This window comes from Leptinotarsa decemlineata, unplaced genomic scaffold (genome assembly GCF_025532065.1).
Source record: "Leptinotarsa decemlineata unplaced genomic scaffold, Ldec_3_MD MMD2_tig00026282_RagTag_RagTag, whole genome shotgun sequence".
Lineage (NCBI taxonomy): Eukaryota > Metazoa > Arthropoda > Insecta > Coleoptera > Chrysomelidae > Leptinotarsa > Leptinotarsa decemlineata.
In genome coordinates this window covers 14442501-14678673 of record NW_027412668.1, presented here as the reverse complement: position 1 = coordinate 14678673, position 236173 = coordinate 14442501, and the positions used below count along the sequence as shown (strand labels likewise).

Below are 236173 nucleotides of genomic sequence, written 5' to 3'. Positions count from 1 at the left end.
ATTCGATATGGAGGCGGTAGCGCCAAAAACTGAAATTCGACAAATCTAGTTTTTGCGGAATCTGTTAAAAACAACCACTGATATTCTTGATCTCGAAAGAGATTATTTTATTTCCCAAAAATAGAAAACTCATGGCCAATTGAACTGGCCTTGTAGGTCTCACTGTTTCCGTGATAGCAATAGTGGGATAAAACGACCTGCACCTATATTCACATACAATAATTGTTATCATTTTTTCAGTATGAAGGAATATGTTTTCGTTCTTGCATACTATTGTGTCTGTTAAGTCTTTAGCTTTATGAATGCACTTATTTCAATCATCCTCGAAATGTTACACTTCCTTTCCAAATCTATGTTGTTCGAGATTGAACAAAACCAAGCTTGGATTCAATTAGTTAGGACTTCCATTGTCTAATATAATATAAATTAAATTGATGGATGTGGTAGGAAATCATAATGAAGAAAAGATAATTGAAACTTTCTATATTGTTTACTACTTTTATTTGTAACTAACGTTACTGCAGTTTCGTCCTATAAGGACATTTTCAAACTTATACATTGAACTAACAATGGTTCATTACATTAGGTCTTATATACTACCCCTATAGGTACTAATAAAGGTAGTTGGCTTGATTGAGTACCTGAATTTTACAGTTTACAATGCGGATGTGCCAATTTGAAAACCGGTGAGTAAAGATGGGACACACACGTGAATGAACTGAACTCAAGGCTCTGTTCTGTAGCAGGAGTAATTCGAGCAACAAGGGACCAACTAAATCGATTTGATCATTTAACAGATTGCACCCTCAATGTTTATGCTTGTGAATTTCCAATGATTCTGAATAATTGAGTTTGTAACCCTTCTTTACATAGTGCAAAATTTCTGTATCGTTTAGATTTGGAAACTTGTGGTTGCATGCCAAGGAATGGTTTGAAAACGTCGAATCATTTTTTCCTAGTCTGAAGGACCTGTCATGTTCAGCATACCGTTTTTGGAAATTTCGACCACATTGTCCCACATAAACACTATTACACTCCGGACACTTGAGCTTATGAACTCCAGATTTCTCCATCTTGTCCACCTTATCTTTGGCACTGAAAAGGAAATCAGATAACCTGGCATGTGGTCTGAATGCTACTTCCACATTGTGTTTTCTAAAGAAACCTGCGATTATTTCTGTTCTTTTTCAAAATATGTTAGAGTTACCCATTTCTTGATTTCTAGTTGTTTGACCTGAGGGTATATTAATCTCTGAGTGAATTAACGGCTTTGTTTTCTGGCTAACTTCTGGATAGTATTTCAAGAATACTTGAGAATGGTGTAAAAACCGAAACCTTGGTCGTATTAACATCAATACATTAAGTTAGTGGAAAGTAGACAAAGTATTTTATTTCTATATCTATATCATTTAATTGTTGTAGTTTCATATTCGCGAAACATTAATGTAACTGTGTGATTTCAAAGTTATGAAACCTATTAGATTACCAGGTACCCTGCTGAAGCTACGAATGCCCTATGTCCAACTGAAAAGGGATTCATTGGAAGGTCGACAAAGTTTTGGAAAATTATATTCTTGATGAGTTATTCAAATGAAAAAAAAAAGAGAAAATACTGCTATCATTCTCCTTTTGAGATCATTAATATCTACAGGTTGTGTTTTATAAACAAATGCCAATCCATATTTCAGTAAACCTTCACTTATATGTAGTGATTATTGAGGAGTATTTTGAGGCCAGGCATTGTTGGAATATAGATATAATGGAATTGAAATGATTGAAGGTTAATGTGCACTTCCACAAAAACTCAATATTATTGATAGGTATATTCTTACAGTGAAATGTTTCGTCATCATCAATAAATGAGAGCTGGAATTTGTAGCAGTGGATAATTTCCTTTATTGAATTCTACTCTGAAGAGTTTGAAATATTAATCAATGAGTTAGGCCACTATTTGTTACACACATAACTTGTTGTTTTCAATTTTCATACTCAAGACAAGAAAGTTAAGTTCGTGGACATTCACGTTGCTTCTGTAGCAATTTATGCATTCAATAAGATTATTTTAACTTCTTTATATCACATCAAAGTGAAACTTAAATTGTTCATCTCCTCAAAAACTTTAAACCCTATTAATCATTGAAAATTCTGGAGAAACAACAAGTTACTGTGTCTTGCCAACTAACCTCATATATTCTATTCTAACACCTTCAAATAAAAATGTACTAATAGAATAATTTTTTTTAAATTATGCTTTAAAAATTATTTTCCCCAGTGCAGGCAAGTTTTTTTCACTTCTATAACTTTCTAACGAGATTTTTGAAAAAATGCTGACAGTAAAAAAAAATTTACTTTGAAATTTTGCAGTAAATATCTACCTTTCGCAATGATGAAATTGTTTCTCGAAGTTTTCTGGATACTAACCCTTCCACAATCTGGAAAAAACAACGCTAACTCACTAGAGAATTTGCTGTAGTGTAATGAAGAGGAAACTGAAAAGTACACCTTGCAAAGTGAATGAGTAATATGAACCACTGGAGAGTCCAATTTCTGAGTTATTTCATTCACAAATTTTACCTGTGAAAGAATTAATAAAAAGATAAAAAAACATTTTTCGTTCTCAAAATCCAACAAATTCATTTGTAGAAAGCACGTCAAAGAAAAACGGGTATATTTTCCTCGACAGACGTTTTGAAAAATTGAGTTCAGCGTTAATTTTTTCAGCTTATGTTTGTGGATATTTGTTTGAGAATTTTGGCCCTTATTTGACTACAGTAACTGAGTTTTCTGATAATTTTGAAAAGTTAAATTTGCAAATATGGAAATAACTTTCAGAATAAATTTTATTTTTAGATACTGCTTTGACCATTCTGTAGGTTAGCTTTCATTCCACCAGATAAACAACTAATTTACTTCCTTCAGTTTCGATATGTAATAATAAATAATGATACTTTATTTTCTCAGTGACATGCAAAAGAGTTAAAAAAAGTAGTCAACTGAATTAAAAATATTAAACTAAAACTAAGAATAATACAGGTACATCCAAAGACATCGTTTGATTGCACTTGTGATGCACTGTTTGAAACCTTTGGTGTAGTAATGAATATTCCTGGAGTTTTTTTCCCAACACCAAACCGTTATTTTAACACCTCGACACGTGTTTCGATCACAAAGTGATCATATTCAAGAGGAAGATCAGACTGAAGATGATCACTTGGTGAGAAACACGTGTCGAGGTGCTAAAATAACGGTTCGGTGTTGGGGAAAAACTCCAGTAATATTCACTGTTTGATTGCTTTAATATCGGCAGGAAGTTTATTGAACAACCTTTGCCTAATCATACTGGATGACCTACACAAAATATTCGTCCCTGAAAATGGTACATAATATAAGTCATTTCGTTGTTTTGCATTGATAGTCTGAATTTGCTTATTAGTTTTTGAATAGTTCAAATTACAAAATACCAATTACAAAAACACACGGCAAGGTTGAGTTTTGATGAGTTTTAAAAGACTCTCTACAACTACAGGTACGAGAAACACCAGCGATACAACGAATCTATTTTTTCTGCGATATTAACACATCATTGAAACAAGTGGATTAGCTCTTGAGATTTCTGGCCATACTGGCTTGAAAGGCAATCGGACCAGAACCTAACATTGCCATCGCTTTAGGATTTGCTTTACAAAATTGAACACCTGGATGGCAAGAAGATTTATGAACTTCTGGCAGAATCTTCCAGGACTGGCTCATCACAAGGCATTTATTCACCCTTCGAAGCTTGATACCAAACAGTTGTTGGAGTACAGTAGGGATGAACTACTATGTCTAACAGGCCTTCTTACAGGTCACTGTCATTTGAATCATCATATGCAGAGACTCGGACTGTAGGAAGACAGTGTGTGTTGCCTCTGTTTGGAAAATGATGAAACAGCATAGCACGTACTTTGTGCCTGCCCCGCTGGGGACCTGATCAGGTTTTTATAGTTCGGCAGAGCCGTATCTTACCATCTGTCCTAAAAGACCACTCACCGTACAAACTAATCGGCTTCGTTGAGAAGCTGGGTTTATTTGGTCGAGTGTGATTAGGTGTGGGCCACAATGAAGCCTTGCGGGTTGCGGTGGAGGGTCGAATAGACCTACTCACTTTGGACCTAACCTAACCTAATCTAAACCACTATTTGGAACCTTTGGTATAGTAATGAATATTACTGGAGTTTAGTCCCAACACCAAACCGTTATTTTCAACACCTCGATACGTGTTTCAAATACCAAGTGATCATCTCCAAGAGGAAGATTAAACTGTTTAATCTTCCTCTTGGTGTTGGGACAAAACTCCAATAATTTTTGTTTCTTAAGGAAATTAAAAGGAAGCTAGACCCTCTGATTGTATTCAGTCAGAAACTTGAAGACATCTTTACCTAGTATTTTTTGAAATCTACCTCTTAGGGGTAACCTTCTTATAATTCGAAAAAGCTTGAGAGCTCGGCTCGGCGAAAGACCTTTGGGCTTGGGCTGGGGCTCAAATAAATCCCTTATTTCTCCAATTCCATGAAGCTATTTGAAATACATTTGTTACCAGCATATACTTTTTTAGCAGGCAACTCGAAAACTATTACTTTTGATGCAAGCAAGTTCTTTTTATCGTTATCACGCTTTTATTAGCTTCACCTGTATGTATGTATGTTTGTTTGTTTGTAACTCTCCGTTTCATTTCATATTTATTCCCGTTCGAATGCTCGGGATCTGTATTTGACAGAATCACCGACATTATTACTTGATCTATTCGCGGGTAGATGGCGCTGTACGTAACCTCCTTGATATAATTCGAACTCTCTTTACATGTATTTCTTTTCTGCATCTCATTTGCGCGCCTGCTGCCTTCCTTGGGCTTGGTAGCTGATTTTGAGGCTCCTTCTCCGGAATCGAAAAATATTAATGGTCATTTTTCTGAACAATATACAGCTGATTGATCCCAAAGTTTAGATAAAATAAATATAGTTCAAAAAGATTAAAAAATACGCTTTTATAGCATACGAAACTAAAAAATGGAAAATAAATATAGTTTAAAAAAACTAAGAAACACGCTTTCAAAGAAAATAGAACTAAAAAGTTGAAAATAATAAAAAAAAGCCTAAAACAATAACGAACGGAAGATATTAGTATTATTGTGAAAAAAGCGTGGGCGCTTTGTGCCATATTTTTTGTATATTAAGCGCCCGTTGCGTTTTTTCAAACTATGTTTTTTAATTTTGTGAACTTTCACTGCAATGTAAATTAAATTGATGCAGTGACGGCTCGTGCATTGGAGAACAGGGGATGCTAAAGTCATAAAGACTATATACACACAGAAAAGCCCGCCGGAGGCGCGAAAATTTTTTGGGGTACCGCACCTATTTAAAGCAAAATACGTAATTCGATCGATTTTCCCTAACCTGATTATTGAAAGAAATTATGGTCTCTTTTTGAGCTGTATCTGAAGCTGTTGCTATATTTTGTTTGCTAAACAATTCTAATTTACAAGACGAAAATATATGCTCCTTACATTTAAATTGTCTTTATGTAGAACGAGGTGAATTTTTTAAATCGGAGTATCCTATTTTAGACCACGTTTGGTATTCGGTTTGTACGGAAAATAAAACACAGGGCCAACAAAAAAGTTTTTCTCGTTTAACGTAGCCGGTTAACCAATCGCATTTATCGTACCAACTGATATTAAATCTTCGATTTTGTCGATTATGTGACGCTTTAATTGAAATCAAATTTGGTTGAGGCCTTCCCAGAGTTTTAATAATGTAAAATTTATTATCATAAGATAAAGTTTTAAAATTATTTGTCGGCAACCAATCGACTATATCGGAAAATTATTTAATTTCGTCCAACTCATCCATAATAAATGGAAAAAAAACTTACCGAAAAGTGAAAACCTGAAAATACCTTCAAATTGAAAGAAAACACTTTGAAAACACATTAATACTGCCTGTTTTATACACAAATTTTATCAAGAAACACTGAAACGATTTACCGAAATATTTTTCAGTCCCGGTCCGTCACAGCATCCCATCCAAATAATTAAATAAAAAACAAACGCAGTCATACACTAACGGAGACCAACTGGAGGCTAGCCTCCTCTAACGCTATAATTTCCGCAACTGAAATTACAAATCGGGACGTATGTCGCTGGTTGGTTCGATCTGGCGGAACTTATGTTTTTTAAAGCGATCATAGGCTTGGCTCCCTTGCAACGTATGACATTTATTATTTCGGGTTGATGGTTTATTCGTTATTAGTTCATGAGCGGTGCGCTTGACGTTTGTTGATGCAGGATACAGTGTGGTACGTACTATGTAGTGAGTGATAGTGTTTTTTCGGGCATATTATGTATTTATATTAAAAATTAATTGTAAATTAACGATACCCAAGCATTTAAAAAAAATAATCATAATTATTTGTCAATATCTTTTGATTTATTATGATGAATAGCCTCAAATTTTATGGAGAGCCTAAGCCTCCCTTGCCTCCTCTGACGAGCCGCCGCTGAATTGATGGATGTAGCCGTTACTACGTGGTAGGAAATCATAATGAAGAAAAGAGAAATGAAACTTTCTATGTTTTTTATCACTTTTATTTGTAACTAACGTTACTGCAGTTTCGTCCTATACGGACATTTTCAAACTTATACAATAATAAGTTTATTGTATAAGTTTGAATGAGTATAGTATGAAACTGTAGTAACTTTAGTTACAAATAAAAGTTGTAAAAAACATAGAAAGTTTCATTTCTCTTTTTTCATTATGATGTCCTATACATTTTCAAACTTATACAATAATAGGTTTATTGTATAAGTTTGAAAATGTTCGTATAGGATGAAACTGCAGTAACGTTAGTTACAAATAAAAGTGGTAAAAAACATAGAAAGTTTCATTTCTCTTTTCTTCAATAGTGAATTATTATAACTTGCTACCTTTTTACCTACCTTTCGCAAGGGATGAATGATGCGTTTATCGAAATTGCTCTCTTGAAAGTAAGATCTACGTGTCTTTTCAGCTTTTCAATTTTCTGGCAGTGTGGCGTTACAGATGAGAACTTTTCAAATTTACACCTTGTATTATGGAAATTACATTTTGATATGAGAAATTTCTCTTATCATTACGAATTAATTACGAATAAAACTCAGTGCCAAGCAAATGTCGTCCCTGAAATGAAACTCTTTAACATTCGAACATGAATTTTATCGAACCGTTGTTGCCACTGGTAACCATGCCTGAAAGGTCTGATACCAGCATGGCATGATCGAAATAGAAATATTCAGAACTTCAATGCGGCCGCTGGTACGTGCTCAGCTAAGGAAAATATCGCGTGCGCTGGACATAAACGATAAATATCAATTTCTAAATGCGACTCTTTGAATTGTGATTGAGTTATGTGTGAAAAAATGACACCTGGAACACCTTCAAGTTCGGGTAGTGACACGTCAAAACCGCCCTTACGTGGGGCTGAAGAACGGCTGATGGTCGCAGTGAGGATACGGCCCTTGAAGCCGGATGAATCTACAAGAGTACTGCATGCTGTGAATAAGAAGGTGACACGTTATTGCTCATTAATTTCTCTCTCATTTGTTCTGAAGAGCATCCAATGCAAAACGATTTGAACCATGGGATATTCGTGATTTTTGAGGATGGTTTCAAAAATATAGAACCTCGAAGAAAATTGATGTGAAGAATTTGAAACCTCTGGCGTAGGATTAAACTACTGAAAAACTTTTCCCTCACTTACTAAAATAGACTTGAGGTCTTTAGAAAAACATTAAAAAAATGTCACTCTCAGATCCAAAATAATCTTTGAAATGCAAAAATTTTAAAGTATACTGGAAGTTCTATTCAGAATTCAAAATCCCAGCCATTTCTAGTGAAACCTGGAAGTGGCCGAAAAAAGAAAAGTATGCGAACACTTTTCCATATATGAGAAAGAAAGGTTTTAGCTTTCTACTCCTCCATCTTGATACAAAAATGTGGGAATCTTCCAAAGAAAAGAAGGAGGCAATTAATTTAAAAAAGTAACTGTAAACAGAGATGTGTAGATCATGCAAAAAAGTAACTTTCAGACACAAACTGGAAGAGAAACCCTCATTCAATTACCCGAAAGAAAAATACTTTCGTAACAAACACTTTTATATGAAAACTGAATTATTCACGAAGCTCTTTTTTCTATTTAGTGTGTATTCCAAACATTTGTTATGGAATTGAAGCAGATATCATCCACAGGATTCCTACACAATATAGTAAATGGAAGAGGTTAAATTTCACTCATATGGAACACTGTCATTCTCACTGGTAGACATCCGATGTTTCGCCGTAAGACACTTGCTTTATCAGCTCTTCAGTACCTAATCTGGATAACATTATAAAAAAAACACTCGTTTCATTCATAAAATTACAACTTTTTGTTACAAAATGAGTTCAATCTATTTATGTCATCGATGACAGTACGTAATGACATTCAATCGTTCATTTGATTAAATCCCAGCCAAAGGAATCTTGTATCAAGTAGAAGGCCAAAACCTTTTTTCGTCGAATATCAACCCCTTCTAAAAATATACCGCTTTCAATTTATTCTTCCATCTACATGGTATTTACCTAAACAACTTCTCATTTTGATACATCTGATACTCAGGAAGTTATGGCTTGCCTAATAGACTCGTTAAGACCCGGTAAATAAATTTGGATTTTTGTAGTGTATTATACTACTTTTAATCATATTTTTCCTCATTTTGTGGAGTTCCAATTAAGAAGCATCTCACGGTTCCTGAATTGTTTGAGGATATTTTTGATTTCATGCGGATCAAACTGTGATGATGTGCATCATACAAAAGACCGGGCTACGCTCAGGGAGTTGGTTCTAATGAGATTGTTTGGTAATGTAATACCTAGCGAAACCTATGTATGGTAATATACATTCTAACTTCAGGAAGAAACAGATTTTTTTGATTCAGACTTTTTTAAACACCGGATCTGCCTCTCATACAATGTAAAATTATGGCAAGACCGAGAGTGTTTATGAAAAGGTTATATATTGTTACGTTCCTAGTGTGGGTTGTTTAGCTGGAGTTCAGATTACAATAAAGAAAGAAACCAAATTAATGGTTAAGCACCACTCTCTCTAAAGTAAAATTAAAACTGAAAGTAAATTAATAGTAAATAGCACAGTCACTCCAGCTCCGGTCTCACGGAATAATGTTTGGGGTAGAGGAAACCCACTTAAGGAAAAATCTGTTGCGAAGATGTTGCAAATACCCGAGCAGCTGCTGCGAAGATGTCATTGGAACAGACAGGATAATAAGAACAAGGCACATAGAGAAGGCAGCAACTACATGCTAACGAAGGTCACCTCCTATACTTATAACGCCCCTCTTGAGCAACACGACCCCCCGCAGGGCCCCTTCGCGATGGTAGAGCAAGGAAGAGAGATCTCTCAAGCTTTCAAGAAGCTGAACTCTTTGATAAATATGGGAGAGATGTTGAGGTCGATCAACGACCTTATTGACTCCTGGAAGGTATTACAGGATCTTTCGAGAACAACGAGAGTTTTTTGGTATGTGCCTTCTCTGGGAGTTTTTTTACTGAACTCGAAATGTGATCTTTAATTGATCTGAATACCAACAACATAATAACTGACACACAAGCCTAAGGCAGGACTTGTCAGCAAAAAGCACATATTAATTGTATAATTGTCGGGTATTTTTTTGTTTTTGGTCGCTTGGGAGCTGTCTGACTTGTCCATTTAGTCCAAGTCTCCAGAAAACACTGCAGCCTCTTGGGCTCATTGCGTTTATTCTTCCATCTTTTCATGACACCTGTACTAGTTTGTACAGGTTCCGTATTGGATGTTCGTCATATTCTTCTGGACGTAATTTTGTACGTCCATATATTGCCTGCTTCCTGTGATTCAGTGCCTCACATTAGCATAAGATGTGTATAGCTGTTTCTATCCATTTTTCTATCCATTCGTTGCATGATCTGCAGCTGAGGTCTTCGTTGTACAGCCCCATTTTATTAAGGTGTCCTCTAAGCGGACAATGACCGGTTGGTAACCCTGTGATTATTCTGAGCCGATCCCTACTATATTGAAGTAGTTCTTCGGTTCTTTTCCCGGACGGTTCCCTAATGAAGGTTCTACTGTGTTTGTTGCCAGGTTTGTTGCCAGGTTCTTTTGTCCAGTACTCTGTGTGCTTCTTATTGGTCCATGTCCTGATCTGGTTTCGTACTAATGATTGTGGTACCCCCAGAGCTATATATGAAGTTAATGATCCGCGTCTAGCACAATTGTCGGGGATAATACGATATCACCCCTCACCAAGATGCCGCCTAAGATCGACAGAAGAAATTTCACATATATCATTGATGAACGAGGTGTCCAGAGGCGATCCTATAGACGGTGATTTTGTAAGGGGGGATATACTTGTTTTTACTATTCAGGCTTGTTCTTCAATGACAGTTGAGTCCATCGATGCATTCATGACTTGAACCTAGCACCACTGATAGAACCTGTAGCAGATCGAAACAGTGATGCTTGGTGTTCGATCACTAATGCTTTATTTTTGGGGCTCTGATTCAAACTAGTTTCTAAGTAGTGAAAGTTGCATAGTCTCGTCTATCAAATACATTCATGACTTGAGTCTTCTGTCGATTCATTGAATATCGCCTCCGCAAGGAGAGATGTCATTTACGTTTCCTAGTCAGTTTTGTGATTTAAAGATCTTTTGGTTCAACAATGCATTCGGGGTTCAGTTTAATCCCACCGATGAGATGGTCAAACAGTGCTACCTGATGTTGGATGAAGAATGTGTTATTATGCTTTCTTCAGTTAGAAATAACGTATTTTATGATGAGGCGACATTTTGGTTGAATTATACAGTTAGTAAACGAAATTGCCGTTACTGGGTTATTCAAAATATCACTGTATGCACATGCGCATGGTGAAGAATAAAAGGGTAGCGATGATTCAACGTATGATTGAGGAAAAGAGTGCAAGGGGGCATGTACCCAGGTAGAGTGGCGGAGGTGACAGGATGATAATAATGTAGGCAACAAAAGAGCCCATGAAGAAGCAGCCAAAGGTATGGAATGTAGGGAGAATGGATAGCAAGGATGAGGAGAGAGAAATAATTGAAGAAAGCAACATGGGAGAATGGCAACGGGAATGGGAGAGTGGCATGACTTGGCGGCTGTTCTACAGGTTCTTTAAAACCGTCAGATATGAATCATTGAATCTGTCGCGAAAAACTGTTCAACTGCTCACGGGGCATGGCAATTTTCCGGAATTCCTGGCAAGATTGAATCTGGGGCTTGGGGTGCCGTGCCCCTGTGACTATGGAGAGCCTGAAACGGCATAACATGTGATGGAGAAATGTATGAATGGAGACATAATCAGATGGGGTGAATGAAAAAAGAAAATGGAACGAACGAATGGAGAACTGACACTGAGGGACGCGAACGGAAGACCAAATAAATGGATAAGTTTTGTTAATGAAAGGGCAGAGAATCTGGTGAGGGATGAGAGGGAAGGATGAGTGGTAAGCTGCCGGCTTACTGACGTAAAGCTGGAACTACTATTGGAGAGTGGTCGCGGTCTACTCAGTCAGGGCAGGCCACTGAATCGGTAATTATATTTTCCATAACTCCATTCGCAGTATAGTATGTTTGGGTATAAGGGTTGGCTGGGGCTAACAAGAACAGTAGAATTGTCAGTTTCTCCACTTCTTAGGATTATTTTCATTTGCATGTTAATACTTGTAATGTATGAAATTATCTGTATAAGGTAACTGTTGAAAATAATATCAATAAAGGAAATTGGGTCTTCTAGCCCACTGGTTCGTCCCTTCGTGTGATCGACGTTACGCGTCGCCTACACGGGGGGTGGGGAGAGCTCGGAGGAGTAGGGATTTCCTTGATAGTGGTGGAGATAGATACAGGTGAGATGCCTAGTTGCAAGGCCTACGGACCGGGTCAACGTATTCCCATGAACATCTTTGAAAGCTTAATGTTTTGGATGGTTCAATGGGTTCTAGAATTGTTTGTGGTCACACTTCTTCGAGGGAATGCTGGATGGTGAAGTACCCAAATTTTCTTCGAAATGAAATGTATCTTATATAAAATCATGTTGTACAGAGAATAATAATTTGCTTGTAGCAAGACAGTTCTTCTCCACATTATACATCTCCAGCTCGTGAACATTTCAATTAAATGATTCTGATTGGTGATGTGACAGATGAGGACTTATTAAATAGCCAGCAGCAACACCAGACTTAATTTGGTAGGACTATTTTCTTTGATATCATTCGAAAAGTAAACTTTATGGTAATGAACCTTAAAATTTTGAGGTGCTACAGAAAGGTGTCATCAAGAAATCCACTTAGTTAGCCCAAAAATAGTAGATAATGATCAACAAGCCCTTTTCGCTTAGTTAGCCCAAAAATAGTAGATAATTTTCAAGAAGCCTTTTCTGCACCGTTAATGGACAGCAAATAAAACATCTGATTTGGCGATGATGATTCAATAGAATGTATCCGTTACTTTTGTGAAGCACTTCAGTACTTTACTATACATAGTAAACTACTTCAATGCTGATGTTACAATTTTGAATATGTGTATATGAAATTGTGAGGAATTTATTACTTTTTGTTTCACCCAGTGACATTTTCACGTGAATTAATTCACTTTCATCAATCATAACTTAGTATGTAATAATTTTTCTGTTGATGGTTAGTATTATTCAACAGCCTTTAAACAAGGTGTGATTAGAACATTATTTATATACCGTTACATTAGGCTTATAGTCATTCTCAAATGGTACCATTGCACACAATGCAGTGAAAAATCTAATTATACACACATATTTGCATAATTCTTTCGTCAAACTCAAATATCATACAAGGTTCCAATCCGCTCCCAAAGATTATTCATATATATGCTAATTCTATTCGTGCACGAAAGGCAGTTTGCCACAAACCATGATCGCGTTGCTGAGCTGTCGAAAGTATCGAATATTACACGATCACCGACTACGGAAAACCATGGTAATAATTTTTACGCGTGATTTTTGGATGAAGTGAAAATGTTGGTAGAGAATAGTCAAATAATATTTTGACTTTCAGCAAACCCCTTTTGAATATCGAAGTTTCCTTTTACTCTTCTCCCTCTTCTTTGTATTCCAGGAGATGCCAATCACTCTTGGCGGTGAAATATTGAGGAACGAACGACAAACGATCAAGATAAACGACTGATACAAAAGGCTGACAGCAAAAGCTTCACTTAGTTTATAATTATAGTCAACCTTTTTTGGGTTTTCACCTTCCACAATCTAAAGAATATGAAAATGCAGAAGTATTTTTAGATTTAAAAATTTTCTTTTCATCAATAATTCATCGTGTTTGACGCTTTCGCCTGTTTGCCTATCAAAAAATAAATAAATAGCTAGAAGTTATACAGATACTTATCTTAACGCTTCAGCGGCTCAAATCTGCCTCCGTTTCAATTGGAAAAAATCTGATGAATATTGCAGTTTCTTCTTTGGTTAAAAATTTTTTCGAATTTTTATCGAGGACGTTTGAGAATAAAATGCACCAAGAAAAAAAGCCACAAGATTAATTATTTTCTTCCAATTCTGAAGACAAATGCAGATTTTAGCGCCCGAAACATTGATAAAAACATCTGTATAATTTCTAAGGCTTTTGGAGACAAACATCGAGAGGTAGTTATTGATGATGCGATTATGTCTCTCGAACATTCCATCGGATTGTGGGTGAAGAGCAGTTGTTCTTGTCTTCTTTATTCCCAACAGAGTCATCATTTCCTTCTATGAATCCGATTCGAAGTTGCGGCCCAGATCCGAGTGTAGTTCTTGAGATACTCCGTGTCTGGCAATTACGTTCTGCAACAGGGCCATTTGGAGAAGTAGCCCATCACAACCATAAGGTACTTGCTACCGGATGTGGTGATAGGGAGTGGTCCCAAAATGTCTTGCTAGTCGTGCTTGGAAATCTCTTGTCATTCCGGTCTCGCTCATTTGGCAATCCATTACCGTACAGTTTTCAAGACGGGATCCTCCTTCTGCATGCGCTACGATGCTGTTTTGCCTCGTCAGGAAGGCAGTATCACCCTCTGAGGCTGTTAACGACCGTACCACAGCGAGGTCAGGTGAATCCTTACAGGTTGCTACCCTTCGCGTCAGAGGTAACTCCTTTCGGGAGTTAGGGGAGCTTATCTCCCTATCAGAGCTGTCCATAAAGGCGTTTCTGCCAGATACCTTATCACGTCTGGTGGGAAGTTCTTCATCTGGTAGCTGGGTATCCTTGTCCTCCTGGCGTTGACAAAATTTGCATCCATATACCAGGCATGGTCTTCTTGAGAAGCTATCTGCGTTTCCGTGATTCTTTCCTTTCCGATGTTGAATTTCAAAATCGTAAGTTTGTAACTTTTTGATCCCACTTCTGACACCAAATATTACGTTTCTCCCCGTGGGTTGACCAATAATTGACTACACTGAATAATCAAACTCAACTTCATTTCACTTTGACTACAACAAACACTTCAACTAAAACTTCAACTATTGTTTGTTACCTTTTCGTGAAACTTTTTAGTGAAATTCTCACAATGAAGTTTTTCTTTAATACGACATCTATCAGATTAGAACATAAAGTTGTGTTTTTTTGGATAGCACACGAATACTACAATGTCAACTACTATCTGTTATAAATCTGTTATTCAATGATCAGCTGCTTGAATATTGTCATTGCGAGTCAGAGGAGACGCTCGTATATTTCTTCTTCTGATCATACTTGTGGAAGATACAGTTTCTAAGAGTACGGAGGAACACGTTGTCCACAGATGAAAGCCCAGTATTCAAGAGGTTACGTTGACGATACCAGATTCAGCATTTGATTAATTGATTCTTACAAAAGACAAAGGGATATCGTGAACTGATCCTAACTTCCATTATCGAAAGAGTTATTTATAGGTGGTTTTTGTAGCGATTTCCCTTATCCCTTCACAAGAATGATACGAAAAACTACTCTTGTACCAAATCATTTCACGTGTTGCAATATACAGGGAATATAAGAATATGTTTTTTCAAAGAAGTAAAGCAAAAAAATGAAATGCAGAATCGATTCGATTGGAAATGCTGTTTTCTATTTTATATCTGCAGAAGTAAATATTTTTTGAAGTTTTGGTTATTTTTGACATCGATGTCACTACGAAAAAATGGATTAACCTGAGTGGTTTGTAAGAGTCAGACTAATAGTTGATTATTGACTATTATGCTTTATGCACATGTAGTTGTGCGTGACCAACAAGGCGATTACTACCGTTAGGTTTATTGATTATAAATATTATTAAAATTATATACCATTTTATGTTGACTTGTGTTATAAACTGTTGGGCCATTAAGAAATTACTTTGATGATCAAACTGAATTAAGAAATATCTCACAGTTCTTTTTATCAATATTATCACATAATTCGTATGGGACTGACTTGATCAATGCATACACTGTTAACAGTGTGTATTAGCTGCATAGAATGGATAAAAAGTGCTCTAATGTTGATTGGTATTTTAAGTTGGTCTTTTTTTCTACAACAGTTTTTATGTGTCATGCAACAGTTTCTGTAACAATGTAACACACTGTATATTACTCAATTTTTGGTTTCTTCGAAAAATTCTAGACATATTTTATGTACAATGTTCTAAAGCTTGCTCAATTTATTTCGGAAATAATGTGTTCTCAGATTTATGGCAAAAATCAACAGGAAAAAATTATTCAATTACAGAATTTTGCTACATCCTCAAAAACTAATGGACATTAACGTTAATTTCTTAAGAGGTACGCTACTCGCTGTGTTTCAGTGCATTGTTTTTCATAAATATAAAATCAAAATTAATTATTAATTAATTGAGGAAAATTCAATCTACCAAGAGAGTAGATTTTACATTTACTGACTCTTGAGACAGACCAAATAAACACGAGGCTGATGCACAGATAAATGCACACTTTATTTATGAAATTTAAAAATACATATAATCAACTTACTGATGACTTGATAGTGTATCGGAATGTTATTTTGCTTTCTTTGCATGAGGCTTCTCATTTTCACTTTCTAAATTATCACAGTCAGACATATTTAATTAAAAAAAAATTATTTATTTGGTGAAACAGAGATTATTTATACTGTAGTAAACACAAATGTATATACTATAGGTGTCCCAGCTCAGTGTGGCGAGAGAAATAGCGTAACGTCGAACCAGTGGGAAGAGAATCGCACAGTTGCCTGTGCATGGTGACCTGCCGCCTCGGCATGATGTTTCATATCGAAAACTTGGGAAAAATTAATGGTTTATTTCACTGGAGGGAAACTTTTTCACCTAGTCAATCTGCGCACATCGCTATTGAATATGTTCGATTGTGCTTTCCACGTGCTCTTTAATTGTTGTTGAATAGCAACTACTTCAGTTCTTGCCAAGTTGGTGTTAAATGCACCGTTTGGTAGTTCTGATGTGAAGCCACAGGATCAGGGTAATCTTGTAAATGCCGGCGGATGACAGAGACTCCCTTTTTGTTTTTGACCAACCTGATAGTATTGCGTAGTTGATCAGATGGCTTGTTAATGGTCTTGATGTAGTGAGGTTGAAACAGTTTTCCAATGGCATCCGTGATATTAGTTATGTGATGCAAGGAGACTGTGTCTGTCACTGGCGAGTGGTTCGTATTGAAAGGTGGAGGGCTTGTTTGATTTTTTGTAGAACTTGGTCTAAATGAAACGTGGTCTGAAAAACCCGCAATTGTCTCTGATCTTTCACCAAAATATGTTAAAGTTTCGTGAATTTGAGGCTTTGTTTTTTGAATTTTATATGTTTTGAAACCATTACTATGTCCTATTTGTATATTCATTTCAATTTCCCTATTTAGATTGCTAGTAGATGGAGGCAACGAGAATGTTCTAGGTATCTTCACGGATCTTATGTGCCTTCGATTCAATCAATCATTCAACTTTATTAAACAAAATGAGCTACTATGGCATTCGTGGAACCTGTCAACAAATGTTCACTCCGTATTTGACCAACCGAATACAGCGAGTGGAGTGCAATAATAAAAAAGTCAATTCCTACAAATTGAAAGGGCAGTACCCAAGGTTCAATCTTGGGACCTCTGCTGTTCCTCATTTATATTAATGACCTACCCTATAATGTGGCTGCACATAACAGATTATCTGTACTCTTTGCAGATGACACTACACTCACAATCAGTATAGAAAGGGATGAAGATCTCAAAATAGCTCAAGATGATGTCAGACAACAAGCACATTCAAGGTTTGCCAGCAATTAATTCATACTGAATGAGAGTAAAAGTGTAAGCCTAAAATTTGATTGCAGGCCAAATAATTCTGCTAATCAGGAAGAAATGTATGTAAATGTGAAATTTCTAGGTGTATATATATATATATATATATATATATATATATATATGGAACCAACAAATAATGGGGCTAAGCAGCAAATGAAAGAGTACTCTTTAAAGTTTGTCCAAGCTTTCGAAAATTTAATAAATTGTTTCCATCATCAGGGATGCTACAATTTGAGGGTGTAAGTAATATTAATATATAATTATGAATGGTTAGACTTACAACTTTTTGAGGATGTTTCATACGATGGTGATGTAAAATATTGGACACAACATGATGGATGAACATTGATACAATACATTTATAAAACTGGTTAAAGGATGTCTAATATTGGATAAAATATTTGTGAAAAACGTTACAGTTTAAAATTATTTTGAAGGAAGAATAATGTCACATGTCGAAATTTCACAAAACATTAATTTGGAAGGATTGACAGATAGTTGACATGACATATGTCAGTGGTTCTAGTGATAAAAGCTGTTACCAACTTTGACTTGTAAAGAATTATTTTTGGAAATTTCTACCTGTGCAGCTTTTTTAAAATGAATGTAGGATAATAACATTTGGATTAAAGTATAAAGTACATATTTCTTAACATACTTAAAGGATATGAATTATCCAGAAAAAGTTTAAGCAAAATATCAAGATTTTTTTTGTGAAATTTTGTTTAATTCCTCATCCATATCAGACATTAATATAACCTTACCGCCAAACCCAAATATAATTGAAAACAATGGAATTAATATTGCTCCAACTCCAGTTTTTTATAGTACTTTACCCTTCATTAAGGAGATCACCCCCAAATTCTCTAGAATTTTCAATGAATTGCCTAATATTAAAATAGCCACCAAAGCAGTTCTCACGATTAGAACTTTACACACCAGAGTTAAAGATAAACCCCTCATTACTTCTCGAATAAATGTAATATATAGTATTCCATGTCAATCGTGCAACAAAATCTATGTTGGTCAAACGTCAAGAACTTTAAGTTCCAGAATAACTTCTCATAAAAGCGATTGTAGACACCATCCTGAAAGATGTGCTCTAGCTGAACATGTCAATAAGTTTGACCACCATATGAATTTTGATGCCACTAAGGTCTTAGCTAGTGAAACACATTTAACAAAAAGGTCCTTTCTTGAAATGGCCTTCATTGCTGAAAATAAAAATTGCATCAACAAAAAAACAGATATTAATCATCTTAGTGAGATATATTCCTATCTTTTGACGTTAGATAAAAATCCATATAACAATGTTTCAATGAATTCACCCAATCTAGCATTAATAGAATAATGTACTTTATACATTAATCCAAATGTTATTATCCTACATTCATTTTAAAAAAGCTGCACAGGTAGAAATTTCCAAAAATAATTCTTTACAAGTCAAAGTTGGTAACAGCTTTTATCACTAGAACCACTGACATATGTCATGTCAACTATCTGTCAATCCTTCCAAATTGATGTTTTGTGAAATTTCGACATGTGACATAATTCTTCCTCCAAAATAATTTTAAACTGTAACGTTTTTCACAAATATTTTATCCAATATGAGACATCCTTTAACCAGTTTTATAAATGTATTGTATCAATGTTCATCCATCATGTTGTGTCCAATATTTTACATAACCATCGTATGAAACATCCTCAAAAAGTTGTAAGTCTAACCATTCATAATTATATATTAATATTACTTACACCCTCAAATTGTAGCATCCCTGATGATGGAAACAATTTATTATTATAAGTAATTTTTCATAGAGAAGGTTTTTAGGCGCCACTAGATGGCGCTGTAGAACAATTTTTTGAAGGCACTTTTCATAACGCTGCGCACGCCTAAGATCGTTGATTCTGATTCTGTCAAAACATTGGAACAGCAGCGATACAGCAACATAGTACTAGTATAATATAAATTGATTTGAAATCCCTAAAAAATAGGGGAAAAAAAAGAAACAAAAAAGAAAAAGAAAAAAAAAGAGAGAGAAAAGAAAGACATTTTTTGAAAATTAAAAACTTTTTTTTTCTTCTTCTTTTTGTTCAAGGACTTCAAAGCACTTCTAGAATCGTACTTATCCCACCGTCAACAATATAATGGTTGCAATTCAGAAATGGATAAAGCAATTAGCGGTGTATCACAAGGATACAATTTGGGTCAACTATAGTTTTTATTATACCTAGGTAAATGACATGCGTCTATCTCTCGTTATTTGTAATTATATACTTGATATATTGATTTATTTTCAAGGATGGTATATCAAAAATTGTCTCTTAGTGAAAATAACCATTCACTAGAGAAAACAATAGTATTCAATAAGGATACTCATTCGATTATGTAGAGTTGAAGCGTACTGATTAGATGAAAGATCTAGGAGTCCTTTATGATGCAAAGCTTACCTTCAATATATGACTTTCTTAAGGAATTGTAGAGATTTTACAAATTTGTCTGCTCTAGCGACATTGTATCATTGTTTTGTTTGATCTAATTTGGAATATGGATCTCTGATATGGAACTGAAAACTCCACGACAAATATCGTCTTGCTCTGGTGGTCGAAAATGAACAACAAGAAATGAAAATTGAAAATAAAAGATTCCAAACCAAGTTACTTCACGATGTTTCGATTGTTAGTATCCACAATCGTCATCGGGTGATAATACCTTCAAACAAACGAAGTTATCTGGTATTTGGATAAATCACTAAAGATGGTTTCGTTAGTGGAAAAAAAGTTTGATCAGTTCAAAGTGCTCACTTTTGAAAAAAAGAGTGCAAAGTGAAAAGAGCATTTTGGTAAGTTTGTAAAAAATTGCATTATCATCAAGACATTCAAAAACTATCAATGATTCGCAGTACCTATATGCGCTATAATGTGTATTGATCAATGTAGTAGTAGTTGAGAAAAATAGGATTTTTGTAAATTTACAAAAAATACTCTTTCCAAGCTTGAGTTTTTCAGAACTGACCACTTTGAACTGAACTCTGCCTTTAAGATGTAACAAAACAATTTACTACATATCATTCTTCTTTTATTTTAGTACAAAAAAGTCGAGATGGCATACGTCTATCTCTTGAAGATATCTTACTTTACCCAATTCATTTTTGACAAAAATAGTTACATATAATGTAACACATAATGACGAATACCTACGATATCAATACTTTTGAAATCAAATACGTTAGCTACCATGCACATTCAATTGGCCTTAATACCATACAATTTGGATTATTATCTTAGGAATTTTGCAAAATCAACACTATCGCGCGACCAATTCAAGTGGCCTTACATATCAAATCAACACGTGCGATGAAAAAAGGTTACGCTTCCACGTGGTGGGATTCTAATCTTCCTTAGACGATTCATCGAAACCTTAAAGTGACTCTTAAGAAAAACGGCCTACTTAAACATCAGTTGAGATATTATAAGATCAGTCAATTGGAAAAAGTAAGGTCACAGTCGCATCAATTGAAAATAACCTTCTTTTTTAAAAAGTAACCGCTGTCAAAAATGCTGGTCAGCCAGTGCCTAGGAAGTGGTTTCAGATTGTTTCAGAGAAACTTCTGCATTCTGTGTCTATTTTAATTTTTGATAAATATAACTGCATCATCAAAAATATGTAATTATTTATTTATTCATTTTGCAGAGTATCGTTCTGGAGGAGACAGATAAAATGGATGTTTTGAGACAGAAGAGAGGTGTTGATAAGCAGTATTCCTTCGATGTGGTTTTCGGAGAAGACTCGACCCAAGAAGAGGTTTACGAAGTCACTACAAGTAACCTCCTCAAAGACGTGCTGAAAGGGTAAGAGAATAATGTTTCAAGTATGTTAAATTTTATAGTTGAACAAGTAATTATAGTTGCTTCAAATGTTCATGAATTTGTTGAAGTATGAAAATCAACAAGACCGTAATTTTCGAAATGAAATGATTTGAATTTTCAATAATGTGATATGTACATAATGCTGTACATGAAAACTTGAGAACATATTCATTTGGTTAGTATCACACGAGAACTTTTAAGGGTACTGATTATATCTGATCACCCTCAGACCTTCCTCAATACTATACATATATATTCAAATAGATCAGTTGACAAAAAATTGATAGATATTTGACAGCTTTCTAAAATGTTTTTGCCAATATATCTCTGGCAAATAGATGACTACCAGAACATCTTCGAACTGAACAAAAAAAGAGTCAACAGCTACATTGGAACTGAGCGAACCGGACACACATAGAAAAGGAAGAAACGAAGACTTTATCTAAAAATGAAAACGAAAAATCGAATGAATAGTTTTCAAATATGAATAGAATATGAAGAAAAATATTGGAATGTGGAATGTATTCTGTCCAATGAAAAATGGGACAATATGTAGTTCATAGTAAAATAATGATTTTCCGATAGAAAATTTCACTTCTTCAACAATGAATTCAATTGAGAAGCGAAAATTAAAAGTAGTCGAAGGGTGGAATTAAAATTTCTTCAAGATGATAGAGGTGAGAGAAGATAAGAGCAAAGAACGTTGAAGAAGGCATGGATCATGTTCTGCAGATATATAAAACATGGGTTCTCTTTTAACTTTTAGGAAAAAGTTACATAAAAGACTGACGTTTAAAGCCTATTACAATCTGACAGAATATTTTAATGACGAAACTATATGAAATTAACGGTGCTTATATGTAATATTATATATGTGTACTTTTACCTAGATGTACTTATTTATATGCATTGTTTTCATGTAATTATGTAATTGTATATTTATATGGATGTAGTCATTCACATGTTCTTTTTTTTACCAGTGTTTGTCAACAGGATTCTGTATCTTGGATAATTAACACGTACTTTCTCTCTCTTATAAAACGTGTGTAGAAAAGATAATGGACAAAGCTAATTATTATTATTATTATTATTATTTATCAACTTCAGGTACAATATAAAATATAGAATATAGACATAGTAAAAACAAGTTAAGTTAATAAACTAAGAAGTCACATAAACTGTTTCCAGTTTGTGTGTGACTGTGAAAATTACAATCAAAGTTAAAATCACTTAAAGAAAACTAATAAAATAATAAAAATACAACATTCATATTCAACCCTAGATATATCCTTATTTACACTTGAAAAATAATATGAAGAATAATTACGAAATATCAAGTGACCCTGAAAGGCTAAAAGAAATAAGGTTATCCACTTTTTGAACCAGACAAAGAGGTATTGATGGTGATTACGAAAAATTTCTGGCGATGTTGAAAAATAGACGAGAACAAAAAAAATATTCACAAATATTCTCTGAAGGAATTGCATGACAGAAGTCTATTTAGTTTTATAATCAAGTTACAGAACAATCTGGAAAAAGGACAAAAATGTAACAAATAGGAGGAAATGTGATGAAGAAAATACTTCTGAAATTGAATAACAATTATAGTAGACTAAAACGGAACTGCAACAAAACAAGATTGTATATGCAAATAGGGTGAATCATTCAAAAGGTATAGCAAAATATCTGCCAGAAAAAAACTTTCTCCAAAATCTAGAAACACTTCGAGTTTGCTTGTGAGGAGTGAGTTGTGACCTGAAAACCCTTGCAAAATTTTCAACTCTCAAAGCTGAGGTATTATCCCCAAAAGTTTCTTACAGAAAAAGGGGAGTCACTAAAATGGGCTTTTAATTTCGATCCATTGCTCTTACTCGAACTGCGTGACATTGATTATTCATCTTGACAGGTCTATCAGTCAGATGAACCTTTATGTGCCCCCCAGAAGAAATCTAAAATCCGGCGATCAAGAAGGTTACTCAGTTGCTTGCACCTATCTTTTATTAACTTAACTATTTTGTGAATGATGATGAGAAGTACCGTTTTGATGAAATATCATTTCCTCTCAAATGTATGTTGGATAAATGAGTATTCATACACCCAGTACTAGTTACTTCAGTTTTTCACGACATTACCATACCATACTCAACAAGCCAATGAAAGAAATAAAAAAATCATTAGTTATCTGTACCATCTTTCTCGTGAATGAGTTTATTTCCTTTAGAATAATATGAAAATATTTCTCTACTGCTTCATTACACAGCTATCAAAATTCTTCATAATTTTTGATTATGTATGTAATGTAAAAGAAATAGTTGACACATTATTTGACTTTGTACAGCTCTGTCTGAGTGCATTTTCAGTAAATGAGTCATTATATCGCCAACGATGTCTGATAATAGCGCTCAATAATAATCAAAATATCACTCTATTATATTTCATACTTAGGTAAATGAGCCTAATGGTTGATATTTCTCTTCTATCAATATGAAAGTATGTATAATAGGTACCTATTATTGATTATTCATTCGTTCCACAATTCTTTAGAACTCACTCAAATTATTGAAATATCATTGAATATGAATATGGCTGACCTTCAGAAACACCTAATGGTATTCATCAGATAGTAATAAATGTCAAAAGTCCAGAGTTAAAGTCCAAAGTTAACGAATTAACCTAGGTCTCTTGTAGTGCTTAGACATGTATCTTTTTAGGCAGGTCATGTACTTTTCCTATTGAGGGAAATACATTTTAGTACACTTACTGTTAGCGATAGAACTTTGCCCATTTGCTTTCTTGAAATTATATTCCAAAGGGTTGCTAATCTTCCATTTGTGAAATAGCTACTGCTTGGCATGTGCTGGATATTATGATATGAACAACTCCAAGCTTAAAAAAATATATATTTTGTATTTCAATTCAGCTGTATATACTGTTCCACTGTTCTTGATAGCTACCTTTTTTTTTTGTTCTTACGGCTGGATGGAAGAGCAATCTGTGCGTTGATTTATCATACGCAGATATTGAATCCTGCCATTAGATTGGTTGTAATCTTATAGAATTATCAATGAAAGCAATTATTATAATTATTATTATTATTGTATCAAATGACGTATGATTGTTCCAGACTATTAGGAGATTTCATTTACGGTAATTTTCATGTTCTCTTTTCTCAACTCCATCTACTATATTGTGACACTTGCTGATCAGCAAGACAAATCCACAGTAGATAACATTTATAAGATTCAACTTTTTCTAACATTTCTAAGGAGGAAATGAAAATACATTTTTTTAAGGTCAACACAAAAATGTTATTTTTGAAAGAAAGGTTTTGGGTTTCTTCAGACACAAACTGAAAAAAGGCCCTCTCGAAACAACTACTTTAATATAAACATTGAAGAACATGAAAAAATAAAAATTATTTCGAAACAGTTACTTCTATATGAACATTGAATTATAAAATACGTTTTCGTTTTCAGTTTGTACTCCAAACATTTGATATGAAATTGAAACAGATATTATGCACAAGGTTGCTACATAATATATTATAGTATATGAAAGAGATAAAATTTCACTTACATAAATTACTTTCGTCCTCAATGGTGGACATCGATGTTTCGGAATGAAAAACTTGTCTTATTGCCTCTTCAGTTCTAATATAGAACACTCAATACATTCATAACAATACGACTTTATGACACGAATGAGTTAAATCTACTCATATCATTGATGTAACAGTACATAATGACATTCATTCACTAATTTGATTTAATCCCGGCTATAGGAATCTTGTTTAAATTTAAGGGTTCAATTTTAAGAAGAGATTGATTTTTGGGTAAGAAAGATTTCGGCGTTTTACTTATCCATCTCTATAAATAAATAAAGGAATCTTCTAAAGGAAGGAAGAAAGTAATTACTTTCGAAATAAACTCTTTGCAAAGAAGTAGATAACTTCCAGATATGAACTGAAAGAAACCGCTACTGTCATATAAACATTGAATTATACAAAAAATATTTTTTCCTATTCAGTTCGTATTACAAACATTTGTTATGGAATTGAATCAGATATCATCCATAAGATTGCTACACAATATAGTATGTGAAGGAGGTGAAATTTCACTTACATGGGATACTGTTATCCCCAATTGCGAACATCGATGTTTCGGAATGAGCCACTGGCCTTATAGCCTCTTCAGCACCAATCTGAATAACATTACAGATTGAAGCACTCAATCCATTCATACTATCACGACTCTATGTTATGAATGAGATGAATATATTTCAAACTCTGCTTACTTTCTCTGTTATAAAGGCCTGTTTTATTCAGATATTATCTAATAAGTACTAATGAAACCATTTTTACCCGAAAATATAAGTCGAAGGCATGTGGTCCCCCCAGACGCACCCTGGCGTTGGATGCGATCGGGCGTGGAGGGGTGGATTTTCGGGAAATCCTTGCGGGTACCGCCCCTTACCCCACACCAACAGGATTTCGCAGGGCTTCCTCCCGCTCACCGAACCCGGAATTGCTTCCTGACATCTACTTAGTGTGGCTAACCAAGAGACAGGACCATCGGCAGCGTTCGACCGAACGTTCGTACAAGTTAAGTAAGCTCTTCTTTCGCCAGAGAGTGCTCGCGTCGCACACCTGCCCCCGCCAACCATGCCAAATCAATTGGGAATATGGTCCCGGAAGTGGCCGGCCGGGGTCCTAAGCTCGGATACTAGTAGCTCCGTCCAATCGGGTTCCGACACCTCAAGCGTCTGCCTTGGTGCCCTCCAAGGCTAGACTCGGATACTAGAGCCCGGAAGGACCGCGAGCCCCGACACCTCGAACGCTTGGATCCGTACAGAAGCAGGCGAGGATCACGGAACAGCATAAGCCGTCCAGTGCCTCAGAATGGGGCTGCAATGCACCCATGAATGGATTACCGCAACCCGTATCCCTTTACCCGCTAGCGGAGCCGCTGCCCCTAAGAGGCCAACGCCAGTTGGAGATGAGGCTCACTAGCCTCCAGCCACGAGCGGGCACTCACCTCCCCCCTAGAACTCATGTTAGGAAAGTTCCCTTTCCAACGTTTGATGAGTAACCGTCGAGGACTCTCGCGAGCATCCTCTACCACACATCATATGTCGAAGATGTCGCGCCCATTACCCGATTAGGTGCGGGATAGGGCGGTTCATCAACAACTTTTGGGTGTACGCCGTGTGGTCTGCACCGCATACCCTTACGTTACCCCAAGGGGCACTCATGTTAGGAAAGCTACCTTTCCAGCGTTGGATGAGTAACCGCCGAGGGCTCTTGCGAGACACCTCTCCCACACATCTAGCTTGAAATCGGCCAACGCCTGTTGCCCGCAGATGCGGGATTGGGTGGTTGACCGATAACTTTACTGGGTGAGTGCCGTGTGGTCTGCACCGGGGGACTGTCAAACACCCATAAGAGAGAGACAGTGATCCCCCGCCACTCACTCATGGTGTCAGTGCTTCCTCAGATCAGGTAGAATTCATGACCATCACATATAAATATGAACTGTGAAATATTTGCTTCGCTTGCTCTCATTAGCTTTTCTACATATCTGGTTGGAGTTGATCCGGGTCTATTGTAAGGAAGGTATGCTAATCCAATGATGACTTCTAAAGTACTCTTTCACTGACTATCTTGGTCAAAAGTTGCTCAAAAGCAGTGTTTGATCCCTTTCTGATAATCACACGTGGTCATATTGTCTCCGAGGTTATGGAATTTGCATAATTTATTCCTTTTTTACACGAAATTTTTGTATGAGAAATAACACTTTCCAATTACATTCCTAGGATCACCGGAGATCCTTTACTGTGTAGTAGGTTGACTGGTTATACTCTCATTGCGAGTCAGAGGAATCGCTCTCCTTCTTCTGTTCATATGTCGGTCCATTCAGTTCTCAGAGTATGGGAAAAGTGTCGTCCACATCCATGAAGCTCTCTGGATGGGTGAAAGGTTTTGTACTCTGGAAGATCGCTTGATGTCCCAGTATCTCTGTTGGTAGTACCTCATACGACCATATTTCGGTACAGGTCGCATAATACCATTTGAGTTGCCTCTCACAACAGGCAAAGGATTCCGCGGATTGATTCTGATCTAATACCGTGGAGGGAGTCTTAGTTAAGATTAGTTTCTAATCATGGCAATTTGAGGATGTTCCAATTACCTCCCATTTATCACAAAGGTATTATCATTAAAAATGAGTTGTGTGTGGTTTGAATCTTCAAATTACGTAGTTGAAGTTTTAGCACTATATGTTTGAGAATGTCATTTTGAAGGAAATAAGTATTATGATAGGAACTATTATTATTGTTAACATTGGATTCATTTTTACAGGTATAATGGAACAGTTTTCGCTTATGGACCAACTGGAGCAGGCAAAACTCATACCATGGTCGGAGATAGATCTCAGCCTGGTATCATGATCCGAGCACTGAACGATTTATTCGAAGCTGTGAAAGATAAAGAAGATGAATATTCGGTAAAATTCTGAATTTTGTTACGTACATATTCATGTGTGTATTGTCATTAGATTTGCTCCAGAAATTTGAAATGACATATATTTCGATTTATATTTTCTGTAAAACTAATAATGGTTTGAATCGAAAAGGGTATATGCTTAGGAGATATTGACTTTTGGGAAAGAAATGTTTTGGCTCAATACTTCTCCACCTTTATACAAAAAAGTGGTGATTTTCCAAAAAAAAAGATGAATATTCGGTAAAATTTAATTTTGATTTTGTTACATTCATATTCATATGTGTGTAGGTATGCATGATAAAGAGGATTGTTATTATAATGTATTCTATTTGCTGCAAAAATTTGAAATGACATATTTTGCCCTTCATTTTCATCTCTGACAGTTACTTCTTTGCATGATCTACACATCATTGTATGGAGTTACTTTTTAAGAATTGGTTGCTTCCTTCCTTTCTTTGGAAGATCCCCAATTTTTTTTGTATAAAGATGGAAAAGTAGAAAGCCAAACCCTTTCTTTCCTAATGGAAGCGTTGTGAATTTCCCTTTTTTCTAGTTAGAGAAAACTTATGATGTCAATGGGAAATTGTATAACCAATAATATTAATTCTCTAATATATTTCTTGAATTATTGGTACGTTCGAAAAACATGTGATTCAAATTTCCAACTGATAAACCATTGCATGCAGAATTCAGTATGAGAATTTTCGTTAGGTGTGAAGGAAAGCAACCATAGTTCAATTTGAATTAGCGATAGTTGATGAATAAAATTCAGTAACTCTGTATTTTGAAATGTAAGGAATTTTTTTTGGCAGAGAGAGGTGTACGAATATATACTGGGTTGTTGCTTGAACGAACAAGACAGCCATTTGCTATTTCACTGTTCTTTTTATAAAGTTACATACATATTCTCATTCTATGCCGAAGACCCCTCGTTGAACAAGACAAGAGTTCAGTAAGTATTTGCTCGCACAAGTCTCCAGAAGGCTTCGGAGTATCGTTGTTCATAGAGGAATGACAGTGTTTGATGGAAAACGTGTTCAACTCATCCCTATATATCTCACTTCTGTATTTCGATGAAGGATATGGGATTTTTGAAGAATGGAAACGATTAATAAATAGTAATTTTTTGAATCCACAGACGTTCCTTCCAGATACAATCAGAAAGAAGGAGTTCATTTGAATTTATGAATTTTTCGAATTTGAAATTGTTCAACTACATCAACAAGAGTTGACCAATGACCAACTGCACCTGAATAGGAAGCAACGAACAGAGGATACTGTGTGTGTGAAAGAGAGAGAGAGAAGACTTGAGTAAGAAAATGAATTATGTAGGGATGGATGGTGATGATGTTGTTCAATAAAAATAGCTCATGATACATCGAATATTTCACAAAAATTGAACCAATTCATTTATTTACTTTCGCTGTAATCTCTGGAGTATTTATCTATGAAACGCTCATATTCAAAGGCAGATCAACATTGCTAGAATATGAATTATTTTTGCGTACTGTAGACATTGCTCAAGTCATGAAATGACTCACGATCTTACTCAGCTCCGTTAATTAGGGAAGCTATTGATTATACTGTTGACGACCCCTCCCGATATAGAAGGCCCCGACACTCTGTCGAATGAGGCCCGTTAATGGACGAACAATTTTTCATCATATATCATTATATCCGACAGGCGTCAGTGCAGGAATTTTCTCAGAAAATTTCCTGCATGTGCCATTGGCAATACAACTGAAAGAGTCGACCTTCAATTTTGGAACGGTTTCGCAGACCGGTTTCGGGCTCATTAGCCACTCATCAGTGCAAGATAGTGGCCATCATCGACCTAAAGTCAATGATATTCCATAATTGAAAATCGGATGGGATGATGGCCACTATCTTGCACTGATGAGTGACTAATGAGCCCGAAACCGGTCTGCAAGTGTGCCCGTTCCAAAATTGAAGGTCGACTCTTTCAGTTGTATTGCCAATTGCATATGCAGGAAATTTTCTGTGACGATTCCTGCAATGACGCCTGTCGGATATAATCCAACGCCCTTCGTGGTATTAGCCAGGGGAGTAGTTGTTTTCTGATACGCGTCAGTCCATTCAACCTACTGTGTAGGTATATTCGAGACTGGCTTGAACGTTTAAAGTTCATTTCTTTAGATTTGTTTGCTGCCAGTTTTCAAGCATAGCCCGCTGACTAATAAGAAAGTTCCTCAGAATTTGTTAAACATACTTTCATGTTGCCAGTTCCACCATTACAATATAAAAAAGTATTTTTTATAAAAAAAAAATCGATGACTATTGAATAATCCCCAAAGAAATGTGTAGATCATCTTTGAGAGAGTTAATGTAATAGTTGATTAAAAAAACAGAGCAAACACCAATTTATTTTCATTATTCAAAAAGTATTGAACGAATCAAAAGCACACCTTCGTGAATAAGAAAAGGCGATGAAATATCCTCTCACGAAGACGACATCTATGAGATCAACTGAAGACTCAAATCACGAATATCAAAGATACACGAGGCTTCCCTAAGGAGATATATTGAGAAACAACGTTTGACATAGATCACCGGCATAGATTATTTTCTTGTCTTTCACCGCAGCTTTCACTGCAAGATAACTAGGTGAAATTAGAGCCTAAAGAAAATAATTCTTGATCTAACATCTGACGGTGCTGTTTTGAACAACGAATGCATTGCTGGACTCAACTTTCAAAAGACAAACCTGGGTAACAATTCATTAAACTAGTTTCATTTAATTACCTTGAAAGAGAAGTCGGATATCGTTCCACTGTCGATGTCGAAGATTGGCAACGGTCTGCCTTAGGGAGCTTCGTTCATCTTTTATATTCGTGGACTGAGTCTTCGTCGATTATATAGATGGCGTTTTCGGCATTGCATTTGTGGTTCACCTCAGCACAACTGATGAGGCCTATGGCGAGTTGAAACTAGTAGTGAGAGATTGCGACAGGTTTTTTGAATTCACATAGGTCTGAAAGTATTCAATAATACAGGAACAATTCCTTTAACTGTTATTTTTTTTGTATGAAGCAGAAATGAATCATTAAATAGTTATGTGAGTTATCACGTACAGAACAATACTTTATTTCACATATACCTACCATAATATTATTCAGATATCATCGATCACCAATTATCATTCCAAAATCAATCATTTCCATAAACATTTCTGTTACACGCAACCCTACAATAAATCAGTATGTCTCCTTCAACAGATAATGCCGAGCTCAATCGCATGCGACCAAAAAATTACCAGGAAACTACTATCTGATGGAATGTATTAACAATTCAATGGAATGAATACATTTCCGATTTCAATATACTAACAAACTGAAAATGTGGAGGTCAACATGGTTTTCTCCGTAATTTTATGAATCTTTTAACCATCTACAGCAGAGGTGTTCAAACTTATTTTGTCTACCGCCCACTTTGAGAATTAATTATTTTCTAGTGCCCTTCAAATTTTTTTACTTTACTACATCTTAAGAATCACAGTCGCCGTCATTATTTTAATAATTAAATTATGTGTGTCATGTGAAAATAAGACTTTCTGATGAGGGTAATGTAAAACACCATTTTGTAATATTAGGAACACTTTTATTCATGTTATTAAAACAAACATTTCAATTTGAATTTTAAAACTAATTTAATGTGAAGGATGAATTTGATGGAGGTTCTCCAAATGTTGGCAGTAAACAAGTCAGTCGTCGTTGGTGACAAATTAGGGAAATTGCGAAACTCACGTCTGCCGATATTATTCTTGTATAAAAGCAATTTGGCTACAAAACCAGGAATGCTATTTTTTGTTTTAAACTAATTCAAGTCGTCACCTTGAAGTTGGAGAATGACATCATTAAATAATTTATACAGGTCTGTCAAGTATGCAATATTATTCTTTGAAGTGATGAGGTTGTCCTGCAATTCTTTGTTTTTGTTTTCCAAGAACTCTATTACAGAGTCGAATAGATTGTAAAATGGAGTCAGACAGTTACCTCTTGATAACCAACGCACTTCTGTGTGAAATAGCAATCGGTTGAAATCTTTATCATTAGCAACACAAAGCTGATTGAATAATCTGTCATTTAACGAGGCGCCCACTCAATTTTTTTGCAACCAAATGTTGCCTATGAATGACGCAATGTACAGCGAGCACATATGGAATTTTATTTTTCAAGTAGGCTATGAAGCCTTTGTGACGTCCTGTCATAGCCGGAGCGCCATCCGTAGCAGTTGATATAATATTCTACAGTAGAATTTCTTTCTCATCACAAAATTTTTTCAGTGTATTATATATTGTTTCTCCTTTTGTATCCGTCTCTAAATTTTTGACGAATAGTAGTTCTTGATATAATAATAGGTCTTCATTCCCAGAATGTTACAATAAATAAATGTGAACATTTACTGAAACGGGAAAGGCTGAAGATCAGTTGGTTGCTCAAAAGATACAATCTCTGTTTTTCATCTTAGGACTTCTTCTCATTTTTAATAAACCTCACGTATTATGAGAACAGCAATGCTTCATTGGTTCGTAAGCTGAATTGAGAATTTAGAAGTCTTCAGATGATTGCACAATGACTCTTCAATGTTTTCAGCTATCTCATCAATTCGTCTATGCACGGAACTATTGCTCAAAGGAATTATTGGGATAATATCTGCCACTGGTTTATGGTGCACATAGTGGTTATTACTTCTTTTATTGCCGGTAAAATTAAATCCTTTCCAATAGTGCGAGGTTTACCTGTTCGAGCAATTAGTAAGGAGATGTTGTATGAAGCTCGAAGCCCATATCGTGGTCTTGCTTAGAAGTCGCTAAAAAAAAGTTTTGACAGAGCTGGCTGAGCTGAGTTTTTCTTTTCCATTCCTTGAAAATAAGTCACATTCAGATAAGCATTCAGATGAAGCGATGAAACCCTTGAGGGTTTCATCGCTTCATTCGAAAATGTTTTTTGACAAAGAAGGTACATAGGCGAAGATGGATTTGTGAGATTTTCAAAAAATCCATATTTTATACAGGGCTATTCAAATTCGTTTTTGTACATGGGGATCTCTTAAACGATAAAAGATAGAGTGTCGGTTGAGTTGTAGCAAAGTTGCGTATTTTAGAGAACTATTCAATGATATAAAAAAATCGAATAAAGCTCTTTTGGTTCTGGAGATATACAGGAAAAATCAGAAAATTCTGAATTATTGTTTTGCCTATATCTCCTTTATTTGCAGATGTATTGTAAATCTGTCCATATTTTGCTATTGGCACTTGATGTGGGCTATCAGAATATGTCCATGAATCTTTTATATAGGGTGTCATCTGATTTGGGCCACCCCCATCTTTGAATTTTTAAATACGGACCTGTATTTCTTGTTATAGTTTTTGGATCCTAGACGTTCACTTCATACTGAGAAAATAAATTTTATTTTATATTTCGAGATGCTTTGGTAATATTTGATTATAATTGGGTGAATTATTCCTTTTCAAATTACGGCCCTGGAAATTGGTTGAGTGAGTTAAATAAAAACACAATAGCAGCTTTCACGTCTCCCTATGTACCGTAGAGTTTTCAGAGAGTTTTTTTCATTTTTAGGTACCTATTCATATTTTATCCATTGCTCTGAGCGTTTTCTACAATGAACTTCGAATAAGAAAACCTTTTATGATTATCTGAAACATATCTACAACAAAAATATATTATATGTGTTTTGATGTGCAGAAAAAGAAATGATAGCAATAATAACATCCGAAACGAACACTATAATTGTAATGAAAATTGAAATGAAGTAATTTATATACACAAAAAAATTAATGGGGCAATAAATGTTCGAAATGAAGTCTTTCCATTTCGAGACAAATAATGGGCCAATAAGATGGCCTGCCAGATCACCAGATCTTACTATTTTGGACTATTTTCTATGTGGGACATTGAAAAATAGGATTTACGCTGGCAGAGAGATAGAAAATGTGGAAGACTAGAGATTGAGGATTTTGAATGATTTCGCAATAATGCAGCAAATACGTGTATTGAAGGCAATAAATAATATGAAAAACCGAGTTCAAAAATGTCTCGAAATGAAAGGACTCCAATTCGAACTCTCATTGCACCACTAATTACTTTGTATATATAAATTATTTCATTTCAATTTTCATTACAATTATAGTGTTCGTTTTGGATGTTGTTATTGCTATCATTTCTTTTTCTACTTATTGAAACACATATATTGATGTAGATATGTTTCAGATAATCATAAAAGGTTTTCTTATTTGAAGTTCATTGCAGGTACCTAAAAATGAAAAAAAAACTCTGAAAAAACTCTACGGTACATAGGGAGACGTGAAAGTTGCTAGTGTGATTTTATTCAACTCGGTCAACCAATTTCCAGGGTCGTAATTTAAAAGGGAATAATTCACATAATTATAATCAAATATTACCGAAATATCTCTAAATATAATATTGAAATTAATTTTTCAGTATGAAGTGAACGCCGATTATTCAAAAACTACAACAAAAAATACAGATCCGCATATAAAAATTCAAAGATGGGGGTGGCCCAAGTCAGATGACATGTCTGCGAATAAAGAAGATATTTGGGATTTTTTGTTTTTTCCTGTATATCTCCAGAACTGAAAGAGCTCTATTCGATTTTTTTACATTTTCGAATAAGTCTCTAAAATACACAACTTTGCCACAATTCAACCAACACTCTATCTCTTATCGTTTACGAGACCCCTATGTACAGAAACGAATTTGAATAGCCCTGTATATTCCTATACTACCGTTTCTTCTTTTTTACTTTCCACATAATTTTGTCTTCAAAAATGCCGAAGTAAAGATTCGAGTAATAAAAATTTGCTAATGACACCACTCACAGTATTCACCACCGCACATACAGCACTTTATCTAGCTGGTCGCTTACTAAATTCACTTGTTTTCGTAATATCGTCGAATGACATTACTGGCTGGATGGCGCGCGCGCTTTTATATGATGCAGCGGGCGGGCCTAGTACTTTCGAGAATGGAGACTAGAAACTTCTCGCTTCGCATTGAAGCTTACTGCCATACAGTTTGACAACTATCGGACGGGAAATAGTTACTGTCTAGTCCCCTAGATGGCGTTACACGAGGAAACGCGCGTTAGACGTAGAGGAGCGGTAACACATTTTTGAATTAGCCATCGCCCCCCTAAACCGATTCAACACCCCCAATCTTCTCTGTGCTGTATACTGTCCCCCTATAGGCCTCCAGCGCCCACGAGGGGGCGTTATCGCCCACTTTGAGAAATACTCTTCTACAGTCTGCATGAAACAAAATCAGAATTGAGAAGTAATAATTGAAGAAAGAAAAAAATTGACTGTTATTCATGACCTTCAAATACGAATTCTGTTAAAAAATAAGTTGAATTTTGATTCTTCCCAAATTCATCAATTCCTATTTTTTTTACTTCAAAGTAGTCCTCATGTAAGTATATAATACATTTGTGCCTGAGTTTTTTCCAATCCGGTTTTTATCTTCCTCAGTGATCGTGAAACGCCGTTCATTCATGGATCTCTTCAGTCTTGGAAACAGGAAAAAATTGCAGGAGGCCAAGTCTGGTGAATACCGTGTACCACTTGTGACCATTTTTCTGACTCATAGTACTATTACTGTATGCCACTGTCAAGATATGGTGTAAGAGAAATACCCACTAAACTCATACTTATATAAGAGAAGGAAAGTAATCAAAGTTGGAAAAAGTCTAAGTACTTTAAGAAATATTGAGGATGGGGTACCACAGGGATCCATTCTAGGACCCTTTTTGTATTTAGCTCTTGCCAATGACTTGTCAGTGTACCTAAATAAGAACTCGGCCATTCACTGTACGTGTTATGCTGATTATACTAATATATTAATTATTGAAAACGATATGGACTCTGCGAAAAACACAGCTCTAGAGACCTACAAAAAAGTTATTATGTGGTCAAAGAAAAACAATTTAATGTTGAATGAAGCCAAAACTAACTTGTTGAATTTCAAGATGAATATGGGTTGAATCTGTTTGTTGATACTGCTTTAGAATTGAACCTAACCAAGTCAACAAAAATGTTGGGTGTTGTTTTTGATGACAAACTTCAATGGAGAACACATATTGACCACTTATGTAATGAACTTAGAAAAGCATGTTATTCTCTTATAGGTTTCTATCCCACCATTGTGGTCAAAGTATTTTATTAACTGTCTATTACGCAAACTTCAATTCGCATCTTAGATATGGCATCCTCAACTGTGGCACATCCTCTACCTTGTCTCGTGTGTTTTGTATACAAAAGTATGCTATTAGGATTATTGCTGAGTTGAGCTATAGAAATTCTTGTAGATAAACTTTTCAGAATTTGAAAATATCAACGCTAGCAGGAGTATACATAATGGAAGCTTGGACATATACCTATCGAAATAGAAACACTTTAGCTGCTAACAGAGCCTATCATAATCACTCTACTCGCAATGCCCACTTATTATTACCTAGTCAACATCGCACTGCTCTTTTTCAAAGAAGTTTTGAGTTCCAAGGCTGCAAACTTTTTAATAAACTCCCCGACAATATCAGAAATTCTGAAAATGTACACATTTTTAAATCAAGACTGAAGCAATTTCTTCTGTCAAAGAACTGCTACAGTATTGTTGACTTTTATTTGTAATCCAATTCTATATGTGTGTATAGGAAACAATTATCATTATTATATTTATGTGGTATACATCTGTGTATGTTGTATATATGTGTGTATGTATGTGTGTGTATATGTATATATATATATATATATATATATATATATATATATATATATATATATATATATATATATATATATATATATGTATATACATATACATACATACATTTGTACTTCAGCTCCTGTGGTTATACAAACCAATCTAAGTAAATGAAGAGATTATTATTATTATTATTATTATAACATTTCAAGTCTTTTTTGAGTACTTAATTTCGTTGTGTACACAAAGTTTGATGCAAATTCTCTGATCTATTTTTTTCGATAGCAGAAAATCGCCGAACACGCAAAACACTTCCAACTTCCATGCCTTTCACCAACAAACTGAATATGTTGAGCCGGTGAACATATATTGAGACGAGTTTATTAGCTTGAAAAAATTGATAATCTAATGTACGTAGAGCGCGAAATTTGAACATTCACCTTATTTTTTTAACATACCTCGTAGTTTGTGATCAAAACACTTACTTTGAATACTCCCTCTGGATTATTGATTTTGAATTTCCTACGATTTCAGTCAAATTTGCACCATTGAACCTTCTTCAAAAGATTGATGATCGACGCCAAGTTTTTCCACTTTCTACTTCTCCGTTCTGACTATTCATCATTCTATTCTATAAGGCGCGTTTCATTGTTTAGCCAAGAACCTCTTTGTTACTTTTACCATTATATTTCACCCTCTTCTATTCCACTTCTTTCAATAGTATATTGATTAGTTACTATCTAATTATCTATCGAAATATACTTCAATTAGCAACAAACTGATGTAAAATAACAGTATGGTATAAATCTTTTGATTGGTGTTTCCATTAAGCAGCTGTTGGCAAATCTGAGGAATCAAAACTTTTGAGAGGTGAGGATTATCGAGGTCTTAATTTCGAACATGCGATTTCACAATTTTTTCAAATAATTTTAATAATTTTCTAAACTGAAATGATATTAATTTTTGATGAGGAATCGGGGAAAGTCTAATTTGACTATAGAAAAGAGATTTTCTCAGAATCAGCACTTCAAGCGACCTAAAGGTTCCAGACGGAAGTTTATACAGTCTTGTGATGCAATAGAATTTTTGATTTTAGAGTTTAGAGTTTAATGGAATGAATGGATCAATGGAAAAGAAAGTTTTTGGCCTACTTCTCCATTTGACTCAAAAAATGTGTGAGTCTTTCAAAGAGAGGAAGATGTGTAGATCATGTAAGAAGCAACTTTCAGACTGAAGGAATAATTCCTCACGGAACAGCTATTTTCGTATAAACATTGAATTACACGATAGAAAAATACTTTCGAAACAAATACTTTTATATGAACGCTGAATAATACGAAAAATACTTTTTTATATTCCGTTTGTATTTCAAACATTCGTATGGAATCGAGTCAGATATCTTTCACAGGATTCCTATATAATATAATAATTGAAAAAAAAACTGTTAAAAATCTGTTTTTCCGCTAATGAGATGTCGCACCCATATGAACGACAACTCTCGGAATTTGAGAAACTTGTGCGAGCTAAGGACTAACGAGGTCTTACCTTTTAACGTGTGATTTCTAACACAGAAGGAAGGAAGGAAGTGAAATTTCACTTACATGGAATACTGTTATCCTCACTGCTATACATTGATGTTACGCCGTAAGATACTTGCCTTAGGGCTCTTCAGGATCAATCTGAATAACATTATACGAAAAAACACACAATTCATTAATGAATTACAATTTTTTATATCACGGAGTAAGTTTGATCTACTTATGTCATCGATGACATCGTAATGACATTCATTCGCTTCTTTGATTAAATCGCAGCCATAGCAATCTTGTTTAAACTGAAAGGGTATACTTTTTAATATTTTGGAAAAGAAAGTTTTTGACCTTCCAAAGTTATTTTTTGAAATTGATTGTTTCCCTTCTGTCTTTGTAAGATTATTCTTTGTATACAGATGGAGGAGTAGAAGGCCAAAAATTTCCTTTTCCGAAAATTAATCTCTCCTAGAAATTCACCCTTTCAATTTAAAGGATGGATCAATATTCCTACTGACCGCAATGCTTGACTAGTTGTATTGATAAACCCCAAAATGATTGGTCTGGGATTGATCAGTAATGGTCTGACCGTATACTGGATGAAAAGAAACTCAAGCAATATACCTGGGAAAACATATCTAGATGAACCGCCCGAAAAAAGAACTGCTTCAATAGAGGATCGGCTCAGAGTAATTACAAGTTTACTTACTGGATATTGTCTATTCAGAGCACACCTAAATGAAGTAGGCTCATATTTTGGAATGAATAGACAATCATAATTATGCACAGAAGATAATTATGTATAAAAAAGTACTCATACCAACCAGCACTTGGAACAAGATTGTTGGAATGGATGTCATGGAAAGATCGGAAAAACATCGAGCCCTTGATACTACGAGTATGGTATTTTTCGGAGGTATGGAGAAACTGGACAAGTCAGTCGGTGTCCAAGCAGCAAAAACAATGATTACAAAAGTGAGAATGATATTCATCTTATATAAATAAAGAATCCTGAAATCAGATGCAGAGCCAGTATGTTCAGCTTATGTGATTTTCGTCTGCATCTTAAAGCATAATGCTGTATCACGATCTGTTGAATATGTAATCCGTTGGGAAATATGTGCAGTTCCAAATGTATTTGGACTACGACGAATTTCCATCCTCAGGTTGCTACAAGCGAGTGAGCCTGATGATGTGGAGGTTGCTTTTTATGTCAGAAAAGTCAGCTGTTCAAGTGAAATTATGTCATGGGGTCTTCGGCACAAGATGAGAAATTGATATCGCTAGAAAGTTGAGAGTGAAACTTCACTTCTACTGTAAACTGTATGCATAAATCTCTAGATTATAGCAATTTCTACTAGAGTTCTGGAATTTTTTGAACTTTGGAAGGAAACTGATCACATAAACCAACTGTGAAAATGATCAATCTTTTTTTGTGTAGTAAAAAGAAGATTAGAAATCAGAGGTGGGAAAACAAGCATAAAATTATCGAGGAATGCCTATTTCGGGACACCGTACCCAACTTGGTACAGAGTTCTTCTAGTAGATCCTTCTATTTATCCTGAAAGGTCTAACAGACGGTCCACAAATTGTCTAAGAAAAAATTTTACACTCCTGGCGTTCCAGCTTCACGGAACGTGTATAGTAGATAACGACACAGTTTCAAAGTACTACCAACTGACTGAACTAGAATAAAAAACAATTTGATAAAACTGATTAGTCCTGACTGCGAAAATCGACATGAGTGTATGCGCTTGTCTACGGAAGTATACCGGTCAATTGGGGTGACATTGCCCAATTTTATAAATTTAAGTTGACAATTTTCACATAACTCATTTTTTGATATCCTAGATGAAATTTGTACCTTTGGAAGATGGTTTTGTAGATGTGATTTATGTAGTTACATAATTTATATATCCTTTTCCCTCCAAAATAACAAATAAAATATGGGTTGGCAAAGTCACCTCGTGAAGTGAAGTCACTTTGCCCAACAGATGTTTTCTTTGTATAACAAAGCTATGAATAAAAGATGGACAAAGCCACGTCTTCAGGGTGTTACAAGAGCCACAGTAAAGACAAAAATTGCTCAAAGAAATAAAATAACTAGTAGATACAGTTTCCAGGACTGTCGACATAAGTGTTATGAACGATGTGAAAGTTTTTAACATTTTGTGGACAAAATGAATTTTTTTTGATGAATTCAATGCTTTCTCTCTCGTTGTTATTGAGGAGGTATGTTTCATTGACTACAGCGCGACTGGAGGCGCGAAACTATTTTTTCAAAACTGGTCAAAGTTACCCCAGAGGGCAAAGTCACCCCAATTTGGGCAGTGTTTACATTCAATTTGATTTTGGGTGTATTTCGAACTTGACGGTTAGATTTTGGGTAAAAACAACGTCAAAAGTTACATATGAGAATTTTATTAAAAATTATAAATCCGAACTATGCGTCTTTGCCATGTGAGGAGTGAAGACTATCACAGCATATGTGAGTTTACTCAAAAAATTGAAAGCTATCCTCAAATAATTGTAGCAATATTTAGGCAGTTATCTCAGTTCTGCGAGCATATTCACTCTTTCTTTTAGTAATCATTATTTTAGCCAAACCTTTTTCCAATGCGAGATTTGGTACATCTTGATGCAATGAAATTATCGCCAACAACGAGAGCATCGTTTTATGAGGATACTATTTTGATATCGATCAATTGAAAGTGTGTCTGATTAAAGGTAAATTGACGACGAAAACAAGAAGGCAAGGATCGTACAGTTTTCATCAGATGATTTTTGGATATCTTTAGTACCTCAACTCAGCATACGAATTTTTTATGGGAAATAAAATTTTGGCTTTCTAGTTCCCCACCATAACAAAAATGATAACTACAATAAAAAACTTTGTATAGAGATATGTAGAGCATACGCAGCATTTACAAGTATTATTTATTATTTTGAACGCTCATTTTGATTTCCTATACATTTTAAATCAATTGTGGTGATGGCCAGAAATCTGAGATTTGTCCCATTTTGTTGTTAACAATGAAAAGGATCATGGATTATTACTATTATCCACTACAACAAATGCAAATCTCATGATATATGGATAACTGAATATTCTGTTACCACAGCTGTTACGGAAAACCTGGGAATATGAAACTTTACTGTGTATTGAGGTCAAATTTAATTGCAATGATTTTCTAATGGATTTTCGATTTTTCCAAAGTTTTACCTCAGTATTTTATCAACTTTATTCTACTTTGAACACTCTATGCATTGATTATGAACTTGATGATGGTATGATTACTTTATTGATTTGATGTAGGTCTACTGATTTATTAAGTCATCCTGGTGACTAATGTTTTTATTTCAAAATATACAACAATTGTTTGTGAGGTTCAAAATTTTATATAAAACATAAAAGCCAGACAAAATAAGAATTTGACGTTCTTCTCGAGATTTTTCTGTATTTCCTAACCAAAATCCATAGAAATACAAAACAAATAATGAAAAAAAAAAAAACGATTTCATTGAACAATTGAAAAAAGTATAAACATTTCATTTTGACTTCTTTATCATCGACTAAGTTGAACTTGCCATTTTAGCGACACACATTCGGATTTGGACCAAAACATAGTACTTATGTTTGAAGGTGGTTGACGATGTTTCGTGGTGTATTTCATCAGTTCGGACTTCTATTGTCTTATATAATAAACATTGATTTCAAATTCCTGAAAAAATCGAAAAGATTAACCGAAAATAACAATTTTAGTAAACAAAAAATCGGAATTACAAAGAAAACATACAAACAAATATACAAACAACAACCAAAAAAATAAAAAATTGAAATATTAATAAAAGCTGCAAATTAAAAAAATTAAAAAATGTTATTAACAAAAAATTAAAAATAAAAATTGAAAGATTCCAAACAAGTTACGTCACGACGTTTCGATTGTTAGTATCTACAATCGTCTTCGGGTAGCACTTGTGCTAACTAAGTTGAACTTCGCCTTTTGTTATGTCAGTAACTAGCTCTCTAATTTATTTAAATATTTGTATGTAACTACAGCTGGGTAACAATAAAGACGATTATTATTATTATATTATTATTATAACTGGACTTATTCATCCGAGATCCGACCATAGGTCATTCGAGTGCTCTCACCTATTCCCTCTTCCCTCTCTCCGCTTCATTGGTTTTAGCGAGAGATGACCGTTTGGCGGGAGTTGGTCGTTTTTCACTTGAATAGAGGTTTCCTTATGTTACGTATCTCTACGCTAGCTTGACTAAATGCGTTGTTGGACAACATATACGTGGCTTCTTTGAATTTTCTCCTAAACCAGTGTTCCTCTTTGTGGAAGATTTCAGCTTGAGCCCAATTGATGTTATGTTGATGAGTCCAAACATGCTCTGCTATTCCGGATTTGCTGGTTTCTTCTCGCTGTGTGTGTTTCTTGTGCTCAGCAATGCGAACTTTCACCGGATACCCTGCGAGTGCGGAGAATCATACATCGGTGAAACTAAGAGGCCATTGAAAGTTCGCACCGCTGAGCACAAGAAACACACACAGCGAGGAGAAACCAGCAAATTCGGAATAGCAGAGCATATTATGGACTCATTTTCTATTTATTTGGTTGTTGCTTGTATGTTATTTCTTTGAAGTTTCAGTTTTTTGTTATAAAAATTGTTGGTTTCGGTTATTCTTATAACTTTTTTTTTCTTCAGGAATTTCAAATCAATTTATATTATATTAGACCAGGGGTCTCCAAACTTTGAAGCCTTCGGGCCATAATGATTTTTTCAGTTTGTTCCAAGGGCCAATTTCTGCCCTTAAATTATATTTCTAGATTAGGATAGTCGCAAAGTGCGTGACCTAAGCAAACTTACGCTTTTTTTGCATTTCAATTATTATTGTGTATTGCGATACTTAACGACATCTAGTGGCGAATAGTGGTACTATGTACTATCTTTTTCAGCTACCCGCTAGGTGGCATTAGGCGTAATTAAATATTTGGAATTACCGCGTTGGTTCGAGAAAGTTCTGGTTTTAGCTAGTGTATTCCAATCACCTCAAGATGGCAGTAATACTTGCATATAAAAACGCTAGCGGCGCAACTGCGAGTTGGTCTGCGTAAGAAGCGAAACTGTCTATTGTGAAATAAAGTAACACCCGTCAATAAAAGTATTTTGATTTGACTTATTGTCTCTATGTGTGATTTGTTAGTATGGAAAAAAAGCGAAAAAGCGACAGTGAATGCAGAACGTTCCAAGAAAAATGGAACTTTCAGTATTGTGTGATTGAGTCCAGTAAAAAGGCGCTATGTTTAATTCGTAATGGAACCATAGCTGTTCTCAAAGACTATAACATTGAACTACACTATGAGATGAAACATCTTCAAAGTTACTCCAAGTATACAGGAAGTTTGCGGAAGGAAAAATTTGAAGCTTTAAAACGCGAACTCAAATCGCAGCAATCTTTGCTTACCTAAGCGAATACTGAACAAGAGTCTGCAACTCGCGCCAGCTTTCGTGTGGCTCTTGAAATCGGAAAACGTGGCAAACCATTCACCGATGGAGAAATGATAAAAGAATGCTTGATTGCAGTAGCCGAAGAAATATGCCCCGAAAAGGTAAATTTATTTAAAAGTGTCAGTTTGTCAGCAAACACCGTGGCTCGGAGGATGAAAGACATCGCAGAAAATATATCATCTCAAGTGTCTGACCAAAATGGACATCATGAGTGGTTTTCTCTAGCATTGGATGAGTCAACGGATGTGTCAGATACTGCTCAGGTGTGGATTTTATACGCGGAGTAGATAAAAGCTATGAAGTGTATGAAGAACTTCTTGATATTGATAGTATTCACGGCACGACAACTGGGGCAGATATTTTTAAGGGAGTTGAAAATGCCATTAATAAAAAGAACCTTCGATGGAGAAATTTGAAATCTATAACAACCGATGGGGGCAAAAATATGTATGGTAAAAATAAAGGAGTGGTTGCACTTGTGTCAAAGGCTGCAGAAAATGATGGTTGTTCAAAACCATTAGTCTTACATTGTATCATTCATCAACAGTCCTTGTGCGGAAAATGTTTGAATATGTCTGAAGTTCTAAAACCATTCATATCAGTTGTTAACTTCATCAGATCCACTGGGCTGAATCACCGACAATTCCGCGAGTTTATTCAACAGATTGGAGAAAATGATTTACCATATCATACTGCCGTACGCTGGCTCAGTTGCGCAAAATTGCCCTTTTGCCGATTTAGAAAATAGTGAGTGGATGTGGAAGTTAGCCTTCTATGTCGATTTGACAAATCATATGAACGAACTGAATTTGAGATTGCAAGGAGAAAATCAGCTACTCCCTGATTTATACACCAATATCAAATCCTTCAGGCAGAAAATAATAACTATTTCAATCGCAATTACGTAAAAAATGTTTCACATATTTTGAAACATGTGAAATATTCAGCCATACTACAGAGACTGAATTTCTCGTCAATTTTGCAATCGAAACTTTGAGTGCTTTGAAGATAAATTTTGATACTCGTTTTTCAGATTTTGATGTCATTGCGAATTAAATTGAGTTTTTTCAAAATCCTTTTGATTCTGACATTGAAACCCTGGCTCCGGAAGTCCAAATGGAAATTATTGATTTACGGTGCAGTGATATGCTTAAGAACAAATATCAAAATTCATCTTTGTTGGAATTTTACAAGAGTCTTCTACTGGAATAATTTGATAATTTGCATAAATTTGCTCGTGGGTTGTTTTCTGTTTTTGGTACTACTTACTCGTGTGAGAAAACGTTTTCCAAGATGAAGTACACAAAGAATGTTTACAGATCTCAATTAACCGATGAGCATCTTAAATCTCTTTTGATAATTGGTACACGTAAAATTGATCCACAACTACAAAGTATTGTCGGTGGAAAATCACAATTACATAAATCTCATTAGTGTTATTGTTTTACTGTGATTCATTTCAATTATTTGTTACTTATCAATATGCTTAAACTTAGATACTCAAGTTAAGTTTTCTTTGTCATCATTTCTGTCGTTGAGTTTTTCCTTGCAAGTAAATAAAACCGAGTAATTATCATTCTGTGTTTTCTTATTTAACTTATCACAGCAATAGTAACAACAATTAGGTAATCATTGGCTGTCGCGGGCCAGATTGATGACAGTAAATCATTGGCTGCCGCGGGCCGGATTGACGACACTGGCGGGCCGGATTTGGCCCGCGGGCCGTAGTTTGAAAACTCCTGTATTAGACAATGGAAGTCTGAACTGATGAAATACATAGTACTTATAGTGAACGAGTATCAAATTTCTTAAAACAAAAATCGAGACAAGAGAGAACAAGATGTTTGAAAAGAAACGTGTATGTGAAAAATTGATAGACGACAATAACAGAAAAAATGCGTCACGCCTGCGAAGGTTTCGAAATGAATCGCGAAAATTGAAAGATGTAGATGCTAAATTGTCAATTTTATATTTTCATAATTTGTTTTATTATATGTTTCATATTCACACATATTCAAACTCTGGAAACAGAGTTAGACCTATAAGAATCCCTTTCACAGAATCACAGAAGGAATTCAATTACCTCCCTTCAGTCGAGATATCGATCTTTATATAGCTCAACTAAGGTTGTGAGTCTAGTCACAAAATATATTTTTGAATCGACTGACGAAAGAAATTTCATTTGCCTTTTCAGTAAAGTTTGCGACACTTTGGACACATCTACATTGTGTAAGAAACTATGTGTAGGTTTTAACTACAGTGTAGTATTACTTTCAGAAAGCTATGTCAAGAAATGGACCCAAATTGACCACCTTGATAGTAATTTTTCAACTAGTATTTCCAAAAACTTTCATGTACCTCGAGGTTCTGTCGTTTGACCGCAGTAAAATATGCTGATGATAAACGATATGGAGTCTCTCCCTCAGCGCTTCCTATCTTTAAATTAAAATAAAACAAAGTATGTGTGTGTGTGTGTGTGTGGAATTATCATTGGAAATTTTTATTCGTTTGAAAGACCTATTGATGGCATTATGTGTGGAATATAACATCTTTCTGGGTGGAGCGCATCCGAAACGTCCAATTTTCCCATGACTCTGGCTCATAAGTCAAGCTGAATTTGAACGCTGTGGTTTGTGGCTTATTCAAATACACTTCCAACTCATGAAAGACCCACAATAAACGGGGTCGAATCGCACGATCTCGGTGGCCACGTGTCCATGCCTTAAAATCGAACGTGCAGAATCTCAAATGTGGCATGAGCTGTGTGGCACGTAGTGCCGTCCTATTGAGAAAGTTAATCAACGACCTATAGTGCTTGTCGTTGACAGTGATGGCCTGGTCAACGTCGTTCTCGAAGAAATATGGACTGATGACGCTACCAGCTCCAAATCCAGACCAAACAGTGGCTTTTTCGGGATGCATTAGACGCTTTTGGATATCATGTGGATTGGTATCGTCCCAAATTCGAAAGTTTTGTTTGTTCACATACTCATTCATGCAGACTGCCTCATAGCCTATTCAGCGATCCCACGTCGTTCTCTATGATCTTTTGTTTTCAGTTCCTGGGTTAGGCCCAAGTCAAGATGCAAAATTCGCCAAGTTGTGGTCTGCTAAAGGCCAAATTCTTTTGACCGACGCGAATCCGACTGCTTCGGATTCTCCTGCACACTCTCACACACAACGGCGATGTTTTAAGTATAATTTGCGTTTCATCGACGAACGGGTGTAGGTTGATCGTTCATTGAATCACTGGGACAAAATTTATCCACCACATTGCGAATAATCCTCTCAGTAGGACGATACATGTGACCGTCAAATGGGCGAAGCGCGCCTTAAGATACCTGAATAGAACACTCATTTTGATAAAACAATTTTATCATTTGCACGTCTTGTTGAATGCTACATCCGTCCATGGTCATTTGACAAAACATACTGAATAAATGACTACTAATTTGACAGATGACCGTTATCAATTGTCAAAGTTCGGAGGTCCTTTGTGAAAGACCCTATAGATCTTATGCGACTTCAACGTGTACAAAATAGTTGTATCAGGTTCTCCCATGGTATTCGTATTAGTCTCTCTTATCAAGTTTCTGGCTGTCTTTGATTGAAGTATTTGGGAGAACTTCACTTACCTATTTTCATTCAATTTCTTTTTCTATAGGGATCACCCTTTCATTTACGTGAGTTGTTCTTCTCGTAATTAATATACTTTACTCATTTCCAAACATTTCAAGAATCCCACAAGGTTGTATAACTCCATTCCTTGGGAATGCAAAGAAAGTCCACTGAGAAACTTCAAGAAATTTGTTTCTTGAAAGGCTATTTAGGGTAGCCGCATATAAGCTAGCCCCATAATGAATGACCCTGGTTCCCTGGAAATGTGGCAGAGCTGCCGTTTGGGATTTCACATGTGCAGATACATCAGCTCCATCTCATTTAGTTGGAACGTCCAAAAGTGCAGGTGCTGCTGCCATAACCAGTGAGAAAGCAAAACAGCAAAAATATCGAAATGTTGAAAACAACTTTATACTGTATCCTGTGGCTGTAGAAACTTTCGGTGTATTTGGGCCCTTATATCTGAATTTTGTCAACGAAATCGGCAGAAAGAGGACTGAAGAAACTAAAGAAAGAATATGTACCACTTTTCTGATCCAAAAAATTAGTTTAGCTACAGCGTGGTAATTCTCTTCTGTTTTTGGCACCATCCTATCGTCACATTCACTGGATGAAATTTTTCTTCATCCCTTTGTTTCCAAATCCTATTTATACCCTAGTCATGATGGAAGATTGTTTCCTCATAAAACCTCCCATATTCCTTGTGATACTCCCCATAATTTCCCATCAGAAGATACAGAGAAACATGAACAATGTAGTATAAACAATATCGGATCAGAGATACATTCTTCAGTCAAAACTCTTGGGTTTAATGGGTTGAAAAATATTGGAAACACCTGTTTCATGAACAGTATAATCCAATGTTTATCAAACACGAGATGGTTGTTGGAATATTTAAAAACGAATACATACATGGAAGATATCAATACTAGTACTTCTAGTATGAAAGGTGCTTCAATCAAAGCGTTTGCAGAAGTTATCAAGGAATTGGGGTCAGAAGTTTCATTTGATAGAGTAATAAACACTGCCTACTTTAAAAGTCAGATTCAAAGATTTGCCCCTCGGTTCATGGGATATTCCCATCAAGACGCCTAGGAATTCCTTCGATATCTTTCAGAAGGTTCACATGAGGACCTCAATGGAATTACTGAGAAACCTAAACCGATCTTAACGGAGATTGACAAAAAATTGAGCGACAACGGAAAAGCGCAAGAGTCCTGGCTGAGATACATGAACATGAACAACTCTAAGATTGTAGACAATTTCGTTGGTCAATTAAAATCTACTATGAAGTGCACACACTGTGAATTCTCATCAGTAACCTTCGATCCTTTCTGGGATTTGTCTCTCCCTATACCACAAAGAACTGGCCAATTGAGTTTGTCACAATGCTTGGATATCTTCACAAAAAAAGAAACCCTGGATGGAGATGAAAAACCAACTTGTTCGAGGTGCAAGGAAAAAAGAAAATGCACAAAGTCCCTATCAATCCATAAGTTTTCCCTTATTTTAGTAATTCATTTAAAAAGATTCTCTCCAACGGAAAGATTCAGAGGCAAATTGAATGTTGCCATTGAATTTTCTTTAGAAGGATTAGATATGAGCAATTATTCAGCAGACTATGTGGTTCCTTGTTGTTACAATCTATAAGCACTTTTGAATCACAGTTTGACTACTTACAACGAATATTACACAGCAGACACCATTATAGTGGCACGTGGAATGAATACAACGATTCACACGTGTCCCCGATTTCACCAAAATCGCTTGTGACTGAGGAAGCATATATCCTTTTTTATGAACAGGAGGCAATAAAGCAGCACTTTTGAGGTGTTTTTTTCCTTCTCTCTTTTAATAAGCTAAATTCTGTTAATTGATTTGTATTTCATTCATTGGTTCTTTAGATTATGTCTAGCATAATATTGAACAAGTCAGCATAGTACAGTATCAGTATAAGATAAATTAATATTAAAAACATTTTATACAAATTGTAGTCAATATAATTAATATAGTTATTGATGTAACTGCATGGAAGCACGTAAAAGGATCAATATAATAGTATTGGTGGTTAATTATTTGTAATTGGTTATTAATAACTATTTCATACATAATCCAGAACAAGTCAGGTGTCAGGAACAGTTTGTCCACGCGAGTTGTCGTTTATACAAATAAGAGATTTAACTTATAAACAGATTACAGATCATACATAAACACATCTAAAAGCAATAAAAACAAGTGGTTTGATAAAATATGAAAATATGTATGCATACATGAAATATAAAATCAGTTAGAATCGGTGTCTCCCAAATACCCACTTATAGAGTAATTCGCTTTTTTAATAATATATTTTTGACTGGGTACTATTTTGAATTAATTCAAAGGAAGATCTTTGTAGCAGTTTGGTAGATGATTAAACAAGGTTATTGCCATGTATTTTGGGCAACGTTCTGTTTTTTGGAGACGGTGATTCGGCACTTCCAGGATTGCTGCATTTCTTGTGTGATATCTGTTTCCCGGCGCTCTGATTGAGGCCAACTGTGTTTTGGCATATTTCAGTATGTGCATGATATACAAAAAATGGTAAGTCAGGATTTTCAGCTGTACAAATATATCCTTACAGCTTACTCTCCTGGCCACTCCAACGATAATTCTAACTACTCTTTTCTGAAGTTTGAGTACATTTAGATAGTTAAAGACACTTACCATTCTAGGTTGGGTTTCAGCACAGCTCTTATGGCTGAACTCCGTTTGTTCATTTATATTTATTATGTATCACGTATTATTACTCAATTGTATTATTTTGTGGAAAACGATGAATAGAGACATCTATTCTCCACAAAATTTCTGGAGATCAAATCATGAGGTGTAGTTTTTGAAATTACTATGGATCTTCATCAAGTAACGGCCGAAATAATCAGAAAAGCAATTTAAACTAATGTATCAATAATTTTTAGGTTACAATGTCATATTTGGAAATTTACAACGAACAAATCAGAGATTTACTAAATCCCCAGTCTGGTTACTTAGAGTTGAGAGAAGACTCCAAAGGAAGGAATATTCAAGTGGCAGGTCTTTCAGAAATCTCGACTACCTCGACTGATGAAGTAAGTGAACGTGAGAATATTTGTTTTCGATTTCAATATTCAATATTGTTCAAAATTTTCAGAGAATTAGTCGCATACAGAGTGCAGCATCTTCACCACTTGTAAATCTATAATGAAACCTCAAAAGCTGTTTCGCCTTTTGTTCGGTCCAGAGAAGTCAGTCCATTCTTCATATTGTTGACTCTCTTGTTATCCAACAGCCACATCAGGTTCACTTGATTGTTTTTTATGATTTGTCTCAGCGAATGATTGCAATGAATAAATGTCTGAAAGTATGATTTTCTGATTGAAAAATTATAGTGGTAATGTCAAGACATTGATGGAGTCGAAACTTCATCTAGAATGAATTAAAAGGGGTATATATTTCAGATAGATGAATTTTTGAGGAAGAATTGTTAAGGCTTTTTTTATACAAAAAAAAATTGGGAATCTTCTGAAGGAAGGAAGCAATCAATCAATTTCGAAAAGATGAGATGTGTAAATCATGCAAAGAAGTAACTTTCGGACACAAACTGAAAGACATATCAGAAATACGCGACGGACTGTGGCTGCTCATTATTTTGGGGTTCAACTCAGTACACCTTCACTGTTTAAAAACTATTTCATCTGGAGAACTGCGTTTATGTAGAATAAACTTCCTGAGAACGTTTTTCCAAATGAATATAATCTCCAGCGATTCAAATCTAACGTGAATCGCTACTTCCGCACAGGCACCGCTCTGAGAGCGCCTTAAGGATTTTACTGTAGTGCTTATGTTTTGTTCTGAAAAAAAATAATCATGTAGCAGATATGCATCACGTCTGTGATTATAGATGTCTTTCAGTTCCCCAAACAAGGTTACCCACGGAATCCGTTCTACAGCCACTTCAACATATCGATCTTCCAATGAGAAATTGTTGCAACTTTCATTTTCAAGTATCTTGGTGAAACCAGCGCCAATAAAATGAGTAAAAAAATATGTTAAACATTTTTTTTCTAAAAAAGACAATAATGATGTGGATAATGTAATAAAAGCTGAGAAATAATTTGGAAGGTCCTAGGTAGTAGTCATCATATCACTCTCTTCAGCAATCTACGGTATTGATTAGATAAAAAAATAATAAAATCGTTGGGCTTAGCGTAACCTGAGTAAATATTTAAATACTACTTTTGGTGGGTTTTTGCCTTTGAAAAGTGCCTGGGTGGCTTTTCGGTGTCCAACCACTGTCTTGAAAATCTCATGTTTCCATAGGGAATCCATTTTTAGTCACACGTGACAATCGTTTGAGTTGCGCAAAAGCAACCCCCGTGACTGTTTAAATCGTATTGAACCCACTTTTTGAGATTTTTCCAATACGTTTGAAACTGTCAAAAACCGCATGAGGGCTGACGCACAGTTCCCCGCCATCCCACGCACAGTTCCCCGCCATCCCACGCACCGTTTGTTAGGGGTCAGTCTTCACCAGGATCCTCAATCCCTCGTCCTGGATTTCTGTAGGTCGACCACTTTGGGGCTCACCTTCGAGGCTTAAATCACTGGAACGAATTTTCGCAAACTGATGTCAACGACATCATGAAGTAATGAGATGAAAAAAGAGAAAACATCAAAATTTGGAAAAAAAACTTACATCAATGTATAGGCTGCAACATTCTTTATCGATCAGTATATATCACGACGCAGTGCAATAAATATTTATTAACATATGAAGCTACAAAAACAGTTGACATTAAAACGAACAAACCTTTGGAAACAACCTTTTTTTTGGTACCTTGGGAGCTGTCTGACTTGTCCATTCAGTCCAAGTTTCCAGAAAACACTGCAGCCTCTTGGTCTTATTGCATTTATTCTCCCATCTTCTCATGTTACCCATTCCATCAGTCTCGTTCCCTGTACTAGTTTGTACAGGTTCCGTGTTGGATGTTCGTCATATTCTTCTGGACGTTATTTTGTACGTTCATATATTGCCTGCCTCCTGTGATTCAGTGCATCACATTCGCAAGATGTGATGTTGTACAGCCCCATTTTATTCAGGTGTCTTCTAAGCGGACAATGACCGGTTTTATGGTTTCTCGGACGGTTCTCTAACGAAGGTTCTACTGTGTTTGTTGCCAGGTACTTTTGTCCAGTACTCTGTGTGCTTCTTACTGGTCCACGTCCTTATCTGGTTTCGTACCAATGATTAACAACCCTATAATAATGACCAAAATATATTGATGTTAATTATTCACCGAATAAAATTTCAAGCTCAAAGCCCTCATCATAATTTACCTTCTTCTGAGCAAACCCACCTGCCTTTTAATCGTATGAATCCGTTATTGATTGATAAGTGTGGCGTGAAACATTCAAAAATTACTCTACTAATCATTATTGGAGTGATAATTGGATGTTTGCGCTATTTCGTGAACAATAATTGTTTACTGTACAGAAAAGTGGCATGTTTGTATTGTGAATGATTTAAAGCACAGCCACAGAACTGTGACAGTAAATCAATTATTGGATGGTTTGTTTGGCATGTCTGTGTAAATAGAAACTCTTGTCATCGTTGAAATATTTTGTATAAAATCCGGCATGACAGGATAACGTAGTTGAATAACTGACAGTTACCCTCTACTATTGCTTATTTTGTTTTTCTGGATAATCGTAATTTTCTATTTCTAACTTCAAAGTTGTCAACAACAAATATGAACTGAAGTTGAGTGAATATTACTTGAAATACATTCAAAATGAAGAGTAATTTAGGAAAATACTCCAAACGAATGATAAAATGAGTTTCAGTTTCTCAAATTTTTCATTATACTTTTCTTCAACTGTGAAAAAAAGTTTTCTTAGCCGTCGGTGTTGAGTTTTGAATAAAGTGACTGGAGATATAGGTACAATATACGAAGCTTGATTGGATAGGGATCAATTGTTCTGTTGAAAAATTACTATATCTCCCGCCAGCAATTCATAATATACAGTGTGTAAAAGCCAAATGGGAAAAATTCATCATTAACTTGGTAATGTGATGGTTCTCCATCCTGCTGAAACCATATCGTATTCACTGAAACTTGAGGGTTTTCTGGATCAGAATATAAATTTGCTAAACTTGGAATGGCATAATTTTGAAGTAGTGCCAAATAATTATCGCCATTCAAGTTGCCCTCAATGAAAAAAGGACCAATGATATGGTTTCCTATAATCGCTGCCCAAACATTAACCTTGTGAGGGTATTGCGTATGTTCTTCTCTCATCCAGTGAGGATTTTCCATTGACCAATAACGGCAATTTTGACGATTAGCATGGCCGTTGAGAGACAAAGTACACTCATCAGAAAACATAACGCCTTCTAATTGGATTATATTGTTATCCAACATGTCCATCATTTGACCACAAAAATAAGTTCTCTTATCAAAATCGTTTTCCATGAGCTCCTGAGTAGGTATCATTTTATAGGAAGGCATTTTATTTTCTTTTAATATGTTTACTATTGATGTATCGATAACATTGAAAACTATGTAAATCTGTTATTTTATGCATTTCCGTTAATCTAACCATTTGTCAGAATTGAAGTTGAATCTTAAATTAAAATACAGACAACTAATGTATAATAAAAACAATTTGACAAGGCGTTTTAAACTAACGTTGCCACCGAAATTATTTACAGTTTTTTTAAAGGATACCATCTAAAAAGAACATTGCTATGATTTTTGCTCACTTTCTTATTATCAATATCTCAACATGAAATACGTTTTGAGTATATTGCAATAAGTTTTGAGTGTAATTCATTGAATTTCGGTAACCACATGAATTTGATTTATTTTATTTTAATTGTTGCAATAAACTCAAAACCAATAACATTTTTGAATAGAGAATGAAGAGGCCTTTCAAACGAAATATCACAAGCTTATACTTCCTATTTAAAGAATTGGGGGTTGTACCTGTCATTTGACGGGGGTTGAAGGTAGGGCTAGCATTTTTCCGTTGAAGTAAATTTGATGTGCTTCGGGATTTTGTAAAAATATGTATTGTAACCGAAATAATGAAATTATTCCGTTTGTCTTTTACACACTGTATTAATTTTACCCAGAGGCTTGATAATCAATAAACTTTTTTCTATAAAACCATTTCACATACTGATGGATAGTTCAACCTTGTTGCACTACCTAGAAGTGGTAGGACTTTAGTAGCTGATACTAAAATAAACGGTAGTATTTTACTCGATTACTACAATCATTCGACTGGTTTATTCAGCTCTGATTTGATTCACTCATCACACATTGGATTGAACTGTCTGATAGTGCCCTTCAAAAAACTTTGAGTAACCAAAGATAAGTTGCTTAAAATCATCTACCTTCTCTGGTTCTCGTTCAGTTCAGTCTTTTCGTCGTTCATTATCTCCTACAAAAATATCTCAATGAGCGACAGGTAACATTTTTCTGTCAATTGTAGGACCGCACCTGCCCACTCTCATTATTTGCAATATTCGCAAATTTCTCCTGCAATAGATGCAGTCATTCATTTCCTTCGTCGCTCCAGATAACTAGGGACAAATCTCAATTTTTCTCTGGGATTGTTATAATCACAAATGATCTCGGACTCTGAAATGGGTATCCTTGTGACTTTCCAGCCATTCTCTGATTTCTATGATGAACTTGATATGCATCTTCTGGTTGGTGTCGCTGAGTGGCAAACCGAATTGTTGGATGATGTTGATTTCTACTTCAGTCATAAGCATGCACCTATTACTTCAGAAACAGCGTCCCTGTACTTCAGAATGAATAAAAACATCAGCTTGCCCAAGACTTTTTTATTTCAGGTATATTTTCCCGTCGTTGGTGGTGTTAAAAGAATATCCTCCTGCTACTTTTCTACATATAAAATGCCCTTTTATGACTCCCAGAGGTTGACACCTCGTCAAAGTGTAAATATCACACCATTCATAACAGCATCCATTTGCTCGTTCGTCATCCCTAAGAACTGATATCGATGTTTTCATTTCGAACCGTAGACTGATTGTAGTCTACTTTATCTCTTGAAGACGTCAACTAGGCTGGTAGAATGTATCTCAAGAATAGTGTTGCAGTTCTGGTGTTTGGTAACAGTGCTTTATTGAGACAAATCAAATTTGGCAATCCCTCAAGTAACCGTTCGAAAGTTTGCCCCTTCTCAGATCCGATCTGCTATCTATAAATGCCCACTAAAGCAGATATGATTTTTTCAGGTGATGCTCCTACTCCACAGAGGAAATAAAGCCAGAACCGTAGAACCCACAGCAATGAACAAAACTTCATCTAGAAGTCACGCTCTTCTTAGCGTCACGGTTCGCCATTCCATTCCTGTGGACAAGGAGGATCATCTACGGATGAGAGTGAAGAAAGGTCGCCTCTTCATGATCGACTTGGCAGGTTCTGAGAGAGCGAACAAGACAAAGAATAGAGGGAAGAGGTTGCAAGAGGGTGCTCATATAAATAGGTCTCTCTTGGCTCTTGGGAACTGCATCAATGCATTGAGTGGAGGTGCAAGGTGAGTAATTAACTGGTCGTCCATTATTATGACGAAGAAATGCGCAATTTACTAATGAAAATGGAGTATATAGATGTCCGCCAAAGGGAGCGGTGTGAAACGCATGAGCTAGCGAGTACTTTACTTTTTCAATTACTTCATGTGGCACTATTTGCGAAATGTGGCATGAAAATTATTTCTCATTTTAGTAAATACATTCAAATTCAAAAAATCTAGGTCGTATCTGATATGGCCTCCGTTCCTTGAGATAACAATTTACGTTGCTCTAGGTTCATTTGTTGGTTGAGTTGGTTTCGTTCTGAGAAATTTGAAATGTAACAAATATGTTTTATGAAACAAATTAACGCAGATGCCTAGTAAACCGCAAAGCATTTTTAGTAGTTCCTTCAAACGAAAAAACTTTTTCCTACAGCAATTTGTTTTGAATCCTAAATATAAAATGAACACATCAACCTTCAGTGCGTGAATGAATTTGCTACATTAGAACTAAGGAATTGTTTTTAGTAGGAAATAGATTTGAAATAAATACTTTTTTAGCTATGTGCGGCTTCATTGATATTTGAAGAAGCAATTGAAATATTTCAATTTGCTATTCTTTGGAATTTACCGTTTTTTCGTTAACCAGAGGAGAAAAAACGGATAAAATATCGGGATTTTCTCTTCGAACCCCGTAGACTCTATCCAGACCACTCTGTCATGATGATTGTTCTGATTATTGGAGTCCTTGATGAAATGATGTCCTTTCTACTCTCGAATCTTAAAATCATACCGGCTTGCCGCACTGAGGCAGAAATCTTAGCCGGACAGATGCAGAAGGCTGTCATTCTTGGCTCACTACGCTTGCTCAGGGCACATGATTCTCGGATCCAATGATCATTTATCCCACGGTGTAGGGAGTGGTCGTTAGTTGATAATGCTGGCGCGCCATCCCGAATGTATCGGGGCTTTGGGGGATAGGGCCTGACCAGCGCATACGACGGTATAAAAATAAAATGTATGCGATCAAAATATATACAACGAGCGGTACACAAAATATTGGCAACGTATTAGAACAGATATTGAATCAATCCACAAAAGAAATGAATTCTTGTGCGTTGGTACGCAATAAAGAAATAAAGAAATACATATATGTATAATTCTACTTCAAGTCCATGCACGTAGTATACAATGTAACTTACACATTCACACAATACAATTTGAAACTATAGATAAAACTAATTTTAGTAACTTTACAAGTATATCATCAATTGACATTATTTCCAAAAAATGTACGAATGGACAAACGAGGTGTTTCAAATATATGTTCACCGACTCATTTTTTGAATAGAACATACAAGTTGGCTTTTTGAATATGAAGTGGCAAACTATTGAATACTGTCGGTCCTAGAAACTGAAACGACTTTTGTCCTATAGATTTTGCGACATACAGGTTTATATTTGTCGTCGTAAACATATGTGTTATTTTATTGAGTTTTTTTTTGGTATTGTTCAAATTGCAGAGATTTATAAATAAGTTGTCTAGCATCCAGAATATTCTATTGTTTATATAGTGCTTCGGTTGCATATCTCATGTTTTTGTTAAACATTGACTCTAGGAATCTTCTTTGAATGACCTCGAGTGGACGTAGATACTTTTTTGAAACTCCTCCCCAACTCGCCATGCAATACTTATATGGCTTTGCACTAGGCTGAAATATAGAGTTTTTACATGGCTGAGGTCTAGTATGTCCTGAAAGAAGTGAAACTTATACAAGATATATCTTAATTGTAGTAGAATGTACTAGAAATATTTAGTTATATCCAATTTTTATTAGGTAACTTTACTGCTACTATTGTTTCAACTTTTTCTTTTACAGATATGTAAACTACAGAGATTCAAAACTGACCAGACTTCTGAAAGAAGCCTTGAGTGGAAATTGCAAAACTGTTATGATCGCCCACGTTTCACCTAGTGCTGCCCAGAAAGATGAATCGAGGAATACTCTTATTTACGCCGATAGAGCTAATAACATTACCAACAAAATAGAAAGGAATGTCTTGGATGTTTCTTATCATGTCACCCAGTACCAAACAGTGATCACTGAGTTACGTGATGAAATATCCCGACTACAGAATAAAATGAAGGAAGAAAGACCAAGATCGGCGGATATCAACAGGATGAATGCCGAACAAAGGAGTAATGAGGTGAAAAAACTCAGAGAACAAATTGTTGAGACTTTCAAAACGCAGATGAAGCTGAGGAGGAAATTAATGGAAATCGATTCTCATCTATTGGGATTGGGCATGGAATCCGAGAGGCAGCATGTGATAATTTCCCACTGGGAATCTAGAAATAACAAGCTCTACAAAAATAGTATTAACGAGTCTAGAGCACGAACTCAGCAGAATATGAGGTAAAATTGTATATTCATTGGTTCATTGGTATAATGCATATAATCCTATATTCGGTTGGCTGGAAGAGCTGAGAAATGAATCCTGACATTTGATGAGTTTTTATTTTCAACTAGTGACCCGATCGAACTTCGCATTGGTTGCAAACACATATACCCACACATTTTTTCGTCATAGTGTCTGTCACATCAGCTTTCAGATGAAGAAGGTTCCTGTTTCAAAGGCGTGCCTTTGAAGATATGAGGGCTAAAAGTTTGTTCCTTTTAGAACAGTCCAGAACATTGGAAAATATTTGTGACCACTCAATCAACATTCCAGAACATTTCGGAATAATATGGAATGTCGTGGAATGTTCGGGATTATTCTGGAACATTCTGAAAAATCCTGAAACATCCCATAATACATGGAATGAGCAAGGAATTTATATGGTGGGGCAGCTCTTTATGCCACATCTACGAAAAATATCCCCGTTTTCATCTGAAGGGACCTGAGTGAATTTCACTTCCTGAAATGTTCTAGAACAATCCAGAACATTTGAGAGTATTTGAAAGCATTTCACAATATCCTTGAACCTTCTTAAATGTTCTGGAATGTTCTGAGATGTTCGGGAACATACCGGATCATTGGTGTTGTATATTGGGAATGACTGGGTGAAATTATTCAATTGCAAGTAAAATATCAAGGTCCTTTATTCCCTCAAAACGTTTCCAATAGACTGCGAACATACAATATAAAAATAAAGGTAGCAACATGAAAAACATTGGTATTTCTTACTGAAATAAATAATATGGATATACCGGGTGATTAAATAGGTACATTTTCAATAACAGTATACCACATCCTCCACCATCAAATCAAAACTTAAAAGATAAAACATAAATTCGAAAATAATATTACTAATTCTATAGGTACCCTTTTCAGTTCAAAAAATATAGTAATTTAAAAAAAACAAAAACAATTCATTCATAGTTTAAACGCTCTGGTGGTTTTCTATTTCTTTTTGGTCTACTCACATCAGGTTGTATATCAATAGGTGAATTGTTTGAAACATTTAATTCTCCATGTACGAGCAGGTCATTATTCAAATCGGTTTTCTCTAGATTCCTATTCTCGGTGGAAACCCTACAATCTCGCAAACCATTTTGTAATTTGCATTTTCTAATTTGGTTAGTGTGACGTTTTCATAATTTGACGATTTCAGGAATTCTAACAATATAGGTACACTTACCAATAACCTTTACAACTATTGCCGGTATCCAAGTATATTTATTAATTACTCGGTAATCTTTTACAATGACTTTCTCGCCAATAACAAATTTCCTATCGATCTTTCCCCCGAAGTTTTCTATTTGCTTTTGTTGTCTATCCAAAACTCTCTTTTGAATTTCTAGTTTCCAGTCGGGTTTCAGACTACTGAATCTGGTTTTCAAATCACGCCCGAACATTAATTTTGAGGGTGAGACTCCTGTTGTACTATGAATACAATTCCTGTAATCAAATAGAAAATTATTCAATGCTGTGTTTATGTCAATATTTTTATTTCGTCCCAGAGAATTCTTCAGCGCATTCTTTATATTTTTGACGGTATTTTCGGCTGCGCCATTCGATTGTGGAAAGAATGGTGATGATGTAATGTGTTCAATATTATATTTTTATAAAAATTGCTGAAATTCAGCACTTGTGAAAGATTTCGCGTTGTCCGAAACTATAAGTTTTGGTAACCCGTACCTTGCAAATGTACTATGCAATGCTGAAATTGTGAAATTTGATGTGATATTAGAAGTAGGAAAAACTTCCACCCACTTTGAGTGAGCATCTAAAATTATGAGAAAATATTTATTTAGAAAAGGCCCCATGTAATCAATGTGAATACGAGAAAAAATTTCTTCTGGCCCTTTCCAAGGAATCAATGTTGTTTTTGGGGGGCTATTTTTATTCACTGAACAATTGTCGCAACTATTACATGTAAATTCTATATCTTTATTGATTCCCGGCCAAAAAAAATTCACTCTTGCAATTGATTTCATTTTTACTATCCCAAGATGTGACAAATGTAATTGCTCAAGCAATTGTCCTCTCAAACTTTCAGGTATAACAATTCTGTTATTCCACAACAATACTTCATTTTCAATTGTCAACTCATTTCGAATCATATAAAATTGTTTGAATTTAACATTTTTTTTCGCGTACTTTGACCACTCATTTTTCATAAATTTCATAACGTTTTGTAAAACCTCATCAAGTTTTGTAGACTCTTTGATGGAATTGAAATTTGTAGATATCAATTGACTCTCTGAAAAATAATTTAGGCATTTTCGATAAAAACTCATATGGGTAGCACGACTCAGTCATAATTCAACCAGTTCACACGACACATCAACAAATTAAACAATAAATCATCCTCTTAAATCACTTCATCATATGGAAATCCGTTCGAGTGTTTTTGAGTTTATTCCGTTCAGACAGACAGACAGACACGGCGAGGGACTTTGATTCATAATATGAAGTGATCTATATTGTGATATTTTGTCATGATATTGTGATAGTATATTACGTACCGAGTAGGATAAGAAGTCAATTACCCACGAGCGAAAAATTGTAAGCACGAGTGCGATAATTCGCGAATTGACGTAATTGGCCTTATCCTCGTGGTGCATACTATACTTTTTCTACGACGGACCATAGGAAGGAATGGTACCATATATTTGTTTGAGATTATGGCTTTGGAGGATGAACTCATTCAGTAAGTCAGTCAGAACTCTTGAATGATTTAAAAATTGGTGACAGTATTTCCTACAAATTATTTTATTAGGGTTCATTTTTGTTATAATTATGTACATTTGTAGTTATATGACTACAATTATTTAATGTTATTCCGCTATTGATGTGGGTGGAAGACGATCGCCATCAATTTAGAATACACGTGTATTCTAAATGAGCCAAACACGTAATGATTAGTTTGAAATGGAGGGAGTAGAAAAACTAAATTATTATTCCATTTCGATTGTTAGTTGAATGAATCGCGGTATTTTGTAGGAGACGAAATATCTACACCTCCGATGGATTTAGATCTGCTGGTAATGAACAAGATGATTCTGTAGATGCAGATGTAGAAATGGAAGGAGAAGTTGCTGTCCAACAAGCTTGGGGAGAATTGGCTGATATCGAAAGAGAACAGGATAGATGGTCAGAGCTTCGAACTCATATTGAGCAGAAGCTGGAAGTTTGCAGACAGCGGGGTGTTGCATTGGAAGATGTGAGTATTGTGGTCATTTAAGTGATATATGTCATTGCCAAGGGGAATATCTTGGTAACAACAAATGCTTGGACTCGTTCCAAAATAAAGTTGGTGAAATCAAAAGAGGATATGATAGAACCTGATTACCTTTCTCCTATCCCATCACTAATTCGTAACTTCGAATGGTAAGTTCTATCTTCATATATTTTTGGAAAGCCCACTAGATAGTAACTATTTTTCAGTGGTTTACAGCTCCAATAATTTTTATACTCACAAAACTGAGTTGATAGTTTTACCTACTTCGTTTGACACTATCTCTCATTCAATAAGGTTGAAGTAACTCACTTGGTTTGCTAAAAATCATGACGATTTTTAGAAATTAGCATGGCCACAAACTATGTTTATCCAAGTTGTACAAGATGAAAAGTATTTAATCATGTTTTTGTTGGTGCTAAATCTGAAGATATTCACTCCAAAAATAATTTATTTCAAAATACAATAAATATTCAATTGATACTGATGAAACTATCATTCAAAGGAGCCCGTTTTCATATGTTTGTATCACTTTAGTAGAATATTTATGCGATTATTAAGTTCTTCAACTGAAAGAGGTTTCCCAGACATCAAATCCAATAGGAAAAAACATGAAAGGGTGTTGGTTGAGAATACAACTATACTATAATAGTACTTCAATTTTTTTCTCAGAAAAGTTTTTTTGTCCAGATTTCCATTATTGCACAAGGCTGGTAAAAGTTCATATTCACATTGACCTTTTGACGGTGATGACTAATGACTTTGATTTATTCAAGATATCATTAATTCCGATATGAAATAGATAGTAGCATAAAGTAGAACTTTTTTTCATTTTTTCATAAGCTCTAATAATATTTTTTTTCAGGAAGTTTTTGTTAAGTACTAAGACACTTAATTTGTTAGGAAAAATTCAAGCAATTTTTTTTGGGTAATAATGGGAATCTCATTTTCACTAAGGATTACTTTTTTATCAAGGACTCTCATTATATATCCAACAATGTTAACATATGAATTTGAATTTGCAGAAACTCCCATCTTTGTTGTCTTCAGATGACGAGAGGGAGATCCTAGCCCTCATGTGTAGGGTACATGAATTAGAGGCCGATAAAATGGCACTTCAATCTGAAAGACTGGTCAGGCAACATGAACTGAAAAGGAGAGATCTATTGATTCTGCGATATGATCGGCAGCGACAAATTTGTGAGGAGATAATCACTAGACAGCGACAACTGATTGAAGGTGAGGTGGATTGTATTTATGATTGAAAATATGAACAGATATAATCTGTTCCACCAATCGAGTTGATGTTATCTGAATATCAATTCCTAGACTCTCTCACATACCATAACAATCGTCTTGATATATTGGCGCGTCTTTCGAATATGATCACTATTGGCCCATTCATAGCCATCAGAGATATTGATTTATCGAAGATGAATTTCAAGAGAAAAAGTGAAAAATAAGTTTCTTCTCTAGGTAGTATATTGTGTCTTTATGATAGTTCTTATGCCATACTTTACTATTTTCTGACTTTCTATCGTGGAAATATAGTGTTACGCAACGCTGCCAACTATATCCGTTCGTCAAGCTTGGGCGACATAAGATTTTTTGGTTTGTGAAAATCCAATATGGTTGATGCATCGAATTCTCTTCGGAAGAAGTTTTGATAGCTAGTTTTGTTTGATCAGCATACTTTATTCAACCTATTATCATATAATAAATAAAAAAATAGAATAAAAATAAACTAAGACATAACATATTTTTAAAGGATCTAGGCTTCACAGACACTTTTAATAAGAAAGGAAAGTCAAAAGCTCAGAGTTGTCTCCACAACTTTTGGGTAGTGTAAGGGACTTTGAGTTCTATTTTTTTTTCATAACTTTGGAGGACATGGTCTTCTTCGAGAAATTACTCTATTATTTAACTTCTTTTGATGAACCTCCAATTCTTACAGATGAAACAAGAAACTGAAATTTTTTTTGAAATATTTGTTAGTGATATCCCATTTGAAAATATTCGTTCTCAAAATTTGAAATCATGAAACTCAATTCTTTACTTATAATTAATTCAGTCAGAAAATCAAGTCACATCGATATTTATTTTCATTCAACTGTTTGTCTGTACAGATTCATTTCTTACACTCAACAAATATTTTTCCAGAAGGAAAACTCAAATTGCCGTCAGATTTACAGGAGCTTTATCAAATGTATCAACAAGAGATCCATGCTGCTACATATACAGACTTTGGACTACCAGATGCTCTGCTCACACCTGATAAGTTGCCGCCCATCAGCAAAGTGTGAGTGTTATTTTCCAGAATATATCTTGGAAGAAACCTGATATCCCTGAAACTGTCTGTAAAAATGATAACGAATTTATTCTCCCCAAGAACACAGATGTATATAGTAGGGTAAAAGTAATTCAAAACTGGAACTTAACGTACGAACAAAAGAAAAAATAAATAATCAGAACTGAAACTGGCAAGGACTGAAATATTTGAGTATACTTCAATAGTTTTAAAGCAAGAAAAAATATTAATTATGGAGATGTTATACATGAATACACATATCAGAAAACATCAGTTGCCCATATGAAGCAATAAGTACTTATCGGAATTGTTTCGAAATCCTTGTTGGTCGTTTTTGGTAGCACATTGAAGAAGTTGATATCATCAATGAATTGAAATCTGCCCAACATTCCATTCTCATTATTTTCAGGTTTTTTTTTTGGTATTTTGTTGGTCCTTATCAATTTTGAATATTAGATTGAGTTATTCACCTTATAATTCCATTTATATTACAAATAATCAACTCACAATATTAACAACTCAGATTTACATTATTAATGTTACGCTTGGTCTTTGGGAAGAACTAATAATTATTGCTCTCATTTTACATATGAGCATTGAATGGACTTCCATTTCCCGACGATTAGAAAATGTACAAATGTAGTTCATTTTAAATGTGACTATTTGATACTAATATGAACAAGGTTCAAGTTCCTGATTGAAATTTATAATAATGAATTTAAATGTGATTTTCATCAAAATTTTTTTCAGAATGCCATAATTCCCTTGTGCTCCCCTAATATATTTGGTTTTATCTTGAACCATTTCTATTATCATCAATATCTATGTTTTTCAGGTACAGTGATCCGATTTTTAGGCGACAGCCTACCACAGATTTGAGTGGAAGTGACGCAAGCGCTCCTTCGCCCCCCTCTTCAGCGGAATCCGGCGAAGATCTTTTACCAAATACCAGCACTTCCTCTATCGATAGGGTGATGGGTCATCCTATAACCAGACCAGGTTTGGTGATGAAACTTCCTCCCCTTCCTCCCAGTCCACCGGTTAGATTGGGAAAAACAGCTTCTAGGTGAGATTTTCCATTTAATAATTTTCAAATATCATTCAGTTTCCTCCCTCATTGATTCCACTTCCACATTTTGTCGTTGAGAATCAGTCTAAGTCCATAAGGAGCAGGCATATAGGAGCGATCACAGAATTCAAGCAACTGATATTGTCCAATCGAAAGTTTCAGTGCTAAGGAGCCAAAGTCGGACCCAGCAACAAGATTGCTCTGGAAATGGTGTCTATGCGATTTAGGTTCAAAGCAAATCGCTGCAGGCTGAATTTATCTGGAGGAACCGTCTAGGACAGGTTATTCCATAACGATGCTGTTCGGCAAATGCGGTGTAGTTTAAGATGTATCAAGTTGAACTTCGAAGTGCCGATGGATATGAGGTCTATTTTTGAAGATTTTTGACAGTTTAAAAGTTGCTACTACGATTGTTAGTAACGGTAGTTGTCTTGTCGTTTTGAGCTACTCTTGGAACTGAAAACAGACATCACCAAAACGAAACGGTAGTTTGAAAACAAAAGCAGGGTTTCACTTTGCCTAAACCTGTGCAAAAGTATTTCACTGGGGAATGGAGAGTGGAACCAACACCTACCATTAATGCAATTCATTGGCAGGCACAAGTATGAAGCTACATCTTTGAATATTCAACCCATTTAAGAAAATTATCTAAGAAAAATTACTAATAACATTCTGACAATGATATAACGTCACTATGGATATACAATGATGTGTTTGGAAAGACGCATAGCCTGAAACTAAAGATATACTGGTCATTACAAAACAGTCATCCAATCTAGAAACATATATTATTGCTCATCATGGTTGCATAAAATGAAGCAACCTCCAGTTCTAGTAGATATGTAGATATTTGGAGGGGTCTGCTGCCTATAAGTCACTTATTGCAGATATACCGGGTGTCCCACATTTTATGTGACAGGCAATATCTGGTTTGTTGAAGGAGATACACAAAAATGTTTCATACAAAAGTTTTAGGAGTTCATGAGAGCTATATTTTGATATAATTTTTAAATATACAGGGTGTTTGGTGTAGGTGCTACAGACCAACATTCCATTTTTTAAAATAGAACGCCCTGTATATCATTACATATTCAGATGCTACGTTAAATTCTGATATGCTTTCATGTTTGGTTTTTGAAATTCGGTTACGGCGTTGTTGAGTTATTGCTTAAAATGTCTTGAGTCTTGAGAACGACTATTATTTTTTAAAATATCTCATACAATTATTCTCTCTGCATCAGATCACATGAAAATTAGTCAAAATTTTGGGTGTTCGAAGTAATGGTTTCGATTTTGAGTTGTGGAATTCAGTCAGGAATCATTTTGAATATGAAACAATTGCGAAATTGAAAGAGGTGTATTCGAAAACAAATCTTTAATTGATAAGAATATAAATAATATAACTTGATAAATCATTTGATAAGAATGGTGGGTACCTAGAAATGAGTCATAAAAATTGTTCAAAGTGATGCCCATTAGATATTATACAGGCTTCAAAACGTCGAATCACTTCTCTCGTACAAGTCGCTCTTATAATATCAGGCGTAATATCACTGCACGCTAGTCGAATTTTCATTTTCAGATCATCCACATTCAAAGGGGGAGTAGTGAAAACAATATCTTTTAAATAACCCCATAGGAAAAAATCAAGCTGTGATAAATCTGGGGAACGAGCTGGCCACCGAATTGGACCCTTATTACCAATCCATCTATTTGGGTACGTTCTATCCAGATATTCAGTAACAACCTGTGAATTGTGAGGAGGAGCACCATCTTGTTGCCACCAAATTCCTTGTCGTTCTGCTATGGGAATATCTTCCATCAACTGGATCAAATCATTTTCTAGAAAATGTAAATATCACTGAATCGAACTGACAAGTAGATACAATTCAACAACATTTGTTACTTTGGCATCAACAAGCATAAGCTATTTGATGAAATTGTGCAATATAAAGCAATTTACCCTCAAGTTAGTCACATTCTCAAGAATTTCAATATTATATTCAACTGATATCGATATCGTATCGTAGAGGTGAGAATAATGGTTTGTATTCAGTAGTAGTCTAGTTCAATTTAATAAAAGATATAGACTGGATTCGTGTACGAGTAAATAAGTTTTTTTGAAACTATTTTAAAAAATGAAATTTTGGTCTGTAGCACCTACATCAAACACCCTGTATATTTAAAAATTATATCAAAATATAGCTCTCATGAACTCCTAAAACTTTTGTATGAAACATTTTTGTGTATCTCCTTCAACAAACCAGATATTGCCTGTCACATAAAATGTGGGACACCCGGTATAGATGAAGCTGAATCTTTCAACTTTATGTGATGAAAGAAACAACAAAAATCAGTGCGATTTGTGATATTGATGACTTATTCATTTTGTGGAAATTCATCTTTAATTAAATGATATAAATAAAATACTTAAAATACGGCCAAGGTTTCGGTTTTCACTCCATTCTCAAGTAATCTAAGACTACTGACCTAAGAGAAATATCTGAGTATATATATTCGAGAGTAGGTAATAATATATATACCTACATAGAAATTTCGAAGTAAGACTCCGTGAACACGTCGGTGTAGACAAAAAGTCTTCTATGTACGAACATCTACAAGAAACAAACCACAAAATAAGTAAGGAAAAGCTCAAAATCTTACATACATGTAGTGAAGGAAAGAAAATGAATTTGTTGGAAGCCATGGAAATCAATAAATCAATTAAAACCTCAAAATATAGAACCCTTAACGAACAAACAGATTTGTGTAGGTCTCCACTTTTGAATTTATGAAGATGACAACACAATTAATCACAGTTTGGAGTTTATGCAGATAGTATTAATGAATGTAGGTATACATCTTATTACCTACTCTCGGATACATATTTCTCTTAGGTCAGTAGTGTTAGAATACTTGAGAATGGTGTGAAAACCGAAACCTTGGTCGTATTAATATCAATACATTAAGTAAGAGGAAATTAGACAGAGTATTTTATCTATATCATTTAATTGAACAATCAGTGCCTTCACTGTTCACCACTACTAACACAGAACCTGACAATGGTGATTCTCCATTTTTAGATAATCTGTCGCTACAATATGAAGAGCATCAAATGTATTGAACAATGTAGATATACTCGCATATTCGGTCGAAATACAAAACTTTTGCCTTTGTGTAACCATGGTTGATAATTTTTCGTAACTGAAAGGTAGAACTAAGACTCCTGGCGTAGAATTCAACAAAAATACTGCTCCTACACATCAGGACTGCACTAGTGTAGTTCATCTCATGGTGGCGCTAGTATAGAGTGTTTGTGTAGGATTCATTTTTGTATTGAATAAATTGGGTTGCCTGTTTTCCAAATGACATAGAACAAGCCAATGTATCTCCTTCACGAAATTTATAGGTTGCAAATTGAAATTGAGTTGAATTTGAAGGTGAAATTTTTGGAATGCCATTTCTGAATTCGACAGAATTTTCAAAAAATAATGATATTAATTCAGGAGTTCCTGTTTAAAACTTCCAAGCAAGGAAGGTATCAGGCTCATTTTCGTGAAAGTCCCAACAATCCGTAGCTTCCATGAAGAGTTTGTAGTGGATCCCTATAATTACCGTTATCGGAATATGTTGATATTATGAATGCTGCATTTACCATTGTGGGCAAAAATGAATTCAATTTTTTGTTACATTTGTTACTTCAGTTAACTATGCCACTGCATTTCAAGCGGAAATCTATGGTATTGATTTGTGTGCGGAGAGATTGGAAGAATCCAACCTCATACACAAGTCAATAAAAATATTCTCGGACAGACAAGCGACGTTGGAAGCGCTTGGCTCCTATCGAGCAACGTCTAAACTGGTAGCAAATTGCCGAAAACAACTCTCCTCAATAGAAAGACTTAACAGATTGTCTCTGATTTGGATTCCTGGCCATACTGGCCTGGAAGGCAATGAGGCTGCTGACTCCCTTGCGAAGATGCTGCAAACAGCTTCATCGGACCTGTCATTGAGATCGCTTTAGGCTTTGTTAAACAAAGATTGAATACCTGGATGACAAGAAGATTCATGGACTTCTAGCAGAATCTTCCAGGATTGGCTCACTCCAAAGCGTTTATTCACCCTTCTAAGCTTGATACCAAACAACAGTAGGGATGAACTACGATGTCTAACAGGCCATCTCACAGGTCACTGTCATTTGAATCATCAAATGCAGAGACTCGGACTGTCGAAAGACAGTGTTTGTAAAATGATAAAACAGCAGACCACATACTTTGCGCCTGCCCCGCTGAGGACTTAATCAGGTTTTCAGAGTTCGGCAGAGCCCTACTCTTACCATCTGACTTGAAAGACCACTCACCATACAAACTAATCAGCTTCGTTAAGAAGCTGGGTTTATTTGGAAGAGTGTGAATAGGTGTGAGCCACAATAAACCCTTGCGGGTTGTGGTGGAGATTCGAATAGATCCACTCACTTTGGAAGTAATCTAACCTAATTCAATTTATTTTTTCATTGTCATTATTTTTTGAGTTTGAAGGCCGTCTATTTCTGGAGTTCATTCTTGACGATTCACTGGCATGTGAGGCTAGTTTCTTCAGAGACTTATACATTCTGAGTTCATCTTCGATGACTGGATGGACTGAATGGAAGTTGCTGCTTGAGTATGAAAAGTTGAAGGAATTCATTTTCAGAATTGACTTTGGTTTTGGTGAGTGCCAAAGAATATGAGGTCTATTATTTGAAGATGTTGGTGCAAGGAATTGAGAATGTCAGTCTTCTGATGTTGCAATATGTTAGCAACTGCAGTTGTCATGATGCTTCAAGAATCTCTCGGAACTGAAAACAGACAGCATAAAAATTGAAATGTTAGTTCGAAAGCAAAAGCAAAGTTCCACTCTGCCAGTCATTGCCAGGATGTTTAAACCTCTGAAGAAGCTGGACACTCGTGCCAGTGAAACGTCAGGAAGAAATTCCAAAAATCGACGCCCTTCAAAACAGAAAAATAGTGACACTGAAAATCTCGACCGCAAAAGCCTTAACCATTCTGTCAATGATTCATTTTTTGTTACACTTGGCTTTGTTCCTTTGTTCTTACTTGCTAGCTCACATCTATAATAGTTTTTGGTTCAGAAGTAGCGTATTATTGTAAATCCATATATATTCGGTGTTGGTGACTTCGGATGCGTAAAATTCATTCCGGCAACCAAATGTTTCCCATTACGTGACTAAATTGCACTAATGAAGGCCAATATGCCAGAAAAATTAAATTTTTCTGTAGTGCCTACCTTTCTTTTTTGTTATATTCGCCACTCAGTAAACATCTCCTCGTATTCATAACATGTGAAATAAAATAGTAAACTTTTGTTTCAGTTTGATGAGAAGGACCACCAGCGAAAATTACGTGAACAGGCAGGAATCGGACTCTTGATAAAAAATACTTATTCAGTTTTGAACTCTTTATTTTTTGGTGAAGTACTAATCAATATAAATAAGATGTAAATTATTGGAAAATAAACAAGTTTCTGATATAAAAAGCGTTTCATTATTGTACCGTTGAGTACTCTAATAGGAGCATTCCTGATCCTTCACGAGGAACTTTCAAAGTCGGTGTTTTTATAGACATTTGTCATATATTTGTATGGCATTTTAAAAATTATAGAAGATGAATTGATCATCATGCACATATACGCGGAAAAAAAACTAAGCTTTGCTCTTTCCTATCTCAATCTTTTTGATAGTGATTTGGTGACAGCTCGTTCAACAACTAGAAATTCATATCACATGTAGTCAGTGGGCATACTCGAAGATTGGCTATAAATCAAGTCATCTAAAAGAACAATTCGTTCAGGCTAGTCTCAACTTCCTACACTGTAGGGTAATGGACTGACACCTATATCAGAAAATCTATTGCGGCAGTTGTATCGCCAACAGCATATGCACGAATAACTTCAGTTAAGAATCCTACACTGACACCTGTCGGATATAATCCAACGCACTTCGTGGTATTAGCCAGGAGACTAGTTGTTTTCTGATAGGTGTCAGACCATTAACCTACAGTGTAGGGAGTTGAGACTGGTCTGAACGAATTGTTCTTTTAGATGATTAGAAATTCATAAACGAGTTCAAATTTACAACAATCAGCTGAAATTCATGTTAGTATAGAGACACCAAACAATTGTTTCATTTCCAAGAGTAACTAATAAGAGGTGAAACAGGAACCTATGGTGAGAAATAAATCCAAAACAAGTACTTTCTTCAGGAAATGAAGAAAATTGAATACTTCATCTCCTGTAGATGCCAACTTGGTTGGTGAAACTCCCAATGAGTATTGCATTTCTGGTGACTGGCGAAAGTGCTCGTTTTGGATTGAAGAGTAACTGCAAAATTGTTACACGTTTTGATGATATGAAAACTGTGTAAACGTATATTACTGACGTTTTATCCCAACACCAACCGTTATTTTTAACACCCCAACGCGTGGTTCAATCACCAATTGATCATCTTCAAGAGGAAGATTCAACTCATGTATGTATGTTCGATCTTCCTCATGATGATGATCACTTGGTGATTGAAACACGTGTTGAGGTGTTAAAATAACGGTTTGGTGTTGGGATAAAACTCCGGTTCTATTCATTACTACACCAAAGGTTCCACACAGTTCATCACAAATGTGTGAACGTAGTGAAATTATTAGCTTGAAAATGAAAAATTAGGTCATTTCCATGCGGAAATTTCATTATCAAACTCGTTTCATTCATATCAAGCACTCCATATCGTATAAATATTCTAGCTATATCATCGAAACTGATACTGTCAAAGATGTCAATTTCAGACGTCAAAGCAAAGATAGTGGACGGAATAAGATAAAGACGGTTTAGAATTGAATTAGAAAAGTTCGGTAGATGCTATTAGGTATTGTGACTAGATTTACTGTTACTTATTTCTACATAAAAGGAAGGAAAAATAATACAAAATAAATACAATGAAACTAAAAAAATACATTTCAGTGAAAGGGATGTTCTGAAACGTATTCACCACTCATTTTGATTGTCACATTCTTCAAATAGTCTATATAAACAACAATGATTTCTGTAGTAGAAGAACATTATATCTCGAAGTGGAGTGTAGTAGATTTACGATGCCGAGAAACTCAAAGTCATCCCACCCTCAGATGTTAGAACGGTAAAACCATCAATCAGTACATGTTTCATGTTCTGCACGAGTTGATATGTATGTGGTGGTCCTTCTTCTGTTGTGTTCTGTGCTTGCAGGTATCTTGTCACTGTTCCATCTCATCTCGACTTCATTTCTCCATATATTTTTGAGAGTTGATTCTCTTTTCTAATCCAATTCAGTTCGGATCTCTTTCATTAGAATCCGTTTTAATGTGATGTTTTTTGATTTTGATTTTAATTATTGGGCATGAAGGCTGTAAGCCTCTTCTCTATGTAAGTATTTTTATACTTCATTGTATTAACTATTGTTATGTTGTTCTTCTTTCATTATGGAATTTTCAAATAATCAGCTGGTGATGAACCTAAATAGGTTCGAAACATGTACTGAGTGATGGTTTTACCGTTCTAATATCTGAGAGTGATATTAAATTGTGGAGACGACTTCGGAGTTTTTCTGCATCGTAAAACGATTTTCTGAATTGAATTATTTGAAAGATCCGTTAGTTTGTATAAACATTTATAACTAATGCATAATAATATTAACTATCATTCATGTGTCACGAACTTTTCGAACAATAAGAATTTTCTGTTTCATTTATCGCAAAATGTGAAAAAATTTTGATATTTATGGAAGAAATATAACATCCTTATAGGATCCTTATAGGATCCTATAAGGAACGTTACAAGATCCTTATAGGATCTTGTAACGTTCTGTTCATTATCAAGTAGTTGTATCAGGTCAAAGAACACCCCAAATAAATTAAATTCCTTATAAGATATAATACTTATGATTATGATTGTATGATAAGAACACTATGGAATATATAAATAAATGAATTGTTGTTAGCAATCGTAAAGTAGTATCTTTTAGTATTTATTCTATATATATATACAATGGTAGACTTCGTTGACATATTATTTCAAATAACCATCAAATATTTAATAGAACGTGAAATAATTGGAAAGTCAATTTCACCATTCTGATTTTTCCATAATCCCTAACCTTATATCAAATACGAGATTCGTTGGCACGTTTTTTGGTATAAAAAAACTCAGTAGAAAAATACTGGCTTCTCAGTAAATGTCCATCTTGATTCTAAAATGGTGTCGCCTGTTTGTTACAGAGCATAAACGAATGACCAGTAAAACAGATTGAAAATTAAAAAAGTTACTGGAAACACTATCCTAGATTTCTTGTCGATCCACATGGCCACTTCCTGTGGAGACATAGTCGTCCACGTAGGGTGATCTGGAGTTTGCATGTCACTATTTGGTATGGAAATGATACTATCACCCTTACTGCCCATGAGATCATCATGGCTGAGGGCAGCTATTTTAGGTATCGGGAAGCTCTGAAAAAAATTAAAATTCACTATGAATCTCAACTCCATAAGAATTCATCAATCTTGATGAGTACAAAAGCTATTCGGATGTGAACTATAAGAATATTCATTTAGAATGGAGATCATGAGAGTTAATGATTTACAAGAGACAAAAAAAGTTACGTGCCTATTAATTAGAAAAATTAACAAGTTCCAATGCCCCAAATTCATTATATTCAGGTATAAATATGCGCTGAATAATCGAATATCTAAGAAGTAAGGGGGAAATATAATATGAAAAAATTCATTAGTTCAATATGCTAAATGGTAGGAAACGATGAAGAATCAACTTAGATGAGACAACTTCAATACCTGGAGTATACTGGACTTTCGATCGAAAACTTGACCCCCCTTCCCTGTAAGTCAGAAACGGATGTGTAATTTCTAGAATTCTTATATGGAAATTATACCCGAAACTTCACCCCTCTGCGGTCAGCAACTACCCCCCTGTTTTTTTCAATGGCATGGGGGGTCGAGTGATACATCATTTGAAAGGTATTTTGTGCCTCTATTACTTTTATGATTTTTTTCGAAATAGGTTCATTTGTTATTGAGAAATTGAATGTGGAACGTTTTATTTAAGAAAAAACAGGAAATTCACTGTCGCTCATTTTATTGAGGAAATCAATGAAAGTGATATCAATTGCAACACTACATTATTGAAGATGTCCGGAGTCAGAAATCGGCATTCACCAACAATTCTCTATCGCAGGTCTTCTAGATTTGTAGAATTTATTCAATTAGTAGTAAACGTTTTGAAATGTGCGACACTGTTAGTTTTTTCTGCACAGGTAGTTTTTGTTGAATCTAGTTGTCGCAAAGCAAACAGTAGAAAGTTGGCGACTGTCACTTCTTCACGAATCATTATTCAGTCATCCTTGTTCACTGTGTTCCAACATGGTTTATTCTACTGAAGAAAGAATATAAATTGTTGCAACCTAATATCGTAATAATGAATATGCTGAAGCTGCTGCAAGAATTTATGATACGAATCATCCAGACCACAACGTGAGGCATCAATACGTTAAACAGAAGACCTGCGACAGAGAATTGTTCGGGAATACGATTTCTGACACCGAACATCTTCAATAAAGTTAGGAACGCTTTCGAAAGTAGATTGTATATTGTATGGAACAAGATGGAGGTCATTTTGAACACTTTATCCATTGAGTGTGTTGCCATTGATATTATTTCTGTGGATTTCCTCAATGAAATGAGCGACAGCAAATTTTATGCTTCTTCTCAAATTAAAAAAAAATCTACACAAAATCTGTTTTTCTGTTAACCAGCTGTCGCACCCCTATGAACGACAATCCTCAGAAGTTGAAACTTGTGCGAGCTAAGGACTAATGAGGTTTACCTTTTTAACGTGTGATTCCTAACACGTTCAACATTTAATTTCTCAATAACGATTTGACCAATTCGGAAAAAAATTACAGATGTAATAGAGGGAAAAAGCACCTTTCAAATGATGTATCATTTCACCCCCCATTCCATTGAAAAAAATAGGGGGGTATTTGCTGACCGCAGCGTGGTGAAGTTTCGGGTATGATTTCCATATTCATATCAGAATTAGTCTCTCTAGGAATAGAAATTGACGGGTTCTTTGAAATTTTCAATCACACGTCCGTTTCTGACTTACAGGGGGGTCAAGTTTTCGTTGGAATGCCCTATATAATATAGTCATTCGAAACTTGAATGTCTTTGAGAGTGTATCGAAAAAACAGTTGCAAATATGTACAAAAAAAGCAAAAGTTCAAACAAATTTATCAGTTGATGCTAATGTCCTTACTCAGAACCCAGCTGATGCAGGTTGGGGCAAATTAATCCAAGGTTTTGAATATTCTGGTCTTTCATGTTAAGTAGAATTGATAAGGAAGCTGATAACCATAGAGTTGAGAGTTAGAAGCTTATGATTTGGAAAAGCTCACAGTACTTGAGAAGTCATAAAGACATCGCTGGAAATCTTTGATTTGAAGTAATGGAAAAGGACTTGACGGATTATTTACTTATTGCATTCGCCAAGAAAAAACGTGAATATAAAAAACCCCATGATGATCGAAATAATTCAAGATATTACTTCGGAAGTGAGTTGTCTTCGAAAGGCGGACGTTTTTTTAAAGGACAATTTGAAGCACTTACATCAACATTGAAATCTACCATGACAATATATCTGAGAAAGAATATTTTCTAGAATGTTATATGATTTGAGAAAGAACAAAAGTTCAGTATGAACCAGTAACTGAAAAATTACGATTCTCTTTGAGAGGTTATTGATGAAAAAATGTTCTGCGTGAATGCTTTCCATTTTTTATGGTAAATGTATTATTTTTAAAATCTCCACCCAAAAGACAAGGTTCCGGTCCTAAAAAATGAACAGTTTTACAATAAAAAGTAAACCTACGTGTACTGTTAAGTAATTATTTTGTGAATTTTTCTCCTCCTGTTCTTTATCTAAACTGGAGCAAGACCTTGCCTTGTGAAGTGTATTCATGGATGCTGCTTTCCTCATCTGTTTCCTGGCTAAACTAGGTGTCAAAGCTCCCTTCAGTATATATCTGCCGTTTTGTTTCTTCAGCTCGACCTTTTTCCTGTGAAAATTTAAGGATGAAAAAAATCTTTGGTGACGATAATTGGTTCGACAATAACAGAGGGTTAAGGCAAAATGATTCTTCAGGAAATGATACTGATTGCCCAACTGAAATTGAAGTTCTAGTCCGTTTATGGTTTGTTGCGATGATGTTAATCGTATTCAATGTGTTAGTAATTGGAAGTAAGCAGGGTTTCTGGCTTTTCAAAAAGATATAGATTCCAGGTTTATGGTCCTTCCGCATGAACCAAGATACACTAATGGAAAAGATCGTATTTTCAAAAAGTGAACGTGATACTTTCGAATGTCTGGAAATAGAGAAGTGTGGAGCGAAGATTACGAACAGTGGAAAAACTTCCATCACGATCAGCCCATTGTTCATAAATCACACAGTAAAATCAACGGGTAATTTCACGAGAAAATTTTTCGGAAATTTCTCACCAAATCAGTGATGTGTGTTGAATATAAATAGAGGTCACTTTCACAGTTAGATACTAGTTTACTTCATCTCCTAAAGATGCAGACTTGGTTAGTGAAACTAAGGTTGAAAGGAGTATTTTTGTTCTGGTGTTTAGAAAACACCAAAGTTAAGATTTTTTCCCATAGGTTCAACATGTAACCCTGAAACTCGATTAACTTTTTCAAAGTTCGCCATCGGTGATGGTCTAAAGGCGTTTTGTCTTGTTCTTGGATGGGGAACTAAAAGAATATACATATCGCCGGTATTGGTCGTGTGGAAATTTTTTCATCCGAACTAGGTTGCGAAGACGGAAAACGCTCGTAACACTAACTTCAATCTAACTTCAATCTAACCTAAACCCTAATCATTCCCGCAAAGATGGCTGGAAATCAGTCGCTGAGCTAAATCAAACTCAAACCTAAGCTAACCTAAGCTAACCTAATTCAACCGAAACCTTAATCATTCATCTAAGTTTCACACATTAAAGTTTCTGACATTAACTCGACATGTAACCTTGAATCTCTAAAATATAAATATTATTGAAATGGTCTGTACGGAATTCTTTTCGAATTGAGTGACGACAAAGACTGCTCACAAAAAACCTAACTCAACCTGAGCTGAATTGGATTCAAACCTAGTCTGAACCCTAATCATCCACACAATTGCTCAAAATCGGTTGCTGAACTGAATTCAATTCAAACCTATCCTAACTTGATCTAATCTAAAACCACATAATGTATTTACTCTCTTTCATAGACAACATTCAACATCAAAACTCGGGGATTGCCATAATATGCGCTATGTATTATTTCCAAAAGAGGAATTCAAAAATATAAATGTCATCTAGAATTGTCGCGGGGGTTGAAGTGGATGTTACTCCAAGTTCAACGACAACATTATGGAAATCGGCTGCTGTGGCGATAGGTTACGTTAAGATAGTAGAGGGGCTTCCAACAGGGACTTCCGAACTTTGCCGATTGATAACAACAACCATCTTGTTGAAGCTACATCTGTTAGCCAGTTTTGCCAAATCACCATGGATATAGCATTCGACAACGCGTGCAGATAAGAACATTGTTTTATCAAAATGTGTGTTCTGTTTGGGCAACGTATGTGGTAGATTCAGTAAATGATCGACAAATACCCATACGTCGACGAAACGCAATATCTGCCGAAAATATCTCCACTGTCTGTAAGAGTGTGCAGGAGAATCCGAGTTAGTAGATTTCGCGTCGTTGACAAGAACTCGACGTTTGCATCATAAAATGGGCCTGCACCCCTACAAAATTCAACTGACCACGGAAATGAAGGTGAAAGAGCACAGACAACGACGTGTGTTCGCTGAATTGGCTCTGGAGCAGTTGGCACCAGGCCCTAATTTTCCTTCCTTGAAAAAAATCTTCAGTGTTGAGGCCCGTTTCTGGATGAATGGGTACGTGAACAAAAGAATTTTTCGAATTTGGGATGATACCAATCCATATGAGATCCTAGACCGTCAATGCATCCTGAAAAAGTCACTGTTTGGTGTGGATTTTGAACTGGCGGCATCATCGGTCGTTGATTAACAACTCCTTTCTGATGCTGAATTTACAGAGGAGATGGATGTCGAGCTTACGAATCCAACTGACCTCCTTGTAAATTTAGATCAGGAGCGGGAGCTTCTCAACTCTCCAACTTCTGACCCAATGACTGAACCTAAATAAAGGTTTGGTGGTGCAGCCAGGAAACGACTGAGTCGTCTCCTCAAGAGCGTGGTACCTTATGAAACCGCCTTGCTCCAAATTTTTGAGCGGCATACGCAGAATCTGTCCCAGGTGGAAGAACAAACCACCCATAAGCAGGTTAGCAAACGTTTGAGCTCAAGTGATTATTCACCAAAACCAGAGACGAAAAAAAAAGCCCTGCACGGTTGAATCAAAGGCATCGTCAGGTGTAGCTGACGTGCAAAAACCCTCATATGGGAAGGTTTGTCGCGGGTGTCAAGGTGGGAATCTTGCACCTTGACTATACTTTGTGCCTGCCCGCCTGGGAACCGAATTAGGTTCTTAGAGTTCGGCAGAGCCGTACTCTTACCATCTGACCTGAAAGACCACTCACCAAACAAACTAATCGGCTTCATCAAGAAGCTGGGTTTATTTGGTCTAGTGTGAATAGGTGTGAGCCACAATAAACCCTTGTGGGTTGCGGTGGAGGGTCGAATAGACCCACTGACTTTGGACGTATCCTAACCTAACCTAACCTTTTGGCCTGAATTGAATGATCTGGACACCATCGAGATGTGGTTTCAGCAGGACGGCACTACCTGCCACACAGCTCATGCCACATTTGATTTTATGTACGAGTGATTTGAAGGCATGGTCACGTGGAGGTGGTGTAAACTGACTACCGAGATCATGCAAATTTACCCCGTTAAACTATTTTGTAGTGTTTTCTTGGGCTGCAGGTGTATGCGAATAAGCCACAAACTACAGCGGTCCTTAAAGCCAAGATAACCAGTGCTATTGGTCATATTAAGCCTGACTTGTGCGTCAGAGTTATGAGAGTTATGGAAAGTTAGAGAAGCTATGGCGGACATTTGAACGATGTTTTATTCCACACCTGAGGGCATCAATAGATCTTTCATAGATCTATTGATGGGTTCATCAAAAATTGACATTGGGCATTCCCGCGCTCTTAGCTACGTCACGTTTGGTTTATGGTTACCAGTGGCGGCCAGCGTTATTTACTTTCGGGCATGATTTACAACAATATGAATAAAACAAATCGATGATACACACACACTTTGTTTTATTTGAATTTTAAGATAGCATGCGCTTAATGACAGACTCTATATGAGCAATAAGAAGAATGCTATTTATGGAAGTCTAAATTCATTGACTACCAAGAATATTGACAATAACTAATTGGAACTGCATTTCCTGTGATTCATGAAACCGAAGTATTATTATTTGAAACAATACCGATCGAACTATTTTAAAACAATAGAGATTGTTGAGTATTTGAATAAAGCTGTCGAAATGTTTGTTAGTATTATTTTATTCGATGATAAAAGGATCATACATCAATATCTAAAATGTTGAAATCTAACAAATGTAACTTTGAAACTCGCGATTTTAACAGTTGGACTCGAACATGCTGAGGCATAGTTTGAATAGTAGAATAGCGAACCAATGAAAACAAACTCTTATTTTTATTTGCAGTGAAGTCACAATGAAATGAACTAATCAAATCGACTCACCTTCTTCGCCAAATTACGTTTACAAATGCGAACTCTGCTAACGAGAAAAATATGAAGCTAGAACATGCAAGAAACCAAATTTCACTGGCTTTAATGTAGGAAACTTTTGGTAGATTCTTAGATAGTCCTCCATTGAGTGTAATGAATGACAGCATAGTGGCGGTACCTATAAAAATAAAAAAAACTGGTGATGTAATAATATCTTCGTATCACACCTTGACGTTTATGGGATTTTTTCAAGCACATATAGGTTTTCTCTAATTTTATCGTGGAAGATTCGACACGAATAAAGAATGCTATAGAACTATCACGACTGAACAATGGTACGATCAATACCAGATTGCTGTCTAGAAGTTTTTAAGGACAAAAAACAAGCACTACACGAAAATCCTCAAGGTGCCTGTGCGATTTCACAAAATCAAAGATAAAAGTATAGGGAAAATGCTCGACCATATCGATTTTTTATTTTAAATTGCCATTCGAGCATATTATTTACACCCCCTCTTCTCCATTATGAAGTACTGACAACTCAAACTTTGAAATATTAAAGAACCAAACTCCCCTTGCGATATTTGGATTGATACATCTGTTTATAACAAATTCCAGGAAATAATTTGCCAACATTTTCACTGAGGCGCAACATTATACTGCAACTAAGTTTGGTGACTGGGCGCTTCAAGATATTCTACATAAGAAACATAGGCGAATAACTAAATCATGTTCATCAAGCAGATGTCATTTTATGAAAAAAGTCGAAGTTTTCAATTGAGCCAGATGTTGCATAATTGTATTACAAAGTTGCATTGATTAATCGAATTGATTGTTGGAAAATACTTGAACCAGGTCCACTATAAACGTTTTTGATATTCTTTCACCTATTTTCATCTGTTTAACAAATACATGTCCGTAGACTTGTGCACATTGCCAATTGCACAAATCAGTTCAATGCAGAGTGCAACAGACTCTTGGTTGACATAACCAACAGTCACAGCATTCTGGAAATGACCTACGAAATCAACTACGAACTGCCTCACAAAATACTGTTCCTGAGTAGAGAGGACTGGATCCTGCGGGAGAAGGAAATATTAAGAGCAGATAGTTGTTGGTTCACAGATGGATCAAAAACACCTTTCAGTTCTGGTGCAGGTATTTTCAGTCGCAGACCCAGGCAGGTTGATATCTCTCAACCTGCCTAGGAACCTATGCGACTGTATTTCAAGCGGAAATTCACGCTACTGAATTGTGTGCGGAGCGATTGGAAGAATCCAACCTCATACACAAGCTCTTGGAAGGAAGACACAACGGATTGTTTTTGGTCTGGATTCCTGACCATACTGGCCTGGAAGGCAATGATATTGGTGACTCCCTTGCAAAGAAGGGTGCTGCAAGCAGCTTCATAGGACCAGAACCTGTCATTGGCATCGCTTTAGGCTTTGCCAAACAAAGATTGAACACCTGGATGGCAAGAAGATTTATGGACTTCTGACAGAAACTTCCAGGATTGGCTCACTCCAAGACATTCATTCACCCTTCAAAGCTTGATACCAAACAGTTGTTGGCCTACAAGGGATGAACTACGATGTCTAACAGGCCTTCTTACAGGTCACTGTCATTTGAATCATTATATGCAGATACTCGGACTCTCGGAAGACAGTGTGTCTTACTTCTGTTTGGAAATGATGAAACAGCGGATCACATATTTTGTGCCTGCCCTGCTGAGGACCGAATCAGGTTTTCAAAGACCACTCACCATACAAACAAATCACTTTCGTTAAGAAACTGGGTTCATTTGGTCTAGTGAGAATAGATGTGAGCCACAATAAAACCGTGCGGATTGCGGTGGAGAATTGCATAGACCCACTCACTTTGGACCTAACCCTAACATGTTCAAAATCGCAAAATTTGATATGGGTTCTTCATAATTGGTTATATCGGCAATTCTTGGGGTTTCGTTAAATGAAATAGAAATTTTTTCATGGGGCTGACTTTCGTTTTCTTTCTGGAAAATTAGATTTTTTGGTTTCAGTAAGTCTCACACGGAGTCACACACTAAATGTATTTGACGTAAATAAAAATAACTCTCCAGCAATGGCTGGTCAAATTTTGACACCTTCATTTGAATACATTTTGGTTAATGCCTCGTAATTTTTTTAACAGATTTTCCTTTTTTTCTCAATTGAAATTTTTGAAGTTGGAGTGGAATTTTTAAACAGATTTAATGGAGATAATTTCATTGTAGTTGATTTATCTATGTTCAGAGAAAGGTTGCATATTAGTGGTGAAATTTCGATCAAGTTAATCTTTACACCAAACGAGAATGCTACCTTAGTTCGATTCGATCTACAATGAGAAGCAATAAACTTCAAAAACGATCTGCAGGTGATGAATTGATTAATTTCTGCAACATTTAATGGAACTGATTGATTCTAAAATGAACACGCCTGAGGAAGTAATTGTATAGTGAAATACGTGTTGCGGATTTGTAAACTATTCTGTAAAATCCTTACAATACTGATTTATATGAATAATATCAGCAAGTTTTTGCTAATGTGATATAAGAGTTCTACACGAATGTTTATATTAGATCTATTCCAATATCAGTCATGTTAATGGCAGGAAAGTAGTATTTTCACGTCACGCATGTGACAAATTCTGACGTGGGTGCTTATGTTGTTAATGTTTCCTGACGTTTCTCTGGTGCGAGAGGCTAGCTTCTTCAGAGGTTTATACATCCTGGGTTAATAATATCCGATGATATTAACCCTTCGAACCCGAAAAATAGTGACACTATGAAATGATATATTGTATTATAAAGAATATCATTGATAAAAACGAATACGAACCTAATGTTACTCTTGGCGGTGCTGCGTCTGCTTGAAGCCAAAATGTTACCCAAGAAGTACAAACGAGAAGTATGGAAGGAATGTAGTAGTCCATGATGTAGTGACCAATTTCTCTCCGTAGTAGAAATTTGAAAACGACTGAACTGTAATTTCCAACTGGAATGAAACGAAAAATGGATTAGTGTCATTGGAAATAGATTTACATACATTTTTGAAGTAACCAAAATAATGAAATTATTCCATTTGGCTCTTACACACTGTATACATTAATACATTTTTTGCATATATTATTTTATTCGGAAGTGAAGTTTGTCAATATGACAAGATACTGAATTGAATTATTCAGTGGTGTATATTAAGCAGTGATTGTGATTTTATGGGGTGAGGTTTCAGCCAACACATCAGCAGGTTCTCTACTGACTTACTCTGTTAATTTTTCAGATTCTTGAAGGTTGAATAACCAAAAAACAGTAAGAAATACCTGTTATGTTTCTCAGAAATAGAATACGAACTGTACTTTAACAATTCTTTGTTTTCCTTGAGGTTTGCAAGGCCACCTTGTGACAATAGTCCCCTCAAATATGAAAGTCAGAAAACGTCATACATTTTCGACGTTTGAAAAAAAATATGTTGTCGAAGATGACAATTTCACTAAAATGGTGTCAAGAGTCAAAATAGCAGTAAAGCTCAAATCAGAAAATATAAATAAACCTGTGAAAAATGTTCTTCTGAAACCAATCAAAGGAGAAAAACGAACAAAGTGGAAATGTTCAGCACCAGAAGAAAATATACTTTTGAAGCAGGATGTCTTTTCGAAAGAAATGATGGGATTCGAGCAATACTTCAATAAATTGGATTATGAGAAGAAATTGCTTTATTTGAAAAATGTAGAGACACGCTTAGAACGCAAGAGACAAGAAGAAGATATTACTCAGTTTATTATAATTTGTTTTGTGATTTTGGGACTAATAGCTGTATTTTATTTCACATTATAATGTAAGAAATCTTCGTATCTCTATACTTATAAATGCGAAAGTCACTCACTTTGCCCTCACACATTCATATCTGTTTCTTCGTACTGGTAAATCTTCGGAAGCTAAAATTTGGCAGATAGGTGCTTCTTAGGTCTTAGATGCGAATATCTCAACTGGGCGCCCCCCCGTCGGGGTAAAAGAGGCGTGCTTAGATATAAATTTACATGTTCATCACTGTTTTTCCGTACTGCTACACTTTCGGAGGCTGAAATTTTGTATGTAGGGTCGTTTCTTGTTGTAGATGTGCAATAAGGAAGAATTTTTGAATATTCCAACTAGGGAACCCCCCGTCAGGGTAAGAGAGGCGTATTTACATATGTACCAGTGTATTTTTGGAGGCTTAAATTTTGTATGTAGGTTTGTTTTATGTTGAAGATGTGTATTAAGAAAGGATTTTTAAATATTCCAACTGGGGAGCCCCACTGGGAATAAAAGGGACGTGTTTACTTATGAAAATTACCTTTTCATCACTGTTTCTCCGTACTGCTATATTTTCGAAAGCTGAAATTTGGTATGTGGGGTCTTTTATGTTGTAGATGTTCAATAAAGAAGGCTTTTTGAATATTCCAACTGTGACGCCGCCTCGTCGGGGTAAAAGAGGCGTGTTTACACATGAAAATTACTTTTTCATCACTGTTTCTCCGTACTGCTATATTATCGGAAGCTGAAATTTCGTATGTAGGTTTGTTTTATGTTGTAATTGTGCAATAAGAAAGGATTTTCAAATATTCCAACTGGGGCGTCAGCCCCTAAATAATTGAGTTTATAATCCTTGAAAATTTACAAGCATAAACATTGCGGGTGCGACCTGTTAAATGATCAAATCGATTAAATTTACTCTCCGGTTTTTAAATTGGCACATCCGCATTGTGAACTGCAAATTCAGGTACTCAATCAAGTACCTGAATGGTATATATTGGCGGATGTAATGAATCAGTGTATTAGTTTGAGAATGTCCATATAGGACGAAACTGCAGTAACGTTAGTTACAATTGAAAGTGGTGAAAAACAAAGAAATTTTCATTTCTCTTTTCATTATGATCTCCTACCACGTAGTAACGGCTACATCCATCAATTTACTTTTATTTATTCTGTCAAAAATGAAATAAAACATTCTAATCTGATTTTCAAAATCTGTAGTTACCAACATAACTACTCGACAAGATTTTGAAGCAATTCTAAAGTGATGAAAACAAATATTGGGCAGAATTTCAAATATGAAAGTATAATGATCTATGAACACTTTGGAAATTTTAACAAACACAACTTTCAAATCAATTTGAGAAAAATTTATTGCTTCAGAACTGTGTATATGTTCTCTGAAATGCGTGTTCATGCATAAAATGTTGATAATTGATATTCTTCATTTTATTCGACTCTCAACTTATATTCAATCAATATTATTTTTGATCATTACTTATAGTCCAATTCCTCGTGTACCTCAAGGCTTCAATTGAGGTCCGTTATTCATTTCACATTTCGTAAACGATTTGTTTGATGAAATATATATCATAATTATCTATCAATATCCCACTTAACTGATTGAGAGCAACTCCAGAATGACCTGAATGAAGTGGAACTGTAATCCATACAAAGAAAACTATTTCTGTGAACGTTCGATAATCGGAATAAAACTGTCTTATAACGAGATACTCCCATGTAATATCTGGGTGTTGTCTTTGATCCATATATTGATGTCCCCAGCATGTGAAATATGAACCTTGAAGTTTTGTATGCATTTAGGATGTACGGTGTCATAGATCATAGGTTTGAAAGTTTCACTAATATTTTTGCTCTGGTCAAAGTTGGAATATTGATCCAATAAACGGATTCCTTACTATACCATACACATAATTATGTTCGAAAACATGCGGAGGAAGTTCCTCAACTATTTGGCTTCCAAACTTCACTGTACATACCAACAGCGGGAGACCGGAAACCAGTTGATGATGGAGAGATTCAACATTGACAATTTGGTCTATTTCATACCTTTACAAATTAGTTCATAATTTTAATAATCTACTGAACAGAGTAGGGCTATTTGCGATTATTAACATTATTCATGTAGTTTCAAGAACTCACCTAGACCTCCTCTATTGAATGCTGGCTGTATCACAGTCTCATCAGTCCACTTTTTCTCCATAACGAATTCTGTGAGGTGGAGGTTGCTCGCCACCAAAAATGGTCGAGTTCGTTCCCATTTCAGAATCAGATTCGTAACGTTGTAATCCCCTGAAACATTCAATTATTTTAATATACTTTTTTTCCCACAAATTTTGCATTTGAATGAATAGGTTGATTTTCATGAGGCCCAACTTATGCTACCCCCTCTTTCCTCTCTCCGCTTCACCGATTCAGCGGAAGCTGACCGTTTGGCAGTAGTTGGCCGTTATCGACTTGATTATTGGTTTCCATACGTTGCGTATCTCTACACTAGTTTGAATGAATGCGTTATCGGACAATATACATGCGGCATCTTTGAATTTTTTCCTAAACCAGTGTTCCTACTTGTGGCTGATTTCAGCTTAGTTTCACCAATGTAGGATTTCCCACACTAGCAAGGTATCCGGTAAATGCAATTCTTGGAATCACAGTTTGCGTTTGGTGGCCTAGTTTTTGTAAGGCTGCTACGGATAGTGTTTCCGGATCTGAAGCTGGTTCTGATTTTATACTTGGACCCAAGCCAAAGTATGTTTGCACCATCACTCTGGAGTAACCATTCCGAATTAGGTCCAAGTATAACATCAGAACCTGCTTCAGATCTAGGAACACTTTCCGTAGAAGTCTCGAAAACTAGGCCACCAAACGTGGACTGCGATTCCAAGAATTGCATTTACCGGATACCCTGCGAGTGCGGAGAAACCTACATCGGTGAAACTGGGAGGCTATTGAACGTTAGCATTGCCGAGCACAAGAAACGCACACAGCGAGGAGAAACCAGCAAATCTGGAATATCAGAGCATGTTTGGGCTCATCAACATAACATCAAGTGGTCCCAAGCTGAACACTGGTTTAGGAGGAAATTCAAAGAAGCCACATTTATGTTATCCAACAACTCATGTAGACAAGCTAGCGTAAAGATACGCAATATGTGAAAACCCATAATCAAGCCGAAAACGACCAACTCCTGCCAAATGGTCAGCTCCCGTTAGACCAATGAAGCGGAGAAAGAAAAGAGGGGATAGGTGGAAGCACTCGAGTGGCCTATAAATAGTCATCTCTCGTAAAAATGAGTCCAATCATCACCCTAATACCATTGTGGATACTAATAATGGAAACGTCGTGAAGTAACTTGACTTGAAATCTTTTAATTTTTATTTTTTAGATTTTAATTTTCTATTTCTTGTTATTTGTTCAATTTTCTTTTGTTGCTTGTGTTTATTTCATTGCAATTTCAGTTATGGGTTTTCTGCTATTTTCAGCTAGGTACTCTTTTTTAATTTTATTGATTCTTTCAGGGCTTTCAAATCAATTTATATCGTATTAGACAATAGAAGTTCGAACTAATGAAATTGTCAACTACCTTCAAACAAATTATGAAGAAGTGGTTTTTTATATTATCAAAATTGATCCTCCTTACAGTATTACTCTCAGTAGCTTTCAATTCTACCCATGACCCGATTGAAATATTTGAACAAAAAAAGCTGTTTTTGTTCCTCAGTTATAGAAGAGGCAGCTTTACTGACTTTCATTGTGGATTTTGATGAGTACTTCTAAAGTGTAGTAGACTATTTTATTTGATATCAATAGTTTTCGCACTGCAGGCCAAATGATAACTTTTATAGAGACATTTTTGGTAACTTGGGTTGAATTATTGCAATTCAGGTAGAAATATACAGCTCATGTTACTTGGCAAAAATGTAACTTCCTAGAGGTGAAAGAGTTCCTGAAATCAGTTGAGTAGATTTTGGGTTTATCCATTACGAGTGAACATACAAAAATCAGCGTTAAATATTAATTTATATGACAACATTTTTAGGACATTTCTTGACAGTGGATATCGAGTTAGAACTATGATATAACGTAATTGTGTCAAAGCTACTTTTCGGGTTTGTTGGTCGTGGTCTGCAGGTTTTGATGTTTAACGTCATCGATACATTTTTTTCAATAAAAATTATAGAAAAACATTTTTGAACAACTCACAGCTAACCCATTTGAGTTCGCAAATTTGATTATCAAAAGGAAATTTCTGTAAGTTCATCCAACAATAGAATGTCGTGCTCATTCTATAGGAATAAATGACATCTCCATTCGGGCTGATTTGAACTGACACGTCCTTGCCGTCCAGTCCCATCACATTCGATTCTCTTTCATTGTCAATTATGATGTGCGGTACCCAAATTCGATCTCTCAGTGATTCTCCGCCTAGAATAGCTAACCTGTTCGGTGAAAGATGAGAAAATGCGAGCCTGCTATCGTTGTAGAGAAGTTGGACCAACATGTGTGCTTTCAGTTGCTGAAAAAATAGAAAAATGTCAGAAATTATTTTACTTTGAGGAGCAACTTCTTCATAAAAATATCAAATGTTTCAATCTATCCATATAGCTCTGAAGTAATAAACGAGTTTCGGCTTTTTGCTATCAGTTGTAGGTGGTGCATGTGGAAATTTTGGAAAAGTGGAGGATAAGTTGTCGAAAGTTCTTATACCTCTTTCACAAATCTAGTCATCAATTACGACTGAGATCTTTCTTAACGTGGTGAAAAAATGTTCATTATCGTAAAAGTGACCTCTATTTGCAAAAGTCATAAATCGTTTCTTGAAATTAGGGTTCAATGTCATTCATTTTTGTATGGTTGATCATTCAGTAAGCACTCAATTAAATCATATAGAGCGGCATGACCAAGTGAATAATTCTTCATAATATAAAAAAACTGATTTCACGTAAAATGCTTACAAATCTATCACCGAAAAACTCTTTATTTGAAATTTTCAAGGAATAGTTTACAAAACCGCAATACCTGTTTTATTATACAGTTGCTTTCTCATGCGTGTTCATATCAACTAAATTCCACCTAATTAATGCTTTAAGGAAGCACTGATAAGGAAATTGGTAATTAGTATATTACCTGCATATTCAATGAGTGGAATTTCTATCCTGCTGTATGAATTTTTCATTAGTTTAAACACAGGTAGAATTATAACGCAATCGAGAAACATGGAGAATCAGGAGCTGTTGCGCTTGATATTACTAAGGCGTTTGACCATGTGTGGCATGAGGGTTTGCTGGTCAAACTTTGATGTTATGGCTTCTCGGACCATTTTTGTGTATGACTCTTCAGCTTCCTGAAAGAATGTTCCCTGCAAGTGGCCGTCGATGGATATCTCTCGAATAGTTGTATCATCAACGTTGGTTTTCCCAAGGAATCCATATTGTCTCCAACCTTCTTTTAATGTATATCAACGACTTATTGGAAAAAATGAAAGCAATATATTGCTTTGCTGACGACAGCACACTTGTCTAGTTATTCCATTTGGATTTCAGGACATCGGCTACGGAGGCGCAGCTTCATCGGCAGCAGAAGGTTGCATATCTTAATCTAGAAGGGATTTCTAATTAGGGTGAAAGTAACCAGGTTCAATTCAATGCCACAAAAACCCAGGCATCGGTTTCCTCCAAAAAGATAAATGTCTCCGAACCGGATATAAAAATGTCAGGACAGACAATTCCACTTTCTGCTTCGATAAGTTTGTTGGGGATTAAAATGGACACTAATATGTCTTGGCACAATCATGTCGCTGGAATTGCGAAGGCGCTTCTCAAAAGCTTGAAACACTGTTCCGAACCAGAAAACTGTACACACCTCAGCAACTTTTGATGCTTTATAAAGCTCAGATCAAACCTTCTTTGGAGTATTGTTCTCATGTATAGAGCTCTGCCTTCAAACATACCCTGAAGTTGCTGGATTCTATCCAGAAAATAGCCATTCGCCTCATTGGAGACGCGAACATCACGTGCAACCTTGATAGCCTGGAACATCGAAGAAAAATTGAAGATTTGTTTCTCTTCTATGGATACTTCCACGGGAAGTGTTCAAGTGACTTGGCACATTTGCGTTTATGTGAAAAAAACTTCCTGAGAACGTTTTTCCAAATGGCGATTCAAATCCAATGTGAATCGCTACTTTCGCAGAGTCACCACTCTGAGAGCGCCTTAAGGATTTTTCTGTAGTGTTTGTGTTTTGCACTTGAGAAAAAGTGTCATGTAGAAGGTCATATGAGTTAAATTATCATTAGATTGTTTCGAAAGTCATGCTTGTTTTAATATATGTTTTTGTTACTCCATATCTCCATTTATTCTACTGTGTCGTAGTTCATAAGGATCGCTAGAGAATTTTGTACTCTATACATTGATGATGTTCTTTTTTTCTAAACTTTAAATTTTGGCTCTCTTCAACTCATTACTATATGATTTCATCAAGCGATTTTCGACCAGTTTTCCTCTATGCATTCAAACTGAACAAAAGCGCTGCCGAAACAGCCCGACAAAATTAGCTATAATAGGGGAGACCAAGCGGGGATTTCGGGATTTACTAAAGCGCGTCAGATTAATATACAGGGGGATACCTTGTACCGGTTAAGTACCTCCACCAAATATGAGCCCCATATATAAGGCCGCCTGTGAGGGATATAGGATTAGATTATGGAAAAAAAATTGATCATCAGAAATTCTCGAGCGCGTCAGATTAAGGTAGGGTGAGTTGATTACCTACTAAAAAGTGTATATTCTAGTAATCTGACAATTTGAGAGTGACGTAAAGAAAGGGGAGGGCAGCAAAGGTGTAAAAAAATAACGTCATTTCGACATTCTCGAGCGTAGCTGATTTTTTTTTATATCTTGATGGAAATAATTCAAGGATAACGAAAAATATATAATCTGACGATTTCCGTAAGCCGAAATAACAAAAATTCGTCGATAAAGTTTAATGCGTGCAGCTGTGTGATATACCTATATTTCCCTCACCGAGTGTCTATTCACTTTTTCTCTATCTATTACTTTTTCACTCCATCCCCACTCTAAATTCTGTTGCCATAACGCCATTACAGCTGATCACAGAGACTAGTTTGTGATGAAGATGAAGTGATGATTAATTATTCAATTAATTGATGGATGTAGCCGTTACTACGTGGTAGGAAATCATAATGAAGAAAAGAGAAATTGAACTTTCTATGTTTTTACTACTTTTATTTGTAATTAACGTTACTGCAGTTTTGTCCTATAAGGACATTTTCAAACTTATACAATATATAAGTTTGAAAATGACCTTATGGGACTGTAATAACTGCCATTGCGATAGAACCATAAAATACTATTTTATTCATTGAGATCGAGGTCGATCACCCGTTTCTTCGGTGTCGATATTTTTCCAGTGAAAAAGCGCTGAATTACTTTATGACTGTCGGACCTTCGAGCGTCGTTGTGGTCATGTTAAAATTCACTTAGACTAAACAAATAAATGTATCGCATACTGCCGATGATACACTTGGGAAGGTTGAAAAAACGCTGATATGAGGTTTATGTGGATAGCGTAGCTGATGCGAGGGCTTGGGAGGTTTCTTGCGAGACAGAAAAGGTCGGTCGCCGGATCTCGTCGAGACGAGATCGGGGGTCTCATCCCTCAGCCTTTGAGGCTGAGGGAGGTGGCCTAAATAGGGGAGATATTTTGTTTGTAAGCGCGTGGGGCGAAATTTAAGTAAAAACGATAGTGAAATCTTAAGCCAGTATGGGGTACAGGGGAGTTTAAATTAAAAGTGTTGGTGTAGAAGACACACCGGGTCAACGAAACCTATGGTTGACCACGAACCACACAAAGAGGCGTTATGTGTTTGTTATTTTTTTCTACTAACCAGTTGATATTTAGAGAGAGTTCACATAATATTTTATCTGAGTCCACTTCTTATTTACGAAGAGGTTACATATTGTGGGGTTCCTAGTGCTGATAGTTAAGCTAGAGTACAATTACAAAAAAAATGGTGGAAATTTGAAGTTATACACCACTCTCCCTGAAGTAAAAGTAAAACTAAAAGTATTTTGTACCGAGTTGGTATGTTTATAGTTGTTTAAGAGTTTGAATTAAATAGTGAATAGCACAGTAAACATTTGCGGCGAATTATTTGTTCTATTTTCTCTTGTTTTATTGCAATTCAACATTTTTTATATAAGATTTTACACGTTGTTTTTTTTTATTATTTTGTCCATAGAGTCGTATTCTACTTATTATACTTTATATTTGAAACTTTGGACTTTCATTTTCTCTTGTACTGAGAAAAATACCATCCTAGTAGAGTAATATGAAGTTAAGAGAACACAAACAAATAAGAGACCTTTTGTCAATCTATCGAGAAGAGAATAGTGAGTGAAAAGCATTTCAATTAAGATTAAAATTCAGTTCTGGAACCACACAATGAGAGAGAATATAAGTAAGTATACCAAATGATCAGATTTAAAAAAGACCAGTCTTCGTGCGATCGGCACGAACTCTACAGCTTTTTCGGACCTGCCTTGATATTCAAAATTTGATGCGGAGAAATCTGCATCTGGTAACAGCGCTGCTAAAATTCATTTCAGAAAATAAATGAAGGAGAAACGAGCTAGAAAGCTCCTATACTCGAAACTTTGAAACCTTTAGTTTCTTTCCTTTTCTCTTGTCCTATGAGAAAAGGACAATATTATTACAGGACGAAAACTGCAGTAACGTTAGTTACAAATAAAAGTGGTAAAAACATAAAACGTTTCATTTCTTTTTTCTTCATTAATTGATCAATTGATAAAAAATAATTTTTTTTGAGCATTTTTTCAAAATTATTTTCTTATAAATACAAGTATTCTACCTAAGAAACAAACTCTTTTTTATTTGCATGGTATTTTCTGAGCTTCTCAATTGATAAGTTCAATGAATTAAAGAAAAAAAATCAAAAAATATTGTTTTTGTCAGATTAACGGAATATCTCTAGATAATCGTCAGATTATGAGACAAAACGTCTAAAACATAAAGATGAACCATATATATGATCTGACGCGCTAGAGTATTTCAAAATGGCGAATTTTTTTTGCACATTATAATAATGGCCGCGAGTTTGCGTCAGATCGAAATAGTCAGACTTTCGAATGAGAGCTTTTTTTTGTTGCACTTAACACCCCCTTAGAAAATCTGACACGCTCGATTAAATTTTCTTAGAAAATCTGACACGCTCGATTAAATTTTTTTTCTTTTCACTTTTAACCCTTACGTACAACCACCCACATCATGCAAACGATCAGATTAACATACCAACATTATAAAAAATACGTAGTACATTGATACTATCAATATCTGACGCGCTCGAGTATGTCCATGCAACAGTATTTTTTTACATATTCAAAAATCTATAGCCGCTTTCCCCACCGATGAAAGGTATATATTATATAACATTTTCTTCTTCTTATCATCTAAGCTTTGCAACCTAATATGTCTCAATGACGCTCGAGTAAATCCCCAAATTGCATCCTGGGCTCCCCTGCTACTAGGCATTTGGCAATTATAGTATTGATGAATGCACGGTTCGACGTTTGTGTACATAATTTCGTTCCAGAGATTTTAGCTCCGAAGATGAGCCCCTAAGTGGTCGACCTACAGTAGTCCAGGACGAAGATTTGAGGTGGAGACTGACACATCACAAACGATGCCTGGGCGTCAGCCCCAGCGATATCTGATGCTTTGAAACGTACTGAAAAGGTTAAAGACCTAGAAAAGTGGGTGCCCTACGATTTGAACGATCGATAGAAATTCTCACGTTTCGAGGTATGTTCTTCTCTGCTTTTGCGCAACCAAAACTTTTGTTTTTGGAACAGATCGTCAAGTGTGATAAAGAGTGGATCCTCTACGGCAAGAGGAGACGTTCAGAACAGTGGTTGGACACCGATGAGCGACCCACCACAAAAAACTGTATGGTGACTGTGTGGTGGTCAGTGGCTTGTGTGATTCACTAAAGATTTCTGCAACCGGGACAAACCATAACAGCAGAGTCCTATTACGGAGAAATCGACGAATTGTACCAAACATTGCACCAGCAGCAGCTAGCACTAGTCAACAGAAATCACTGTCCGAAAATTTAAAGAATTGAGCGTAGAAGTTCTGCCTTACCCCCCATACTTCACAGACCTCTCGCCAAACAACTATCATTTCATCGAATACTTCAATGATTTCCTCACCGGTAGAATTTCCGCCAATCAGGTTGAAATGGATTCCGTCGATTTTATCGAATCCCGAGTACCCAATTTATGCTGACGGAATAAATCGACTTGTGTTACGTTGGCACCCTCTTTTTATTATATATCAACAACTTTTTGGAAAAAACGAAGAATTGCTGACGACAGCACATTTGTCTCGTCAATCCATTTGGATTCAATTGACTTGGCACATTTGATTTCACCAAGAACGGTACATATCAGAAATACGCGACGGAGAAAAATATAATTTTTAAAAGCTTTTATTTAACTTGACTTGTATGTATGTTAACAAATCTTGCAATTTCAATTTGACCCACTTCCCGATATCCGATTGACCTGAAATTTTGCATGCTGGTCCAAAACCGATGACAATGCATGTTAATCATAAACGTGCCCTGATGCTGCCAGGATCGGCTCCGTACGAGAGATCTCAGCAGTAAATAGCAGGGACACGAAATTTTGTATACGCATTCGTTTATGATAAACAGTTGGTAGGCTCACCATGAAATAGATGCCACATCCAGGGTTAGCTTAAAAAAAAGTATTTCTAGAAAAAAAAATTAAATCAAGCTTTTACCTTTAAATACCTACTTCTTGACTCTAAAAGACAATAAATAGTGTAGTAGGTTGTGAGAACCCATATTTATTTGCATTGTAAAAAAATATTAGACTGTTCAAAATTAACTGGGACCCGGCCATGTAATAATGACGCCATCAATGAAATGAATTGACTAAGAAATATAATAAGCTAATTCTTCTATAAGGTATACCGGAGGAGTAGGTACCTACCTACTTCTATAGAATATAGTCTATCATAATAATAGTTTTCCCCGTTCCTTAAGTTTTTCTGTTGAAGGACTCTCCGTTTTATAGATGGACTTTCGTATTGATCGATAACTATCGATTGAAACTAAAAAATATAAAATAAAATAATGATAAAAAACTTTTGAAACAAGCTTTTATTTAAGTGCCCTAAAAATATCAAAATAAAATTTTAAATCACATTAACCACATTCATTTTGACTTTACAGAATTGAAATTATAATAAAAGCTTGTCGCGATGCCTAGATAAAATCTCTACCTATTCAGTCAGAGGAAATTGAATTCTGACTGATCAACTAGGTACTGTAATAAATTTCAAACCCGATAAATCCTATGTGTGCAAAAAAGTTATTCCAAGTTAAAGTTCCACATTTTAAGCATTCACGGCACTTTTATTTAATTACAAACATTATGAATTGCTTATAAGTTTAGTAGGTGCCTACCTAATTACAAAATTTCAATTACAAATTGTAATTATCGCGACAAGCTTTTATTATAATTTCAATTCTGTAAAGTCATAAATGAATGAGATTGATGTGATTCAAAATTTTATTTTGATCTTTTTAGGGCACTTAAAATAAAAGCTTGTTTTAAAAGTTTTTTTATCATTATTTTATTCAATGTCAATTTTGGTTTTGGGTTATTTTTCAATTTCTGGCAATAAAAAACAAAAACATTTTTCGTTGAAAATGGTGAAATATTCCATATAATTCCACTTCTATCCATATTTGCGATTTGGGAGTCAGAAAAATTGAAGTCATTATTAATATGCGACTTACCAAGTGATCTGGGGTTTCGACGTGATTCATATCGAATTGAAACAAAACTTCCAACGGCTCACGTGTAGGTGGTTTGATGAGCCTGTCGTACCTGCAATTGTCGGTTAATGTCAATAATAATTCATCCTGTGTCAAAATATCCAGATCAGGCATAAAGTTCAGTGCGGGACACTTATCGTCGATTTCCAAGTTTGCTGTAGGCGACACCTTCGTTGTTAAGGGAGATGAGATTGAAGTCACTGTAGAATTCAATGAAGCCGTTGTTGGTGACATTGTTGTGTTGGTCGAATTGGCGATTTTATGGACTGTTTCGGTTGTTACTGAAGGAGCTTCGGAAACTGGTTTGGCTATTTCAACGGATGGTATATGATGTATCGATGAGCTTCTTAGTTCTACAGGTGAAGTGGATATTTTCATTATTGAAGAAACAGTAGATGATTGGTTGAGTTGACTGAAACAATTAATAAATATTATCGTTCAACATGTCACAAAAGAAGCCTTTTAGGACATGGCTGAAATGGCTGAAAGTCATAGAATTATCTTCTTAAATATTTACATGAAATTTAGAAATACCCTCTATATACTTTTGATTAATGAAAACGTCACACAATTCATCAAATATTTACTTTGTTAATTAACCAAGCACATCATAAATGAAAGTTTGTTATACAATAAACAAAATATAGTCTGTGTATTTGTTTTGTGCGTTGAGCCGAATAATTAGTAGCGAAGATTTGTTACTTACTTCTCAACCTCGTTCAATATCCAATCTGACTGTTACATACTTTTATTGAATCCACGAGTTCATGAAATACGGAATAATTCTGAGAATGAAATAGGAGCACTCAGAAACAGACAAAGATGAAGTGGAATTGAAAGGAAACATTCTCATCAATATGAAATAAATGGGTATTTTTGTTTGGATGGGTAGTTTTGTTGGATTGTTCAATCCAACCTTTCACAATCTGACGAATCATATAATCGAGAACTATTTACCTCGATGAATAAGTTACGGAATACCAGTACACATCATATATCAAGGATTCGTATTGAAAAAGGAAATATACAGGGCATTTCTTTAATGCCCACCCCTTTTATTTTTTGAACAGGTCAACTAATGCATGAATGCATGAATACTTTATTTTGAAGTAAAATTGACAGATAAAACTTTCAAGATGGTGACTGGGGCCATCTAGGAAAAAAATTAAATGAAAAGGAAGATCTTTTGACATATCATTTTGAAGCTTCTGACGAATAATTCACAACTCTAGAACTAGAAGTTAATATCTTCACCTACTACAAAATGGCGAAACATTTAATAATTTCCTGAAGAAAAACACATTAATATCGATATTTCTAGTAATATTTTTTTTTATCTAACTTATGGAACTTCCAACAACCCGATAATGTTTGATAAGTTATTTTTTGTTTACGAAAACGACAAAAAAATGTCTGAAGGTGATTGACAAGGTTTCATGATGAATTTCACTAGTTCGGACTTCCATTGTCAAATAAAATTATTTGAAATTCCTGAGACAACTAAAAAAGAAGAATTAAAAAATAAATAGCTGTAAATAACAATTATATTGAGTAAAAAAGTCTGAAATGAAATAATAGTGAAATAAAATACAAGTGAAAATAAAACAATTGAACAAAAATTAAAAATAAAGAAATACAAAATGAAAATGAAGATGAAAATAAAAAGTTAATAGATTTCAAGCCAAGTTAGTTCACTACGTTTCGATTGTTAGTATCCACAATCGTGTTCGGGTAATGACTGGACTGATTCCTCCATGAGATGACTATTTATGGGTCGTTCGAGTACTTTCACTTATCCCCGCTTTCCATTTTTTCCGCTTCACTGGTTCAGTGGGAGATGACCGTTTCCCGGTAGTTGGCCATGTTTCGCTTGATGATGGGTTTCCATATGTTGCGTATTTCTACGCTAGCTTGACTGAATACGTTCTTGGCGTTGTATGCGGCTTCCTTGAATTTTCTCCTAAACCAATGTTCTTCTCTGTGTAAGATCTCAGCTTGGGACCACTCGATGTTGTGTTGATGGGTCCAAACATGGTATGCTATTCCTGATTTGCTGGTTTCCTCGCTGTGTGTTTTTTTTGTGCTCGGCAATGCGAACATTCAATGGCCTCTCAGTTTCACCAATATAGGATTTTCCGCACTCAAAGGGTATCCGGTAAATGCAATTCTTGGAATCGCAGTCCGCGTTTGGTGGCCTGGTTTTCGTGAGGCTGCTATGGATGGTGTTACCAGATCTGAAGCAGGTTCTTTTGTTGTACTTGGAACCAATTCTGCTTATCCTCTCCGATAATCCTCTGATGTAGGGAAGTGCAAGCACTGGTTGTGAAGGCTTCTCTTCCTTGCTAGGCTCCCGCTGTTTTTTAGCCAAAATCTTTTCTACCATCGCTTTGGAGTAGCCATTCCGTTGAAGATAATTTTTGATGATGTCTAGTTCCTTCTCGAGATCTTCCTTCGTATTACAGAACCCGAAAGCACGATCTAATAGAGTCTTGATGATTCCTCTTTTAGTTGATTGATGGTGGTTGGATTCGTGGTTCAGATACTGTCCCGTGTGAGTGGGCTTTCGGCATACAGATGTTTCCCACTTAGTGTCGGTCCTCTTCGCCAAAACGTCTCAGAGTGGCAATTCGTTGTGGATTTCCTTCTCCATTGTGAAAGTGATAGAAGGTCTCACACTGTTGATGTGTTTAAGCAAGGCGTCTATTTCAGTATTCCCATGGTTCCACAATATGGAACAGTATTCCCATGAATACGATATGGATATTGTATTGTGGTGGAGCACCATCGCATTACTCCAGGCAAGTGAGAAACTATTTGGATACTTTTCTCGGTCGTTGGCCGTTGAGGTCCTACAGAAACGGCCAGCCAGCTCACCAGATTTGACATTTTTGAACTTTTTTATGGGGCTATTTGAAGCAAAAGGTGTACGAAACTGAGCCGGCTTCAATATTGGATATACGGCAGAGAATAATAAATATTTGTAGAGATATTGGCGTTACTGTGTTCGAAAATGTTCGACGTGAAATATCGGATAGGCTGTTCATATGTCAAGAAGATCAAGCAGTTCAGAAGATTAAGCATCTTCTGAACTGACCACAAGTTTATTACCTCATATTATGTAGTTAAATGTCAATGTATTTAAGCAATTATTAAAAGTTGCGACATTTTGTAATACTTGAAGGTTTTGACATTATATTCTAGGGTTGTAATGCATTCGTCAGGAACTTCAGAAATATGTATCACAAGAGCCCCTTCTCTGTTTAACTTTTTTCCCAGAGTCGCCATCTTGAAAGTTTCATCTGTCAATTTTACTTCAAAATAAAGTATCCATACATCAATTTAATTATCCCAAATTTCAATTTTTGAGTTGATCCGTTCAAAAAATAAAAGTGGGAGGGCATTAAAGAAATGCACTGTATATTATATAAATCAATTGTCCATTTTTCATTTTCTCTATCGATACTAATTCTTACTAATAGTAATAATATGAATGAATATGATTATTGACACAAATATAAAGTATGTCATGATTGCAGTTTTTTGTTTTCTTCACTTGTTGTTTGATTGTGGATCTCTTCGTTCGAAGCAATATTCTTGTATTGCTTCCATTGGAAAATGAATCACTTTCAGTATTTCATTCTTACGTTATGTATTATCAGTGGTGGGTCTTGATAATTCTTGAATAGGTATAATTATTGATATGGGTATTCATAGAGCCATCTGGTTGATGAATGACTCTTTATATTTATTGCAGAATTCAAAAATGATATTGAGTGCATGGATATATTTCTTCATATTCACAGGGACAGCTTTTATACAAGTACTTGCATAATTTTTTTTTTCAGTGGAGATGTCCACTGATTGGTATTTTATTTCGATGCACAAAGGATTTTTTCTACGAACGCGCAAAAAGTATTTTTCACATGGTCTACTCTGTCAAAAATTTAACTTTTTGCACTAGTGCAGAAAGTAAACTTAATCAATATATAGGTGTCATTATTCTTGAATGATACGTGATTCTCAGGGCCTAGTTATGTATCATTCTTACAATTTCAATCACTATCACTGTATTGAAAATTCCAATGTGATTCTGGAAAAATATCGAAACTTTTTTTATACAGAAATTAACAGGTTAAATTTGATATTGCAATCATTACAGAGACCGAAATGAAAAACGAATTGTCGCGCTTCACTGATTCACACAACCTTACGAAAATAATACAACAATCCTTCAATTGGAACTCCACCTTGACTATCAACAATTTATATATGATATCCGGAAACATCAAGATCATAGTCAAAACTCATTCGTATAATAAGACATTTGATAATTCCAATTTCGATAAAATCGAAAAGAATACACGACGTATCGGTGATGCATCCAATCCCGTCATGTAGTGAGAGAAATATTTGAAAATGAAATGAATAAATGTCTAATAAGAAAACAAGTTCAACATACTCAAATCGTCTTTCAGAAGAAAAGCATATCTTCAAAGGAGATTTCGATATTTTGCTCATTGAAAATGTTCAAAGCTAAATCTTTTGAAAACATTGAAAATAAATAAACTTGAAAAATTCAAACATTTTACTGAATGGCCCCAACTGGATTTAAATAGATCACCATAACTGAACTTGTTTTCTGAGAAACCGATGTTATTCTAGTCTTTGTAGACATATTATTGATGTAGAAGTAATTTATGCTCTGGTTAATTAGAATTCAATATGTACTTGTGGTACTTATATGAAAGTTAAGTGGATGTAGAAATAATATATGATCTATTCAGGTAATTATGACTGAGTATGTACCAGGTATTTCTCACTGTGATTAAGTAGGGTAAGGTAGGGTAGGTAGGGTTCTAGAGTCCTTGGCAATTGACCCCAATTTTCATTATCGATCCATATTTTTTGAGAGCGACGTTGGCCAGGCCATCACTGTCAACGGCAAGCACTATAGGTCGATGATTACCAACGTGTTGTGACCTGAATTGGATGATACAGACACCAACGGCATGTGGTTTCAACAGGATGGCGCTACGTACACGCAGCTTATGCCACACTGGAAATTCTGCAAGAGCGATTTGAGGCATGGTCATCTCACGTAGAGGTGATGTGAACTGACCAACCAGATCATGCGCATCGACCCCATTAGACTTTTTCTTGTGGGGTTTTCTTAAGTCTCAAACACTTTGTTTTATTTTCGAGCGCCAGCATTTTCAACCAATCCCCCATACCATGTGCCCTTAGTAAGCACAGTGAGCCAAGAATGCAACTGTCCGGCTGAGATTTCTGCCTCAGTCCGGCAAGCCGGTATGATCTCGAGATTCGAGAGTAGGGGGAGCATCATTCCACCAAGGACTTCAATAATCAGAACAACCATTTCGACAGAGTGGTCTGATCAGGCTCATTATCTTGTATGAGCCTGAGGGTGGGGAACGAATAGTTCCAATAAATTCGGCACTTTTCGTTCCCCACAACGGATTCAATACCCCCCGGAGCGTCGGGCAACACCGGTGTCTCATCAATACCGTAAAAGGGTCGTAAGTGATGATAAAGCACTCACAACACCGCGTTATGTCGATTTCACATATGCCGGTTGTTGCATCAGCATATTGAAGAATTTTCAATTAAGTAGAAATGGTTTTAGATCTAGATCTTTTTCGTACCGATAAAGAGGGAAACTCTGACAAAATCAGGGAAAACCAAAAGAAGCGTTTTAAGGATGTAACATCTATCCAAGATGCAATACGGGTTTCAACAAAATCGATCGACGAATGATGCAATAGCCGAGCTTACTCAGAAAATCTATAATAGTTTAGATTCGAGTCGTGCGTGTGCTGGAGTATTCATAGTTTTGGCAAAAGCCTTTGACACCATAAGTCACCAAAGGCTTTTGTTAAAATTGGAAAGTATTGGAAATCGCGGACCACCATTGTCACTTTTGAATAGCTACTTATGTAAACGAAGCCAAATAGTTAGAATCGGTAGTGTACAGAGTAGTAAAAAAATATTGAGGAACCGTCCTGGGACCCATATTATTCCTAATATACTTAAACGATCTATTGATTGGATCAGATGCTGATAGGACAATACTTTTTTTGCGGGCTGTGCTTTACGTCGAAGGTAAAACTTGGAAAGAAGTCGAACAAAAAATAACCAGAGATCTACAATTCATGGTAGAATGGTTTGATACAAATTTACTAACCATAAATTTGGAAAAAACTACATATGTCCCCTTCTCAAACTATAAAACTGGGCTGCCAGAAAACCAAACAATTCATATAAATCTTCCTTTTCGAAGAGATATATGGATTCTTCAAAGCACTGACCACACTAATTATCTAGGAATAACGATAGATAGTTATTTGAGATGGCACTATTACATCCAACTCCTAACAAAAAAAATAGATCTCTGATGTACATGTTCAGATAGATTTTAAGAATCACCTGCAGACAGACTATGAGAAATATATAATACGCCCTTGTCCAATCACTTTTATGTTACGGCATAGTAGGTTGGGGAGAACATAAGAAAACACCTTGAAACCTCTTGAGATAGCACGAAAACGAATAATAAAAATAATTTCCAAAAAAAATATTCGCTTTTCTTTCGAAAATTTATTCAAACAATTTCTAAATCTCAATGTAAGAAACATCTTCCATAAAACCGCGCTTACTCAAATTGTCAAACATAACCTTATGCAAAATGAAATCATACGTGGGTCAGAAAGTATATAATAATATCCCGCAGGATCTGAAAAGAAAAGTAAGATATAAATCTTCTAAAAAATTATTATCAAATTATTTGATTTCTAATACCATTTCAATATTTCAAAATTGTTAAATAAAATAAAACACTAGGCGTAGAATAGGGAAAATAGGAAAATGAAACAGCTATATCTGCAGTCAAGCATCAAGCTTAATGCTTTGTGTGCATATGTTGTTCAGTTGAAGAAAAAACTACAATATTAATGTAATTACATGAATATTTTTGTTGTATATTTATTCAAACATTTACCTAATGTATAAATAATGTCTGTTTTTTGAGAATAAATATCTATCTATCTATCTATATAGTCTGAGATAGCATATGCTGAAAATGCTGATGGCAATTGCATTATAGTCTCAGATGCCTCACAGCAGGCCCTACAGCTGTGTTAGGAACCTCAATACACATCACGCGACTGCGACTGAGGTGTTGAAAACATCATCATGGCAGGTCCTACTCCGTAGGAGAAAAGTGATCTTTGCGTTTTTTTAATAGGCCTTTTGCGGAACGAGTTGTGATCACCTAGTTCAGTGTCGAAAACCAAAGCATTATCATTATTATTATTGATAACCTTTCCCAACAATAACGACAAACAGCCACAACAGCAGAAATAATGTAGAAAACAAATTCAAAACCTTCATTAAAGAGAAGACATAATTACCTAGTGAATACCAAAATAACGTATAATATTTCCAATATATCTTGTTTCCTAATAGCATGGAAAATTTGGAAGCATTAGAAGGGACAATGGAGTGCTGTGTTTTCCAGTTTCCTAATTTCGAACGAATCTCATTGAAAAGACGGGACGTGACACATTTGGAGATCCAGAATTAAAACCAATGCATGAATTGACGGTTATTAAATGTGGTTAACCAATTACATTTACATTTGAGTGATTCACTTCATGCCATGAATGATTTACCGATATAACATTTCATTAGTTTTGTGATCAAAACAATAAAAATCCAGTAATTTGCTCATTTCATTGCCCTATAACTAACTTTACGATAACTGATAAGATGGTTAAAAAGCCTTGGATTCGTATTTTCTAGAAAGAGAGAGACAGAGCATATACTTTTTTGAAAAAGTAAATTTTCATTGATAAAACCTGTAGAATATTATCAAATATCAATATAATATATCATACAATATCAGGGTGAAAATTAAAACGAACACAGTAAACTCTCGAAAGTACATGACATTTAAAGCGTGTATAGATTTCCAATCGGTTTGTGCTCGAAAGTTTATAGTGAAAGAACATCTAAAATCACCAAACACAATTGAACTTTGATTTAAAATAAATCGAATCAACCTATGCATGTCATTTGCTGGAAAACAACCACTATTTTGACATATACTATGACGTAGTACATACAGAAAATAAAAGACAAAAATTAAACCTGATGCCATCCCTGGAAATCGTAAACAATCTGATTTTCTAATGAACGATCAATCAGAACTTGACCTCTCACCATTTATAATGAATATTCGATAAAACCTTTCGTGTTAACATGACCACCATCGACTTTTTTTTTAATACGGACCTATCTTTTTTATTACAGATATTGATAAAGTAATAAATTCACAATCCAAGGGTTTATCATATTTGATATTTTTCGCAAATTATGATTTGTTTGTCAATGCAAATAAACAATATGGTAGCTCCAAGATGGTGGACAAAATTTGTGATTATGGTCTGATTAGAATCAATTTCAGGGTAGGAAATTACAAACCGACGTGTTTTTGCATTTTTTTCAGAAAACATGTGTTTTGAAGATATTCGATCTGTTTCCTTTCGGTGCCCTAACCTGTATGATCTCGTTAGATGATTTTTGGACAATTTTCCTGTACGAACTCGAATCGAACCAAAGCGCTGCCGAAACAGCCCAAAAAATCAACGAGGCATTTGACAATGATAGTCCCGTGGGTTGGGCTACCTATCGGGCGCATCCCCAGGTGGCGGATAGGGGAATGGCCAGGGAACTGGAGGCCCTGTCCGGGAAGCCAATGGTGCCTTACGGAAGGGTGCGCCGGAGTCCTGGTCAGTAGCAGAAATAAGTAGGGTGAGGAGAACTAAAACCCTTCAAAAGCCTTTGCAAAACATGCCACCGTGGACCAGCCTACCCAAGCTAAGGTGAAAGGAATCGTGCCGTCAGCTGAATGGTCGCAGGGTGATATGCGGTCACGAACGATCCCCTTGGGGTAGTTGGCGAAACCTCATTGCAATCAGCCTATCTCTGGTAATGCGGGGCTCTGCCAGAGGTGACTAACTCTTTCCCTGCTACTCGTGGGAACACACTTGCATGAAACAACAGAAACAACAGAAACAAAAACCAATCCCGAGGCTGGACAGAAGTGCTCACCTCAATTCAAGGCGGTGGCTGGGGATGAACAGAAATGTCCACCCCAATCTACCGCTTGGAATGAGGCTGGACATAGCAGATCACCTCCAACAGCAAGGGCACTTCCTGCGGCGGGCGCCAAGAGCTCCGCCTTGAATAAAGGCAAGGAACCGGCTGCCCCTGCAGAAAAGCTCCCTCACTTGTGCACCTCCACGGAGGGAACCCCAAGAAGGTTAAAGAAGCCGCATAACTACAATAATATCGCTGCACCTTCCAAAACCTTCGCGGAGGCCACCGTGAGGCACCTCTAGGTTGCCAAAGAAAGTGTGTGTTCGGCGAGTCTTGGCCTACACCTGCCAATATAAAGGAGATGTCTCCTAGTGACCTGTTCACCTTTCTGGAAAGGACAGGATGGAAGATGACCTAGGAGGACAACTCCTCGGGAGGATGTAAAATGGGTCACATGTGGCCCATGTGTGCTGTGAGTCTACACTTACCCTCCCTACTATACAGATACCAGTAATATCAGATTGACAATGATACTGTTAATGAACTAACTGCTCGATGTTGGTTTGCAAAATTTCGTGTCGAAGATGAGCTTCGAAGTGGTCGACCTACAGTAATTCTGGGCGAGAATTTGAGGAGCCTGGTGGAGACTGACCCATCACAAATGGTGCGTGCGATGGCGGAAAAAATGGGCGTCGGTTCACATGTGGTTTTTGATGATTTAAAACGTATTGGGAAGGCCAAGAAGCTTGAAAAGTGGATGTCCCACTATTCAAATGATTAACAGAAAATGTCTAATTTCGGGGACGGTTCTTTTTTGGATCGTCACGTGTGATGAAAAGTGTACCCTCTACAACAGGGAACGTTCTGGACAGTGGTTGGAAAATGATGAGCTATCCAGTCACTTCCCGAAGGCGAGCTCTATTGTGAGGAAATCGAAGAAATGTAACGAATGTAGTGTCAGCTGCAGCCGGCAGTGGTCAACAAAAGAATAGGTCCGATGCTGCTTCACAACAACGCCCTTCTATACATTTCACAAATCACCATTCGAAAATGAAAAGAATTGGGCTTCTTTTTCGCTCTCGTCAACCGACTACCATCGTTTCAAGCACTTCGATAACTTTCTCAGCGGTGCAACCTTCACCAATCAGGACCACGCAAAAACGGCCTTCGTCGACTTCATCGAATCCCGATAACCACATTTTGCATGCGGATAAAATTGATCTAGTTGCGTTACATTGGCAAAAGTGCACTGCTTCAAATGACGCATATTTCGATAGAATTGAATAAGTATTCACTGAGGTAAATTTTCAGTGAGATATTACAGTTCAAAGTAGACTAAATGTGCAAAAGTTTTGAAACAACCCAATAATAGACCGATCTCTAGCGCTGTAAATTGTCGGCCGATATTTTTTTCTGATATCTACTTGATCCAGTTCTTTGAAATTTTTTGTGACAGTTGGATATCAATTGTACAGAACTTGCGTTCCTCATGACAGCGTTAAACACATGTTCGAAAGCTTTCCGTGAGCTAGAATCGTCTGCCATTCTATTCTGTTCAAGGCAGATGTATGTCAATCGTTTGAATTTTACATAAATGTAGCAGCTTCAATTTTTAAAATGTTGCGGAGTATCAGAGTGGAATTGGGAAAATAATTCTTTCCTTCATGTTTCAAATGATTGATGATGATAGAGCCATTAATGAATCCAAAATGTGTTCCTGAAACTGCGATGAAAATCTAGAATTGTTGATTCGTATTATCAATCATAATAATTAAGAATTAGATTTACGATTCTACTAAAAAACGATTGAACAAATATTTCCACCATGGTAAATAGTCTCATCCAGAAAAATACCTTTGACGTCAGTTCCTTGGCAATAAAACAATTCGGCGAACAACATACTTCAATGTTTATTGCATTGCAGTTTGGTTTATATTTTTAAAGCCTCTGAATTTTTTAAGAAAATTTCGTATATTCTTGAATTGTTACTACTGAAAGACAATCATCGTAATCGCGAATTTTGGGGAACCAAATATTTTGTTGACGACCCATAAAATGATAATCCAAGCGATAGTTTTGGTATCAGTTTTTTATTTCGGTAACTAATCATCTTGCTCATAAATTAATTGGAGGATTACTTTGTAGTGATCTGTATCTGTAACAGTTACATCACGGTACTTGTGTAACGACGGTACGTCATCTTTTGCTATATTTGAACGCTGTTGTTTTCTATTCAAGGTGTCAAGGGCGTTCGTAGCTGTTTTAAACTTGTTTGAGTACAAACATTATGAATCGAATATTACTTAATAGTTTTTTAGTTAGAACGTTACCACATCTCAGTAAAAATCAATTAATGAATGAGTTAACCGAAATCACGTTTCTTATAGTCAAAACTTCATTGCACAACAGAAAACACAAAATGAAAATTTCTGGCGGGTTCGAGGAGTTGGAGAGGAGTCTCATCTCATTCATGAAGTGCTATTTTACTTCAAAAATATTTGTATAGAACTGACCGATACTTGATGAAAAGCCATATTAAAAAACTAATCAATAGAGTTTGTTTCATGATTTTCACTATGAAGGGTTTTACAAAAACCGCTACACGTATTTCTCCATACAATAGCTTCCTCAAGCATAAATTGCTTATGTTTGAGGAAGATATCGTATAGCGAAACACGTGTAGTAGTTTTTGTAGAACCCTTTAAGGTGCGTATTCACCAAAAAAGCGAACAAGAGCAAACAACAGTGAACGAGCATTCTGCATCAATAATCGTCTGGTGAGTACGAGCTAGCGAGCGAGCGAACGTATGCTTGTTCGCGTTCAGAAAAGATCGAGAAGAAGGCGGTACATCAAAGAAAATACTTTTCGCAGTCGTTCACTCTTGTTCGCTCGTGCTCGCTTTTTTGGTGAATACGCACCTTTATAGTGAAAATCATACAATAAACTGTATCGATTAGTTTTTTACAAAAATATTTATTGACAATGATTTCAAAAGATATTTCATGTCAGATCTACACTTAATATACTTTACCAAAATTAGTTTTAACTGCCACAAATATATATATATATATATATATATATATATATATATATATATATATATATATATATATATATATATATATATATAATATATTATATATATAATCAATCGCTTCAAAAACACTTCACTAACTTTCTTCAGAAGTTTTTGATAATTACTTTTCCATATTCTCTGTTTAACTATCACTGTCGTCATTTAAATCAATAATAATGAATTCATTTCCACGAATAATATGGAAGTGTCCAATGATAGTCTTTTTCAACTAAATTTATTTTTGTATTCCTTTTCTGCCAGTCTTCTTCGGTAATCTTAGATACTTCTTCTTAAATTAGCTCTATTACCTTCATATCAAATTTTGGAAAATTATTTTCACGCCTGATGCTTTGTTCCAATTTTCCCCAAATCAACTCGATGGGATAGAAAACACAAAAAATGGGGGAAAGTCTCAGTATGGTGTGCCCATACTTTTCAGCAATACTCTCGAGGGCATACACTTTTTCAAATGTTTTTGTCTGTAAAACTTCAAGTAGTTGGTTTTTGGTGAAGTGATCTTCAAAATACAAATTGTTATCCATTAAAAAATGTATTCCATTTTCCCTCGAATGTTTATTCGGTACTTTGATGAGCTGTCGCGAATGATAGGAAGCGTTGTCGAAAACTATTACCCTATTCGCATTCAAATTTGGGATCAATGTGTTTTCAAACCGTTTCTCGAAAATATTAGTATCCGTGTTCTTATGATGGTCAACATTGCAGTCCTCAAGTTTTTTCCACATAATTTCAAAGAACCTATCCTTTACTTCCTCTTCGATGCACAGTGATTAGTCGCGATCCTTTGTTTGAAAGCATGTTAGGCATACTCATTCTTGAGCCATCAGTCCACTCTTTCTTAACTATGTCGGGAGTGTCATATAAAGTTCCGTCCAAACTGGAAATTTGCCGTTGTTCTTGTCTATATTCAGTTATTTGTTATGCAATTCCACTATTCTTCTGCTTTCCTTTACTGCTTGACGTTTGTTTATTATTTTAAATCTAAATCCTAGTTTCTTTATTCAATTCTGAAGAGTTTTGTCACAGCAGCTAACGTTATGGCCGGAATTATTCAATTCATTCCTTATGATTTCAGTTGTAGGAAACTCATTGCTTTTGTAACAATCGTATATTGTTTTCAATGTTTTTATTAGATGAACATTCAAAGGTTTTGGAAATCCTGTATCACATCGCGGCTTGCGTTCATAAGGTTTGTTTTTGACTATTTTACGTATAGTTGAAAAAGGAATTACGGTCAAATCTGATGTTGCTTGTAACAGTTTGTTTCCCTCGAAACCAAACTTGAGATATAGATTCTTATATACATTGAAACATACTGTCTGTGTTTCAATATTCAAATGCATCCGAATCTTATTCACTGGTATCTATTTTTCGCATTGTTCACCATCGCTATTGGAATCACTACACTGGAAAAAGACTGCGTTGTTATCACACTCGTTATTACTATTAGTACTTGTCCAAGGACGCCACATTCTCAACAGTTAACAAAAATTTTGAGTAATTATAACTGCACCAATATCGAATTTCAACACTCAAATTGGCGAACAGTTTCTGAACTGAACACGACGGCAATAACCATTCCCGCATTCCCCGATTTCTATTCGTAACCGTAACATGACTTCAAATTTAATTTTATGACTCTTCAGCCAATCATAAATCTCGGTTAGTAAAAATTATCCAATACAAACCGCCAAGTTTATAGTCCACGTGGACCAGTTCGCTGCCGGTTCATTTGTATGTATTGGTTTTTTTGACCTTTAAGATTGCCACTAACTTTAAGAATGCACAATATCGTTTACTTCGACCATGAAATAAATGATGAATAAGTACGTTCATCATAAACCAATACTATTGGACAAAAAGTTATTCCTTTTCAGTACCTAGAGTAGTCAACGCTATATCATCAGATATCCATAAATAATTTATATAATCAAATTATTCAAAAGAAAAATTCGTTGTGAAATATTATGTAATCTTTGGTATTTTATACAGGGTTATCGTTCATAGTTCATATGATTTAGAATGTTGAAAACTTTCGAAGAAAATGTCAGATTGTGCTAGTTCTGGAGTAATTCGATTGAAAGCTGAGTCATTCATGTGTACAAACTGGAAATACAGTGCAGGCCCAAATAGTCTACTTCATTTTATCTTTTGAATGGAACAAAATATCAAGGTCAGACAAAATTTACGTGAAAATGTATCATTTCCAATATTTTGAATAGAAAGACAGCAGTGTTGCATCACTAGCCGCTTAGAGGGCACTACCAACTTTTTGGTGTGAAACCAATTGCTGGCGTGGCAAAGGATCGCCATGCGAAAGCGACTGTGCGATTCTCTCCTCACTGGTTCGGCGTTACGCTCTCGCCACACTGACTACGGATACCTATAGTGTATGCAGTTGTGTTTACTACAGTATACATACATAACTTGTGTTTCACTGAATAAATAATTTTTAAAATTAAAATATGTCTGACAATAATAATTCAGGAAGTGAAATAAAGCAGCCGCCTGCAAAGAAAGCAGAATCTGTAAGTTAATTAAATTTTTATAATCAAAGTATGTATTTATCTGTGGATTGGACCCCGGTATATTTGATCTATCTCAAGGGTCAGTGAATGTAAAATCTAATCTCTCTCTAATGTACACAATTTTTGTAGCATATAATATTTTCAAATTAATTACTAATTATTTTCAATTTCATGTTTATGAGAAATACTGCACTGAAACACTAGCTTGAAGAATAAATTTCATAAGGATTGACAAAATTGTATTTTAAAATCAGCTGATAGCGAGTAGCACACGAATTTTTTTTTAATTTGTTATTAAAAGGACAATCAAAAAATGAATTATTTAATATGTTTCCAATGATGGTGAAATTTATATGTGAAAATTTTTTATTATGTTAGGAATCACACGTTGGAAAGTAATCCGGTAACACTATCCGTAGCAGCCTCACGAAAACCAGGCCACCAAACGCGGACTGCGATTCCAAGAATTGCATTTACCGGATACCCTTTGAGTGCGGAAAATCCTATATTGGTGAAACTAAGAGGTCATTGAATGTTCGCATTGCTGAGCACAAGAAACACACACAGCGAGGGGAAACCAACAAATCAGGAATAGCAGACCATGTTTGGACCCATCAACACAACATCGAGTGGTCCCAAGCTGAGATCTTGCACAGAGAGGAACATTGGTTAGGGAGAAAATTCAAGGAAACCGCATACATGTTTGTTTGAAGGTGATTGACAATGTTTCATGATGAATTTCACTAGTTCGGACTTCCATTGTCTAATATGTAAAATGATTTGAAATCCCTGAAACAACTGAAAAAGAAGAATTAAAAATAAATAGCTGAAAATAACAATTATATTAAGCATACATGTCCAACAACGTATTTAGCCAAGCCAGCGTAGAAATACGCAACATATGGAAACCCATCATCAAGCGAAAACTGGCCAACTCCCGCCAAACGGTAATCTTCCACGGAACCAGTGAAGCGGAAAATGGAAAGCGGGGATAAGTAAAAGTACTCGAACGACCTATAAATCTCTCGTAGGAATCAGTCCAGTCATCACCCGAAGACGATTGTAGATACTAATAATCGAAACGTCGTGAACTAACGTGACTTGGAATCTCTCAACTTTTTATTTTTATTTTCATCTTTAATTTCTTTTTTTAATTATTTTTGTTCAATTGTGGTATTTTTACTTGTATTTGATTTCATTATTATTTCATTTCAGATTTTTTTCATAGAACCTATAAATGTGTTGAGGATACATTTTGATACTTCTATACTCTATGCTCCTATACATCTAAGCAACAGGGTGCTCAAAAACATTATCATGCATAGTGCACGTGATCTCCTAGACAAGGCTGCTTGTATAGAGTCACAGTAAGGAACGACCTTAATTTTATTTATTTTTTCAAGATGCGGCAGGGTGTAGGAACATTTTTTAGGTGGAGTGCAGGGACACAAATTAGAAGTTTCTTCAGGCGGATCAGTTCTTGACATTTTGAAAATTTTAAACGTTAAAATACCGTATATATACACACCACAGGCGTTAAAAAGTAACTGACCACTCCGACACTGTAGCGATATACATGAAACAATGAATTCCGCCACCCGATTGCAGTTGAATCTGATTGGCCAGCGTGAGGAGGTTTGTTTATTTCACCCAATAGATGCAAATGTGCGTGATGATCATGCTCTGATCACGTTTGGGTTACTTTTTCGTTAGATGGATATACTGCGATTTTTCTCTCGTCATGTAACCTATATGAAGATAAGACAAATTTTGTACTGCTACACTGGTATCATAGTAAAAATCAACCCGTGAGTCCAGTCCCACTGATTTCATTAATAAATTCACAATGTTCTCGGTGACCTCGAAACGAAGTGCGGAGCCAATTTTATTCTTTCACCATAGGCGTGCGCTCATATGAAATCGAGATTTAAAGATACTATAGATTTTGTGGTAAGTTACTAATAAAAACAACAAAAACTAAAAACAATAGTATCAACAGCGAATAAACTAAACGCAAAATCAATTTCCGACCGTTTATTATAACTAATCCGATGCCCGTGGGACGTCGAATCCTTCGATATTACAGCACTGAATGCGTTGGATGAGAATCTCATCCTATGAGCGGTTGAAGGTCCCTGGCCATTCGGGCGGATCACGTGGTAAGATAGCCTACTGGTTGAATTATTCTACTGTGCTGTTATATTGATATATTCGTTATGTTATTGAGTGCTCATTGGTCATTCATTTCAAAAAATATTACAATACTTCAGTAGACAATCAAAATTTGCATATTCAGAATAATATCACTTTCAGCCTTTATAATTCAGACAGTGGGTAAATATTACTGTTGTTATCTTTATGTTGTAAAAAAGATATTTAATAAATGCAACCAAGTTGTATGACGAGAGCAAGGAAGATAGTTTATGAGTTATGTTGATGATTTGTTTCTTATAGTGATTGTTATTTATTGAGGTTTTCTAACTGAGGTCTCGTGATATTGCGGCGGAATAAGTATATTATGATAAGTAAGCTTTTTCAAAACCAAGTGAGGTGAAATGTATATTTGATTTATAGAAGAGATAAAATATTATGTCATATCATTAGTATGTCGACTACTTTGTAATATTAGATAAAGAAACCAACTTGCATCCAATCAAAATGGTCGTATAATAAAAATTGGATAGAACCGGTTGATATTGAATAAAAATCTATTCCAACACCAAGTGATACAATTTATTGATTAACGGAAAAACAGATTTTAAACAGATTTAAACTGTGGGATCAAAACCTGATGAGTATTCATATAGACTGTCGAATATGGTATCCAGACATTTTAGACGTTTTATTTTTTGGATAACAATTTGCTCAAGTATTCACGTCAACATCGATGAAAATAAACTTATCAGACTCCATTGATGCTGAAAACGATGTACCTCTTTCTCAATTCTAGACGGGTGTAAAGAAGACAGAAATGGCTCTTGGGCGTAAAAAAGCATTTTCCATCAGTTTTTGTTATTGAGGACCCAATTATGTAGTATTGGATTCTCAGTTTATTGAAACGTACCATTTGGAGAAAGAAATCATAAATTTTATTTTGGATAAACTGCATTGCAGACATCTCGAAGCGAATACTATTTTGCATCGGGTATACTTCTATGTATTCATTTTCTTCATGATAGGTATGTTGTTCTTTCGGCATTTGTTATCATTGTGTCAGTCTAAATTTTGGTTATTCGTTTGATTATTGACATTTCATGAATTGGCTTCTATTGATTTCCAGAAAACGTGTGCAACTATTGAGCAACTGTTTTGAATTTTCAGGCATTTTGGTTTCTAGGCGTTCTGAGAGATTTTTCAAAATCGTACTCCAGTCCACATCTCCTGTCTAAACGTACATCGTAAATGATGACTAGGTTTTTTCATTATAATTTGAAATAAAAACAAAAAATCATTTGTTCATCCCAGATCAATAGTTCCGTGGAATTTTTGTCTTCATTTTGTGAATTTACTTCATTCGTTTGAGGGATTCAACTGTTTCGTTCGCCAAATCGATTGAAAACTGAGGAAACTGATAATTGTCAAGGCTCAGATCATATTATTCAGAGATACTGTATAGGAGATAATCGTCTAATTATAAGAGATATTTTTGAAAAGCATACATTTTAGCTGAAGTTGAACTCTGAAAAATAGACGAGAATCAAGGTATTCCAAAAATTTTCCTCAATACGTAGAAATATTTTCATTAGACTTCCTCATTTTACTCTAGATTCTAGATAATGAGTTTTTTTTCAGGTAAATGAATGAAACTTATTATTCTATTCATGCGTTCTATCAATTTCTTTACTTTTTCTTATCTGGGTAATATCCGGTATAAAATGAAAAAATTATTTCTGTATATCATATTTTTTCTGAAATATAGAATAAACAAAATGATTCATCGTCACCAAGTGATTATCTTCCTCTTGAAGATGATCACTTGGTGATTGAAACACGTGCCGAGGAGTTAAAAAGAGGTTTGGTGTTGGGATAAAACTCCAACAATATTCTCCTACGCCTTTGCCATCTTTAGGTTTATTTCATTGACTGTTTTGATAGATAAATATTCTGTTTTGATAGGTTATAATTTTTTACAGAGCCCTCTTATTATTTTCTTAATAACATTTCTTGCTTATTGAGTCTTAATAAAATATTTATGAGCAATTATCTCTTTTTAAATTTTGATTTTTCACTCAATAGTCAGTAAGTAGAAATTGATATCAAAATTTGAGAACATTGGTTTTTTATCACCAGAAAAAAATAATTTCTCGATTATACATCTAATAGTAACCATTCTGAAATAACAAAAGAAAAGTCAAGAAAAGGAAACAATTATTGTCTAATAGGTACTCTTCGAAATATTACTAGTTGTTGCCCGCGTCTTCGCCCGCATATAATTTGGTTTGTCACATTAAGTTTCGTGACAGACCATTCAAAACAAATATTTACAATTTTTTTTTTATTAACCCAAAACTTCAGGATTTCAACTCAAAAACTGACAAAATTCGATACAATCTTTTGAACCCCCATTTCCCCTCCTTGGGGTGGACATTGCTGATCACCTTCCTTGATGCTCATTTACACCATACAAAGAACCTACCTACATATTTCAAGATTTTTGGGTTCAATAGCTTCGGCTGTACGTTGATGTAAGAGCAGGCAATAGCAATTTATATTTTTACTTTAAAAATACAGTAACTAAAAAAATATGCAACTGCACAATAGCTACGAGGATCGAATTATGTTACCTATAAAGAAATTCGCAAAACTAGCACAACCGTCAACGACGTCTGCCCTCACGCTTCTGCCCGCGTTCTGGTCGCGTTCTCGGCGATGGCGCTTATCTATATTGAATACTCGAAACGAAAATTGTATCAATTTTTATAAGAATTTGACAGATATTCTAAAATTGCATTGTAAAAAAAATATCCAATTCAATTGTATTTATGCCACATATATGCATACAGGTTGTAACATAAGTACGTTAAAATATTAAAGTGCCGTATTCCTGAGACACTTTTAATAAAAAAAGTCTATATGAATTTGTGTCCGAAAATGCTTCGTTCCGGAGATACGGGGTGTTGAAATTGAATATTTTTGTTCGCTTTTTGAAAATAACCCTTGCAAGAAATAAGTCATTCGCACGAAATTCGGTACCCAGTGTTTTTTTAAGTGGGAAATCATAATTCCGCATTAATTTTCATGTAACATCTAGAGAGCGCTGCGTACGCTGTCATTATTTATTTCAAATTGCCCTAACAGTAAACTTTCGGTACTTTTCATGAAAAACCCGAATTCCCACACCCTTTCCAAGTAAAAAAGGTACACTTTCTCAATATCCTCAACAACGCTGGAGGTGATCGTTTTCGAGATATTTACAATTTTCTATATCGATACATATTACTTAGCTCCTAGGGCGCTAAGTGAAGTTGCTGAGAACATTACAAAAACTAAGTATACTTTTTCCTATGAAATGTTCAACGAAGAATGATTCGTTTTCGAAATACAAATTGTTGAAAATTTTTAAAACATGGTAGGTTTTTGTCATAAGTTTTTTGCAATTTTAGTTATTTTCATCAAATTTTATACGCAGTGTACCCGTACAGACCTTCTAAACTGAGCATTATCGAACTGTTTATTCAATCCAATTCAAAAAAATTTGTCAGGTTTAATTATTCAATTAGAAAGTGCTACATTTCGGAGTTTGTAAGAAAATAACTTAGAGAAGTACTATGTTATTTATTAGGAAAATAAACAAATAAAAATTGAACGAAACAACTATTACAACAACTGTTCAAAGTGACGACCCCCAACAATAATACAAGCATCTGCTCTCCTCATCAAAGAATTCCGCACCCGTTGAAAAATGCCCGGAGTCAGGGCCGTCGCCATAGGGGGAATTGGGGGGGAGCCTCCTCCCCTGCTTTTTCGACTTGGGAAAAAGTTGGGAAATTTTGGGCCGTGAAAAAATGGTAAAAATGATAGTAAAACAATGAATACAATTTAAAAAAATAAAAATGAGAGAAAAGAAAGGGAGAAGTAATAAGAAAAAGGAAAGAACCCAGAGAAGGTTGGGATTTCTCGACATGCATAACTTAGAGATCCCATACTTTGAAATTCTGAGTTGTTTGAAAACTTCAAAAAGTTTAATTTCTCCCAAGTAACAGAACACTCCTAAACAGTCCACAAATTTTGAAGTGACAATTTTAAAAAATCCCCAACTTTTCGCTGTTGCTGTCTTGGAAATGAATTTGCGTTATCGCATGTGGGTTATCTTCCGCCCAGATGTGGTTGTTATGGAAGTTCATGATACCATTTCTTGAAAAATTTGCCTCATCTGTGAAGAGGATTTTCGATAAAGTTGGCGAATGTTGTCCTAATTATCTTTGAAGCCATTGAGCAAATTCGATACGTGATTGGAAATCACGTAGCGTAAGTGCCTGGACACGCTGAATATGGTAAGAATATAATTGCTGTTCCTTTAAAATTCTGTAAACTGTTATGTGACTCACATTTAAAGTTTGACTAATTGTAGTCCGTGGTCGTCCTACTGCAGAATTTGTTTCAAAGCTACCAGATTCAGAAAGTCGCCGGAAAAGATTCGCAAATGTCGCTGCACAAGGAGTCACGCGTTGGGAATACCTTTCCTGATAGATGCGTCTGGCCTCGCTTGAATTTCCGTCAGCCAAGCCGTATGCAAAAACCATATCAGCCTTTCCATCATTCGTAAAGTCGGGCATGGTACCAAAAAATCACTTTATAAACTTTTATTTTTATAAACAAACTTTCATAGCCTACTCGATTTAATTAACTTAATTTGCAAGCGGAGAGTGACACAAATTATTGAAATCAAATTTGACTATAAAGAAATATGCATCGATATAGAAAATTGTAAATTTCCCGAAAAAGATCACCTCCATCGTTGTTGAGGAAGTGTATCTTTTTTACTTGGAAAAGGTGTGTGAATTAGGTTTTTTCATGAAAAGTACCAAAAGTTTACTGCCAAAAAATTTAGGGCAATTTGAAATAAATAATGACAGCGTACGCAGCGCCCTCTAGATGTTACATGAAAATTAATAAGAAATTATGATTTCCCCCGTCAAAAAAACTCCGGGTACCGAATTTCGTGCAAATAACTTATTTTTTGCAAGTTATTTTCAAAAAGCGAACAAAAAAATTTCAACACCCCATATCTCCGAAACAGAATTTTCGGACACAAGTTCATATAGACTTTTCTTCTTAAAATTGTCTCAGGAATACGTCACTCGAATATTTTAACGTACTTATGTTACACCCTGTATGTTTTCACCTAAATCCGTTCAGTCTTTCAGGCGTGAAAGCCACAAACATACATACACACATCCATCCTCACAAACTCTCACATTTATATTAGAATAAAATAGATTCAGTTATACTTGAGTTCGTTACAATGGGGTTAATATTCGAAAACTTTGGATACAGCTTGTTTATATGTACAATCCAATACAATTATTTCACCAAAGCACATGCAGATGCATTTATGAAGGTTATGAATTGATATGCAAAATGCTGGTATTTTTGATGATAAATAGGTATATGACATCGGGTATTATCAATGTCAAATCGATATTTACATTTGTACTCCAAATACTTCTCTGTATTGCAAAATTTCTGAAATATAATTACTAAATTATTCCGTATTTTATAGGTGAAAATTTATATCAAAATTTTGTTATACAAAAGTTTATACTATTCAGTATATTTTCAGGTGGACTTTGTTTGATCCTCATTGAATTTATGCCGATTTTACAGAAGTGATAATTTCATTTATCATGTGAGTAATGAATAATGAACTACTGTGGATGCCTAATGTTCATAATTTTTTGACACTATACTATTTCCTTCTCAAGTTCTATATTCGAAAGGAAAATATTTTTTTATTTGAGTTGTTTTAGATGACTAATATAAGTAATCAAGAAATATTTCAATAACTGAATGAACTCATTTTGATTTGAATCCATCATCACCACTTAAATTATTTCTGACGAAAAATCTTTTTGGCTACATAAAAAAATAAAATAGTTTCCAAACAATTTTCATATGAAACTATTCCAGTTCAACGGCAAATTTGATCCATCCTGTGAAGGTCTCATATAATGAACGAAAAATACGTTGAAAGTTATATGTTTCATCAATTTCTCTTACTCTTTTATCACATTTACTATGGCTACATGAAAAAGAAAATAGTTTCCAAACAGTAACAATATAACCTTTCACTTATATGGAATGCTATTATCCTCAACAGTGGACTTCGAAGTTTCGGAGTAAGACACTTGTGTTATCACCTAATCAGCACTTTTTAGATAATATTACAAGATGAATCATTCACAAGATTACAACTCATGTAAAGCTGACAATAAGTGAAGACATTCATAGGCTTATTCGACTCAATTCCAGCCACAGGATTTTTTTTTAATTGAATTATGAGAGATTAGTTTCTTGAAAAAGTTTTTGGCCTTCCACCTCTCCATCTCCATAAAAAATACGTGGGTAACTTCCGAAGGAAGAAAGAAATCAATTAAGTTCACCATTAACTTTTCACAAAGATCTATACATACATTATGCATAGCAGTTACTTTCAAATGCAAACTGGAAGAAAAAAAGCCTTCTTGACATATCTACTTCCACATGAATTTCACGAAAAAAACTTTTTTGTTCAGTTTGTACTATAAACATTCGTTATGGTATTGAATCACATATCATTCATGCTGCAATACCGCACAATATAAAATATGAAAAAGTTACGAAATTAAATTTCACTTACATGGAAGTATATCATCGTCATTGGCGGACTTCGAAGTTTCGTAATATGACCCTTGTCTTATTATTATCTTATGTGATCTAATTCCAGCCATAGGTATTGAGAGGGGTATATTTTCAAGTAAGAATAGTTTTTGGGAAAAAAGTTTTTGGCTTTCACTTCTCCACCTCCATACAAAAAATTAGGAAGTATTCCCAAACGAAGGAAGGAAGCAGATACATTTGAAATTAATATATTACAGAAGTGAAGAAGAAACACCAAAACAATTTTTTTTTCTGAAAACTAATTTCTCCTGGAAAAAAACCCTTTCAATTCGATTATTTTTTCATTCATACGAATGTTGATATCATTCGTTAGTTCACTATCGGAATATATTGTTAGATGACTTTAATTTTGGTGTGTTTTAGCAAATACGTATTTAAGTAGAATTAGGGGACTACTACTTGGAATTCCTTATCAGTTCACTTACGATATTGACGACTCTGATGAATCATGAAAAGTCACTGGATGAAAACAATATCAGATATTTATAATTAGTGTAAACCTCTGTTTTGAAAAAACCTATAGATATATTGTGCTCTTACCAAAATTACACGATGTAATGAAAGGAAGGTTGTGTCTTACAAAAAAAAAGATTGGAATATAAATAAACTCATTTTGAGAAGTTTCCTTCGAAAATTTGCTCTAGCATGAAGAACTATGTATAACTACAACTAAATATATGATAATCACACTATAATTGAGCTAGGGCGTTTGTTGTCAGTGTAAGAAATTCAATAAGAATGATCGAAAGTTCACTAATACATTTTACGGTGAGATTGTAACTGCTGTCCAATCAGATTAATAATTCTAGTGGAGGTTTTACTAACTGAGATGAGCGAATGTATTCCCCAATTCACCAGTTGAAACATGTGAAAACAAGTCAAATTTATTAATATTATTCAGTAATCATTCTATAGTAAATGAATATGATTATCTGATAAGGATACAATTAGCAGAGTTATTCGAATCAATCCGATCGTTCATTAGATTTACGAGCGGGGTATGAAAAGTTTTCGAGCTCAACACGAAGATAGCAACACTCGTAAATAAAAGCTATTGAATTTCGTTGTTCATCTGTTAACAGTCAATCACCAAAGTTTCACACATTTTGGACGCGCAGTTGTTAGGTATAGTCGAAGTGAACGATATTGTGCACTCTTAAAGTTTGCGGCACTCTCAAAAGCCAAAAAGTGGACTGTAGACTTGGCGGTTCGCATTGGATAATTTTTACTAACCGAGTTTTATGACTGGCTGAAGAGTCATAAAATTAAATTTGAAGTCATATTACGGTGACGAGTTGAAATCGGGGAATGTGGGGATGATTATCGCCGTCGTGTTCAGTTCAGGAACTGATCGCGATTTGAGGGTTGAAATTCGATATTGGTGCAGTTATAATTACTTGAGATTTTTTTTTATCTGTTTGAAATGTGGCGTCCTTGGAAAAGTACTAATAGTAATAACGAGTGTGATAACAAAGTGGACTTTTCCACTGTAGTGATTCCAATAGCGATGGTGAACAATTCGAAAAAGAGATAACAGTGAATAAGATTCGGATGCATTTGAATATTGAAACACAGAGAGTATGATTGAATAGAACAGGCTGATACTTGATGAAAATCCATATCAAAAAACCAATCAATACAGTTTATTGTATGATTTTCACTATAGAGGGTTTTACGAAAACCGCGACACGTGTTTCGCTATACAATAGTCTCCACAAGCATAAACTGATAGTTACTTCTAAATTACAACCATTTTATACTCTAACCTAGTACCTACTCGTCTACCTAAATGATGAATCTACCTGAAAAGGTCAGGTATGAATTCATTAACAATATCAATAAATTTTTCGAAAGTATACCTGTAAATATACCTAACTAATTTACCTGCAAATAAACAGATTCAATAATGGCGAATTATTCAATTCAGTTAATGTTGAGAGTTTTTGAATTTGTTTATTTCCATACTCTCCAACAGGTTGAGTTTCAAACCTTTCTTCTGGAAATGAAGGATTTGTATTCATGGTTGAACTCATGTCCCTCTGAGATTAAATGACTGGCATATATGTGGAATTTATTTTTCCATTCTGGAAATTATATTTGTGTTCCTTTATGCGGGCTTTGAACGCTCTTCCAATTTGACCTATATAAAACATCGGACATAACCCACACGATAATTTATACACTTATATCTTTGTTATTCTTAATGTGCATGCCTAAGTTGTTGTTGGTTTTGAAAGCGATATTTGCACCTTTGTTGTGAAGAAAATCTAAAATATTTGTAGTGGGTTGGCCTAAGTAGGTTAAGGTTCTATAATTCTCATCCTCTTTCTATCGATTATCTTCATAACACCATTACAGAAGCATACTACGCATCATTACTTGACAACCTTGAGGCAGAACTATCGAAAGAGAAACGGCCACATTTGCAGAAAAAGGAAATTTTGTTTCACCAAGACAACGCACCGTCTCACACTTCAGCGGTTGCCATTGTCAAAATCCATGAATTACAGTTTGAACTGCTTGACCATCGTCAGATGAAGAGACAATCAGCTTCGTGTATAATTATTTTGCAGAGAAAAACGCCGAGTACTATTTGGACGGGTTACAGAGATGGGGGTATTGTGTGATAGACTACGTTGAAAGATAAAAAAAATCTAAAAAATTATCTTGTAGCTTTGTTAGGTCGAAAACGTTTTAGACCACCCACGTATTTCTCAGGCAATTCCTCCGAATGAAACAATTCCAATTCAACGACAAATTCGATTCATCCTATGAATGTCTCATAACGAAAACCCCATTAAGTTTTCTATCGATAGAAATTTCCATTGATGATTTGTAACGAAAAATACGTTCAAAGTTATATGTCGATGACATTAAAGTGAGTTTCACCGAAACGAATAGAAAGCCGTATAAGTTCTTGGATTTCATCAATTCTTCTCACCCTTTCATCATATTTACTATGGACATGGAAAAAATGATTATTGGAATCGACAATAATGGAAATTGATAAAAAACACGGTGTTTCGTAAACCGACATAAACGGATTTTATCATTCATCATTCTTCTATACATCCATATCAGCACGATCCACAGAATAGCGAATGTTCGTTTGTCTGTTCGTAAAAAGAGTGAGATCATCAATTATTATGATAACAATCTAATAGGTTCTTTACTTTTCGAACAAATTATACAGTCAAACTACGAAAAGTTCACCAGATTCTAGAAAACGAGGCGGAAAATTAAAGAACGTTAACATGCTTTGGCGGTTGGCAAATTTATTGAGATGTGAATGTGGCGTATAAAACCAAAAAATAATTTGAGAACGCATATTAAAAATAACAAAAACGAGAGTTTGGTTTGAAATTACGGAAGCGTAGAAGGGCCAAAGATTATTATTTGTTTATTCGATCCACCATAATTTCGACTAAAAAGTCGAGATTTCGACTTTTATCTCGTAATTTCGACTTTTATTTCGTAATTTCGACTTTTATCTCGTGATTTCGACTTTTATCTCGTATTTTCGACTTTTTTATCGTAATTTCAACTTTTATCTCGTAATTTCGACATTCATCTCGTAATTTCGACTTGAAAGTCATAATTTTGACTCAAAAGTTGAAATATGGTTCCTTGAGTGCATTATAATTTACTACGAGGTGATGTTAACAGGAGGTTCGTGAAATTGTTGTGTGATTGAAATTTCAATGGAAATGGTTGAAAGTGGGATCAACCTCAAGCGACCCTAAGGTTAGAAAAAATCACTAACTCTGAATCAATCAATAATTTCAACAATAATGTTGTGTCAATGATATTTCATTAAATTTTATCACACTATTTATTATTTCTCATCTTCACACTTGAAAAAAATTTGAAATTTTGAAGGTAATTCGAGGATATTTCTTAAAAGGAGGATGTCCCAGAACTTTACGAACTGATATGGGCACTGAAAATGAAGTAATGGAGAGGATACAAAAAGCCTTTCATGAAGTATTTACTGAATCAACAAATCGATCATGTTTTTTTGTATGGAAAAAGCATGCACAATCAAAGGATAGAATCTTGGTGGTCTATATTACGTAAATAAAATGCACAATACTGGATGAATTTATTTCAAACCCCAATTGAAGACAATTTATTTGATGCATCATTTTCGGACAAGTCTCTAGTTCAATTTTGTTTCATACCATTAGTACAAGTAAGAGATGAGCTGTTGTTAATAAAATTTTAATTATAATTTTTATTTCAGAGTGATCTTGATCAAGTATGTTTTGAATGGAGTATTCATAGAATACGGTGAACAAGGAATGCTATTGCTCCAGCAGGGAGACCAAGTATATTGTATGCGATGCCTTCCCTTTATAGAGTTACAGATCACCTTATCAATATTCCAACATTCACTTTTCGTCGGAGAGTACAAATCCCCGAACAGCCTGTGATGAAGATTTTTGTAAATTATTTTTGGAAAGTCGACTTTGGCCAAAATATTAGTTTCTCATCATAGTAAATCAATCTGATCAGTAATATCCTTACTTCGTTATCAAAACTTATCTAAAATTCAGTTTTTCACTACAACTGAAGAAATTTCTAGTAGAAATTCATTAACATTTCGAAAGAATACTTCTACACAATCATATCTTAATTGTCATGTAGAAACACAGTTTGCAATGGCAACCAAATAATACTGTCGGTATGTTCTTCGAAGAGATACAATGTTCATTTCTTAGGTATTTTGGGTTTTCTCTCCTCATTTCGAAAAATCGTAGAGATCTAATGACGCAAAAAAACTAACTGGCGCAGAATAGTTTCCGAAGGTTCAATCAAAAAATGAGTAGGCTTCGATTACTCAATGGAATCGGTTTCTGTCATATTTCTTCGTAAAAAACATACCACTATAAGAAGATTGGAGCACTGTCGAAATGATTTGAAAAGAGTGTCGAAATTTCGAGATAAAAGTCGAAATTACGAGATAAAAGTCGAAATTACGAGATGAAAGTTGAAATTATGAGATGAATGTCGAAATCAAGAGATTAAAGTCGAAATTACGAGATAAAAGTCAAAATTTCGAGATAAAAGTCGAAATTACGAAATAAAAGTCGAAATTACGAGATAAAAGTCGAAATTTCGACTTTTAAGTCGAAATTATGGTGGATCAAATAAACGAATAATCTTTGGCCCTTCTTTCTATGCTTCCGTATGAAATAGATGAGGAGTTTATAAATTGTCGTGTAGTTCATGTCCGATGTTTTACATTAGCCAAACTGGAAAAACATTCAACTGGTGAATTGCTCTTTTCAGGTAGTTAAATTTAGCTCAGAATTGATAATATGTTCGAAACGTATGAAATAGCTAAAAAGGCTTTTAGAGTTGTTATAATTTAGTAGTTTTTACTTTATTCAGCTCCAGGTAAATTCGTATGATTTCTCCTGATATAGTCTAAAATAAATGTATTTATTTACAATACAGTACAATGTATACATCTTCATACAATAATAATCTTGCTTCTTTCAAAATGGGGTAGCATACACCTGGCCGTATGTTGCCTGTTTTGTGCTTTTCCCACCACACTTGAAGAAGTATTCAACTTCTGTAATAACATTATTATATGCATTCAACAGCAGTGGTAGATAATAAAAAATACGAAGAATAATATAAATTTAGAAAATAGAAATTATAATAAAAAACTTGTAATCATAATTATGGTGATACGGCAGAGGAAGGGGCAGCGATCGGCGATGCAGGATTTTGAGGTGAGCCTTCAATTATTTGTTTTTTTAAAAATATTTTGAATGTCATCCGGTTCTCTTGAATGTGTTGCTTGTTTTGAATTTACTTAATTTCTAATTTTTTTTCAGGTGTGTTGAAAGAAGGTTGTATAGTTTGGGTCCGAAAAAGAAAACAAATCTTTGCGTATGACTTTTTTTAAAGAGGGGAATTTTGATATGCAAGTTTTCGTGAGCGATAAAACTAAATTTCTGAATGTTCAAGAACATCCATATCAAACAGTGGTAGCTGTATAAGGATCTAATGTTGAGTATTTTAGTTTCCCTGTATAGGTGTTCCGTTGGGAAACGTTTAGCTCTTTAAAATCTAATTTTTATTAACGAGTTTTGGGTTGTTTGTAGGCAATTAATGGCATTATTGAATGCTCCTCCCCACACAACAATACAATACCTGCGAATAGATTCTGCCAAGGAATTATGTAAAATTAATATATGTTTTCGAGAGGGTATTCCCCTGAGGGTGTAGAATTTGAACATGAGAAGTCTCACCATTTTCAAAACCTGGGAAATGTGTTCTTCCCACCTGAGATGTTGGTAAATACCTACGCCCAGCTATTTCATGGACTTTGCTTTTTCTATTTTTGGGCAGCTGCATGTCATATTCTTAGTGCAGTTGGGCATGTGTATTCTGAGTTTGTTGATGAAAGCACATAAATTTTGTCTTCTGCTTGAGGAAGCTATTATAGTTTTACCAGGTTCGATATGGATTTTCATCAAGTGTCAGCCAGTTTCATTCAACATTTGAAAGGTGGTCGAATTTTGTGAAACTGTTAACGAATGAATTATAGTTTTTTTACATCCCAGGTATATCATTACTTTTATTAGGTGATCAAAGTAACTTTTTGTTGATCCTCTACAAGACGTGAGCAAAATTAATTATTTGAAAAAGTTCCATCCATTCATTTCAAGAACAAAAAAAGTGTGATCAGTCATCCATGAATGAATTTCGTTTGGAAATGATCACTCCAATAAAAACTGAATCACGTAGGACACGAAGTTCAGTCACCAGAAATAACGTAACAAACAACTGGATGAGTGAGACCTTCAAAGAGCTTCACCTCCAAAAATCAGGCCATCGTGTACCAGTAGTTCCTTCTCAAATCAGTTAAGAATATGTCTGAACTGACACGATAGCACTCGAAACAGGCAGAAATATGATTCAAATCTTTCCATATCTGGTGGAAAAACCGCGAATAAAATTGATATTGTAGATTTTTGGTTTTTAGGAAAGAATACATACCCTTCACACATAACTCCTGAAAACCAAAATGACACTGCAAATATACCCACTATCACTGAAGAGTCCATTATTTTCGTAGAAGTCGTGTGTTAAGTGTTAATATTTTGCACTGATATATGCGCACTGATAAGAGCCTACTAAGATGGAGCAAGGTTAATCCCAGCTCTTATAGGTTGTAAATAATGACGACCAACTAAAAAACCGCACTTAATCAGGACTGGAACAATGATTTCTTATTCGAATTATTACCCTTTACTATTTCATTTCGCAATGATTACAATTGCGGTCAGTAAAGTCAGCATGGAATGCTAATTTTTCATTAATAAATTTATTCGAAGATCAAATTTGGCATCGATCGAGATGAAAAATAATTATGAAAAATGGTTTGTATTACCTGTCTACTTCGATTTGATAAAGTTGGAGTTATTTATTCCTCATTCATTCTAGCAATGCTCAACCCAGACGAATTTTCTTTAGGCAGATATTTTTTCACCATATACAACTAGGGGCATTGAAATGTGATGCAGACTTTTTTGGCTACGGTTTAAGACAACTTCACGAAACATCTATTTGTGTAAGTTACTTTGTTCCTAAAAATATAACATTATTATTACAACAAACAAGTAAACAGCCTCATCAGTGTAGTCTGCAACCAATCAATATTTGATTTTCACATTATGACACATTTGACTTTTTCGAAATTTTTCAATTATTTGTAGAAAACTATCATGACAAAATTAGATTCTTGAAAAATTTGAAAAAAAAATAAATTAATGAAAACTATTCACAAAAATGTTAATAATGTAAGTAAGGACTGCTCAATTTCATTCTTGTTAAACTTTTCTCCAAAATTTGCAACAATAAATTCATTATAACATTGGAATTGACAGTTCAAAAATAACTTTTCAAAACGCTGAAAGGTGGGAACTAGTTTCCTCCTTTTTATGAAAGAGGATGAAAGTTGCTATTGTGTTATTATTCAACTCAATCAACCAATTTCCAGGGCCGTAATTCAAAAGGTAATAATTCACACAATTATAATCAAATATTACGGAAATATTCCGAAATATAAAATTAAATTTACTTTCATATTTTCAATATGTCTGCGAATAAAGAAGATATAGGCAAAAAAATAATTTGGGATTGTTTGGTTTTTCTTGTATATCTCCAGAACCAGAAGAGCTATATTCGATTTTTTCACATCATTGAATAGGTCTCTGAAATACGCAACTTTGCCATCATTTAACCGACACTCTATCTCTTATCGTTTACAAGACCCCCAGTACATAAACGAATTTGAATAGCCCTGTATATAGACTATCCCTATATACAGAGTAGAATTTGAAGAACAAAACAACCCAATCTCAGTTCTGGGATAGCAAGTAAATATTGAATATCGGCATTATTAAAAAAGGTTTAATAATTCCGCTTGGAAATCAGATGCATGATGACCAAGCTGATAGGTGTAATGCCAGTTTCTGCCTGTGTAATATATTCCAGCTCTATATTTTCCCAAATTTCAGTTTTGTATCATCCATTACAGCCCATTGTATTTTCCCGCCTCAACCGGCTTATATTACTTATTATATTACTCTTGCCATACATGTCAAGTGGGTGCCCTTAGAATCTAGCAACAAGAGGTAGAAAGAGATTTCAAAAATCTGGTGGTTGGTGACAAAGTTTTCTTTTACACGACTGTTGTGATTTGTGGTTTCATATTTGATAAAATATTCAGTTACTGAAATATTATTTGAATTTCGATCAGCAAGTGTGTTTTTACCTATGACGAGTATTATTCCCAATCATGAAATTTTATTTCTAGGAATTCCTATTTATTTCATGTTCTTACAACCTCGGGATTTGCGACTGGAGATACTCTTACAGTTATCAATACGAGCAGGAAAAATTAGCGGTTTTCTGCTGTAACTTTCAGTCGCAGATACATTGCGGTTATGAAATCATTGATCATAAGAAACGTTTTTTGGTAAGAAAGATTTTTGGCTTTCTACTTCTCTAACTTCATACAAAAAATATGGGAATTTCCAGAAAAAGGAAAGAAGCAATTATTTTCAAAAAATTAACTCTATAGGTACAATGATGTGAAGATCATGCAAAGAAGTAACTTTCTGACACAAACTGAAAAAAAAGCCCTCTCTAAACAGCTATTTTCATGTAAATATTGAATTACACAGAAGAAAACAAATTCGAAACAAATACTTTCAGGTATATGAACACTGAATTATACGAAAAATTATATACATCAATTTAAGAAAGAAACAAAATCACAGATGCTTACTGCTTGGTGCTAATTTGAAACATTCAAAATTCAATGTATGGTAGTGTAATGGAATTGTTGACCATTGATCATTGACCAAAATAATGTTAAGAATATTAAGAGTTATAAGCAATTATATGATATATTATATTTTTCTCTTCTCTATCGTTTATATGATAGTATCATATCAATGATAATTATTTTCTTGCACTCACTGTATAATTTTTGGAGGGGATGGAAGATAACCTTTGGCTAACTCTTTTCTTTTTATGTATAAATGTATTTTTTATGCATAATAAACGATATTATTATTATTTTCAATAGTTTTTGAGATATTCGCAAAGACGATCCTCCTTTTATGCTTGATTGAATTAAAATTTTTGAATTATTTGTTACCACATCTTGGCAAAAATTGTACTCTGTGTGCAATTACAAATCGAACTATACCTCAATCATGATTTTCGATGAAGGGAACTGCAATCATGTGAAATGTCACTTGTGAATAAGCGTATGGATGTCGTAAATAATATCAGTACTGATTTTTGTCGGTGTTTTGAAAATTTGTTTTGTTGTCTTGTGTTGTTTTAAGTATGTGTTTCCACAATAATACCTCTCAGATTTTAAAACAGAAATCATACCAATGCTTCCACGTGCACATAAAAAACTACAGTTCAGTTTGAAAAATGTTACAACTTTTCCAATCGGAACCCGGGACAGTATAAATATTTCCATATGTGATACAACTATTTCACAATATCCAAAGTCATCAACCTCCGAAATCCTTTATCTCGAACTCTTTCATGGAAAAGAAGCTAAATACGTTGGATACGAATTCATTTATACAGCTGGATCAGCTTTAATTACGTTTACCTCAAAACATTATTTCTGCCAACCACCGACATGTACCATTTACACCGGAAAACTTTTTGCTATAGCAGAGGCTATTTCAAAAGCAAAAAAACTATGTTTAAACAGTTACATTTACTAATCCACTCAGTGCAATACGAGGAATCCAACAATTGTACCCAAAAAAACAAGTTAGAATGCATAAAAAAATAACTATACGAATAGTACCAGAGAAACAAACATTTTGAGACTGAATTAATTCCTTCTCACTTTGGCTATGAAATGGCACACCAAATAGTAAAACAAGCCCCAGAAAATGCAGAAGCCATGAAAGGCTCTTCAATCCCATATCAAGACTCCAAACGGGCTATAAAAGAAAAGTTCAGACGACACTGGTTCACAAGATGGGAGAACTATAATAACAAACTGAAATATATTGATTCAAACATAATCAAACACGTAGCAGAAGGAATGAGTATGAGACATCAAGTAATTTACTCCAGGTTACCAATAAGACATACCAAAATGCGCCACCAGCATATCTTCAAGAAATAAGAACCTGTTGATTGTGAATCCTGTGAACAGGAAACACATTTTGTCGGAATTCTCCGCCCCAGAACAACAAAGAAAATCCTGTGGACTATCAAATGACTTCCAAGAGAATCTACAGGAAAGTGAAATTAGTGACCTTATGCCCTGAAGCCAATTTGATACTGGAGAACAGTTTTCTCTCACAGACAAATCCCCAAATTTGGTGTTCTGTTGTTAGACTTTTGCATATCACTTTTTTTAGATATGACGGAAATAACTTTGCAATTATGTATCGTTAAATATGTGAGCCAGGGGGGAGGGGGCCAAGGTGAGTGAACAAAACTGAAAAAGCTTGAGTTGTAACGTATAGAGTGATTTTTCCCATTAGATTACGGTAACCCCACCCGGATAACCAAAGTTCTCACTGAAATATTTAGTTTATCAAAACTGAAAGCCTTTTTTTTGCATTTTCTTCAGTAAACTCATGAATTCTTCATAACGAATTAGGTCGAAGAAAAAAAATTACGACATTTGGAGAATGATGAATTTGTTGAGGAGAAAATAATTACATTTTTTGAGAGTAAGTTATTTCCTGAATTTGTGATTAATTTTTACATTATACATTTCGAGATGAACGAATAAAACCAGAAAACGATTAGGAGACTTACCTGAAATAGGCAATAATGATCAAGTAACATTGTTGTCTGAACATCATTTTTGCATACTTTTAGAATAAATGATAGCACAACACAAAACTGATGATAATAAACATGGTTGATTGCTACGCTGTACGAATACACCTATCAAACTTCCATTTCTTTATGAATGCTCATTTCGGTATTGCAGTCGTTAAAATACATTCGTTTCATTATTCGATATTTTCGTGACTATTGAAAGAGTACTTAGAAATTCTGGTCATTTTGAGATATCAAATGTATTGATTAATGTAACGGTTAGTAAAAATGGTTATGGTACGATTTCTGCCAAGTGACTAACAACTTTCAAGTCACCAAGCTCGAACGACGTGAAAACAATAGTCTCAATCATTGAATAATCGTGATCATGAATATAAAAAAAATCAATATTTATGTTCTTCAGAAAACAGCAATCTTTATTGAAATGTTTCTTTTGATTCGAAGACGTATGACAAAGAAGAAAGGTTCTTCCAAGAAAAGATACACAGTATAGTCTGGTTCACATGTACTCGATTTAGCTCTTTTTGGTGACATTTTTCAGCCCTGCCCAAAAATTTAGACCAAGGTGTCATTCGATTCGTATTTTTGCCTAGAAAGTTTAAGGAAAGTTCCGAAAACGCGCCGATAAAAATTACAAATGTTATAAACAATTAAGTGAAAAAAAATGGGGCTTTAGTTTTTTCTTAATATCTCGGAAAATTTTCAAAATTTTGGAAATTTGAAAAAAGATTTGAAAAGATCAATGAATTTGCGTAAAAAAAGTCCCGACTTCCGAAACTGTATCTCGATTATTTATAATTTTTAAAGAGCCCTGAAAATAGAGCCAAAAGCGGGTAGTCTGGCTTCCGCGCGCCTTTCGACACTCTGACATAAAAACAAAAAAAATATTTAAACATATTAAATGTAAATATTAAAGAATGAAAAAATTCATGTGATGTTGGGATACATCAATAAACAATAATCCGCAGTCAAAACATTTCTATCCCAATTTTAACGTTAATCATAAATTTGTTAATTAATAACTTTTTCTGAATTGAAAGTTAATATAAAAATCCCTATAATTATTAAACTAAAACCCTGGCATTTCTTTCCTTTGGTGAAGTTATCCTTGATAGGCGAAAAAATAGATTACCTTTGGCAAAATGAAAAAATTGTTATTTTCTATTTTTTTATTAACAATTGAAAATCATAATTTTATAAAAAATACATTATGCATTTTTTTAAAATTTTTTATTGTTTCAATGTCTCATGGCTAAAAACTAATTATTGATATTTTTTCAAAATTTTTTACAGCTATTGGTAATAAATTTATTATAAATAAATACATTGTTTATAAGCAATTCGAATTTTTTTTTGCATTATGTTAATTGAAAAAAATCATGATTTTCAGAAAAAAATGGTTTCTTAAAAAAATTTCTCTGTTACTAAAAATTGCGTTTGTTAATTAACAATCGTTTTTTGCAACTAAATAATAAAATTAAGGAACCGTTTTTTTTAAATCATAAATTCTATTGCTCTTGAAGGTTTTGAAAAACCTTTTTTTTTTATTTTTTTTTAATTGTTTATTTAACCCTCCAAACCGTAAGCAGATGTTTCTTCCACGTACCAAAAGAATATCGCATACAGATATAAACCGGAATTTTAAAGTTATTTAAAAATTTGTAAGCAACCGAAATTTAAGAAGGTTAATGAGTAAAGTCATTAAAATTAAATTAACAGAATGACTGATTGCTTCATTTATTTTATTTAAACTCCATATAACTATGACAATAAGTGAATTTTAATAATCCTACAACTACTAAAAGTGCAAGTAATGAAATCCTTATGATTTATTGTTATATGACAAGAAGTTTATGTTGAAAAGACTTAAAAATTTTTCTTTTTTTAATAAATAACGAGCAATAATTGAATAAATAATAGGACTACAACTTTAGTGAAAGGCTTAAATTGTTAATACATTCATAATGAACAAAAAAGAATTGGAGAATATTTATCATAACTGCAATAGTTTGAGAGGTTTTATAATTATAAAAGCGAAGGAGCGAATGAAAAAGACAAGTATCAAGGTATCACAATATTGAAAGTTTTATTAAAAATAGAATAAATTAAAAAAAACACACATAGTAACTTTTATTATAGAACAAAGTATTGAAAAAAAAATTGTTCATAACAATTTTTTTTAAATGAACAATTGAAAAGAGAATAAATAAAAAGTTTTTTCAAAACCTTAAAGAACAATAGAACTTATGATTAAAAAAAACGGTTCCTTAATTTTAATATTTAGTTGCAAAAAACGATTGTTAATTAACAAACGCATTTTTTAGCAACAAAGAAATTTTTTAGGAAACCTTTTTTTTCTAAAAATCATGATTTTTTTCAATTAACATAGAACAGAAAAAAAATTTTCGAATCGCTTATAAACAATGTATTTGTTTACAATAAATTTATTAACAATAGCTGTAAAAAATTTAAAAAAAATATCAATTAGTTTTTAGCCATGAGACATTGAACTATAAAAAATTAGGAAAATTTTCAATTGTCAATAAAAAAATAGATTTTTTTTTTATTTTGGCAATGGTAATCTATTTTTTTGCCTATTAAGGATAACTTCACCAAAGGAAAAAATGCCAGGGTTGAAACCCTAGCATTTAAAAATTTAGGGATTTTTATATTAACTTTCAATTCAGAAAAAGTTATTAATTAACAAATTTATAATCAACGTTAAAATTGGGATAAACATTTTTTGACTACGGATTATTGTTTATTGATGTATCCCAACTTTACATGATTTTTTTCATTTCTTAATATTTACATTTTTATGTCAGAGTGACGAAAGGCGCGCGGAAGCCAGACTACCCGCTTTTGGCTCTATTTTCAGGGCTCTGTAAAAATTATAAATAATTGAGATACATTTTCTGGAGTCGTGACTTTTTTTACGCAAATTCATTGATCTTTTCTAATCTTTTTTCAAATTTCCAAAATTTTGAAAATTTTCCGAGATATTAAGAAAAACTAAAGCCCCATTTTTTTTCACTTAATTGTTCATAACTTTTGTAATTTTTATCGGCGCGTTTTCGGACCTTCCCTCAAACTTTCTAGGCAAAAATACGAATCGAATGACATCTTGGTCGTAATTTTTGGACTGGGCTGAAAAATGTTACAAAAAAAAGTACATGTGAACTAGACTAGTAATTGGATACCGCAGAACCCAATTATTTCAGAATGTATTCATTCTATTGGTGGAATCTTGGAAACTATCGAAAAAAAGTGAGAATGATGCAATAATCTTTGACAGTAGTTTGCAGGGTGACTGGAATCATAATTTGAAAATATATTGAGTGTCAACCAATCCGTAAGATCAATTAAAAATACAGTATTTTTCCAATAGCCACCATACTAATTCTTTACGTTGAATGTGGTAAGGGTTAGGTTAGGTTGGATCCAAAGTGAGTGGTTCTATTCGACCCTCCACCGCAACCCGCAAGGGTTTATTGTGGCTCACACCTATTCACACTCGACGAAATGAACACATCTACTTAACAAAGCCGATTAGTTTGCATGGTGTGTGGTCTTTCAGGTCAGATGGTAAGAGTACGGCTTTGCCGAATTTTAGAAACCTGATTCGATCCCCAGCGGGGTAGGCACAAGGTATATGCTCTGCTGTTTCATCGTTGAAGAGGTAGTCGGATAGTCAAGGTGCAAGATTCCCACCTTCGCCGTTTTACTTTTTATTGTCACAAATATTCATTTCTCAATTTACTCACCTAACAATGTATTTGTTTGAATTCAATTGAATCATGCATTTGTCGACACATTAAAAACGATTGTTCGCAAAATTTGTTCTATTTTTGTTCATTTGTTCATTTATAATATAGATTCGTTGTTTGAAATTTTTGGAAGTGAATGTTTGTCATATATACTTTTTTTGTAACTATCGAATAATTTACTACAATTTCTGTGAAACATGAATAAAATTGTTTGTTGATAATTATAGTTACATGAATTAAAACGATTGTTGATAATTTTAATTCGGCGCTAGCGTCGAGCGGATTCTTGCAGAAGCTGAATTTTTAAATCTGGCAACATGATAGTCTAGTGATAGTAACACAAAGTTCCGTCCGACCGCAGCGCCGAATAAAAATTATCAACAATCAATTTAATTCATGCATCACCTAAAAGCAATAATCAAAACAATTCATTTTTACAAAATACCAATCGAAAGTAAAACGGCGTGCCACGCCGTTTTACTTTTTATTAATATTCCTTTGAAATGAGCTGAATTATTTTGTTTGTTGAATTTCAGTGATACATGAATTAAATTGTTTGTTGATAATTTTTATTCGGCGCCACGGTTGAACGGCGTTTTGTCGTACTATAAATGAACTAGCATGTTGCCATATGTAACACTTGAAGTTCTTGATAAAGCCGCTCGATACCAGCGCCGAATTAAAATTATCAACAATCGTTTTAAATGTATCTTTCAAATACAACAAACTTTTTGAATCATCAAAAAATTCAATTCTTTGTTAGAAATTAGCTCTTTAAAAATATTGATGAAATAAAATGATACTTGTTTGAGAATGTTTTGCACAAAAGTTGTAACCAAATTTTAAATTGAATGCATTAAAGTGGATGTTGGAAATATTCAATACTTTCAATAAAACTAAAATATAACAATCTTTATTATTCATAGAAAAATATTTATTATGGAAAGTTAATTTGCTATATTTTCAGACAAACGAAAGTCTATTTTCATTACCAACAATGTTTCATGGGAAAACTTTGACAGTCATTCAAATATATTCATTAGAATTTTATTTCCAAACTTACTTTTAGAAAGTGAATTTACAGTTTCATTCTGATCCAACATTCATATAAATAACTAACATTTTATTCAATGGTCAAAGTTATATGCGAAATTGAAACGTTTGTGTGATTTATTCGAATAATACATTCCATTGACTGTTGAATAAAAATTTTTGTTCATTGCTGAGTTGAACTATATGTATATAGATTATTTTTCAGCATAATATATAGTAAATTGGCGTTCCATTTTCCAATACTCTGAAACAATTTTTTTTTTCGGAATCAATAAAAGCTTCAAGTTATTTCATTAGTCTTTTTTATTCGAATAACAATTTTATTCATGTAACATTTTAAATCAAGTGTCATTTAAAATAGAACAAGTTTTGCGAACAATCGTTTTTAATGTGTCGAACAAATGCATGAATCAAATAAATTCAAACAAATAAATTGTTGGGTGAATAAATTGAGGAATGAATATTTGTGACAATAAAAAGTAAAACGGCGTTTCATACACCTTGATACCCGCGACAACCTTCCCAAGGATTTTTGCACGTCAGCTACACCAGACGATGCCTTAGATTCAACCGTGCAGGGCTTTTTCGCTTCTGGTTTTGGTGAATCATCACTTGAGCGCGAACGTTTGTTAACCTGCTCATGGAGAGTTTGTTCCTCCACCTGAGACAGATTCTGCGTACGCCGCTCAAGAATTTGGTGCAAGGCGGTTTTATAAGGTACCCCGCTCTTGAGGAGACGACTCAGTCGTTTCCTGACTGCACCACCAAACCTTCTTTTAGGTTCAGTTATTGGATCCGGTTGGAGTTGGAGAGTCGAGAAGCTCTCGCTCCTGATCTCAATTTATAGGGAGGTCAGTTGAAGTCGACATCCATCTCCTCTGTAGACTCGCTCCTGATCTAAAGGGAGGGGAGTTGGAGTCGTAAGCTCGACATCCATCTCCTCTGTAGACTCAGCGTCAGAAAGAATTTTTAAGTTCACTTTGTCCATAAAAGTTCCACGAGTAGCTAGGAAAAGAAGGTCAGTCACGGCAGAGCCCCGCATAACCGTGACAAGGCGATGCTACGACGAGAAGGCGCCCGGTATCTCGAAGGTTCCGTATAGCTCATCTTTCGAATTGTTCCATATAGAAGTTGGCAACAACAGGACTTATCATCACAACTCTTATTTTTTCTCACATAATTTTCCACTCCACTGAAGGAATGTTGATGTTAAGTAATGTGAAAGAACCCGCTAATGAGTTGCAAGGTTTCACTAATCGGAACCATTGTGAATGGATTTATCTACGCACTTGTGGCTGTAGCAGATCCGATAAGTATTTGACGATCTCATACGTCGGAAACCCTGTAGCACTTACGAAGCCATAGAAATACATAAACATACAAATAGTTTCAACCCCAAGGAAGATAGCTCAAACATCAATAAGACATGGATACCGGCATTTCATAACACAAATATTCTCCAAATAATTGAAAAGGAGTCGGTTCCATCATAAGTACAAACGCACCAGTACCATTTTCATTTGCATAGCAAGATAGATCACTTCGACCATTGACGCAACACCGTTAATAATGTCTGCCGCAGTAGCTGACGAAACGACAGGCTTAAAAACTTTCAGACTACCGCGAATAAAACCGGAAACATCAGACAAATTGTTAGAAACTGGCCGTGAAAGCCTACACACCAAGATATAATCTGTCATTTTTGAAATGTCTGATGTAGGACAAATCTTGCGAAGAATCTTTCTAGAACACTAGAGCTATGACAAATGTTTCACATATATATGTGCCTAAGTGTCGCGGGAGCCATGAGAACGACCCCAACTGCAGCACTTGAGGTCCTACTCGGACTTTCACCATTGCACATCTACATACAATGGGAAACTCACTGCTGACACAGGCTAATGCAGGGGCAAATCCCAATCAGCCAGTCACACGGTGCAGAATACTGAATACTGAATACAATGAACCGAAGGCAGATCCAATACTACGAATGCCCGTGGATAACACAGTTCCTCAGTACAATTTTTGAAAAGATTTCAAAATCATCATACCATGTAGAAAGGACTAACAAAATGGGCCACCGGTAAAAGCGGAAAAAAATTGGTATACAGATGGCTTAAAGACCCAAGAAGGAATGGGAGCCGGTATATACGGAGGCAGAGCAAAGACGAGAATCGCACTTAGCCTCGGACATAATGCAACTGTGTTCCAGGCAGAAGTAGCGGTCATCGAACACTGTATAGGGGAAATAAACAGGCAGAAGGTCATAAATGAAACCATTACCATTTTCTCCGACAGCCAGGCGGCAATTGAGGTGCTCAGCTCATTCCAAGACTGGTGGGAAGCTACTTGAGTGCACTCAAGGAGCTGAGTACACAAAAGAGGGTCATTCTCGCTTGGGTACCCGGATATGAGGGTCACAAGGCCAATGAGGAGGCCAATGTTCTAGCCTGTGAAGGTACATAAACTAACAGGTCCATAAACTCATGGATGTAAGCCGAATCGATATATTGTTGTAACAAGCTCCCAGGACTGAGGCAGGCGAAAGAGTTCAGAAATAAACCAACGCCTAGATTCACGGAAGATCTGCTAAACCACAAGCGTAAGGTTGTGAGGGTAGTGGTGATCATCATCAGCTGTGAAATTATCAGCTCAATGTACTAAATCATGACGCGAAGTTATTATATTACTGAGAAAGTATTCGAAAATAAGTTTTTGAAGAGTAAGAAATTTCAAGAAACCTGTCATTCGATTCAACAAAAGCGAAGTATTTTACCCAATGTCTTTCAATGTCCTTCAGATGCTGAATTTGAAATTCCAGTTTGCCACCATGAAAGAAGCCTTCTTCGTAACGAAAAATAAACTCATAAAATATATATGTTTCCGCTATTTTTTGTTTTTCACTTCAAAACCATTCACTTCATTCCAATGAAAGCAGACTGTTGAAAATAGTTATGAATGTTCGGGAATTGTCTGGAACGTTCAAGAAACTTCCAGAACGTCACAGATCGTTGTGTTATAAGTATAATGATTGATATGGTGTGACAGTTCTTTATCCCTCATTCATTGAGAAGGTTGCCGATTTCACCTGAAAAGCGTGGTTTTGAAAAAATGAGGGCCAGGATATTATGTTTTCTGAAAATTTCTAGAACAATCCAGAACATTCGAGGGCAATGCACAATATTTCAAAATATTTCGGATAATTCTGGCATAAGTTCGAATTTTCCAAAGAAAGGAAGGAAGCAATCTATTTTAAAAGCGATAACTCTATACATATATGTGTAGATCATGCATAGGAGTGGTAGAAAGCCAAAAACTTTCTTTCTCAAAAATTAATCACTCCTAAAAATATAATCCTTTCTATATATTCTGGAATATTCCCAGAGAGTAGACTTTCAAACCGCAATTGTTATCATAACGCTTTTGTGAAATGAGTGAAAAAACATTCCACTCATCCCACTGATGAGGAAAAATAATGTTTCACATGATAAATCATTTACTTTTGTAGGATATATTTCACCCTTCACAGAAATCATATTGAAGACATTAAACGCGTGTAGTGAGTGAATTGCATTGTTTCGTCTTGAATTTAGAAAATATAAACAACGAACTGCTTTATAGTCGAAAATAACTTTGTTGGAACTGTAATTAATACACCAAGGATACCGATAATTACTGAATAATAACACTAAAATTTTCGAAAGCACGTTGTCAAACTACTCAAAGCGTGCTTGGGAAACTGTTTATGAAATTATAAGTTTACATTGGCGAATGAGAGACATGATATAATTTTTTTTACAAATTTCGAGAATATCGGAAACAAAATTATTGAACCATAGATCAGCAACGAGATATACATTTGTATGTACTGTTTTCGTAGATCTGTGTGTGACTGAGAGCTAAGATCAAAATACCCACTACAACTAGGTAGTTATACTTTTCAATTTCAAAAACAATGTTCGAGTATTTGGTATTGAATCACAGCTTTCAGCAAAAAGCCTTCTTTATATTTTCGATAAATTTTTCCGAAAGTTTCCATCATAGGTTAAAATGAGGCAAGCAAGGTGAGTGCGTGGACGAAGCAGTGAGAAAATATGCAAACCGCAGACACGTGTTTCTGGCTCATGAGCTGTCATCAGTACAATATAGCCAAGTGCAAGGTTAGGCAACACTTGCTTGCAGAAACAACACAAGTGCACGGAGTCATCAACAGAAGCCACCTCACGTATTATGGTTTCGGTTAGGTCACCCTGGCTTAGATATATCACTAAGTCACCACAAGGTAGCTTTAGCTACCTGCATGACATGTCCATGAATTTTTTCTGCTAAAGCAGAAAAAATTCATGACTTCTGGTGAGGACTTCGTGCATTTGTGTTGTTTCTGCTACCAAGTGTGGTCTAACCTTGCATTTGACAATACCGTGCTGATGAAAGCTAATGAGCTTCTGAGTGCTTCATCCATTATTTTTCCTACTTTTGATAATATTGAAGACACTCGCTGAACTGTTTCGGAGTACTAGCTCCTCGTCAGTACCGGAACGTTCATTTACATAAGAAGTGAACTTGCGACGAATCTTCCAAATGGAAGACGTTGCACAGGTGCCTGATATTTGTTGTACATTTTTACTCCAGCTTTCTGCGCAGCATGAGCTAGTTGTATTTCCACCTCTCTGGAATATGAGTATCATTCTGACTTCTACCCCGAAGTATGTCTTTAGGGAGTAGTTTCCTGGCTTTGTCTGCAGGTGGCGCAGTGGTACATCTCACTGAATCAATTGCAGATAGAGCTTATGACGAGTTGGAATTGATTTCATTTGTTCGGAATATTCAGACGTAACTATAGACTGTAATCTAGAGCGGTTACGTTATAAAATTGTTTATACACAATGTGTAAAAACATGGACTTATAAATAACGTAACGCAACGCAACACGTACCGTAATGCAAGCATTAACGGAAAATGCCAAATGTTAATTTTAAAGATCACACACCGTAACGCTTACCAAAAAGAAGGAAATTCTCGAAATTGTTTTGATCTCAAATATGTTGATGATGATGAATGAATTGTTTATATACAGCAAATGTTAATTGCAGAAGTAGTGATTGAAAAACTGGGTAAACCAACTGTGAAGCATTCCTAACTGTCAATTGTTGAAAATAGGGATTTTGTGCCCTGATTTGTTATCCGTAAGGAACATTCCACAAGAAATGAAACGTTTTGCATTTGCGTTACGTTTGCGTTACCTAATCTATAAATTCAACTTCACGTTACGGGGAATTGAATCATGTAAATATTCTTTTCTGAAATCCTTCTCGGTGCGGAAGAAAACGAAAATTATGCACCAATGGAGAAGCGTCTCATTGATAAATATGAGAATAGAAAAATGTGTAGTATCTAGATTTCGAGAAGAGTATCACGGGAAGTGAAGTGTCTCAATTGTCCCAATAATATTATATATTGGGATATTATCTGTAATGTATTCAACCCTAATTTGAGGGACTATAGTTTCTGTTCCCAAGCTTATTTTCCAACAAGCAATTTGAACCATCCGAAGATTTCCTATTACTCAAGATCATTATTTCACAAAAACATATGTATTCATACTCAATTCTTCCATATACCATATACAATTACGGAGTTGAAACTAGGGAAGGAGAAGTTGAAATAGTGATGATTATCATAATATTATTTTCATTTACGTTATATTAGAATACTTACATTTTTCAGTGAATATAAACTTTAAAATATTTTCAGATTAATCAAACCACAAACATTGATACTGATAATTTCATTGACATTTTTTGTTCAGAATGTAAAACTGAGTATCAGAAAATTAATTTTTCAAAAATTATCATTCGAGGTTGAAACGAAAATAAAATAAATAAATAGATTTTGAATGTGAGAAAGCTCAAATTCGGTACCTTTATTTTCTAATGAAGAATTGGAACCAGATCAAGTAGTCAAACGTAACAATATTGTAAACATCATAAGGTGAATTTAAATACTAATATTTACTTTGGATAAACAGCAACGAACGCATTATAAATACGTTACATCAAAGCTGTAGTGCCGGTTTTTAATAATTTACATGAAAGGGATTTGAAATATAATATGCATAGATAATAAAGATTGAATTGAACAACAAGTCACTTTCGTAATTTTGTTTGTTCTCGAATATTTTTCTGACTGCACTCGATTATATTTGCCTTGAACTTCTCAAAGTATATAATTCGTTGAAATATCAGTTGAAAATGATACATGTGTTGAAAAAACAGATCCATTGATACCAAAATCAAATATCAGGTACATTTATTAGCTGAAGAAGGATTTTGATACGTTCACTCCCAGTTATGATACGTCAACTGTCAGTTTTGATGCGTCACTTGTCAGTTCTGGTGCGTAGACTGTTAGTTGAAGTTTCTCAAAATGTAACAAAATGGGTACTTGATAATTTTGAATGTCGGAAATTAATATTTTGTAACTTAAGTAACGATTGGGCTATAAACACTGGGCTAAAAAAGCATAAAAAGTCAAAAGAGGGGACGTTGATCTTCAGAAACTTTAGAGACTTCGACTTGAACAAATATTTTCTGTAACTGAGGATACTAGAAATCCTATGTGACATTTTAAAATATCTAATTCTCAAAATCCTTGTTTCATATGTGGAAAGAATTAATAGAAGGATATCTGAATGATAAAGAATATCCTACTGTGTAAGAACGTGGAGATATATGAATGTTTGGAAACTTCATTTCTGAATATTCGAAAGAGTCAAAAACTGTCATCCAGTTCGATTTGTGTGCAGAAAAACATCATAGAATGTTTCACTTCCTGCATATAGTGGTAAGGTACCGGTCGGAAGTACCTTCAATAAAGAATTTACCCATTTCTTTATAATGTCCCCTCCTTTTTATTTTTTGAACGGGTCAACTCAAAAAATGGAAATTTTGGATAATGAAATTAATGCATGAATACTTTATTTTGAAGTAAAATTGACAGATAAATGAAACTTTCAAGATGGCGACTGGGCGACATCTGGAAAAACAAAATTAAATAGAAAGGGGAGTCTTGTGACACATCATTTTGAACACAGTAACGTCAATATCTCTACAAATATTAAGTATTCTCTGCCGTATATCCAATATTGAAGCAGGTTCAGTTTCGTACACCTTTTGCTTCAAATAGCCCCATAACAAAGTCCAAAAGTGTCAAGCTGTCCATTCTGTAGGACCTCCACGGCCAATCCAACCACCGGAAGAAGTAGTATCCAAATAGTATCTTACTTGTTTGGAGTAATGTGGTGGTGCTCCATCTTGTTGGAATACAATATTCATATCGAATTCATTAGGATTCGCTTCGATGATTTCAGTGATGAGAGGGTCAACAGTAATTTCCAGCATATTCAAATACAGTGCCCCTGTTGAATTTTGATCAATAAATAGAGGCCCTACAATATGGTTTCATAATATTTCTGCTCAAACGTTAATTTTCTCTTGATATTGAATATGTGTTTCCCGGAAAACGTGAGGGTTGGTGTCATTTCAATAACGGCAATTTTGTCTGTGAACATTGCCGTTTGAAAAAAATGTACATTCGTCACTAAAACAAATATTGTGGAGATAGGTAGGATGCCTTGCAATGGTTTCCGTCATGATTTCGCAGAATTCTGTTCTTCGATCAGGGTCATCTCCAATTGATTAATGTACCATTTTAATTTTGTATGGATGATACCTATTCCTCTTCAAAATTCCCCACACAGTAGAAGGATAAACCCCATAAACATTCACGACAGAATAAGTATACTGTTCAGGATTGACTACCATCTCACCAATTATTTGCACATGTTGTTCTTCCGGAATGGGCGGATGAACTGGGGGATTTTTGTTATGTACACTACCGGTAGTTGTGAATTTGGATACAAGTTCCCTCAAATATTTTCTACAGATAGGACGATTCGGAAAAACTTCATTGAAAATCCTTTCGGTCTCGTGAAAGTTACGCGTCGCACCGTAAATAAGAATCGCTTTAATTTTTTCTTCCAATGGACGAAAATTGACCATTTTAGAGATTGTTGACGTGTTACCTTTCTACTAGTGAAACCGAAAACTAAATGAGAATTTTCTAACTGAACAATGATGTTCATTGTCGTACTGATTTTTTTGTCGTTTTTATAAACAAAAACAAACTTAACAAACCTTATGGTGTTGTTGGAATTGCCATATGACAGATAAAAAGGAATATTACTAGAAATATCGATAGAAATATCGATATGAATGTGTTTTTCTTCAGGAAATTATTAAATGTTTCACCATTTTGTAGTAGGTGAAGATATTGACTTCATGTTCTAGAGTTGTGAAGTATTCGTCAGGAGCTTCAAAATGATATGTCACAAGAACCCCCTTTCCTTTTAATTTTTTTCCCAGATGACGCCCAGTCGCCATCTTGAAAGCTTCACTTCAAAATAAAGTATCCATACATTGATTTCATTATCCCAAATTTGAAGTTATTGAGTTGACCCTTTCAAAAAATAAAGGGGGGGACATTAAAGGAATGCCCTGTATATATGATGGAATTAGATACTTGATGAAAATTCATAGCTAACGTATTCAAAAAACACTTTGCAGTAAAGACACGCCTGAAGAAGCCATTGTATTGTATTGCCATTGTATGGCAAACATGTGTTGCGTTTTTGTAAAAGTCTCTCAATAAAGTGTTTTTTGAATACGTGTGACAAATTCATTTTGACTATTTCTCTAAGAACCACTGACTGATAAATTGCAAAAACCAAGTTATTGTCAATGTGGAGAAACTGATATAACTTCAAAGTTCATTGAAACAAAAAAAGGGAAGCTAATTCATCTTTTATTTGCTTTCAACATTCAAACTCGGGTGTCTTCACCAAAAACAATCGGTACTAAGCGGTAAGCATGAATTCTCTTGAGGTCTCATTTATCAAGAAATCAAGAGAAAACTTAATCTCCATTCATCAGAAATGAACGGAGATCTGTTACTAAATCAGGCTTAAATATCAACCGCTCAAGAATGAATATTAGAGCTCAGAAGTGTTGCATTCATGATTTGATGATAGTTTCAACAGAAAAGCATTCAAAGTTGCTAAGATGTGCACAGCATTTCAATATTTCAAAAATTTGTTCGGTAAGGTTCAGAAAAGCTGACTTTTCTGTTACAGTAACTCCCCCCCATGCCCCTTCCCGGGTTGAGTGCCCTGAAGTAGAAGCTTCCCCCCCAGCTATTTAGCGAGGAGAACCTACTACCCCACTCCATCCACCCCCGCTCTCCGAGCGGTCCTCAACTTACTGATGGGCACTTCAGCAAGATTGACATCTGACCTCTTTTTCTCTCTATTTGGGATATAGTAAGGCGCGTTTACGGCGGCCCTTACGCTCGCATTCATAACCAACTGTATCTGCTTCCTGGGCAGTATTATGACATGAGGACGGTTTTGATCATTAGCAACTTCACTTTCAACCCCATGTTGCTTCTGCGTCCTATGATAGGTGCCAGTCGTTGCCTGGCTTGTCTAGCTATTCCAATTCTCTGCCGTACATGAGACTGAAATGTTAATCTCCTGTCTAGGATGACCCGCAAGTATGTCGCTTTGCTGGTCCACGAAATCTCTTGTCCGTTGAAGGTGACGTTGCCTTCCGGTTGTACAAACCTGCGGGTGAACAGTATCGCCTGACTCTTGTCAGGATTTATACTGATCTTCCACAGGTTGGCCCACTCCTCTAATCTGTCTGCCTGTTGCTGCAAGTATCTTGTAACATGCACTTGGCTCGTGGATCTCGCCAGCAGGGCCGTATCGTCTGCGTAGAGCGTCAACTTGTTAAAGTTGTTCTAGCGTTTATGATATTAGTTATGGCTGCTATACCCTTGCGCGGTAGTATTTTTAGTGCCCGGTTTGTTAAGTTGTCCGGGCCTGGAGCTTGGCGAGTGGATAGACGTCTTAGTATGTCTTTCACTTCTTCGGGAGATGTCGAGGCCAGGGGTTGCGCGTTGTTCGTTCGTTGTCTCAAACTTAGTACCGTTCTTTCCACCTGTCTCTCTATTTCGTCTACTTCGATTCTCTCGATTTTCAATTGTTGGAAATCATCGACTTTATGTTGATGATAGACACTACTTTGCACCGACTAGTGGCCAAACAGCCCACAACCGGTCTGCAGGGGAGTAATTGTTTTCTGATAGTTGTTCTTTTAGATGATTTGATTTATTGCCAGTCTTCAAGTATGCCCACTGACTATATGTGAGAAGATCTCTTAGGAGTTTTGCTAACCAAGTTAGCATCATTAGAAGAAGATTAGTCAATTTGTGTTGAGATACAGTACCTTTGTTCTGCAAAACAATCATCATGTGTTAGAAATATTTCTCAAGAATACTTAACGAATTAAATAATTAACTGTCTTAAACAAATTCATTTTTAATAATATGTCACTATCACAACTAATTTATATTCAACACTTAGCAACTAACGCTTAGTTTATCTTCACTGTTCTTTGTTAAACTGCTCGATTCGCTTCCTGAATACAGACTCCATCTCTGAACGAGGAGCCGGCCTTTTATATCGGTAACGATCGTTCTAGATTTCTCTAGCGGTCTCTGTTCTCGCCTAGTATTTTCCCGGCGAGTCATGTGTTTACTGGCTGAGATATAGGCCAGGGCCGGGTTCAGATTCGTTGCAATACTCACAGTTTTTATCAGCGGTCTATATAGTTTCATTTCGTTAGAATGAAATATTAGGTCGCTATACCACGGTATATTTTACTTATGAATATCTTTATTTTCTGCTATTTCTGAAACAGAATGGGGAGAAGTTAATTATTCAGAAAAAAGAACAGAATATTTGTTTTTTAGATTTTACTAAACAACTACAAGGAAACAATAACATCATTCTTATACTAACTATCATGCTGCTTCGATTTCTTTAAAAGATCTCATGCCCATCATTGACTGTGGACCTTTAATAACTCTAATCATAAGTGCCCATCCCAGTTTTGACGGTAGATAACTGAAACAAGAAAAGAATTGTATTGTGATTCATTATCACCATTTTCCTCAAAATAATTATCATCTATCAGAGATTGAGAAGCAATAAACAAAAATAGTGAAAATTTCAGAAATGGAAAAGTACGACACGGAGAAAAAAAATTGAAAGGAATGTATCAAATACACAAGTCACTTTTGTGAATTCCGGACAAGTTGCTGACTAGGTGAAAGGGACATCTGTTCAACGAAAGATGTAAGAAATGTTAGTAAGAATAGTAAAACATGAATCCAAGATAATGCCAAAAAAGTCTTTGAAAGGTAATTATGGAAGCTTGATATTGGAAAATGCACAAACAATTATATTTATTTCTTTCTGTCCAGAAAATTAACTTTTTGGCAACGTTCGGGAAATACCCTCTTCCCGTACGTTTTTCTTTGAGGAAGTAGACTTTTTTCGGCCGAGAAGTATATATATATATACAATGACAGCGTTGTTGTCATTGTAAATATGAGAATTTTGATAGCTATGTTGAGCGAAATAGTATAGCAGCGAAATAAAAACTGACAGATTTTTGACATGTGAATTAATTGACATTTTGATTTTTGTAAGTTTGCATGGTTTTAATTCTCAATTATCGCAGTGAACTATGGAAAGCAGAAGCGATAGTGAGTTTGAAAATGTGCCTTACGGAAATTTCAATGCAGCAGCTGCTGCTACAGCACAATCATTGCGTGAAAATCAAAGTCCAGGTACGAAAACGTTTATGATTTGTTCCAGAAATCAATCAGAAAGTGAAGGAAAACGGTAGGTACTGAAAATATATCAATCTGATGAAGAACAATATTTCAGATCTGTTTTCATTTCTGCTCATACTTACTTTTTCAATGGTATCACAAAACGGGAAGATGCAGGTAAAGTGATAAATACTTCGTCTCTTTTTATAGCAGTTATTATCCGTTTGGCTACATCTTTTGGTTCCAACATTGGAAAATTTTTCGGTTTACAGCCATCAAACATACCAGTATTGATAAAATAAGGGCATATTAAAGTCATATTGATATTGTGGTGACCATGCGTCTGAAAAAGAATACATTTTTCAATACTCGAGGTCATTTTATTGAAATAGGAATGGAAAATTAATCAGCTCAATTCAAATTGAAATACTCGTTAATATGTATACAGGTTTTAACTATTGTATAATGTGAAGTAGTGAAAGGAGAATTCGTTATATCACCCAGTTCTCATTATATTCGACGAAAGTTTCCTTGTTCTGGATTATTATTCTACATAGTACCTACTAGATGACCCGGGGGATCCAATATATTGCCTTGCTGACGACAGCACACTTATCTCGTCATTCCAGTCGAATTCCAGGACATCGGCTGCGGATGCATATCTTCACCAGCAGCAGGTTATATATCTCAATGAGATTATCTCAATCAGTGATTTCGAATTGTGAAAGTAACCAGGTAACCAGGCATCGGTTTTCTTCAGGAAGATACATGTCTCCGAACCGGATATAATGTGAGGACAGACAAACCCGCTGTCTGCTTCGATAAGTTTGTTGAGGGTTGAAATGGACACCAATATGTTTTGGCACAATCATGTCGCTGGATTGCAAAGGTTGCTTCTCAAAAGTTTGGAACACTGTTCTGAACCAGAAGACTGTACACATCTCAGCAACTTTTGATGCTTCATAAAGCTCAGATTAGACCTTATTTGGAGTATTAGGCGCTCCGCCCCTAAGCATACCCTGAAGCTGCTGTATTCCTTCCAGAAAAGAGCCATCCGTCTGATTGGAGACGCGAACATCACTTGCAACCTTGATAGTCTGGAACATCGAAGAAAGGTTGGAGATTTGTCTCTATTCTATAGATACTTTTACGGGAAGTGTTAAAGTGACTTGGCACATTTGATTCCATGAAGAGCGGTATGTATCAGAAATACGCGACGGACTGTGGCTGCTCATCATTTTGAGGTTCAACTCAATTCACCTCGAACTCTACTGTTTGAGAAATATTTTGTGTGGAGAACGCGTTTATGTGGAATAATTACTACATTCGCACAGGCAACGCTCTAAGAGCGCCTTAAGAATTTTCCTGTAGTGCTTGTGTTTTGTTTTAAGAAACTTTTTACCGCCTGAGAATCAACACATATTTCAATAAAAGGTGAAACCAGAACCTCTGGCGTGAATTAAATTAAAAAATGAGTACTTTTCTCATTCTCCAGAAATGCAATACTCTTTTCGACGCGCACTTCACTAATCAAGTTGACGTTTTCAGGGGTTGAAGGAAACGTTTTTGTAGTGTATTTGTGCAAAGTCATCCCTATCAAACAAGATTAGAATGTTTTTCATTATAATATTCATTCCGGTTGCAATAATTCATTATTGCAACCGGAACCCAGAATCGAAGCATCACCAGACAGTTCTATGACGATCCGCTAGAGGTTTTATCAGTGTTGCTAGGTTGAAAAACGAGTACATAGCTGGACTAAACTATTCTTGAAGGACAAGTTTCAAAAAGTGGAGGCTACAACAACCCCCCTTATGAAGACGCCATCGTGGATTGAGTTTTGAGTCGATTATCGTGGTTCAACCAACCAACACTGCTGATACCTTTGGCGGCAGGCAGTGCTGGCTATTGTATGATGAATCTTTTGTCTTAGGCTCTGGTTTCAACTAGTGCCGTGAATTTTGCAACAAAAGATAGAGGACGAATTTCGTTTGTAAGTCGATGTTAAAGCTTTGCTTTGAAATGGATCGCCCGAGAAGCTTTGTTCATCTTCGATATTCACTAGCAATATTCTGTCGGTTTTACAGATGTAGTCATTGTGGAGTGAGATGTCATCACCCTTTTTTTTCTTAAGGACAAAACACAAATACTACAGAAAAATTCTTAGGCTCTCTTAGAGCGGTGCCTGTGCGAAAGTAGTGATTCACATTGAAGTATCTCATTTTGATACTTCCAGTTGCCTGTCAAGTGAGTAATCATAAACAATTTTCCGAATTTCATAACCTCTAGAAATTTTTTTGCAAGTTTTAATTTTCATACAACTTTCTTTTCAATCAGATCTTACTTTCAGGTGAACACTGATGATGACGAAAGTCGAAAGCGCTTTGCAATAATTTTATAATTATACACTTTCATAAAAAAACCTCTTCGATTCATTCTATAGAATGGTTGCACATGATATTCGCGTCTCCAATCAGGCGGATGGCTCTTTTCTGGATAGAATCCAGCGGTTTCAGGTTATGTTTGGGAGCGGAGCTCCTCCATACATGACAACAATACTCCTAAGGTCTGATCTGAGCTTTATGAAGCATCATCCTCATCAGCTCTGTAGTCCCGAATCATCTGGATAACATAAGAAAAAAGTTGCTGAGGTACGTACAGTTTTCTGGTTCGGAACAGTGTTCCAAGCTTTTGAGAAGCAGCCTTTGCAATTCCAGCGACATGATTGTACCAAGACATATTAGTGTCCATTTTAATTCCCAAAAAACTTATCGAAGCAAAAAGCGGAATTGTCCGACCAGACATTATTATATCCGATTCGGAGAAATTTATCTGCTTGGAAAAAACCGATGCCTGGGTTATTGTGGCATTGAATTTAACCTGGTTACTTCCACCCCAATTCGAAATCACTTCTAGATCCTCATTAAGATATGCAACCTCCTGAATATCAAGACAAGTGTGCTGTCGTCATCAACGAGTCGTTGATAAACAGTAAAAAGAGGGTTGAAGACAACATGGATCCTTGGGGAACACCAGCGTTGGTGGTGAAAGTATTCGAAATATCCATCGACGGCCACTTGCAGGAAACGTTCTTTCAGGAAGCTGAAGAGCCATACACAGGCTTCACCTTCAAGGACAGTTAAGCTCAGCAAAGTATTCGTAGTTTATCCTAGATGTCTGGTGATGCTTTGCTGACGCTTTAGGTATTAGGTTCCGATTTCAACTAGTTGCTTGGCAGAGAACGGTACATTGAAAGACATAGAAAGACAGAGGACGGTTCTTGTTCGACGATTGATGCCGGAGCTTAGCTTCGCAAAGGACACTCTTAGGAAGACTCCTTTATCTTTGATATTGGTGGAGTGTCCGTAAGGGGATACGTCACCGCCTCAGCATTCTTTCTTATATTTGTCTTTCAAGGACAGCTGAGTGATGCATTCCTTCGGGCTTCAGCCTAGCAATCATCGTACCTATTGAGAGTTTAAACAGCGCTGTCAGAAAAGTTTTTTCGCTTCAGTTTAAACTAGTAGCCTTACAGTCGAATATGTACAGAAATATAGAAGACAAATTCCGTTCGGCGGCCATTGTTGAAGAGTGGCTCATAACAACAATCTAATATTTTCTAATATAATGATCAAAAAATTGGTCAACACATCTTTTTCCCTCATAAGACATACTGGAGATGATATTTCAGAAGAAAAAAATCAACTCTAATTCTAAGGTACTTGCATTTCATAGTATTGCTGAATTATTTGATTTCGTTTATTGAAGGTACTTCTGGCAAGTTACTTTTGTTCTATGCCTTTCACCTAGGAAAAATGCACTATCGAATATCACTAGGGCAACATGAAAATTGCTAGAATTGAATGAAAATGTACTTTAAACATTTTCTAAATAATCGTGGAAAGCTCTCACAATCCTTTAATGAGAAATACAGAGTGATTGAAATATATTTGTTTACACCTACAAAAGTTTTTCCTTCCGTTGCGACCTCTTAGAAAATTAAATTCTTCATATACACAGTACACTGTAAAGTATTCATTCAGTTTATGTAAAGCATATTTGATTTGAATATGTGATTTTCAAATGATTCATAGTGAAACAGTTGAAACAGAATCAATAAATTATTGTTGAATTTGCGATAACACTATGTAGTTTGCGAAATACCGTAAGAATTCTCTGTTATCAAAACTGGTATCATCTTGCAAAACCTGAAGGTGTTTTTGTAACTCAATCACCCCTTGTAATTCTCGAGTAAAGTAAAATGCGTATAGATCCCATTTCATGTGTCAGTCTGTTATTGAACCTAGTTACTGTTTACTAGTAACTACCCCTTACTTGATGCCCTCGACAGAAGAAAAGTAGATCTGCAAACTTATGCAGATGACCTTGTCATCTTGGCAAGGTCCACGTCGGGAAGGGTAGCTTGTAATATCCTCCAAAGTACGATGAACGTTTTTACAGTTGGTGCCTGAGGGAGCAGATGTCTGTCAACCCCAGCAAAACTGTGATAATCCCCTTCACCAGAAGGAGAAAATTGGACAATCTAACGCCACTTTCTCTCAATGGTGAGGTAATTCCAATTGGAACGGAGGTGAAATATCTTGGCAACTTACCTTTAGTTCTGTGGACAAGCTCTCGTGGAATCCGACTGTAGCAAATTTTGAAGCACTGTAATCTGTACATTTATAGGTACCAATCAAGCCTGTTAAACTACCAACTGTTACTATATGTCCTTCTTTCCTCTTCATCATATCTGGTAGAAATGCCTTCACTGTCTGTAAAACAAAGTTATGATAATTAGCAGTGATCCAATATGAATCGAATAAAATATTGAACAATATCAAAATGTGAACAGTTCATGACCATATTTCAAATAGAAATCTCAACACAATGAATAAGGTGGTTATATTTTTTTCTATGACGCACATTCCTCAAGTAAAGAAAAAAAGTCCGGAACAGAGTAGACTCATACTGAACCAGTTGAACTCATGAAGGTGGGTTATTGGGTAAAAGATGTTGGGCAGAAAATAAATATATGAATCTATATTACTATTGAACAAAAATGGAAGGACATATTTCCAAATCCTCGTAGAATCAAGACTATTTTTACTTTTTGTGAAAGAACGTTTTTGCTCTTCCACTTCTTCATCTTGATACAAAAAATGTGCGAATCTTCCAAAGAAAGGAAGAAAACAATCAATTTCAAAAATTACTTTTATACAAAGATGTGTAGATCATGCAGTGAAGTAACTTTCAGACACGAACCGAAAGAAAAAGCCTTTTTGAAAGAGCTATTTCCATATAAATATTGACTTACACGAAAAAAAAAATCGAAACAAATACTTTCATATGAACGCTGAATTATACGAAAAACACTTTTTTCCATTCCGTTTGTATTCCAAACATTCGTAAAGGGATCGAATGAGATTGCATTCACAGGATTCGTTCACAATATAATCAATGAAAGAAGTAGAATTTCACTTACATGGAACACTGTCATTTTCACTGCTAGACATCCGATGTTTCGCCGTAAGACACTTACCTCATCGGTTCTTCCGTAGCAAATACGGATAACATTATGCGAAAAAACATTCAAAACTTTCATGATTACGACTTCTCGTCCCGGAATGGTTTGAAGCCACATTCATATTCGCTCATTTGATTAAATCCCAGCCATAGGAATCTTGTTTGAATTGAAAGGCTATATTTTGATGGGAGATTAATTTTTGGAAAAGAAAGTAGAAGGTCAAAAACTTTCTTTCAAATACCATTGTGTCTACTTGTGAGAAGATCTGTTGTCGGAGTTTAATAGAGAAATGAACAAAGGAATGTATTAGTCGCAGAATTCGTTTAATAATTTCCTTGATTCCATAATTTTTTGATTGACAAAGAGTTTCTGATCAATATTAATTTGGAAAGAATCTTTTTGGCTTCATTTAAATTCGGAATCGCTATTATGCAAATAACAAGTAATGTTGAAAGTAATGTTATAAATGTCACTGATCGTTTTAGGATAATTCTGGAGTAATACAACTTTAAATAGAAATTCAGACCAGATAAATAACAAATAAAGCCTGACTACTCAAAAACAATATGAATCAGACCGATCACCAAGCACGAAGTCATGCTCACAAATTTTGATATAGAACCGAAGACCTAAATAAAGTAGAGGATAATTGCCTTTGATTATGTCTACCTAGTTATGTAGACGAAACATCAGAGAAAAATCTGCAGACAATCCAACTCACCCGGAAAATAAATTTGATAGATATACAGTCATTTATTTCCAACTGACATACATACTCAATTACAGGAAATGCTAAATGATAGTTTATAAGCACGCAACTTAGAAGAATGATGAATAATTCATTACTATCAATTAAATTACAAATATTTGAAATGACAGCATATAAAAAAAAGAAAGTACATGTTATCATTCTGATTAATATTATTCTCTTAAAATTATGAATCGAATTCAGAAACTAAAAGAATGAACATTTTTCATGTATTCAGGAATGAAACTGTATAAATGTGACAGAACAGAAAAATATGTCTATTAAAGTTTTGACGACAGGCGATCTTCGTAGAGCTTTTATTCTGTAGTTATCATAATGAAGGTTATATTCACATATAACTTTTCACTTAATGATGATGCTTGGAAATATTATTCGTTAGTTCAAAGACGCAATTTAACATTTCAGAGCATTGCGGATAGTTGAATATGACGTCAGTTTCTGAAAGGGAAAGCTTGAAAATCAGATATTCAATTTTTATTCTAAGAGGTTATGTTTTTTCGTGAAATCATAGTTCATGCATTAGATACACGTTTCCATAGTAATTATAAATAATGAATAATTAAACTAATCATGATCAAGGCTCTCTTATGGTAATTAGTAATTATACTAGTAACAAATTTGTTTACTTGTTATTGTTTTGAGTTTTTTCAATATGAAAGGGTACATCCTGACACATTTTGTTAGATTTAGATTGATAAACTCAACGAAGCCGCATCCTCAATTCAGTACTGGCTAGCCAGTTTATATGTAATTGTGTCTGATTCCGTAAATGTTGATATGTAATTTGCTGACTTGGCTTATTATATATTTCCTTTGATAACACTGTACTGTTAGACCGAGGCGGCTAGCCACTGACACGACTCGTTTCTAGGACTTTAATCAAAGGTTAGGTTAGGTTAGGTCCAAAGTGAGTGGGTCTATTCGACTCTCCACCGCAAGCTGTTTGCCACATCCTCCGTTGCAAGGGAGTCAGCAGCCTCATTGCCTTCTATCTAGGCCAGTATGGCTAGGAATCTAGACCAGAGACAATCAGTTAAGTCTTCCTATCAAGGAGAGTCGTTTTTGGCAATTTGGTATCAATTTAGGTAGGAGCCAAGAGCTTCCAATGCCGGTTGACTGTCCGAGAATATTTTTATTGACTTGCGTATGAGGTTGGATTCTTCCAATCTCTCGGCACACAATTCAATAGCGTAAATTTTCGATTGAAATACAGTCGAATAGGTTTCTAGGCAGGTTGATATCTCTGTACTGGATCTGCGACTGAAAACACCTGCACCAGAACCGGGAGGTATTTTTGATCCATCTGTGAACCAACAACTATCTGCTCTTAATATTTTCTTCTCCAGGAGGATCCAGTTCTCTCTACTGGGTAACAGTATCAATCAAGGGGTGGTATAAGATTAAGGGGGATGGCAGGTTCTCAGCAGCCTGAGTGGTAAAAACACCAACCTGTCTACCGCTTTACCCTGCGACTGGTCTAGTCTAGTGGCCGGTTGCTTTGCTTTCAGCAGCCCAACTGGTGGTCAGTGGTGGTGAGCAGATAGCAGCGCTGCTAGCGATCTAGAGTGTTGCGCGCGCACTTTGTCTCGCACACAAACCTTACATTCTTTACGTAAATCCTGAACACTTTCGATGAAAATTTTCTGCCACCGTTATGATTGGAAAGTGATTTCGTTCTCATCAGAAATGCAAACAGTTAGTACTGATTAATTTTAAGACACGTAGGATATGATATGACAAATGTGACATTAACAGTAGAAAACTCAGAGAACAAAGTTGACCCGAAGGAGTTGAAAAAACATTCTGTAGGCAAGGTGTGAAAATTAATGTTTTTTATCGTGCCGGAGACGAAGGAAAGATTTGTTTTGTTATTTCTTTTTGATGAGAATAACTAGTGATGTTAGATACTCATATATGGTCACCAGCATTTTTGTTTGCACTGAAAACTAAGTGAAATTTTTTGCGTCATGCTGTTTACGCTAATACTAGCGTGCCAGCCGCGGTAACTAGGATCCAGTCAAGATTGGTATTGGGCTAAGGAGCGAACTATTCGATGGGAAGTGTTACTTTCTACTCACCCAGTAATGTGCCAAAATGTTCACTTTGAATGTTTTCTCAATCATATAATCCGGAATGTCCAAGAATGTTTGACCGCAAACTATTCCAGCATTATTGATGAGAATATCAATAGGGCCAACATCTTCTTTCACCATTTTGGCATATTTATAAACTACTTCTCTATCGGTAACGTCAACAGGATATGTATGGATGAGGTGACCTTCACTTTTAGTCTTCTCTGTGAGTTCGGCCATGGCTGAAATAAATTTCCATCATACATATCATACATTCGAATGGAATTCACCTTGGAATATACTTTGGAATATAATTTGGAACCTCAAATAGGAAATAACCAGCTATACAAAAAAAAAATCCGGTTGTCACTTCAAGTATTAAAATTTATGCGAATAAAATTAACAGATCGCTTCGACGATTCTTGTATCACTTCTGTGATCAATGATTTATGAATAATTTGAAGGAAAATTCTTTTTTTTGTGCACTTTTGGATTTCGAATGGTAATAACAATCTCACATGTATTTTATAAGCTTTCAAGACATATTTGTAATTGCTTATCAGTGACATCAAGTATCTAGACTTATATTCATTCAGAGTTGTTGATGATTAGTTTTCGGTTGAATACACTCGACTGTCTTGAAGCGTGAATATACTTGCTCTCTTCAATTACGTTGGAGAAATCAAGAAATATACTCGTATATAGAAAAACATTTCTTCAACGAATTGAGTGATAATCGAAATAACTAAACGGTATTATGGAAATGAAACAGTTTAAGAAAATATTTGGCCGTTTTATGCCTTCTGAATTGACATTATGTTTGTAGACTTTTCACATATGTTTTCGCATCTCCTCAATGAGGTCTTTAAAGGGGAGATTGTCATTGAAACTCGTGGAATGTTCAAAATATTAGGTCCAAATTTTGATCAGCGATTTTTATTTTGGAACTAAGTGATCAAAAGACTTGAAATATTGACAGTGGCATATGGTGATTGTATTCTTAGTCAGAAAAATGTATAAATGGGTATATTGTTATGACAATCGAAACCAAAGTCCAATCCTCCCAATTGAATAGCCCAGGAGACCTAAGACCAAAAATAGCACGCCAAGTTAGATCAGATGTCAAGGTTTTGCTTACTGTTTTTTCTCGATCACTGTAGCGTAGTGCATCAGAAGTTCTTGTCAGATGTACGGTCAATATGGAGTATTGCTTGTTCGTGATATTTTGGCCAAAAACAACCCCGTCGTCACGCCACAGCCACTAGATTTGGCCCCCTACGACTTTCGCCTGTTCCCAAGATTGGAAAGATCTATGAAAGAACGGTGTTTTGCGACGATACAAGTGTAATATATCTGAAGGGAGGTACTTTGAAGTGGACAAAATAGAAATTGATGAAAAAATGAAAATTTTTTGGGAAACATTATTTGAATAGACAGCGTATGGTGTGTGAGTGAAGATATCTTATAGACTGATAGTATAGATATATTGGGCATGAAATTTTCACATATCGCGAGAAATTGATGATACTTGACGTTCACATCAAAAAAAATTGCGCATTTTTTGCATTATCACGTGTTGGTTCATACATTACCCAAATTGCAATCCTTTCACTAGAAACTAAATAATTCCAACAAATTTGACTATAACCTTTAATTCTGTTACACAATTACGAAACTTTCCAGTCTCGCTCACTTGAATATGAAAGTGTTTTGCTGATATATTCGAGAGAAAGTGCTAAACAGTGATGAACATCAAATCAAAGGTGGATGACCTTTCATAACATTCTCTGTGTAAATGAGGGAATAAATGAAACTGGTGTAACAGAAACCAGACTTGTTGTAGTAAATGTCAATATTCCTATGATTTTCTTGGAATTTTGGAATGAAGATAATTTCGTATTGGTAGATGGTTGTAATTTAACTATGAGGTAGTTGTTACACAATGGAAAACTATACGAATAACTTCAATTTTCTTTTGCTGTTGAAATTGATACCATCATTACCATATTATTTAGTATCAGAAAAAGACAGTTATTTCATTTCTTGTTTTATTCCTTGAGAAACAGGAAGTTATGGATTCAAATACCGGCGAATTCCGTTACATAACTGGAATGATAAAGTAGATGAACGCATTGAAATACAGACTTTTGGCATTTTAAAATTTTTTTTCAAGTAATTTTCTGTAAAACATAATACAGATGTTCAGAAGGAACTTGTAAGGATGCAGAAAACCAGCGACTAATGAAAAAAAATTTATGTGTACCACACATAAAGAAATAATATAATCGAATTTGGTTTTGAAATATAGTTATACGAGAAATCGGCCCAGGCGAAGATCTCTGGCTCACAAAGACAGGCTTGTTTGGCCATCAGTACTAGACCATGAACGGTCATAGAGATCCTTCTAGATCTACCTCCTCTCCACATTTTTCTGGAGAGGCCAGATGGACTGCTTGTAGACTTGTGCACATTGCTGATTGCACAAATCAATTCAATGCAGAGTGAGTGCAACATACTATTGGTTGACATTGGAAGTCACAGCATTCTGAAAATTACCTCTGACTTTATACCTCCAACTGTCAACTGCGAACTGTTTTATGAAGTACTGTTTTTTTCCGGTTCTGGTGCAGGTGTTTTCAGTCGCAGACGTAGGACAGATATATCAAGTTGCCTAGGAACTTAGTCAACTGTATTTCAAGCGGAAATTTACGCTATTGAACTATGTGTATGGAGATTAGAAGAATCCAACCTCATACACAAGTCAATAAAAATATTCTCGGACAGTCAAGCGGCGGAAGCTCTTGGCTCCTACATAGCAACGTCTAAATGGGTAGCAAATGGCCAAAAACAACTCTCCTCGATACAAAGACTTAACAGATTGTCTCTGGTATGGATTCTTGGCTATACTGACTTGGAAGGCAATGACAATGAGCCTGCTGACTTCCTTGCAAAGGAGGGTGCTGCAAGCAGCTTCATCCAACCTGAACCTGTTATTGGCATCGCTTAAGGCTTTGCCAAACATAGATTGAACACCTGCATGGCAAGAAGATTTATGGACTTCCGGCAGAATCTTTCAGGATTGGCTCACTCGAAGGCGTTTATTCACCCTTCGAAGCTTGATACCAAACAGTTGTTGGACTACAGTGGAAATGAACTACGATATTCAACAGGCCTTCTTACATGTCACTGTCATTTGAATCATCATATGCAGAGACTCGGACTGTCGGAAGACAGTGTGATTTGCCTCTGTTTGTAAAATGATGAAACAGCAGAGCACATACTTTGTGGCTGCCCTGCTGGGGACATCAGGTTCATAGAGTTCGGCAGAGCCGTACTCTTACCATCTGACCAGAAAGACCACTCACCATACAAACTAGTCGGCTCCGTTAAGAAGCTAGGTTTATTTGGTCGAGTATAAATAGTTGTGAGCACCAATAAACTCTTGCGGGTTGCGGTGGAGAGTCAAGATCCACTGACTTTGGTCTAAACTGAATAAAGTGATAGAGAAAATCAGTTCTGATGAAAAAGTTTCTAGTTGATAGCCGAAAAGTGACAGATCCATGCCAAAAAATATATAAACCTTTATCTCTATCTATCGATAAACTCAATTAATTTTTTGTTATACGTTTTGTTTATTACGCTTTTTTCAGAATGATGTTCAAGAACTTTGATTTCAGAGACTCTTTATCGAATGATTTTTTTGTTAAAATGCATTCTAGTTAGCAATAAAATATTATATAAAACTTGTTAATGATGAGATACCATGATTCGTGAAATTATGCAACAATGCTTATAACTAATGTATTTGAAATATTGAGAAATATTAAGGATTTCTGGAATCAGTTCAATTCAAATCGAAAAATTTTTCAGAAGATCTTTGTCTTTCTTATTATTCATGATTACATAAATAATGGGAAATTGCAATGGAACATATTCAATAAACCATCTGCATTTTGATGACAGATGATGATTTGAAATAAATACATTCAGAACCATCTGAAATAACTACATTCTATCATGGATATTCATTTCACGAAATCACTTTTTCGCTGTCTGTTGATACACCCAGCAATAGTTTCGAATCACTTCCAGTTACAAACTGGATTCAGAACGCCGGATAGAAACAGACACTCGCAAATTCCTATCATCAGTTGTCTGGGCAATTTTAAGAAACGACTCACAATGTCTGCATTATTTTCTGATAGTGATCGGAAACATTTCGTCAGTAAGTAGAATAGATTTTCGCTTGAAAAATATTTTGCAGAATGGCCTCATATATAATGTTGAAAGCTTTTTTGTCAGTAAACTATACAAACAGCGATGAAAAAATAATTTTGTTTCATGGACGCGCGTTTATCCCTCGCGGCTGGCGCCCCAATTGGAATATTCGAAACTTTTTTCTTAGTGTACATCTACGACATAAAACGAACATACATACAGAATTTCAGTTTTCGAAAATATACCGGTACGGAGAAACAGTGATAAAAAGATAATTTTCATATGAAAACGTGCCCCTTTTAGCCCCGGGGGGCCGCACTTGGAATATTTGAACATATTTTCTTAGTGCGCACTTGAAAAACTTAAACCCTTTTGAAAATATGTCCCCCTCAATTGACTGTGAAAAAAATCCAAATAAATGTCTCGATTGTATTAAAGTAATTACCAAACATTTATCAAAACATTTTTATGTCTTAACGAATGCATTCATTTTTCTAGTATAATGTTGAATAAAATATTTGTCTGCAAAAAACAATTGGCTTTTAGGGAATTTCATCGTTCTTACCTTTTTCGTTATTGTCCCAAATAACAACTCTGGCATCCTGCCTTGCCAGTCGAAGAACCAACTCTCGTCCTAATCCTCCAGCTCCACCTGTCACCAAAACCACTTTTCCTCTGATACTCTTTTCAGGAATCAAAAATGATGGCGTCATACTCCAAACTACTGCCTCAACCATGTAATATAACGCGAGACAATTCAGGGCTATGAATTCTGCTATTTTTGCCAGGGTTTGGATCGCCATGTATCTCGTCCACTTCCAGTAGTTCTGAATAACACTGGAAATACTACGAAAAAATTCTGTCAGTTCATGTTCATTGTGACAATAGAAAGTGCTTATTCAGAATAATATAATCTACTATAACTAATATATTATTATAACTGGGAAAGTTTGTGAGAATGGATAAATGTATGTATGTATGTGAGTATGTTTGTAGTTCAATTCACAATTCACAATTCACAATGGCTTTTTGTGAAATTTTGGTCCTGATATAACGATAAGTATTAAGTAAGCCATGGTGCGGGGGTAGAGGGGCCTTCTAAGCAATGAAGCGCCATCGCCGAGCTTTAGCTGTATGTTAATATAAGAGTGCCATTCAATCAATAGGTACCCACTTATACAATACTAGCTGTTCCCCGCTGTTTTACCCGCGGTATTGTGGGAACCTACCCTATGTGTTATTCTAGGTCATGATCTATCTATATACCAACTTACATTTGAATCCGTCAAGCTGTTCAAGCGTGAAAAATAAAAAAACGTAAATACATACATTACATTCATTGTATATTGTGTAAGTGAGTACATATTGATTGACTGACACTCTTATGTTAAGCTACTGAACCTAGAATCTTGAAATATGCAGGTAGGTTCTTTGTATAGGAATCAGGAATTTCTACCACCAAGGGGGAAAATAGGTGTTCAAAGATTGTATTGAATTTCGTCAGTCTTGAAGCTGGAAATCTGAAGTTTTGGATTGATAAAAACATATTGTAGCTATGTGTTTAAAATGGTTTGTCACGAAACTTAATGTGACAAACCAAATTCTACGCGGGCGAATTTGAAAACTTATATTATTCAGAATTATCCTGTTTTGCTTCTATTTTTTTATTGTATATATATATATATATATATATATATATATATATATATATATATATATATATATATATATATATATATATATATATATATATACTAGCATGACCGAATCTCATAGAAGGGGAAAGTGTCGGAATTTTATTTGTCTGGACCTCATAAAACGATTTCCCTATTCAGATATTGAGATAAACGAAATTTGAGCTCGAATGAACGACGTTAATCCGTCCCGCTCGTCGCTCGGAGTTTGAAAAAATCCAAGTTTTTGGGCAAAAAGTTGACATATGCTGCCATAATTCCAAAACGCTAAATAAAAAAAACACGCTCAATGTCTCAAAAGAAAGCTAATGTTGTTCTTCAAAATTCATATTCTTACATATAATTGTTATTATTTTGGGCCAAACCGAGTTACAACAGCTTTTAGCCCCAAAAACGTGACATTTCAATTTTAAAATTAAAAAAATCTATTATATAATACAGACACAGAAAAGATACAGACGTAGTTCCTAGATGAGTTTATAATTTTACATAGTTATCCAGTCTATTCTAGAGCTTTTGTTGAAGTAGTTTTTTAAACGTCAGGATATAATGCTCGGCATTTGCTTATAACTTGCAGAATATATTGCTTTTGGTCTTCATCTTTTGTCAGAAGGTTGTTGAAATCGGTTACTCATTTAACACAACGTTGATGACACATTCATAATATGTGACCATGGGAATACAGAACTAGACACCTTCCACAATGGAAAAGGAAGTCCACAACGAATTTCCATCCTTAGACGTATTAGTGAAGAGGACCGACACCTAAAAAGAAACATCTGTATACCGAAACCCACTCACACGGTACAGTATCTGAACCAAGAATTCAACCACCATCAATTGACTAAGAGAGAAATCATCAAGACTCCGGTAGACCGTATTTTCGGGCTCTATAATACAAAGAAAGGTTTCAAGAAGGAACTAGGCATCATCAAAAATGACCTTCAACGGAATGGTTACTCCAAAGTGATTTTGGAACAGATTCTGGCTAGAAGACAGCAAGAGTCTCACAAGGAAGAGAAGCCCCCACAACCAGTACTTGTACTTCACTATATCAGAGGATTGTCGGAAAGGATAAGAAGAATTGGGTCCAGATCTGGGAACACTATCCGTAGCAGCCTGATGAAAACCAGGCCACCAAACGCGGACTGCGATTCCAAGAATTGCATTTACCGGATACCCTGCGAGTGCGGAGAATCATACTTCGGTGAAACTTATAGTCCATTGAAAGTTCGCATTGCCGAAAACAAGAAAACACACACAGTGAGTATAAATTAGCAAATCAGTAATGGCTGAGCATGTTTGGACTCATCAACATAACATCAAATGGTCTCAAGCTGAAATCATCCATGAGGATGAACACTGTTTTAGGAGAAAATTCAACGAAGCCGCATATATGTTGTTCAACAACGCATTTAGGCAAGTTAGCGTAGAGATACGCAACATATGGAAACCTATAATCAAGCGGAACACGACCAACTCTCGTCAAAGGGTCAGCTCCCGCTAAAACCGATGAAGTGGAGAGAGAGAAGAGGGGATAGGTGAAAGCACTCGAATGATCTATGAAAAGTCAGATTTCGGAAAAATAAGTCCAGTCATCACCCGAAGACGATTGTGTATAGTAACAATCGAAACGTCGTGAAGTAACTTAGCTTGGAATCTTTGAACTTTCAATTTTCATTTCTTGTTGACAATTTTCATTTCTTGTTGATAGTGGAATTTTTAATTGTTGCTTGTATTTTATTTAATCGTAATTTCAGTTTTTTTGCTTAATATAATTGTTATTTTTTAGCTGATCTTTCTAATTTTTATAGATTATTTCAGGGATTTCAAATCAATTTATAACATATTAGACAATGAAAGTCCTAACTAATAAAATGCATCACGAAACATTGTCAACCACCTTCAAACAAATACCAAACGTTTCGTCCACTACTGCGGCATACATCATCAGTGGTATATGCGTTGACTACTGAAATGAAAGTTGTATCTCAAAGTCAACGCATATACCACTGATAAAAAAAGCGATTCATTTCCAACAGGAGTACCCAGTTACAGGAAATGCTATTATTACAGAGTATATATGGAATAAATATTAAAAATAATGGAATAAAGAAATGTATAAAAGTAAATGCTAAAACAAAGTATATATAAAATATTCGTATAAGTAGAATTTCAAAGAGGAATGAAAAATTGAGTATTCAACACAAAAAGTTACAAATCATGCAATGTAACAGTACTGACACAAAAGTTATTTATAGTATTATTAAAAGTGATTGTGGAAACAAGATACCAAGGCGTTCAGAGATTCGAAGTGAATATCGCAGTGTTCACAGATTTTATTGAAGCTACTGCACATAAAATTCAATGGTGATCGTAGCATAATATTTGTGCGTGTTGCTCCGCAATAGAATTTCAGATTGTGTCGACCTTCACCTCTTGGTACTAGGAAATTGATCTCGGGTAAAAGAACCGTACTGTCAATATTAATGTTGAGTAATTTATGCAGGAATTTTATACTAAGGATAACTCTCCAAAGATGTCATATCAAATCGTGTCAAAAATATGTTATGATCGATGCCTCTCGTGGGGTATTGATCATCAACTTTTAGACATAAGTATTTCAGGAACTTTCTTTGCACGCTCTCAATTGATGTATTTTGGTAGTCATAAGCCGGATTCCATAACAAAGAGCCATACTATAACTTCGATCTGGCATACGCAAAATATAGCAATTCCAAGGTGGCAATACTTTTGAAGTTCTTGCCATTTCTGTAAATGAATCCAAGCATCCTATTTGCATCTGCAGTCATATTTCTAATATGTGTTGTAAATGTTAATTTACTGTCGTATGTTATACCAAGATTTTTATTCTCATGTACGCGGTTGATTGTAAATTTGTTGATCGAATAATCGTGCATTAAAGTTCGCTTTTTTGTTGTAAATGATATTATTTTACATTTGGATACGTTCAGTTGTAGACGATTATTATTACACCAAAGTTTGATTACATCTAATGTTGTACACGTTGGTAGTCAGTAATGTCTCGATTTTATAATATAGTTTCAGGTCGTCTGCAAATAGTAGGCTAGGAATATTCAAAGAGGTTGCCAAGTCATCAATAAAAATAAAAAATAAAAGAGGTCCAAGATTAGAACCTTGTGGTACTGCTGATGTAACTACGTACTGGGCCGATTTGAAAGATTCATATTCGAAGAATTATTTTCTGTTAACGAGATATGATTCAATTAGAGTAAGCAGTTCGTTAGAGAGTCCCAATTTGCTGAGAAGAACGTAATGTTCTATTTGATCGAAGGCTTTTTGAAAGTCTAAATAAACAACATCGACTTGTTTTTGCTTGTGCAGGTACTTACAGAGATATTGATTTATTCATGCAAGATTTGTCATACACGATCTTTGTTGTACAAAACCATACCGAGTAGGAGAAATAACTTTTTGAATATGGGAGTACATAACATTTTGCACACATATTTCGAAGAGTTTAAAATAGTTACATCAAATTGAAATTGCCCTGTAGTTTGTGATATCGCTAGAGTCGCCTTTTTTTAATATCGGACAAATTCGAGCCGTTTTCCACTGCTCAGGAAAGGCACATGTTGATAAAATTAAGTTGAATATGCCTATTAGAGGTATAGAGAGAACGTCAATACAGTCCTTTATCACAAGACTAGGAACATTGTCAACGCCTGCGGTGAGTTTATTTCTCAATTTTTTTGAAGCAGCCGTTTTCCACTGCTCAGGAAAGGCACAAGTTGATGAAATTAAGTTGAATATGCCTATTAGAGGTATAGAGAGAACGTCAATACAGTCCTTTATCACAAGACTAGGAACATTGTCAACGCTTGCGGTGAGTTTATTTCTCAATTTTTTTGAAGCAGTAATAATATCGATTTTAGAGAAGGCAGGGATGTTTAATGTATCTAAATCAGAATCATGAGAATTTTCACGAAGCATATTCTCGTCCGAAACCAAGTATACATTTCTGAAGTACTTGGCGAATCCATTGACAATCCCCAGGCTTATCAAATACCTCATCATCAAGTTTCATCATACCCGGTATAAGCAAATGACCTTTTTTACTGTGTATGAAAGACCAGTAAGTCGAGTTGACAGATAAAATATTATTTTTAGCTAAGTTTGTAAATTGACTATATGCTGCTTTTATTTTAGTTTTGACAGTTTTTCTCAGATCCGAGAATTGATTTTGATAAAATGCTGTTTTATATTTCTTATAGTTTTCATATGCTAATTCCTTTTTCTTTATATGGCCGATAACATCGGCGTCGAATCATGGGGGAAATTTACGTGTTTTTAATGACTTCTGTTGCAGTAGTGGACGAAACATTTGGTACTTCAGATTCCTTTCAATCACGGCCGACCAGTCCGGATTTTGCTCCCATCAATCATAACATTGGCCGTGAAGGTTCTTAAAGGAAAAATCAGTTAAAAAATATCAGTACAAAAATTGAGTAATTCGCCGAGACATAAAAAACGTCATCTATTCGTAATATGAATAAGTGCTATTGAATGAAACCGATCAGATTTCCCAAAGAGTTATTATCAATTATTGGTAGTGACTTGGAAAGATGGGATGTGCGATTAATCAGCTATTTCCCCAGAACACAATGTAAAACGGGTTTCTATGAACAGCGAGGCGAATTTTCTGAATGATAATGAGAACATTTCTTAATGAACATATGATACCACAACGTTGTGATGAAAAAGATTATTGTAAATTTCACTTTTCAAATACAATGATGAACATTGGAAAAGTTAAGCATTTGATTGGTTTTCAACGACGTTATAGTTAATTACACTAAACTTTGAATTACCTGCAATATATTAGTAATTAACATAAATACTTCTTCCACACATCAGAAAAGTACAGTATAGTGCAGTATACCGGGTGTCAACGAATCTATTAGACAAGTCATAATTTCTAGACTATTAGGAGAATTGAAATGAGATTTGGTATAGTTGAATGGTATGTGGAGAGGAATGTTTTCACATATTTTTCACTTTCCGGTCACTTCCGGTTTCAGCGGAAATGGCTCCGGTTCTGAATTTTTAAATGGAACACCCTGTATATTGTAACATTTTTGGATTTCTGAGACAATTCTGTATCAGAAACTGAAATTTCCGGAAGTTTTTCAGCCTACTTGATTTTTTCAGAGTCACTTTTAAAATTGCATCTAGGTGGCCATGATCGGACGTAAACTAATCTATGGACCTCAGGTGATATCAGAAAATTGCAATAGCGGAGTTTTAGTGACTAGTGTGTTGAATATGAATGAGACAAGTTTACAAAATAACATTTTCGTGTCTAACTATTATTTTTCAAATGGCGACCATTTTTTGACAAGCAATTTCCGAAAAAAGGATTTTTTGACGAATCTAACGTTACTAATTTATTTGCGATTGGATCAACAAATTTAACAAATTTAACTAATAATTTCAGCGATGCACTTAGATTTTTTGCAATATCCTAAGTTCTTGAAAATTCCACTATAGTAAATTTTCAAAGTGCATCCCTCCTTGTTCAAGACACATTTCAGCTCGTTCAATTGTTTCTCTCAACACGTTTTGTAACATTTGAGGCGATATACTTCTAAATGCCTGTTGAATCCTTTCTTCTAAGATTTCGAGAGTGGCTGGGGCTGTTGCATAGTAGACCCTTTCTTTTACATATCCCCAAATGAAGAAATCTAACACAGTCAGATCAGGTGAGCGGGCAGGCCACCGTACTGGACCGTTGGTTGCAATAACTCTATTATTAAAATGCTCTATTAAAAAATCAAGTACGTCTCTGCTATTATGGGGTGGTGCTCCATCTTGCTGGAAGTAAATTTGCCGTAAAACTTCTAAAGGCATATCATTAAGATGATCCTCGATTTCATTTTGAAGAAAACCCAAGTATGTAACCCCTGTTAACTGACCTTGAAACAATATTGGACCAATTATTCTGTTTCCAACGATACCAGCCCAGACATTGACGCCAAACCTTTCTTGAAAATTGCCCTCTCTCATTGCATGTTGATTTTGTTGGGCCCAGTACCGACAATTCTGCTTATTAAACATGCCATTATTTGTAAACCGTGATTCGTCGGAAAATAGAATGAAGTTGATAAAATTTGGGTTAACTCTATGATTTTGAAGCAACCAATCACAAAATACTACTCTTCTATTGCCGTCGTCAGCATACAAATGTTGATGTAACTGATATTTAAATGCTCGATATCCGTGCTTTTTCAGTATTTTTCTTGCTGATTCGTGACTTATCTGCATTTCTCTACTAATTTCTCTTAAAGAAACCGTTTTGTCAACTTCTACCATAGCAAGAACGTTAATCTCAGTCTCCTCATTTATGATAAACCTCTGTTCTGCGTCTCGATTTCCCTCTTGCCTAAAACGACTCTCAACATAGGGAAAATACTGATGAGATGGTTGTTGCCGATTGGGATATCTCTGAGCATACAACTCAGCAGCTTTCCTTGAATTTCTGTGGCATTCTCCAAACAATAACAACATATCCACTTTTTCACTTTGAGTATACATTATTTCGACGAAAAATTAAACTAAAATTAACGAAAATCAAGAGAAACTTCTACTTTCTGCTCATAAAGCTTATGTCACTGTCATAACCTAGGTGAGCGTTTTGTTCTCCAAAGTGGACTTGATGGAAATAACCGCAAAATATTATGCATCATTCCTATCCATAGCACCCTTGACAAAAGTAAATGAATTTGTATCGAGTATTTTCCTCAGTAATATTTAATTTATGTTCTTATTTGTAATCCAATCGCAAATAAATTAGTATCGTTAGATTTGTCAAAAAATCCTTTTTTCGGAAATTGCTTGTCAAAAAATGGTCGCCATGTGAAAAATAATAGTTAGACACGAAAATGTTATTTTGTAAACTTGTCTCATTGATATTCAACACACTAGTCACTAAAACTCCGCTATTGCAATTTTCTGATATCACCTGAGGTCCATAGATGAGTTTACGTCCGATCATGGCCACCTAGATGCAATTTTAAAAGTGACTCTGAAAAAATCAAGTAGGCTGAAAAACTGTCAGTTTCTGATCCAGAATTGTCTCAGAAATCCAAAAATGTTACAATATACAGGGTGTTCCATTTAAAAATTCAGAACCGGAGTCATTTCCGCTGAAACCGAAAGTGACCGGAAAGTGAAAAATATGTGAAAACTCTCCTCTCCACATACCATTTATCTGTACCAAATCTCGTTTTGATACACCTAATAGTCTAGAAGTTATGACTTGTCTAATAGATTCGTTGACACCCGGTATACAGGGTGTTCCTTAAACACATGCTAATATTTGAGGAGGTATTTCTTAGACCCATTTTGAGGAAAAAACGTCCTATGGACGTATGTCCTAAACGCCTCAACTTTTGAGATACAGGGTGGCAAAGTTTTCAAAAATAATCAGTTTTTTAATGATAACTGAGATAATTTTGTAGACATCTTTGGCATATTTGGTACATATGTTTCATGCCTCAAGGCGCATTGTCTAATGTACAATTTTCTCAATTTTCCCTGCCAGTGGCGTACGTACGAGTTTTGAAATGTATATTTTTGGCGAAAAAAATACTACTCCACTGCTTTATCTGAATTAAAAATTATTTTCAAAATGTCCATACATTTTTGAGCACATTTGATTTGCTGGGTTTTCTTTGGCGACGCATGGTTTTCGCTCAAAAAATTAAAAATCGCTTTACTTAAGGATAAATTCCTTAAAAATCTGATGCGGTATCGTGCATCGACTGAAAGCAAACTAAGAGATCAGATTTGTTGCAAAATAATTGAGGATCTAAAAGGTATTTGTTTGTTGTCAGATGCACTGTTCTCAATTAAAATTACGTCATAACGCAGCACCGCTTAATAATTTTTGAAAACATAAATTTAGTTATCCTGGAATAAATGACGTGTAGCAGAATTTACTGCACCTTTTGCAAATATGGAGTTTGTCGATATGTGATTTCTTTTAAAGATTAAAAGCAGAAAAAACAGCGTACCCACCATAGCAATAAAAAACGAATTCTCTGTAAATACAAACGTCAGTAGCTAATATTGATGTTAGTTTAAAGTAAGGTGTTGGTGTTAAAAACTGTCACAGCGCGTTTTGATTGATTTTGAAGTGTTATTGAAGTTATTTTGGTAGTCCGCTGTTTTTCTGAATATCAGTAAATATGGTAAATTATACGAATGCGGAAATGGCGCAAATGCATTACGTATATGGCCTTGCCGATGGTAATGCAACAGAAGCCAGGCGCATTTATCAGGAAAGATATCCTAATCGTGCCTTACCAAATAGCTGAACCTTTTCAAATATTCATCGTCGACTTGGGGAAACTGGTAGTTTCAAGAAAGGGACTCTGGAAGATAAACCTCGTGTAGTAAGAACTCCTGAAATTGAGGATGCGGTGCTGCAAGAAATTGAGGAACATCCTGAGACGAGTACGAGGAAGATCGCTAGAACTCTGGATATTTGTCAAATTGTTTGGCGTATTTTGGTTGATTTTTTGTTATACCCATACCATATTTCAAGAGTGCAGGCATTACTCCCCAGAGATTTTCCACAGCGTGTGAACTTCAGTCAGTGGTATCTACAAAGTATTGCACTAAATCCGCAGTTTGAGACACAAATTTTGTTCACAGACGAAGCAAATTTTTCTCGGAATGCTATTCAAAATTTCCATAACAATCATGTGTGGGCTGAAGAAAATCCCCATGCAATAACCGAAACCCATGTCCAACACCAATTTTCGGTTAATGTATGGGCAGGAATTATAGGTGATCATCTAATAGGCCCATTTTTTCTACCAGGACGCCTTGATGGTCGTTCTTATTCACACTTTCTTGAAGAAGACTTACCTGGGTTATTGGAAGATGTGCCACTTGCGTTAAGGAATCGAATATGGTACATGCACGATGGCGCCCCTGCTCATTTCAGTGTAATTGTCCGAAACCATTTAAATACAGTTTATCCTAATCGTTGGATAGGTCACGGAGGACCTCAGCAATGGCCAGCAAGATCCCCCGATCTCAACAGTTTAGATTTTTTTTATGGGGTCACCTTAAAACTCTTGTGTATAAAACTCCCGTTAATACTTCAGAAGATTCAGGAGAGCGAATAGTTGCCTCATGTGAAACTATACGAAATACGCCGGGAATATTTGAATGGGTGCGTAATTCCATGCGTAGAAGGGCGGAAGCATGCATACTAAGTGCAGGTGGCCACTTCTAACAATTTTTATAATCAGTTTTGGTATTATTACTAATTAACAAATTTGTGCTATTCGTTTAGACTTACTGTCACAAAATAAAATAAAACTCGTTTTTGTGAAAAATTTATTTTTTTGCAGATTATGTTTTCAAATATTATTAGGGAATTGGTAATGCATTATGAAGCAATTTTCAGATTCTCATTCATTTTAGAATTGATCTAATTTCTTAATTTGCTTTCTGTCGATTTTTATTTTTTTGAGCGAAAATCATGCGTCGGACAAAGAAATACCAGGAGATCAAATTTTCTCAAAAATAAATGAGGATTTCAAAAATGATTTTATTTTGAAAAGAAGGCATTGGCGTAGTACTTTTTCCCCAAAAATATTCAATGCGAAACCCGTAGGGATGCCACTGTTTGTGTACATTAGAAAATGCGCCTTGAGGCATGGAACATATGTACCAAATATGCCAAAGATGTCTACAAAATTATCTCGGTTATTATTAAAAAACTGATTATTTTTGAAAACTTTGCCACCCTGTATCTCAAAAGTTAGGGCGTTTAGGATATACATCCATAGGAAGTTTTTTCCTTAAAATGGGTCTAAGAATTACCTCCTTAAACATTAGCATGTGTTTAAGAAACACCCTGTATAGGATACATTCTTCGGAAGATTAACTATGTTGCTGAGTATGGTGTAGTATAGATTGGTTGGAAAACGTACGCCGAAAAGAGTGTTACAGTTCTGGAGAATGGCAGATCAGATCAGTGTTAGAAACAGAGGTCGGAAATAATGAATTATTTGCAATATTTCCAAAACAGAAACTGTCAGAATAGAACACCTCACCTAAACTCACAATAATTTTTGACGAAAAAATTAAATAACTGTAACTGATGGCCATTTGTTTATCTACCATCTCAGAAACGACTCACAAAATTATTGCAGTAAAATTCACTTGAAATTCAGATACATTTTGTGACAGCACTTTATTTAAATTTTCGAATAAAAATACCCCAGTCCTGAAAAGGTAAACACTTTTGAGTCTAGGCTGTGTCTAGTATGTGATTTGAATCTATTCCAAGTGTATCAAAAATGATTATCGAATACAGTGGCGTAGCGAAGAAGGGGGTCCGGGGACTCCGGAGCCCCCAAATTTTGAGCCATATTAAAAAATAAATTGAGCATGGAGCAGGTGAAAGAAAGAAAAGTTATCATTACTCTTGTCTACAAACATTAAATTATCATAACATTGTTGGTTTGTCTTCAAAAAGGACAAAAATATTGAACGATACGTATAAGCTCGGCCGCTTGGGTAGTGTAATGGCATTGTTTGTATAGCTGGCCGAATTTCGACTGGACTGTCACAGTAAGTCTAGTTCGCATGCCAGTCACTAGTGGCTGGAATATATTTTAATTATTGCTCTGCACTGCTGTTTTTCTAGCCTTACTCATCTATTTGAAAGAGCTTGAAGCTCTGTACACACAACAACACTATATTTAAGTTTATTTGGATGAAACACAATCACTCTGCTTCATCATAAAAGAAATAAAGACATTGTGAAATCATGAATTTGAAAAAGATTTCTTTGAAATATGAAGTTTTTTCGATTATGAAAAGTGTTGAAATTAGTTAAAAACCCTCTATTTGGAACCCTGTGACAAAATAATCGATGAAATGGTCAGAAGTGGAAATAGGAGATCAGTGCTGTAACTTGGAGCATTATTTTCTTAAATTCATTTATGTGATGTTGAACATTATTAATATATTTCTACTATTGTTCTGCACTGTTGTTTCTCTAACCTTACTCATCTATTCGAAAGAGTTTAAAGCTCTGCATAAACTACAGCAATATATTTATGTTTATTTGGGTAAAACACAATAGCTTTGCTTCATCACGAAAGAAATAAAAATATTGAAAAATTCCCTCTATTTAGTACCCTGTTTTTCAAAAATTTTCCCGGTTTGTTTTGGCTCCCCCCTCGAACGAAATTCCTGGCTACGCTACTGATCGAATATGCACTAATTTCTGATGGTATTCAATTCGATTGTGTAACAAATGAAAAAAATACTTGTCGCATACTTAATAGACCGCACTTTATGTGCGGTCTATCATCTTCATGAATCTTCATTGAGAGTATCATGAGAAATTTAACATTATATTCAGCTTCCAAGCAGTGGAACATTTTTTCTACTACCTCCTTTTCAAACTTTAACAGCAGATAGGTAATGGCTCATTTAGAATACACGTGTATTCTAATTTAATGACGACCACTACCATACTAAATTTAAAAATGTGTATTCTAATTTAATGACGACCACTTCCATAAGAAAAAAAAATACAAGGTATGTAACAGTTACTCTGATAAATATGAGCTCATGAATACCTTCAATTGTCCAAAAGCCGAAATCAGTGCATTTTCTCTCCAAATTCTCTTTAAAAACGAAATGAAAATCATATTTTCAGTAAATTCATTGTTCAACTTCTGGGTTGGTGATGAATCTAGTTATATCCGTGAATCAACAACCACTTGTTAAAATTATAGGTAAGCTGTCATTCAGTATCTCGTAAAAATTCAAAATGAGTGATAACGATCAAAAAATTTGTGCTACCCCGCCAAATATTACCGAGCAAGCAACTATTGCGATGAATAATTTGCTGCCAGCAAAATCAAGAAAAAAATACGAATAAAATTTTATGAGTTGAAGAAAGAAGAAAAACATAACTTCGTTTTCCTAAAATATTTCGAAGAAATAGCAAAAACTTTTAACAAAAGTGAACCCTAATTAAATAATTTGTAGGAAATATTGTCACCAATTTTTAAATCATTCAATTGTGTTTTGACTGACTAACTGAATGATTTTACTATCCAAAGCCATGATCCCACACAAATATATCGTATATTATTTTCTACGGTCAGTCGTAGAAAAAGTATAGTACACACCTCGCACCTCGAGGATAAGGGCAATTACGTCCACTCATGAATTATCGCACTCGTCTAACGCCTAGTGATAACAATTTTTCTCTCGTGGGTAATTGGCTTTGTATCCTACTCTGTTCATAATATAACTATTCTCGGGTCGAGTGTACCGAAAGTAAAAACAACATAATTGAGTCAACAAAAAATCAAAAATATTGATTAGTTCAACTTTACTTTTTCTTTAGAACAATGAAAAATATTCCTTTCATTCAATTTTCTTTGTGTAAATCACAATTGTTTTTGAAAAAATAACAAACCATCATATCACATTTTTTCCTCCAAAATTCATAATTAGTTTAAAATTACGGTATTTTGGTGAATTCGGTATTTCGAATTTTGCTATAAATTTACATTCACTTTCACAAGTACTCAATATTTTGTTCACTCACCTGTGGACGGTATCCATTATAATCTTGGAAAATAAAAAAATTGTTGATATAATGTAACAAAAGCACGTATATTTTATAACATAACCGAGAACGTCTGATGCATATTAAGCTCTGATGGTGCTGACCTGACTGAAACTGTTCAGATGCTATGACAAGACGAAGTAGGGAGCTATGGGTAGAAAATGAGACAAAAGAAACAATTTCAGTAACGGCCGGAACAAGTTCGAATATCTTGGATCTATTTGCAATAAATCCGAAGTCGCAGCGGTCGACTATGAAATAACAGAGGTCGAATAACAGCGTGATCAGATATTTTTCAAAATACCTAGCATTTTTGTTAAGTGGTAACAACTGTTTTTGAGACACTGATTCGTTATTTCGTACGGAAAGATTTTTTTCCCAACATATGATTGACACAATTCTTCAAAATTGCAAAACATGTCCACTTATGAATCTTTTGAAATAAATGAAATGCTAATTATCAAGTGAATCTTCTACCATACATATAGGTTAAGTCCAAAGTAAGTGGGTCTATTCGACCCTCCACCGAAACCCGCAAGGGTTTAATGTGGCTTACTATACCTATAATACAATCAGTTGAGCCATTTTTGAGATTATTATGCAGAAACGCACAGAAAAAAAGATAAACTATTGTTTTGGATCTCAGTGCATTATTAAAATGAAGCCCAAATTGAATTTTATGAAATATCTTGCATATATGTTCATTCGAATCATTGAAGTCCCCAGAAACATATCGATTTTGCAGGTTTTTTGAAGTTTTTGTTTTTATATATTATTTGAAATCATAAATTTTCTGAAGCGGAAAAATAATTTTGTATTTTTGTGAAAGAAACTTTTTGGCTTTCTACTACTCTATCTTGATATAGAACAATGTGGAAATCTTCCAAGGAAAGGAAGGAAGTGATCAATTTTAAAATAAGTAACTCTATACATGGATGTGTAGATCATGCAGAGAAGTAACTTTCAGACACAAATCTGAAAGAAAAATCCTTCCTGAAACTTTCATATAAACTTTTTATTATTTCAATAAACCGCATCAACCTTCTGGGTCATTAGCGGTGGAGTTGATAAATAACATTTATAACCTCCTAATTAAATCTAAAGTATGTTGAAATGGAATGATTTTGTTACTATTATTATAGTCTAACATTTCTTTCAAGTTAGGGGATATCTTAAATGTGTTTATCTCAGTTTGGAATAGAGGGCATTGCCCTATAATATGTTTCACAGTTAATTGAACTTCACAAATATCACAAGTTGGTTCACTTTTGTTTGAAGGTGGTTGACAATGTTTCGTGGTGTATTTCATCAGTTCGGACTTCCATTGTCTAATATAATATAAATTGATTTGATAACCCTGAAAAAAAGTCAAAAAAATTTATCGAAAAATAACAATTTTATTAAACAAAAACTGAAATTACAAAGAAATAACATACAACAACAACCAAACAAATAAAAGTTGAAAAAATTGAAAACAAAAAAATGAAATAAATAAAAATTAAAAGATTTCAAACCAAGTTATGCCACAACGTTTCGATTGTTAGTATCCACAATCGTCTTCGTCACCCGTCATCTTTTGTTAATAATATTATTGATATTTCAATTTTTATTTGTTTGGTTGTTGTATGTTATTTCTTTGTAATTTCAGTTTTTGTTTGATAAAATTGTTGTTTCTTATTTCTTTATTGTTTTTTAATTTTCGTTCATTGAACGAAATAAGGATAGGTGATAGCATAAGTGGTTAATGATTAGAATTCATTTGTAATTATTGTTATGAAGACGGTTGATTGCGTTACTCAAATGACAAGATCAGAACCTGAATTCTGCCTTTTGACAAAAATGTAGGATATCATTTAAGAACTGCCTGTTTTTTTCTTTTTATTACATCTACTACATGTTGTACTGCATTTTGTCAATAAAAGCAATTATTATTATTATTATTATGTTCGGTTAATCTTTTTGTTTTTTTTTAGAGTTATCAAATCAATTTATATTATATTAGACAATGGGAATCCGAACTGATGAAAATGGTTCATTTTGTTCAGACAGCAGGTATTCGTGTGTGAGCTTGGTGTGTTCTTGGCGGAGTCTGGTCATTGTCACTTGTTCTCTTCTTTTCGTTAAATGATTTTGCCACGGTCCTACCTTTGGTTTGACTTCTTGTAGTTTCGATTGTGAGGCCTGCCAATCACTATTCCAAACGTTCTTCATCTTGTTTTTGATGTAGGATTTTATGTCTATCGAAGGAGTGTATTGCAGCGCAGCCTGGTTCGGGTTATTGATTGCTTCTCGAGAACTTTTATCGACCGATTCATTTCCAGTTATTCCTATATGTGAAGGAACCCATAGTAATATTATTTCTTTGTTCAATGATTGGATGATAAAAAGTTCTCTTTTAATCAGTCTTCCTATTGGATGGTTTACGTATATTCGACGAAGAGAGCTTAATGAATCTGATATAACCAGGAACCTTTTAGATAGGCTAGATTTTGCGAATCGTAGCGCTTGCAGGATTGCGAAGAGTTCCCCTGTGAGAATCGTATTGGTTTCCGGTAGTTTATAGGTTAGGAGAGTATCAGGTGTAACAACTGCTGCTGATACTCCAGAATATATTTTGGATGCATCTGTGTGAATTTCCATGAATTCTTCATGATGTAGGATTTCACGGAAGTTCTGGATTATAATTTGTGTGTTTGTGTTATTTTTATTGAATTGGGATAGGTGGGTGTTAATGATTGGTTGGTGTATCTGCCAGGCGGGAGGGGTGTTTAGGTTCATGGGGTAGAGAGGGGGGAATATCTGCATTTGAAGTGGCCTCATGTACCTTCGAATTCTCCCATAGAAAGGTAGGTCGGTTCTTGGTTGTTCGGTTGTTCGTATGCTAATAGAAAGCGTATTGTTATTATGTTTCTATATGTTGGAACGTTGTCGAGTGGAGCTATTCTAGCCGCTTAGGATATGCTTGATTGTTGTCTTCTAAGTTGTAGGGATGGTTCTCCGATTTCACATTCCAAACTTGCAATGGGAGTGGTTCTGTAAGCTTCTAGGATAGTAGAAATACACGAAAAAAAAATTCTTTCAAAACACTGAATTATACAGAAAACACTTTTATCTACTTGGTTTCTAGTCCAAACATTCGTTATGGAATTAAATCAGATATCATTCACAGGGTTTCTACACAATATATTAAATGAAAATAATTTCATGGAACACTGTCATGCTAACTGGTAGACATCGATGTTTCGCCGTAAGACACTTGAAAAAACATTTTTTTTCTTTGCACGATCTACACATCTATGTACACAGTTACTCCTTTCAAAGTTGATTACTTAATAATAATAATAATAATTTATTCATCAGTAAATTATAATACATATATATAAAATGGAGTATATGGAGTACAATGTACCTTGATGAATAAACACATACTTCCACTGAGAGTAAAACCCTGTGTGTGGGTAAAATACAATAGAATATAATAGAACAATTATGATAATCAAAAACAATATGGGTGAGAAATATTGGGATCCAGATATCAAATATAATAAATTAACATTTATGTTTGACAGTTTTTGTATAAATTCAAAAATAAAATAAATTAGGATAAAAAGAGTCTCTGAATGAAATAAACATCTGAAAACTTCTGAAAATTAAAATTAAATTAACATTTATAATTCACAATTTTGTATAAATAAAAACTACAGTAAATTAGTACAATAAAGTGTCACTGAATAAAATACACTCGATATAAAATAAACACTACAAACACCTGAAAATACAATCTCAACAACATTTTCAACATTTTCTTGTTTACTCTTCAATAATCTTACGTATTTCCTTTCTTTCTATTTCTGTTAAGAATGTTTTCAAATGTTTCTAAACTTTTTTGAGAGAGGGTTCCATTTTCAAAGTGTCCGGCAGGTATTTGAATAATTTCGGGGCTATGTAACTATTTTGTCCGACTGTTTTGTTGATTTTTGGAATGACATACCTATTTTTCTGTCTTGTACTGTAGGAATGGGTGAGTACTTTTAATTTTTCTTTGTTCAAATATTGTGTAATACATATTCTTACGGTATAGAGTTGTCTCATCTACAGGAAGCATCGGCCAATAAAGAAGAGAGAGAGAGAGAGAGTTGTCTCATGTCCATTACCTGTATTTCAGAGTGAAGGGAATCAGTAGAATATCTTAGAACTTTCTGTAGAATCATTTTGAGGAATCTTCTTTGAGAAACTTCTATCAAATTCAGGTAAGTTCGTGATACACCTCCCCACGCTATGATTCCATAATTCAAATGAGTTTCTACTAAACTTTTGTACACAATTTTTTTTTGTTTGAGGTCTAGATAAGATATGAATTGTTTAAATCTGAATAATAGAAAACGCAATTTTTTCACAAGATATGATATATGCTCATTCCATCTCAAATGTGAATCTGAAAATATACCTGAATATTTTATTATTTAACTTGTTCAATTTTCAAATCTTATTGAATGGTCAAGTTATAGTGGGGAAGAGAAGTTTCAAGACTACTGAACGGTAGGAAATGTGTTTTTTCAATGTTCAACGAGAGGAGTCTACTGTCGAACCATTTTTTTTTAATTTTCAAGTCATCTTCTGCTTTGTTTTTTAGATCATACCAATTTTCAGACATGTAAACTATCACAGTATCATCCTGTAGAAAGAGGTTATCCATATATATTGTAAATACCACAGGCCCTGGTATCGTCCCTTGAGGTACTCCGCACGTTATTATTTCTTCGGTGCTTGTTATATTTCCAATTTTCACTTTTTGTTTTCTGTTACTCAAATAACTTTTGAATAAATTGTAGGCTGCACCTCTGATGCCATTGTCATGCAGAGTATCCAAAAGTATCCCATGGTCAACGGTATCGAATGCCTTTGATAAATCTGAAAAGACTTCTATGGATGGTTTTCCCCGGTCCAGACATTCATAGACAGTATTTGTTAGTGCGTGAATTGCGTCCTGTGTGTACTTATGTTTCCTAAAACCGTACTGTGAAGCAGACAGGATGTGGTATTTGTTAAGAAATTCATTTAGTATCTGTTTAATGATTTTTTCTATTATTTTACTTGAAGATGTTATGAGCGAGATTGGTCTGTAATTTATAATATTTTGTCTATCCCCTCCTTTATGCACGGGTGTGACAACTGGTAGCTTGAAAGCGTCAGGGAAATGACCAACTTCGAAAGATTTATTTATTATATAAGTCAGAGAAGAACTTATATACTTTGAAATAATTTTTAGAGTTTCCGCTTTTATGCCATCGTATCCGGGAGATTTTCTATTTTTCAAGTCATTTATAGAATTTATTACTTCACTCTCAGAAGTCGGTGAGAAGAAGATAGAATTTAGAATTTTTTTTATCAATATAGCTTTTGTCTCTATTGATTTTTTTTGCCAAATGTCTACCAACGCTTTGGAAATGGTTGTTGAATATTTCTGCTATTTCTGCTGGATTACTGATACATTTGCCAGTTTTATTTTTGATTTCGTTCATTTTGCCATAGCCAGAGATTTTCAATACTTTGTTCAGTGTTTGCCAGAGTTTTTTTGAAATATTTTGTTCTTATTCAATGAAAGTCATTTTTTGTGGAGGAAAAATCAGTTTTTTATCGACCTTTTTTGGGTATTTGTTACCTTCCACAATCTGAAAAAATATAAAAATTATAATGGAGAACTTTAAACAAGTATAGAAGGGCAACGTTTTTAGTTTACCCCGATAAGTTACTGCGTGAAAATCAAAGTATTTTTCACAATGAAAAATCTTTTATTTATCAGTAACTTGTCGTGGTAAATTTTCGTTATCTGGACACCCGGCGATTTTGAAAAAAATTTTGACTGTACTTACGTATTTTGATGCGTAGATTACGAATCCGAAAGAAAAAAGCGGCGCTCTCCCTTATTTAAAAAGTTACGGCCCTTCAAAGTTCAGAAAAGGGCAACTTTCCAGCCTTCTTTTTCACTAAATAAACTATTTAGAAACACAAGCATTTATTCACTAGGTCACCTTTACACCTTATTCCTCCTTCTTTAACACTTTTCACTTCAATAATCAACATTTTTCTTATAAAAAACTTAATTTAAAAACGAATGATTCTCCTGGTGACATTATTCTATTTTTAGGTTAGTTACTAGTGACATTTCAGAAAAAAGCGGTTGGTATTTGCCGTCGCCTACTATTTCAAATTCGTAATACACCACCAAAAACCAATTTACGATGTAAAGAATGAAGGTAAAAAACATTTGAATTACTTCAGGAATATGGACTGCATCAGTCCTACCAACCATATCATTAACCTTAAAAACATAAAATACAGTGATATGTAACCAAAAAGCAGCTCCGTACATTTTTTAACATTTTTATAAGAAAAATGTTGATTATTGAAGTGAAAAGTGTTAAAGAAGGACGAATAAGGTGTAAAGGTGACCTAGTGAATAAATGTATGTGTTTTTAAATAGTTTATTTAGTGAAAAAGAAGGCTGAAAAGTTGCCCTTTTCTGAACTTTGAAGGGCCGTAACTTTTTAAATAAGGGAGAGCGCCGCTTTTTTCTTTCGGATTCGTAATCTACGCTTCAAAATACGTAAGTACAGTCAAAAATTTTTTCAAAATCGCCGGGTGTCCGCATAACGAAAATTTACCCTTGTCGTATTTAACAATTTTGTCTATCAAAAAAATTGTTAAGAAATAATACTTATCTTTTACGTTTCGGAGGCCAAAATCTGCCTCCGACTTCAGAAATGGCCAAAAAATTCGAATATATTCGCAGTTATTCCTTTTTTGATAGATTATTTTTTTACTTCTTCGACAGATGTCAAAGAAGTTTTGAAATATGAAATTATGTCAATGTTGTTGATTGACAACTGAAACATTCGATGTAATATAAGGTACTCTCCGATATCAGTCTGTTGCCATTTCGCCACTATCCACAGTTTTCTTCAAGATGGGTAGCCAAGTACGGTCTATTTCTAAGGAACTATTCGAGATACAATTCTCTCTATGCGATTTCTGTAATAGTTTTTTTGTTGCCTGCTCAATACAGTATTCTACTTCTTATTTCTTTTCTATGTATTCAATTTTTAATGTTTCATCATATGGATTTCTCTTCCATTTATAATACATATTATTCTTTGCATTGATTGACTTTATTATAGATTTTGTAATCCATTTCTTTCTTCGTTGTTCTTTGTTTTTTATTTTAATTTTTTTGGTTGATTTTTAAATACAATTATTTATTACATCAAATTTATTTGTTACAGAATCGAGATCTAAATGGGGACAGATAACTTCATTTCTGTTCACTTTTCGATTCAATTTTGTCACTTATTACGATCTGGAGTTATATTTATGATGATCAGTTATGGCCGTGTCTACTGTAATAGGTAGTATCATGTCATATTTATTGTTTTTAGAGTTAATAAAAATATGGTCTAGGCATGACTTTGATTTTTTTTCACTCTAGTTGGGGAATTAATTGCTCAATGAAAACCGTATTCGCCTATGAGGTTCAAGTAATTTCATAATGCCTCATTTTCTATTAATAAATCAATATTTATATCTCCTACAAATATGCTATAATTACAGTCTCCTTTTCCCGTACTCAATATATTATTTACTTTCTTCAGAAAATTATCAACATCACTCGCAGAGGATCCGCAGAAAGCATATATGATAATTACATCATCTTCACATTTAACTTTTGTTTTGATTAAAAAACTTCCATTTATCGAAATAAGATCATGAGACTGGTACATATGTGATTTAATGAACATGATCACGCCATCGTTTTGATTTAAACTACCCTGACTATAGAGAGTGGTGTGACCTTCAATATCATATACCGATGCATCAGGAATTTGCCAAGTTTCTGTTAAAGTTTTTTGGAAGATCCCACATTTTTCTGTATCAAGATGGAGTAGTAGAAAGCCAAAAACTTTCTTTCCCAAAAGTTAGTCACTCCTAAAAATATAACCCTTTCAAATTGAACAGGATTCCTTTTGGCTGGGATTTGATCAGATAAGTGAATGAATGTCATTACGATGTCATCGAAGACATAAGCAGATCAAACTTATCCCTTGACATAAAAAAATCGTAATTTATGAATGAAATGTGTGTTTTTTCTCATAATGTTATCCAGATTGACACTGAAGGCAAGTGTCTTACGGCGAAACATCGATGTTTACCAGTGACTGAAATTTTTATTTTCATTTAGTATATTGTGTAGGAACCCTGTGAATGATATCTGATTAAATTTCATAACGAATGTTTGGAATATAAACCGAGTAGATAAAAGTGTTTTCTGTATAATTTAGAATATAAAAGTATTCGTTTCGAAAGTGATTTAAACTAAAAAATTGAAAAAAACCTGAATTTTTTTTCATGAACAAAGGCTATAAAAGAAATGAATAATAAAACGAGAGTTTGAATATTGGGCTAGATTTGTTCTTCATTCATTATCAGAGTATAAACAAGTTTTGAGTTTTTTCATCGTAACTCAGTTTATAAGTTATATTTTTACAAAATTTTAAAAATTCTATACAAAATATGAATAATTTTTTTTCTCAAGAAATAATTTATGGTTGTTCTTGTTACATTGGGTAGAAAGAAAAAAATATACAAAAAAAATCAATCGTTAAAATAAAAACTTGTTTGAATAAACAATGAGAATCTGAATGAGGAAGCGAGATGAATTATGATTTGAAGAAGTGGTTCCTTTATATTGACTACAAGTGGTACAAAAAAAAAAATCAATCGTTAAAATAACAAATTGTTTATTGAATAAACAATGAGAATCGGAATGAGGGAGCTAGATGAATTACGATTTGAAGAAGTGGTTCCTTAATATTGACTTCAAGTGGTACAAAAAAAAACTGTTGATCAACAAATCTGTTTTCAAGCAATTGAAAACATTTTTTATGAAACGACTTTTTGAAATTATTATTAATGTTTGAATTGTTTTATAAACCACGCATTTGTTCATAACAGTTTTTCAAACAATAGCAGATAAACTTTTTTTTGGGAATTTTCTCCTCTTTTTGAATCTTTTTTTCAATTCGAAAACTGACAAATAATTTTTGGGATATTTGCCAGAAACCAAACCCCATTTTTCAGTTAATTGTTTACAACTATTGCAATTTTCAAAAACGGCACTTGAATGTTTTCAAAAATCATCTACACGCTTTTCCGAATCAAATAACACCTCGGTCATATATTTTGGAGGCGAAAAAAAAGTTTGAGCTGAGAGGCACTTCTGATCTAGAGTAGTAGAAGTGGCAAATTATAAGAAAAAGAGAGAAAAATTAAAGACAAAATTATTGTGAAATGAGTCTGAATTATAGTGTCGAGCTGCATTATTAGACTTAATAATATTGGTAAATTCAACCGATGTAATATTACTGACGTTGGCGATATAAATAGTAGTAGTGAAGAGTAGAGGAGAGTGGTGTGGATATAGTGAATGGTGCATAAAAGAGCAAATTAGTACAACGAAATGATGCAAATGCAGATATAATATGAATTTTGAAGGTATTGAACTATAAAAACAAGAATAAAAAAAGGCGGAATGAAAAGATGATCAAGGGATATTCAAAACACGAAAATATGGATGAGAAACATCAATACTTTTGTATTTTCTGGAAATGAATGCTCTTGAGAACTGTAATTGAAATAATAATATCAGTCAGCGATAGCTGATTAACGGAAAAACAGATTTTGAACATATTTTTTTAAACAGAATAAACCCAAATTAGACTTTGTATTAGTCACTCAGGAGAATGCATCTTGTATTGATGTGTCGAAACCAGACTATCCGCTATTAGAGGAGGACATTAATCATCCTGCTTTGTATGTTGAAATATTCGCCACAGATGACATCACTAGAAAAACTAGATCAGCGGCGCCGAGGTTCCGAATATTTTGAATCTTTGTATATTGCAAGAAAACAGCCTAATACAACGTTGACTTCGTTAGTGAAGAAACATCCTATTTCAGGAACTGACTATTTAAAAGCATTGAGAAGGTGTTCTGGCGACACCGTGCATATGTGATGTTTTTCATCTTTGGTAACCAGTTGTTGTCCAACTTTGCAGTTGGCTGTACCGCGCTGATGAGGCCAATAGTCATAAACACGTGTCCGCTGTTTGCCCCATTTATACAGGCTGATTCACGGTGGATGACACATTACACGTTTCTGGTGAACCAGACAACGGATCACTTTGAAAATTTAAGGGAGGGCATATTCGGACATTCTCTAGCCAACTAAAATATTTTCGACAATGCGGTGTTGCCGCTTCTATTAGAAAGCAGTAGCAACTTTGATTTTTCAAATAGAACACTCTGTATATAATATTATTTTTGGAATCTCCAACAATTGCCCGACAACTTTTCCTGATATTTCCCTATACCTATCTGTTACCGTTTTCGAAATAAAAATTAATTTCAATTTTTTTCTTCGAAAATCATGACCTCTAAAAATGCCGATATCTTTTAGTTAAGAAGTACTATGATATCAAAATTTGGTTTGGAGTTAGGTGATACTTGGACACTTCCCACACGTCAGCCTAATCTCCGTTACTTCAATACAGGGTGGTAAAAAAATACAGTTTTTTCGTTTGCTTGAAAAAGTTGCTGAAATTTGATTATTTTAAATGGAACACCCTGTATATTATTGAAAATTCGGAAAGCTGCTGAAATTTGCTTTCTTTGTATGTATATCATACCTATACCTAACTAGTCAAGTTTCGGACTTATGAACATTTATTTGTGACAATGTCCCTTCAGAATGGTATTTCCATTCGGTATTTGGTAAGCAGGCCATGATTACTATTTGACAGTAGCGTTGTGACATTCTCCTAATAATATCGACATTTTCGTCACTTCAGAAGTTGCAAATACCTTCAAAACGATGGAACAAAACTATTCAAACGGAGTTCTTATGAATTTGTTTATTATTTTTGGACAGTGTGACAAAATTATCAGCAGAACATGTAGAAAGTTCAATGAAATGTATCCGAATCTACCGCCAATGAACCTCAAGAAATTTATACGAATTCAGAACAATTTCAATATGTTTGGATAAACTTTAAAAAAGCACCAAGAAACTTGAAATTGGAAATATTGATATGAATAATTATAAAAAAGTAAAACAATCATGTGGAATATTTCAAAATATGTTCGAATCGCTGGCCGTTCACTTCCAAGCACTTTAAAATGCGGGTGTTGACTGCTTTCGTGGTGGCAGATCTGATTTCATTGGGATCCAAATCTTCAAATGTTTGGGCAATCCTTTCTAACAATTCATCTCTCAAACGCACGGGTATTTTGTAAACTTTTTCTTTAAACATTCCCCACAAATAAAAATCTAATGGATTAAGATCGGGTGATTTCGCTGGCAAATTCCATGGTCCCAAGCGCCTCATCCACCGATCGTCAAATAGTCTATCCAGTTCTGCGCTCACTTCTCTTGTGCAATGTGCAGGAGCTCCGTCTAGTTGGTACCAACAGTTTCGATAATCTTCGAGTGGCAGATTATCCACGAAACTGTCTACAGTATTCTCCAAAATATTCAGGTAGCTTCTGGATGTTAATGACTCCTCGTATATCACGTACCTCAATTTGTTGTCCATCAACATGCAGAAGACATTAAAACCAAATTTTTCGAAATCCGGCTTCTTTTGTGACGTGAGGATTTTCACTGGACCAATAATGACGATTTTTTCTATTGAAAATCCCTTCTCTCGAAAATTTCGATTCATCAGTCCAAATAATTTTATTTAAAAAAAAGTGGATCTTCTTGAATGCGTGTCAACAACATTTCATAAAATTCTACTCTCTGTTGAGGATCTTGAGGCTTCATTGCTTGAATTTTGGTGAATTTATAATCATGCATTTTATGTCTTCGCAAGATTCTTTGAACTGATGAATATTTTATACCCAAATCTTCTTCAGCACTTCTTATCGATGACTCGGGAAATGCGTGAAAATATGCTAAGACATTAATCTGGTTGTCTTCGAAAGTTACGGGTCGAGGCAAGTTTTCTTGGTGCTTTTAAAGTTGATCCAAATGCATTGAAATTGTTCTGAATTCGTATAAATTTCTTGAGGTTCATTGGCGGTAGATTCGGATACATTTCATTGAACTTTCTACATGTTCTGCTGATAATTTTGTCACACTGTCCAAAAATAATAAACAAATTCATAAGAACTTCGTTTGAATAGTTTAGTTCCATCGTTTTGAAGGTATTTGCAAATTCTGAAGTGACGAAAATTTCGATATTATTAGGAGAATGTCACAACGCTACTGTCAAATAGTAATCATGGCCTGCTTACCAAATACCGAATGGAAATACCATTCTGCATCGTGATGTGATATATATATATATCACATCACGATGAAAGCGTGCTATCGTAACCCCTATACACAAATCTGGGAAAATTTCACTTATGGTAAATTACAGGCCAATTGCTGTGCTATCTGCTCCTGGTAAATTGTTCGAACAGACAATATATGCTGTGTAGCACAAAGTGAATAATTTAGTAAATTAAAAACAGCACGGCTTTGTGCCAAAGAAGTCAACTTGTACAAATCTTTTATTTTTCAGTCATAACGTTCTTAAGAGTCTGGAAAATTCTACTTAGATCGACGCGACATACACTGATTTCCAGAAGGCGTTCAACAAAGTAAATCATGACATATTGGTAAACAAACTTTCTCTATGTGGAGCTACTGAAGAAACTATGAAATTTTCAGCGTTATAGTTAGACAAGAGAACATTCAGAGTAAAATTTGGTACCAACTATTCAGATGAGTACAGGTCAAACTCAGGACTGCCCCAAGTGTTAAATCTTTGGCCTCTACTGTTTCCTATTATTATTAATGATCTACCAGCATAATTTGAATATTCAAATTTTTCACTCTTTGCAGATGACCTTGGATTTTATAGAAAAATAGATTGTGTTCAAGATTCTAGTAAGCTTCAAAAGGATATTGAAAACGTTTACCGAAGGAGTGTGAAAAATAAGTTACCATTCAATACGTCAAAATGTGCTGTAATGAGTTGCACAAGGAATAGAGAAAAAATAGACTATGCATATGAAATGGAAAATACCACGTTGGCGCGAGTAAGTAATGTTGAAGATTTGGGGTTACGATATGACTCAACCCTGTCTTTCAAAAACCACATTGAAATAGTAGTCTCGCAGGGTTTACGAAGTTTGGGTTTTGTTTTGAGGCAAAGTAAAAATTGAAGATATTACTAATCAATCATTAGGATATATAACGCTCTGGTGAGACCCAAAATTCGTATATTGTGCAGTCGTTTGGCACCCGTGTCATTTCATATATAAAAATAATTAGGAAAAAAATCAAAATAGAATACTACGGTATTTATATTCTAGGACATATGGAGTCTACCCAGATTTATTATTGTGTGATCTCAGGAAAGAATAGAAGTTTCGAGAATAGAAGGTTATACATAATAATCGCAATATGTTACAAAATTTATAATAACTATCTCAACTGTCTATCTAGTTAATTAGGATACACCTGTATGAGAATAAATGAATAAATTGATAACTATTGCAAAAACAATTGCAACAATGAACAACCGTAAAAAGAGAAGAACTGGAACGACAAAATTAAAAGAGGAAAAACAAGAAGGAAGAATCATCTTGCAGTTTTCTTCATTGAAGGAGTTCATTTTGAATGACTATAGTGATTCTTGAAAATATTATTTCTACTACTACTGCAGAAAAACATTACAATAACGATTCAAAATATTGTATAAACAAGGATGATCTGTGTGAATCATACAAGGTGCAAATCAAGGGCTTTCAAAATAATGAAATCAGATATGACTCTCCTATAAAAAGTTGATGGTGGTGGTCGAGAGACATAACGTTACATAAAACAACTGAAAACACCATCGTGTAGCTTGAAAAAAGTGTTTTTTTGAGAATTTGCAATTTGTTTTGAAGTATTTTTCAAAGTGAAGTGAACAGTGAATTATACTCACCATAAAATAACCCTAAAACATATGAACATCTCGAGATACCAAGCACTCGCTAAAAGGTAACAAAGAATCTATGTAACAGGCTCACCAAGCTCGTAATTCTCAGAGTAGGGTTTTCGAATGATATCAGTGTATCTGTGAATTTTCAATGGCAGCGCGCATGGAGACCTGCAGTTTATCGGTATTCAATAATGCATGACAATAAACATTTTGAACAAAAGTTAAACAACGCTGTGAAATTCAAAATGGGTCAAATGTCGATATTTACTTATTATTATTACATAACCGGGATTTCAACGGTTGACTCGGAAAAAAGGTCAAAAATGTGTCTTCTTGTACTCCTCAATCAGGACTTGAATGAAACCATGGTATGTAGTTCTTTCATGTTCCACTCATAGCACGAAAATATATCAAATTCATGGATTTTTGTCATCAATATCTGTTTCGAGAGAGACAACTACAAAGGCCTTTTGTTGCTTTGTTTGAAGGTGGTTGACAATGTTCCGTGGTGCATTTCAGTTCAGTTCGGACTTCCATTGTCTAATATGATATTAATTGATTTGACATCCTTGAAAAAATTAAAAAGATTAGCTGTGTAAGAAACTGCTACGTCCAACTGGAGGACGAATTCTATATATATATATATATATATATATATATATATATATATATATATATATATATATATATATATATATATATATATATATATATATATATATATATATATATATATATATATATATATATATATATATATACATCGGAAAACGAATCCATATGTTTCTAGAAATGATATGAAATCGACAAAGGTTAATGCAGTCAAGCTGCTGGAAAATCATTCCATGAAAATCAAAAGATAAATAGATAAGTACTTTCTGATTATTCCCATATATATATATATATATATATATATATATATATATATATATATATATATATATATATATATATATATATATCGTAACACAACGATACACAACGACAACAACGTAAGTCCTTCCATCACTTCCACAATGGAGAAAGAAGTCCACAACGAATTGCCACGTATTGGTGAAAAAGACCGATATTAAATGGGAAACATATGTTTACCGAAAACCCACTCACACGGGACAGTATCTGAACCAGGAATCCAACCACCAGCAATCGACTAAGAGAGGAATCATCAAGACTCTACTAGACCGTGCTTTCCGGCTTTGCAATACAAAGGAAGGTCTCGAAAAGGAACTAGGCATCATCAAAAAGACCTTCAACGGAATGGTTACTCCAAAGTGATGGTGGAACAGGCTTCAGCTAGAAGACAGGAAGATCTCCACAAGGAAGAGAAGCCGCCACAACCAGTACTTGTACTTCCCTACAGCAGATCATTGTCGGAAAGGATAGGAAGGATTGGGACCAAGTATAACATTAGAACCTGCTTCAGATCTAGGAACACTATCCGTAGCAGTCACACGAAAATCAGGCCACCAAACGTGGACTGCGATTCCAAGAATTGCATTTACCGGATACCCTGCGAGTGCGGAGAAACGTACATCGGTGAAACTAAGGCCATTGCTCGCAATGGCCTTAGTTGCCGAGCACAAAAAATACACAAAGAAGGAACACTGGTTTAGGTGAAAATACGACCAACTCCCGCCAAATGGTCAGCTTCCGCTAAAAACCAATGATGCGGAGAGAGGCAGTCGAATGACCTATAACATATGGAAACCTCTTATCAAGCGGAATACGACCAACTCCCGCCAAATGGTCAGCTCCCGCTAAAAACCAATGATGCGGAGAGAGGCATTCGAATGACCTATAAATAGTCGGTTCTCGAAGGAATAAGCCATTTACCACCCGAGCACGATTGTGGATGAAACGTAGTGAAGTAACTTGGTTCATAATCTTCCAACTTTATATTTTTAATTTTCATTTCTTGCTAATAAATCTTTTAATTTTTCCAGCTCGTGTTAATAGTTCAATTTTTTTGGTTGTTGTTTGTAGTATGTTTCTTGTAATTTCAGTGTTTGCTTAATAAACTTGTTTTTTTCTCAGCTAATCTTTTTAATTTTTCACAGATTCTTTCAGGGATTTCAAATCAATCTATATCATATCAGACAATGAAAGTCCGAACTAATGAAATGCTCCTTTTATTGCTCCCATATACATAATCTTCGATATTCCTCTCTGCTGATCTGTTTCACTCCATATTATTTGGGATTCAGTCTGATTTACGTCTTTCAGATTTAACAATGGACTCAAATACGTTTTCAAGAAGAATTTTGTACCTATTTACATTTCAATAATTCATATTTGCATAACAACTGATATTTCGAACAAAACATGAACTGAATTTAAAATAATGTGACATTATCTCTAACAAAATATGAGTAGATCAACATAACAATAAACATCTATCGGTTATCCATTACATAATTCACGGTCTAGTGATCAATCAGCAGCAATTACATTCCTGAAACTTAACGATGGAGTAAGCATAATTCAAAAATCACATGAATATGATATATTATCAGTTATGTATTCAGAATAATGAATATTTTCATCACTCATCAATAGTTTTCAAAATAGATGGAGTGAAGAATTTTTTTTCAGTTAAAAATATTCATTCAAACCAATATGGAATGATTTGTTTCTCCTCAAAAGATTGATTATTTTTATCCCCAGAGCAGCAAGATACGTAGCAACATCTATTTCTGATGAATTGAAGAATAATCCTTACAGCGATTCATGATGGATTCAATGGATGGAATAATTTATTTGCAAACATTCCATATTCAAAGAGAGATCTATATTGAGCATCATTTCACTCCAGACTCCGTGGTGTCTAAAACTATTGCATGGCAGATGATGTTAGGACATCTGAATGGAAAAAAGTGTGCTGTTAATAATGAAGCATATTCAAATTCCTGTTTTTTCTTGTTGAGTATTGATGTACAATAAAAAAAAATTAAAGGTAATAAGAATTCTCTCCAGGGTTGATGTTGAAGATATCTAAAATTTAAATGACTACCAGCAAAGAACGGTCTAAAAGAAAACTGAAGAGTTGAACATAAAAATGATTCGAAAAATTTTGAGTCTAATTTAATGCCAACAATATATTACTTCAGTAATATAGTAATATATATATTACTTCAGTAAATAACTCGTGGCTTTCAATTATGTTTATTTCCCACCAACTCCATAAATTCTGCTTGTCATATATCCCCAAAAAACTGACACGCCTTCAAATATAAACTAATATACCGAGTGGTGCACCAAATCAATTCACTACAATAATACTTCTTCCCTGAAAATATACAAAATTCCAATAACATATAAGAGAAAAAAATGACAATTTTCTATACTCTAACCGACCTACGGGTTTTGTTTGACGTTTTGATCTAACATTGGCCAGAGTACGCTTAAATGAGGGACTTTTCATTTAATGAGGGACCTTCCATTCATCGTTACTACCCTTACTATTCAAATTCTTCCTTGTTTCTTGTCCAAGTTGCGTGGAAACGGCTTTCGAATCATTTTTCTCATTATATATTTGAGTAGGCAGATGAGGTTCTTTGAAAGTATAATTTTCATTTGATTCAAATGTCTCTTCCACACATGTTCAAGTTTCGGAATTTTTGTTTGAAGGTGGTTGACAATGTTTCGTGGTGCATTTCGTTAGTTTGGACTTCCACTGTCTAATATGATATAAATTGATTTGAAATTCCTGAATGAATCCCAAATAATTCATCACAATTATGTCGGATAAATTGGATTTAAAAAATTCGATAAATATGATGGCAAAAAGGAAAGAAGTTCAACGTAGTTGCTCTTCCACTTATTCCTGGGAAAAAACTGTTTTTTTAGCACAAGACAAAAATACCTAAGCTAATTTTGTGGTAATAACAAATTCATATATTTGTATACAAATGAGTAATGAAAGCATATAAGTATAACACAAAAAAAACTAAAAAATCTAAAAAAAAATAGAAATGAAATTATTGAAGAACTCTTATACGTATTGCTCTTTGAAATATTTGTAATAACTAGACAGTATATGTATACATATACAATCGTATTATCAGTTTTTCTTTTGCACTTTTGCTTTGAAAAGAGTTCATCTGAAGAGTCTTTGTTCATTCAGTAGTTTGAGTTTGATTTCTTTTTTGAATCTGTGATATTTTTTTTTAATTCAATAGATAAACCATTCCAACGTTGTACGGCTACACAAGTGAAAGATTTATGATAAGAAGCGGTCCTGTGAATTGGAAAGACAAAATTTGTGTTATGATGTGTACATGACTGTTTCGCTTGAGCTTTTTTGCGAAGTAGATTGGCTCGTTTTGATTTACAATTTTATGAATTAGAGTGTAGAAATGGAGTTCTCATCGTTTCTCCATATTGAGCTCAGAAAGGCTATTTAGGTACAAAGTAATGTATTCTCGAGATGGTATATTGAAGGAGTAACGCATACAGGAGTTTTGAACGTGTTGAATTTGCTTGGCTATACATGCAGCAACAGAATGTGTATATATAACATCGGTATAGTCGAATAAGCTGAGTATTAAAGTGTTACAAAGTTTATATTTTATACTGGGAGCGATAACATTTTTTTAGTTATATAAGTGTTTCAGTCTCATAAAAGCGATTTTCCGTTTATGGGAAATGTGTTTTTATTTGCATATTTGTTTGTTCGAAATACGGAAGTGTGCTTGAAGTGCCAATGAACAAAATTTGGGATTCACTTGGATTAATTTTCAAACAATGGGAGTCAGAATATCTTTTTATCGCCTCTAGGTCTTCGTTTATGTTATTTTCTGCAGTTTTATAATTTTTGGGTGGGAATTGAGAAGCCATCTGAGAATCATCAGCGTATTGATGTAACTCGCAATGATGGGTACTACAATCCATGTCAAAAATATAAATTGAGAAAAAAATGGGCCGAAAAATAGATGCTTGTGGAACTTCTCGTTCAATGAGGATCTATCTAACTATACCTTCGTTTTTTATTACAGATACACACTGTGATCGAGAATCGAAGTAACGTCTCACCCAGTTGACACTACCAGAGGATAGACATAGATATCGGAGCTTTGATAACAATATGGGGTGACTGATAGTGTCAAAGGCTTTTGAAAAATCCAAAAGTACCAGAGAAGTCACTTTTTGGTTTTCAATCGCCATTCTTGCATCATCTACGATATTGATAAGTATAGTACTTGTACTATAGTTTTTTTTGAACCCAGATTGTTTCAAGTTGAGTAAAGTATTTGCTTTTGAATAGTTACTGATTATGGTGTGAACGTGACGTTCGATGATTTCCGAGATTACAGGAAGGATGCTAATATGCCTCAGATCTTCAAAATCTGTTGCTGCAGCTGTTTTTGCTACTGGTAAAATTAAAGATTTTTTTCACAATTCAGGATATTCACAAGAATCAATAGAGCAGTTTATTATATCCTTCAAGGCATCTAAACAATGAGGAGTACATAGCTTCAAAATTGTTAAGGATATACCATCACAACCTTCAGCGTTGGTTTTTATATTTTTCATAATTTTGCATATCTCAAAAATGTTATTACCCTTAAAGGTGAAATCTGCATCGGGTACATTTGAATGTTTATGGGTGTTATAGTAGTCGATTATATTTGTATCTGGTAAACTAGAATTAACAGAGCTATTTATAAAATAACTATTCAAACTCTCAACGTCTAGTAACTGCTCAGGAATGGTAGAATGTTTGTTTTTGGTGAAGTTCAGGTCATTTACCGCTTGCCAGAATATTTTCTGATTGTGAGGTAAGGAAATATATCTAAAATATGCCTCTTTCTCTTTTCTGATTGATTGGTTAGTGTAGTTCCTAAGCTGTTTATAATATTCGAGGTTAGTTAGTGTTTTTTTTTAATATTCACGTTTGGCTTTGTCCCGATAATTCATTATGATTTTTATAACATCAGTTATTCATGGCTTACAGGGATTCTAATGAAAATGTAGTTTTTTCAGGGGAGCATACCCATTAGCCAGGCCTAGAACTAGCTTATTGAATAGCTCCAATTTTTCATTGACATTGCGGAGTTTGAGGATGTCATTCCACCTCAAATTCTGAAAATTCCTGTTGAATCCAGCAGTATCAATATTTTTATAATTTCGATATATGATAAATTTTGTTGGTTTTCTTGGTTTAGGACTCTCAAGTGTAGCTAATATCACATAATGGTCAGACACGTTTGATTAGTCTACACACCCTTCGAAAGTAATATTAGTATTAGAAGTTGCAAATATTAGATCTATCAAGGTGGTGCAACGATCATTCACTCTGAAAGGAATATTTACAATCTGCTTCATATCGTAAACATTTACAATTTGTAATAGTTCATCTTTCATCGGAGACCCACCAAGCAAGTTTACATTTATATCCCCCAACACTAGTATACTTTCAAAGGATGGAGTAACATGTGATAAAAAATTATTAAATTCAGATAGAAATTGACTGTCAGTCGGTGATCTATATATAACACAAAGAAGAGTTTTTTGTTTATTCAATTTAAGGGTTATGCATTTCACTTCAATATCAAATCCTAGATCATGAGCAATATTAAACAATTTGAATTTCACTAGTTCGGACTTCCATTGTCTACTATATAAAATGATTTGAAATCCCTGAAACAACTAAAAAAGAAGAATTGAAAATGAATAGCTGAAAATAACAAGTATATTAACCAAAATAAACCTGAAATGAAATAATAGTGAAATAAAATACAAGTAAAAATAGAACAATTGAATAAATAAAAATAAAGAAATGAAAAAAGAAAATGAAAATAAAAAGTGGAGAGATTCCAAGTCACGTTAGTTCACGACGTTTCGATTGTTAGTATCTACAATCGTCTTCGGGTGATGACTTTCGTTCGAGTACTTTCACTTATCCCCGCTTTCCATTTTTCCGCTTCACTGGTTCCGTGGGAGATGACCGTTTTGGCGGGAGTAGAAAAGAGAAGATCAGATAACCAAAATATATATTTGGCATTCATAGACCTAGAAAAAGCTTTCGACAAGGTACCAAGAACAGAATTATGGGAGAGTCTGAAAAATAGAAATATCGATGAAAAAACCATAAATATGATTAAAAACATATATAGAAATGATAGAAATTATGTTATCAAGAACAACATGAAATCAGAAGGTTTCAAAACAAAAAAGGGTTTGAGACAAGGCGGATCATTGAGCCCAATGCTTTTTAACATTTTCATGGACGACATCATCAAGGAATGTGATAGAAATAGCAAAAAAATGTGCATTGGATACAAAAATATGCAAAGAGTAGAGATAGCTGAGGGAGCATTTGCTGATGACATAATACTGATAGCTGAAAATGAAGAACGATTACAACATAATATAAAAATATGGAATGAAACACTGAAGAGAAAACAGAAGAGAATAAACAAAGATAAAAGCAAGGTGATGATCATAGGAGGAGAAGAAATAAATATAATGATAGATGATAAAAAAATAGAACAAGTAAAAGATTTCAAATATCTAGGCGTAACAATAGACGAAAAAGGAAGACAAGAAGCAGAAATTAACAACAGAATCGAGAAAACCATAAAATTGTACTATACAATGAATAAGAAATTCATCAATAAAAGAGAAATTTCAAGACAGATAAAACTACAAATATTCAAAACAATATATAGGCCAGTATTAACATATGGATGTGGATATTGGATATTAACAAAAAAAATCAAAAGTAGAATACAAGCAACAGAAATGAAAAACCTGAGGAGAATTATAGGAGTGACAAGGAGAGATGAGATACAAAATACACGAATAAGAGAAGAACTAGACATAGGAGACATTATTTCATTTATAGAACAAAAACAATTAGGATGGTGGGACACATACAGAGAATGCCAAACAATAGCCCTGTGAAACAAATCTATGAAGCGAAAACACAAAACAAGAGAAGAAGAGGAAAACCTGAAAAAACCTGGAACGACATGATAGGAAAGATTCTACAAGGAAGAAATAAACAATGGAACGAAGTGAAGACACTGACTAGAGATAGAAAAGAATGGAAAAAGTTCATAAAATGATAACCCGACACCCTGAGGATAAAAGGGTTCAAGATATATTCAAGATATATATATATATATATATATATATATATATATATATATATATATATATATATATATATATATATATATATATATATAGATAAAGGAGTTTTTTCATCGGACATAGCACTCAAGGAAGTGGCAAACCATAGACACGTGTTTCGGGCTTTTGGCCCATCATCATTATGGTGCAGCCAAGTGTAAGGATGGGCAACACTTGGTTACCAGAAGAAATAAATACAAATGCACGGAGCCACCAGCAGGAGCCAGCCGCACATTTGTGGTTTCACTTAATAGATCTTGTGTTTACAAGAAAACTATCAAAATCACCACGGAGGCAGCTATAGCTACCTGCGTGACATCCGGGTCCAGGAAATAATATAAACATGAAGGTTATCGAGTGTCTTGATATAGATAAAGGAGTTTTTTAATCGGACATAGCACTCAAGGAAGTGGCAAACCATAGACACGTGTTTCGGGCTTTTGGCCCATCATCAGTATGGTGCAGCCAAGTGTATTTATTTCTTCTGGTAACCAAGTGTTGCCCATCCTTACACTTGGCTGCACCATACTGATGATGGGCCAAAAACCCGAAACACGTGTCTATGGTTTGCCACTTCCTTGAGTGCTATGTCCGATTAAAAAACTCCTTTATCTATATCAAGACACTCGATAACCTTCGTGTTTATATATATATATATATATATATATATATATATATATATATATATATATATATATACGTTTTCCTTACAAGATGAGATCTTATTAAAATTAAGACAACCCGAGATCTACCTGAAAGAGTGTAAATTCTGAAGTATATTTATAATTAGTAGCATTATAATGACTCATCAAACCTCTATCCCTTGAGAGGGGAAACAGATTTGAATTTTGGGTTTTTGTTAAAAAAGTTTCGAAACGAGATCCATAGAAAGAGTTATCCACGTGTTGTATTAGTTTTGTATGTTCTGTGAACTCACACCAACGTGAGATCCGTCGGTAGTGCGCAGCCATTGTTGAATTTGGCACTAAAATGCGAACCCTTAGCAGATGCTTGATAAAAAGACCACGTGCTAGACATTAGTTCGCATCGGAACAGGTCAATTTTAGTTGCCCTTAAACACACAATTGAATTTAAAGATATATTGAAGACAAATGCGAAATGTCGCGGGAAAAGTATATAGTGAAGTTGGTGGAATTACAAGTGGAAACAAATAAGGAAATTGATAGTTTCTATAATTTTGTTATTCCTTTTCACCAAGGACATTATTACTCCGTTACAGTCTAGATAATTATTACCATTTCATCAACGAATAAAAGACTTAACCTTTCTACTCTAATTTTACAAGAGAACGCGAGCAATAATATGAAATGTGTCTAAATAAGGATTTCTAACATTCAAGAAAAAGTTTAATTATGACTGCAGTAATATAATCACATTTTGTTGATTTCATAAAAGTTTACGCTATTATTTTCCTGTTGACGATGTGCTACTCATTATCAACCCATGCTAGGTGGCAAAAAATTATTTCTTTTTTAACACGCTTAATAATGTTGAGAATTTTGAAATTTGATTTTTAGCCATATCTCATCCTCCGAATAATCTAAAATTTGGCACACATTTCAAAGACCAATGAAAATATAAGAATTTCCAGATATTTGAAGTTGAATAAGTGTATGCGTATGTTATAGGGATACTCATTAGTTGCTATGTAAGTTTTTCTATATCGGGAAATTTTTGTAAACAAAATCCCTCAAAAATGCCAACAATATTCTATATACTTGAAGTCATACTCATTGCAAGGTACGAAATCTGTTGGTTATAATGTTATAAATAGTAACCCACACATTCCTTTAAAAAATCAGGAGATTTTGATACGCACGCACTTATTCAACTTAAAATATCTTGAAAAGCGTTGATATTTGTGAAACAAAATTCATCCCTTTTTTGTGTAGGAAATATTTGGGATTAAGAAAAAGAAGACGAAATCGATATTAATCCAGTGTTGTGAAATTTGGGGAGGGGCGATTAGGGGCACCCACCTGCCGTACGCTCCTGTTTGAAGTTACGAACACATGATTTGCATTGAAATTTGGAACTGAATGCTATCATGTGACATACCAAATTTCATTAAGAGAAGTTGAGCCGTTATGGAGTCAATCTGAAAAAATATATTTTTTGTCGCTTTCAACACCCAGTAACTCGGTTATTATTCATCTTAGGGTATATGTTTATTGGAACTTTTATCCCTAAAATCCCTACCATCAAAGTTTGTCCCCTTTATTGTGGGACACCCTGTATATGGGCATACAAATTTTACCAACGAATAATACATTCTGATACACTGAACAAAAATTCTGTCAATTGCACAAAAAAATCATATCGATAATTCAATAAACAATCCACAGGAACATAGACAGAATTTCTCATAAGAGGTGACCGACATTCAACAACTTTTTTGGCCAACCCTGTAGACATACGAACGAAATAAATTTTTTGAAGGTGATTGACAATGTTTCATGATGAATTTCACTAGTTCGGACTTCCATTGTCTACTATATGAAATGATTTGAAATCCCTGAAACAACTAAAAAAGGAGAATTGAAAATGAATAGCTGAAAATAACAATTATATTAACCAAAATAAACCTGATTCCTCCGAGAGATGACTATTTATAGGTCGTTCGAGTACTTTCACTTATCCACGCTTTCCATTTTCTGCTTCACTGGTTCCGTGGGAGATGACCGTTTTGGCGGGAGTTGGCCATTTTTCGCTTGATGATGGGTTTCCATATGTTGCGTATTTCTACTCTGACTTGGCTGAATACGTTGTTGGACAACATGTATGCGGCTTCCTTGAATTTTCTCCTTAACCAATGTTCCTCTCTGTGCAAGATCTCAGCTTGGGACCACTCGATGTTGTGTTGATGGGTCCAAACATGGTCTGCTATTCCTGATTTGCTATTCCGTTGAAGATCATTTTTGATGATGTCTAGTTCCTTCTCGAGACCTTCCTTCGTATTACAAAGCCCAAAAGCATGAAGGAAGGTCTCGAGAAGGAATTAGACATTATAAAAAATTATCTTCAACGGGATGGCTACTCCAAAGCGATGGTAGAAAAGACTTTGGCTAGAAGACAGCAGGAGCCTCGCAAGGAAGAGAAGCCGTCACAACCAGTGCTTGCACTTCCCTACATCAGAGGATTATCGGAGAGGATAAGAAGAATTGGTTCCAAGTACAACATCAGAACCTGCTTCAGATCCGGTAACGCTATCCGTAGCAGCCTCACGAAAACCAGGCCACCAAACGCGGACTGCGATTCCAAGAATTGCATTTATTGGATACCCTGTGAGTGTGGAAAATCCTATATTGGTGAAACTAAGAGGCCATTGAATGTTCGCATTGCCGAGCACAAGAAACACACACAGCGAGGGGAAACCAGCAAATCAGGAATAGCAGACCATGTTTGGATCCATCAACACAACATCGAGTGGTCCCAAGCTGAGATCTTGCACAGAGAGGAACATTAGTTTAGGAGAAAATTCAAGGAAGCCGTATACATGTTGTCCAACAACGTATTCAGCCAAGCCAGCGTAGAAATACGCAACATATGGAAACCCATCATCAAGCGAAAAATGGCCATCTCCCGCCAAAACGGTCATCTCCCACGGAACCAGTGAAGCGGAAAATGGAAAGTGGGGATAAGTGAAAGTACTCGAACGACCTATAAATAGTCATCTCTCGGAGGAATCAGTCCAGTCATCACCCGAAGACGATTGTAGATACTAACAATCGAAACGTCGTGAACTAACGTGACTTGGAATCTCTCCACTTTTTATTTTTATTTTCTTTTTTCATTTCTTTATTTTCATTTTATTCATTCAATTGTTCTATTTTTACTTATATTTTATTCCACTATTATTTCATTTCAGGTTTATTTTGGTTAATATAATTGTTATTTTCAGTTATTCATTTTCAATTCTCCTTTTTTAGTTGTTTCAGGGATTTCAAATCATTTTATATAGTAGACAATGGAAGTCCGAACTAGAAATTCAACGAAATAATTCTTCTAAAAAGTTCGATCAGATTTGTCTGAAGAAAATAAAATCCAAAAATCAACAGAAAATACGCATGTGTAGACAAATTTCTTGATATATATTACACATTTAATGCTTTTTGTGGCTCGCCCTGTCCAGTTACAAAAAACTTCTACGAACTAAAATTGTTTTTCTTGATCACTGAAATAATACCTATATCTAAAAATTTAGAAAATCTGACGACCTACAGAATTGCATGTATCAAGAGACATGTCCTTTTCAGCATTCTCGTTCGACAACGTAGAATGACATATTTCACCATTTAGCAAAAGCACAATTGCGAAACAAATTATAATGAACACAAAAGATTAGGATGTAATGTTAACATATGTCTTGAGGAATGCAAGGTGATACGAGATCCACAATAACGCCAAAATTACCGGATCTCAGGTTTACCGTAAAATGCATATTGAGCTGATACGGTGTATGTTACTGCCACACCCTCTGTAGGCAACATCGAGGAACTTCTGAAGTATAAAATTGCATAAAATGGGTCCAATGTGAGATCCCAACAAAAATTCAATCGTGCCTTTCCCCACCCTTCCTACACCTGATGAACTCTATATACACAGGGATACAAGACGAGATCCGAAATCGGATCTCGCCTTGAAAAATGGATCTCTACTTGTATGTTTTATATCTTAAAAGGATCTCGATTTGTTCGGAAATATATATATATATATATATATATATGATCAAACATTGTCAATCACCTTCAAATCAACAAATATTATTCCCTTTTTGATGTATAGAGTCACACCTCCCCCTCTACCATATGTACGATCTTGTCTCTTGAGTACATACCCTGCTATATATCTTTCATCTGGATTTTCAGGAAGTAGCCAAGTGTCGCTTACTGTAAGAATGTCAACATCATACTTAACCACATAATGAACAAATTCATCAAACCCCGTATTGTAATATCTGATATTTATATGCCCAATTACCATTTTATGGACATTCATCAAGTATCGGCCAATTCCATCATATAAATATATCACTAGTCTTCGTTAAAGCCATCAACTGTATTCGTCAGATGAAGTACCGGTGCATTTTGTAATTGATACCCACAAACTACTTACCTGTACGAAGAAAGGAAGTGAGCATTCATTTCTGCAAAATTGTAGGTCATTCAAAGAGAAATCGTCATGAAAGGCGGTGTAGATCTTCGTTCACTTCAGTTTCACCTACACTCTACCTTGTTTGATATTTTCATTAACAGAATGATGATTTTAATTTAAATGCAGTTTGAAACTCTGTGATAATATTCTTTGTATATAGGTACAGTACGGACGTGAAAGGTTCCCTATTATCAAATAAAAATACACTTCATTTTATCCTGATACATGAATATTACTGGAGTTTTTTCCTCAACACCAAACCGTTATTTTAACACCTCCCCATGTGTTTCGATCACCAGGTGATCATCTTCAAGGGGAAGATCGAACCAGTTAGATCCAGTTTGATCTTCCTCTAGAAGATGATCACTTGACATGTGTCGAGGTGTTGAAATAACGGTTTGATGTTGGGAAAGAAACTCCAGTAATATTCATTACTATGGTCAGTCGGTAGCCAAGCGGTTCGGCGTGGGTGCTTTGTTCACTCACTCGAATTGACTGCCGTGTTGGTCGGTGGTTCAAGCCCTAGTATGAACGATCGATCTTCACTTGCTACCGTCCAACCCGTGTTAGGAATCACACGTTAAAAGGTAAGACCTCGTTAATCCTTAGCTCGCACAAGTTTCTACTTCTGAGGGTTGTCGTTCGTAGGGGTGCGACAGCTGGTTAACGGAAAAACAGATTTTAAACAGATTTAAACTACACCAAAGGTTCCAATAATGACAATAATCAAGTCTGTTTACAAATTTTTGAATACATTTTATAAGGCTTCTAGGGTGATTTCGTGAATAATATACTATCGGCTAGACCGTTCATCCAAGGAATAAATGGGACATAGGTTAGGTTAGGTCAGTTTCACATTATCAAAGAAAAACACCTTCCATTTTATCCAAATCTAAGGAAACAATTCGTTCAGTCCAGTTTTAATTTCCTACACTGTAGGTTAATAGACTGATACCCATCAGAAAACAACACTCCGCTGGCTAATACCACGAAAGGTGTTTGGTTATATATCCTACAGGTGTCAGTGCAGGATTCTTCACTGAAGTTATTCTTGCTTATGCTATTGGCCATACAACTGCCGCAATAGATTTTCAATTATTGGAACACAATTGCAGGCCGGTTTCGGGCTGTTTGGCCACTCGTCAGTGCAAGGAAGTGTCTGTCATCAACATCTATCATCAACGAATATGCGGTTGGTTACCTCGTTTACAGGCATATGGGGCGATGACAAATCTGTTGTTTGTTGTCTGCTTCAGCCTAGTTCGAGTAGTGATCCTCTGAAGGAATTCGATTTTCAATTATCGGAAATCATCGACTTCATGTCCTCTTCATTCAATTACCGTCCCATTCACCTTACCTACAAGTTTCCTTCATAACCACATTTTTATATTTTATACTTGACAATGGGATAAAACCCGAAACTGGTCGTAAAAATAAAAATAACTAGTGGAAATTAAACAAAAAAGTTTTCGTTCATTTCATTGAAAAACTAAGTGATACAGTTTATTGTATGATTTTCACTATAGAGGGTTTTACAAAAACCGCAACACGTGTTTCGATATACAATAGCTTCCTCAAGCATAAACTCAAAGTTACTTCTGAATTACCACCATTTTATACTCTAACCTATTACCTACTCATCTGCCTAATGAATTAATCTACCTGAAAAGGTCAGGTATGAATTCATTAACTATATCAATAAATAGTTCGAAAGTAAACCTGTAAATATACCTAGCTATTTTTACCTACAAATGAACAGATTCAAAAATGGCGAATTATTCAAATCAGTTTGATCGTTCATAAGATATTTAGAGTTTTTGAATTTGTTTTATCTCCATACTCTCCAACAGGTTAGATTTCGAATCATCATTCTGGAAATGGAGGGGCTTGTATTCATGGTTGAACCTCTGATATTAAATGAGTGGCATATGTGGAATTTATTTTTTCATTCTGGAAACTATATTTATGCATCTTCATGCGGGCTTTGAACGATCTTTCAGTTTGACCTATATAAAACATCGAACATGACACATACGATAATTTATACACTCCCGATTTTTTTGAAACTGTCATCTTTGTTATTCCTAATGTGCATGCCTAAGCTGTTGTTGGTTTTGAAAGCAGTATTCACACCTTTGCTGTGCAGAAAATCTAAAATATTTTTAGTGGGTTGGCCGAAGTAGGTTAAGATTCTATAACTTTTTTTCTCTTCTCTTCGAATTTGGTGAACTTCTTTCAAAGCTTGACTGTAATAATTAGTTTTTTAATATGGATTTTCATTAAGTATCGGCCTGTTTATTCAATCATTTCCTTAAAGTTTTTTCATAATCTTCCGTTGTAGGCAAATTATGTATTTACCAGAAATTTAAGCTGTTTGTTGGTGACAATAGTCGTAGCTAAGCACAAAATGCCGCTCTTCTATGGTGGTATGGTTTTACCCCGTCATCTTCTGTAAAGCATAGAAACGTATTCGTTTGTCTGTTGAATTCTTGAAGGAGATATGTATCTCCAAAGTCCTGTCACTTTGGCCGTAAAATCTCATGATCCAGATGAAAAACTACCCACCAACCTCCAAGTTACTGGTTTGAAAGTTGCGATACAAAACTCCACGCATAACACAATTCATTGTGACTTTCAAATACAATATGTCGCATTTTAACGTTTCAATAAACTAACAAAACTGATGAGAAAACCTGGCAATTCAAAAGTTCAAGTTGGCATTCAAACATTTACAATTCTGTCAGTTACTTATCAAAAGTCTGATTCGAACAGATCGTTTATCAAAGGAGTAATAACTTGAAGAGTCAGACAACGTTGCAAACGCTTCAAGTGGGCGGGTACGGTCCTAGAAAAATGATCGCTCCTTTTATTTCCAGAAAGCACTGAATTCAACAATTAATCATTCTGGAAGGAATGCCAAACACCACGACGAGTGATCGAGAAAGTGAAGTAGGCCGTGGACCAATGGAGGTGATGTTAATTCCAAAACTCTTCGACAGAGCCTCTTTATTTTTTCTATGCTCAATTCAGATAACTGACAATAACATGAAATGTCTCTTTGTAACCGAGATCATTATTTTCATAATTATAGTGCATTTGCAACAACCTTAACAAGGAAACATGCAACTGCTGCATTTCAAATGCTGAATTATAATTCCACGGTATCTGGGTATTTCTCAACAGTTAGATTTAGAAAACGTTACCTATATACCTGAAAAATATTTCCAAGGTAGTCCATTGAAACGAAACATTTGTAGGTGCCAATCAACTGTCAGGCTAAATTAGTAGAGTAGATTTTAATGACAGCGGTATTCAATACATGAAAATAAAAAAATGATATCAATTTATTGCATGAAGGTCAAAATTAATTGATTTATATTGTTTCATTGAAATTGTGTGTTGAGTTATTTGAATATGTAGAATCGATAGTGTAATTGAAGAAGTCATCGGTTTTGATTTTTTACTTTTGTGACATTTATCAAATTCAATGAAATGATAAGACATTTCTTAATTTTTTTGAACTATTTCATTGAATTTTACATACATTATATCCTATAGAAAAAAATAGTTTCATTTCAAATGCCTGTTTACTTAGGTTACTGGAATTTAGTTAAGAAATTTTTCTCAAGATATATTCACTGAACTCAGATAATTCACACATTGAGATCGACTGAAATTGAGAAGATTATTTACAAATTATTGTTTTATAGATAGTTCTTGTTTTCATACTTTAAGTTGAAAGATCTCGACAATAAATTTATAGATAAACTGAAAAAATATATCACGGAATCAACTGAAACGAACATTATAAATAACAAAAGAAACAAAAAGCTAAAACCTTGGATAACATTAAGACTGAATCAGTCGATTAAAACGAGGGATAGCCTAAAAAAACATTTCTGCTTAAAAATACTCAACAAAATGAAAGAAAATATAAGGACTATAGAAATAAACTCAATAACTTAATAAAACGAACAAAAAATGATTATTATAAAAATAAACTACAAGAGGTTAATGGCAACTGTAAACAAACTTGGAAAATAATCAAAGATATCACAAACATGGATGCAAATAGAAATAATGTAGAAAGCACAACAATCAATAAAGGAAATGGTGAAACCGTAAGTTGTAATGAAGAAAAAGCTAATCTGTTCAATAACTTTTTTCATAGTGTAGGTGCAAATATGGCAAAAAAAAATTGAAAAATGTGACCTACCCAAAAACTTTTTAAATGATACCAAGGTAGCATCCTCCTTATTTTTCGAACCAGTGACAGAAAATGAAATAATATGTCTAATTTCTAAGTTAAAAAACTATAGTGCACCAGGTCCTGACGAAATAACTAGCAAACTGATAAAACATATACATCAATACCTATTGAAACCACTAGTTCATTTGATCAACTTGTGTTACAAAAAGGGTAATGTACCGTCTCAGTGGAAAGTTAGTAGAATAACTCCAGTCTTTAAATCTGGAAGTCAAAGTGAAATATGCAATTACTGACCAATTTCTGTCATCAATAATTTTGCGAAACTATTCGAGCAATCTGTCAAAAATCGAATAATGGATTTTTTTAGTAAACATCAGGTAATAACACAACAACAATTCGGGTTCATAAACAAATCGAATACAGAAAATGCCGTGCTCGACTTCGTAGAACAAACAGTAAGGGCCTTGGAAATGTCTTGCGGTATTTATGGACTTGGCAAAGGCGTTCGATGCTGTGTCACATGAAATCCTACTCCAAAAATTGTGTAATTATGGTATTAGAGGTCATGCTCTGCAACTAATGCAGAATTATTTAAAAGAACGGACTCAAACTGTTAAAATTGGTAGCAAGCTCAGTACAACATTACAAATCAATGTTGGTATACCCCAGGGTACAGTACTTGGCCCGATTCTTTTTCTAGTTTACATAAACGCAATTACACAAATTAATGAATTTCACGGTCATATAGTGTTTTATGGTGATGATACGGCCTTGATCTTCACTGGTGAAAGTTGGGATACAGTCTATGAAACTGCTGAAATCAATGTGAGAAAAATTCTCCTTTGGCTGAATAATAATCTACTGAGTCTGAATGTGAATAAAACAAAATTTATGGCTTTTTCACTAAATTCAGATGATCAGCCGCATATCAATGAACTGAAATAACACAAAATGACCTGCACAAAAAATTACAATTGTAAATGATCAACATATGAGATGGGACAAACAAATTTCATATGTAATACAAAGGATGAGGCTACTCACGCGTAAATTTTATAGTCTCAGAGAAATTCTTTCTAAAAAAAACTTATTATTAATATATCAGTCTTTGGCAGAATCCATTATAAGATATTGCATGACATCATGGGGGGTACTTTCGACAACCACATTAACAGCTTACAAATAACACAGAACTCAATTTTGAAAATAATTTTGAAAAAAAATAGACGATTTTCAACGGATCATTTATATCAAGAGACTAAATTACTAAACGTAAGATCATTATACAGTTACCTGTGTCTGATATGGATGTTCCCGAAATTTAGTAATTACTCAACACATATAACGGTAAGAACTAGAGCAATCGAGAATTTAAATATCAAAATACCTCTATACAAGAAAAGACATACACAAAGATTCGTGTTTTATTATGGTCCGAAATTATACAACATACTCCCAGTAGAATTGAAAAAATGTTTATTTTATTTTTTTCTCTTTCTCACTGATCGTATTACCATGGATTATTATAATATCGTCATATTTTTTTATTATTTTATAAAATGTACTTACGGAGCTCTTATCTTGGTGAGTAACAGATCACAATACAGGCATTTCAATGTCTAGGTGAAAGTTATTCATTCAAGATAATTGAAATTTATTAATTATGTATGTCATACAACAAATTGTATATTAACATGGAATAAATAAATTTGATTTGATTTGATTTGAATGTGCGATATTGGTCAGAAATAAACACGCATAATATTTTGCGAGAAGATCACACCCGAACTCTGAGCAGGAATATTGGAAAAGCTTGTTGATGAATCCATATATCTAGAGGAAATTCTGACTGGTGATTGATGTTTGTAAATTCTCCAAAACTTCATTTACTTACGAATTCAAGAAATGGTGGTCAACAATCAATATGAATTCGAAAAATCCAGTGATTTTCCAACAAGATGGTGCAACCCTACATTTTTCAAGCCTGTCAGGGGATTGGATCGGATATATCAAGCCATGTGGATTGGTAGGCGCAGTCTCTTGGAATGGCTTGCTCATTCAGCTGATTTGACTTATTTCGACTTTCTTTAGGGGCAAACTGGGACAATACGGAAACTCAAAATATAGAAAATGATTTCAAAAATAGACTGTTTTACTTTCAGGAGGTTGAATAGAGGAAAGTTTCTCATTATAGGGAACTAGAATAATCTATTTTGAGATCATAATATCAGTGGTTGTTCTTTAAATATTCACCAAAAACTATAATTGTCGAATTTCGTTTTTTGGCTCTACCGCCTCCATTTCGAATGATATGAAAAAAGGCAGGGAAACTTTCAATACTGTTTCATATTTGTTATAATCTGATATGAACCAGTTTGCAATGCGACGTTTCGTTTATTAGATTTCATCAATTTCATTTTTTTAAATACGAACATGTATTGTAATAGGTTAGGTTAGGTCCAAAGTCAGTGGGTCTATTCGACCCTCCACCACAACCCGCAAGGGTTCATTGTGGCTCACACCCATTCACACACGACTAAATAAACCCAGCTTCTTAACGAAGCTGATTAGTTTTTATGGTGAGTGGTCTTTCAGGTCAGATGGTAAGAGGGTTTTTGCACGCCAGTTACAGTTGAAATTATTTAATTGCAAAGCGAAAAGTCCTGGAAACAGAGAAATGGGGAAGTGAAGAATTGGAGTAAACGTTTCTCATTGATCAATTGAAGTGTAGCGCGCGACAGTCGAATAAGCTCTGTGAAAGCGGCTGTCCCTTAATGCTTGGTCCCTTTGCCACAGTATTTCTGTATACAAAATACTGTGCCTTTGCGTTAAATTCGACATTTGATTCAACATGGCGGTTGACGTGGCAGGTTCGCGTGTGTAATGCATGGTGTATTGGTGTTATTATCAAAGTATAATTCTCTCACGTTCAGTGTACCATTTATAATTTGGGGTTGTCCAATTTGCAGTACAGCGAATAGTTCGATTTTGGATCTTCAAACAGGAGAGTTGCATATATTCAGTCTTTAAGAAAAGTAAGTAAAATGCAATAGTATCGATAGTAAAGTCATGGTGGTTAACCTACTATACCTTATTTTAGGCTCGAGGAGAGTTGGTGTGAGGGATTTGTTGGTTTGACTAAGTACATGTTACACGATGCCTTAGATTCAACCGTGCAGGGTTTTTTCGCCTCTGGTTTTGGTGACTCATCACTTGAGCGCAAACGTTTGCTAACCTGCTCATGGAGGGTTTGTTCCTCCACCTGAGACAGATTCTGAGTACGCCGTTCAAGAATTTGGTGCAAGGTGATTCCATAAGGTACCCGCTCTTGAGGAGACGACTCAGTTGTTTCCTGGTCGCACCATCAAACTTTTTTTTTAGGTTCAGTTATTGGATCAGGAGTTGAACAGTTGAGAAGCTCTCGCTCCTGTTCTAAATTTACAGGGAGTCAGTTGGAGTCATAAACTCGACATTCATCTCCTCTGTAGAATCAGCGTCAGAAAAAAAAATTGAGTTCCATAAAAGTCCCACGAGTAGCTAGGGAAAGAAAATCAATCACGGTAGAGCCCCGCATTACCGTGACAAGGCGATGCTACGACGAGAAGACGCCGGATATCTCGAAGGTTCCGTAGAGATAGCTGATAGGCTCAGTGTCATTCATCCTCTCGGTACGGATACACACACCTTAGGATTAAGCCATAGTTAGGATGCCATTCAGTTACAGAATAAGAGAACCACAAGTGATTTTGTCATTTCCGTATTCATCGGGGCTACGTGGAAGCAGGCATCCGATGACCGGTTTGCTCAACCCCCACATCCCAAGCCAATGAACTCGCCAAAAACAGCATGTACAGTGGTTCAGGCAGTGATAGATGAACAAGAACAGCCAACTCTCTGTGTATTGTAATAAGTACGTAGCTGAATTTGTTATTACAGTGGCTACAAAAATCGATTAAAAAAATTAGAGATATGTATTTGAAAAAATAAAAATGATGATAAAATCTAACGAGACGTTGCGTGGAAAATTGGTTCATATCAAATTATAAAAAAACATAAAACAATATTGAAAGTTCATCTCCTTTTTGTACATCATTTGAAATGGAGGCGGTAAAGCCAAAAACGAAATGAGGCAACTCTAGGTTTTGGCGAGTAGGTATTTCAAAAACGACCAATGAAATTCTCGATCTGATCTCGATCTATTTCCACAAAATAGGAAACCAATACAACCGACCTTGTATGTTCTACCGTTTCCGAAGTAGCAATAGTGGGATCAGTTAAAAAACATCGCCTGTATAAGTTGTAAAAGACGACGGTTCATTCCGGTATTTGATTATTTTCAAAAAATATTTTCGAAACATAAGCTGTCACGGAGTTAGATGACCTGCATTGAGTTCCACTGGATTTTTAGTTGTCTACACTGGCAGACAATCATACATACACATTGACTTTCTACTTCTCTAATAATCTACAGGGCTATTCAAATTCTGGGCATGGGTTCTCGTGATTAAAGATGACATATGTCTTAATTCAGGGTTCTAAAAGAAAATTATAAATTTGTTTTTGTTGTATTTTTCCATTCGCAGGTGCATTGAAAATCTGTTTGAACTTTACCCAAAATGTTTTTGTCTACAGAACCCAGAATGTGATCTGGTTTGAGCTACATCATCTTTCAGCAGCAAATCTTAATCGTCCGTATTTATTCAGTAGGTAATAAGAAATTTAATTAATCTACTATACTCTTATGATTTTCGAAAATTTGATAATCATCCAATGGCTTATTGTTTTGTATAGATATCGGTCATATTATCGCTCGATTAAATCTGTTTTTTCGTTAACCAGCTGTTGGCCCCCTTTGAACAACTACCCTCAAAAGTCGAAGCTTGTCAGAGTTTGGGGGTAAGAAGGTCTTTCCCTAGCACGAGAATAATCACATTATTTTTCTATCTTAGGCTCAATGTCGAACACTTCGTTTTCATGTATTTGATAGCTATATGTTGATTTCACAAACCTCTAATGTTTTTCATCAAGCAGCTAGATGAAAGTATAGGAGTTGCCATCCTGAAAGACAATAACGAATCTCTTGATTGACAGAAGCTAAATATGGTGGGGGAGAGATGTTCTGATGAGATAAAGTTAACTTTGTTGGAGTATTCTTCAAGAAATTGATGTATCTATGGTTTTAGCTGATCAGATTTCTGACTTCTTACGCAAGACAATGATTCATGTGTTGATGACTTGAAGACCAAACACAATTTTTTCAAATAAGAATTTATTGTGAGTAGTAATGACCATAATAATAATCTCATAGAAGTACACCAGTTTTCATATTGTTGTAATTCTCAAAATTGTCCTATAGTTAATAACCGAATACTTTTGGACTTGTGCCTAAATCCATTTTTGAAAAAGGATTTTTTTCACTTTCTGGTAGCCACCTGACTTGTCCATTTCTGCCAAGTTTTCGGAAATCTCTGTAGCTTCAAGGGATTATTATGTTTTTTTTCCATCATTTCCACGACACCCATTTCAATAATCTTGTTCCCTGTATGTACAGGTCTTTTGCAGGATGTATATCAGATTCTTCTGAACACACATATAACCTACACACTTGAAATTGCTTATTCATAATTGAAACTCATATATCCCCACAGACAATATTTGGATATAGATGTCAAGAAAATTCTATGTGATTCATTAGTTTTATCTCATTTCAACCACTGTGACGCTGTTTATCACTCATGTTTAGACAAGAACGACAGGTGTCGCATACAAAAAGGTCAAAACTCTTGTATCAGGTTGATATTTGGTATCAGAAGAAGGTCCAGAATTTCACACAAATTAGCAGATTTGAAGTGGTTGAATATGTTTAATCGTAGACGTCTTCATGCACCATGCATATTCTTTAAAATATTCAAATATAGGAATCCTCCCTACTTGAACATTTGTCTTATAGAACAGATATCCATAACCTGAATTTGCGTAAAAAGACAGTGCTAAACATTCCTGTACATGAAAAGGAAATATTCAAACGATCTTTTTCCTATAATATCTCCTCCACAATAAATGATCTCTACAAATGGGAAAACAATTGTTTTAACATGTCAGAAACTGTTTTTAAAAGTAGGTTTAAACAGCATCTGTTCAGCAGTCCGCGGCGAGAATCCTAAAAAAGGTTTTAGCTATTCATATATCTAAATCTTTATATTACCATCTCTTTCCTTTCTTTTTTTTCTTTTCTTCTCTTCGAGCCCTCATTTATTTACTTCTATACATTTTCGTCATTGGTGGAAGAGCAGACGCGAATGCAAATTCGTGGTCTGAACCAAAAGCCATTTGCAATCGAATAAAAAGGGTTTTTATTTTTCTCTTTCTTGTATTTTTTTTTGTTATTATCTTGTATTTTGATGAGCAATAAATTTATTATTATTGCTATTATTGTTATTAATTCGGGTTGCCCATATATTTTTTGCATCTTATGATTCAGAGCCTGCAGCTGAGGTCTACGTTGTACAGCTTTATTTTGCTCAGGTAACCTCCCAATAGACAGTGTCCAGTGGGGAGCCCTGTAACAAGTATGAACTGAGCCTTGCTTTGATGAAGAAGTTTTTCTTTTCTCTTCTTAGCCCAATGACACATTTGGCCCAATGAATTGGCCCACTCTTGCTCCTCCAATTATTACGAGATGAGGAAAAGAAAGATTCAGGAGTGTCTTCAAGACATCTATTACTCCTTCTTCTTGCTTCCATTACTCCCAAACATGCAAGTCTTTGCACTCTGCTCAGTTTGTTGATAGCGGTAGTTATAATGGTCTGTTATCATGGTCTGGCAGTATTTTTAAGCGACAAAATCGATGGAAGGAGTTTCAGGGGGTGATTTTTCCACGCCCAAATTGAGGACAATAAGGTAGCACAGAATTCGCTGAATACCTTCGTTTTCATTGAAAATATTCCCAGCAGCGCTAATGTTTTGAAATATATAATTTTTTTTTATCAAAAAGATGGAAGGGGTTTCAGGAGGTGTATTTTTCTGCGGCAAAGTCGAGGACCATATAGGTGTCATAAAATACGCCGAATACTTTCGTTTTATGTGAGAATATCCCCAGCAGCGCAAAATTTTTAGAAGATATGATTTTTTTCTTGAAATGACGGAAGGGGTTGCAGGTGGTGTATTTTCCGCGACAAAATCGATGACGTTATAGGTATCATAGAATACTCCGAATATCTTTGTTTAATGTGAAAATATTCCTAACAACGCAAATTTTTCGGTTGCAGGGGGTGTATTTTTCCACTACAAAATCGAGAACCATGAAGGTATCGTAGAATATAACGAATACATTCGTTTCATGTTTCATATAGTTTTTAAGAGATATGCCTTTTTCATCAAAATAATGGAAGGGGTTGCAGGGGATATAATTTTTCGCGAACACGTTGAAAACCATTATTTCGTATGAAAATCTTCATGGTTGGCCATGAAATTATTGTTCTGAAAAATAAAATTTCATGACTAGCTATGCATTTTAACTACCAATGGTGGCTTGACGCACTTCTTTTCGTTAACAGTAAATTCCCCCAATTCGTGGCTCAAACCCATATTGCCTTCACCTTCACAATAGTCATTTTCGGTCCCCTTTGTTTCCGAACACTTGTGTGCAATCCTTTCAAATTCCATGGAGTCTAAGGCAAAACCAAGAATATTCATTTGGACATCCTATTTTCAAATATGATATCATTTAAGAATAAAAAAGTGGAATCCTTGAGATCATTTTCGAAAAATGTCTTAATTTTCACAAAGTCAAGAATTACCTTCAATTTCTCTTTTTAGTACGGAATTCAATATTGTGACCTACCTATCAAATAAATAATTATATATCAGAATCTAAGAAAATATATCTTAGAAATTGTAACGGAGTTACTAAGTCCGAGTTTTGAAGTTTTTCTGTTCACCAGTGTTCACTTGGTTTTCGATTACAAATACGTAATAGAGAATATCAGTATCTCGGTTATTTCTGGGTTTGAAAATGGCGTTTCTATTGGAGGAACACTCAGGAAAGCCCTGGGGATTCAGCCCACTCGTTAGTCACGCTCCTCAGGCATTTAAATTCTCCGGAATACATTCCAGTACTCAGCAGTCCCGACCGATAACCATAATGTGTTTAAAAATATGTTTGAGATATGTTTCTCCGTTTACCAGCTGTTGCACCCCTACAAACGACAACCCTTACTATGTGTGATTCCTAACACGGGTTGGACAATAGCAAGTGAAAATCGATCGTTCAGCCTGCGGCTCAAACTACCGGTTAACACGGCGGTCATTTAAGGAAGTGAACAACGTACCCACGTCGAACTGATTGGCTACCGATCCATCAGACAATTAAGCAATGGCGTACGCGGCCTACGCAGAAGAAACATGAAGAGTGGAGACGAATTTGGTATACAAACGTGAGCCAGCAAGAGCAAATCTTGAGTTTTAGCTTAGCAGACAGACTCTCCGGTCTCCGATACTCCGACATGTTCAGTAGCAAACCAGTATTCGATCTATCACTGTACTGAGTTATCCGTGCGTCATCACTCCGAGTCGAGGTTGCGTCGCGACACGTGGGAAGCGTTTACTTTTCATTATTGTTTTGAATCTGTCGCATATCTTTGTGTAAACCACTATTTCGGGTCCTCTTGGATCCGGCTGGCCTTTCTCTCTTCTTTACTTTTTTGGACCTTCGGCGAGTTGCTACTGGGTCCTTCTTCTCGGTTGCGCTATTTTTTGTTTTGTAGGTGTGTCAAATGTCAAAGATAAAAACCGTCCGAACCTTTACCGGGTTCATCAAAACTAACCCGAGTTGATGACCAATACTTTTGAGTTCATAGATCTTCTGTTTTCTCTTCCCCACTTGCTTGTTGATACCGCCAACGTAGCTTACAACGCTTTTGCTGCACTCTGAATTGAGCTTTGATACCGTTTTGCTTCAGATAATGAATTTTTTGCATTTCCCTTTCGTCCCTGTATACAGTTGATTGTATTTTGATGGATAGTGAAACATATTTGCAGCTAGTAAACAGGTTGAATTCCCAGCAGTCTGACTTTCTGGCTACCGATTGTGTCTGGAACTCACTAACCCCTGGATTACCGTGTCTCCACTGTAGCTACTCAGTGTAGTGATGCATGTGTCACTATAAATTCAAAAGGCTGGCGTGCCCGAAAACCCGTCTATTCCGTCAAAGGGCGTCAAATATTGAATTGACACTTCAAATTGACTAATCCGCATTCTAAACTGATCTGATTCTCGAAATGTTTCACAATTTGAAACACATTCGAAGGCTCTAGTTCATTTTCGATCGGGTTCTTACGAGATCTCCGTTTGTTTAAGAAACTTGGTTCCCGTTTCGTTGTCGAATCACCACGTTCTAAAACGGTTCATCGGAGAAGACAGAAGTATGACTTCAAAAGTATACTTATTCTCAACTTTTTAAGAATTGTTTGAATAAATCAAAATTCTTGATGGCTGGGAATTGATTCCCTACTGCTTTTTCACCAAGCTGTCTGGATCTAACAGAGCAAAGTTCTTTGAACCTATTGAAACCCACCTTACTTCCTTTGGGTTGCATTGTGCTCGACAGAAGTTTTGTACAGGACTATTCGAACTGGAAGAACTTTATACAAGTAAGGGGCTACATTTTGAAATTTGCAAATTTTTGAGTTTTTTGCAAAACCTGCTCATTTTTTTATCAAAAATTGTATCACACCATGGAAATCTTTGATGTACTATTGCTGTTGTATGTTAATTCATTTTCGGAAACATCTTTGTTGGTCAATTACGTTGGGTGGCTGGCAATTTGATTTTGTACATTTTCTTCACCAATACGCTTTCAGGCTATCCGGGTCTAGGATAGCGAAGGTTCTTGAAACCTTCGAATTAACTCCTTTTGGGTCATACTGTGTTCAGCAGAAGTCTGCTAAAGGAGTATTCGTACTGAAAGAACGGTGCATAAGTGAAGAGTGTAATATTTCATTTTTCCACATTTTTCCAAATTTTTATTTTCACAGATCTGGGATATTTCTTAGCAGTCTGCAGCAGTACCTACTTCAAAAAAATTATAATCAGAATGCCGACACCTATTCAAAGTCCATATAGTTCATTTTGATTGTTTTTATTCATTTTACACTTGGCTATACAAATAGGCGTCTACAAGTACTCTCCTTTTTTTTGCTCAATCATAGAGTTGTTTTTCACAGTAATTAATATAGAGTGAGAGGAGAGGTACAGACAGAGATACTTTGAGTAATGTCATACTTAGATATCGGTGTAGGTACTCCCTTTGTGTATATGTTTGAAGGAACTGGTAGAACAGATGGTAACATTGCCTGAGTTCTGGACTAAAACGATTCTATGTGTGGAGGATGAAATTTTGAAAGGGTCTTTTCTATGCCTGACTTCACATAGAGTGAAGCCAATTTTGAGAATCATCAATCGGAATGGCTATAGATGTTTGTTTCAGCTCTAAAGATCCATCTATTCGTGCTTCTGAACTCACGGAAGTTATTCTATCATGCATGGTTGCATATATTTCTTTTTCAATGACACGAACTTCTAACAGTAAACCTTGGTTCCTAGTGCCGAAAACCGAACTAGGTTTCTTAATTCTCGTAACAGCTGCAAATTCAGAATGGACGAAATCAAAGAACTTTACAATCTGAAGATTAGGGTAAACTGCTTGTCAATCCCAACGGGTCTAGATCCTTCTGGTCGATAGTTAAAGTTGTTGATCAAAACCTATAGAAGATGCAAATCTACTAGCTGAACAATTTGCTTCCCGTTCCACAGTCGATTTTCTGTGCCGGAACAATGCCGGAAATTACTTTGCTACAACATCTAGTCAGGCGAATTCTGAAACAGCTCAATATCAACAAGGTGTCTGGTCCTGATGAAGTGCCCGTCATCGTACTTAAAAAGTGTGCAAAAGAACTTGTACCAGTATTTTGTAGACTTTCAAACCTGTCTTACAAGAAAGGGGTTTTTCCTTCTTGTCGGAAGATTGCTCGTGTTCAGTCTATTTTCAAAAAAGGCAAGAAAAATCTTCCAAATATTTATAGATCAGATTAAATTCATTTGGGAAAACGTTATCAGCCAGTTTCTTCTACATAAACGCAGTTCTTCAAATGGAAGATATTTTAAACACTGGAGTTTGAGGTGTACTGAGTTGCACTCCAAAACGATGAATGCATAAGAACAGGAATGAATTGAAAAAAATGGACACAACGAGAAGATCGTCTTGGACGTGTCTGGTTGCACTGTTAAACATACGTCTGAAGTGGCTACTGCTGGAAATCGCCGTATTCCTGAATCTCTAGAATCAGACGAGTCTAGTTGGAAGAGTGTAAAACAAAAGCCTCGAGTTTCCTTGGTGGTTTCTGAAAATAGGATTTGAATAAGAATTTGTAAAGTTCAGTGCTTTAAACCCTGAGGTAAGACTCTGTTTTTCGTTATTTTATTCTATTGAAGCAACCATTGAACAGTGTATAACAATTCGAAACTTTGACTCTCAGATTTATTGATGAAGTAACGGTATGAATTCAATATCGCCTACTGACTATTTTTTGCATATTTCCACATGGTAATGCATACCCTATTGAAATTCTCAATTGAACTGTATTGGTATGTTTGAAGTGTCTTCTATCTCGGTGTAATTAAGTTGGTCTACAGTGACAAGTATTGAAAATATTTTCTGGAAACTTCTGTAGATGGCGTCTGAAAGAGAGCTTACAATTCTGTAACTTTCCTCAGCACATTTACTCCTGATTCAAATATCATTGCCATCAATGATGAATCCATTTTTGTAAATAACTTTATTGAATAATATAAACCAAATAAGTTTCACAGATCTTTTCCTGTTGCAATGGATCGATGCGTCATTTGTGATACTGAAGAGCTGAGTGAATTGTCTTCGTCTTTTGTGTGATGTATATCCTCCTCAGATGCCTTTATTTGTACTATCGGTGTAGCTTGGTGATGTGGACTTGCATCGGGTACTGTTGTTTTTATGAATAACGACATCACTTCCCATGGCATCAACCTAAAACACAATAAATCATAAGAATTTCATCAGAGCAAATGGAAACTGAAGATTTTTTTAGGTGTTCCTACAAGACCAGTTATGCCAGAAGAAGATTGACTAGTTGTGATGGCTCGCTCGGCATACTTCACATTTATACATTTATTTATATATATTTGTTTGGTCGTGAAACAAAACAAAACCGGTCTATCGGTTGATTGGATTGACCAAATGAAATTAATTTCTGCTTTTCATAGTAGTAAATAACTTGCGACGAATCTTCCAAATCGACCAAGTTACATAGGTGCCTGAGGGTTTTATTTCAACTTTCTGCGTGACATTAGCTGGGTTAGTTGTTGTTTTTCCGTCAGGTATCTGCCACACGTACCTACAAAGTGGTAGGTCTACATGATAAGCAAGGGGTAAGGTGAACCAGGTAAGGTATATACAGGCCGTTTTTTTTTTAGGTGATACCACTATTATTGCTATCTCGGAAACGGTAGGTCGTACAAGGACGGTTGAATAGAACAAAAGTTACCTTTTTAGGGATGCAACACGATGGTATTTTCAGAATCATAAAATCATCAACGGTTTGCGAGATATTTGCAATAAACTGAAAATGACAGATTTTATTTTTTTGCTCTACCGCCTCCATTTATATTAATATCAAAAAATGACACAGACATTTTTTGCTTTATTTCATGTGCTTCATAGTCTGGGTGAACTTATTTTTCAATGCAATATTTCGTTCATTGAATTCCATCATCAATATATGTTTTTCAAATACGGACCTGTATATTGTTGCATACATTTTCGTAGTCATTATAATTACAAATCCGTTGATATATCACAACATCTATATTTCCCGAAGTTTCTTCCCGAAACCACATCATCACTATCATTTTTATTAAGAGCTCGAATTTCCGAATGTTACTGAAATCCAGAGTTCTCCTGTCGATAATGTCGTTCACCGAGATTATAAATATTTGTATTCACTGAAATCCAACTGAATTTCTGTCAGGGTCGTCTTAAAAAAGAGAGACCAATAATCTTTGTATCAATACCAAGCCATTCATAATTTCCAAGTGTCTTTTGAAAATTTGTAGCTACTCAAGAAGTTCTGTTCAGGAAATGAGGATATTAACAAGAATTAACTAATAAAAATACTGAATTAAAAAATCCATAGATGATTTTCACGAGTAACATGATAGGCGATAATTTCTTTTTTTGAAGTAAGCCATGAAATACATGAATGTGAATGTGAACTTACTTGTCACACACAAAATAAAAGTTATTCAAATCTTTGAGCGATTTTAAGGGAGAAACATGAATTTTTCCAATGACGAAAAAGTTGATACACTTTTTGTATATTCGAGATGTTTGAGGAATGCTACCAAATCTCTGACAATGTATCAGGAATTGTATCCTGATGACGACAACCTGATCATAGATATTTTCAACGAATCAAAAATACTTTACGGAATTATGGATCTTTTGAAAAACTCTCTGAAAGAAAATGTACGGTTACTGAATGTGGTGGCGATAATGAAATCGGCGTTTTAGGTGAGTTCAAAGAAAATTCACAATAATGATATAGTGAGATTGATTTAATTTAGGATTAATGGAAAATAAAAAAAATGAGAACAAGGAAGTATCTCTGAGGGAGATTGCTCATAATTCGGCCATATCCACTACGTCTGTACGGAAAATTTTGACGAAAAATAAATTCAAGCCTTATCGAGTCAGGAAGGTTCATCATTTGCGTTTAACTTAAAAATTCAGATTTCATATTCAATACCTTAACGGGGAGATGAGGTCAACTAAGAAGAAGAAGAACGCAGGTAAAACTCAACAACGTTTAAATAGTAGATAGTAGAGGGTTTATGGACGAATCTATTTCAGAACACATAACGAATACCATTTTACCATTATAGTAAGAAGTGAGTTGAGCAAGGTCAACAAATTTCTGAACACGTAACAGCACACCTTGATAATGACAAATGAGATTTTGTCGAAACGTCGGTGAAATTAGAGATAATATCACATACACGGATCAAATACCCGGAAAAACCAGTTCAGCATATTCCTATCCGTGAAAAATTCAGATTTTATATATATATATATATATATATATATATATATATATATATATATATATATATATATATATTACAATGTAAGTTTTCACGGATGGTAGAATATGATGTGTTGTTTTTTCCGGGTGTTCATCCGTTGTGTACTATTCGATAGGCGACGTTTCGCCATCATCTCAGATGTCATTATCAAGACGAGTTACTGCTTCGCTTATACCTCTCGAAGCGAAGCAGTAACTCGTCTTGATAATACCATCTGAGATGATGGCGAAACGTACACAATAGTACACAACGGATGAACACCCGGAAAAACAACACATCATATATATATATATATATATATATATATATATATATATATATATATATATATATATATATATATATATATATATATATACCTACGACTTTGTAGGTACGTGTGGCAGATACCCGACGAAAAAAAACAACTATCCCAGCTAATGACTCGCAGAAAGTTGAAGTAAAGCCATCAGGCACCTGTGCAACGTCTTCAATTTGGAAAATTCGCCGGTTTCAATGTACTTGCCCCCATCATCAGTACTGGGCATGGACTCTTCAGAATGGAGTTAACCGTATAAGTATCACGACCAAACACCAGCACGTCGTTTTGATTTCAAACAGGTTGGAGCCTGGCTCCCTTACCCTTTGGACTGTTGTTTGCTAGAAGGACAAACGGGTCATAAGTGATGGTGAGAGTTGATGGTATGGCGGCATGAATGTCCTCAGACATCAGTACCGCCCTTCACGGTGTACCCCTACCTGGCTGGGGTGGGTTGAATAAAAAATTGTTCATCTTTTAATGGAGGACATATAGGCCTCATTCGACAGAATGTCGGGGCCTTCTATATCGGGAGGGGTCGTCTACAGTATAATCCATAGCTTTCCCGACTAATGGGTTATCATGAGTTTTTGCACCTTCAAAAACTCTCTGATTTCTCAACTGAATGGGCTGCCGAATGGAAGGCAGCTGCAAATCTCTGCGGATGGATTCATTCCGCACGAACCAAGGAGCATTCACAATCATCCTCATTAACTTGGTTTTGCAATACCTCCAGAATGGAGATATTATATTTCGCCGCTTGTCCCCAGACGCCTGAAGCATACATGATGACAGGCTTGACCATCGTATTATAGATGGTAATCTTGTTCTTGAGACTCATTTTAGTTCTTCTATTGATCATAGGGTACAGACGTGCTATCCGACCCTCGATCTTTGATTTGACGCTCATTATGTGCGGGTTCCAAGTAAGCCTACGGTCTATTAGAAGGCCAAGGTACTTTACCCGCGCTTGCCAGTCAATCTCCCTTTCAGAGATTCTCACTTTTCTGGCCGGAGAAGATTTCAATCTTCCCATGGTTATCGCCTGAGTCTTTTCCGGGTTCACTCGGATCTTCTAATCAAGGTACCAGCGCTCGAGGTCGTCCAATGCACGTTGCATGTAGACTACACCGAGCTCCCGTCATCGGCGTACAGAGATATCTTCACACGCTCGGGCCTCGGAAGGTCACTGGTGTAAAGTGAGTACAACGTCGGAGTCACGACCAAACAAATATAATTCCAGCTAGTCATGAACTCTTTCTGCAGTTGATTAAGTGGGATGTCCAGTGCGCCACCTGCAGACAAAGCCAGGAAACAACTTCAAAACACATACTCCGGGGTAGGAGTCAGAATAATGATTAATATTCCGAAGAGGTGCATATGACATGCTCCAGGTTCGGGTGAAAACACCTTACCCCAGGGGTAAGGTGAAAACACCTTATCCACCTTATTTATGAAGGAAAAAATATTGCAGTCTATGCAGTTATTTAGGTAAACTGTTGTTGTTCTGACAATATTCATAAATGAATAAAAATAACACATTGAATTTTAAATCTATGGACTGGTATAGTGATGCCTATTGCAATTCTCTAAAAACAAGTTGAATTTACACTGCCACTGCTGAACAGTGGGTGGCATACCAAGAATTATTTCTTGCAGTTCTTTCTTCGTTACCTGCAGAGCTTAAAATTCAACTCTACCCAGAGGAACTTTGTGAGTTTACATTGTTCTCATGGTTAGTCTTCATCACTTCATTTTACGACAACAAATATTTTCCAGTGGCTGGAAAACAGCTAGCATTTGCCCAGTCTTGAAGGAAGGTGATCCGGTATTTGTGGAAAACTATCGTGCTAAAACAACGGCATCTACTTTTTCTAGACTTCTATAGCTAATTTTTATGATACCAGATATAATTCTGCGAAAACCAGTTAATTCGAAACATTATCATAGTTTTCTGGAGAAAAAAATGTTTGTTTACTATTCTGCTTGTATTTGCTAACTCATTTCTGAAGCACTTGACATGCGACGATCCCAGATCGATCTACGAATAGTCGTTTTTCAACCCAATCGTTATGGTTCATTCGATAGATACCAATAAGTCGAAATTGAGGTTCACCATTCTAGTCGATATACAGCCACCACAGGCGTTTTCTTAGGTTCAACCTCGGGCCGCTCTCATTATTATTGTTCTTTGATGATATTTCAAAGATCATCAATTCATCAAAGTTGATATATGCCGATGACCTTGAAATCTATAAACAATTGAAAGAACCTCAGACGGTTTGAATTTACAGTTTATCTTAATGAGGTCAATGTGTGGTGATCCGTGGTATCATTCAACAGAAAGCACGGCACCATCGAGTTCAACGACAAAATCCTCAAGTACACATCAGAAAGGTGAAAGGAGGTCTGCGCAATGTTTTTGATCAAGATTTATTATGTGTGATTGATGACTTGTTTACTTTATGGTAATTCATGATCACTTGAAAGAAATTAATAGAAACACTTTTGTCTAAATACCACTGAAAAATTTTATTTATACGACCGAGTGTTTTTATTCATTCCATTTAAGTGATCAAGGTTTTTAGTTTTTCCTCGGAAATAAACCAAGTTGAGGCAGAGTACATATTTCCAAAGCATATGATCACATATTTATTAATTTTTTATGTACTCTCTTTTTTTTGGAATACCATGATACGTTGACAGAACGTAATGACATACATATGCTTATTTGATTCAATCCCAGCTATAGGAATCTTGCTGAAATTTAGGAGAGATTAGTTCTTGGTAAAGGAGAGTTTTGTTTTCTATTTCTCCGTCTCTATAGAAAAATATACCCCTTTGAATTAAAAAAATTAAAATGTTGTTGATTTAAAAATATGCTATTTTGAAGTAATCAGGATTTATCTTTTCTAATGAATTTCAGTAACTTCTTTCAGATTTTCTGGAAATATATTATACAGTGCATTTCTATTGAAGTGAAATTGACTGATGAAACTTTCAAGATGGTGACTGGGCGCCATCTGGGAAAAAATCAAATAGAGAGGAAGGTTTTGTGACAGATCTTTTTGAAGCTCCTAACTACATAATATGTGGTAATAGGCTTGAGGTCAGTTCGGAAGATGCTCGAAATGGTTGCCTTAAAATTCTTGACATATGAACAGCCTATCCAATATTTCACGCCGAACATTTTCGAACACAGTAACGTCAATATCTCTACAAATATTAATTATTCTCTGCCGTATATCCAATATTGAAGCAGGTTCAGTTTCGTACACCTTTTGCTTCAAATAGCCACATAGATGTCAAATTTGGTGAGCGGGCTGACCGGGAAAAGTAGTATCCAAATAGTTTCCTCCTACTTGTCTGTAGTAATGTGGTGGTGCTCCATCTTGTTGGAATACAATATCCATATTCAATTCATTAGGATTCGCTTCTACGATTTCAGTGATGAGAGGGTCAACAGTAGTTTTCAGCATATTCAAATACAGTTCCCTTGTGAAATTTGGATAAACAAATAGAGGTCCTACAATATGGTTTCCCAATATTCCTGCCCAAACGTTAACTTTTTCTCAATATTGGGTATGTGTTTCCGGAAAACGTGAGGGTTGGTGTTACTCTCATAACGGCATTTTGTCTGTGAACATTGACGTTTAAAAAAAATTACATTCGTCACTAAAACAAATATTGTGGAGATACGTAGGATGCCTTGCAATGGTTTCCGGCATGATTTCGAAGAATTCTGTTCTTCAATCAGGGTCATCTTCACTTAATTGGTGTACCATTTTGATTTTGTATGGATGATGCCTATTCCTCTTCGAAAGTCTCCACATAGTAGAAGGAGACACCGAACAAACATTCGCGACGGAATAAGTAGACTGTTTAGGATTTACTTCCGTCTCACCAATTATTTGCATTTGCTGTTCTTCCGGAATGGATGGATGACCTGGAGGCTTTTTGTTATGTACACTACCGGTAGTTGTGAATTTGGATACCTACAATTTTCCTCAAATATTTTCTACAGATAGGACGATTCGGAAAACGTTCATTGAAAATCCTTTCGGTCTCGTGAAAGTTAAGCGTAGCACCCTAAATAAAAATTGCTTCAATTTTTCCTTCCAATGGACGAGAATTGACCATTTTAGAAATTGTTGACGTGGTACCTTCCTACTAGTAAAACCGAAAACTAAATGAGAATATTCTAACTGAACGATAATGTTCATTGTCGTACTGACATTTTTTGACGTCTTTATAAACAAAAAATAACTTAACAAACCTTATTGGGTTGTTGGAACTGTCATATGGCAGATAAAAAGGAATATTTCTAGAAATATCGATATTGATGTGTTTGTCCTCAGGAAATTATTAAATGTTCCGCCATTTTGTAGTAGGTCAAGATATTGACTTCATATTCTAGGGTTGTGAAGTATTCGTCAGGAGCTTCAAAATGATATGTCACAAGACCCCCCTTTCTATTCAATTTATTTTTTTCAAATGGCGCTCAGTAGCCATCTTGAAAGTTTCATCTGTCAATTTCACTTCAAAATAAAGTATTCATGCATTTATTTCATTATTCCAAATTTCAATTCTTTGAGTTGACCCGTTCAAAAAATAAGAATACGGTGGGGGGCATTGAAGAAATGCACAGTATAATTTACGGCTGCATAAGTACGAAGATTGTTAGTCGCGAATATTTTCAAGAAAAATTTGATTTAACCTTGTCTTCTAGTTGCTTACAGAATAAATTTACTAATAATGGAAAACATTCAAGTGTCGATGTATTTTCGAAACCGATTACTCTTTTTATGAACCTTCAGTTTGAGAGTAGTTTTCTTTTATGGAAATCATTTTCAATAATGCATTTTGTGATGTAATGTATAATCTGAATCATGTTTTTGACTTTCTAGGCTGTCAGGCTGTCAACATACAAGTTTTAATTCAGCCAATGATATTATGTCCCTTATAGTGTAGAAAATCACAATACGTACGGTTTTAGTGAACCAAAGTATCTGAATGAACCAGGTATTGTCACAAAGTTTTCTTCTCTTCGTAACGCCAAAATAATCCTATCAGCCACGTCATTGGATTTCAAACATGGAAATATTTTTGAATCTATGTTGTCGAACATTCCTGTTTGTTGAATGAAATAGGGGCATACAACTGAAGTTTTGACTCCTTTGATTCCCAGCGTTTCTAGTTCGATTTTGAGAGACTCGTCGAACCCAACTGCAGCATATTTTGAAGCACAGTAGTCCACCAATTTTGGTACTCCAATTAGACCCGCCATCGACGCTACAGTGATTATGTGTCCATGATCTTTTTCGATCATTTTTGGCAAGAATGCTTTAACAGTCTGAAAATAATAATGACTTTTATTTGAGTGCTGGAAACTAGAGAAATGTTAAAATGGAACCAAAACGAGAATGAAGAGGTACAAAGTGAACTGAACTCGTGGAACTTGGAAAGTCTTGCAATATGTAATCAGAGCAAAAAAATTATGTTAAACGGTTTTGTTGAAAAAAAAAATGATGAAGTGGATAATGTACTAAAAACTAAAAAATAATTCGGAAGGTCTTACACCACTCTCCTAAGTGATCGATATTGATCCGATAAATAAATAATAAAATCGTTGGGCGTAGCGTAAACTGAGTAAATATGTGAATACTATGCCCAACGATTTCATTATTTTTCATCTGATCAATACCGTAGAATGCTGAGTATGGTGTGATAACTGTTACCTAGGACCTTCCAAATAATGTTTTTGGTATATGCTACCAATAGAATTGGTAATGAATGGAAAGGATAAATGTAGTGCATTGATCATGAATCCACAACCACCAAAACTGTATTCTCTTAATAAATTACACAAAACCAATTTCCCGATTAGACCTGAGGTGTCGTTTGTACACAGGCACCTACCGTAAAAATCTTAGAAATCCTTATAAAATTGAATCAAACCTATATCAATTTCAAGCCGAAATTTAGTATAAATAGTTTTTATCAATTAGTGGATGATATTAAAAACGTAATTCTTCCTGATAATGCAAAATTAATATCATTCGATGTCCAAAATGTATTTCCCAGTATTCCGTCAATTGAAACAATAGGACTGGTGGAGTGTCTCTTAGACAAAAACCACGTGAATCCACTGATAAAACAGGAAATTTCAGATTCACTTACTGTTTGTCTATCTCAAAATCATTTCCAGTTTGACAAAAAATTCTATTCATGCGGTGAAGGACTGATAATGGGAAACCATTTGAGTCCCTTATTGGCTGAAATTTTATCGATAACATAGAGTACGAAATCCATAATAATCAGTTAACAACAGTTTTTTGTACTGGTACAGATACGTAGTTGATATCTCAGTCTGTTTTATTGGTACAGATAGGCAATGAGGCAAGTTCATTGAATATGTCAAGTCCATCCACCCGTCAATAAAATTCACCACTGAGAGGGAGAAATAATTCAAAAAATTACTTTGACTCAACCATTACGAAAAATAACAATAAACATGAATTTGCAATTTTCCACAAACAATCGTACATAATTCCTCCATACACCCTTACCAGCATAAAGTTGCTGCATTCAATAGTATGGTTCATAGACTATTGAATATTCCACTATCTGAGAGTAATTTCCCGAGAGCTGAATTTGATCAAACATCCGCGGTTAACAACGGTTATAAGGTAGATATTATAGACAACATTCTTTCCAAAAAACTACAAAAGCAAGCCATGTATCTACCCAAATTCAAGATGCAGTAACGTCAGTTATAGGACGTTGTCATACTTGGGTGAACCAATCAATAATATTGCCCGTTTTTCAAGAAAGAATGCATAAGCGTAGCGTACAGAACTTATAATAGTCTAAGTAAATTTATTTAAAACAATAAAGACAAAACTTCGGTGTCGGATAGATCAGGAGTATATAAGCTGACTTGTGGCTCTTGCCCAAAACTATATATTGGCCAACCAGAAAGAACATTTCCCAAAGAATTAAAGAATATAGAAGTAGTTTCGTGAATAGAAAGACCAATTCCACATTTGCAAACCACCTTTTAGTAGAAGGACGTGAGTTCAATCATGAATACGATGTGTTACATTTAGACGAGAAGAGTTTGAAACACAATCTTCTCGAATGTTTAGAAATAAATAGATTCAGGAATTCGGGTAATTTACTGAATGATCAATTAGAATTGAATAATTCCCCGTTAGTAAATATTTTTTCTAATGTGGAAACTGGGACATGAGCTCAGGTAATTTAATTCATTACAAACTTAAGTGAGAATCAGGTACTTGAAATGTAATTACTTCAAAATATAGACTAAGGTATATTTAGCATTGAATATGTATAATTAGTTAGTATAGGCACGCCCTAGGAAGCCATTGTATGGCGAAACACGTGTTGCATTTTTGTAAAATCGTTTAGTGAAAATCTCACAATAAAGTGTTTTCTAAATAAGTTTTTTTTTGTATTTTAGTACATTATCTACATCATTATTATCTTTTTTTCAATGAAACCGTTTAACATTCAACATTTTTTTCATGTTTTTTTCAAGTTTTTATTATCTAATTTTGCTACTCATTTCATAGATGCAGTCATCTTGTATTTACAATAATACAGAATTTATTAAATTGTATTGTCATCAAAACTAAATGGGTGTTTCAAATTTCAGATCAATTTGTCAACAGGAAGAGGGTCAAACTTCAATTAATAAATTTGACCCAAGAAACAAACGAATGAGGCAAGCTAAATAAACGTATAACGAATTATTCGGAATAGAACATATGACTTTTTCAATATCAAATTATATGTTTTCATTTTTTCGACAGTATGCTGAGGAATTTTGATTTTCTGTCATTCGTTTTCTTCATCTCCTGAAGAGGCCAACTCGTTTGGCGATACGCGCGACCAGAAGAGTATTGCATTTCTGGTGAATGTGAAACGTGGTTGTTTTGGATTTCTGTCAATAGGTACTTTGATTGTTGTTATGGAAGATTGTTTTATTAAACGTAAATTTTATCTTTTGTTATTTCACTAGCTCACAAACATCTTTTCTGATATGATTGATCAAGCAAGTCTGGCGTCTAAAATTAGATATACAGGTGATAACCTCCTGACACCGGCTGTCCAGACATAGATTAAACATTTCACATATTTTACAGAAGTGGATTTTCGTATTCCAAAACTTATACTATATGCAGGAATATTTTAACGCTTTGAATCGACCGCTTTCTTTGTCCAGTCATCTTAGTCAAAAATAGGTAAGTATCTCGGAATTTGAGATACCCAGCTATCAACTCGTATGGAATTGTATTTTGACATCCTGGAAGTTGTCTCAAAACCTACATATGTTAGCGTGTACGCGACTACCAAAATCTAAGGTTAAAGGACACAAAAATCGATTTTTTGCTCATTTTTTAAAATACCTCGTTTCCTATGGTTTTTTCGCAACTTGTAATCATTTTCAATATAATAGATGGTTGAATTCCCTATAATTTTTGTTTCAAAACGTTTGTTTACTTGATTCGTTTTCGAAATAGGGGGCGAAGAGCTCAAGGTCAACCAGTACTCCCGGTCAGAAACACGTCATATCAAGTTTATTAACTATTGATGAATACATAATTATTATAAATTTTTATTTCTCATTAAGGATTACATTATATTCAATCATTTTATAACCGATTCCTAAAATTGAAATATAAATGAGGAACAAACTTCAATTACATTTTGATTGCATTCTGAAAAAAATAAAGATGTTTTTGAAAGCATTTGAGAAACTGCCGAATTTGGATAAACTTGCAGCTGCATTTGAAGAAAAAAAACTGTTCGGTTATTTGATAATGGAATTCAAATCTTGTTGGCAGTCTATAATGCTCGCAAATCTGTAGAAATATTCTGAAGATAGAACCTTTGACCCCGAAATCATAGAAGACTTGACGACAAATGTCATTAAGACGATAAAGAAGAGGAATTTGAAATACTACTTCGGTCGCAAGACGACGATGAAGAAGAAGATAATTGAAAATATAAGTTGTTGTTTTTGTGATTTTTATTCAGTTATTTCAATTTTTACGATATTAAATGTATGGAATTTTCTCCAATGAAAACATCAATTTGTAATTTCTCTTATTTCATTCATTTGAGATGTTATCAATATAAATTACATTGGAATTGAAATAAAAGGATTTTCCTCAACAATTCTATAGCGACATGGGCAGGTAAGTGTTATTAAGTAAATTGATACTCAATTAAAAATTAATACGTAAGTAAGTGAAATAATCATTGAATATAATGTAATTATCAATTATTAACTATTTATCAGTAATTAAAATTCGCAAATAATGTGCAAAAAATCGATTTTTGGGACCGTTCACCTTAGATTTTAATAGTCGCGTACACCCTACCATATGTAGGTTTCGAGACAAAACTTAGGATGTCAAAATACAAGTTTATACGAGTTTATAGCTGTGTATCTCAAATTCCGAGGTGAACTTACTAAGTTGACTGGACTATTCTTGGCATTTTCACGTCAAACAAATTCGAACGAAACAATTCTCAGCGAATAAACATTTCATCAAGTCCTACTTGAAGACTCTAAGCTAGTCGTGACATTGAAATATTTTTTATCGGCAAAATTTATATTAATTAATTTCGTGATTCGCTAACCAGTTTAGTTTTGGAAGCAGCTAAACTGATGCAACAAATCGCTCGCCTTAGAACTGAGAAATACACAGCAGAGTAGCACACTGACCTCGATCACGTTGAAGAGAGGATTTTGCAACTCAAAAAAAAACACAACATTGGAATGATTCTTTTTTTTAGCAGAATCAGTTTCCAGTTCCTGTATAGGTAACTGATAGCGGAGAAAGTGAACTTGGAAAGGATGACAACAAAGCTATTCAATTGTTTGTTGAGAACCAGTTTACTAGTAATAAAATATTTTTTGTATTGATTTATCGCTTGATTTGAAAAATTTCAGTATCACTTGAAAAATATACATATTTTCGAATCATAACGGATAAGTGGATTAGCTGAAACACATGAAGTAACATTGAAATATGTGCGATAATTATAAAATGTAATTGAATTTCAGTGTTTAGAATAGTGATTTATAATCAGCAAGGATCTGTTGAATCATTTGCTTCCTTAATAGTATATTCATGAAAGAATTTCAGAACAGTTGGTTTTTTGATATGTTGTCTTTTTTGCTCTTTCGGTTAGAGTTCGGACTACCTGGATAGCGGTAGTGGTTGCGTTAATTAATGCGCATCTTACCTGCACAGGTAAAAATCCTCAACTCCAAAAGAATTTTTTAAAGCATAATTTTCAATTTTTTTTTTAGATAGATCCACCAGACATCAATTTTTTATTGCCAGGCATTTTTATTGTTGTTAATTATGTGTCATACGCGATTTTTTATTTTTTGTAAATGAAAAATTCAAAGTATTTTTGAATGTCTGTAATTTTTATATTATGTTCTTTAAACATAAAATAATCTTAAATTGATTTGCCAGACGTTAATTCGATTGTTAAGTATTAAATATAAAAAAAGTAATGAAAAGTATTGCGGTATAATGCTTGTGGTTAGAGAGAGAAAGTTTAAAGTGCAAGACGGATAGAAAGCGACGGCAGCGCATCGGCAAATGGACAACATGGCGTCAGTCTAAAGTCACATGTTTGTTTTGTGTTTTTGTTATTTGTGTTGTGTTATTTATTAATTTTGTTATAATGGCCAGTGAATCTACTTCACATACTTTGCCATTAAATACACCAGCAAATGTTAGTGAAACTATTGCGGGAAACATAAACAGTGAAATCGTAAATGAGGTTAGTGCTTCGACTTTAATTTATCCACACAACATCTGATGATAAATATGATTTTGTCTGTTTTTTTGTGGAATTGACCGCGGTGTCAGTGCGCCCGACTCACGATCGGCAGGCCGTGGGTTCGATTCCCGCCTCGACCAGATATTTTTCTCGAGGGAATGTATCTGGTTGAAGCTGGGATGATTCTGCAACCGTGTTAGAAATCACACGTTGAAAGGTAAAACCTCGTTAGTCCTTAGCTCGCACAAGTTTCTCAACTTCTGAGAGTTGTCGTTCGTATGGGGGCGACAGCTGATTAACGGAAAAACAGATTTTGAACAGAGATTTTTTTGTGGAGAGCAATTACCATCCTTAGTTGTTTTTATTCAAAGTAAGTATTGAATAGAATGTTATTCAATAAAAACTGAATTATTATATAACGAACAAAAACAATTACAGGAATTTTAATTTTTTGTTACAGATGATGGACTACTGGAAGACAATGAAAATTCCCAAGACGATGATATAAATAATTCTGACAGTGAGAGGGAAGATGATGATGATTATGAAGATGCTTCCTTTTTCGTGACACTATTATAGACTGAAGATATTTTAATTAAAAAATAATCTGAAACTTTGCAGTATATATTTGTAATTCACGTGTAATAATCAGTACTTTTTTAATTAAAAAATATAATTTTTGAACCTTCCTTGATATTAATTTTAGATTATTTTATGTTTGAAGAACATAATATAAAAATTACAGATATTCAAAAATACTTTGAATTTTTTATTTGAATAAAATAAAAAATCGTGTATGGCACATAATTAACAACAATAAAAATGCCTGGCAATAAAAAATTGATGTCTGGTAGATCTATCTAAACGCAAAAATTAAAAATTACCCTTAAAAAAATTCTTTTGAATTTAAGGATTTTTACCTGTGCAGGTGACATGCGCATTAATAAACGCAACCACTACCACCAGCCAGGTAGCCCGGACTCTAACCAAAAGAGCAAGAAAGCCAGCATATCAAAAAACCAACTGTTTTGAAATTCTTGTTTTCCAAATGTTGCTAATTCCCGTACTATAACCAGTTGTAACCCCTCCACGGGCAGCCCACAGAAGTCAAAGCGAGGATCAACGAGGTCTTATCTTTTAATGTGCGATTTCTAGCATGGGCCACGCATGAACGCAATAGTTTTATTATGTTGCCATCATTGAGAATGAAACTTACCCAAAAGTGTGCGATGATGTTAACATCGAACGTCCTTTTTATCAAATGGTCTGGTGTATTAAGTAGTAGTTCTCCAGAAACTACACCAGCATTGTTGATCAAAATGGTTACCTGAAAATGAAGACATTTTAAACTATTTGTTATACATTCCTATATGATTGATTTTCACGGTAACCACCATAAAAATTCACTTATTGTTATTATGGTAAAACCAAAATATGTTTGATCGGACAACAAATTTATCCTACGTGTGATGTTATGTATGGAAAATATAGTATTTTGAAGACTTGTTATGTTATGTCCCAACTACACAAAACGGCATCAACTTCATCATGAATTTTTTACGAATAACATCGTAACATAGATTGTTAGAATGACGATTTGTATATAAAATATAGTTTTACTATGGTAGAACAGTAGTAGATAGATAGACATATACTTTATGTCTATCTATCAAGAAAATACAATCTTATTGACAAAGCTTGTTAAAAAATCTGGTATATATAGCACTTCAAAGAATAAAAGAAAAGAAACAATTCAAAAACACAAATACACAGAAACACACTTTGAGCAAAACTAAGTTCATATATCTAATAGATAAAATATAACGATAGAAAATAAAATTTAACAAAATGTAGACAAAATAGTTTGTATAGTCCCTTTCAAAAGATGTAAATAACAAATATATACAATTTGAACATAAGTTCACATGCCATGGCAATAAAATAAGATCTATCCCAGTATAAAATATAATTTAAAGTATAGGTGTCAATATAAACAACAAAAAAAACATATTGAATCACAGCAATGTTCCATTGTAATATTCATCAAGATTGTAGTACGCTTAAGTTGCAAGGGCATCTTTTACATGATTTCTGAACTTTTTATAGCTTTTTTCCTTCCTAATTTCGTAAAGTATGTGATTATACAGCTTTTTACTTTCATAAATCATATTATACTTTGTCTGGCTTGTTTTTGGAACAGGAAGATGTATTTTACTTTCAGTTACTTGCCGGGTTATGTAATTTGTAGGTTCCGGAGTTCCAACTATATTACGTATTTTGTAAATCAAGCAAACAGTTTCAAGTATGAAAATACAAGTAACAGTGAGATTTTTTTCTCTCAAAAATAATGGTCTGCATGACTCACGCACTCCCACCTTGGATAAGAATCTAACCGCTCGCTTTTGCAAAACAAACACTGAATGAAAAAGTTGTTGACTGCAAAATCCCCAGAAGGCAACACCATATCTCAGGTGCGACTCAATCAGGGAATGATATACCATTTTTGTTGTGGATGAATCAGTTCATCTGAAACTATTCGAAGTGCATAACATCCTGATGCCAATTTTTTATTCAAAGCTGAAATATGTTGATCAAATTTTAATTTGTTATCCATGAAGATTCCCAGAAATTTGGATTGCTTTTTATTCTTAAGAGTTTGTCCATTTAAGTATAAATTGTTAATATTACAGCTGAAGGTGAGTAGGTTTGTTTTTTTAATATTAAAGCACAAGTAGTTTGCGTCACACCATTTTTTCACAACTTCTAAATCACTAGAGATAGTTTCTTTTATATTAGAAGAATTTTTCCATGCCAAAGGAGCGTGGTGTCATCCGCAAAGATGGTAAAAATTCCTTGAATTGAGAGAGTAATCAGATCATTTATATGAATAAGGAAAAGAATCGGGCCTAGTACTGATCTTTGTGGTACGCCCCATAAGATATCTTTACTGTGTGATAGTTTTTCGTTTGATCTTACTAACTGTTTTCTATCATTTAAGTAAGACCTGAACCAGTCTATTGTAATATACCAGTAATATTCCAATTTGAGAGTAAAGTGAAAATACATGTCATACGGATCTCACCTGTTCTCTCCGTCAGTTATCAGACGTTCTATGAGTCGTCAGTCTTCAGTGAATAATTCCAGTGAACAATTTTTGTGAAGGATTGTAATTCTTATTTAATGGAGAACACGCAAATTTTGTACTTGTGATGCACTGTTTGGAACTTTTGGTGTAGTAATGAATATTACTGGAGTTTTATCCCAACATCAAACCGTTATTTTAACACTTCGACACGTATTTCGATCACCAAGTGATCATCTTCAAGAGGAAGATTGAACAGTTTAATCTTCCTCTTGAAGATGATCACTTGGTGATCGAAAAACGTGTCGAGGTGTTAAAATAACGGTTTGGTGCTGAGATAAAACTCCAATAACACTCAAATGTTGTGTAAAAAATTACATTAAGTGCTAAAAAACACTTGAAATGTTGAGAGTGGCATATGGTGATTATACTCTGATTGGTAAAAGCTCTTCAAAGAAGGTCGAGAAGATGTGGATGACGCTCGCCCCGAACGCGTCAGTACATCACATGTTATAAAAGATCGTTGAATTGATATTGGAACAGTAACAGCCATTGTATTTTTTGGAAATGTTGAGCACGAAGCGTATGTTAGCGAAGTTCTTTCCAAAATTAGTTGATTTTTACCAAAAAACCGTCGCATGAGTATCGCTCAGGAGTTGTTGACTGGCGTCAACGGCGATCCAGATTTACTCAAAAGGGTCATAGTTAGTGACGATTCAAGGGTATATATGGTTATGAAATCGAAACCAAAGTTCAATCATCTCAATGGACGTCTCAATCAAGAAGTACTGAAAATAATTCCTTTTCATATAAATGTATCCAACTTTGATGTTATGCCCTGTTCAAAAGTTAAAAGGGGCGGGACTGTTAAAATCCGCACTGTATACATAAAGTAGGGTGCAAAGATTCAACCCTACCTGTATACTCATCAAGCTGGTAAGTCAACGGATTTGGCATTACATTGTTGGCTTCAGTTCTTGAAATAATAAGAACATTTGACTGTGCAGTACCTAAATCTGTTGATTTGGCTGAAGAAGTCATAGAATCGATTATTACTGATAGGATCTACGCCATGCTCAAAAACAGATCAACTACTGCCACTCTTGAAGATGACACCGTAGTGTTCCTTCCTTGGGACAAGATACTATTTTCCTTCTTGTGGTCACTCCTAAAGGACAGTTTGCTTGATGTCTTTGACATGAGGCGGATCAATCTGCAAGGTTATGCAGACGAACTTACCATCTTGGCAAGGACCACATCAAGAAATGTAGCCTTTCAAATTATCCAAAAAATGTTGTTTGTGCCAGATAAAGTAGTTATCTATAAATATCAGAAAAACTGTTATAGTCCAATTCACCATGAAGAGAAATCTGGATAATTTAATTACGCTTTCTATTCGCGGCCAAGATGAAATTTAGGATTCAACCTGGATAAAAAAACTCACGATTGAATGTTCAATAATAAAAAGTGTTTCACTCTTGCCATCTAACCTGAAAGATCATCTATCAGATGATCTAATCGGCTTCGTTGAGAAGCTGGCCTCATGTGGAACCTAACCTAACCGAATCTTAGTATATTGAACTCCGCAGGTAGCTCTGTATAAATCGTGAGATTGATCGCGGAAGTAGTTGTTTTCTGACGTTCATATGAAAATTATTTTTGTACAGAAGCGGAAAAAGAAATTATTTCATTCTGAACAGTTTGTGTAAGGTAATGTTCAACAATTGATGGCTGGAATGTTTCTCTTGCCGAAAATCTGGAAGAAATAATTTCCAATTTGAGTACTTTATTTTACTGTTTCACTGGCGGATTGACTGTCCTTGTTCATATTTCACTGCCTGAACCACTGTGCATGCTGTTTTTGGCAAGTGCATTGGCTTGGGATCTGGAGGTTGAGCAAACCGACCATCGGATGCCTGCTTCCACGCAGCCCCGCTGCATACAGGAATGACAGAATCACTTGTGGTGTTCTAATGGCATCCCAACGATGGATTGATCCTAAGGTGTGTCTACCCATGCCAAGAGGATGAATGACACTGAGCCTATCAGATGTCTCTACGGAACCCTCGAGATACCGGGCACCCTATCGTCTTAGCATCGCCTTGTCACGGTAGTGCGGGGCTCTGCCGTGATTGACCTTCCTTCCCTAGCTACTGGTGGAACAGAGAGCAGTAAGTTTACTCTGTCATGGACGGATTGAACTTAAACATTCTTTCAGAGTCTACAGAGGAGATGGATGTCGAGCTTATGACTCCAACAGACCTCCCTGTAAATTTAGAACAGGAGCGAGAGCTTCTCAACTTTTCAACTTCTGATTCAATAACTTCAAAAAAAGGTTTGGTGGTGCAGCCAGAAAACGACTG

At 35.0% G+C, this 236173-nt stretch overlaps 4 protein-coding genes, 2 long non-coding RNA genes and 1 pseudogene across 9 annotated transcripts in view; 4 read left to right on the top strand and 3 right to left on the bottom strand.

Moving 5' to 3' along the window:
• Positions 1-7314: 7314 nt before the first annotated feature.
• Positions 7315-70301, top strand: Kif19A (Kinesin family member 19A). The gene is made up of 11 exons (XM_023173509.2): positions 7315-7579; positions 21089-21246; positions 27620-27764; positions 50145-50294; positions 55475-55776; positions 57633-58169; positions 61204-61423; positions 62464-62677; positions 63599-63737; positions 64582-64812; positions 70187-70301. Exons 1-11 carry the CDS (start codon positions 7421-7423, stop codon positions 70242-70244), a joined length of 2313 nt encoding a protein of 770 aa, XP_023029277.2. The 5' UTR covers positions 7315-7420; the 3' UTR covers positions 70245-70301.
• LOC141484575 (ubiquitin carboxyl-terminal hydrolase 2 pseudogene) lies at positions 47434-49019 on the top strand (annotated as a pseudogene).
• Positions 70255-130503, bottom strand: LOC111517380 (cys-loop ligand-gated ion channel subunit). 2 transcript variants are annotated; one of them, XM_023173525.2, is made up of 8 exons: positions 130344-130503; positions 95348-95798; positions 87682-87994; positions 85621-85770; positions 82505-82660; positions 79662-79827; positions 75778-75964; positions 70255-73343 (listed from the first exon to the last, which is right to left on the bottom strand). In XM_023173525.2, exons 1-8 carry the CDS (start codon positions 130388-130390, stop codon positions 73110-73112), a joined length of 1704 nt encoding a protein of 567 aa, XP_023029293.2. In that variant the 5' UTR covers positions 130391-130503; the 3' UTR covers positions 70255-73109. The 2 variants fall into 2 exon arrangements, with proteins under 2 accessions (XP_023029293.2, XP_023029292.2); XM_023173524.2 differs by lacking the exon at positions 130344-130503 and adding an exon at positions 126024-126150.
• On the top strand, positions 82802-83512 carry LOC141484684 (uncharacterized). The gene is made up of 2 exons (XR_012466741.1): positions 82802-82885; positions 82946-83512. It is a non-coding gene; the product is annotated as an uncharacterized lncRNA (long non-coding RNA).
• A 15547-nt stretch (positions 130504-146050) lies between the features above and the next one.
• Positions 146051-188036, bottom strand: LOC111517381 (epidermal retinol dehydrogenase 2). Of its 2 annotated transcripts, none has more exons than XM_023173526.2 (6): positions 187904-188036; positions 160081-160361; positions 155304-155539; positions 151543-151704; positions 147073-147272; positions 146051-146216 (listed from the first exon to the last, which is right to left on the bottom strand). In XM_023173526.2, exons 1-6 carry the CDS (start codon positions 187930-187932, stop codon positions 146114-146116), a joined length of 1011 nt encoding a protein of 336 aa, XP_023029294.2. In that variant the 5' UTR covers positions 187933-188036; the 3' UTR covers positions 146051-146113. The 2 variants fall into 2 exon arrangements, with proteins under 2 accessions (XP_023029294.2, XP_023029295.2); XM_023173527.2 differs by lacking the exon at positions 187904-188036 and adding an exon at positions 173847-174006.
• LOC111517382 (uncharacterized) lies at positions 178131-181326 on the top strand. Its single transcript, XR_002723808.2, has 2 exons — positions 178131-178406; positions 181151-181326. It is a non-coding gene; the product is annotated as an uncharacterized lncRNA (long non-coding RNA).
• A 29205-nt stretch (positions 188037-217241) lies between the features above and the next one.
• LOC111517384 (estradiol 17-beta-dehydrogenase 11) overlaps positions 217242-236173 on the bottom strand; it is a 137910-nt gene continuing 118978 nt past the window's right edge. For both annotated transcript variants that reach the window (XM_023173530.2, XM_074179867.1), the window contains exons 4-6: positions 231945-232055; positions 224884-225248; positions 217242-217483 (exon numbers count right to left, since the gene is read on the bottom strand). In XM_023173530.2, the coding sequence (XP_023029298.1) occupies positions 217285-217483; positions 224884-225248; positions 231945-232055 (675 nt within the window). In that variant the 3' untranslated portion in view covers positions 217242-217284. The remainder of the gene's footprint in view (positions 217484-224883; positions 225249-231944; positions 232056-236173) is intronic.

Excerpts from the sequence above, each read along its gene's own strand:
- Kif19A (XM_023173509.2), top strand. The coding sequence starts at position 7,421 with ATGTGTGAAAAAATGACACCTGGAACACCTTCAAGTTCGGGTAGTGAC. Across the intron at positions 27,765-50,144 it reads ATAAAGAAGATGAATATTCG|GTTACAATGTCATATTTGGA; the intron begins GTAAAATTCTGA and ends AATAATTTTTAG. Across the intron at positions 58,170-61,203 it reads CGAACTCAGCAGAATATGAG|GAGACGAAATATCTACACCT; the intron begins GTAAAATTGTAT and ends GGTATTTTGTAG.
- LOC111517380 (XM_023173524.2), bottom strand. The coding sequence starts at position 126,091 with ATGGACTCTTCAGTGATAGTGGGTATATTTGCAGTGTCATTTTGGTTT. Across the intron at positions 75,965-79,661 it reads AACGTAATTTGGCGAAGAAG|GAAAAAGGTCGAGCTGAAGA; the intron begins GTGAGTCGATTT and ends AAATTTTCACAG. Across the intron at positions 73,344-75,777 it reads ATAATTACTTAACAGTACAC|AGCTTCCCGATACCTAAAAT; the intron begins GTAGGTTTACTT and ends AATTTTTTTCAG.
- LOC111517381 (XM_023173526.2), bottom strand. The coding sequence starts at position 187,932 with ATGTTCATATGTTTTAGGGTTATTTTATG. Across the intron at positions 151,705-155,303 it reads ACATTTTGGCACATTACTGG|ACAGTGAAGGCATTTCTACC; the intron begins GTGAGTAGAAAG and ends TTTGTTTTACAG. Across the intron at positions 146,217-147,072 it reads TTTGTGATACCATTGAAAAA|TTATCTACCGTCAAAACTGG; the intron begins GTAAGTATGAGC and ends TTCTTGTTTCAG.